We start from the raw sequence: 288,358 nt of genomic DNA on the forward strand, positions 1-288,358 counted from the left end.
TTCCAGGACTTTCAAGAGAGAAGATAGGTGATATCAATTCCATTTCAGGTTGCTGAAGGGAGGAAAAGACTCTGGGAAGAAGCTGACAGGAGAGGAGCTGAGTCTTCATTATATATCCTTATTCTCAGCTTCCTACACTAGAGACTTCAGGGATTTCCCTTTTGGGTGAGATCTGGCACTTTATTGGTTGAGCTGAGTTGTTTCACTTCCAATGTTAGAGATCCTTCACTCTGTATTTATGCTTACATGTATATTTTCTTAGGTTTCTGTTTTGTTATTCACTTGGCTAAGTGGGTTTCTTTCCTATTTGCTATGTGTGTTCATTGTAGAATTGGTGTTTAGTGGGAAGGAGGTCATTCCTTGGATATAGAGCTTGGAGTTCCTCCCTTGTTAAGAAATAGTAATTAGGAATTTAGTTAACCTGAAAACTACATCCCTAGTCTAATAACATTCAAAGGAGCAGATAGATAATAAACCCTTTGCAACATGTTCTCTACATGTATGCTTAACTGTGTATGGGAGACTGTGCCCTAGATTTTTGGGGGGAGTTGGGGTGGGGAATGCTTTATACTTACTATTATTAGTAAGTATCCTTTTCTGAAAGCTAAATGAAGTTGTATTTTCAATTAACAACGGGGAACATACCTGTAGGGACTCATGGAGTACTAGAAACTTCAGTTCCTTTGGAATTATGCCTGGATTCCTGAGAAGAGCCATACTTAGTCACGCTCTTAGGACCTGGCCCACTAATATAAGAGGGAGTTGAAATAGCCCAGACTGGGTGCTACATTAATGCAGATGTTGAAAGCACAACTTGACTTTACAATGCTTTAAAGAATTTGAAAAGTGAAACAGCAGTTCTCTCAGAGGACAACAGAAAACATTTTTATTAGTTACATAAAGTCAATTTAAAAATGAACATATTTTGCTTCCACTTGTGAAGCATATTGTGGTGGGGTGTGAGAATATGAGGATTTTAGCAGGTATCTTGAGGGAAATCTATTCCAAAAACCACTGCCCTGTTAGGATCATCAGCCTATTAAGGAGACATTCATTCAGAGCCATTTTCTCTCAGAATGTGAGCAGACACTCTATGGTGTTTTAGCCTAGTCTCCTACTTCTCCATAAATTCCTAAAAAACTAACCTAAATGAATCAACAAACCAAAATAATAATTTGGGAGCAACCATTGTTTGTAATGCAGTTACATTAAAATCAATTCTTTAAAATACTGGGTAAAGAATAGAATGGATAGCAATTGTAGCATAAATAGTAATGAAAAATACCATTCAATACTTGCCACTTGGAAAATTCAGTCTTAATAACATTTAGTTCTGAAATTTTGATAGTGAAGTCGAAGTAATTGACACAAAATACATTGTTAAACTGCTTAATAATTGTAGAAAAATAGAGGCTGTTTGTTAGGGACATTCTAGTACAAAGTTTCTGTGAAGCTTCCCCTTTTAAAGCTTAGAAAGCTCATGTTACAAAAAAACCAAAAACCAAAACAAACCCAAAGAAATAAACCACAAACCCAAAAGATTTGGTCAACTTTCTCTCTCATACTACATTGATACTAAAGACATTGAGAAGGAGAGACATTAAGTTTTAAGTACCACAGTCACAAAAATAGAAGTTACACATGCACATGCCCTCATTGGCATAAAGTTTTTCTGTTTTTTTATTTGTGCTAAAGGGCATGTAAAAGTTCAGTAGGGCCCTGAGCTGCTCTTTCAACTCGGCCAACTAGGAAGGTATTTGAGAATTAAAAGTTAGAGTGGGGATGGACTTGATCACAGCTTCCTTTGCTTTGCTCTAAAACCCAAGGCTGATACAGAGATATTAAGCCTTATGGGCACAGTTGGTTATTTCCCTCACTTTGAGGCACTCCGTTTATAAGGCTACCACTGATACAAGGTTATCATTCTCCACCCTGAAATTGGTGATGATGGTTTTCTCTCAGAGAAGCAAACTGCTTTAGCACATGAAATATTGAATTTTCTCTTCCTGGAGAACAGCTTTACATTTACAGTGTGACGTATGAAGAGAAGTACTCAATAGATATTCAGTGCATTGGCATTCCCAGCAAAGCAGAAGAGCCAACAGCCAACAGCTTTGTTTCACTAAAGTAAAGGGCAAGAAAAAAGTTATCTTGGAGCAGACCCATCAGAGTATGTGAAGACAGATCCCAGACTGCCTCCAGAATTGTCATTGACTTTGGGGGGACCACACCCTGCTTCTCCGTAAAAGTCTTTTAGAATAGACAAAACCTCCACTCCCACCCCAGTACAGCAAAGGAATGTGCTTCTCCGACTGGGAGGGGAGAGGAAACAGAAACAGTTTTGATCTCTTTTGACCTAGATGATGCAAAATCTCAAACAGCACAGCTGTTAAAGCTGAAAATAAACACATCCACTGAATAAATAAATATGATGGGCCACTGTGTTTGGGGACAGATAGTTTATAGATGTGAAATTAATGTGAAAGATCTGTCACAGTGCAAAATTTCCACCTGCCCACTAAGTTTCTCCTGAGGTGTTTTTTTTTTTTCTTTTTGTGTGTGTCTGTATTTATCACTTTATAATTCAAATATTCTGTACAAAAAATACTTGTAAAAAAAAGTGAATCCTCCTTTTTCAGACTAGGCAGATAAGATATATACATGCAATTTTAAAAATTAAGGCTGCAGTTCTTTTGTTTTGTTTTGATTATGGGTGACTTCAGGGTCAGGTTTATAACCTTTTACCCTACTGCAGAAATAGTTTCTCAAAGTTGATGCAGATTAATAATCTAGCACTTGGGTAATGAATCTTTCAGGGGAAAAAAGTCTAGTTGCAAGTCCTTTGTGACTGTCATATTCCTTTATGTTAGTTCTGTGTGAATAGTGATAAAAACACATCTGGAAGTCGAGGAAGGAGTGGGTTGGTGAGGTAAGGAAAAAGAGATTTTTTTTTTAGCATTCCAAAATCAATAAAATGTCTAATGATCTTAATAAATGTCATTCATTGAATCCTTTCATGAAATCCTACAACTTTAGGTCTAACATGCCCATAGCTAGTATATCAATTTCCAAGTTTTCCAAAGGTTATGATGGAACCACTTGGACACAAAAAGTTTTGAATTTCCCCCCCCAAACTATTATACTTTAAAAGAAAAGGCTGATGTGAAGATGTATTAATGGTTATGTGGGAGATAATCTTATTCCCTAGATGCTACCACAGACCAGGTTGATAGATGAGGACTATCTTAGAATGATAGCCTTGTCCTAATAAAAAAAGATTAATTTAGTAAATATGTCACAAGAAATCTGTAAATTTGTGGTGGTTTCTTAACTTCCCAATCCCAGCTCCCCCCAGACCTATGGCTTTTTAGAAAAAATCACTAAAGGAACGTTGAGGTGACCTAAATAGCTGCCAGTGTGATACACTGAAGAGAGGGCCATGCACCAAAGGGCCAGATAATAAAAGGGGATTGAAACAATTTGAGAAATGCAAATGTTAGAACAGAAATGCCTACTATACAATGTTTGGTAGATTTTTTTTTTCAGAAAGTTACTTCTAAAGTTAGGTGTCTAAATCTACATAAGTTGCACAACTATGTACATTATTTAGAAGGTCTTTACTACAGTATCTGTGTACATGCTGGGTTTTATTACTAAATGTGAAGAGAAAAAAATGACATAAGGCATATGTACAGTGTCTTGTTAAACTGTAGGTCTTTTAACATAACTGCTTTAGAAAGGTGATGCCCACTTCTGGCAAGCACATCACCCTATCTGTGAAATTTGCTGGAATATATACAATTTAGAGCTATTCTCTACTTACTATAGGAATGGTTAGGCACCAGAGATGGCTTTTCATGTTCCAGGTATTAAATATGACTCTCTTTTTTTAAGCAACCTGGTATCACAGATCTCATGCACATCTCCAGCTAAAATCTACAAGAGTTTGAAAGTATGACAGTCTGAGAGGAGACCACTAACAGAGGCCACAGCCACTAGGTCTTTGACGGCTTTGTGAAGCTCTGTATTTGAGAATGGGCAGGCGGATATTTCACACCTTGAAGATTTCCTTTTTTTTTTTTTTAAAAAAAAAAACAAACAACACATTAAAATGAGGGAAAAAGAAAGAAATAAACAAATGTTGTATGAGGACAAGGGGATGCTCCACCCAAGATTTTAAACTTTGGATTCATTCTCTAGTTTTGTCACATCACCATTCCTCTCTGTTTGGTCTTCATGGTTTTTTTCCTCTTCAGTTTCCAGTTCAGCATGATGGTTGAGTTTGCTGGACACAGACCAACTCAGAGGCAGTTCAGCCCTGTTGGACAATTCTGCCAGCTCTTTGGCACTAAGAGACGGTGTGCTGGTCTCATATGTCTCATGGAAGCTGTTGTAATCTACTTCATAGAAACCATCCTCTAGTGTCAGAACAGGAGTAAAACGATAACCCCACAGGATCTCACTGGTCACATAAGAACTCCGGGCTTGGCATGTCATTCCTGTAAAGAGAAGAAAGGAAACTTTAATGCTTGTGCATAAAGGCTTTAAAGGAGAAAGTGAATTTTGGTCAATGAAATTCTGGATGGTTCTTTTTTTTTCAAGTAAGAAAGAAACTTCAGAATAAGAGAAGTCCTAAAAATTTTGGGAAACTATAGTGCTAGCCAAATGGAATATTTCTATTTTTCTGGGAAGATTACATTGTTCATGCTTCCTCTAAAGAGTGAACTTTATGATATTTTCCAGAAAAGTATATGAGAGAAGCAATTTCAAGAATGTGTGTGAAAAGAAGGAAAGTCCTTGTAAATGTTTAACCAGGGAAATGTATACTATAATAATTAGGATAAAAACAAGCTGATGCTCTGTGTTTCTTATAAGAGAGAGAAGTTTTCTATTTCATGTTTGTTCATTGTTGTGTATAGTGTACATATGTTATCAGCAATGCCTCTATTCTGTATCTGGTTTTCTGGAAAGACTTTCTTTTCTTGTGGTTTGATCTACAAAAGGAAAAAGGGTGGTGGATTCAGAGTTTTTCAGCCAAAAGTTTCTCAATGTTCATCTTCTCTTGGAAATATAATTGTGACCAGTTTAGAATGCAGAGATAAAAGATAGATAAAAGTTAAGGAAAGGCAAGTGCTTACATTCCCCCACCAGTGGGGATTTATGTCAATAGAAAACTATGGCACTGAGACAATCTAGTGATTCAGGAATAATCTTTCAAATGTAGATTTCCAAACTGGGAAGGAAATGAATTTTGACTGTTTTTATATGCTAAAATATCCTAGTGAGAATTTTTAAGGTGCATCTCTCTGGTATTGTTAAAAAGTAGAGATTTTATGGAATTTATATACAACACACCTAGACTTCCCTCTTTTACTCTTCCCTGGAGAGTTAGGAATGTTTATTGCTTTATTGTGTCTTGGGAAGGGAGTGATTTACAATTTTGAGTCTTTTTTTGAACCACCTCTCACACAGAAATTTAATACCCTATACCAGATCTAGATTACAACCAGAGATTTGGAGAGTTCTACTGCTCACAGATATTGCAAAATTTATAACTCACCATGGGTAAAAACTTAAAGTGTTCTTTGGGAAAAGGTCAAAAGACTTTGGGAAGTCTCATTATCTGTGAGAAGGTCTGTGCAAACTTGTCAGCCTTTCTGAAATTTTGGTCTTAGATAGGTCATAAAGCCTTATTAATTCTGTGAGAGAACAAACTTCAAGAATGTGTGTGGAAAGAAGAAAAGTCCTTGTGAATGTTTAAGCAGGGAAATGTATATTATAATAATTGGGATAAAATAAATAAATATATAAACATTAGGGGACAGCTAGGTAGCACAGTGGATAAAGCACTGGCCCTGGATTCTGGAGGACCTGAGTTCAAATTTGGCCTCAGACACTTGACACTAGCTGCGTGACCCTGGGCAAATTACTTAACCCTCATTGTTCCACAAAAACAGACAAATAAATAAGTAATAATTAGGAAATTGGCTTTCTAATTTTTAAAAGATTCAGCTATGTTTTATACTTGCTCCATCTGCTAGTTATAAAATATTGAAAAACAGGGCAAAATAATGAAATAGTAGGTGGTTACCTTCAGACCAGTAGGAAGATGATGAAGCTTTTTGAATTTCTGAGAGATGTTGATATTATATGCAAAGGATTTCATTCTCAGACCTAGACTCTCTACTTCAAAACATTGAGAAGAGAAGTAGCCCTGAAATCTGCTGAAAAAAGGAACTCAGGAGAGACCACACTGTGCCCAAAATCCAGGATGAAGGATGGGAGATCTCTGGACTTGGCTAATGGAACCATTTAGAGTCCTAAATAAATGCATTCTCCAGAGTCTATTTCTGTAATAGCAGCTTTTGTAATTAGCTTTGTAGTTTGGTTTTTAGAATTTGTTTAGAAGGTTGCATCCAGCAATTAACTCATTAAATATTATTTTGAAGTAAATCACTGGATTCCTAAGGATGGCTGCCCATTACAACAATGCAGAGGTGAGATGTATTAGGCCAAAGACTGGACTGTATATATTACCTGGGTTTAAGCAGGCCCTGTGATCCAGAAAGAAGTTTAAGGGGGATGTCCTTGGGTTGTGGAGCAAATAGCCTCATACACGATATACTTACAGGATACTGCTGATCAATATTCCCTATCATGTAGGTAACTGTAAGAGGAGAATTTCTTTGTTTTTTATGTAATAGAAAACTAATGGTCTTTTCTCAGTCCTCATTCTCCTCAACTTCTGTGTAGCCTTTGACATTGTACATCTCCCTCTTCTCCTTGATATTTTCTTCTCTGTAGGTTTTTTGAACACCATTCCTTCTTGGTTTTCTTCCTTCCTATTGAATTACTCTTTTTTAGTTTTCTTTTCCGAATCCACATTCTGGTCACTGCATGGGTATGCTACAAAATGTCAGAAGAGGAACACTACCAACTGGGGTAATTAGAAAAGACGCCTTGAGAAAGTGACACTTGAATTGAACCTAGGAGTTCCAAATGGTGATTCATGACATGGAATATAGCTTATTCAAAGACACAGAAGTCAGAGATGAAATATCTTTTAAGGGGAACAACTGGAATGTGTGTACTGTTGGGAAAGGGATAGAGAATGTATAATCATCCCAGCTGGAACTCTATTGTGAAGGACTTTAAATACCTGAGGATTTTTATTTTATTCTGTCAGCAATAGAGAACTAGAGCTACTAAAGCTTTTTGAATAAAGTTGTACTTTTTTTTTTTTTTTTTGGTGAGGCAATGGTGGTTAAATGACTTTCCCAGGGTCACACAGCTAGTATGTCAAGGGTCTGAGGCCGCATTTGAACTCAGGTCCTTCTGAATTCACGGCCGGTGCTCTATCTACTGTGCCGCCTAGCTGCCCCAAAGTTGTACTTTAAGCATATTAATTTGATGACTATGTGGAAGATGGATCAGACAGTGGAGACATAAATGACAGAGAAACCAATTAGGAGAGGCTTTTTCAATAGTCTGAGAGAGAGGTATTGATTCTTTGAGTTAAAGTGGCTATGGAATGGATGGAGAGAGGATGGATACAGGAAGTGTGGAAACTTAAAAACGAATTTGACTTGAGGACAGAAATGAGAAGGAAAAGCTGGAGGGGGGTGAGGTGATTTCTAGGTTTCAAATTTCTGTGATTGGATGAATGGAGATGCTCTCAATAGAAAGAGGGAAGCTTGGAAGAATTTAGAGAGAAACAGAAGTTCAGTTCATGATGAGTTTAGAATGCCTGTAGAATACCCACAGGGAGATGTCTAGCAAGCAGTTGGATGTGTGAGTCTGATGCCCAGGGAATATATGAGTTTTTTGTATATATTTAGGATGATGATTGGGAACCAATGAAATCAGTTTGAAAGAGAAAAAGCGAGGACATAGGACAGCTGGGGATATACCCATGTGTAAGGGAAAGAACACGGATGATCCTTCAAGCATGACTGAGAAAGATCAATCATATGGATAGGAATACAACTCAAACAAAAAACCCAGGACAGAGTGGTCAACAATGTTAAATGTTGAAATATTGAAAAGAATAGGACTAAGAAAAGGCCACTGGAATTGATCGTCATTGGTAACCTTTGGACAGTAGTTTCAGGAAAGTGATCTGGATGGAAAACAAATTGCAAAAGCCCAAGAATAAATGGGTAGGAGGTGATGAAGTGGCAGCCGTGCTTGTCAACAGCTTTTTCTAGGAGTCTGTGAAAAGGATAAAAGTAATAAAGCAATAGCTTGAGGGGATGATAAGGTTTTTAAAGATGGGAGAGATCTGTTTATCCTTCTAGGCATCAGGAAAGAAGCCAGTGAATAGAGGTTGAAAATTAGCGAGAGAGATGTGATTAAAGAAGCAAATTCCTAGCAAAAATGAGAACATTAGATTAAAGTCACAAGTAGAGCAGTTGGTGTTGGCAGAGAGGGATCATTTCATCTTCTGAGACTGGAAAAGAGGATAATAGAATGGGGGATGATGTTGAGGTGATTTTATTTATTATATAACATTACTTCTGTTGGTTTACTGTTTTCCCTCTCTATCCAGGGCTAAGGTAATAGTTATTTAGATTTCTGATAGCTCTCCTTCCCTTTAAAGGACCTCCTACCCAATCCCCCAGGAACGATCAGTGAAATAGGATATTGTGTTCAGAGAGGAAATTAAAATACAGGGAAAGATGCCAGAGAGTTGTTCTGCATAGTCTATCTGTATAAGATTGCTGTGATCTGATATTCCTTTAAGACTAGACTCGTCTCTCTGAGAAAAGAACTTTTGGAGCTTGGGTTTAGGGAAAAACTATTATAGGAGATAATTCTGTACTTATGAAGTTGATTTTTTAAAACCCAAGTATAATACTTTATATTTATGCCTATTATAATTTATATTCACAAATTTAGCTCAATGTTCTAAACCATTAAGATATTTTTCAGTCTGATTCTGTCATCCAGCAGGTTAACTATCATTTCCATTGATTTGCATGTCATTTATGACTTTCTTCAGGTCAATAATGAAAATAATAAATAGCAGAGGTCCAACCACAAATCACTCCTTTAAGACTTCCAACTTAATACTATTAACAATATTAACACTATACCTCTAGTAACACTTTCCAACTTAACACTATTAATAATTACACTTTGGATTTAGCCTTTTCCAGTTTCAAATCCATCAAATTCTCTAGCCCCCACACCCTCCTCTTCTTTACAAAGAATGGCACAAGAGACTTTGTAAAATATTTTGTTAAATTGTAGGCAAAACACCATATTTCCCCAATTTACCAATCTAGTAAGAATGAAATGAAGTTAAACTGTTATCACTTGTTCTTGATGAAGCTATTCTGACTCTGTTATCACAGCTTCCTTTCCTTCCCACTAAAACTTTACTCTGACCCTCTTTTCCCCCTTTTCCTTCCCAATTCTCCCTTCTCCCTTTCCTTCTACCCCCTTCTTCCCTTTCTCTTATTATTAGTGATTTGGAGCATTCTTTCACGTGGTTGTGAATATTTGGCATTAATTTTGTGCCAAAGTTTTTTAGTTTCATGTAATCAGTATTATCTATTTTATCTTTTATAATCGCCTCTATCTCTTGTTCAGTTAAGAGTTAACCAAAGGACTGGAGAATGGTTATTAGTTATATATATGATATATAACGATATGTTTAATAATACACTAATTACATATAATGTTTATTAATTATATATATCTTATATGCTTAGCCCTTGTCAGGGAAAATTGATACAAAGATTTTTTCCCTCTCATTTGACTACTTTCCTTTTTATCCTCAGTGCATTAATTTTGTGCAAAAGCTTTTCATTTTCATGTAACCAAAAATTATTCATTTTATTTTTTGTAATTACCTCTATCTCTCATTTGGTTAAGAATACATCTCCTATCTATAACTATAAGAGGTATATGATTTGCTTCTCTTCTATTTTTTTTGAACAATATGCTCTTCAATGGTCATGTATCCATTTAGAATGTATTGATGTGAGATGTTGGTCTAAGCCTAATTTCTGCCAGACAGCTTTCCAAGTAGCAGTTAAAGGAAAAAAAATCAAATGGAGACTTTTTTTTCCTGGGTGATTTATGTTTTCCATTTTATCAGACATTGTCGTATTAAATTTCATTGTTTCTCTATTTTTTTAAACCAATACCAGATGATTTTGATGACCATTGCTTTATAATATACATTGAGGTCTGGAAGTGCTATTCTCCCTTTCTCCCTATTTCTTTTCATCATTTCCCTTAATATTCTAGATGGTTTTAAAAAATGAATTTTGTTATTATTTCATCAACTTCTAGAGATTATCCTCTTGGTAATTGATTGATATAGCATTAAAAGTGTAAATAAATTAACTTCGGTAGTATTGTCATTTTATCATATAGGTATGACCTAGCTATGAGCACTGACTATTCCTCTAGCTATTTAAGTTGTTCTTTATTCCTTTAAGGACCTTTATTTCTTCAAGGAGATTCATTTCCCGAATCGAATCTATACAAGTCTTTTGCGTGCTTTGGTACGTTGATCTTCGGCTATTTTCTGAATTTTGTAGTTACTTGGAATGAAATTTTCTTTCCTATTTTTGATTTTTGTCATTCTTATATACGCTGATGGTTTCGAGGGCTTATTTTGTAGTCTCTAACTTTCCTGAAACTATTAATTATTTCAATTAGTATCTTTGTTGATTCTCTAGGATTTTCTAAGTAAATCATTAACAAATAGGGTTAGTTTTTAATCTCTTTAACTCTATGCTTTTACATGTCTTTTTCTTATCTTGTTGCTGTTGTTCGCATTTTCAGAACTACAACAAATAATACTGGGGAGAATTAGCATCCTTTCTTCACTCTCATATTTATTGGAAAAGGTTTCACTGCACCATCCACATTGCATGTGATGCTTCCTTTTGGTTTTAGATAGATGCCATATATATATATATATATATATATATATATATATATATATATATATATATATATACACACACAGATACATATTCACACACATATACATATATGTATATTGTATAAATATATATATATATATATAGGAAAGGTCCTTCTAGATATGTATTTTATAGGACTTTTAGTATAAAAAACTTTTATTTTGTCAAAGGTTTTTTCTGTACCTATTTAAATGATAATTTAGTTTTGAATGTTTTGGTTTTTAATATGATTATATTGATTTCCACCCCCTCTAATGTTGAACCATCCTTGCATCATTTATATAAATCCCATTGGTCATAATGAGTAATTTCTTGGATAAATCTTTAGTCTGACAGGATTTTATTTAAACTTTTTGAGTCAATATTCGCAATGACATTGGCCTGTAGTTTTCCTTCTGTGTTTTATCTTTTATCTTTCCCTAGTTTAGGTAATATGAGTTTATTTTTCTTATAAAAAGATTCTGGTAGGTTGCTTTCTCAGTTTTTGTGAAACATGGGTATTAAATTTTTTTAAGAGTTTATATAATTCTGCTGTGAATCTATCATGATCAGGAGTGCCTCATCCTCCACCCCCCACCATCCCCTTTCAGTAGTTCCTTTACAGCTAGATCTATTGCCTTCTCTGAAATTAGATTATTTAAAATATCTATCTGACTTTCTGATAATTTAAATGTTTTATATTTTTAAAGGTATTCCTTTCTTTTGTAATCTTAATTTTTAAAATAAATTACTATGCATAATATATTTTGATTTTTCTTTTCATTTCTTCTGCTTTTGATATTTCACTTTACTCATACTCTTGCCTCTGATGGTAGTTTCCTTGGGGGTTGCATCTCAAAGGATCTCAGCATCCTGTCAAGCTCAGCAAATCACACTTGATCAGCCTAGATGGTGCAGAACTGGCCTCAGCTGGAAGCCAAGTGCTTTCCTTCATTCTTAGTGGAATGCTGCACAGTCCTCCCCCCCAAAACACACACCCACAGTGCCCTGTCCCAGTGTCTTGTCTTGCTCCCTCGGTTTCCCAGTTCTCTGGCCCAGCACTGGGAGTACAGAGAGTTAGTTACATGTTAGTGCTACAGGGCAGCTAGGTGGCACAGTGGATAAAGCACGGGCCATGGAGTCAGGAGAACCTGAGTTCAAATCCGGCCTCAGACACTTAACACTTACTAGCTGTGTGACCCTGGGCAAGTCACTTAACCCCAATTGCCTCACTAAAAAAACAAAAACAAAACATGTTAGTGCTACAGAGCTGATTTCTATAGTTTGGATCTCTGAGACTCTGGGAGGAAATGGGGTATGTGAGATTGGTCTTTATTTCAAGCCCATACAGGCGTCCTATTCCTTTCTCTTTGTTTCTCTATTTTCCTGCAGACATCTTTTGCAAGTCTCAAATCTTGCTTCTGTGAAGCTGTCTGTCTCAGCTCCAGCAAGTTTCTGCAGCCTAGCCCTAGACTGCTGCCTCAGTGCTGGTTGAGACTTGCGCAGCCTGGAGCTAGGATGCCCCCACCCAGCTCTGGAAAGGGGGAAATGGGGACCATGGTGTTGGGTCTGGTTTTGTTGCAAGCCTGTGTGTTGGATCCTTGTATTTTATTGCAAGCCTTTCTTTTGGGTTCTTGAGTTAGATCCTGTAGCTGCTTTCTAAGTAGTGCTGTGCGTGGTAGGGAAGGGAATGCTAAGTGAACTTAGGATAGACATTAGTTCACTTAGAAAACTGAATACCTTCTTTTGGATTCTGGGTGTTTTAGACTCTAATTTCTTAATCTGTAGGTTGCTGCCCCATATGGGGTTGTGAAACTGAATGTGGAGGTCATGAAAAATTTGGCAGTAAATGTTTCATTTGTTATCCCTATTATCTTTACCTATATACTCGGGGTTGCATAAAAATTTCTCTGGCAAGTCACAAGTGGAAAAAGTTAAGAAATCTAAGATGACAGTATAAGCAACTGGTTTAAATGGGCATTAACTGAATGTTGTACATATGGTGGCCCAAATCCACATTATTATCTAGCATCTGCAATGAATTGGGGAGTTAGGGATATATATATATATATATATATATATATATATATATATGTATATATATATATATATATATATATATATATATATATATATATATATATTTTGCGGGGCTATGGGGGTTAAGTGACTTGCCCAGGGTCACACAGCTAGTAAGTGTTAAGTGTCTGAAGCCGGATTTGAACTCAGATACTCCTGACTCCAGGGCCAGTGCTCTATCTATCTACTGCGCCACCTAGCTGTCCCCCGACCAATATATATATATATTTTTTTGTGGGGCAATAGGGGTTAAGTGACCTGCCCAGGGTCACACAGCTAGCAAGTGTCAAGTGTCTGAGGTTGGATTTTAACTCAGGTACTTCTGAATCCAGGGCCAGTGCTTTATCCACTGCACCACCTAGCTGCCCCCTCCCCCCAACCAATATATTTTTAATGGATATTCCATAAAAGCCAACATTATTCTAAATTTTCTGATTCATTCTATCATAATATTATTAGTTTTGTTAGTTATAGTGATGCTCTAAATGTGTTGGTTTTAAAATTGCCCAAGAACTCTATAGTCTCAAGTTAGCATGGACCTTGTGGAGATTCTAATCCTCTAAATTAGTGGTACTATATAACAGCATCAAAAGGAAGAGTTTGTAAGGAATAAGTAAGGATTATATTGCATATATAGTAATAACCTTAGGCATGCGGAATTGTAATGGTCTTTGAGAATAGTCTTTCATAATTCCTTAGCTACTGCTAAGAATAGGTGCATGTTCTGGAACCAGATCTAAATAAATTGTTCTGACAATGTTATCAATGCATGTAGGTCACGATTAACTTACCAAGAAGAAATGACAGTTCTGAAAAATAGTCATATTGAAGTAAGATCTTGAAAACAATTGTATTACACATGTTATTTGTATTAAAATTTCAATGTGGATTTCTCTTGTAGTCTCTCTTGCAGGCTACCAAATGGTTCATGGTAGAACCAGGAATAAAAGACAAGTTTCCTAACTTCCAGGTTAGTGTTTTTCTCATTATAACAGGTACCTCTGTGAGTTTGCTCAGGCACACCTAGATTTTTTTTTCTGCTTTAAGATCACCCCTTCCATAATTCTTTCCATAGTTATCCCAAATTTAGTCATTCTGTGACATTCTATTTTCATCTCCCTTTCAGACGAAATGATCTCAAAAGTTTCTTCTGGCACTAAAATCTGTGATGCTCTGGCTTTCAGAAACCTTTACCTCAACAACATAATGATATTAATATTGACATGGCAAAAAAAAAAATAAAATATGGACATGGTTACATGGGAAAGGGCATGCTAAATAAACTGTACTAAAAACTACATAAAAGAAATATTTATTATTTGTTTTGTTCAATTATACCTGACTCTTGATGACCCCATTTGGGGTTTCTTTGGCAAAGATACTGGAGTAATTTGCCATTTCCTTCTCTAGTTCATTTTACAGATGAGGAAACTGAGACAAACAGGATTAAATGACTTGCCCAAAGTCACACAACTAGCAAGTGTCTGAGGATGGATTTGAACACAGATTTTCCTTATTCTAGGTCTGGCATTCTATCTATTGCATCACCTAGCTGCCCCCTAAAAATAAATATTTATGAACACTTTTTTTTTGGCGAGGCAATTGGGGTTAAGTGACTTGCCCAGGGTCACACAGCTAGTAAGTGTTAAGTGTCTGAGGCTGGATTTGAACTCAGGTACTCCTGACTCCAGGGCCAGTGCTCTATCCACTGCGCCACCTCACTGCCCCATACCCCAAATATTTTGGAAGAGCAGATTTCATAGAGTCCAGGGGACAGGGAAAGCCATCTCAGGAGGGACAAAAGATGCTCAAGACTGAAATTCTGAAGATGCACAGGAAACAAGTTACATTGAGAAGGGAAAAGAGAATGTCCCAAGAGACCAACATGAAAGTAATGAGAACTCACCAACCAATATTTTAACAAGGAATTTATTGAAAATGGAAACAAGCACATCTAAGTGAGGATGAATATAAAAACATGGAATAACCCTGTTTTTTAAAAAAAAGCATCAAAAGTGCTAATGATCAGAATGACCTTTGGCTGGTAAGGGAAGCTAAGGACCACAAAAAGAGGAGTTCTCCCTCCCTCCTCCCGTATTGGGAGAAAAACAAGAATCAAAGAAGGGATAGAACTAGGGGTGGATAAGACAATGAAAAAAGATAAAGAGAAGGCAGTGCTGTCCAATTATTTTTTTCCTTCTATTTCTCTGAGTACTTACTTTAAAAAAAGAAATGGTATGTGCTCATCTTTTAAAAAGACTACATTTAAACAGATGGGAAAAATATTTATTGCTATTATTATCAGGGAAGTTATCCCTGAGTTGGCTGTCTGTGCACTCAAACCATCAATTTGTCAGAACTAAGATAAGAATTTGTAAGAAACATGATGAAAGAGAAATGAGAGATGATAAAGAATATGGTATACAATTAAGAAGATTTAACCCTGAGTTACTTAAGCTATTGAAAAATTTTAAAAATCAGAAGTGGACAATAGAAATGATATCAATGCTGATTATAACAGTTCTATACAGATGTCAAACCAATATAAGTTAATTGCTACAACAAAATGACTGGATGAACCCTCAAAGTGTCTTAGCACATTTAACTTACCAAATGGAGAAAGATAGCTGATAAAGAATAACATCATACTGGGGTGTAAACTTATCTACAAAATCTTATAAGAAGAATGACACTTTTGAACAGTATTATCCTATAAAGCAGGGAGAAAAAATAGATAGTAATACCAGTTTAAAGAAAATTTATCAAAATATACAACTAAGGAGGATCATTCCAAGGACATTCAAAGATAAAAATTAAAAAAAAACTGAAAAAAAGAAAAATGGAAAAAATTTGCAAAAAAATATTTCCATAAACTGTTTTTCCTCCCATGAAGGATAATGGATGCACCATACTTGGAATCTAACTTCACAATCACTGATGTGCTTATAGATAATGTAGGAATGGAATCAAGAACCAAAATGAAAAAAGCAGTCAAATTGGGTCAAATTTATCTAGAGTGCTGATCTGTGCCAGATACAAAACAAATGTGAAGGTACTGAGGGACTGATTCAAGGTAAAGAGAGGGAAATTACAAAGACTTGAGGAAAAATGAATTTTGTTAATATCTAAAAATGTTAGACCAAGAGAACATTAAAATCTACCAACCAGGGGCAGCTAGGTGGTGCAGTGGATAGAGCACCGGCCCTGGAGTCAGGAGGACCTGAGTTCAAATCCGGCCTCAGACACTTAACACTTACTAGCTGTGTGACCCTGGGCAAGTTGCTTAACCCCAATTGCCTCACTAAAAAAAAAAAATCTACCAACCTACAGACCTGTTCTCCCATCTATACAAAATCTTTTTGAGGATCATCTATACACAAAGGATTATATAAGAGAAAGATAAAATGGGCTGGGCATGTGGTGAGAGCAAGGGATTATATTGGTGGAAGGTTCCACTAGTACACTTGCAATTTCAGGAGAAAGAGAAGATAGCCTTCAACATGTTGGGTGGATTGAAACTTTGGCTCCCCTCTTCCCCTCTCTCCTTCCTCCTAGTGAATTTTCAGAAGAATATTGGTGGGTATTTCACAGGATGGGCAGGCAGTGTAATCAGCATTGTTGGAAGGAATTTGCAAATTGAGGTCATAGAACCATTTGATTATTTGAGTATTCTTTTGCTTAAGCAAATGAACTTTTTACTGGAAATGACAGGACAAAATTGACTAATGTAAATGAAGAGATGGAGAGTACCTAGTTATCCTTGATAAATTCAAGTCACTTGTCTCATATGTCCCATCCTTGAATTCTGAAAGATCTGACAGATTTGTTTGCTGAAACATTATCAGTGATATTTGAAACATTGTCAGAAATGTGAAAGGTCTCACAGTATTGAAGAAGGAAAAATGTCCCAATTTATTTTTATTAAAGGAAGAGAACATTCTGCAAACTATAATGTAGTAAACTAGATTTTGATTCCAGGGAAAATTTTAGAATAGGTCATTAAAGAAATGGTTAATGTACATCTAGACATGGAAGTGGCGATTACAAAGAGCAGTATTAATTCATCATAAAAGGTCATTTCAGACTAACTTTCTTTCCTTTTTTTTTTTAACAAAATTACTAAAGTGATAGAAGAGAAAGATACTATGGATATACTTTACTTAGATTTTAGTGAAGCTTTTGATAAAGTATTTCATATTATCCTTGTGGAGAAGATGGAAAGATGTAGGTTAGACAATAATTTAATTACATTCAGAATGAAATGGATGGCTGCATTTATGGAATTAGAGGCTCATGGATTATAAGGATTATAGATCCTGACAGTCTAAGGCAGTGGTGTTAAATTCAAATAGAAACAGGGTCACTAAACCATACATAAAGATCCCTGTTGGTAATATATTGACTTAGAAAATTACATATTAACATTATTTATGTTCTATTGGATTTTTATTTTGTTAAACATTTCCCAACTACATTTTAATCTGGTTGGGCTATACTTGGGAGTGTTGCCAGCTTTGGTCCTTGGACTGTGGGTTTGACACCCCTGATGCAGAGCATTGGGTGAATTTAATAAGATGGAATTAAATAGGGTTAATATAAAGACTTTCCCTTGGGTACACACAAAATCATCTTCTCAAGTACAAGCTAGAAGCTTGGTTAGAGAATAGTTTGTTTGGGTGGCATTAAGAGAGGCATAGATCCTGGAAATAAGGAGGTAGCATGAGAGTCTCACTGTTCTCTGTCCTGATTTAGCTGGAGTATGGTGTTCACTTATAAGTGACACAATTTAATATGCATATCAATAAGCACGAGAGCATGCAGAGGAGGGTAATCAGGATAGTGAAGGGCCTTGAGTCCATGACATATGAAGATTGGTTGAAGGAACTTGGCCCATGTTAGCCTAGAGAAGACTCAGTAGGACATGAAAGTTGTCTTCAAGTATTTGAAAAGGTATCCTGTGATGGAGGAGTGAGACTTGTTCTTTATGGATTGTGAATGCTGAATCAGGAGCAATGAGTGGAAATGGGACAGAGTATAATTTAGTTTTCATGTCAGGAAAATCTTCATAATAATCAGAGCTGTCTGAAAGTAAAAGAGACTTCCTGGAGAAGTGCTGGATTCCCTCCTTTTTTGGAAACCTTAAAGCAGAGACCAGACTACCATTTGTCAGGCAAGTGATAGTGGGGACTCTTTTCATTTAATGGTTTGGACTAGGTGGCCACTGAGGAGACCATAGGATCTTAGAGTTGGAGGAATTTTGCAATCTAATGCATTTTGTAATCTAGTGCAATACTCTGTAAACAACTCCAAATTTTGGTCATCCATACTCTACTTACACTGTTCCAGTAAGAAAACACACATTTCTTTGCAAGCAGCCTATTCCATTTTTCAAAGCAACTTCAAGTTTTGTGTATTCTTTCATTTATTGAATGGAAATGTGGTTCCTTATAGCTACTTTCCTTTGGTTATACTTCTTCCCTCTAGAGTAACATCGAATAAATATAATCTATCTTCTGTATGACAGGCCTTCAAATATTTTAAAACAATTATTATGCCCCCAGCCTTTGTAGCCTCTGGAGGCTAAATGTTACCCATTTCTTAAACAATTTATCATAAAACCTGACTCCTTTTCCTCTCTGGATCATACTTCAGATATACTATTCTACTATGAGAAACTCAGAGTATAATGGAACTACTATCTTTCTTGTTTTGGACATTATTCTCTGAAATTCATTAGTGGTAGATTCTTCTCTGTGCTTTGACAAATTTTTTGTTTTGATTTAGACACTAGGAAGAGGGTCTCTGTTGAGAAGTGTTTTCTTTATGCTCATTGTGGTTTGAGACCAACAGCAGGATGGCTAGATATAATATATTCACAAAATTTCAGAGTTGAGAGGAACCACAGATGCTATATAGAATAACCCACAAATGAAGAAGAATCCTCACTTTAAAATGCCCAAGTAGAATGACACATTCCAGTGCAACAAAAGCCTCAAACTTCCACAAGACAGTCCATTCCATTTTTGGAGAGCTATAATTGTCAATAAAAATAACTGACATTTATATAGCTCTAGTTGATGTATATATAATATCCTTTATATTACATATCCCATATATACACATCTATCTATCTATCTATCTATCTATCTATCTATCTATCTATCTATCTATCTATCTATCTATCTATCTACTCACAATATGCTTTAAATGTTCTCATCTGAACCTTGCAACAGCCCTGTGAGTTCTGCACTATAGTTATTATTATTCCATTTTATTGATAAGGGAACAGTCTCAGAGATGTTTCATGTTGTCTGTCTACTTATTGGAATTTCCCCCTCACATTAATGAAATCTGAAATGTCCAGTCATTGCTCCTAGCTCTGTTTTCAAGGGCCAAAGAGAGCATGTCAAATCTCTCTTCTACTTTACAGACCTTCAAAGACTTGTAAACAGCTACCATATCCCATCTAAATCTTATCTTTAGCAGGCTGTTCCAGATTGATCTTCATATGACATGAACTTGGGACATTTCACAATCCTGGTTGTCCTCTCGTGGATGCTCTCTACTTACCAATGCCCTTCCTAAAATGTGGTACTGAAAACTGAACACAGTGCCCCATCACCTTCCTAATACTGGATGTGATAGTATCCCATTAGCTTTTATTTATTTATTTTTATTTTGGTTAGGCAATTGGGGTTAAGTGACTTGCCCAGGACACACAGCCAGTAAGTGTTAAGTGTCTGAGGCCGGATTTGAACTCAGGTCTCCAGGCGCCACCTAGCTGCCCCCCATTAGCTTTTTGAAAATATGATTTTCATTTGGTGATCTCATCAGTTCCCATGGTTTCAATGATCACCTCCATGCAGATGACTCTCAGATCCTTAGATGTACTTGTCCAGCCCCACTCTCTCCCCTGACCTCGAGCTTCACATTTCCAACTGAATATGACACAACTCACACTGGATGTGTTGTAGACATCTTAAACCCAACATGTCCAAAACTGAACTCATCTTTCCACTTAAACTCTCTCCCCACTTTCTAACTTCCCTATTATGTTGAGGGCAACACCATTCTCCTCAGGCTCCTTAATGTCTTCATCCAATCCAGTCAGTTGTCAAGTCTTATAATCGCTACTATGGAAACATCCTTTGTTTACTCCTTCTCTATTGTAACCCTGCTACCACTTTGGAGCCATTGGCATCACCAAATGCCAACATCTGCAGATGTCTGATGTTTAGTCTCCTTATTTCAAGTCCTTCCCTCACCCTCCCCAATCCATCCTCTATGCAGATATCAAATTGAACTTCCTGATGTGCAAGTAGGGGTCCCCCTTCAATAAATTCCAGTGGATCCCTATTAATTCTAAGTTTAAATATAGCGTGTTCTCTATGGCTTTTATAATCTTTCAAAACCTGTCCCCTTCTTGCCTTTCTAGACTCTTTATACCTTACTCGCCATTACATGATCCAGTGACACTGGCCTCTTTGCTGTTCCTTGCACATGACATTTCATCTCCCAATTACAAGCATTTTCTTTTTTCTTTCTTTCTTTCTTTCTTTCTTTCTTTCTTTCTTTCTTTCTTTCTTTCTTTCTTTCTTTCTTTCTTTCTTTCTTTCTTTCTTTCTTTCTTTTTTTTTTTTGGTGAGGCAATTGGGGTTAAGTGACTTGCCCAGAGTCACACACTTAGTAAGTGTCAAGTGTCTGAGACTGGATTTGAACTCAGGTCCTCCTGAATCCAGGGCTGGTGCTTTATCCATTGTGCCACCTAGCTGCCCCGAGCATTTTCATTGGCTGTTCCTAATGCCTGGGAAGCTCTGCCTTTTCATCTTTGCCTCATACCTTCCCTGTTTTCTTTCAAGTTTCAGCTACAGTCCCACCTTCCACCAGAAATGTCTCATAGTCTTCCTTAATCTTAGTATCCTCCTTCCAAGACAACTCTCCATTTATCTTGTATATACCTTGTTTGTACATAGTTTTTTGTACGTTGTCTCTTCCTCCCATTAGACTTTGAGTTCCTTGAGAGAAAAAACTTTTTTTTTTTTTTGGCCTTTCTTTGTATTCCCAGTCCTTAACACAATTTCTGGTACATAGCAGGCACTTAACAAATGCTAGCTGAATGGTTATCATGTCATACCTTTGAGATTCTTTCAGGGCACAAACTACTGAAAACCTTTTCCAACCAACCTGTTTTCCCATGGGAAAAAAATAACTTCATTGGTATTGCCCCAGTCTCCCTTTTCAGCTTCTTTAGTTTAGTTTAGGGTTTTTTTTTTTTTTTGTGCTTGGCAATGAGGGTTAAGTGACTTTCCCAGGGTCACACAGCTAGTAAGTGTCAAGTGTCTGAGGCCAGATTTGAACTCAGGTCCTCCCGAATCCAGGACTAGTGCTTTATCCATTGAGCCATCTAGCTGCCCCCACCCCCTTTTCAGCTTCTTGCTTGAGACTTCTCCAAAGGACTCCTTCATCACGCCCCTTGAGGAAGGCTATCTCCACAATTTTTTCAGCTTCCTTTTGTGTTTTGTCTTCCCCCATTTGATTGTAAACTCCTTTAGGGTATTGATTGTCTTTCCTTTTTGCTACTTGTATCCCCAAATTTAAGCATAGTGCCTGGCACATACTAAGCATTTAATAAATTGTTATTAATTGATGCTTACTTACATCATGCTTTTAGGAAACCATCATATAAGAAATGCTCTTAATTTCAGATGATGGTCCTTAGAGTGTAAAATATATATATATATATATGTGTGTGTGTGTGTGTGTGTGTGTATATATATATATATATATATATATATGTGTGTGTGTGTGTGTGTGTGTGTGTATATATACATATATATATTTAAAATCTGGATTACAGAGAGCCCTTGTGATTAAAGCCTTTCTGGTTTGCTTTGAAATCTGTGAGAGACTCTATCAGATCAAGTAAATTGGTGGTGGGGCTTATCACTTCTGTGTAAATAACATGGAAATAAAGGCTTTTGTAAATTTTATCCTGAGACTAGAAAAACTTTGAGTCATTATCTTGCAGAGTTACTAAGATCTTCCTTCAAAAAATTCACAGCTTAAAGTGAGGAGAAGCTTATCTGTTATTTATATGATATATCGTGTGGCCACAGATTCTGTTTATTCTGAATTTGCATCTGTAATAGTATGTATTAATGTTACATCTTTGAGCTAACTTAGTTTTATCTAAATACCTTACTAACTCAAGCTAACAGTGTTTCTTTATTCTGAGTTCTGAGTGAATAATTATTAATAATAAATTTATGGGGAGCAGATAGGTGGTACAGTGGATAAAGCACCAGGCCTGGATTCGGGAGGATCTGAGTTCAAATCCGACCTCAGTCACTTGACAGTTACTACCTGTGTGACCCTGGGCAATTCACTTAACCCTCATTGCCCCACAAAAACAAACAAACAAACAAACCAAGAAATCCCCCCAAAACCAATAATAAATTTATGTGTAAGTCTTCAGCATGTGAATATTTTCTTAATTTCTTCTTAATTGTTTTTTTATGTCAGGATGTATTTAAAGTAGAAAAGTAAAGTAATGAGTGAATATTTTTGGAAAGACCTTGTATGTACTTAATAAGTACTGTTTATAAATTTTTAAAAAATAATTGTTATTTATTGTTAACTGCTATTGCAGCTTGAAAAACTGTAAGCAATGGAACTTGCTTATAAGAAAGAGTTTCATCTAAGATTATTTGCCTAATAGTATATATTAAAGTTACATCTTGACCCAATGTGGTCCCAACAAATTCCAGTCTTAAAGATTTATTTTTGCCTTAAGGGATATACAATACCTTAAGAAATGGATATCTGTTAGTTTGCAGGACTATAGCAATTGGCCAGCACTATCTGAGAAATTCAGAAATGTGATCATTTTCTTTATTTCTAATGGTTGATTTTTATATCAGGATGAGTTTAACTTTGAGGAAAAGAAAAAAAGAAAATGAGGGAAAGGATTTTGAGTTGTGAGATTAAAATTGGATATTAGATCATAAATCTCCCCTACTTAACCTTTCCCTTAATTTATCTCCCAGACTAGTAAATGGAAGAAGCTTCTGGTTTTCTAGATAGACCATTTATTGTATGGTAGTCACAAGGTGATGTTGATTAGAAGGATAGGAAAGTAGAAATACAATACAAATCGTCTTAAGTCTAGGCTTAGTCCCTGTGACATGTCCTATTTGTGTGTCTCTTCCATGGGGAGATCCTAGCTAGATTACTAGAAATTTTGTTAGCCACCTAAATCGAGGTGGGGAGGATGGGACAGTGTTCTTCACCTTCTCTGAGGAGGAGGGGAAGGCAAATGCCTGGACTAAGGATTAAGCCTAGACTTAAGACGATTTGTATTGCATTTCTACTTTCCTATCCTTCTAATCAACATCACCTGGTAACTACCATACAATAAAGGCTCTATCTAGAAAACCAGAAGCTTCTTTCATTTACTAGTCTGGGAGATAAATTAAGGGAAAGGTTAAGTAGGGGAGATTTATGATCTAATATCCAATTTTAATCTCACAGAGTAGATTTTTAAGGGCCTGGTAAATTTTTGCTATTGTAACATCATGAGAATCTGAATCTAGTCCTATACTATGATTAGTGAAAATTGCTATTTGAGGTAAAATCTCATGGGACTGTAATCTGATATTATTCTAAATTTTGATTTAAGATATGATTATCTGCAATGTCATGAGGCCAATAATCCAACATTCATAGGGGATACCCCAAAAGGGATCACAGGCTGGGAACTGCTACAGGTGGATATCTGTCTCTGGGAAATCTTGAGGGGATGACCTTGGTATGTTTGAAGTTAGGATCTTCCACTGAAGTTTTTGTTTGTTTGTTTTGTGGGGCAATGAGGGTTGTGACTTGCCCAGGGTCACACAGCTAGTAAGTGTTAAGTGTCTGAGGCCAGATTTGAACTCAGGTCCTCCTGAATCCAGGGCCAACGCTTTATCCACTGCGCCATCTAGCTGCCCCCGAAGTTAGGATCTTCTTGACTCAGTTTCCCCATGGTCCATCATGTACCTGGTCACCCCCTACCTTTATGAACAGGAATGTTTCCCATCTGGTTAATCCTGATCTTGACTGTGAATGAGGTAGAATTTTGCTATATGATTGACTTCCAAAAACTTAACTATGATTCTTGCCTGAAATAGAAACAGAACTAAGGAGGCTTTATCCTCCTATACCTATGTTGAGTCATTCTGTGCCCTGAGGCTTAGGCCTGGAGGACCAGTTTTGATTCAGTTATAACCACGTCCCTCTTTTTTCCTTTCATAGCAAATTTCTGTTATTAGGATAGGCATTCAGTGAAAGTTTGTCATTTATTCATTATTAGGTTAATAAAAATAACTACTTTAATATAATAAGCTACCAGTTGGAAAGATGCTACTGTTTTCAATCTGCATTTGTAGTCATTCTGTATCCTAACCAAGAACTGAATTAGTGCTTGAACTTGTCATATATATAAAATTAAGTCCCTAGAATCCTCCTTCTTTGAGAATAATTAGACAAAAATAAAGAAGCTTGTGAAACAAAGATGAATCTATTTGTAAGGTTAAAGTCAGAAGAAACCTGTTTTGTTTTAAGGAATAGAAATTCAGTGCAATCAGTTATTTTAGTGGAGAGTAACTTATGAGCTATCTTATATTACCTCAATGGGAAATTTAATTTTACTTAGGTTTGTTATTTAATCTGGGTTCAAAACCTGTGTGTATAGCATGTCCTGACATGCGTACAAACTACTTAAGAGTTGCCTTAAAAATATTCCCATGACTTAAAGGGCTTCTAGGAGCAGTAACATGTTTGTGTAATATCTATTCCGTTTAAACATGGTTAACAATTGAACATATTTTACTCTTTGTATACAATTTGGGATTCATTACTTAGTATATTTACAATCATATCCCCAGTTTTTTGTTGTTTATTACATTTGGAATTGAATAAGCATCTTTCAAGCAAGTTCATTTGTGTAACTATTGAGCCTAGAAATATAATCTACTTACAATGAGTGTAAGTAAGTATTCATGTATAGGATTAGATCCTCAAAGTATTTCTTCCTCCTAAGGGGGTATTCAGCAGGAGTAGAAAATTTTGAGAAAACAATAAGGTCAGATTACCTTGAACATGTTATGATAATAAGTTCTAAAAATTGGGTTCAGGCTTTTGCATACAAAATTGCATTGATAATTATAAAGAAGGAAGATATAAAGATGGAAAGTAGTATGTAATAACTGAAAAATTTATGAATTTTCAGGTGAACTATGGGTTATTTGATGTTCTTTGATGTTTACCTTGATGTTCTTCTTATAGTTATATTGTTAATAAACCCAGAATAATGAAATTTGAGTTATTTTTTAATCACATGACCTAGTTATTGGAAAAAAGATCTTGTTACTGACAGATTTCAGTAGAATTATCTAGGAATCTCTACAAGTGACCTTGAACCAGAGAAGAAAATCTACTGGAAGGAGACCACTTCAGAGTTGCCTTAGGAATGAGGTCTATTCCAGAATGTTCAGGGGAAGATATTTGCAGGGGCCAGACAACTACATGGGGCATCTGGGACTCAAGATGAAATGTGCTATTTGACTGAACATTGATCTTCATCCAGGGCCAGTACTCTATCCACTGCGCCACCTAGCTGCCCCTGTTATTTAGTATTAATGATCATTATTGTATTATTATTTTTTGTTGTTGTTGTTTGATGGTATTTCTGTTTATAGAGTTTTCTTGGTGACTTTGTTGGTATGTAAAGTTCCTCTTTAAAATTAGTACAAGGTCAGTGGATAAAGCACCGTCCCTGGATTCAGGAGTACCTGAGTTCAAATCTGGCCTCAGACACTTGACACTTACTAGCTGTGTGACCCTGGGCAAGTCACTTAACCACCATTGCCCCACAAAACAAACAAACAAAGAAAGAAACAAACAAAAAACCCAAAATAAAATTAGTACATGGTGAGCCCTCTCCTTGGGGGATACATGAGATTATGACTTTGTATATCTAAGTTAATTTGACTTTATGACATTGATGGAAACATGGGATTATGGTTTGTGATGCTTGTGGCTTCCCTAGACTTGTTTCTATTGTAAGTTTAGGTTCCCTAGCTTATAGCCACTAATGCTTACTCAAATTGATTTGGCATGAGCAACAAGGTTTAGGATAATGCAGTTGAGGATAAAGGAATGATATAAAACTGAATGTGGTGCTACACCATTTAGAGTTTGTTTTTCCCCATACAAATACACATATACATTGGAATAATGCTAAGCATAAAAAAATTGGGTTCTATTTTTTGTTTGTATCTGAGTTTCATATGTAACAATTGGAAACCTACAATTGTAAAATTTTTGGTTTAAAAGGTTTCTAATTTAATTAGATATATGTTTTTGAGTTAACTTTCATTATCTGACTGGTTATTGACAAAATTATTTAAAGATTAGTTTTGTAGGAGATTTTCAGCTGAGGAAGAGGATCTATGACTGCTCTGCCAATCACACCTGAGATCACAGCAGAATACAGAACTGCATCAAGATGATGTCCCAAGAATCATCTGTAGGAGATGAGACTTCCAGAGACTTAAATGGACGTTTCCCTTTTTGTTTCCCTTTTCCCTTTTGCATACACTATTTGGTGTTTTTTTTTTTAAGCAGGCATAGTGCAGTTTATTCATTGTTTATAAAAAAAAGCATCTTATGTGGTTGCCACAGCAACTGCCTGGGTCCTCTGGACAGACACCCAAGTGTGAGTCTTCACAAGATGGTTGGTGAATTTCTGATAGGGAGACTTAGTAAACACAGTCTCCTTCCATAGGTCTGGGGTCAAGTTGCTGTATGTTTTGGAGATGGCATCGAAGGTAGCTTTAGCAAAGTTGCCCAGAGTGGCAGTACAATCCCTTGCAGAAGTGTAGCAGTCATCAATTCCAGCTATCATCAGGAGCTTCTTAGGCACAGGAGCTGAGACAATGCCAGTACCTCGAGGGGCGGGGATCAGGCACACCAAAACAGATCCACGGTGCCTAGTGATCTTTCAGGGCACTGTGTGAAGCTTGCCAATCTTATTCCCCCAATAGCTACATCTCACAGGAACGATGGACAGCTTGGCCAGAATGAAAGCACCACGAATAGCTGAGGCTACTTCCTTGGAGTACTTGACACTCAAGCCAACATGGCCATTGTGGTCGCCAATGGCCACAAAAGCCTTGAACCTGGTACGTTGTCCAGCTCTAGTTTGTTTCTGAACAGGCATGATCTACAGAACCTCATCCTTCAATGGAGACCCCAGGAAGGAATCTATGATCTCAGATTCCTTAATAGGAAGGGAGAAAAAATAGATCTCTTCCAAAGACTTGATCTTCATGTCCTTGACTAGGTAGCCCAGCTTGGTGACAGGAACCCACTCCTTATCCTCGGCCTTTCCTCCTTGGGCCCTGCGGCCCCAACCTTGACCTCAGTCTCCACTGCCAAAGCCACTGTGGGAGCCCCCTTGGCCTCCGACTCTGGGGCCCTAGGGCCTCCAGCTCCTCCTGCAGCACCAGCGTCGTCTGCCATTTGGTGTTGTTAGAAGTAGAAGCATACGCTATTTGTTAAGAGCTACCTCCTAAAGGGGACTGCCCCCACTCATTTTTTTCCCCTTTTTTATACCTTTCACCTTGTTAACCATCATAAACCTCACAGTGAATTATCCTGTATAAGGTATTTATCATATTATTTATTGATTCATTAAGGAAACGGTAGTTTCTTAACAAATCAGATGGGTGAATGTGAGAAAATAACTATTAATAATGGATTTCTTGGGGGACCCTGAGATAAGTCCTTTCTCTTCTCACCCCCACCCCCACTCCAGAAAGTCCAGTTTTTCTTGAGAAACTATCGAACCTTATTTGGGACAAACCCAAGGGAATAAAAGAAATAGAGATAGACTCTTTTCTCTAGCTCAGTGAAGGACTGATGGAATCAAACCACACCTAGATAATGGACTTTCCTTTAAGCAACTTGAGTGAGGGTCTTCCCCCTGATGTCATCTGTAGAGTTCATTTTAATTTACACTATCCTAAAGTCATGCCAACCAATGGAATTAAACGATGCTAACCAATTAGCTTTGATCATTGTAGAATGACCTGCCTCTATCAAAAGAGGATAAAACCCTTGGCCATGCCAGGAACACTCTCTTGGGTCCTGCTTAGGTCTGTCTCTCAGAGACAGCATGGGTCTGCTGGGGCTTTTCTTTTGCTCCTATTAACTGCCATGCTGAAGCTCTCTCCCTGCTTTTTCTACCATGTGGTCAATCCTTTACTGGTGTATTTATGTATGTATGTATACATATACCTTTACTGGTGTATATATATATGTATGTTGATATATTGATAATATATTATGTACACACACACACACACACACACACACACACACACACACATGCTTACTGCCAAAATTGGTGCAATAGCAATTAATTCAATAAAACACAGTTTACCATTATTTCAAAAAAAACACAGCACACAGTAAAACATATATATACATCTATATGCATATATGTGAATATGTGTGTATTTACCCATATACATAAACACATAGATGGAATTATTGAAAGTTATATTGAGTGACTCATTGTTCCCAGTCTTGCTTATAAATCAGTGTTGTGGGAGGCTCTGGTGAGGGAGACTCTGTAGCTTTTGTATTTTCTGCTATCACATAGGGAATCAGCCCCTGCCTGTTATATTTACAGGTAATTGGGGAGGAGCTGAGATGCAATGGCCCATCCTCTTTTTCTGATATGGACCTATTCAAATTCTCTTGATCTCATTATCAAAGTTATCAATAAGAGCTGCCTCCATCTTCAATTTCTTGCTGTTCTCTAGTCATTGACCTGTCAACATGTTGCTACCTTGATATATTTTAATAAACTATTTTAATTATCTTTTTTCTTGAGTTTTGCCTCATCAATAAGGTGAAACCCCAAACAAAGAAATTTCCTTTTTAACAATACTTTCAAATAGATTGCAAATGTACTGAAGTTAATAATTTTTAGAATAGTAGTTTTTGCCTTTGGCATGGTTAGATGATGCCAAAAGCCCATCTTCAATGTTTATGATTCCATGGTACTGGATATTTTGAATTATGCATTATCTATGATAGTTTCTTTCTTTTCTTGTAAAGGTATGTTGCATTTCAGAAATGTGATGTTCTAGATATACAGAATCAGATATGCATTCTCAGGACAAATGTGTTAATTGTTTTTTCTTGACTATACATGTTGGTTTCAAGTACAGCTTCTACACATGGTAGGGGAATGGGAGAGGTGAGTTAGTGAATAGAGCATAGATAAAACGTCAAGGCAGAAGGGGATACAAATAAAACAATTTTGTTACTATTTTGTTAAACTTAGTGTGTATATTTCTTTAAAAAACAATATTAACAGAAGGTCAATTCTTTGTATAATCATCATTATTTTTTGTATCTTGGAATGTTTGTTGATGATAAAGTTTCAATAAAAATATTAAAAATGGTATACTGACTTTCTTAAAACAACAACAATGACAAACTCAAACACTATGAAGGTGTATTGGAGCATAAAAAATTTTTATGACAAAAGAGAGGTCATTAAAAATTTTTTTTTTTTTTGTGGGGCAATGGGTTTTAAGTAACTTGCCCAGGGTCACACAGCTAGTAAGTATCAAATGTCTGATGTCAGATTTGAACTCAGGTCCTCCTGAATCCAGGGCTGTTGCTTTATCCACTGTGCCATCTACCTGCCTCCATGACAAAATAGATGTGCTGGTAAATGAAGGATTGGCTCTGAGAAGGAGGTGGGGGGGTTACAAAGGACACGCTTTTATGTTTAATCTGCATTATTAACATTTCCCCCAACATTAAGCCCAAACAATCAACAAAACAATAAATCAAGCTCTGATATGTAGTATATGCTGATTTCTGAGGTAAAAATGCTCACAATAAAAATGACTCCCTGGCTTCTGCACAATATTGAAAAACACACTATTGAAAAAATATTGAAAAAAGATATTGTTGGGGAAAGGATTCTGGGAAGATGGCAGAATAGGTCAGAAAACTTTAGCAGAATTTCTTCCATAAAAAAGGCAGAATATTGCCTCAGAGTGAACATAGAGAATCAGAAATAAACAAAAGTTGAGATAACACAGTTGTCCTCCTAAGACAACTTGACATGACCCCAGGAAAGACTCAACCTCTGGGGGCAGAGGTTCAGCCTGAGTGAAGTACAAACACCTCTAGGCCAACTCTGCAGAATCAACAAACAACAAACCCCAGGAGCAGCTGGGTTGGGAGGTAGCCTCAGCCTCAGTCTCAAATTTAGGAACTTTCACCTCAGGGACAGTGTGGGGATTAGATGGCTGAGTAGGATAAGACTGAAGAACCTTCTACTGTTGAGAAACTCCAAGGACAGCTGTACTGACCAGATGCATCCTGGACTGTGGCTGCAGGGAGGAGGAGCTAGCACATGCTGGGTGAGTGCAGTTACAGAAGGGTGGGGACCCTGCTGCTGGTGGGCACTTTCAGGAGAGCATAGTCCCTGGCTTCAATTGTAGGGCAGAGAGGACAGCTATAGTTTGTAGCCACCTGAAGTACAGTAGGGAGCAATACCATTTGTAGGACAGTGTGGCTGAAGGCCCTAGTCATGGCTTAGGAAAGGAGAGGAAAGCCCAAAGTTGGGCCCTAGACCAGACCTCAGAAAATAATAACAAGAAGGACCTGAGGCTTGGGGCATCATTCTCCAAACATCAGGACTAGAACTTGATTATGCAAATAGCTGCTAAAAATAAAATAAAATAAAAATAAAAATAAAAATGAGTAATCAAAGGAGAAAGAACCCAACCATAGGTAACTATTACAGGAATAGAGAAACTCTGGGTTCATATTCAGAGGAAGATTGAGAAAAAAATTAGAAAAAAAAGTAAAAGCTATAAAGCACCTGCCCTGGATTCAGGAGGACCTACCTGAGTTCAAATCCGCCCTCAGGCAACTGACACTTACTAACTGTGTGATCCTGAGCAAGGCACTTAACTCTCATCATTGCTTGGCAAAAAAAAAAAAAAAAAAAGAAAAGAAAAGAAAAAAGAAAAAAGAAAAAAAAAAGAAAAGAAATCCAAGAAAATTATGAAAAAAAGCCAACCAACTGGAAGTAGAGAATTAAAAATTTAAGGAAGAAAACGACTCCTTGGAAACTAGAATTGAGCAAGGGGAAGCAAACGATGTTATGACACCAAGAAATAATAAAACAAAATCAAAAGAATGAAAAAATAGAAGAGAATGTGAAACATCTCATCAGAAAGACAACTGATCTGGAGAACAGATTGAGGAAAGACAATATAAAAATGGTCACTATAAAAAAGGGTCTTGATGGACTATTACGGGAAATAAAAAGGCAAAAAATCAATAGGAAAAAAAATCCACCAATCAACACCTGAAAGAGATCTCAGGAGGAAAACTTAAAGGAATATCATAGTCAAGTTTCAAAGCTCTTAGGTTAAGGAAAAAATATTGCAAGCAACAAGAAAAAAATATTGTGGAGCTACAATAAGTATTACATATGACTTAGCAGCCATTACATTGAAGGACCCTTGGAATACTATATTTCATAGAATAAAAGAGTTGGGGTTTTGACAAACTAACTTGCCCAGAAAAGTTAAGTATAATCCTGAATTTAAAAATGGATATTTAATGAACTGAAAGATTTTCACATATTTGTGACAAAAATAGCAGAACTTAAGGGAAAATTTGACATATAAGATCCAAGAGAAATACAAGGGACTCAATAAAGTCAATTTTTTTTTACTTCTTATATGTGAAAATGTTATCAATACTCTTATTATGGTCATCATTATTTGGATAGTTTGAAAGAAAGGCTTGGCTTAAGTGGTGTATAATGGAATGATTCTAAAAAAACAAAACTGTAGGGAGGGATAAAAAAGGAGTAATTATTTCTTACAAGTGAGGCATGAAAGGAAGAACTGATACAGAAGAAGCAAGTAGGGGTCAGTGGGTAATGCTAGAACCTTACTCTCATTGGAAACGGGTTAAAGAGGGAAAAACACACACAAATATATATATGGGTATAAAATTTTTCTAAATTTAGAAAGAAAGAAGAAGGCAAGGACATAGAGTGGAGGCAAAGCATAAGGGAGGGACTCTTAATGGGTTAAGTAGGTTAAGGAATAGGAGGGCAAGATAGTGGGTAGTGGGTAGTGGGTAGAAGTAAATTACAGGAGTGAGGAGAGATAAGACAAATAGGGTGAGGATAGTGAGGGAAAATAGGAAGGAGGTATAAAAATAGTGTGTTTAATCTGAGAAATTATAACTGGATTTCTAATCTGTAACTTTGTCTTCCCCACTAAGTCAATCTCTGTAAAATTTTAGCTAGCTAGATGGCTAGCTGTCTGTGGGGCTATAGGCTATTAGCTGCTTAAGCCAGTCTGTAAGGGCCTTTTAAAAAATCCCCCAACTGCTTCTCCCAGACTGATTAGAAAATGCCTCTTTTCAATTAAAGCAAACAGGGTTTATTGAGGTGAATAAACTTAGAGATAAGGACAAAGGAAAGCAAAATACGACCTGTGAACTTGACCCCAATGGACTCTTTACTTTCTCTCTTGTCTCTGCCCCTCTTGCTCTCTGCTTGCTCTGTAGCTGCCACCTGTGTGCTCTTGTCTCCTTCTTACCATCAGCTGCCCCTTCACTGACAGCTGCCCTTCTTCACTACCTCCTCCATGTCTCCTTTCTAAGTCTTCTCTGTAGCTCCTTCTTCATTCCTCCTACCAATCCCCTCTCTCCTTCAGTTGCCCCTCTTTCTCCATAGTGTCCCCCCCCAGTGTCTCTACCCCCCCAGGCTATAAAACACTTATCTCCCCTGAAACTTGGGATGAGCTGTGCCCATGCACACCAAGCTAATTCACTGGCATCCCTAGGCAGTGCCTAAGGCTGGCTTGGGGCATGAAGCTTCCATGCAGAGAGTGCCCAAAGTCGGGGGCTAGGCCAAGAAACCCAGGGCTACTGTGTGGGGCATGTCGGGACTCCAAGGCAGGTTTCAGGGAGAGCAGTCATGCTCGGGGAGAGGTTTTACATTTAAGGCACTGAAGCTAATTTTAGCCTTTTACAGAGGCAAGTACACAACAAATAATTATAGCTTAGAATGTGAATGAGATGAATTTATCCATAAAACAGAAATGGGTAGCAGGTTAAAAATCTGACTTCAACAATATGTTGCTTTCAGGAAACATAATTAAAAGGAGAGATACATACATAGAAAAAATAAAGGGTTGCAGTAGAATCTATTATGTAAAAAAAGCAAGGGTAGTAATCATGATCTCAGACAAAGTTAAAGCTAAAATAGATGTAATTAAAAGAGAAAAATAGGGAAACTATGTTATGTGTCACCAATATTATTCAATATTATTTTAGACCACTTTAAAATAACTAGACAATATAAAATACCTGAGAGTATATTTGCCAAAACAAACACAAGTGCTACATGAACATAAACATTAAACTTTTTTTATAGAAATAAATTCAGATTTAAATAATTGAAGTAATATTTATTGTTCATGAGTAGGTGAAGCCAATATGACAAAAAATAATTTTTACCTTTCTTATTTAGTCAATGTCATCCCAATTAAATTACTATTTTTTTTTACTGAGGTAGAAAAAAATAATAACAAAGGTAATTTGGAAGAATAAAAGGTCAGGAATTTTAAAGAAATTGGAGAAAAAAAGACGTAAAGGAAGCAGATTCAGCATTATCAGACTTTATATTATAAGATGAGAGCATTGTTGAAGTATAAAATGGATAATTTCAATTATTTTAAATTAAAAATTTCTTGTGTAAATGCAGCCAATGTAGCAAGAATAGAAGGAATACAGAAATTGTGGGAAAAAACTTTCATAGACAATCTCTTAGAAAGAATGTGATTGGGGCAGCTAGGTGGTGCAGTGGATAGAGCACTGGCCCTGGAGTCAGGAGTACCTGAGTTCAAATCCGGCCTCAGACCTTAACACTCACTAACTGTGTAACCCTGGGCAAGTCACTTAACCCAATTGCCTCACTTAAAAAAAAAAAAAAGAAAAAAGAAAGGATGTGATTGTGTTGGAATACTGCTATGGTGTAGGAAATGATGAACTGGTTGGTTTAGAAAAAACATGAAAAGTCTTGGTTCTATGAAGGAAGATGCTATCTACTTCTAGAGATGACAAGTGGAAATATATGTAGTTTTGTCTTACATATATGTGTATGAGTATATATGTGTATGTGTATGTGTGTATGGTTGTAGATATCTATGTCTATGTATATATATCCACATTTAATTATAGCCTTCTTTAGGGTGGGGTAGGGAGAGGGAAAGAGAAAAAAATAAAGTAAAAAGTGCACAGCAGAGAACAAAAGAAAACCTAGAAGGAAGCAAAGAAAAGCTGGATAGCTTTGAAAACAATGTGTAGTATTTATTATATTAGTTTTCTTGAAATGGAAATTTATTGTTTTATATTGAATCCTCTCTTGTTTTTGCTGTGTACATGGAAATGTTCTTTTTTTTGTTTCTTTTCTCATTTTGTATTGAAAGTTTAAAATGAATTTAAAAAAGATCCTATTGGCAGTTTGGGTTGAAAAAAGACTATGGTAATATAATTGACCTTTGCATTGCCTTACTTCCTAAAGGTTAACAGAGTAGGACTGTCCCTTTCTTCTAGACATTCTTTTCAGACTGTATTTAGCCCTTCAAAGAATTTGTTTTCCCATCGAAACTTCACTTGATGTTTACTTCAATCTGATTTAACTATTGCTCTAGAATGGTGATGCCAAACTCAAATGTAGAAATGTAGGGAGCCCCAAACCATTCGTAAGGAAACCTACAGGCAGTATATTGGCTTAGTTTTAAAAAGTAATATTATTTATAATTTAGTGTATTTTTATTTATTTTTAAAAATATTTACCAATTAATTTTAATCTGGTTTGGGCCTCAGGAATGTTGGCCACAGTGTTTAACAATTCTCTAGATGGCTGAGTTTGGATGATGTAGCCATCTGTGGTGCTTCTAAAACTCAGGACATTAGTAGTTTAGTTGTATTACTCTTTATTGTTCTTTGACATCTATCATGCTTGTATATATATATATTTTTTAAGTTTTTTTTTTTGGCAGGCAATGGGGGTTAAGTGACTTGCCCAGGGTCACACAGCTAGTAAGTGTTAAGTGTCTGAGGCTGGCTTTGAACTCCGGTCCTCCTGAATCCAGGGCCAGTGCTCTATCCACTGTGCCACCTAGTTGCCCCTAGAGAATCTTTTATAGAGGAGTTAGGACTTTAACTGGGCAACAAAGGAAAAGTAGAAAATAGATAGAAATAGAGGAATGAAGGTGGTGGAGTAAAGGGGTGGAATTCCATGACAGACTGATACATCATTGAAGAGACTTGAGGATTATTTGCAACTCATGTCTTGGGCCAAAATACAATAAGGTAGAATTTTGTTTTTAATTTGATTTTTTTTCAAATAGCAATCACTAACTTTCTTTCCTTTTCACCCTAACCCCCCCACATAGAAAAAAAATTCTTCTAACAACCATGCATAATCAAGCAAAACAAATGTCCATATCCAAAAATGTATGTTTCATTTTGTACATGAAGTCCATCACCTCTTCCAGGAAGTGGATAGCATTCAGAATTACTGGTCCTTTGGGATCATGGTAGGTCATTTCATTGTTCAGAATTCTCAAATCTTCAAAAGTTATTTGACTTTAAAATGTTTTTTTTTTTATAGTTTAGGTTGTCTTCTTGGTTCTATTCACTTCATTCTGATGGAATTTCTATAGGTATTCCCAAGTTTCTCTGACTCCTTTCTCTCTCCACTTTCATCATTTCTTTTTTTTTTCTTTTTTCTTTCTTTAATTTTTTCACTTTCATCATTTCTTTCTTTCTTTCTTTCTTTTTTATTTTTGCGGGGCAATTGGGGTTAAGTGACTTGCCCAGGGTCACACAGCTAGCAAGTGTTAAGTGTCTGAGGCCGGATTTGAACCCACGTCCTCCTGATTCCAGGGACAGTGCTTTATCCACTGTGTCACCTAGCTGCTCCCCACTTTCATCATTTCTTATGACATAAAAGTATTCTATTAGATTCATATACCATAATTTGTGTAACCACTCCCTAATTTGTGGACATTCCCCTAGTTTCTGGTTCTTTGCTAGTATGAAAAGAGCTACTATAAGTATTTTTGTATATATACAAAAATGACTAAACAACAAAAATTATTACTGATTTAGAAAAATTTTTTTTCAAATAGTCGTTGATTATTTGGGATTTCTTTCCTGTAGGATTACCTGAGCCAGGTAGAAATGACAAGTTTTTAAAAGTTAAAGACAGTTACTTGAGTGTGATTTATTTAGTAGAAGTGCAAAGGTAAATTAACCAAACAAAGGTCCTAGCTTTTAAGGAGTTTATGATCTAGATTTTGAGGTTGTAGTGATATGTTTGTTTATTTTGGTGCAGACCTGTGATTTCTCTGGTGTAGAGAACTCCCTGTACCAATGCAGATCATCAACTGTCATAAAACTCATATTCTGTTGCCTTGGGATATGGAGAAATTAATTTGGGATTACAAAACTAGTATGTGTCAGGTACTGTCAATCTTTTCTATCTATTACATTATGGTTCCCTCTCAATTTAGCAATGTGCTTTCTTTTTTCATATAAATATTTTATTATTTTCCGGTTACATTTAGAGATAGTTTTCAACATTTTTTTTTTGTTTGTTTTGTTTTTTTGCAGGCAATGGGGGTTAAGTGACTTGCCCAGGGTCACACAGCTAGTAAGTGTCAAGTGTCTGAGGCCAGATTTGAACTCAGGTACTCCTGAATCCAGGGCTGGTGCTTGAACCACTGCACCATCTAGCTGCCCCATAACATTTGTTTTTATAAAATTTCTAGTTTCAAATTTTTCTCCTTCCCTCCATTCTCTCCCCCCTCCCCAAAACAGCAAGTAATCTGATAAAGGTTATATATGTACAATCACATTAAACATATTTCTGCATTAGTTATGTTATGAGAGAAGAATCAGCCAAAAAAGGAAAAACCTCAAAAAAGAAAAACAACAACAACAACAAAACAATAGAAATAGTATGGTTCGATCTGCATCTAGATTCCACAGTTCTTTTTTCCCCCTGGATTTGGAGAGCATTTTCCATCATGAGTCCTTTGGAACTATCTTGGACCATTGTATTGCTGAGAAGAATCAAGTCTATCACAGTTGATCAACATATGATGTTGTTGATACTGTGTACAATGTTCTCTTGGTTCTGCTCATATCACTCATCATCAGTTCATGCAATCCTTCCAGGTTTCTCTGAAATCTGCCTGCTTATCATTTCTTACAGCACAATAGTATTCCATTACATTCATATACCACAACTTGTTCAACCATTCCCCAATTGATGGGCAACCCCTCAATTTCCAATTTCTTGCCACCACAAAAACAACAGCTATAAATATTTTTGTACATGTGTGTCCTCTTCCCTTTTTTATGATTTCTTTGGAAAAAAGACCTAATAGTGATTACCAATGTGCTTTCTATCTCAATTTTGGGGAACAATTTGTTTATTATTGGCAATTTGTTGTTCAGTCATGTCCAACTTTTCATGACCCCATTTGAGTTTTTTTTGGCAAAGATAATAGAGTGATTTGCCTTTTCTTTCTCCAGCTCATTTTACAGATGAGGAAATTGAGGCAAACGAGGTTAAGTGACCTGCCCAGGGTCACACAGCTATTAAGTGTCTGAGGTCAGATTTGAATTCAGGACTTCAGGCCAGACATTCTGTCTACTGTCCTACTAAGATGTTCTTTAAAAGTTGTTGGGGGCAGCTAGGTGGCGCAGTGGATAAAGCACCGGCCCTGAATTCAGGAGTACCTGAGTTCAAATCTGGCCTCAGACACTTGACACTTACTAGCTGTGTGACCCTGGGCAAGTCACTTAATCTCCATTGCCCCGAAAAAAAAACCCACCCCCCCAAAAAAAACCCCACAAAACCAAAACCCAAAAAACAAAACAAAACAAAAGTTGTTGAAAGTTTAATAGATTTCTGGAAATCCAGCAGCCCCAAGAAACTTTTCTTTGGTAATTCCTTTATAGTTAGTTAATTTTATTTCCCTTTCTGATATTAGATTATGTAAGATCTCTATCTGATCTTCTATTAGCTTAGATATTTTAAAAGATAATCTTCCCTTTCTTTTGTTCTTTGTTTTTTAGCCATATGACTGTACAGAGTAGGCTCATAATTATATTTATTTATTCTTTTTTGTTGTGTTTTCACTTCCTCTTTTTTAACCAGGTTGGCTAAAGCTTTATCAGTTTTGTTAGTTTTCAAAGACTTTTTGTTAGTCTTTCTAAAGTTTTTAATTTTATATTTTAAAGTTTTATATTTATCTGTTTCATCTCAAATTTTAACTACCTTCTCATTTGTGTTTATTTGTTGGTTTTCCAATTTAAAAAAATTTATATTCAGTTCATTATTTTATTTTTCTTTTTCTGTTTTGTCAATGTATGACTTTAGGACTTGAGAACTGCTTTTAACTGCATTCCAGAAATTTTATGTTGTTTTGTCATTAGCATTGTTTTAACATAATAATTGCTTGTATTATTTGTTCTTTGCCATAATTTTTATCTGGTATTTCATTATTAGGTATCCATCTGAGTCTATTTGTTTGAGCTCCCTGAAACAGTTGTCATTTTTATTATATTGTGATTCATAAAGCATGTGTTTACTATTTATACCTTTTTACATCTATTTGCAATATTTGCAATTATATTTACTTGCAGTTTACATTTATTTGCAAATTGACCTAGAGTAAAGTCAATTTTTTTTGTTAAAGTTCTATGTGGTGCTGAGAATTACATGCATTCTTTAGTATCTTGTTTAGAAGGTTGTCATATAATTTCTCCAGCAATTTTTTTCATTTAATATCTCTTTTGTTTATCTTTCTCCTATATTTGTCCAAATCAGAGAAAGAGAAACAGAGAGAGAGTGTGAGAGAGGGAGAGAAAGTCCTTTACTTTTGTTGTGCTTTTATGTATATCTTATTGTAATCCAATTTTTTTCCTTTATAAATTTAGATGCTAAAGTATTTGGAGCATACAAGTTTAATATGTATATAGGTTTTCAGTCTACAATTTCTTTCAGCATAATGTTATTTCCTTGGTTTTCTCTACATTTTGAATTTTTGATTTTGTTTGTCTAACAGCATTACTGAAACTCTTGCTTTTTTGGATTTCCTTGATGCATAGTAAATTTTGTTCCTGACTCTCATTTTTATTCTGTGTATATCTTTGCCTTTTAGTTTTTGTTTCTTGTAAGCAACTGATTGTGGGGTTTTGTTTTCTTAAGCAATTCTTCATTTTCATTTTATTGGATTATTTAATCTATTCACATTTAAAGTTGTCTCTAGTATTGCTTTTTTCTTTCAATTTTTTTTTGTTTCTCTTCATCTTTTAACATAGTATTTTTTCTCTACAATTATTTTTTTCTTACTCTACCTTAATGCAACCCTATTAGTACAGGATCACTTCCCTTCACCTTCAACCCTTACCTCTCTTGTTTGTTATCTCTTTCCTTAGTTTTTGAGTTTTGCTTAACTTTTTCTTTTTAAATTTTACTTTATTAGCTGATTCTTCCTCTCTTTTCCCCTTCTTTTTTTTCTCCCCATTAAGTGATTAAAATTCTTTTTCTCTCTTTCCCTTCTTTTATTCATTTTCAAAAAAGTTTCTGGACTCTTCCCATAAAGGATTAATTGACCTTGTTCTCTTTTTAAATTCTCTTAATTTGCTGTTTAGCCTAAACTTTTAAATTTTTAAATGGTTTTTATGCTTATTTAATCTTTTTGTGTTCATCATTGGTTTTAAGGTGCCAATTTTAAATTTCCTCTTCTAACCAATTTCTATGTTCTTGCTTTGTAGATGTGCCCTGCTTTTAAAAGTCTCAATTCTTAAAGTTGATGGTGAGGACAGATGTATCGTCCCATAATAGAATTTTTCCCATGTTTCTCATCCAATTCAGGGGATAGTCTGTGCTTTCAATGATCATTTCCTTTTCTATTTGCTATGGACTCTTCTTTTTGAATTTATATGCTTCTGTCCTCTTGCCAACAGGGGCTGTGATTTCCATTCTCTTGAGACAAGATGCTTACCATGGAGGCACAGTACTATCTACAGGAAGAAGTGGTTTTTCTGAAAACCAAATCCCTCTAGATTATAACCATTGTAATCTCCCTATCTCCCCTTAAAGAATATAATTCTCCTCCAATAGGAATGCTCCTTAATTTAACTCCACCACTGAATTGAGATTGCTCTCTCTTTCTTCCCCATTCCAAACTCTCTATTACTTCACCTGAGAGACTACAGGAGCTATATTTCCTTAATTACTTACTGTTGAGTTGTTTTCCCCTTATCTTTTACTTCCTATCTTCCCCATATGCACCCTCCTATTCTGTAGGAAGTACACTAATTCCCTTGTAAGAGGGAATTGTAAGGTTTTCTCCCTGGTGTGTTTATCAGGCTTGTTCCTCCACTCTTACTTTTGTTTCTTTAAGTCCTACTTTTTATCTGGAAGTTCTGGAACTTTTCTAAAGAAATCTCTTAATGGTCCTTTTGTTGTTATTATTTTTAATCTCAAGGATCTCTTTCTCTTTTTATTTATTTTTCTCTTACTAGTTCTAGAGATGGAGTAATTCATTGCATTATTTGTGCTTTCCTTGGTAGTTGTATATTTCTGCTATTCAAGTGCTTTCAAGTCAAACACCCTGCTCATATCTTTTCTTGTTAAGAATGCTTCAAATGCATTTCATTGAATGTCCATCTTTTTCATTGATGGTTAAGCAGAAGTTTGCAAGATATGTCATTTTGTGTTGTATCTTAAGCTCTTTTGCTTTTGGTAAGGTATTTTTCAATTCCCTCTCATTTCTTAATTTATTTTAATTGTAGAGGGAGATCTGTGAATTATTTCAATTTGTATTTCATTTTCTACAGGCAGAAGTTCTGTATAATTTTCTTCTATTGTTTCTTGCATTGCCATGTTCAGGTTTTTAGACTTTCCATGTTCCTATGATGAAGTTCTATGCTTCTTAAGTTCTTTCCATGGGGCAGCTAGGTGGCGCAGTGGATAGAGCACTGGCCCTGGAGTCAGGAGTACCTGAGTTCAAATCCAGCCTCAGACACTTAACACTTACTAGCTGTGTCACCCTGGGCAAGTCACTTAACCCCAATTGCCTCACCAAAAAAAAAAGTTCTTTCCATGTATCCTTTCTTCAAAATTAATATATATATGTGTATATATATAATGCATATAGATACCCTGCTTGTACACAGACTGTGTGTTCTTTTAATATTACTGCTTTTTTTATTATCTTCTTCCAGTTTATTCTTTACTTCAGTATATTTGTCTTTAGTTGATAGCTTTTCCACAACACAGTTACCTAAACTTTGACATCAGTTTGGACTTAAATAAAAAACTAGGAAGCCACACACAGACTTTCTGTGAAAACTAAGAATTGGAAGCAAAGTAGGTGCCTATAAATTGGGGCATAGATAGCTAAACAAATTGTGGTACATGAACATAATAAAATATTACCATGCTTTTAGAAATAATGTACGTGATGAATACAGAGATACATGATAAAATCTATGTGAACTGATCCAGAGTAAAGTAAGTAGAGTGAAGAAAACAATACTCACAGTAACTATAACAGAAAAGAAAAAATGGAAAGTAAATGGAAAAAAGAGCACATTTAAAAATTTTTTTGAATCAAAAATAAATGTAACAAAATTAGAAAGATCAAGTGGGATTCAAATGAAAACATATGAGAAGATACTTCCAACCTATCCCTTTGGGGGTCTTACATATTGCACAATTTTAGGGCTCTTTCACTGTATTGATCAATTTGTGCTGACATTTTTTATTCTACAAAAAATATTGTTTGTCATATGGGTTGGTTCTCTGGTAGGAGTACAGGAAAAGACACATGTGATACCATGGTAGTAAGACAGAGAAAGCTTTCTTAGAGTCACTGTCAGAATTAAATGACTGACATACTTTACTTCTGAATACTAAGGTTGTCTCTCAGTAAAGGAGCAATATTTCTCTGATTTTAAAAGAGTTTTTTTTAGTGAGGCAGTGGGGGTTAAGTGATTTGCCCAGAGTCACACAGCTAGTGTTAAGTGTCTGAGGCCGGATTTGAACTCAGGTACCCCTGACTCCAGGGCCGGTGCTCTATTAACTGCACCACCTAGCTGCCCCCTTTGAAAGAGTTTTTAATAAAAATTCATATTCAGTGATACTCCTCTCTATTCTTCTTTGAACTTATTCTTTCTATTTTAACTGAATGGGAGTAAGAATGGGGATAGTTAGTTGCCTTTATGGATTGTTCTCAATCCATACAGATACTTTGGTAAGAAAATGGCCATGGATATTTTGAAAGGTTTGTTTATTACTATTGAAAGGAAGAACTTACTAACCTGTAAGGCTATGTATTTTTCTCTTATAACATGAGCAAGTCAGTCTCAGAAACTGGTCACTCATATATAAAACAAGGTCTCACATTTTCCTTTGTCAGAAATAGCAAGATGTGGTCCTTTTCACAATGACAGTTTATGGGGCAATCAACTGGGAATCCAGCACACAGAATTTGTAGTGAAGAACCATGGACTTCTTCCTTTAAAGCCCTGGGTCCCCACCAAAGATAATGATAAAAAAGCCCTCTATTTGGTGCATTTTGAATGTATCCGAACATGGACTCTACATGCATTTCTGAAGCACTGATTTCTCCCAAGCCCCTAATAAGCTCAGCAAGAACACGTATTTCTGTTTCTATTTAATTAAGTTTGGATTTTTGCCTGCCAGTTCTGTTTTATTTGGTGCTGATTGACTTCTGAAGATGAATATTTTTTTCTTTCTTTTTGAGGAGAAAAGGAATGGAAGGCCTATGACACCTTTGGTGAGATAACTATGAGAAACTTCCACTTTGGTAAATTCTCTCCTTCCTCCACCCTGATATGAAGTGGTGTTGCATTTATTAAGTTCACTTAAATGGGTGAAGGAAAGCCTAACACTGCAATTGAAAGATGAAATGGAGAAATTGCAAATTTAGGCTTTTTAAAGGCAGTATCCCAATCAATGTGCAGAACTTTCTTTCCAACCCTCAAAACCCTTCTAAAAGTGAGCTATGATTTCCATCTGCTTTGACAAAGCCAAAGGGGAAAAATGATCCAGAGTTTAAGGCAATTTAAATTTTTTTTAAAAGCCTGAAAATTCTAACTAGACACGAAGGAAAAAAAAATACCTTCCAGGGTCAGATTGGATTGCATGAGAAAAGGCAGTGTCTCAAAAATCTGGCACAAATCCCAGAAAAATATGCTTTTCTATGTAAACATGACTGCCACCAGAAGTAGACATACATTTATCTCTGCCAGCAGGACTGAGAAAAATGTCTATCCTTCAGATAGCTAACATGGTGCAGTGGATAGAGAGCTAACTCTGGAGTCAGGAAGACCTTAGTTCAAATTTGTTCTCAGACACTTATTAGCTGTGTGACCCTGGGCAAGTTACTTAGCCTTTGTTTGCTTCAGTTTCCTCAACTGTAAAATAGAGATAATAACAGCACTTGTCATGAGAATCAAATAAGATAATATTTATAAAGTATCTGGCATAGTTCCTGACACATAGTAGGTACTATATAAATGTTTATTCCCTTCCCCTCTCCCTCGACTGTGTCTGAAAACTGGCTACATACTGATCAACCAGTTATTGTTGACATATTCCTTTGCTTGTCACAGACATGTGGGGTGAGAGGGAGTGGGACACCTCTTTTTCTGAAAGAATCACACTTGTTTATTCTTTTCCTCCCAACTTGGAAAATCCCTAATTTTTTATCTAATTAGAAATCAGACCACACAGTGTTGTATTGTTTCCTTTTAATTACTTTGCCTTATTTGATTAATAGTTTGTTTTTTTTTTTAGTGAGGCAATAGGGGTTAAGTGACTTGCCCAAGGTCACACAACTAGTAAGTGTTAAGTGTCTGTGATTAATAGTTTTTAATGTATAAAAGCCTATCTCCCCCTATATTCTAGGTCCAGGCCTAAGCTGAGGAAGGAGTCTGGTCCTGACTTGTTGGACAATTACCATGCATTGCTTAATAAATTGATATGCTAAGAAGATCAAACCTTTTTGTTTCCTTAGTCATTTCATTTTTCACCTGCTACAGTTTTATGACCTGAAAGATGCTGAAATAGCTACAGCCAGTTTTGAAGAATTCTTTATTTGCCTTGTAAACTGAATTTCATAATGATCTTACTATAAATTGTTAGATTAGAAATTAAGAATATGAATGTTTGTAGTCAGTCCTAGAGTAGTACTCTGGTAAAGAAACCTTAGAAAAGGACCCTTTTAATTTATCTCTTACTGATTACTCTCTAAATGAAAGATCATTTTCTTATGCTATAGTTTATATGTTCTTTTTTTAAAGGTTAATTATGCATCTTGTCAGAGAGAAAGAGAGAGGTACATGTTGAGAAAAGAGAGAGAGGTGTATGCTCTTCTTTGAATTAACATTTTTCTAATGTTGTCAAAACATGTTTCCTGTTTAGAAAAATTGTACTTTGTTTAAAGATGTATTTGTAAGAATGCAAATTACATATGTGATTTAGCAAACAAATTCAAGGTACAGTATGATTATGCATTTCCAATAGAGAAACTTGAATGAATTGAAGGCGTAATAAGAAGGGCCTTTCATAAGCTTTGGGAGATAACATTGAGCATTGAAACTTTAGTTTATATTAACTCTCTTTGTGGTGGCAAAGAACTGGAAATTTCAGGGATACCCATCTAGTGGAAAATGGCTGAACAAATTGTGGTCTATGATTGCAATGGAATACTACAGTGCTATAAGAAACAATGAGCTCCATGATCTTAGAAAAACATGGCGGGGCAGCTAGGTGGCGCAGTGGATAGAGCACCGACCCAGGAGTCAGGAGTACCTGAGTTCAAATTCGGCCTCAGACACTTAACACTTACTAGCTGTGTGACCCTGGGCAAGTCACTTAACCTCAATTGCCTCATTTAAAAAAAAAAAGAAAAAAAAAGAAAGAAGAAAAACATGGAAAAACTTACACAAAATAATGAACAAAATGAACAGAACCAAGAGAACACTGTCATATAGTAACAGAAATATTGTTTTAAGAATGACTAATTCACAGCCATTGTCTCTGATAAAAGCCTCATATCTGAAATACATATATATGTATATATATGTGTATACACACACACACATATATATATATATATATATAGAGAGAGAGAGAGAGAACTGAATCAAATATATAATAATGTAAATCATTCCCCAATTATTAAATAGTCAAAGGATATGAACAGGCAGTTTTCAAATGAAGAAATTAAAGCTACTCATAGCCATATGAAAAAAATGTTCTCAATCACTACTGATTAGAGAAATGCAAATTAAAACTACTCTGAGGTACCACCTCACACCTATCCAATTGGCTAATATGACAAAAAAGGAAAATGATAAATGCTGGAGGAGATGTGGGAAAGTTAGAAGACAAATGCACGTTGTGATCCAACCATTCTGGAGAGCAATTTGGAACTATGCCCCAAAGGCCATAAAACTGTGCATACCCTTTGACCCAGCAATACGACTACTAGGTCTATATCCCAAAAAGATCCTAAAAAGGGAAAAGGACCCACATGTACAAAAATTTATAGTTGCTTTTTTTGTGGTGGCAAAGAATTGAAAATTGAGGGGATGCCCATCAACTGGGGAATGGCTAAATAAATTGTGGTATATGAATGTAATGGAATATTATTGTGCTGTAAGAAATGATAAGTAGGCAGATTTCGGAAAAACCCGGAAAGACTTACATGAATTGATGCTGAGTAAAATAAGCAGAACCAAGAGAACATTGTACAAAATATCAACAATATTGCGCAATGATCAACTGTGACAGACTTGGTTCTTCTCAGCAATATAATGATCCAAGACAATGCCAAAAGACTCATGAAGGAAAATGCTCTCCACTTACAGGAAAAAAAGAATTACAGAGTCTGAATGCAGATTGAAGAATATTATTTTTACTTTTGTTGTTGTTTCTTCTTTCTCATGTTTTTTTTCCCCTTTGTTCTGGCTCTTTTAAACATGACTAATCTCGAAATATGTTTAACATGATTGTAATGTATAACCTATATCAGATTACTGGCTGGCTTTAGGAGGGAGGTGAGAAGAGAAGGTAGGAGAAAAGTTTGGAACTCAAAATCTTACAAAAGTGAATGTTGAAAATTATCTTTACATATAATTTTTTAAAAAAGGTCTGATAAAATTAAAAAAAAGAATGACTCAGCAAATAAGTTATTTTGACTATTATAAATATACACATTAACTATAAATGACATATGAAGAAAGATGCTATCTGTATCCAGAGAAAGAACTGATAAATAGAGGAATCTATTGGATAATTTTACACACACACACACACACACACACACACACACACACACACACACACCCATGTGTGTCTAATGATGGCCATCTCTATGGTGGGGGGAGGGAAGAAAAAAAATTTACATGACAACTTTGTTTTCTACTTAAAAGGAATTGCAAGTTGTACATAGTAGCTTTGCAGTTTCATATGCAATCATCTTTGTCATTATACTATTATGGAAATGATTGTCTTATTCCACAAATTAAAATAAAATAAATTAAAAAAGAAAATTTAGTTTCCTCAAATAATATATACATAGGGTGTCCTGTAATTCGAGACATCAATTGAATAAATACTTAATTTAGCTATGAGGGAAACAAATAAGTTTTTATGAATTTTGCCCTGAGAAATATAGACTATGGCAATTAGAAAAAAGGTTTCAGATTATATGCATGTAAATATATGTATATATATATATATACATACACATACATATATAATAAAATACTACATAGCTCTTGCAAATTTATTTATTTAAATATAAGCTTATCTGAACAATTTCCCCCTATGTATGGAAGTCATAATATCTGAATCACCACAATGTAGGGACTATTTATTGTTCAAAACTTGTCTTTAAAATAATGTTATTGGCAAGGACTGTGAATATTTTGAGTAGAATTAAATTGTGAAAAGGTTGCTTATATATTATGTGGTCAGGAGGGGACAACTCTGATCAATTGATTTTTCCTCAGTCCAGCAAATGAAATTATAGAGGAAACAAATAACAGAGGCAACATGTTTGGTATTAATAAATAAATAAAAAATAAAGCATAAAGTATACTTAATAAAGTATACAAATATACTTTATAATAAATTAAGTATAAAGTACATAAAATATAAAGTATAAAGTATTATATATGTGTATATATGTGTATACACACACACTTAAATAAAGTATAAAGAAAGGTGTGTCAGAAGGTTTCCATTAGAATTGATGGAATTAAAGGGTATTTAGCCATTGGATGGCAAAGTATAAGCCAGAACCCTAGGAGACTTTTTATTATTATTTATTTATTTATTTATTTTTGCGGGGCAATGGGGGTTAAGTGACTTGCCCAGGGTCACACAGCTAGTAAGTGTCAAGTGTCTGAGGCCGGATTTGAACTCAGGTACTCCTGAATCCAGGGCCGGTGCTTTATCCACTGCGTGACCTAGCTGCCCCCCCCCCCAGGAGACTTTTAAAAATTTAGACATTAGCTAGGTGGCATAGTGGATAAAGCACTGGCCCTGGATTCAGGAGGACCTCAGACACTTGACACTAACTAGCTAAGTGATCCTGGGCATGTCACTTAACCCTCATTGTCCCGCAAAAAATAAATTAATTTTTAAAAAATTAGACATTATCCTAAGTAGTCTGATGAGGCAGGAAATAGCTCTGAGGAACCTCTAGTTATGGAAGAATAACTTCCAGAAGGAATTGTTTCTTCCCTCACCAGAGGAAACAGAAGAAATTTCTCTCTCTTTCCTTCTACTAGACACAACATTTTCCAGAGGAACTATTCTTCTAGTGAGAGACTGGAAACACCCAGTAGCAGGCCAATTCTGTCAAGGCATGATATCAAAGAGGGGCTTTGTGAGTATAGAAAAGAGACATCCCTGGTCACTGGGAGTTGGGATTCAGAGAAGAACAGACTCAGGGAGCCCTGTTGAGTAATGTGAGCAGTAGAGACACTGAGGGGTAGAGGGAAGACATGTGGGTTATGGGGACAGCAGACAACAGATATAATTCTTTAATAGCAGAGGTCAGAGTTGACTAATAATAGCTAGAAGGCCATTTAGGTGGTGGAAGATCTTATAGGAGACCTTATGAGTATTATAGCCAAAGACCTTCACCAAGGGGTGAAGTATGGTAGGAGCAATATTCTAACCTCTCCAGTTTCTTTCTTTCTTTTTTGGTGGGCAATGAGGGTTAAGTGACTTGCCCAGGATCACACAGCTAGTGCCAAGTGTCTGAGGTCAGATTTGAACTCAGGTCCTCCTGACTCCAGGGCTGGTGCTCTATACACTGCACCACCTAGCTGCCCCCAACTCCAGTTTTTTTTCTTAAAGGGTATTGAGACATTCCTCAAGATTTGGTTGGCTCATTCCTTAATTGATAAATGGTCAAAGGATATGAACAGGTAGTTTTCTAAGGAAGAAATCAGAGCTATCAATAGTTATGTGAACAAAATATCCAAATCATTAATAATTAGAGAAATACAAATTATAATAACTCTGAGGCATCACCACTCCAACCCTGTATCAATGAAATCACAAGTCCAGTCTTCATCCTTATCCTAGTAACTAAACTTCTATGCTTGCCTTTGTACTCTTCTGAACTTCCTTCTGTTTGTTTTTGTGAATAAACAAGTGCAAAAAAATTTGTTAAACACTTACTGAGAACAAAGCACTCTCAAGGCATTCACATTCTAATAAGAAGAAAGGAAAGAAACATTTGTTAAGCTCCTATGTGCTATGTACTAAGCTAAGATGACAGAAGAGGAAAATGACAAATGCTGGAGGGGATGTCAGAAAATAGGGACACTAATGTATTGTTGGTGGAGCTGTGAACTAATCTAACCATTCTGGAAAACAATTTGGAACTATGCTTAAAGAATTATACATACTATAAATATATATATATATATATATATATATATATACACACACACACACAGATACTTCTGAAGCTGATTTTTGGAACTATATTCCTATTAAATTTTATCTTAATAGATTTGACCTAATATTCTTGTCAATTTCTTTTTTGGATCCTTACTTTACCATTTAATTTATTAATTATACCTACTACCTTTGTATAATTTGCAAATTTGAAAACAATTCCATCTATATCTTTCTCCAAGTCACTAATAAAGATGTTAAATAGTATAGTAACAATACTAGAGCACTCCACTAGAGATCTCATTCTAAGTTAACATTTAGCCATTTTTTTTTTGTTTGGCTAAAATGACCAAATTCAGCTACTGGAGCTGCTATCCAACCCATATTTCTTCTCTTCCCATCTTGTCAATAGGAATAGCAAGGAACACTTTTTTGTTTCTTTGTTTTCATAGGATATTTAGTTCCAAATTTTTCTCCCACCCTCCCTTCCCTCCCTCCTCCCCAAGACAGAAAGCAATCTGATATAGTTTATATATGTACAATCACATTAAACATATTTCTGCATTAGTCATATTGTGAAAAAAGAATCAGAGCACAAGGGAAAAACTTCAAAAAAGAAGGGGAAAAATGGCCCAATAGTAGAAACTGTATGATTCAATCCACATTCATAATCCACGGTTCTTTTTTCTGGATGTTGAGAACATTTTCTATCATGAGTTCTTTGAAATTGTTTTGGCTCGTTGCACTGCTGAGAAGAGTCAAGTCTATCACCATTGTTTATCACACAATGTTGCTGTTACTGTGTACAATATTCTCCTGGTTTTGCTCCTTTCAGTCAGCATCAGTTCATGTAAGTCCATTGTTTCTTATAGCACAATAGTATTCCATTACATTCATATACCACAACTTATTTAGCCATTCCTCAATTGAAGGGCATTCCCTCAATTTCCAGATCTTAGCCACCACAAAGAGAGCTGCTATAAATATTTTTGTACATGTGGGTTCTTTTCCCTCCTCCATGATCTCTTTGGGATACAGATCTAGCAGTGGTACCACTGGGTCAAAGGGTATGAACATTCCCATAGCCCTTTGGGCATAGTAAGGAAGACTTTTTTCATGATAATAAACATTTTAAAGTTTTGAGTTCCAAATTCTATCCTTTCTTCCCTCTATCCCTTCCCTCCCTTCTTCCTGCGACAGTAAGCAATCAGATACAGGTTATACATGTGCAATTATGTAAAAATGACCATATTAGTCATTTTTATAAGAAAATTTGAATAAAAGAAAAAATGAAAGAAATAAAGTGAAAAATAGTATGCTTTTGTCTGTGTTCAATCAATATCAGTTCTCTCTTTGGAAGTGGATAGTATGCTTCATCATTAGTCCTTGGAGATTGTCTTAAATCACTGTATTGCTGAGAGTAGTTAAGTCATTCACAGTTCTTCAAACAATATTGCTGTCACTGTGCACAATGTTCTCCCAGTTCTGCTAACTTCACCATACATCAGTTCACATAAGTCTTTCTAGGCCTTTCTGAAATCATCCTACTTGTCATTTCTTATAGCACAAAAATATTTCATCACAATCATATACCACAGCTTGTTCAGTAATTCTTCAATTGATGGACATTCCTTTGATTTCCAATTCTTAGCTACTACAAAAAGAACTTTTAAAAGTATTTTCTTGAATAAAGTAATCAAAATCAGAATTGAGCATCTTGGCCATCTCTCCTTAATTTGTTACCATTGCGACAACTTTTGTATGCAATAGTTCTATCCTTTCTATGGTACTCCTTTTTTCCCTAGTAGTTAAAGAAATAGTGTTCCTTTAGAGTATCCTTGTTTTTCTTATTGGTAGCCCAAGTGATTTTTGAGCTTTAACTTATACAACACTATTCTAATAGGATAAGGCCTTTTAAAAATATTTATTTTTAACATTCTCTTTAAAAAATTTTTGAGTTTCAAATTCTCTACCTACCCACTGAGGAGGAATGCAATATAATATTAATTATATATATGGAATAATGTAAAATTTATTTCCATATGAGCCATGTTGCAAAAAAAAAAAGAAAACAGTGAAAAAATTATACTTCAATTCAGTCCATCAGTTCTCTCTCTGGAGATGGATAGCATTTTTAATCAAAATCTTTCAGAATTGTTTTAAATTATTGTATTGATCAGAGTAGCTAAGCCTTTGACAGTTGATCATTGTTACAATATTGTTATTACTGTGCACAATTTTCTCCTGGTTCTGTTCAATTCACATTTTTTTTTTTTTGCAGGGCAATGGAGGTTAAGTGATTTGCCCAGGGTCACACAGCTAGTAAGTGTCAAGTGTCTGAGGCCAGATTTGAACTCAGGTCCTCCTGAATCCAGGGCTTGTGCTTTATCTACTGCACCACCTAGCTGCCCCTACTGTCCCACCTAGCTGCCCCTATTCAATTCACTTTGCATCAATTTCATATGTCTTTCCAGTTTGTTCTGAAATCCTCTCTCCCCTCCACTCCTATCCATGACAATTCTTATAGCACAACAGTATTACTTTGCAATCATATACCACAATGTGTTCAGCCATTCCTTAATTGCTTGACATGACCTCAATTTCCAATTCTTTGTCACCATAAAAGGGGTTGCTATAAATATTTTTATACATATTGGTCCTTTTCTTTTGGGATACAGATCTAGCAGTAGTTTTGCTAGGTCAAAGGGTATATACACAGACTTAAAGCTCTTTGGACATAGTTTCATATTGCCCTTCAGGATAGTTGGATCAGTTTTAACTTCAACAGTGCTTCAGTGTCCCTATTTTTCCACATCCCCTCCAGCATTTGTCATTTTCCTTTTCGGTCATGTTAGACAATTTAAAAGGTGTGAGGTGTTATCTCAGAGTTGTTTTAATTTGGTTGTTTTTTGTTTTGTTTTGTTTTTGTGAGGCAATTGGGGTTAAGTGACTTGCCCAGGGTCACACAGCTGCCGCCTAGCTGCCCCAGAGTTGTTTTAATTTGAATTAATCTAATCAAAAATGATTTAGAGCATTTTCATATGACAATAGATAGCTTTAATTTCTTCTAAAAATTGTGTGCTTATATCCCTTGATCATTTATCACCTAGGGAGTGGTGCATTTTTTTTTATAAATTTGCCTCAGTTCTTTATATATTTCAGAAACTAGGCCTTTATAAGAGAAATACTATAAAGATTTTCCCCAATTCTTTGCTTTCCTTTTACTTTTGGCTGCATTCAGCCAAAAGTAAATTCATTTGTCTGTGTAAAACTTTTAAAATTTCATGTAATCAAAATCACCCATTATACTTCCCATAATCTCTCTATCTCTTATTTGGTCATAAACTCTTCTATGACAGGTAAAATGGACAGATATGACAGGTAAGATTTTCTTTGTTCTCATTTGTTAATGATATTACCCTTTATGTCTAAATCATATATCCATTTTGACCTTCTCTTGGTATATAAAGTGAGATGTTCATCTATGTGAAGTTTCTGCTAAATTGTTTTCTTGCTTTCCCAGCAATTTTTTTTCAAATAGTGAGTTCTTGCCCCTAAAACTTGGATCTTTGGATTATCAAATTCTAGATTACCATGATCATTTACCACATATTGTGTATCTAATCCTTTCCATTAATCCTCCATTCTATTTCTTAGTCAGGGTGAGATTGTTTTGATGATTACCACTTTATAATACCGTTTGAAATCTGGTACAGCTAGACTCCCTTTCTTCACGTTTTTTCATTGATTCCTTTGATGTTCCTGAACTTTTGTTCTTCCAGATGAATTTTATTATTTTTTCTAGCTCTATAAAATAATTCTTTGGTAGTTTGATTGGTATGGCAATGAATAAGTAAGTTAAGTTAGGTGGAATTGCCATTTTTCTTATATTGGCTCAGCTTACCCATGAGCAAATAATATTTATCCAGTTGTTTTGATCTATATTTCCATAAACATGTTTTGTAATTATATTAATATAATTCCTGGGTTTGTCTTGGCCAGTAGAATCTCAAGTATTCCATATTGTCTTCAGTTATTTTATTTTTTAAACAATATTTTATTTACCCCCAATTACATGTAAATTTTTTTTAACATTTGCTTTTTTAAAGTTTTGAGTTCCAAATTCTATCCCTTCCTCTATTCCTTTCCTCACATCCCTGGGACAGTAAACAATCTGATATTGGTTACACATGTGCAATCATGTAAAATGTACTTCCATATTGTGGAGGAAAACTCAAACCAAAAAAAGAGAAAGAAAGGAAGAAAGCAATCAAGCTAGCAAGAGAAAAATAGTATGCTTTGGTCTATATTCAGACACCAACAATTCTTTCTCTGGAGGAAGAATTTTTCATCATGAATCCTTTGGGATTGTCTTGGATCATTGTATTGCTGAAAATAGCTAAGTCATTCACAGTTGTTCATTGTATAATATTGCTGTTACTATGTACGATATTCTGCTTTTGTTCACTTCACTCTGCAATTATTTTAAGCAGAATTTCTCTTTCTATCCCTTTCTGCTGGACTTTGTTGGTATTATATAGAAATGCTGATGGTTTATGTGGGTTTATTTTATATCCTGCACTTTGCTAAAGTTGTTAATTTTAAAAACTAGTTTTTTTAGTTGATTCTTTAGGGTTCTTTAAGTATATCGTAAAATCTTTGAAAGGTGATAGTTTTGTTTCCTCATTGCCTACTCCTATTTTTTCATTTTCTTGTTTTACTGTTATAGCTTGCATTTCTGGTGCAATATTGAATAATAGTGGTGCTACTGCACATCCTTGATTCACCCCTGATCTTATCAGGAAGGCTTCCAGTTTATCCCCATTGCAAATAATGCTGGTTCCTTGTTTTAGATAGATATTACTTATTATTTTAAGAACAATTATTTATTCTTATGCTTTCCTGTATGTGTGTGTTTTAATATGAATAACTGTTGCTATGTCAAAAGCTTTTCCTGAATCTAATGAGACAATAATGTTTTTTTGTTATTTTTGTTATTCGTATAGTTAATTATGCTTATAGTTTTCTTAATATTGAACAAGCCCTGCATTCCTGGTATAAATTCCACTTAGTCATAAGTGTATGATCTCTGTGATATATTGCTGTAAACTCCCTGTCTTTTATTAAACTTTTTTTTGCATTGATATTCATTAGGGAAATTGGCCTATAGTTGTTTTTTTCTCCCTGGTTTAGGGATCAAAATCACATTTCTATCAGAGAAGGAATTTGGTAGGATTCCTCTACCTATTTTTTTCCTTTCATAATTTAAAAAAAAATTCTGAACTTAAGAAATAAAACAAGCATTTCCATAACAAAGTGGAATAGAAAAAGAGGATTCCATCTACAACTGCAGATCTATTGTGTACAACTTTCTATTCCTCTTAAATATGTGGGCATGAATAGATATATGAATATATGTATATATACATATGTACACACAATTTTTTTTTCTGGATGCAAATACAACCTTCCTAGGACCTTTGTGGTTAATTTGGGTATTTATAATAGTTGGAATGACTTGGTCACTCAAAGTCGTTCTTAAAATAATATTGTTGTTACTGTATACAACATTCTCTTTGTTCTGTTGATTTTGCTCCTTATTATTTTATGCAAGTTTTTCCATGTTTTTCTAAAATTATTGAGATCATCATTTCTTATAGAAGAGTAATATTCTGTGACAAACATATATCATAATTTGTTTAGCTTATTCCCTATTCTGATTTCTTCTGTTAATTGTTTTCTTTTATTGCTATTGTTAGGATTTCAAATAAGCATTTAGAGATATTAAATGTCCCCTAAGAACAGCTTTGACTGCATCATGTAAGTTTTGGTATATTGTCTCATTGTTGTCATTCTCTGTGATGAAGTTATTGATTGTTTCTATAATTTGTTGTTTGACCCACACATTCTTTAGGATGGGATTATTTAGTTTCCAATTAATTTTCAGTTTATCTTTCCATGGCTCTTTATTACATGTAATCTTTATTGCATCATGATTTGAAAAGGATGCATTCACTATTTTTACCATTCTACATCTGACTGTGAGGTTTTTGTGCTCTGATACATGGTCAATTTTTGTCTTTGTGCCAGGTATTGCTGAGAAAAAGCTATATTCCTTACTATACCCATTCAATTTTCTCCAGAGGTCTATCATATCTAACTTTACTAAAATTCAATTCATCTCTAAATTATTTTTTATTTTTTTTGTGGTTAGATTTATCTAGTTCTGAGAAGAGGAAGTTAAGATCCCCCACTAGTATAGTTTTGATGACTATTTCCTTTTGTAACTCATTTAACTTCTCGTCTAAGAATTTTGATGCTATACCACTTTGTGCATATATGTTTAGTATTTATATTACTTCATTGTCTATGGTAACTTTTAGGAAGATGTGGTTTCCTTTCTTATCTCTTTTAATTAGATCTATTTTTGCTTTTGCTTTGTCTGAGATAAGGATTTATACCCCTGATTTTTTTACTTCAGCTGAAGCATAATATGTTCTGCTCCGACCTTTTACCTTTATTCTGTGTGTAACTCTCTTCTTCAAATGTGTTTAATCCACTCTGCTATTCACCTCCATTTTATGGAAGAATTTTTCCTATTCACATTCACATTCCTATTCACATTCACAGTTATGATTACTAACTGTGTATCTCCCGCCATCCTATTTATTGCTAGAATTTCTAATACAACATAGAATAATACTGGTGACAGTGGGCATCCTTGTTTCACACCTGATTTCCTGGGAAGGCTTCTAGCTTATCCTCATGACAAATAATACTTGTTGATGGTTTTAGGTAAATGCTTATTATCAATTTAAGGAAAAATCCATTGGCAATTACACTTTCAAGGGTTTTTTTTTTTTTTTTTTTGGTGAGGCAATTGGGCTTAAGTGACTTGCCCAGGGTCACACAGCTAATAAGTGTGTAAATTAAGATTTAGGAGGTTGGAGAGGGAGAGGAAAAGGGCAATATGTACCATGTACTATGGAATCTAAAATTTTAAAAGAAAACTTAAATTATATATGAAAAGTACCTAAACTTGGGCAGCTAGGTGGCGCAGTAGATAGAGTACCAGCCCTGGATTCAGGAGGACCTGAGTTCAAATCCGGTTTAGGTATCAGTAGATGAAAAAAGATACTAATACTATAATGGTAAGGGAGCCTTAATCTTCCCCTTTCAGAACTAGATAAATCTAACCAAAAAAAAATAATATATATATATATATATACACACACACACACATATACATACATACATCTCTCTCTCTCTCATCTATCTATCTATCTATAGATATAGTTTACTCTTTAACCCAGATCTGATCAGAGTAAAGTTTCAACACTACCAGCCCTCTACTCCCCACTGCTTCCTCTATATTATTTCTTCTGTTTATGCCTCATTTGTATGAGATAATTGTTCCTTTTTACCGTTTCCTACCCAATTTTGTTTCTTTTGGGATCACCCCATCATACTTAGGTCAGCCCCAACTTTTTTTTCAAACTACCCAAGGGATGATGACAGTCTTAAGAATACTGATATCATTTATAAATATAAGAAGTAAACACTTTGACCTTATTAATCCTTTGTAATTAGTCTTTAATGATTATCTTATGTTTCTCCTTGATCTTATATGTTGAATTTTCTATCAATTTCTGAACTTTTTGTGACAAATATCTGCAAGTCTTTAAATTTATTAAATGTCCATTTTTTCCCATTCAGGATATACTAAACTTTGTTAGGTATAGCTTCAGCTCTTTTGCTCTTTGAAATATGGTGTCCTAAGACTTATGGTCTTTTAGAATAGTGGCTACTAGGTCTTGTGTAATTCTGATTGTGGGTCTGAAGTACTTGATTTTTTTTTTCTTGCAATATTTTCTCCCTAACCTGGGAGCTTTGAAACTTGGCTATTCCCATAGATTTTTATCCTGGGATCTCTTTTAGGTTGTGATTGGTAGATTTTTTTCTATTTCTATTTTACCCTCTTGTTCTAGAAATTCAGGGCATATTTCCTCAATTATTTCTTGTAATATTGTATCAAAATTCTTTTTTTGATCATAACTTTCAGGTAGTCCAATAATTCTTGCATTGTTGCTTCTCTATGTGTTCTCTAGACCAGTTGTTTTTCTAATGAGATGTTTCATATTCTCTTCTATTTTTTCATTCTTTTGATTTTGTTTTAATATTTCTGGGTGTCATAACAATGTTTGCTTCCCCTTGCTCAATTCTAGTTTTCAAGGAGTTGTCGTCTTCCTTAAGTTTTTGATTCTCTATTTACAGTTGTTTGACTTTTTTTCCCTCATACTTTTCTTTTCTTAGATTATTCTTATTTTTTCCTCAAGCTCTTTTATTTGACTTTTAAAGTCCCTTTTAAGTTACTCCAAGAACTCTTTTTGGACTCATGACAATTTGATATTACTATTGGCGGGTAGGAGTGGAATTTTTTTCAGCTCCAGTATCTTCCTCTAAAAATGAAGCCCAATTTTTCTCTATCACCATAGTAGCTGTCTGTGGTTGGGTTCTTTCTCCTTTTCTTATTCATTTTTATTTTATTTTATTTTGTTTTTAATTTTTAGTTGCTTATTATCATAATCAGCTCTAGTCCCAGTGTGTGGGGAGTAGTAGCACAGGTCTCAGGTCCTTCTTACCCTTATTTTTTTGAATTTTATCTGGGGTACAACCTTGGTACTCATTTCCACCCCCAAGCCATAGCTAGGGCCTCCGGCCACTCTGTACTGGAAATATTCTTGCTTCCTGCACACCCTCCAGTGGCTGCAACCTTTAACTCACCTTTCTGGCCTGGAACTGAAACCAAGAACTCAGCTCTTCTTTAAGTGCCCCAAATCAGTGTCCCACTGCTACCCCACTCACTGTGCATGTTAGCTCCTTCTCAGCATCAACCACAGCCAAGACCACATCTAATCAGTACAGCTGGTCCTGGTATTCCTCAACAGCAGCAGGTCCTTCAATCTTCCCCTGCTCAGATCTCTGACCCCCACACTATCCGTGAGGTGAAAATTCCTGTGGCCAAGGCTGAGGCTGTATCCTAACCCAGATGCCACTAGACGTGTTGCTTGTTTTAGGGGAGATAGCCTGCAGGTGTTTGCATTACATTTGGGCCAAACCTCCATCCCTGTGATCTTTCCTGAGGTGTTCTCCAGCTGTCCAAGGAGGACCATTGCTTTATCTCGACTTTTATTTATTTTTGCTGTTCTGCATTCATCTTGAGGCGCTGTTATGTCTTATTTGTGGAAGGAATCCAGACAATGTGGAATCTTCTGATTAACTCTGCCATCTTCTTTACCTATTTTTTCAAGTAATTTATATAGTATTGGAATTCATTGTTCTTGAAATGTTTGGGAGAAACAACTTTTGAGTACATCTGTTCTGGAGACTTTTTCTTAGGCAGCTCATTCATGGTTTGTTCAATTTCTCTTTTTTTCTAAGACAGGGTTATTTTAAGTATTCTATTTCCTCTTCTGTTAATTTGGGCAACTTATATGTCTGTAAATATTCATCTATTTCACTTAGATGATCAGTTTACACATATGTAACCTATATCAAATTACCACCTTAAGGAGGGGGCTGAAAAAGAGGGAGAGAAAAAACTTAGAACTCAAAATTAGAAAAAAAAATGTCAAAAATTGTCTTTACTTGTAATTGGAAAAAAATACTATGAAAAAGACGATCAGTTTACTGGCATATAATTGGTCAAAATGCTTCCTAATAATTGTTTTGATTTCATCTTCATTGACTGTGCATTCACTTTTTTCATTTTTGATACTGATGATTTGGTTTTCTTCTTTAAAAAATCAACTAATGATTTAATCTATTTTATTGTTCTTTCATATATCTAGCTCCTAGTTTTATTTATTAGTTCATTTTTTTAAACTTTCAATTTTATTAATCTGTCCTTTGATTTTTCAGGATTTCTATTTTGGTTTTTAATTGAGGATTTTTTTTCATAAAATTATTTTATTATTTTCCAGTTACATGTGGAGATAGTTTGCAACATTTGTTTTTATAAGATTTCTAGTTTCAAATTTTTCTCCCTTCCTCCCCCTTCCCCAAGACAGCAAGCAATCTGATATAGGTTCTGATATACAATCACATTAAACATATTTCTGCATTAGTCATGCTGTGAAAGAAGAATCAGAGCAAAAGGGAAAAACCTCAAAAAAGGAAAACAAAACAAAAAAAATAGTATGCTTCAATCTGCATCTAGATTCTATAGTTCTTTTTTTTCCCCCTGGATTTGGAGAGCATTTCTGACCATGAGTCCTTTGGAACTATCTTGGACCATTGTATTGCTGAGAAGAGTCAAGTCTATCACAGTTGATCAACACACAATGTTGTTGATACTGTGTACAATGTTCTCCTGGTTCTGCTTCATCTCACTCAGCATCAGTTCATGTAAGTTCTTCCAGGTTTCTCTGAAATCTGCCTGCTTATTGTTTCTTATAGCACAATAGTATTCCATTATATTCATATATCACAACTTCAACAATTCCCAAATTGATGGGTATCCCCTCAATTTCTAATTCCTTGCCACCACAAAAAGAACAGCTATAAATATTTTTGTACATGTAGGTCCTTTTCCCTTTTTTATGATCTCTTTGGGAAAAAGACCTAATAGTGATATTGCTGGGTCAAAGGTTACACACAGCTTTATAAATGGGGATTTTAAATTTGTTCTTAGTTTTTAAAAATTTCACACCCAATTCATTGATCTGTTCTTTTTCTCTTTTTAAATTGATATAAGCATTTAAAGATATAAAATTTTCCAAAGTACTGGTTTGTTTCCATCTAACAAATTTGTAATGTTGTCTCATTGTCATTATCTTTAATAAAATTATTGATTGTTTCTATGATCTGTTCTTTGACCTACTCATTCTTTAAGATTAGATTACTTAGTTTTCAATTAATCTTTAATATCTACTTTGAGAGCTATTAATTCAATGTAATTTTATTTCATTATGGTTTAAAAAGGGTGCATTTAATATTTTTGATTTCCTGCATTTGTTTGTGAGATTTTTATGCCCTAATGAATGAATGGCCAATTTTTATGAAGGTGTCATGGATGGCTGAGAAAAAGGTATACTACTTTCTATTCCCATTTAAATTTTTCCAGAGGTCTATCATATCTAACTTTACTAAAATCCTGTTTGTCTCCTTAATTTCTTTCTATTTTTTTATGATTAGATTAATCTAGTTTGAGAGAGGAATGCTGATGCTTCCTACTAATATAGTTTTATTGTCTATATTCTCCTGTAACTCATCTAACATTTCAGTTAAGAATTTGAATGCTCTGTTATTTGATACATATGTATTTACTATTGAGATTACTTCATTGTTGATGGTACCTTTTAGCAAAATTTAGTTTCCCTGATTATGTCTTTTAATTAATTTTTTAAATGTTTTCTTTGTCTGAGACTATAATTACTACCTCTTGCCCTCCTCTTTTTTTTTACAAGAGCTGAACCATAAAAGATTTTGTGCCAGTCCCTAATTTTAACTGTCTCTTTCTGTTTCAAATGTTTCAAAAACTTGTGTCTGACTTTCTACATCTTCCAAAAATGGCTACAGCCTATCCAATTAAATACTTTCCATTATTCCTGATCACTACTCTTATTTCCAGTCAGACAGGGGTTTTCAACATTCCACTAATATATTACATTCATATTTTTCTTCATGCCTGAAGAAAGTCCTCCATTTGTTTATACAAATACTATTTATTCAAGTATTCTTTCAGGTTTACTGCTTTTTTAGTGTCTCATGATTTCTTTTCCTCTGAATTCTTTGGTCCTGTTGGTTTGTACATAACATTTTAGAACATAATTTTAAACTACCTTATGTTTTCAAAATTTCTCATCTTTGTTAGTGTAAGCAGGGGTTGCTACATTATGCTTTTTATTAGATAAGAAAGATTTAAAAAGTTATAGGAATCTAAAACTTTATAGTATTTTTAAAATTTCTAACATTTCTGTCCTCAGAAGTGTAATTATGAAATGTATGAACGGCTCATGATTATGCCACCAGTTAGAGAAATCATGCCCTAGGAACTATTACTGGAATTGTAGCCTTATAGTTGTCTTGTGCTCTCATGTGTCTAACAAAGAGACACAAGGAAATTCAAAGGACAGGATTAACCATAAATGCTTATGAGTAATAAGATTAGATTAGTCAGATGTGGTATTTAACAGAATTTAAAAAAAAACAGGATTAAAAAAGGATGCCAATAAACAAGTTATGGCATGTGAATATGGTGTAAGAAATGAAAGGAGAGGATTCTGGGAAAATGGTTGAAAAAGGCAGAAATTACCTTCCTCTCCTAAATTCTCCCATAAATAATTTAAAATAATACCTCAAAATGATAGCTTGGGAGGAGATTTGGAAAAACTTGACCTCCCAGGATGGTTGTTTGACCTAATTGAATTGCAGATACCTTTATGCAAATACACTGAATCCATAAACAACAAGGACTGGTGACAACTGGGTTGGGCAGCAGCCTCAGCTTCAGGAACTTTTACCCCATGGACAGCATGGGGGTCAAAAGGCTGATTAAGGGAAGATTTCAGGGTTCTCTACTAGCTAGGGCTGAATGTGGGGTAAAGGTGCATTGACCAAATGTAGTCCTGTGCTATGACTGTGGGAGAGAAGTGAACACAAGTTAGTGAGTTATTTTGTTTTGTTTTGTCAGTGAGTACTGTTGCAGAAGGGCAGCAGGAGCCTGCTTGCTGTGGGCAATCACAGGAAAATGGAGTCACTGGTTTTGGTTCCAAGACAGAGAAGTGAGCTGATTCTTGCAGCCATTGGAGGGTTCACAGAGAGAAAGAACATTTGAGGTGATAGAATTGCTGGGGGCCTTAGTAATGACTCAGGGATGAGGAGTAGTAGCTAAGATCAGGCCCTAGATAGAGCTCAGAAAACAATACCATGAACAACCTGAAGTTTTAGATGTTATCCCCCTTACTTCAGGTTTAGAGACTAACCCTAATATAAAGTTAACAGTCAAGAAATAAGCCACTAAAAAAAAGTAGGCAAAAGAGGAAGAACTTGACCATAGATAGCTATTATGGTGATAGAGGAGATAAGGATTTAAACTTAGAAGAAGATAGTGAAGTTAAAACAGCTATTCCTACTTCAAAGACAAAAGCAAAGTGTTGAGAAGACCAAAAAGAGTTCTTGGAAGAGCTTAAAAAGGACTTTAAAAATCAAATAAGAGAAGCTGAGGAAAAATTAAGGAAAAAATAAGAGTAATATAAGAATATAAAAAAGTGGGGCAGCTAGGTGGCACAGTGGATAAAGCACTGACCCTGGATTCAGGAGGACCTGAGTTCAAATCTGGCCTCAGACACTTGACACTTACTAGCTGTGTGACCCTGGGCAAGTCACTTAACCCCAATTGCCTCACCCCCCCAAAAAACCCAAAACAAAACAAAAAAAGAATATAAAAAAATTATGAAAATAAAGTTAAACAATTAGAAAAAAGAGATCCCCAAATTTAGGGAAGATAATAACTCCTTAAAAATTAGAATTGGGTAAGGGGAACCTAATGACTTTATAAGACACCAAGAAATAATAAAATAAAAATCAGAAGAATAAAAAAAAATAGAAGAGAATGTGAAACATCTCATTAGAAAAACAATTGACCTGGAGAACAGATTGAGAAGAGATAATATAATAATTGGATTGTTGTACTACCTGAAAGTTAAATTAAAAAAAAAAAACCACAACAACTCTAGATGCTATATTTCAAGAAATTATTAAGGAAAATTACCCTGAATCTTTAGAACTATAGAGTAAAATGAGAAATTGAAAAAAATCCACTGACTACCTGAAAGAGATCCCGAGATAAAAACTCATAGGAACATCATAGTTAAGTTTTAAAACTCTCAGGACAAGGAGAAAATACTACAAGCAACTAGAAAACAATGATTTAAATACTGTGTAGCTATAGTCAGGATAACAAAAGTTTTAGCAACTTCTACATTAAATGACCGAATGGCATGAAACATGATATTCTGAAGAGCAAAAGAGTTGGGTTTGTAAGCAAGAATAATTTACCCAGCAAATCTGAGTGTAATTTTTCATGAAAAAAAGAATATTTAATGAATTAAAGGACTTTCAGGTATTTGTGAAGAAAAGAAAAGAACTGAATGGAAAATTTGACCTTTTAGATTTAGGAAAAAAATAAGAAGATAAACATTGAAGACCAATTACAATGGATTTAATTAGGTCAAAATTTTTACTTTTTTTGGGAAAACTATTTGTAATTATAAGAGTATTATCATTACTTGAGTAGTTTGAAAGCACATACATATATAGAAAGCTTAGGGTTGAATTGAATTGAAAAGATGATTCTAAGAAACAATTGTTTAAGGAATGATAAAATGGAGCAATTCTTTCATACAATGAATGGAAGAACTGTTACAGTAGAGGCAGGAAGGGGTGGAGGGCTGATAGTGCTAGAATATTATTTTCATCAGAACTGGGTTAAAGAGGGAATAACATACATTTAGAAAGGCAAAAAAAGTCTTCTTAAATTACAAAGAAATAGAATGTGAAGGGATAAGATAAGGGAAGGACTCTTAAAAGGGTGGATAAATTAATGAATAGAAGGGTAGGGGGGAGAGAACAAAGAAGGGATTCTTAGAAAAGGTGAGGATTATGGATGGAGGCAGTAGTTAGAAGTAAATTAGACATTTGAGGAGAGATAGAATAAAAAGAGGGAGAGAAGGAAGAAGAGTGGGGAAAATAGGATGAAGGAAAATTCACAACTAGTAATTGTGACTTTGAATGTTAATGGAATGAATTCACCCATTAAACAGAAATGTATAGCAAAATGGATTAAAAATAGAACCAAACAATATGTTGTTTACAAGAAACACATTTTAAAATGAAAGATACAGGTAAAGTAAAAATAAAGTACTGGAGTAGGATTGGCTATGCTTCAGATGATGCAAAAAAAGCAGGAATAGCAATCATCATCTCAGACAAAGATAAAGCTAAAATACATTTAATTAAAAGAGATATGCAGGCAAACTACATAATGGCAAAAGGTACCATAGATAATGAAGTAATATCAATACTAAATCCATATGCTCTACATGCTATAGCATCCAAATTTTTAAAGGCAAAAGTAATTGAATTATAGGTGGAAATGGATAGGAAAACTATAACAGTGGGGAACTTCAACCTTCCCTTCTTAGAACTAGACAAATCTAACAAAAAAAAATAGGAAAGAGGTCAAGGAGATGAATAGAATTTTAGACAAACTAAGATATAATAGATGAAGAGAATTGAATGGAATTAGAAAGGAATATAACTCTTCCTCTGTGGTACATGGTACCTTTACAAAACCTGACCATATATTAGGCCATAAAACTAGTTAAATGGAGAAAATCAGAAATATTAAATGCATTCTTTTTATATCCTGATAAAAATGATAATTAATAATGGATCATGGAAACACAGATCAAAAATTAATTGGAAACTAAATAATTTAATTTTAATGAATGAGTGGGTTAAAGAACAAGTCATAGAAACAATGAATATTTTTATTAAAGAGGATGATAATAATGAGAGAACATATCAAAAGCTATGAGATGCCCCAAAAGCAATAGAGAGGAAAATTTATATTGCTAAATGCTTATGTCAATAAAATAGAAAAAGAACAGAGCACTGAATCGGGTATACAATTTAAAAACCAAGAAAACTAACAAATTAAAAATCTGTAGTTAAATACTAAGTTGAAAATCCTAAAAATTAGTGAGATTAATAAAATTTAATGTAAGAAAACCATTGAATTAATACAAAAAACTAGAAGTTGGTTTTATGAAAAAAACAATAGATAAACCATTGCTTAATATGTTTTTTTTGTTTTTTGTTTTTTTAGTGAGGCAATTGGGGTTAAGTGACTTGCCCAGGGTCACACAGCTTGTAAGTATTAAGTGTCTGAGGCCGGATTTGAACTCAGGTACGCCTGACTCCAGGGCTGGTGCTCTATCCACTGCGCCACCTAGCTGCCCCTGGTTAATATGATTAAAGAGGAAAAAAACAAATTACTAGCATCAAAAATGAAAAAAGTGACTATACCACTAATGAAGATGAAATCAAAGCAATTAGGAGGTATTTTGCCCAATCATATGCTGATAAATTTAACAGTTTAAGTGACATGGAAGAATACTTTCAAAAATATAAACTGCATAGATTAGCAGAAGATTATCTAAATAAATCTATTTTTGAAAAATAAATGAACAGCCATAATGAACTTCCTAAGAAAAAAAGCATCAGGACCAAATGGATTTACAAGTGAAATCTACCAAACATTTAAAGATCAACTAATTCCAATATTAAATAAATTATTTGGAATCACAGGCAAAGGAGCCTTACCAAACTTCTTTTACAAAACAGATACTTTGCTGATATGTAAACCAGGAAGAGCAAAAATTGAGAAAGAAAATTATAGGCCAACTTCAGTAATGAATGTGGATGAAGAAATCCTAAATAAAATACTAGCCAGGAAAATACAAAAAAATACAACAATATATCACAAAGATTATACATTGTCACCAACTAGGGATTTATGACAAGAAAGCAGGATGAACATAAGGAAAACTCTTAACATAATTGATTATATTAATAACAAAACAACAAAAAGACTATGATTATATCAATGCAGATGCAGAAAGTTTTTTTTTTCTTTTACAAAATACAACATTCATTCCTATTCAAAACATTTAAAAGCATAGGTATAATTGGGGTTTTCCTTAAAATGATAAGAAACATCTACCTAAAACCACCAAGCATTATTTCTAATGGGGATAAGTTAGAAGCCTTCCCAGTAAGTTAGGAGTGAAACAAGGATGCTCATTGTCACCAATATCATTCAGTATTGTATTAGAAATGGTAGCAAGCAATAATAAAAGAAAAAAGAAATTGAAGGAGTCAGAAAAGGCAATGAGATAATTAAACTATATCTTTTTGTAGATGATATGATATACTTGAAAAATACTAGACATCCAACTGAACAGTTAGTTGAAACAATAATTTTTTCCAAGTAGCAGGATATAAAATAAACCCATATAAACCATCAGCAAAACCCTGCAAGAAGAGATAATAAGAGATACCCCATTTAAAACAATTGTAGACAGTATAACACCTGGGAGTATACCTGCCAAGACAAACCCAGGAATTACATGAATATAATTATCAAACACTATACAAATAAAGCCAAATTTATATAATTGGAGAAATATTAAATGTCCATGTATGGGCAGAGCCAATTTAATAAAAATGACAATCCTACCTAATACTTGTTCAATGCCATCCTCATTAAATTCCCCCAAATTTATTTCAAGTTAGAAAAAAATAATAAAAATTAATTTGGAAGAACAAAAGGTCAAAAATATCAAAGGAACTAATGGAAAAAAAATAAAGGGAGGAAATTTAGCAGTTCCAGACATTAAATTATATTATAAGACAATAATTATCAAAACTATTTGGTACGGGCTAAGAAATAGAAAGGTGGGTCAGTGGAATAGAGTAGGCATACAACACATAGTAAGTAAATGATTATAGTAACCTTTTGTTTGACAAATATAAAGATTTAAGCTTTTGGGATTAGAACACACTATTTGGTAAAAAAAAAAAAAAAATTGTTGGGAAAACCAGAAAACAGTCCAGTGGAAGTTGGGTATAGTCCAATATCTTACACCATTTACCAAGATAAGGTAAAAATGGATGCATGACCTAGATATAAAGGGAGATATTTTAAGTAAATTAGAACATGGAACACATGTATTAGATTTATGGATAAGAGAAGAATTTATGAATAAATAAGAAATAGCATTGTGAGATGCAAAATGGATAATTTTGATTACATTAAATAAAAAAGTTTTTGTACAAATAAAATCAATGAAGCAAAGATTAGAAGGAAATCAGAAAATTGGGTAAAAATTTTTTGGCAGTTTCTCTGATTATATCTTATATTTCAAATATATAGAGCACTTTGTCATAAGGTGACTCTGGGGACAAATTTGGCCTTTTCTGCACATGTCTCTTTCTGATTCCCATGGCTAGTTTCAAAATATAATCATTTTTCATTAGAATTTCTATAGGTTGTCTTTTTCCTTTATTGTTATTTTGACCTGACCTGTTCTGGTCCATTATGGATGTTGATGACTATGGGTATGAGAACCTAACATAAGTTATCCATTAACTGGGATCTAACTCCCTTTTAGAGCTAATATCTGTACTAGAGCTTGGGTCTTATATTTTTCTATTAACCTTTTTTTTTTAAAAATTTTTTTTTTAGTGAGGCAATTGGGGTTAAGTGACTTGCCCAGGGTCACACAGCTAGTAAGTATTAAGTGTCTGAGGCCGGATTTGAACTCAGGTACTTCTGACTCCAGGGCCGGTACTCTATCCACTGCGCGACTTTGCTGCCCCACTATTAACCCTTTTTTGCCTCCCTTATCAAGCACAACCAGGAGAACAGTTTATATAAGAACAGCACTATAAAAATAAGCAACTTTAAAAGACTTTGGAAATCTGATCAACACAGCAACAAACCACAGTACCAGATGACTTGTTTTAAAACATTACCAACTTCCAGTTAGAGAGGCGAAGGACTCAGAGTGCAGATTGTGGTGTGTGTATACATACATACACACACATATAGATGTATGTGTATATATGCTTCATAATTTCTCTCCTTTCCTTCCTTTTTCCTCAAGAGATCCTTCAGGGGAAAACCCCACCCTTCAGTCCTAATTTCATATTATCTTCCATTCTTCTCATGTTGGGAAGAAATCCAACTAATTTCCAGAGTCTTTAGTTACTTAGTTGTTATTGTTCAGCTGTTTCAGTATTGCCTGACTCTTCCTGACTCCATTTGGAGTTTTCTTGGCAAAGACACTGGAGTGGTTTGCCATTTCCTTCTCCAACTCCTTTTTATAGATGAAGAAACTGAGGTAAAAGAGAGTTAGGTGACTTGTCCAGGATCACATGGCTAGTAAGTATCTGAGGCCAAATTTGCACTCACGTCTTCCAGACTCTAGGCGCAACACTTTATCTACCTAAGACATCCATTTGCAGTTATATTTGTATAACAATTATATTTGTATTATTCCCCCAACTAGATTTTAAATTCCTCAAGGGTAGGGAGTATAATTTGTTTCAGTGCCTAGTACTTAGCTGAGCACAGAGTAGCATTTAATAGATGGTTGCTTAATTGCTATAATTATTCCTGGCTTTGCATTGGCATAATTAACAGTCACAGGGTTAAATATGAGATTTATTTTTGTGACCTAAATGCAAGTTCACAAAATGAGCCAAATCAAGGTTCTTATTCTTGTAAACCCATGCAAATGAACTGAACTAGAACTAGAAAAAAATGAATTTGTTATAATGGCAAAAGTTAATTAGTTGTAAGCAGATAGAAGACACTTAACAGATTCTATGGTGATTGAAAAATTATTCTAGGAGAGTAAGTGGAAAATGAAAGAGAAATAAGGACAACATAGGCACTTGGTCAAAATTAAAAAAATACAGAATGGGATGATTAAATTATTGGTGCCTGGAGTTGAATGACTTAAAAATTTAACTGATATGATGGAAGTACTTCTTCAAAAGATCTCTGTATATATGCAAGTGTCTTTGTAAAGTTCACACTGTTTTGTAAATATTTAATAATGGCACCAAAATATCTTTAGTTCAGAACACCTGACAAGAGTTGTTCATTTGGCAAAAAGGTTAAAACATGCAGGCAGAAATTTGAAATTTTGATGGATTAAACTTCCCTTGAATGTAGTGCTATAACACTTTTTAAAAATAAAATTTTTATATATATTATTTATTCCATTAAATATTTCCCAATTACATGTAGAAATTTTGTTTACATTAAATTTTTTTGGCAGGGCAATGAGTATTAAGTGACTTGCCCAGGGTCACACAGCTACTAAGTGTCAAGTATCTAAGGTTGGATTTGAACTCAGGTCCTCCTGAATCCAGGGCCAGCACTTTATCTACTGTGCCGCCTAGCTGCCCCTCAAAATAAAGTTGTTGTTTTTTTCAAAATTGATGCAAAAACCTTTTTTTATCTGTGATCATCAAGATCTTTAATAATCATTCTGAAGTTCAATTACCAGAGGAAGAACTGATAGAAAGAGAAATAATGCTAATAATGTTAATTTTATTTTTTACTGCATAGAATAAGAATTTTTTAAAGCTGAGGTACTTTGTGCTCAGGGAAAAAACACAAAACAGAAGTAGGTAGGGCCCTGAGGTCCTGGCCTTATTTAGGCCTGGACTTCATTTGGGCAGGTGACAAAGTACTTGCCATATGTGAGCAGACACTATAACTGCAGGGTATTTTAAGGAAGGGGTAGGTGGGTGGCCTAGTGGATAGAGTGCTGGGCCTGGAGTCAGGCTGATTCATCTTCCTGAGTTCAAATCTGGCCTCAGACACTTAATAGCTGTGTTACCCTGGGTTTAACCCTGTTTGCCTCAGTGTCCTCATATGTAAAATTAGCTGGAGAAGGAAACAGCAAACCACTCCAGTATCTTTGCCAAGAAAATTCCAAATGTGGTCGTGAAGATTGGACATGACTGAAACAACTGAACAACAACTATGTCACTAAAGACAGTGGGAATTGGTTGTATTTCTTCCTGGATTGACATTTTCATGACAAATATCTGAACAATAGTAACAACTAACCTAAATATTTGGAATTTATCCTATAACAGTCGCATTAGGTACAGTCCCTATGTCCTATGTGGGAAACTCCTTGGAGGAAATGCCCTTTTAAAATTAATGAACAAGGGGCAGCTAGGTGGCACAGTGGATAAAGCAGCTGCCTTGGATTCAGGAGGACTTGATTTCAAATCCGGCCTCAGACACTTGACACTCACTTAACCCCAATTGCCTCACCGAAAAATCAAATCAAATCAAATCAATGAACAATAAGCACAAAAAACAAATTAATATTCCTAATGCACAAGACTGATCATGACACTCATGTTCAAGAAGCTCCAGTGCCTCACCATTCTCTCTAGGATGAAATACAAATGCCCCTGTTTGGCTTTAAATTTTCTTATATTAGGAACTTATCAAAAATTTCAATTTAGAAAGAACCAAAAAGAGGACTGTATGTAAAACCGTGAACTTCTGTTAGTACAACTTAAAAAAGTATATATTACATTTCATAAAATAATGTCACCTATGTCCCCTTCTGAACTTTCTTTTACTCTCAAATATATATATTTATATATGCATACATATACACATACATGTATATACATTATTTTAATGTTTCATTTATCTTTTTTCTTCATTATCACTATCACCATACACCAATTCTTTCTTAAACCCACCACACTCCAAAATAGAACTGTAATTAATTGTAACTGTTGTAACTAATAAATATAGTCAAACAAAACAAATCACTCCATCAGGCATATCTCTTAATGCATGTTTCATTTTGCATCTCTAATCCATCTCTTCTCATTAGATCCTGGGTGGTATATTGGACTTTCGGTCAGGAAGACCAGAGTTCAAATCCTGCCTAAGTCACTTCCTAGCTGTGTAAGTCTGAAAAAGTCATTTAACTTCCCTCAGCCTCCGTTTCCTCATCTGTAAAATGGGGATAATAATAGCATCTACCTCCCAGGTAGATGTTGTGAGAATAAAATGAGATAATATAAATTATAATATAATTATAAAGCACTTTGCAAACCTTAAAGTTCTATATAAATGCTAGCTATTATTATTATCATTGAGGTGTAAGAAGCAATCTTCTGAAGTCATGATTAGTTATTTCATTGATCAGAGTTCTATAGTCCTTCAAAGTTGTCATTGTTTAAACTATTTTCCTAGTTCTGCTCATTTCACTATGAATCAATTTATAAAGACTTTCCAATTTTTTCCAAATCTATCCCTTTCATTGGTGTAGTATCATTACCACTAATAATATTTTACATTTATATATATATATATATGTATACACATACACACACATATAAAATTTGTTCAGTCAACTTGATGACCCACTCAATTTGTTTCCAGGTCTTTACTAAAAGTGCTGATATATATATATATATATATATATATATATATATATATATATATATATATATATATATATATACACACACATATATATATAGATAGATAGATAGATAGATAGATATAGATATAGATATAGATATAGATAGATAATTTTTTTTTTTGCAGGGCAATTGGGGTTAAGTGACTTGCCCAGGGTCACACAGCTAGTAAGTGTTGTGTCTGAGGCTGGATTTGAACTTAGGTCCTCCTGAATCCAGGGCTAGTGCTCTATCCACTGCGCTACTTAGCTGCCCCTTTTTCTTTTCTTTTACGGGGCAATGGGGGTGAAGTGACTTGCCCAGAGTCACACAGTTAGTAAGTGTCAAGTGTCTGAGGCTGGATTTGAACTCAGGTTCTCCTGAATCCTGGGCCCATTCTTTATCCACTGCGCCACTTAGCTGCTGCTATATATATTTTTGTACATGTGGGTCCTTTCTGTCTGTCTTTGATATTTTAGGGATATATGCCTTGTAGAATTATTGTTGAGTCAAAGGATTTACACAGTTCAGTGACTTTGAGGGTATGGTTCCAAACTGTTTTCTAAAATGATTAGAATGAACAGTTTCACTAACTATATATCTATATCTATATCTATATCTATATCTATATCTATATCTATATCTATATCTATATCTGTATCTATATCTATACACACACACATATATATATATATATACACACACACAATAACAACGACAACTCTTCTAACAATTGTTCTTTTCTTCTTTTTTTTTTTTTGGTCATCTTTGCCAATTCAATGAATGTGAGGTGAAACCTAGAGTTGTTTTTAACTTACATATTTCTTATTAGTTATTTGGAGTTAAAAGAAATTTGGTTGTTGATAGCTTGCATTTCTTCTTTTGAAAACTTCCTATCTATATCCTTTGAATAATTATCTATTGAGGGAAATATCTTCCTGGTTGACTTTGGTAATAAAATTGAGAATGTCTGATCATTTAGTGGATTTATTTTACATTGGTACTATAGTACTTTATTGAAGTTACTAAATGTTGAGGTTAATTTTTAGTTGAATCTCTGATTCTCTAGGTAAATCACTATTTCTTCTACAAATAGGGATCACATTGCTCCATTTTTTTTTTTAATTTTGGGTGAGGCAATTGGGGTTAAGTGATTTGCCCAGGGTCACACAGCTATTAAGTGTCAAGTGTCTGAGGCCGGATTTGAACTCAGGTCCTCCTGACTCCAGGGCCAGTGCTCTATCCACTGCGCCACCTAGCTGGTCCACATTGCTCCATTTTTCACTACACATACTTTAATTTTGACAAACTTGTCTTATTGCCACATCTAGAATTTCTAGCACTGTATCAAATAATTACAGCAACAATGGAAATTTTACCTGAACTTACTGGAAAGGACTTTAGCATTTCTTTGGTTGAGATAAAGATTAGCACTTAATTTTAGATCTATACTGTGTATTATATTAGGGAGAGATTTGTTAAGAAAAGGTCTTTTTAGGCAGCTAGGTGGCACAGTGGATAGAGCACCGGCCCTGGAGTCAGGAGGACCTGAATTCAAATCTTGCCTCAGACACTTAACACTTACTAGCTGTGTGACTCTAGGCAAGTCACTTAACCCCAATTGCCTCACCAAAAAAAAGAAAAAAAGAAAAAAAAAAGAAAAGGTCTTTTTAGTCCGATGGCATTTGGTGTTTAAAAAATATAAGTGGGGGCAGCTAGGTGGTACAGTGGATAGAGCACTGGCCCTGGATTCAGGAGGACCTGAGTTCAAATCTGGCCTCAGACACTTAACAATTACTAGCTGTGTGACCCTAGGCAAGTCACTTAATCCCAATTGCCTCACAAAAAATACATATATATAAGTCGTCATTATATGTACAGTTAAACCATTTTTCTGCATCTATTAATATCATTTCATGACTTTTATTGTCTTTATTATTAATACTGTTTGTTGCTTATAGTTTTCTTAATGTTTAGCCAGCACCATATGCTTGGCATAAATCCAACCTGGCCAAATGTATAATTTTACAATTTTTTTATATCCTCTTTGCTAATATTTCCTACAATTTTTTCTATTGATATTCATTAGACATAAAGGCATATTTTCTTTCTCTGCTTTATCTCCTCCCAGGTTTAAGTATCAGGAATCATATTTTTCTCATGCAAGTTTGAAATAATGTTTCTTCTTTCCCAATTTTTTTGCAAACAATTTATACAATATTTTAAATGCACATTGTTAGATCTTGCTTTCTAATCAATTTTGGTATGCTCTTCTATTTTATGGGTGAGATCATTCCATTCATTTTTATGAATTCATTTTCAGTGTTGTTTTTGCCTTCACCACTTCCACTGTATTTTTTTTTTTACTCTAATCCATTCTCTTATAAAGAAAAAGGAGGTGGTGAAACAAATGAAATGGGCTTAAAACCAGTAATCCATAATTGGAATAGTCTGATCCTGCTCTGTCCTTTAAAATAATATTTTATTTTTTCTGATTATATGAAAAGACAAAATTTTTTTTTTTTGGGTGAGGCAGTTGGGGTTAAGTGACTTGCCCAGAGTCACACGGCTAGTAAGTGTTAAGTGTCTGAGGCCAGATTTGAACTCAGGTTCTCCTGAATCCAGGGCCAGTGCTCTATCCACTGTGCCACCTAGCTGCCCCTGAGAAGATAATTTTTAACATTCATTTTTACAAAATTTTGAGTTGCAATTTTTTTCTTCCTCATTTCCTGTCCTCCCCTCTTCCTAAAATGTTAAGAAATTTTATATAGGTTATATATGTGCAATCCTGTAAAACATATTTTCATTTTAGTTATATTATGAAAGAAGAAAGACCAAAAGGAAAAAAAATTCATGAGAAAAATAAAATGAAAATAGTATGCTTTAATATGTATTCAGAGTCTATGTGTTCTTTCTCTGGATGTGGATAGCATTTTGCATCATGAGTCCTTTGTAATTGTTTTGGATTGTTGAGAAGAGCTAAGTCATTCATAGTTAATCATTATACACTGTTACTCTCACTATATACAATGTTTTCCTGGTTCTGCTCATTTCACTTTGCATTGGGTCATATGAGTCTTTCCAAGTTTCTCTGAAATCTTCCTGCTTTTCATTTCTTATTGAACAATAGTATTCCATTACATTCATATATTACAGCTTGTTCAGCCATTCCTTCACTTATGGGCAATTCCTCAGTTTCTGATTCTTTACCACCACAAAAACAGTTGCTATAACAATTTTTTTCTTGGTGAGGCAATTGGGGTTAAGTGACTTCCCCAGGGTCACACAGCTAGTAAGTGTTAAGTGTCTGAGGCCAGATTTGAACTCAGGTACTCCTGACTCCAGGGCTGGTGCTCTATCCACTGCGCCACCTAGCTGCCCCATGCTATAACAATTTTTGTGCATGTAGGTGCTTTCCCCTTTTTAATGATCTCTTTGGGATACAGACCTAGAAGTGGTATTGCAGGATCAAAGGATATGTGCAGTTTGGTTTGCCCTTTGAGCATAGTTCCAAATTGCTCCCCAGAATGGCTGGATCAGTTCACAACTCCACCAACAATGCATTATTATCCCAGTTTTCCCACATCCTCTCCAACATTTATCATTTTCCTTTCCTGTCATAATAGCCAACCTGATAGGTGTGAAGTGGTATCTCAGAGTTATTTTAATTTGCATTTCTGCAATCAAAAGTGATTTAGAGCATTTCTTGACATGATTATAGATAGCTTTGATTCCTTCATCTGAAAACTGCTTGTTCATATCCTTTGACCATTTATCAATTGGGGAATGGCTTGTATTCTTATAAATTTGACTAAATTCTCTATATGTTTGAAAAATGAGGCTGTTATCAGAGATATTTACTATAAATATTGTTTCCTAGATTTCTTCTTTCCTTCTAATTTTGGTTGAATTGATTTTGTTTGTGCAAAACCTTTTTACTTTAACATAATCAAAATTATCTGTCTTATATTTTATAATGCTATCTCTTATTTGGTCATGAATTCTTCCCTTTTCCATAAATCCTGGGTTTGTTTTGGCAGGTAGACTCCCAGATATTTTATATTGTCTACAGTTATTTTAAATTGGAATTTCTTTTTCTATATCTTGCTGCTGAGCTTTGTTGGTAATATATAGAAATGCTGATGATTTCTGTGGGTGTATTTTAGATCCTGTGACTTTGTTAAAGTTGTTAATTATTTCAACTAGTTTTAAAGTTGATTCTCTAGGATTCTCTATGTAGATTCTTCTCCAGCCCTGTCCTATCATCTATAGAGTGATAACTTTGTTTCCTCATTGCCTATTCTAATTCCCTCAATTTCTCTTTCTTCTCATTGCTGTAGCTAACATTTCTACTACAGTATTAAATTATAGTAGTGATAATGGGCATCCTTGTTTCACCCCTGATCTTATTAGATAGGCTTCTAGCTTATCCCCATAACAGATAATGCTTGCTTAGGGTTTTAGATACATGTACCATATCATTTTAAGGAAAGCTCCCTTTATTCCTATGTTTTCTGGTGTTTTTTAAAATAGGAATGGATATTTTCTTTGTTAAAGGCTTTTTCTGCATCTATTTAGATAATCATATGATTTCTGTTGATTTTATAATTGATATGGTCAGTTAATCTGATAGTTTTTCTATATTGAACCTGCTCTTTATCCCTGGTACATATATCCCACCTGGTCATAGTGGTCATAGTTCTGTGTTGCTATACTCTTCTTGCTAATATTTTATTTAAAAATTTTGCCTCAATAGTCACTAGGGAAATTGATATATAGTTCTAATCATAATTGCATTGGGTTTTTCCCCATGAAAATATGATTTACTTTATGTAGTCAAAATTGTCCATTTTATCTTGTATGATCTTATCCATCCTTTGTTTAGTCACGCATTCTTCCCTTGTCAATAAATCTGAAAGGGAATTTCTTCCTTGCTCTCTAATTTGTTTATGATATCTTTGTCTAAGTCATGTATCTGATTTGAGCTTATTTTGGTATATGGTGTGAAGTCTAGTCTAAACCTAATGTCTGCCAGATGATTTCTAGCTTTCCCAACAATTACTGTTGAATAATAGATTCTCCCCTCCCTTGTTGGGATCCTTGATTTTTAACAATCATTAAGCTACTGTTTGTTCACCTCAATATACCTAATCTGTTCCATTGTCCCACCTCTCTATTTTTTAATCAGTGCCAAAAATGTTTTTAAAGTAATAAACATTTTTATTTATAGTTTTGAGTTCTTTTTTTAACCCTCCTTTCCTACCTTTCCTCCCTCCTCCCTGAGCTAGTAAGCAATTAGATATGGGTTATACATGTACGATTATGTAAAAAATTACCATATTAGTAATTTTGTACAAGAAAACTTGAATAAAAGAAAAAAAATTAAATGAAGTAAAAAATAGCATGCTTCAGCCTGTGTTCCATCAATATCAGCTCTTTCTTTGGAGTTGGGTAGTATGTTTCATCAGTAGTCCTTTGGGATTGTCTTGGATCATTGTATTGTTGAGAATAGATTAGTCATTCACAATGTCAAATATTTTTGATGATTATTACTACTTTAGAGTAGAATTTGTGAATCTCCTATACTTCACAATTCTTTTCATTATTTCCCTTAAGATTTTTGACTTTTTTATCCTTCAGATGAATTTCATTATTATTTCCCCTCCTCCCACCCCTACGGGTCTATAAAGTAATCCTTTGGCAATTTGATTGGTATGGCACTGAATAAGTAAATTGATTCAGGAGGCATTTTCATTGTTATTATATTGGCCTATCCTATTCATGATCACTTAACATTTCTCTTATTATTTAGATCAGTCTTTATTTGTGTAAAGGGTGTTTTACCTGTCTTCAAAAAGAAAGGAATGCTTTAAACCTTGTATATGATAAAAAAATTATTTTCTCTGTGGGTGCATAAACTACTAATTAGTTTTTATGTTTTACTATTTTGAAGATTTTTTTCTTTTTTCTTTTTTCAATCCACTAGAATTACATTTCCTAGACCTGTCATTTGCGTGATTCCTCTCCTGGTAGGTATATTCCCAAGTAGTTATATATTCTCATGCTATTTTAAGTGCAATTCTACTTTCTACATCTTCCTGCTGGGCTTTGCTGGTAATATATAGAATATATATATGTGTGTGTGTTGCTATTTATGTGGGTTTATTTTATATACTGTACTTTGTTAGATTTATTTTTGTTTTTTGTTTTTTTTTGCAGGGCAATTGGGGTTAAGTGACTTGCCCAGGGTCACACAGCTAGGAAGTGTTAAGTGTCTGAGGCCAGATTTGAACTCAGGTCCTCCTGAATCCAGGGCCAGTGCTTTATCCACTGCACCACCTAGCTACCCCTAGATGGATCTATCTATCTATCTATCTATCTATCTATCTATCTATCTATCTATCTATCTATCTATCTATCTATCATCTATCTATCTATCTATCATCTATCTATTTATTTATTTAGCAGGGCAATGAGGGTTAAGTGACTTTCCCAGGATCACACAGCTAGTAAGTGTCAAGTGTCTGAAGCCGGATTTGAACTCAGGTACTCCTGAATCCAGGGCCAGTGCTTTATCCACTGTGCCACCCAGCTGCCCCCTAGATTTATTTTTGAACTAATTTTTAGTTGACTTTCTAAGGTTCTCTAAATTAACTATCATAACTGCAAAAAGGATTAATTTTATTTTCCCTTTGCCTAGCCATATTCCTTTAATTTCAAAAATTTTATTATTGCAATAATTTCTGCTCCTTTGTTGAATAGTGGTGGTGACAATGAACATCTTTGCTTTACTTCAGATCTTATTGGAAAGAACTTTGCTTTGTTTTGTTTTTCTCATTCTTAATATTTTATTTTTTCCCAATTACATAAAAATTTTAACACTTTTTTTTAAAGCTTTGAGTTCCAAATTCTCCCTCTCCCTATCTCCCCTACCTTCTCATCAGAAGGCAAACACTTTGGTATAGATTATACATATGCAGTCATACAAAATATATTTCCCTATTAGTCACATTACAAAAGAAAACAGAGACCAACTCTGTCCCCCCATCCCCGCCACCCCCAAATCCAAAACAAAACTCCCAGAAAATTAAAGTTAAAAAAAGTCTGCTTCAATCTTCATTCAGACTCCATCAGTTCTTTCTCTGGAGGTGGATAGCATTTTTCATCATAAGTACTTCAGAATTGTCTTGCATCTTTGTATTGCTGAGAATAGGTGTCATTCACAGTTGATCATCATACAATATTGTTACTATGTACAGTGTTCTCATTCTTCTCACTTCACTTTGCATCAGTTCATATAAGTCTTATCAGGTGTTTAAAAAATCATACTGCTCATAATTTCTTATAGCACAATCATATTCTGTCACTATCATATACCACAACCTGTTTAGACATTCTCCAATTAATGGGCATCCCCATAATTTCAAATTCTTTGACACCACAAAAATATTTTTATATATATAGATCCTTTTCCTTTTTGTTTTTTATCTTTTTGCAATACAGACCTACTAGTGGTATTGCTGGATCAAAGGGCATGCACAGTTTTATAACTCTTTGGGCAGAGTTCCAAACCACTCTTTGGAATGGTTAGATCAGTTCACAACTCTACCCACCGTGCATTAGTGTCCTAGTTTTCCCACATCATCTCTATCCTATTAGCCAATCTGATAGGTGTGAGGTGATATCTCAGAGTTGTTTTAATTTGCATTTCTCTAATGAATAGTGATTTAGAGCATTTTTCCATATGACTATAGATAACTTTGATTTCTTCATTTGAAAACCACCTTTTCATATCCTTTGACCATTTGTAAATTGGGGAATGATCTATATTCTTACAAATTTAACTCAGTTCTCTATGTATTTGAAAAATGAGGCCTTTGTCAGAGAAAGTTGCTATAAAAATTCTTCTACATTTATGATTACTATGTATTTCCCTCCACTCTATTTCCCCCATTTATCCTTTTCTCTCTCCCTTCACCCTATCCTCAAAGTGTTTTGCTATTTGTCTACAACCTCCCCAGTCCCTTCTTTCTGCTCCTACCCTCTTCCTTTCCTTCTTCTAAGACAGATTTCTATACCCAACTCAGTGTGTATGTTATTCCATCTTAAAGCCAATTGTTCACCACCCTCCCACCCTTTCCCTCAACTGTAATAGCTCTTTGGTACCTCTTTTATGTGAGATAATTTATCCCATAATACTTCTCCCTTCCCTTCTCCCAGTGGATCTCTCTTTTTCACTTGTTAATTGGGACTAATAAACTGTTGGGGGAGTTATGAACTAATTTTACCATTCTGGAGACTAATTTGGAACTATGCCCAAAGGACTATAAAACTGTACATAACCTTTGACCTGGCAAAATCACTACTATGTCTGTGTCCCAAATAGAACAAAAAAAAGGGAAAACGACCTAGATGTATAAAAAATATTTATAGCAGTTCTTTTTTTTTTTGGGTGGCAAAATATTGGAAATTGAGGGAATGCCCTGACTGGCTGAAGAAGTTGTGGTATATGATTATGAGAGAATATTATTGTGCTATAAGAAATGATGAGCAGGATAATTTCAGAAAAACCTGAGAAGGCTTACATAAACTGATGCAAAGTGAAGTGAGCAGAATGAGAACATTGTACACAGTTATCAATATTTCATGATAGTCAAGTGTGAATGACAACATTCTCAATGATACAAAAATCGAAGACAGTTCTGAAGTACTTCTGATGAAAAATGTTATCTACCTTCAGAGAAAGAACTAATGGAGTTTGAATGAAGATTGAACCAAACATACATTTATTAAAATTTTTTTGCCTGTTTTCTTTTACAATATGACTAACCTATATTAAATTGCTTGTCTTCTCAATTGGGGGTGATGAAGGACAGAGAGAGAATTTGGAACTTAAAACAAAAAAAATGTTAAAATTGTTTTTACATGTAATTGAAAAATAAAATATCAAGAAAACAAAACCAAAAGAAATATAATCAATAAAAAAAAGAGATCCAGAAGAAAAAAATTAGGAATTATTGGACTATTTGGAATCCATGTACCTACCAAAAGGGAAAAAAGACCCTGGACATTATCTTTCCATAAATCATGAAAAAAACCAACACTCAACAACACAGACCCAAACAGCAAAGTAAAAATCAGAAGAATGAATGGGTCACCTCCTGAAATCACAAAATGAGAAATCCTGGGAGCATTACAGCCAAAATCCAGGGATTGCTATCAAAGAGGAATTCTGCAAGCAGTTAAAAATAGTCCAAGTACTAAAGAGATACAGTCAATATTACAAAAGATTTAGTAATTACCCTTTTAGAGAGGAGAAATATTGGAATATATTATTCCAAAAGACAAAAGATACAGACTTACAACCATGAATTATTATTCCCACCACAACTGAGTATAATCTTAGAGAGGAACTATTAGATCTTTTAAAAAGTTTTTATCGATGTCTTTTTTTTAAACCATCATTTCCCCTAGTATCTCTCCCCTTCTCCTTCTAGAGAGACATACTATATCAAAAATAATATTTTAAAATGAGATAAAAATGTATATATTCAAGACATTGAAACAGTCTGATAATAAATACCATACTTATGGATCTTCTACCTCTTCAAATAAGTAGGGAAGATGGTATCTGCTCATAGCTCTTGAAGTCAGGCTTGTTTTTTTGTAATTGTGCATTACTTTTGATTTTTTTGGTGATTGTTCTTTTCATTTACAATGTTATTGCCATTGTTTTATGTTGTTTCCTTGGTCTTATTTAATTCAATATGCATCAGTTTGTGTAGAAGATTCTTTTTTTCTTTATTCATCATATTTGTAATTTCACAGAACAGTAATGTTCCACAAATATTCTATTGGAGAATGTTTAAGTGTTCCTGAATTGATGAGCATCTATTCCTCTCCCCCACTTCTTTACTATTATAAAAAGTACTGTTATAATATTTTAGTGTACATGGAATTCCTTGGGGGCAGAGCATAGTACTGGAATATGTATCAAAGAATGTGGTCATTTTAGCCACTTTGTTTGCATTAATTCAAAATGCTCTTCAAAATGATTGTATGGATCCACAGCTCCTCCAGCAATGCATTAGTGTTTCTGTCTTTCTACAACCCCTCCAACTTAGTCAAAATTCCCATGTTTTGTCATTTTGGACAATTTGTAGGATGTATAGATGTAAATAGTTTGCAATTCTTTTTAAGCTCTTTTAGGCACCAAATCTCTATAGAGAACTTACAGCACTAGGTCCAATCTCCCTTCATAGAATATCGCTCTTCAGTCATATGAGCATTCATCAATAGAAGGCCTTCCCATCACCAAGGCTATATTTCCCTCTCCTCCCTCCCCCTTTTTCAATCCTTCCTCTATCCTACTCACCTGCTCCATTGTAGCCTTTTCTCTTCCTGAGAGATCAGAGAGATCACTTTCTCCTAATTGCTAGCCCATGACTTCTCCCAGTTACATCACATACTCCCCTTAAACATCTCCTTTCTGTCCCCTTTTCTTTGCAACCTTCCATTTTATAATTGTCTCACAAAAAGCTGATTCACCTGTTGGCAGGTTGTCCCAAGATACTGAGCATAATAATGCTTCAGAACTTTCTCTCCACTATTACCTCCACCTGACATCTTAATTAATCTCTATCCCCTTGTGTACATTTAGAAAGAAGTCTCTTACTAGTCTCTCTGGTGTCACAATGCTGTTATTCATAGCTATTCTGTTCATTCATCATTCCTGCATTTCTGTTGTATGGCGTGTTCAAGAAACAAATAATCTTAAAATTTTTGTTTTCTTTAAAAAGATTTGAAATTATTTTTCTTGTTATTGAACGTCCATTTTCTTTCCATTTATTATTAAGCTCACATTTGCAGAATAGGGCATCCTGGGTTGCATCCTGAGTTCTGTTGCTCTTCTAAATCCATTCCCTCTAGCATTTTCTATGGGGGTGCAGAATAGTTTTATGTTATTTGAATTTTCTTTCCTTTGTATTTGAAGGACTTTATCCTGATTGCTACCTGAGCCTGTTGTTTCTGAGTTGAATTGTTACCGCCCCCCCCCCCAGGCACACACATTTATTTTATTTTTAATTTACTGAATAAAACAAGTGAATTTAACCACTACATATCTTAGAGTTTATAGACATCGTTTTTTTTTTTTTTTCCTAGAGATGATCTTTTAAGCAAAAAGATGATGTGGAATCAAACAAATTGCTGGAGAAGCTAGAGCTAAATGGCATCTTCTAAATGAAAGGGCAAAATGATATACATATTTCTTAGAACCTTGTATAACTTTTAAGAAATTGACCATGTTTAGGGGACAGAGATATTGTAAACAAATGGGAAAAAGGGCAGAATTAGTAAATACATTCTTTATAGACCATAATAGAATAAAAATAGTCATTGGCTCAGAGATCATAAATAAAAGACAGATTCAAATGGAGAATTAACAATGAAATCTCAAATAATAAGTGGGGCAAAGAACAAATCATAGAAACAATTCATAATTATGTAAAAGAAAATTATAATGATGAAACAATATACCAAAATTTCTGGGATGCAGCTAAAATTGTTTTGAGGGGGAAATCTTATCTTTACAAACATGAAATAACAAAATAGAAAAAGACAAAATTAATAAAATGCATATGCATTAAAAAATTTGAAAGCTAACAAATTGAATAGAAGCATAAAAAAGGAAATGTTGAAAGTTTAGAGGAGAAACAAATTATTTGGAAACAAAATAAAATATAAATGACAAAACTAAAAGCTGTTTTTTTGAAAAGACTAATACAACCTTTACCCAACTGATTAAAATGGGGAGGGTAAAAAAAGTCAATAAAATAACAAATCAACAAAGCAAAATCATAACAAAATCAGAAGAAATAAAAAGAATAATCTGAATATATCATGCATAATATGTGTTATATTCAATATAATGTACATTAAGGAGAGTTATATGTGTGAAAACACAAAAGAAATGAGGAATACCTTCAAAAATATAAAAATGCTTAAACTATTAGAAGACTAGATAAAGATCTTAAATAAAAGTAATAGAAAAGGAAATTAACTGTTAAGTAGTTACCCAAGGAAGTTCTTGAACTTCCTGGTCTTGATGAATTCACAGGGGAATTTTATCAAATTTTTAAAGAATTATTAATACTGATACTTCATAAATCATTTTTAAAAATTGAGAAAGCACTCCACCAAAGTCCTTTTATGAGTCAAATATAAATCTCATATCTAAACCAAGGAAGGACAAAACACAAAAGGAAAACTATAGATCAATATTGACTCAACATTTTAAAATGGAATACTGTTAGACTACAATGATTTAAGTAGGATGCAAGGGGATTGATTTAAGAGATACAAGGATAGTTCAACAATAGGAAAACAATCAGCATAGTTAATCATATTAAAAACCAAAATATCTCAAACCACATGATTGTCTCATTAGATGCATAAAAACCTTTGGCAAAGTATAATACTAATTTGTGTTAAAAATCCCTAAAAATATAGGCATGAAAGAATATTTTTAATGTCAAAAGAAGTATGTAAAAGCAAAAGGAAGCATCACTTATAAGGGGGATATATTAGACCCTTTCCCAATATGTAAGGAGTAGAAACAAGGATGCCCACTTTCCTCAGTATAATTTGATGTAGTTTTAGAAATGCTATAGCAACATCAATAAGAAGAGAGAAAGAAATTAAAGGTATAAAGTAGATAAAAAGGAAAGAAAAGATTGCATAGGTGGAAAATTCTAGGTAGTTAAATAAGAGAGTCAAAAGCTTCAACTAAGTTGCAAGCTACAAAATAAATCCTCAAAAATCAACTGCATTTCTATACAATAATAACAAAATCCAAGAAGCAAAAATAGAAAGGGAATTTTCATTCCAAACAACTACAACATGCATAAAATATCTTGATGATCTCCAAGGTTTCTTGCAGCTCTAAATCTGTGATGCTATGATCCTATTATTTTGCAAATGAATAAAATAATTAAGGTTATGTGAGCATCCCATTCATTGGCTATTGAAGAAGCTAGTGGTCAAGCCAGTAGACCCCATTATTCTTTCCATACCAATTTTTATTGATTCACAAACATTTTAGAAGTATTCATTCATTCTGATCCATTTCTGTGGTTGGCACACAAACCCACCAATTACCAGAATTATTAATCTTATATTGGTTAATTCTATTTCTGTCCCATAATAAGATTAATAATTCCCATTGACGTTTTGGCTTCCCAGTTGCTAATTTGTGGTTTTTATGGGATCTAGAAATGAATGCCACAAGTGATATGCATTCTTCACCTTCTCTAAATGCATCCATGTAAATGGGCAAAGGTGAAGGAAGATAGAATGAGTTTGAGGAACTGTTTGAACCATGGGTGGTTTTCTAGTGGTATAGTGCTTAACAGCACTTCTGAATGCTTCATGAAACAAATGAGGGCCAAGTAAAAAAATGCCACCTTTTCTTTGATGACATATCTGTTTTTCTAGCTAAAATCTTTGATATAAGCTGTATAGAAAACTGCTTAATATATAGGAGTACTCTGAATAGTATAGCCCCAAGGAACGGCAATTTCTGATAATATTGTTGTGATAATATAACAAAATAGCCCATTCTCACTGGATGTTATCTGAGCTCAGTCTGTTTTGCTTAAGATAGTTTTTCACTTAGTATATACAAAAGCAGTTAATGACAATGGGGAATTGCCAATAAAGACATTTAAAGCCATTGCCAGGGGAAGCTATGTGGTGTAGTGGATAGAGCAACCAGCCCAGGAGTTAGGAAGGCCTGAGTTAAAATCCAGTCTCAGACACTTACTAGCTATATGACCTTGGGCAAGTCACTTAGTTCTGATTGTTTAAAAAAAAAGCCATTGCCACCTGTGAATTTTGAGTAACTACCTTTTCTCTAAAACTGAATGAGCCCAAGCTTTCCACATCTAGTAATTCACACAAAAGGTTTGAGAATATGGTTGAGATTGGGAAAAGAAGGGAAGGGAAGGAAATAGGCATTTATATAGCATCTACCATGTAAAAGGAACTGTGCTAAGCACTTTATAAATATTATTTCATTTGATCATATTTGATCATCAAATATTTTATTCTATGCCTCACAGAAGAATATGTTGAAATGTTGATATCTTTGGAATGTCTCACCTCTAAAAATGTTAGCCCTGGTGTCATTAGAAAGACATATTTCACCCTAGGAGAAATTCCCATTTAGAAAGGATATGGTTATTACATATCCACTTAATTATCTATATTGGGCTCTACTCATGTAATTAGTTATTTCAGACCAGTATCAGTAACTGGGAGGGATATGTGTGTGTGCATGGAGCAGAAGTTTGTAGTACTCAGAAATGACTTAAAAACTGAAAGTGGTAGCAAGATTTGCTATCCTTTTCTATCCTACTTCTAAGATGGAGAGTTTTTAAATCTCTTATGTCTAAAGGACCGATTCAAATATACGAGTATCACAATCTTAAATTGATAAATGTTTGAAGGCTATAAACTGACAGTATTCAGAAGAAGAAATCCAATCTATAAATAGCCATATGAAAAATGCTCCAAATCTCTAATAATTAGAATTTCAAACAATTTTCAGATTCCCCTCTCAGACTGATCAGATTGGCAGAGATCACAAAAAAATCACACTTGTTAGGGAGACTGACTGGGGGAGAATTCTGAATTGGTCTAATCATTCTGAAAAGAAATTTGGAACTATACTCCCAAAGTTACTAAACCATGTGAGATCAAAGAGAGGTAAAGTACCCACATGTACAAGAGTGTTTAGAGAAGCTTTTTGTTAAAAGAAAGAGGTAAAAACTAAGGATATGCTCTTCAGTTATGGAATGATTGAACCAAATTGTGGTATATGAATATATAGAAATTGCACTAAAAAAGAAGTTTATAAAGTCAGAGAAAAAAAGAAGAGACATGGTCAGAAAAATCTGGGTAGACTTGGATGAGCTAATCTAGAGTAAAGTAAATAGAACAGGTTATATAATAATAATAAAAAAATCATTGTAAAGAAAAATAACTTTGAAAGACTTAAGAACTTTAATCAATAGAGTAAATAACCACAATTCCAGAGGACATTAATCATAAAACATGCTATTTTATTTTTGATAAAGAAATATTTAATATGTAGAATAAGATACATTTTTGGAAAGGACCCATTTGGAAATTCATTTATTTATTTTTTACAATGGGGGAGGGAGTTAAAGAGGGAAAATATTTGAGAAAAAAGTTAAATTTTTTTTTTTGTGGGACAATGGGGTTAAGTGACTTGCCCAGGGTCACACAGCTAGTAAGTGTCAAGTGTCTGAGGCCGGATTTGAAGTCAGGTACTCCTGAATCCAGGACTGGAGCTTTATCCACTGCGCCACCTAGCTGCCCCAAGTTAAATTTTTTAAAAGGCTGTGTTCAATGTAATGACTAAACACAATAACAGAGAACTGATAAATGAAGCATGTGATGTGCCTCCTGACAGAGATGATGGAATAAAGGTTAAGGTGAGACACAAATTTTCAGACATAGCCAACATAGGAATTTATTTTTCTTTGTTATGTTTGTTTTTGTTATTTTTCCCCCTTGGGGTAAGAGAGGTTGGGAAAGAGAAGGAGAGCAGCCCTAAGGGTGACAAAAATATGAAAATAAAAAGAAAGGAAGGTCTTTGGAGCAATTTTAAAAATACATAGAAGAGAACTGAAGGACACACAAGGATAGTTTTGAAAGTTACATATTAAATTTTTTATATACTTAAAAGGAAAAAGAAGCTATACTTAGTAAAGATTTTTGTGTATGGGAATACTCATTTACTTTAAGTCCAGAATTTTAAAAAATAAAAAGGAGAATTTATTTTAAGTGTCTAAAACATAAAACATATTTTATGTGATGAGTTTCTCTGTAGAAATCTAAACTTTAGTTATTGCCACTAGGGGGAACCAAAGTCACTGTACACCCTCACTTCCTCTCATTTTCTAAACCCTCTATAATCTAGCTTCTGATCTTATTATACAATTGAAACCATTTTCTCCAAAACTACCAACAATCTCTTAATTGCTCGTTTATTATTGGCCTTTTCTTAATGCTTATCTTTCTTGACCTCACTATAGCATTTGATGTTGTTAATCACCCTCCTGGATAGTTTTTCCTCTTTCTAGTTTTTCATGACACTAATTTCTCCTAGTTTTCCTATTTCCTGATTTTCTTTAAAATTCAACTCAAATCTCTTTCTTTAGGAGGTCTTTCTGGATGTCTGCTCCCTCCTCCACACATCCCATTACTGTCTTCGGAGATAGGAACTCATTGGAAATAACTCCAATTTACAATATATATGTCTTGCATGTATAGAGTTATTTGCATGTTTTCTCCCCATTAGAATATAAACTCCTTGAGAAAAGAGATTGTTTTTGCCTTTCTTTATATCCGCAGCACTTAGCAATCTCCAGGCTTAGCTTAGACTGGGAAATACTTAATAAATGATGATAATGGTGAACTATGAACTTCATCTTACATGCTTCCTTAATAGCATATAGAGTTTGGGGTAGTAAAATTATATTGATTGAAGTTAGGACTCCATTAAAATTTTTCACTATCCAGCTCTAGTAGGTCTGAACAAACATGAAACTTTTGAGCCTAGGCTTTTGAGCTTAGCCTAGCTAAGCTTGGAGTGGCTCATCATCTGAGGTTAGGCCCTTGAGCAATTACTTTTTTCAGCTCAAGCAGTTAATGAAACCATCTGTTTAGGTTATTAGGCACATTTAGGTAATTATCTGTTTTGGAGAATGGAAGATCTTTGCTTAGGGAACCATGATTACTTAAAGAAGAAATTATTGTACCCTTTCTAATTTTGATTCAATGTAGACAAAGAGAGTTCTTAGGAAAAGTCCTTACAAAAAAACAGACCCAAGGAAGCAAGACACAGTTAATTTCCAGGTGATTTATAAATTAGTTAATTTATAATTATTTCATAATTCTCTATGGCCACTCTTTCAAATAAATTATGTTTAATGGCACAGTATCTGTTTATTTTCTGGAAATGAGATCCATTTTAAACCACTGGTAAGTATATAAATTAGCTGTAGAAACTAACTGTTATTAGAAATATTTCTTTGGGGGCAGCTAGGTGACACAGTGGATAAAGCACCAGCCATGGATTCAGGAGGACCTGAGTTAAAATCCGGCCTTACGCCCTTGACACTTACTAGTTGTGTTACCTTGGGCAAGTCACTTAACCCTCATTGCCCCACCAAAAAAAAAAAAAAAAAAGAAAAAAGAAAAAAAGAGAAATATTTCTTCAATTATAGATTGTTAGAGAAAGAAGAGACATAACCCCCTCATTTTGCAGATGAGGAAACTAAAGAAGTGAAGTGTCTTAGAGAAGATAACCTAGTGTCCTTTCCACCATACCATGTCCTACCATTGTTTATTTTTCTAAGAACCATCCCATTACCAATTACCATTATCTATTGTATTTCTATGAAATATTAGATCATGGTATGTGATCTTGCTTGTTGGTCTCAACTTGAAATTTTCTTATTCCAGACTGTATGTAAAATTCTTACAATTGAGTGCTCCCTCTGCCTTTTTTCTCCTTGGAAAATCACTTAATTTCATTCAGTCATTCATTCAGCAAAAACGTAAGCACCCACCTCATGCAAAATTTCTCTTGTCCAGTGCCTGTTCATTCTTCAAAGCCTAGATCAAATATCACCTTCATCCTGTTCCCCCTATATTGGGAGTGCTTAACCTGGGGTTCATGAAATGGAGTCCATGAATTGATTTCAGAGGGTCCATAGATTCAGAGGGGGAAAATGACATCTTTATTTCAATATAATATTTCCTTTATAATACTATGTATTTTATTTTATGCATTTTAAAAAACAGTATTCTGGGAAGAATTCTATAGGAGCAGTCCATGATACAGAAAAGGTTAAGGACTCCTAACTTACATGGAAGTGATTTTCCTGTCTTGTGAGTTTGTATAACACCTTGTACGTCTCTTCAATATTTTTCCTGATATTATAACTATTTGTATAAATTATTAGGTAGATATGTAGTCAGGAAGATATGAGTTCAAATATGACTTCAGATACTTCGTGACTGTGTGATTCTGAGCAAGTAAGTTAACATTGGGCTGCCTCAGTTTCCTCCTCTATAAAATGGGGATAATAATATTACCTACCTCCTCAGGTTGTTAGGACAAAATTAGTTAATATTTATAAAGTACTAGACTATAAACTACATGTGGTTAGTGCCTCTGAGTTATATTTCTTTGTATGTGTTCAAATGTGCCTAGCACTATGTTGTACACTTAGTATTTCCTTAGAAGATTCACTAAACTGAATTGTAAAGAGGATGCTGTGAAATCAGTCATTTCTCTGAAGGGTTTTCTTTCTGTTTGTTTTGTTTTGTTTTGTTTTCAGGGTAATGAGGGTTAAATGACTTGTCCAGAGTCAAGTGTCTGAGACCAGATTTGAACTCAGGTCCTCCTGAATCCAGGGCCGGTGCTTTATCCACTGCGCCACCTAGCTGCCTCAGGGTTTTCTTTCTGAAGGGATTTCTAGCTTGGGTCAAGAGAGATAGACTAGTTGACTTCTTAAGATTTTTTGAGGTCCAGTAATTGGGCTAAAAGTCCAACATTGTAATTTATACCTATTGCACAATTCTTGATTATTTAAAGACCATTTAATTTTTCATTTTATCTCATTACATTGATGAAACTTTCATTTTATTAGTGGGGGCATGCTCCATTTCCAATGCAGGTCATGATACCTTTTGTTTTATTATTATGTGTGATTTTCTTTCATATTGTCCCATAAGTATTGTAGCTTTTTGTGCTGCCTTTGTTGATTGAAATCTAATAAGGACTTATGTTGAGGGCAGCTAGATGGTGCAGTTCAAGACAAGTAGGAAATGGCAAACCACTCCAGTATCATTGTGAAGAAACACCCCCTCCCCCAAAGCACCTCAATATGAACATAACAATAACTACAGCAATAACAATAAGGATTATATTTACATGTTACTTTAAGATTTACAAACTCTTTTCTCACAAACATCCTCTATAAAATTGTTGTGCAATGAAAAGAGAATTAAACTTGAATTCATAGAACCCGAGTTCAGTGCCCAGTATGCTACTTATTACCTGTGTGACCTTGGATAATCTTTTGGCCTAAGTTTCCTCAAGTGAAAAATAATGGCATTGAACTCCAAAACGTCTCAAGTCTAAGGAATATAGATCTATTACCTAATATTCTTCAGTTCCATGCAACAACCAGTGACTTGATGTCTTCTTGTCCCAAGATAGTCCAATGTTATATCCAAACTTTTCTAGTGACAAGTTGAACCATGGACATTATTTTTGTATAATGCATGTTAACTCTGAAAACTTACAACCAATAAAGGAGACGGTTTTTAAAAGTTAAAGCTGATGTTCAGAACAGGAAAGAATAATTAAGAAATTAAAAAATAATGAATTCTGTTTACACTTCTGCAAGAGAGGATGCCCCAGAGAAACTAAAGCAAAATGAGGTTACAACAGAGAGATATAGAAATATAAAAGATAAAGCCTTCTGATGAAAAAATAGATCTTCTGACATCCTCAAAAAAGGTTGAAAGGTTTTAATGCATATGAAGAGGCCAGCTAGACAATAAAATTGCCTTCAGGGCATAGCTATATTCATACCATTGTCTCTAGTCATTTACCTAGATATTTCCAAAAGGGCAAGGTGCAATGGCTTACTGTGAATTAGCAGAGAAGAACTGTTCAGTAGGGAAGGCAAAACTTTTTTCTATCTCCTGCCTGGAGGTGAAAAATAACCTCAAAATTGAGGTTACCAGGGAGTCAAATGTAGGATAGGTCCTAAATTAAGGTTACCCAGAGTCTTTGCTCTAGATAAAAGAGAGCAAGTACTCCAGCTAAAAAGAACACGCTAATACTGAAAATCTGCCCAGTCTAGCTTGGCTACAGCTGACCAGCAGCAGAGCAGCCTATCTGGCTCCAAGCAGAACCACTGTCTACAGACAGTGTGGTCTATTCAGCCAAGACCACCAGCAGAAGGATCTGGTAGAGAGCCAGCACAGGAACCTGCTCCATCCATCCAAGCACTGGATTGCACCATCCTTTAGGGGCACTCCACCCTAGTCTAGCCGAGTCACTTCTTCTATGAAGATTCTGTGCCCTGAGAAGAGCCCAGCAGAGTACAGTGTAATTGAAGGGAAAGGAATGGTAATGAAAACCTTTGAGAAGGAAAGGAAGTTAAGGCCCTGAAATTCCAGACTTTTGAGATGCCTTGGCCACATATGTTACATGTATGCCTCACTAACATTATACATGAAATTCATGATATTTCTTTTTTTTATAATAAACCTTTTTATTTATAGTTTTGGGTTCCAATTTCCCCCCCTCTTTCTCTCCCTCCCTTCCTCCCTCCCTGAGGAAGCACACAATCAGATAAAATTCATGATATTTCTTAACCCCTTCCCTCACAATAGGTATAATTGTAGGAGAGTGCACCTCTAATGTTGGGGGAAATAGTTTGGAATTACTGTACTGTTCTTTCTATTTCATTTGAGTAAACACCTTTGCTAAAGAACTGGATTTATCTGCTAATCGTTAAAAGGAAGCATTCCTATGAAGTCTGTGGAAGAAATGAATAAAACCTATATGTTGTTAGTTTGCATTTTTTGGGGGGGACATCTCCCCTGGGGGATAAAAGTAACCTTAGAAGTCAAAGAAATAGAGCTTTGTATAAATAGAGACATACCCTCTGTTTGTACTTTATTCTATCTTGAAGGAGGTTTCCACTGTCTTAGAGACCTCCAGCCTCACCAGCATATTCTGATAGGATTAACTACATACAGTGAAAACATCCCCACTTGGACAAACATGGAAACTTTTGAGGACCCCAAGTTTAAGACATTGTGTCCAAAATTACCTGACATTCCTGTCTTTATTATTCAACCTCCTAAGTAAGGAAAGGGGTGTTGAGAAGCCTTACCTGATAGACTCCTTTTGCCTCCAGTAATTTTATTTTAAGATTATGTAAAATCTTTTATGTGAGTGTATCTTCTTGGCTCTTGTTATCCACTTGGCAACTGTCAATCAGTTTATCCTAATGAAACCTTTTTCTTCTAGCTTTGCCTCTTGATTTCTTGACCTCCAGGGGGACTGAGGTGGGAGGATTTACTCTCTGAGAGGATTTTAAGACATGTAGGTTGAGAAATTCCCTAACATGGCACATGAGCTACTTTTAGGAAGAGAGCCACCAGCATGCTTAACCCCTAGTACCATGCAAGGAGAAAGTGGCAGCCTCTGGGGACCTAATCTGCCAATGCTAGCGTGAGTTGGTCAATTGAGCCCCAAAGGAGACATTAAATTCCTTTTGTGAAGGATAGTCATGTTGGTTCAGTAAAGATTGTATGCCTTTATCATGGGTGCCAATATGGATAAATATTGACTGCACCTTTTGGAAAGCACAAGATGTATAGAATTCATAATTACATAATTCAAATACACCTTTGCTTATTCCTTTACTTGTAGCTTTAATGAAAACTTTCTTAAAACAGGTAAGTAATATCAATAGAAGTATAAACAGGGTTCAAGACTGAACTCTATTAGAGAGTATGTTATAAGTAGACTTGATAGTTTAAAAATTCAAATACATTTTTGCTTACTTATGTACTTATAGCTTTAATAAAAGATTACTTGAAATAGATGATATCAATAGAAATATAGATAGTATTATCATCATTTGATTTTATAATTTTTCTTTCTTGATGAGGACATTAGCTGATGTTCAATTTCATATATACATTGCTATTCAATTATGTTTCTTGAGAGTTCAGTAGGTGGGTTTGGGAGGGAGACAGTAGGCTAGAGTTATTCTGCTATTCTTTTTGAGTAGATTGAGACAGTATATGGTATACCAAAGGGATTGCAAGCATCTTTCAAAGAAAAATTAAGATTGAATTTGGCAAAGCAATTTATCTGGCTTCCTTTAAAAGGTTTAACTTCTTCCTAGGTTAATAATAAATGAACCAGAAACAGTTTCTAGAAAATATCGGAATGAAAGTAGAATTTGTAGATTTTTCCAAAATGACAGAACCACTTTTTCTAAGAGAAGATGAAATAATTTCAACTTTAAAACACATTAATATTATTTCTTTTAAAGCAATGTTTGCTTTTGTACTCTGGTAGGTAGGCTTTAGGTCTTAAGATTGCTTCTTTAAGAAAAGTAATATAAAGATGAAAAAAAAATTAATTAGTGTTAGAGTTCAGGTTTCAATGCCTAGTTTGCACTTAAATCATGAGTTTTCTTAAGAACTAATCATGTCTGAGGGGCAGCTAAGTGGCACAGTGGATAGAGCACCGGCCCTGGAGTCAGGAGTACCTGAGTTCAAATCCGGCCTCAGACACTTAACATTTACTAGCTGTGTGACCCTGGGCAAGTCACTTAACCCCAATTGCCTCACTAAAACAAACAAACAAACAAACAAACAAACAAACAAACAAAAAAAAACCTAATCATGTTTGCCCATCTTAAAGAATGAACACAGATACCACAAAAGCCCAATAATGTAAAGAACCTTCTTACCTGTTGCCTCCACCATTCCTTCTAGGATCACAACAATTTCTAGTTCCTCTTTGGGCAGCTGGGCTTTGGAGATCTCCCAAAAAGGACTCTGTTGATTAATTTCATGGCTAATGATCAACGGTGACACGAGAAACAGACGATCATCCCCTGTGTAATACCCTACATTGATATCTGTCTGGTTCAGTGGTATGAACTCTCCTTCTGTGGTCTGTTTAGATTTGATCAACTTGGCTCTAATTGAGGCCTCAACGATGTGGGAATTCCTAAGGTCCCCCACCCGGAACATCAGGCATAGCTTCCCATCCCGCATGGAGATTACTGCATGGGTAGAAAATACCAGGGTCTCTGCCCTCTTCTTAGGCTGCGATATTTTTACAAACATGCAGCCTACCATGAATGCATTGACTATAGAGCCCAACACAGACTGGACTAAAAGGAGGATAATTCCTTCAGGACACTTGTCTGTGATGACTCGGTAGCCATAACCAATGGTGGTTTCTGTCTCTATTGAGAATAAAAAAGCTGAGACAAACCCATTGAGGTTAGTGACACATGGAGTCCATGTGGGGTCCTCTATATGGTCCATATCTCCTCGGATATAAGCTATAAGCCACCAGATCATGCCGAAGAAGAGCCATGTCACTGTGTAAACCATAACAAAGATCAACAGGTTGAACCTCCATTTCAGATCAACTAAGGTTGTGAAGATATCAGTCAGGTAACGGTAGGTCTCCCTCACATTGCCGTGGTGAACATTGCACTTTCCATCTTTCCTCACGTACCTCTGGATTTTTCTTTTAGCTCGGTCTCTGCTGATGTGTTTTGGTAGATCATCTCTGGCTTGCTTGGGTAATTTTGGTTGGTGAATGGTTACTGGGCTTTCTACATCCTGATCCATTGAGTCCCCCTCCAGGACATTAGCTGGGATTTGGAGAGAAGAAAAGAAAAACTGCTGGTTGGCTGTTTTTGGATAGTGAATAAATTTTGCAGTGACCTCAAATACTATTTATGTAGTTTCTAATGTAGTATAATCCTTAGATTAAGTTTACCCCAGGGATTTGGATGTTTTAGGGTTAGGGTTAAATTTTAGTTTTCTTCTTAAAGTTTTTCCCCAGGGTTAGTGAAGGAAGATATAGTTGGGTTCCCCTTTGAATAGACCCTTGGTAGCATGGAACTAGGGGATGCTTTTAATGATGATAGGAATGACTAAAAAGCACACCATTTAGTTCTGTGACATTTGACATAAATCTGCAAGGGATCTGAGTGATAAATTGTTTGGGTCACCCTCTGCCAACTTGACTTTTCCTTATTGTAAACTGGAAAAAAAATAAGGCTAGGCATTGAAAAATCTTATTCTGATCAGATGAACTTTTGGTTTTGCTGGGCAGCGTTAAGTGATGGCTTTGGCCTACCTCTTCCTAAAGGAGTTTCTTCTTTATGTCCTGTCCTTCTTACTCTTCTGTTACCTTGAAAGATTTCTAAATGCAGTCCATCAGAAAAATTGCCAAAAAGCTACAGCCAAAAAGTGTAGTAGGCTGGGAAGGTAAGTGAAGTTTCATACTTGAAGCAATTGTTCCAGTAAGCAGGACTAACTCCCACTTGAGGCTTTCAGTGGGAGATGAGGTTAAAAAGATTGCTAAGGGGCAGCTAGGTGGTGCAGTGAATAGAGCACTGGCCCTGGATTCAGGAGGACCTGAGTTCAAATCTGACCTCTGACACTGAAAAATTACTAGCTGTGTGACCCTAGGCAAGTCACTTAACCCCAATTGTCTCACACACGCACACACAAAAAAAGACTGCTAAAACATCTTAGCAGACTAAGGAGAATTGCATATTAATTACTAAGGAGTTTGGAGAGTAATCATATTAAGGTTGAAATGGAGAACTCTGGGAATTTAGATTAATTTCAGGAACTCACCTCTTGAAATATTTCAGTGAGTTTTGGGTATAAGAATTAAATTCTGTAAAAGTTTTAGGGTAAGTAGCACTTAGATCACCCACCCCACCCCTTTCCAAAGATTGATAGAGCTATTGTTTTAGTGTAATGAAGGAAGGCAGCTAGTTTGAAAGTAATCCCAGAGTGAAGAAAAAAAAATATAGGTATGTGGTTTATATTTTATAACTGTCTCTTGTTAATTCTTCCTTGACTATGAAAAGAAAAAGATCATTTAAATTACAGACACTCTAACCCCAACTCAGAGATCCCTATGACCATCCCAGTTCAGAGACTCTCCCCCTCTGACCCTGTTAACCCCTTTCATCTCAGATCAGGTCTCCAAATAAAGGTTTTGAACAACAAAAAAGTGCTGGAAAATGCAGGGAAACTCGAGTTTCATTCTGGTCTCAGAAAATTTATTAGCTGTATGATCTTAAGCAAGTAATCTTATCTCTGTTTGCCTTAGTTTCCTGATCTATAACAAGAAAAATAATAATGAGTACCAAAGTTGTTGTGAGAAGCAAAATGATATAATGACTGTGAAGTACTTAGGACAGTGACTGGCATATGGTAAGCACTATTTAAATGGTGATTAGTGTTATTATTATTTCTTTAATTGAATGTAATTGTATACTGGGTTTTAGATTTGATTAGTATAAGATACCAAAGGTAACAAGATTAATGATTTCTATGTAGGATAATTTGGAAATGCATTCTGCTGAATTGATGTCATCTGACCTCTTCTTCATATCCCATATCTTCATCCTGAAGCCTCACTGCAACCATGTAATTCACACATTGGAAGTACTCTTCCCCTCTTCAGCCTCTCCTTTTGATTAAATGGCTCCTCCCAGAACCTGCATTTAAGGAGGGCATCCAGGCCAGCCATGTCCATGAATGGGACTCCAGGCTGCACTGAAGACTTCCTCTATCAGGCTTCCTTCTTTCAGCTTTCTTCTATGTGTTTTCTTCCACCATTAGAATGTAAGCTTCTTGAAGGCAGGGACTGTTTTTCTTTCTATTTGTATTTGCATTCCCAGTGCTTAGCACTGTGCCTGGTACATTGTAATACTTAAGAAATTTTTGTTGACTGTTTCTGGCACCATATCTAGATATGGCTCTGAATGTCAACTCCTGGAACCAGTAATTGGGCTCCCTGAAGAGAAATAAAAGATAATGGAAGGGATTTACTTATTAATTGAACCCAGCTAGCATTTCTTACTCTGGGAGTTCATATTTACTTGTGTATCCATTACTTATGTTTACCAGGGACCTGAATTTGTATGTCTGAATAGGAATAAAGTAGAGGGGAACACTGTTAAATGATAAGCTCCATGAGAACAAGGACCACATCTCCTTATTACTTTGTCTTTCTACTTTACTTCTCTGAATACCATGGTTGTGCAATAAATACCATTTGCTTGGAAAATTAATTAGTGAATTAAGACAACAAGAAAAGGACAATTGGCAATTAAAATCCAGATCTATCACTGTAAGATTCTGGCAATATTTCATACTTTAAAGATAACTTCAATACTTGATCTATGACAATACTGATGTTTGCATGTCATCAAAATAAACTTAGCATAATCTCCCCATACTTTTGTAGACTATCTTTATATAATAAAAAATAGGATTATCATCTGGTGGTCAAAGTTTTGTTTACAATATCATAAATTCAGAAATGGAGGGGAGCTTAGAAGTCATCTATCTCAATGCCATTCATTTTACACTTGAGAAACCTAAGGTTCAGAGAGATTAAATGATTTGAACAAGACCACATTGATGGTAAATGACACAGCCAAGATCACACTCAGTTTTTTTTAGTACAAACCCAGCATTTTCTTGCCACATCAACCTTTCGATAGACCTCTCTGATGTTAGGATGATTCTTGGATCATAGACATGCATTGAGACACCTGTGTTCAAGGTCTTTCTAGATTGTAGAACCTGTCAGACTTCACACTAAACTGGGATAGCCTTTGATAACTCAGGGTCATCTCTATGTCCCAATGAGATACTGGAGTAGCATTTGTGAAATCTATAAAAATACAGTACCTGCTCCCGAAATGGCTTTTCTTTTATTTTGGCTCAGCATCTATCTATAGGATACCAGAGAGCTTTCCTAAAGCAAGAAAGTTTGTTAGGAAGGTTAATGAATGGCAAAAATGCTATTGGGTATAAGGTAGAGGAAGTCCCTGGTAGGGACAAGTATTGAGAGAAATTATGGCAAACATGGGTACAACTCAGCTGATAACTGGGCAAGGGATAGTGAAGAATTTTAAGTCTGAAATCATTTAGTGTCATAGAATGTTAGAGCTGGAAGGGATCTAGGAGATTATCTAGTCTACTCCCCCATTTTACAGGTGGAGAAATGGAGTCCCAGAGAGGTGAAATGATTTGACAGTTTCACATAACTAGTATCAGAGGTAAGACTTGATCTCAGGTCTTCTGACTCTAAATCTACTGTTTTTTCCTCTACACCAGGTGAATCCTTTGATTTGTTTTCAAGTGCTACAGGAAGAAGTACAAAAGGATTTTTAAAAGGTATTATAAGGCGGTAATTATCAAAAACTCTCTGGTACTGGCTAAGAAAGAGAAAGGTAGATCAATGGAATAGAGTAGCCATGCAATTTATAGCATTTATAGAAAATAAACATAAAAACATGTATTTTATAAGTATAAACACAAGATTTTGGGATAAGAATTCATTATTTGGTAAAAAATTGTTGGGAAAACTGGAAATGAGCATGACAGAAACTGGGCATAGAGCAATATCTTATACCATTTACCAAGATAAGGTCAAAAGGATACATGACCTAGATATAAAAAGAGATGTTAAAAGAAAATTAGAACATGCAACATATTACTTATCAGACTTATGAAGAGTTGAACAATTTATAAATAAATAAGAGAAAGTGAAGTTAGGTGTGAAATGGATAATTTCAATTACATTAAATTAAAAAGGCTTCATACAAATAAAATAAATGTAGCTAAGATCAGAATAAAAGCAGAAACTTGGGGGAATTTTATAGACAACTTATCAAATAAAGGTCTCATATAAAAAATATTTATACATTTGTCAAATACATAAGAACATGAGTTGTTTCCCAATTGATAAATGGTCAAAGGCAATTTTCTGATAAAGGAATCAAAACAAATTATAGTCATATAACAATGCTCTAAATCGTTACTGATTAGAAAAATCCAAATTAAAACAGCTTTGAGATATCATTTTATACCTACTAGATTAGCTAAAACGATTGAAGGGGAAGGTGACAAATGTTGGAGGAGATGTGGAAAAATTGGAGCATTAATTCATTGTTGGTGGAATTGTGAACTGATCCAACCATTTTGGACAACAATCTGGAATTATGCACAAAGGGTTATTAAACGACCTATACCTTTTCACTCAGCAGTATACTACTACTAGGTCTATTTCCAAAGATTTTTAGGGAAAAAGGAAAAGAAACTATATGTTGTAAAATGTTTATAGCATCTCTTTTTGTAATGGCAAATTATCTTTCTTAAAATTCTAGATGTAAAGGTTAGAACAGTGACTTGAATTGGAATTTAGGGGAATTCAGAACAAATTGAATAGCTAGATCCAAAGTGTAGTTATTAACAACTGGATTTTTCTTTGTCAGATCAGAATTCATATAATTTCCCATAATGGTGGGTAAATCCCATGGCTCTGTTTTGGTCCTAGTTATTTTCTATATATACTAATTCTCATTTGGACACCTCATCAACTTATATGGGTTCAATGATTATCTCTATGCAAATGATGCTCAGAACTAGTCCCTAGTCTTTCTCCTGAGCTCTAGTTATTATTTTATCGATTTCCTTCTGTACACTTCAAAATGGAGGACATAGGCATTGCAAATTCAACATGTCCAAAACAAAAACTCATTATCTTTTCCACTAAACCTACCTATCTTCTAAACTTCCCCATTTCTATCAAGGACACTACTTCCCTCAGTGTCATTTTAAACTCTTCACTCTTCCTCACACCACACATCCAATCATTTGTCAGATCTTATTTTTTCTACATTCACAAAAACATTTCTTAAACCATCCTCTTCTCTCTACTCACATAGCCATCATCCTAGTTTATGTCCTCATCACCTTTCATGGACACTATTGCATTAGCCTCTTAATTGTTTTCCTTGTGAAATCCACCAAGATATCTAAAGTACTTGTCTAACCATGCCACTCCTCTACTCAAGAAATACTATCTCTAGGATCAAATACAACTTCTCTTTTTGGCCTTTAAAGCCCTTTACAACCTGGCTCCAACTTATCTTTCCAGACATTTCTGGTTCTTTACATGCTCTATAATTCAGCCAAATTGGTCTTCATACTGTTATTCACACACAAGACCCTATCTCCTGTCTCCTTTTGCATTGGAAATATGATTATATCCCATTCTTAGAATGCATTCCATCTTCATTTTTGGCTTTTAGAATCTGTTTCCTTTAAAACTCAGTTCAAGTGCCACTTTTCATATGAAGCCTTTGCTGGTACCCCTAGCAGCTACTGCCTTCCTATATATACCCAATTATCTTGTGTCAGTTTTCTATACAGTGTGACGGAAAGGTTCATTTCAAGCAAGTGAGACCTGAATTTAAGTTCTGATTCTGACATGGTTGTATGACCCTGGGTAAGTAACAACGTTTCAGTAACTCAAGTAACTACTTCTCTTAGAGGTAGCTCTCTAAGAATATGTTTCAAAAGCAGGTTCCAACATGCATTGCTAATAGTTTTTTCCTCTTTTTAAATAAAAAAACACCACTCCCTTTATAAATATAATTTATTTATATATTATTTGCATATATTTATATTTTATTTATATTATATATTTTTGTAGATATTTTACTTATCTATTATTTTCACTTCCAAATAAATTTCTTCATATTTATAATTTTTATTATGTAGCAATATTGCATAGTAATTTTATTGTATAGTAATTATATTCATGTATCATGATTAGATTAGCAATTCTCCATTTGACCGGCATCTACTTTGTTTTCAGTTTTTTGCTACCACAAAAAGTGCTGCTATGAATATTCTGGTATATAAGGAACCTTACTTTTTGTCTTTGACTTCTTTGTTGCACACGAAACATTTAAGATCATTTTAAAGCATTATTATAAATTATCTTTTGGAATTATTAGACCAATTCATAATATCAACAATGTATTAATGTGTCTGTCTTTCTACAGTCCTTTCAACTGTAACAATTGGAATGACACCACCTGCTGGAGACTTACTGTAGAAAAGCTCAGCCATGAGAAGGCCTCTGAGGGCAAACTGCTGCGGTCAAGGTCCTTAGTGATGTTTGCTCACGGATACTGTCTATCAAGGCTACCAGCCAATCAACTTGAGGAGCCTCCCATTTCTGGGAGAAGGACGTGAAGTAGGAAGCGGACACTGGTGGAGGGGTTCTGTCTCTTTTTGGTTCCTGACTTCGCCATAGTGGGTCAGATGATAGGGTCTCTTAGAAATAGTTAGATTTTTACCTTTCTCTCTGATCCTAATGCTCTTTAATAAATACTTAAATATTTAAATACTCTTGCTAAAGCTTATAATTTATTGGTGACCACTCATTAGATTTTAGATAGTATAGCTAGAATTTTAGCCCCTTACACAACATTGACTACTTTCATCTTTTGTCATCTTTGCCAATTTACTGGGTGTGACATGAAACCTCAGAGTTATTTTGATGAGCATTTCTCTTGTTATTGGTGATTTGAAGTTATCTTTCACATGGTTATTAATAGTTTACAATTATTCTTTTTGGAACTGTTTCTCACCACTTATCCTTAGATCCTTTTCAGAGATATTAATGCCAATATTATTTCCCAAACAAAATACTAGTTTTGTTTGTGATAAATTATAAATTTAATATAAATAAAATTACCTTATCTTTTGCGATTGTCTCAGTCACTTGCTTGGTAGAGTTCTCCCCTTAACCCTATTTGTAAAGGGTACCTTGATAATATTTTCTTTTAATTTGTTAAAATGTGTCCTTGAATATTCAGATTATTTATCCAATTTGTGTTTACCATGTTATATAAGATGCTGGCATAAACCAACATTCTGCAAATTGCTTTCCAGTTTAATTAGCCAGTTCTTTCTAGCAGTTCTTCCTCAAGTAATTAATGTACTTATGTTTACTAATACTGAATTATTTTGTTTTTTTATTCTTTCTTATTTAGCCTATTCCACTAATCTGATTTTTATTTGTTAAATAGTACCAAATCACTTTTAGGACTATAGCTTTATAATTTGGTGGCAGCAAGTGCCATTCTCCCTACATTCTTATTTTTTTTTCATTATTTATGTTGGGACTCTAGGCCTTTTTTTCCCCTCCAAATATTTTGTTATTATTTTATCTAGGTCTATAAAGTATGCCCTTGCTAGTTAGTGTAGCTTGTTGTTGAGTCATTTAGGTTGTGCCTGACTCTTTGTGCCTGTATTTAAGGTTTTCTTGGCAAAGATATTAGAGTTGTCTGTCATTTTCTTCTCCAGCTCATTTTACAGATGAGAAAACTGAAGCAAGTGAAGTAACTTGCCAAGGGTCACACAGCTAGTAAATATCTGAGGCCAGATTTAAACTCAGGAAGATGTGTCCTCCTGACTCCAGGCCCAGCACTTTATCCATTGGGCCACCTAGCTATTTTAGTTGGCATAGCACTAATCTGTAAATTAATTTTAGTTTAATATTTTTATCAATGGCTTGGATAAAGGAATATATGGAATAATCATTCAATTTTCAGATGCCTCAAAGCTAACTGATTGGTTTGACACTAAGCATTCAAAACAAAGTATATCTATAGGCTAGAATGTGGAACAGAGTCTAATAAGATGAAAATTAATATATACTGGGGCAACTAGGTGGTACAGTGGATAGAGCATTGGCCCTGAAGTCAGGAGGACCTGAGTTCAAATCCAGCCTCAGACACTTAACACTTACTAGCTGTGTGACCCTAGGCAAGTCACTTAACCTCAATTGCCTCACCAAAAAAAAAAATTTAATAGATACAAATGTAAAATCTTATGCTTATAGAAAAAAAATAAGCTTAACCAAACAAGATGGAGGAGCTGTGGCTAGAAAACAGTTTGTATAATGCAAGCTCAATTTGAATCAAGAATGTGATATGGCAGCCAGAAAAAAATAAAACAAAACAAAACAAAACACTTAGGTTCCTTTTAGAGAGTCATGAAGTCAGGAGGAATTAAGATGGTAGAGTATATATAGGTCAGCTCTTCTATCACACCTCCTCCACAGAGATCTAGAAAATGTACCAGATTGAATCCTGATAGAAAAATCCAAGAACGAGTTATAAGTGAGTAATCTTTCCAGGCCAGGTTGGAATTGAGAGACACAGAGATCTGTAGGTACTAGGGACAGAATCTGGCCAATAGTAAACTGCCTAGATTATTTCAGTGCCCGAGATCTGAAAGAAGACTGAGGCTGTGCACCATGGCAAGAAGTACCAGAGTAGAAAGAGGTCTTGGGAGTCCCTAAACGAGTGCAGGGTATGGGAACAGGTGCCATCTGAGAGCTCTGTTGCTCACTATCCAGTTCTGTGTCACAGACCCAGGGCAAAACCAAGAGGAAACTTTTGCCTAGGGTGGTGATAAGCAGTCGGGCCCTAGCTGTGTAATGAGCAAGTGACAGGTTCAGAAGCAAACAGTAGCTATGAGGCTATTTTGTATTTAATGATAGGATTATATGTTGTTTCCCTTGGTAGATATCAGGAACTGTTTTCAATTTTGTCTTTGTACCCCTGCTTTTTTGATTGATTGGTTGATTGACCTCACTAAGATAGGAAGACCTCACACCTGGTCTTCCTTGAACTAAAATGTCCTAAGACTGAATGGGTCTTACTTTCCTTATCTGTAAAATGAGGGAATTTAACTAAAAGCCTTCCAAGGTCCTCCTCATCTCTAAATCTATGATATTATGAGTCTATGATTTTAGAATAAAGCTTTAATAGATGATACCAACACTATGGAAATCCTTTGGTTATACTTCTGATTACAGATTTTCTACAAGTAAGGTGGAGGTAGTGATATCAATCAATGTTGAAGTCTCATTACATTTGCTATCTTGAATTTTGAATATAAACTGATTTTTTTGTGTGTTAAAAATCTATTTTTAAGAAATTTTTTTTGGGGGAAGCTAGGTGGCACAGTGGATAAAGCACAGGCACTGGATTCAGGAGGACCTGAGTTCAAATCTGGCCTCAGACACTTGACACTTACTAGCTGTGTGACCTTGGGCAAGTCACTTAACCCTCCTTGCTCCACCAAAAAAAAAAAAGAAAGAAAGAAAGAAAAAAGAAAAATTTCAACACATGAGATATTTAGTTCTTATTAAATATGATTTTTAGGGAGTTTAACATATAAAAATGGACTAAAATGTCTTGATACACATTACATGCGTAGCAAATATGGTTATTTCCAAGGGGATCATATCTCATATATTAATTCAGGTGCAAAGTGGTTTCATTTCGACCTTTACAATATTTTGTTTCTGCCCTCTTCCCATCACTCACCTTGATTTAAGCCCTTAACACTTCTGGACTATTGCAGTAGCCTCTTAATATATATTCCTATCTCAAGTCTTTTCCTTCTTCAATTGCCGCCAAATCTACCACCAAAATGATTTTCCATTAGCAAAGTTCTGGCCACGTTTCTCCCCATGTCAACAAAATACAAGAACTCTAATATAAGGTATTGTTTGGCATTTGAAGTCTTTCACAACCCGGTGTCAACTGATATTTTCGACTTTGTTATACATTATTCCAGCATTCTGTCGAATGGCCTTCCAGTAAGCTTTCTATTGGATTGAAGGATGAGAAAGGAGGGAGGGAATGAGGGAGGGAGGAAGGCAGAATTAAGGCAGCAGTAGTCAGGAGCAGAGTGACAGCAATGGTAGTTATGGTGTCATGATTTCCCATATACAAGGAGAAGGAGGGAGAGAAAGGGAGTGATGATGAGAAATATATAGCTACTGTAATATATAGCCTTTCTGGTAAAACCTCTGATCACATGGAAATGCCTGTGTGAAAAGTGGCTCAACTGTTCTCTTTCTGAGAAATGTAAGGAAGTTCCAGAAAAGATTCTCTAACCTCTATCTTCCTCCCCACTTGTTTTTTCCCCAGACTTTTTATATGCTTTGTTTCTCTGTATTTACTTAAATTATGCCTTATTTTCATTTTGGATTTTCCCTTTCACAGAAAGATTTATGAATAATCATGAATGTTATATGCTTTATCTTGGTAGAATAGCAAAGAGGTTAAGGGTAGATTCAATGGCAAATTGAAATATGTACATAATTTAAGATAGATCAGAGATTTTAGTCTCTGGACAACTGTTAGGGAATCATCTTCAGGGGACATAAGCTATTATAATTTTATAGATAAATACTATTAATAATCTGTCCTTTAAAAAAAGGTGGCTAGGTGTTATAATGGATAGAACAATGGGCTTGGAATCATGAAGGCTCATCTTTATGAGTTAAAATCTGACCTTACACACTTACTAGGTGTGACCTTAGGCAAGTCAACCTTGTTTACCTCAGTTTCCTCATCTGTAAAATGAAACTGAGAAGGAAATGGCAAACCACTCAAGTATCTTTTCCAAGAAAATCCTAAAAAGGGTCATGAAGAATTGGACATAACTGAACAATAACCTTCTGTATCCTCTCTAAGTTAACAAAAGAAAGGATACATTCACATACAGTGAGCCTGAACTGTGTTATTGGTCAGTGTGGGTAGCAGAGGTTGAACTCTCTCTATTGACTTTCATTTGTTTAGGTCAATCAATCAATCAATTACTATTATTAAGACCCCACTATTTGGTCCAGACTTGTGATTTATTTGCGTAGGGAATTAGAATGAGGAAGGGAACTTTGAACTAATGCATATCTTCAAATATTTTGCAGTTTGCAGTCTTAGAAAGTTGCTTGGGGCACTGAGAGTTTAAGTGCTTTGTCCAGAATCACAAAGCCAGCACTGTTCCAGAGGCAGGACTTAAATTCAAATCTTTCTGGTTCCAAGGCCAATTCTTTTTCTAAAAGACAGACCTCTCAAGTCTTGGCTCTTAAGAAACTTGCATTCCATTAAAAGAGGTTATATCATACCAACTGATCTAGATATGATAACTAGCAATAATCCCAATTATTTTTTGCCACATTTTTTTTTTGCAAAAGGAGGTTATGTGTAGGCAAATAAAGGAAACATGGAATATGAGACAAGAAAAATGAAATTGAAAATCATAGCCATTAATGTGAAAGGGATAAATTAATCCATAAAAAAAAGAAGAATGGAAGAATAGAATCCCAAAATACGTTATTAAGAAAAAACACATTTGAAACATAAAAAATCACCCAGAGTTAAACTGAGGGACTACAGTAGAATCTGTTATATAAAAAAAACAACACACCCAACCTGAGGTGAAATTATGATTTCAGTCAAGATGATAGTAACATTAGACATGACTTAAAGACATAAGCAGGGAAACTGAATAATGCTTAAAGACACTATAGATAATGAAATAGTATCCACATGTGACACAGTGGATAGAGCACTGGCCCTGAAGTTGGGAAGACCTGAGTTCAAATCTCACCTTAGACATTTATTAGTTGTGTGACCCAGGACAAGTCACTTAACCCCAATTGCCACTGGACCCAGTTGGCTCTGGAGGAGAGAGTAAGGTTGGTGACCTTGCATAGCCCTCCCTCACTTTAATTCAATTCACTGCAATTCATGACATCACCCTGATGTCATGGTTCTCTTTGAGAATGAAGGGCAAACAACAATACTAGATAAAGGTACCACATTTTATAGCATCTAAATGACTAAAAGAAAAGCCAAGTTGAATTGCAGAGAAAAATAGCAAAATGATAATGGCTAGGAACTTATATAGTCTTCTTTTAGACTTAAATAAATCTATCCAAAATAGAAAGGATTTAAATGTTTGAATAGAATTTTAGAAAAGTTAGATGCAATAGATATCTGGAAAGTATTAAAAAGGAATTGAATTTCTAAGTGGTTAAAATTGATAATGTATTAGGAAATGAAAAATTCATAAATAAATGCAGAAAAACAAGTTATTAAGCAAATCATTTAAAGACCACAACACGATAAACCCCTTCTCCCAACAAATGTTAAATGAAAAAAGTTCATATTTAAATTTAGATTAAATAATATAATCCTAAAGTACATAAAATCAAAGAAAAGTATATTAAACAATTTTATAAAATAAAATAATAATGAGACAATACACTAAAACTTTTGGGATGCAGTCAAAGAAGTTAATTCAAGAAAACATCTATCTCAAAATATCAATTCCTCAAAGGAGAGAAGCAAAAGATCAATGAACTGAGGATACAACTAAAAAAAAAAACCCAACAACCTAGAAAAACAACAAGCACAAAGAAGCACAAAAATATAAAATTTGAAAATAAAAGGAGATAAAAGAAATGGAAACAAATCCTAAAATATTGAATTAGTAAATAAAACTAAGAATTGAAGACTAACAAAATAGACAAATAGCTAATTTGATAAAAGAGATATCTAATTTGATTTAAAAAAGGAGAGAAAGCCCAAATCACCAATATAAAAACGTAAAAGGAAAAATTCACAACAAAGAGAATAAAGGAAAATATTTTTAATACTGATTATGCCTAATTATGTGCCAATGCAATTTATAACTTAAAAGAAATAGATGCATACTTACAAAAATAGAAAATACCCAGAATAAAAGAATAAAAATGGAGAAATTAAAAATTCAATCTCAGAACAAGAAATTGAGCAAGACTTAAGTAAGAAAACACAATTAAAAAAAAAGTCATTCTCATGGAGTTCACAGTCAGAAGAAAAATTGCAAAAACTATGTATAAACAAGACATATTTTACGAACATATACACAATATATACATATCAATAAAATGAAGCTAATCTTAGAAGACACTGGCATTAAGGGAGATTGGTAAAACTTTTCAAAGTTTATTTTCTTTATAATGCTATTGTGTGTGGGGCAGCTAGGTGGCACAGTGGATAAAGCACCAGCCCTGGATTCAGGAGGACCCGAGTTCAAATCCGGCTTCAGACACTTGACACACTTACTAGCTGTGTGACCCTGGGCAAGTCACTTAACCCTCATTCCCCTGCAACCCCCACCCCCAAACCAAAAACCAAAAACCAAAATAATGCTTTTGTGTGAATGTTTCATTTGCATTGCTCATTTCACTCTGCATCAATTTTTATAAGGCTCTGAAATCCCATTTGTCATTCCTTAAAGCACAATAATATTCTATTAAATTCACATTTCATTAGTCATCAACAAGCATTTATTAAGCATATATTATGCGCCAAGCACTGTACTAAGTTTTGGAGATACAAAAAAACCAAAACCCCTTCATCAAGGAGTTCACAGTCTAATGGTAGAAATAACCCCCCAAAAGATATAAGCTATATACAGGAAAAATTGGAGACAATCTCAGAGAGAACACACTTACATTAGGGGGGACCAGTTAAGGTTTCTTGCAGAAGATGGGACTTTCATTTAGACTTGAAGGAAACCAATAAAGCCAGGAGGCAGCAGTGATGAAGTAAGGCATTTTAGGCATGGAGGAGAGTCAGTGAAAATGCATGTAGTTGGGAGATGAAGTGTCATATACAAGGAACAGAAAGGAGTATAAATGTGCTTTGGTCATAGAGTTCATGGAAGGGAGTAATGTGTAAGTAGTCTAGAAAGTTAAGAAGGGGCCAGGTTAATGAAGTGCTGACAAATTCCTAACATGACATAAATATGGTCCATGGGCCAAAAGAAATTCAAGGAAACTATAGACCGATATATCTAATGCAATTATCTAATAAAATGTTAGCAGACTATAGCAACACAGTCAAAAGATTATAATAGGAATGCTGGTATGGGGCAAAATGAGGAAAACTATAAATTATCTTAAAAATGCAATTATATCAATACTGAAAAAAACTTTAGTTGGAATCCAACATTGATTTATGGTAAGATATTTTAAAAAATAGGAAGAAGGTAAATTGAGATTCGGTACAATGTGAATAATAAAAATAGAGTTGATGTGAAGCTCAAAGGTGATAACATGTATATATGCCTTGCAAATCTTAAAGCACTATAAATCTATATCTATGTGCTACTATTATTGTTGTCATATTTTTATATACTTGTCCTCAGAATTATAAATAATATCTTTTAAAACTCAAGGACTAGAGGGGCAGCTAGGTGGCAAAGTGTATAGAGCACTGGCCCTGGAGTCAGGAGGACCTGAATTCAAATCAAGCCTCAGACACTTAACATTTACTAGTTGTGTGACCCTGGGCAAATGACTTAACCCCAATTGCCCCACAAAACAAACAAACAAACAAAACTCAAGGACTAGCATTAGTTGAATGATGAAACACTTGAGATGCCATCTGTATCCAGAGAAAGAACTTATAGAAGTATGTACAGAATGATTTTATACAAACACACACACACACACACACACACATTTGTGTCTAATGATAGCCATCTCTAGGGCAGGGTGGAGAGGGAAGAAAAAAAGGAAAAAAGAAATCTACATAATACCTTTATTATATATTTTAAAGTAATAGCAAGTTGTACATAATAGATGAGTTTTATATGCAATCATCTTTTTAAAAAATTCTACTATGTTATGGAAATGGTTGTTTTATTTCATAAATTAAAAACAACATAATAAAATAAAGAATATATTTATGATAAGATATTAGTTAAATAAAATTATTTTTGTTGTTAAAAAAGAAACACTTGAGGCATTTCCCTTTTAATAAGGAATAAAGCAAGAATATAATTGTCACTATGGTTACTTAATATAGTTTGAAAAATGATAAGTATAGAAATAAGATAAGAAAATGAAATTCAGGAAATATGCATAGGCAAAGAGAAAACAAAATTAGTGCTACTTTTTTTTTTTTGGTGGGGCAATGAGGGTTAAGTGACTTGCCCAGGGTCACACAGCTAGTAAGTGTCAAGTGTCTGAGGTTGGATTTGAACTCAGATCTTCCTGACTCCAGGGCCAGTGCTCTATCCACTGTGCCACCTAGCTGTCCCAGTACTACTTTCAATGACAGTTTTCTAGAGGATCCTAGAAATTCATCAAAATAATTAAATAATAAAATGAGTGAAGTAGTAGGCTATAAAACAAATTTACAAATCTCTATCTCTCTGTATTTGGATATCTATATCTATATTTCCTTTCTATATATTACTGGAAAAAATAACCTAACAGAAAAAGATAGAAAAAGGAATCTCATTCAAAATGTATGGAGTATTTGGGAATTTTCCTGCCATGATGTGTATGTATATATATTTAGTGAGGCAATTGGGGTTAAGTGACTTGCCCAGGGTCACACGGCTAGTAAGTGTTAAGTGTCTGAGGCTGGATTTGAATTCAGGTCCTCCTGAATCCAGGGCCGGTGCTCTATCCACTGTGCCACCTAGCTGCCCCCTGCCATGATATATTAATAGGAGAAAATATAACTCTAAAATACTCACAAGCAAAGCATCAAAGAAAAACAGCACAGTCCATGGTCAATTAAAACTCCTTGAAGAGAAAAAAGTAAATGTTTTCCTTTTAAAGAGTTTTAAGAGTATTATACATGAAATGAAAGCTCTAAAGGAAAGAAGTGGAAAAGGAATGAGAGTTCTGGAGGTAAGACTTGAAAGGAGAATTAATGACTTAGTACTAGAAGTGCCAAATCTTACTCATGCAACACACTTCCTGAAGATTAGAATAGAGCAAACAAATTAACCACTCCAGAGACAATAAGAAATAATAAAATAAAGGTTAAAGACTGAAAAAATAAAATGTAAGGTTTGTTGATCTTTAATAGTTTCAGTTGTATCTGACTCTTTGTGACCTTCCTCCCCTCCCCTTTTAGGGTTTTCTTGGCATGGTACTCTATCCACTGCACCACCTAGATGTCTTAAATGTAAGGTATTTCATATAATAAAGAGGTCAAGCAGAAATATTTTAAGAATCATCAGATTACCTAAACCTATGACAAAAAACAGTACTTGCACATCATATTTCAAGAAACCATGAATGAAAATTGCCTATATTTGTTATAATGAGAGTGCAAAGTGATAGCAAAATGAAAACTTCCAAGCACATCATGTCAGATTCAGAGCTTCCAGGTCAAAGAGAAAAAGTAATTTATATAGCTAGAAAGGAAGAGTTCAAGTACTGAGAAGCCACATTTTGTTGTTCCAATACCACACAATATTTGGTAGCTTACACTTTAAAAGTCAAGAGAATCTGGAATATAATATTCCAAAAGGCTTACAACAATAAATTGCTTATAAAAATTGAGCATAAAACTTCAGGAAGAAAATAGATTTTTAATGAAAAAGAGAACTAATAATAATAAGAGAAGACTGATAATATAATGGAAGGTAGGTACAGGGAATGGTGGATGATGCAGTCTCTCACGTAGAAGAGACTAAGGAACCCTGCTTCCAGAAAAGCAATTATGATGTGCATTGGAAGTTCCCTACTCCCTAATTTGAAGCATATTCACAGGCTTTATAATTGATTCTGCTCTGCTAACTGTGTAATATGGAGACAAACTGTTGATAGGTTGTGTAACCAGAACTTGGGCACAATCCAAAGACACTAGTCTGCTAGGGTCAGTCTTTTGTTTCTGGATCTTCCCAGATTGGCTGGTAGTGAACTAAACCCTTGCCTTTAGAACTTCATCTCTCCGTCAGAGCCAGGAAATAAAGCTGGGGTGTATGACTTATTTCTGTCTCAGTTATGTCTATTCTTTCTTTCTATTAGATGAAGGAGATTGGACCTGGCTACAACCTTTGAAAGTCAGAAAAGTAAGCCATGAGGAAAATAGGGAGTGGAATAAATGCCAGCATTTGCTAGAAGCCAGATGATGACGAGTGAATCCTAAGTGATCTGCTTGGTCCAATAGTAGCACAGATGTGAACTCATTCATCCATTAGCTATGGTTCTTTTAGAAGTAAATTTCCTGGGGAGAATGCTACAGAGAAACTCTGCTAAGTTTGAACCCATTCTCTGTAGGGACCAAGATGGTAAAGGGGAGGAGGATGCCCCTAGGTGCTAGGGAAAAGGTACTTCTGTCGTTAGTAAATATCTCTTTTTGATGTTAATATCCTCATTTGATATTAATCTGAACTGCTCAAAGAATTGTAGAACACATGTGAAAACACACATTTGTGTAGAAAGACATTCAGCTAAACAGGGAAATAGGAGGGAACAAGGAAGGGAGAAATTAGAGGAGAGGTGAGTTAAGGGGAGAATTAGTCCTAGTCCTCTAACCTCAGAGGGTAAATTGTGAGGTAGAGTTCAAGTGGAAAGAAAGGACAGTAACTTATTAGGGGCTGAGAGAAGAGGATCAGGAGAATGGAAGCAAAAAGCATCAAGTATTGAGCATACTCCTTACTTACCACCCTCTGCCTTGTAGAAAGGAAGTAAGAAACAAAAGTATAAGAGAATGGTTTGGAGGAAATAGACAATTAATGATCATAACTAGGAATGTGAATGGGATAAGCTCACTCGTTAAAAGACAAAAGGACAGGGGCAGCTAGGTGCGCAGTGGATAGAGCACCGCCATGGAGTCAGGAGTACCTGAGTTCAAATCCGGCCTCAGACACTTAACATTTACTAGCTGTGTGACCCTGGGTAAGTCACTTAACCCCATTTGCCTCACTAAAAAAAAACAAAAAAAGACAAAAAGATAGAAGAATAGATTAGAAACAATTCAGTAGTTTGTTGTTTAAAAGCAATCCACATGAAATAAAGATTAATATAGTTAAAATAAGTTGTGGCAAAATTCAGTATACTTCAACTGAATTTAAAAAAGTAAGTAATCATGATCTCAGAAAAGGCAAAAGCAAAAATCACCTAGATCAAAAGAGATAAACTGGAAAAACTACATCATGCTAAAATAAAATAATTCATTTATTATAAATGTATCAATATAATTAACTTCAATACTTAATATATTCACTGAATGATAATCTAAATATTTAATATACAATGTCAATGACTACAGGGAAAATTAGTAAAAGCAAACTAGTGAGGTACCTCAATGTATTTCTTTCAGACCTATATATTTTTAACAAACAAGCAAGCAAACAAAACCTAAGAAAGAGGTTAAGGATCTAAACGGAAATTTTAGAAAAGTTAGTTATGATTAATCTCTGGTGATTACAGAATTGGAATGGAAAAGAGTAGACAGCTGTCACAGATATGAAACTTCTAGAAAAACTAGGGCATAAAAACATAATAAACAAATGTAGAAAAGTGGAAATATCAGTATTATCATTTAATGACTACAATGCAGTAAAATTATATTCACTGAAGGATTGTTGAAGAAAGGATTAAAAGTTAATTGGAGGGGGCAGTGAGGTGGTGCAGTGGATAGAGAACCGGCCCTGGATTCAGGAGGACCTGAGTTCAAATCCGGCCTCAGACATTTGCACTTACTAGCTGTGTGACCGTGGGCAAGTCACTTAACCCCAATTGCCTCACCAAAAAAAAAAAAGTTAATTGGAAGGGGCAGCTAGGTGGCACAGTGGATAAAGCACTGGCCTTGGATTCAGGAGGACCTGAGTTCAAATTCAGCCTCTGACACTTGACACTTACTAGCTGTGTCACTTAACTAGCAAGTCACTTAACCCTCATTGTCCCCAAAACAAAACGAAACAAAACAAAAAGTTAATTGGAGGTTAAAAAAACATTGAGTTTGGAATTAAGCTAAAATTTGGCCCAAGAAGAAATCGTTGAAAAATAATTTATAAGAGATGACAATAATGAGATAATGTCCCCAAACTCTTAGGATTCAGCAAAAGCAATCCTTGTTTATACCTCTAAACAATTTTATCAACAAAAGAGAAAGAATAAATCAATGAACTGGGTATGTAAATTTAAAAGCCAAGAAAATGAATCTATTAAAAAACAAATTAAGTACCAAGAGAGAAATTCTAAAAATCAAAGAAAATTAACAAAATTGAAAGCAAAAATTGAGATGATTTTTGTAGCTGTTCTTTTAAAAGCAACAATAAAATAGACAAACCATTAGATAATTTGATTTAAAAATGAAAGAAGAAAAACAAATTGCTAGTATCAAAAATAAAAAGAATTCACCACAAATTAGGAAGAAATAAAGGAAATAATTTAAAACTATTTTAACCAAGTATAAAGTATTTAAATGAGAGGGATTAATTTTTACAAAAATAGAATGTTATATCATATGCTCAACTAAAAAAGAACAGAAGATTTAAATAACATGTTCAGAAAAAGAGACTGAACAAGCCACAGATGAACTTTCAAAGGAAAAAAAATACAATTTCAAAGAATAATTCATTACAATAGAACATAAACTATTTGCAAAAAGATGGGAGAGCTCCTACTAAATTGTTTCTATAATGTAAATATGATTTTTATACTTAAACTGAAAAGAGTCAAATCAGAGGAAAGAAACAACAGACCAATATTACTAATGAAGTTTGAAGTAAATTTTTAAAAAATAAAGCATTAGAATAATGACTACAACAATATGTTAAGAAAATACCTTATTTTAAAAATGATACCTTATTACCAAGTTGGATTTATATCTGTAACACAGAAGTGGTTCTTAATGTGAAAAAATATAAATACAGATATAAATAAACAAATAGCTATATTAATAACAATAACAAAAATCACATCATATCAATAAATACAGAAAAAGCTTTTGGAAAATGTGATATATATATTACTATTAAAAACACTAAAATATAAGAATAATGGGGATTTTCCTTCATATGATAAGTAGTATATACTAACAGATACAGAATTATATGTAATGGGGATGGGCTAGAGATCTTTCCAATAAAATCAGGGGTAAATCAAGACCATCCATTATTACCATTACTATTTGATATAGTACTAGAAATGTGATTGCAACAAGACAAGAATGATAAATCGAGAGATTTAATACAACAAAACTAAAAACAAAATAATCACTTTTTAGTTTACATAGACAATTCTAAATTGTCAACTAAATTCATTTTTAATATTAGTATCTTTAGCAAAATTGCAGAATATAAAATAAATACACACAAATCATTAGTCTTTCTATATATTAATACCAATACCCAGTAGGAAGAGATAAGAAAAATTCCATTTAAAAATAGTTAAACAATGTAATGAGGTAGCTAGGTGGCTCAGTGGATAGAGTATTGGGTCTTGAGTCAGAAAGATATGAGTTCAAATTTGTCCTCAGACACTTACTAGCTGTGTGACGCTGGGGGAAGTCATTTAGCCTCTTTTTCCTTTAATCCACTGGAGAAGGAAATGGTAAACCACTCCAGTATCTTTGCCAAGAAAACTCCATGGATAGTATGGTCCATGGGATCATGAAGAATTGGACATGGCTAAATGACTGAACAAGAACAACAACAACAAAATGTTTAAAAAACCTCAAAACAAAAACACTTGGGAGTCAACCTACCAAGACTCAATTCAATCACATAAGTCATATCTATTACCACAAACCACTCTGTGGATTAGAGAACTAAATCACTGGAGAAGTATTAATTGCTCATGGTTTAAGACAGTGTAATAAAAATGACAATACTACTTAAATTAATTTATATATTCAGTGCTAAATTGAGTGAATAGAGTATAGCCTGTAGTGAGAGAGAACTGAATTCAAATCCAGCCTGAGACATAGTAGGTGCTATGTAAATGTTTATTCCCCTTTACCCCTTCCCTTCTCAAACTGCTGAAGTATTACTTTATAAAACTAGAAGAAATAATAGCAAAATATTAAGAAAAAAAATTTTTTTAATTAGGAAGGAGGTGGGGATTAGTAGTTCCATATATGGAACTATACTATCTTTATAGTATTTTCTAGTATAGTAACCATCAAATTGATTTGTTATTGGTTAAAAGATAGTGGGGTCCATCAGTAGAAGATATTAGGTTTACAGTATACAGGATCAAATTAACATGACTTAGACCCAGCTACTGGGATAAGACCTCACTATTTTTTTTTTTTTTGTGAGGCAATTGGGGTTAAGCAACTTGCCCAGGGTCACACAGCTAGTAAGTGTTAAGTGCCTGAGGTCGGATTTGAACTCAGATACTCCTGACTCCAGGGCCAGTGCTCTAGCCACTGCGCCATCTAGCTGCCCCCAAGGCCTCACTATTTGACCAAAATTCCCACGAAAACTGAAAAGCTATCTGGCAGAAATTAGATTCAGACCAATAATAACTGACTTCAATATACCAAGAATTGTTCCAGTAGTTACATGACTTCGATATAAAAGGTTATCTCATAAAGAAATTAGAGGAATGAGGGAGAATTATCTTTTGTATCTATGGATAGGAGAAGAGCTTGTGAACAAATACATTTTTTACAGAGGAAAAATGGACAGTTTTGATTACATAAAATTAAAAAGATTTTGCACAAATCGGTGATGCTTAAGTCAGAAGGGAAATGTTTAACTAGAAAAATTCTTGGCAGGAAATTTCTCTGATAAAGATGTCATATCTCACCAAGCACATAGACATATATATATATATATATATATATATATATATATACTATATATACACATTATACATAATATGTATCTTATATATAATGTCTTCCTTTGAGAACTGCCTATTTGACTACTCATTTGACTACTTTTGTTCTTATAAATTTGAATTAGTTCCACATGTAAACATATATATTTATGTATGAACACATTTATATATATATGTATGCACACATGTTTAAAAACTCCTCACTCTTCTTCACCCCCTACATATCCAATTAATTGTCAAATCTCATCACTTTTACTTCCACTCTGATATGGACCCTTCTCACTACTCAGTCACTGCTTAATTCAGGACATTTATCACCTATAGTGTCAAAATATCTCCCTAAATAGTCCCCTTGTCTCAAGTCTTCTCTCCAGTCCATCTTCTACACAACTGTTAAGGTAATTTTTCTAAACTGTTATCTTATGTCACTCTCCAATTCACTAAATTCCAATGGACTACTGGAGAGCTAGTCCCCTGAGAAAGGAAATGAACAGCCTCTGTTGGTAGGCCAAAGAAAATTACAGAACAACTGTAGACACTGTGATGAATAACCACTACCTCCTGTGATTGGAGGAGACCTTCAGAAAGCTGCAAACAACAGTGATAGGGAGCAGCTATATGGGAACAGACTAGTATTGTCTGCTGATAATACTGGAAGCAAAAGTTGCTGAAAATAACAATATTTTATAGATAGATTTTTGGGGGGTGGGGCAATGAGGGTTAAGTGACTTGCCCAGGGTCACACAGCTAGTAAGTGTCAAGTGTCTGAGGCCGAATTTGAACTTAGGTCCTCCTGAATCCAGGGCTGGTGCTTTATCCACTGTGCCACCTAGCTGCCCCCTGTAGATAGATATTGTAACAATGGAGGAAACCACAAATATGGAGAAGACTTCTATAGGAATAGCTTCTGAGATGCTAATAATTGCTAGAATTTATAATAGCTAATGTTGACAATTGCTATTATTCATATAGTGGTGTAAGTTTTGCAACATCCTTTACATATGTTAATTCATTTGATTCTAAAAACAATCTTGTGAAGTAGGTGCTATTATTATCCGCATTTTATAGATTAGGAAACTGAAGCACAGAAAGATTAAATGACTTGCCAAAAGTCACACAGCTAGCCAGTAAGTGTCTAAGGCAGGATTTCAACTCAGGTCTCCCTGACTCCAAGTTTTGCATTCTATCCATTGCATGATTTATCTACTCTACTTAGAGTAAGGTTATGAATGGGGCCATCAGGTCTCTGGTAAAATAAATGCTTAATGGTGGATTTTTTTTCTATGGGCTTTGAGAAAGTCCTATCTGTTTCATAAAACTGTTCATAACTGAGCCTTGTGAGCTTGTGTAATTTTTTGAAGAATTGGGTGATATATCCTGGGGGTGAGGATATCACATACTGAAGTTCCCAAATCATCTATGTGGGGACAATGAGTTAGAGAAGTGAGAACTCTCAAAAAGGATCACTCTTATTCTCTTCAAATTACCTTATATTTACTTATCTGCATACATATTCTATCTCTACCAATAGAATAAAAGTTCCCTGAAGGAAGACTGCGTCTTACTCCTCTTTTTATTAAATAGTGAGCACTTGTTGAATTAAATTGACTATCTCTTCAGCCCTGGTGTCTCTTCTCTGCTCTGGTCTCACATCTTCAGCTTCTTGTTAGACATTTCTACTCAGATGTTCTATTGGCACCTCAAATTCAATATCTCTGACACTACTTTAATTATCTTCCTGCTCAACCTGCCCTTTTCCCCTAACTTTCCTATTTGAATGAATGCCAAGCCCTGGAGATTAAACAATAGAAATTGAGGTGATATCTATCTGCTCTCAAGGAGTTAACATTCTATTAGAGGGAGATAACAAAGAAAGCACAGTGGCTGGGGAAATGAGTTTTCATCTGGCAAGACAGAGGAATGGTGAAAAGTTCTTCAGAAGTTTCTGATTATTTCTAAACTGGTATGTAAGGTCATTCACAACAAGGTTCCAACCTACTCTTATAGCCTTATTTCATATTACTCCATTTTGCATGTATTATGGTCCAGCCAAACTTTAATACTACCATTTCCCAAACTTGTGTGATGTCTCTGTGCACTCTCACAAGTTATCCTTCAATTCCTAGACTGTGCTTTTGCCTCATAGTCTTATTTTGGATTTCTTATCTTATTTCAAAGATGAGAAAAGGTTCCACTTTCTCCATGTTTTCCTTGATTCCCCAAGCTGTTATTGGTCTCTCCTTTGATACTATTAAATCTTTTATTATAACTGTCTATGCATATGCCTTATCTATGATCCTCACCCCTCAGTAGAATGTTGATCCTTAAGGACAAGGACTATTTGGGCTTATTGACTTGAGAGTAAAAAAATTGTCAGTAGACTTACATACTTTTAATATAGGACAAAAGGCTCCATAACAATTGGGGATCTTCTTTTAGCATCCACTGTCTTTTAGCACAGTTTCTTAAGCTAATTTAAAAAATTTAATTTTTATCATTTAAAAATTATCAATAATTTATTTTGCAAATTCTTCTCCCCCAAATAAATAAAAAAGAAAAAGAAAACAAAAGAAAAAGAAAGCCCTGATAATAATAGAGAAAATTCCTGCATTCGTCATGTCTCATTCCACATACATAAGAGATAAAGAAGAATCACATTGGGAGATGGAATGTCATATGCAAAAAAACAGCAAGTAGGTGTCTCTGGTTAGATCATAGAGTATGCTGAGTTTCCACTGTAAGAATGGAAAGGTAAGAAGGGAACAACTTCTGAATAGTTTCAAATGATAAAGACATTTATATTTGATTCTGGAAGCAATAGGGAGTCCCTGGAGCTAAGTAGAAAGAGGATGTGACACATTTTTGGAATGCTTTGGTAGATGAGAGGAGGATAGCTTGTGATAGATACTAGAGGTAGGAGACCAACTAAAAAGCTATTTCAACAGCCAGTATGAGAGGGGAAGAGTGCCTAAACTCAGATGGTGCGTATGTGAGTGGAAATAAAGAAATTTATATGAAAGCTTTTGTGAAATTAGAAACATGATTTAGTAACAGATGGCAGAGGTGCTATGAGTAACAGGGAAGAGGATGGATGACACCAAGATTACTTCTGAGTTAATGGGAGGATGGACAATAGTAGGAAAGTTAAGAAAAGAGGAAAGTTTAGAGGAAAGCTAATATGCCATTTTAGACATGTTGAGTTTATTTCTATGGGACATCCAGTCAGCCAGCCAGCCAGTCAATCGACATCTAGTTGAAAATTCCAACAGGCAGTTGGTAGTGAGGGACTAGAGCTCAGGAGAGACACTAAGGCTAGATTTTCGGGTTTGGGAATCATTTTCATTGAGATGATAAATGAACCCATGGGAGCTGATGAGATTCCCAAGCAAGATGGTATGAAGGGAAAAGAGATGAGGCCCCAGGACAGAGTCTTAGAAGACATCCATCCACAGTTAGTGGATGCAACCTGGATCCATAAAAAGAGACTGAGAGAAGAGTCAGATTGGTAAGATCTGGAGGAAAGAGCTGTGTCATAAAATCAGAGAGGAGAAAGTATTCAAAGAGAGAAGATGTTCAACAATGTCAGATGCTGCAGAGGGGCAAATAAGGATTTTATATTTGATCTTGGAAGTAATAGGGAGCCACTTGAGTTAACTGGAGTTAGTGATCTTTAATTAAAAAAAGACCATTAAGTTTGGTATTTAAGAGATCATTGGTAAATTCAGAGATAGAGGGAAGTTTCAGTTGAATGAGTTTGACAGAAAGAAAGAAGGAAAAGAAGAGAATGAGAAGGGAGGAAGCAGAGGCCCCAGTGTAGATGGCTTTCTTAAGGACTGTGGAAGTGATTGGTCTCAAGGCAGCAAAATGGTTTAAACAAATTTTTTAAAACATTTTAATATAAAGTTTTGAGTTTTAAATTCTATCCCTTCCTCCCTAACTCCCTCCCCCTTCCTGGAGATGATAAGCAATCAGATATAGGTTATACATACAGTAAAATATTCTGTATCTTAAGGTAGGGTGAACTTTGAAAAGTTCTCCTGAAAAAAAATCATTTCAGCAATTCTAGAATACTTTATTACCAAATTTTAAAGGACCAGTAAATCTGAGATAATTGATTTTGGTTGCTGGATGATGAAACAGGTCAAGGATGTAAATGAAACAGGTAATCTCTTCCTAAGAAGACATAATTTTTCCCCCAGAAGATTGGTGATTATTGCAGTGTACCTTCATTGTCTGCTGCCCAAATGACCTTTCTTCAGGCCAGGCTAGCAACATCTAATAAGACATTGAATGACAGCTAATCCTAATAAATGTAAGTTACCTTTAGCATTTAATATTTGACCTGAGTTTCATCCTCCAAACCTTTATAACATTCATGTATAAATCAATACAAATTCACATCATTAATTTGATTAAGCTGTTGCAAATAAAAGTAGAAGACCTCTTCATCTGGAACTATTTAAAAACATGCAACACATTACTTTGCTTACTGTTGCCTTTTTATTTTTCTAACTTTGGTAGCTTTTATTTACTATCTGTAATTATTCCTCTGCTTCGATTGGCATCAGCATATTATGTGGAGACTTGCAGAATTCAGATCAAAGACAATTTATTTTTTACTTCTATTTATATTCCTTCTCCCTACTAGGAAAGAATATTGAGTAAAATTCCAGTTGGATTTATCCATCTCTGGGATAGATGAGAAAGATAGGTTACGAACAGAACCCAGAGAATTTAGATTTAAGTCATGACTGCCACTTAACTACCCATGTGATCCCAGATCAGTCAATTAGACTTTCTAGGTGTCAGTTTCTTCATTTGTAAAATGAGGGGTTTAGATGACCTTCTGAGAGGTCTTTAGCTCTAGTCAGTCACCTGCATCCCAAAGGGAAAGAATTTCCTCAATAACCCACTTTTTAGAGAAGAAGAAAAAAGGGATGCCAAAAAAATTGCTTTGTACTCTGGACCTTGCCAACCCTCCATGATACTTCTGTGAGTTACTTGGACAGTGTGTAGGTCTGATATGAATGTGAATGATGAATTCAGCAGATCCATGGACTATATTTGCTTCCTGAGGAGAGTCTAATGGGCTATTTCAGTGTTTTATGTTTTTTCATTTATGTATAGCTTCTGGTGAGTCATTTGTATCATACATTTTCTGTAGTAAAACACATTTTTAGTAAATATGCCAAGAATTACACAAGATATACCAAACCTCCAAGAGATTTTCTTGAAAAGTCCAGGTAGGGTCACAATGAGCAAGGATAACAATAATACTGACATTTTTTTATGATAAAGTCCTCTGAGTTCAGAGTCTTTGGGAAGGAGGGTGTCAGACATTGATTACATCTAAATTTTGTATTTCCCTAGTTCTTAGCACAGTACCCTGAACAAGTAAGCACTTAATAAATTTTTGCTGACTTGAACTGAACTTAATTGCCGTTAAGGAACTCCAGTCCCATAGATGAAACATAATGTAGGTGTGTATACAATTAAGTATGAAAAAGTGATATATTTGTGTTTTGTGTGTCTGTGTGTATCATCAGTGCTATAGGAGTTCAGAGAAGGAGGAGACTTGAAGTTGGAAAAATTGAGGTAGTCTTCATGGATGATGAGGACTTTAAGCTATAAATGAAGGATAGGTAAGATAACAACATAGTTTCTTTCTGGGATTTCTGCAAATGAAAGCATGTTAGACAAGTGTTTGTAGGATGGCTGGAGCTGTTTGTCCATCTTGTGGCGCTATCTGTACTGGAAGGATTTATATGTGTTACATGTATTACTGCTTGTCCTGAAATGATCTATGTTGGTAAATGTAAGGTGACTAGCCACATTTTTATGAGACCTTATGTGGAAACCAACAGGGGGCTCATGTGGAGGTTGTTTATTCCAGGATATAAAAGAGAGGACACCATTTTGGCTGATGGGTCATTCCAGAGTACAGGCTCTTACCTGTCTTTACTCCACTCAAGATGTAATTGGTCAATAACCTGGGAGCATTTTTGAGCCCTTGGAGATTGACTGAACCAGAAAAGAGTATGTGCATTATGTGACAATCTCTGTGACCTGCAACTGAGCTTCCCTACATTCTGCTTGAATACCAATTAATAAATGCGTTTGTATTGGGCAATATACTACAGAGACCTTGCTCCTCAGTCAAGGTGAATCTAGAGCCCTGCAGAAACAAACAAAACAAATTTTGAAACTGTAACTGTGCTGTGCCTTTTCTCCCTTCTATTTATAGATAGCTACATGATTGTGACCTTTTAAAAATAAATTTAAATGAACAGTAAAGTGGATGGTATTTTGGGGTTTGGATAACAATTGTGATTTTGGATGTTCTCTTGCATCCTTAAAACAAGATCTTTGCAGGAATCTGTCCATGTTTCTTTATGAGTGCCATATATTTCTACTGTTCTGTTTATACAAGAAAGAATCTGTCACAAGTTTAAAAATAAAAAGAAATGAGAAAAAGAATAGTAAATGGAGTCCAAGAACATAGCTTGGTGACAGGTCCTAGAGAACTATGAAGACACTTAAAACTTTTAATATAATAAATGACTGTTAATTTATTCATTCATTCAAAGCTGCCTCTCAGAAAAGACTCCTGGTTTCATCTTCATAGACTCATGGAATTGTAGAGTTGGAAGAGAATTTAGAGGTCATCTGGTACAAAGCCCTCTCCAAAGCATAAATTCAACTTATAATATTCCTGGCATGCATCCATTCAGCCTCAAGTTGAATGATGAAAAATTCTCTACCAGCCTCATGATCCCAAGCCATCCCATTTCATTTTTGGTTAGCTTTAATTGCTAAGAAGTTTTGCTTTACATATATCTGAGATCTGCTTCCCTGTAACTTCTATCCTTTGGTCCTAATTTAGCCCTCTGGGTCCAAGCAGAAAAAAACAAAACTGAGCTCTCTTCTACATATGATCTTTCAAATATTTGAAGTTTATTATCATATCCTTTATGCCTTTACCTTACTCTGACTCCCCAGTTTCTTCAATTGATCTTCAATTGTCATCATCTTTATATAGTATTCCTCATCATCCTGATGACCATCTTCTAGGAATACTCCAGATTGTTCATTTTAGAATGTGCCTAGAACTGGATACTACTCTAGGGCAGAGATGATCACTTTTCTGGTAGAAACTAGGGTAATGGAAGGGAATAAGCAGTTATTAAGTACTTACTACATGCCTGGCATTGTGGTAAGCGCTTTATAAATATTCTTATTTCATCTTCATAATGACGCTCTAAGGGAAGTGCTAGTATTATTGTCATTTTACAATTGAAGAAACTGAGGCAGATAGAAATTAAGTGCCTATGGTCACATAGTGTCTGAAGGCAGACTTGAACTCAGGTCTTACCAACTCTGGGCCCAGAGCTCCATCTACTATGCTACTTAGGTATCTACACTTTGATTAATATAGCCCAAGGCCGCATTAACTTTTTTTTTTAAACTAAGCCATCACCTCATTGACGTATATTACTTAGGTATCTCCTCATTTCTTACCTGAGTGTACCATTTTGGGAATACTATGACTGATTTCTTCATCTTGTCCCAAGAAGCTCATTGCTGTGACAAACTCACCATCCTATAAGATCTCATCAGCCTTGGTACTCCACCTCACCACTACCCTTTGCCTCTTTGATTAGAGCGTGGGACCATGAACTCCAAATCTCTATTTAAAGAGATGGCTCAGCTCAGACATCTCTTCATTTCCTACCTGACTGTACTCCTTTGGGACTTCTCTGACTTTTTCACCTTACTTCCATGTTGGATACCTTTTCCTTTTGGGTTTTGTCTTCCCTCATTAGATTGTAAGCTCCTTGAGGTCAGGGTCTATCTTTTTTTTTTCTTCTATTTTTGTTATCCACAGTGCTTAGCATGTAATAAGTACTTAAGAAATGTTTTCTGACTTTCAACAATTGTAGGGATATTAGGATTCTATATTTTAAAATGTTATCAAAATGGTTGTTATCAATTTACATTTGACCCAGATAGAGTAGGCCTTATGGAGAAGGGTTGGTCTCCATTTGTCATATTTTCTCCAAATTGTATCTCATGTCCTAGATATAGCTGAGTCCTTGGAATTGTTCCCAGCTGTCTTTCTACAGTTCAGAACAGAACATAGAACTCTACGTGGAAAAAGAAGTCTTTTTTTTTAAAGCCATCTTTTGACAGTACTTTATCACGTAAATAAGTTTGGAACCTAGAAACCTGTCAGGTGTAGGACACAGTAGAAAATTAGAAGTTAGTCCAATTTACTGGGCTCCCTGAATTTGTCAGGTAAGACAGAAATTGAGGAGATTGAATTTTCAACTGTTTGTAGAAAGTAAAATACAGACATCAGTACTGTTGTGCTATTGATGACAATTTTTAATCCTAACTAGGATATTAAGGCATAGTTAGAACAACAGCTTTGGTGAGTCTAAAAGAAATTTAGATATGGACTTTCATAGCACTGCTTGCAATAAAGGGATGGAATTGTGTTATTAGGAAACTGTTGTTTGCTGGGTAATGAGAAAAAAAAAAACTTTGCAGGGCTTTTTTCATCTTTGCAATTTGCTACTACAAAATGACAGCAATAGCTTTGGTGAGAAATCCAGTGTGGGAGAAATGAAACAAATATGGGGTCACTAGTAGAGTGCCGTGCACAGAACAAGCTCTTAGAAAATATTTTTTGAAATGAATTGAAGTCTATTTCTTTAAATACAATAGCAGCAGCATGGGTCTTCTCAATCTCCCACCTAGGCTTGCCTTTCTTCTATTTTTGTTACGCTTTCATGCTCAGACTGCTGCTGATGGTGTCTCCCATGGAGAGGAAGTTTGGGAATAGACTTCTGGGAGAGTCATGTAATAGAAGTGTCTTGGAGAGATGTTGCAGCATTTGTAAACATTTTGTAACTGGTTCCTGATTGCTAACCACATGATGGATAGCATAGTCTTAAATTGGCTCCATTTGAAGAAATAAAACTGACAGTGCCTTAAAAAAAAGGCCTTAGCTTCTCTCTCTCTCTCTCTCTCTCTCTCTCTCTCTCTCTCTCTCTCTCTCTCTCTCTCTCTCTCTCTCTCTTTCTCTCTCTCTCCTTCCCTCTCTTTCTTAATTCTCCCTCTTGGCTTGATTCATTTGCTGTTGTCATATGCTTACAATACTCTAAGCCTCACTAAGGTTGACATGTGACCCAAGAGGTCAGGAAACTAAATAACTGGGCATTCCAACATCCCAGTGTTTGTGATTTGAAATCAGCTTGGCATTGTCCTGAGGAGCAAATAATGACTTCTTTTTGAGTAATCTTCTGTACGCAGACTACCTGAGCTGTGATAAGTACTTATGAACTCGGTGGGATCAATGCTGCATAGATTTGAAAGTGAGCTAAGTTTGAGCACGTGTATCCTGAAGAGGGACATGGGATAGAGGAGAATGTATTCCTGAGGTACTAGGGGTAGATATTTGTATTTTTATTCTTATTATATATTTGTAATAAATCCCTTTGTGAAATCTAATTGAGGGTAAATGGTTAAATGGAACTAGGGTACTAGTCACCGTCATCTAACAGTGTGTGTGACAACAGCTGGTTCATGAACAGATGTTATTAGAGAAAAGATGCTTGGCCCCTCAGGTACCCTAGAATCCTGAGAAACAGATGTAGTGGACCTTGCTCTGGGAAAATGAGGTCAGAATAGAATATACACCCCCCCCAATAAAACAAAACAAAAAAGGGGCAGCTAGATGGTACAGTGGATAAAGCACCAGCCCTGGATTCAGGAGGACCTGAGTTCAAATCCAGTCTCAGACACTTGACACTTACTAGCTGTGTGGCCCTGGGCAAGTCACTTAACCCCAATTGCCTCACCAAAAACAAAAAAACCAAAACATAATAGAATATACATGCTATATCTATATATACATGCACATCTTGTGGAAAATCTATTTTTTCTTTTGAGTCTTTCTTTGCAGTTTTTAGAATTATTTATTCTTTTTCTTTTTCTAGATTTGTAATAATTTCTGACTCTTTTCTTTGGTTTTCTAATCTCTCTAATTCTCTGAATTAGTGCTTTGTTCCAGGGCTAGGCCTGTCCCCTGCTGTGTTAGGGGAGTCTCCAGCCCTGCTTGGTTTTACTTTCTTTAGTTCCCTGGGTTTCTGTGCTGACCTCTACTTCCCTGGATCAAGCTCCTCTGAGGACCAGTGTTGGATCTTCTGGAACTACACTGGGATCTCAGACCAGATTGTTAGGGATCTCAGAGTTCCTTGTCTCTAGGATGTACTAATATGAGACATTGGTCACTATCTGCTATAGCCCCTGTAGCTCACATGGTGTTCAAAGTCTCCATCCTGGCACTTTCTGACTCTATTAGAACTCTTTCAGACATAGAGCCCGCCATACATATCCCTGGACATCTGTCATTATGTTGTGCGGTGCTCTCTATTGGCACTGACTTTTCTTGGAGGATATTGAGGGGAAGGAAGACTTTCCTATTGTTCTTGGGCTTCTGGATGACCTTTTATACAGTTCAAAGATATAAGAAGTCACTTACTGTAGTTTCTCTTGGTGTTTATTATTATTTGGTCTGGTGTGAACTTTTGCTGAAGGGAACAGGCAGTCTGTTTCCTTTTCAGTAAGCCATTCTAATGGAATTTCTTTTTGGATCTCAATGAACATGTCTTTAAAATTTAGTAGCTATGTAAGAAGGTGCATTGAGGGGGGCAGCTAGGTGGCGCAGTGGATAGAGCACTGGCCCTGGAGTCAGGAGTACCTGAGTTCAAATCCGGCCTCAGACACTTAACACTTACTAGCTGTGTGACCCTGGGCAAGTCACTTAACCCCAATTGCCTCACTAAAAAAAAAAAAAAGGTACATTGATATTTAATATTGGTACTCTTTCATTATCAATTACACCTTTAAATGAGATAGACATGTAACCTTGTTCATGTAGTGTTCTGCCCACTGCCCCTGCTGTGCCCTCTCATTTATTTGGATTATTATTATTTCCCTCTTTGGTTCAGGGTGATGATGGTGATGGTGATGATGATTGTAAAGCATGAGTGGTAATGCAGTTATTTTGTCTTTCTCCCTCTAACTGAGAGTTGGCTTCCGATGCTCATCATTTTCCTATATTTGGGAATCGGGGAGAATATGCACTTACCAGGGATAAGAAACCATGTGAGAGTGGGGTGGGAGTGTGGTCAGGCACATAAGTCTGAGTTCCCTTTTTTTCTTGAGAGAGATTTCCTTTTTCTTGGGCATGTGGGAGGCATTATGGTCGGTGGGAGCCTTATCTCTTCAACACGAGGGCTATGACAGCCATATTTAGCTTTAATATCTCCCTCTCCCATCCAGTCATGATATGGTCAGGTCATTCAGAAACCAAAACACAGTAACAAACAAACAAGAACAACAACAAACGCAGGAACTGATGCTAACTGACCCTGAGTTCATTCATCACCCCTCCCTCACCTCCTATCTTAGGTGGTGAGGCCACACTGGCAGACCTAAGGACATGACAGACTTATATCAGAACCCATTCCTGCCCCTTGTTCTGCCCTCCCTCTTTCCAGTGCCACAGAGACCTTAGAGCCAGGCCGTCGAAGTTTTCTTTTTTTTTCTTTTTAATTTTTAATTTGTGTGTGTGTGTGTGTGTGAAGCAATTGGGGTTAAGTGACTTGCCTAAAGTCACACAGCTGGTAAGTGTCAAGTGTCTGAGGCTGGATTTGAACTCAGGTCCTCCTGACTCCAGGGCCAGTGCTCTATCCACTGCACCACCTAGCTGCCCCCTTAGAAGTTTTCTCAAGTAGTGACAGCCAGCAAGGCCATAGCACTCTCACAGTAAAAGTTGGCCTGGATGCTGCAACCTGGAAGCACCAGCACTGCAAAGCTCTGAACAATTGATGTGAGGAAAAGCAGGCTCTTGAAATGATGGCACCAGGAAAGTAGGTTCTGAACTGCCCATGAGAACAGAGAACAAAGGAACAAAGAGAGGTCACTAGTAGAGGAAATGGTGTATGTGGGGAGCTGTTTAGCACTCCACTAAGCCTTAGGGAAAGAGCACAGAATCCACCTAGGCCAGTTCTGGCCATCCAAAAATCAGCTGGGGCAGAGACCTAGGTTGGTAAACCATGAATTTCCCAGTGTGGGAGAAGGCTGAGACTCTTTGAGATGCGGCCTGCAAGGAAATCACAATCACAGGAGCGTCAGGAAGTGAATTATAAGGAAAATAAGGGGAGGAAGAAAGTCTGAAAATACCAAAGATTTCAGGAAGATGAAATCTCAAAAACTCTGAACAGAGACATATAAATCAACAGAAAAATCAGTAAAAATAAAGAAATGTGGTTTCTAGACCTAGAAGTTCAGGAATAAATAAATAAATATTGCAAAATAAAGGGACTATGATCTAACATTTGATGAGACAGAGAACCCTGTGGATTTGAAGAGAACATGGAACCACAATACACTGTTTCTGAGTGGTTTAAAAGAGAAATGAGTATTGTGAGGGGGAGATTTTATGACTTGCACAACAAAAATCATGTGCAGAATAGAAAAAACCTGGAATCTGCAATGACAAACATCACCAGAAAAACGAAAGAGAATAATAGATTTGGAATCCAAATCGACAGAAGTGAAACAAATATAGAAGAAGAGAAGCAAAACACAAGAACATTAAATGAAAATATGTTCACTATGCAAACAAAACATATTGATCTCAAAGACAGGTTGTGTAGAGACAACCTAAGGATCATAGGTCTCCCAGAAGAACATGAAAATCAGGCAAAAAGCCAGTAGAGTACCTAAGGAGTATGGGAAAGGAAGAAATGGGGATAGAGAGAAGTGAATGATGTGCCAGAGTCAAATCAGAGGTTAGAAATGAGGGGAAGGTGATCTCTGTGGTCTAAGAAAGAGAAGAACCTGCAGGGAAATGGGTAAGGAAAAGGGGGGAAAGATTGAAAAAGGAGAGAAAGGAAGGAGGCCTAACTTTGGAGGTGGAAGGGGTTTCTACTGATGATTGCTCTAATGAGTGAAGGGAGATGAAGGCCTTACACTTGGATGAGGCCTGGGGGATTTGGTGCTTGAAAAATCTTGTCCTGGGGTGGAGGGAAGTTGGAATCCTCATGGGAAACTGGCAATTATTAAAAATAAAAGTGCATGCATGCATGTGCATGAGTGCGTGTGCGTGTGCGTGTGCATGTGCGTGTGTGTGTGTGTGTGTGTGTGTGTGTGTGCATGTGTGTGTGTGTGTGTGTGCGCGCGAGTGATGGGTATCCTACCATGGGGTGTTGTCCTCTCTAACACCAGCACTGAGGCACAATGGAAAAGGGGAATCCATGGAGGTAAGCCCTACAAGGCAGAGGCAGAAAACACCTAGAGGGCAGAACTTAAAATGGATATCTTAGAAGTTTTCATTGTATAAAGACTACAGAGAAAAGAGAGATTGTAGGGATTATGAATCAGAGAATACAGGGGTCTAGAGTAAACAGATCTCTTATTGAAAGAAAATCTTTTTGGAAAGGGGCCAAAAAAGAAATTTAAAAACATGAATACAACATGGTGGAAAGAAGGAGATGAAGGAGAAACCTACTAGACTAACTGAGAGGAGGAAGGAGGGGAAAGAAATATATAATAAGATAAAAGTAGAAGAAATGAACTTTTCCTCAAAGGGGAAAAGAATAAACAAATGAGAAGAAGGGATAAGAAGTGAGGGGAAGAGAGACAGTGGGAACAGGGACACCTTAAAAAGTATTATAACTGAAGGAACATAATATTGTGTTTACAGCAGATGTCAGAAAAATAATAATTTGAAAAAAAACCACCCTTAATTTTAGAGACAGGTGGAGGAAAATATAAACCTAACTCTTATAACTTTAAATATGAATGGAGTAAACAATTCAATAAAATGAAGAAGAGTGACAGATTGGAGAAGAAAACAAAACCCTACAATCTGTTGCTTAAAAGAAATATATTTAAAAAACAAAGACATACACAAACTAAAACTGAAAGAATAGAAGAAAATTTACTATGCATCAAGTGAATCCAAAAAAACCCCAAGAGTCATCATCATACTAACAGACAAAGCAAAAATATACATTCAAAAAATAAGAAAGGATAAACAAGGAAACTCTATTATGATGAAGGGAAGCACAGACAACAAACCAATATCACTAATGAACTTATACACTCCAAATGCCTTAGTATCCACATTCCCAAGGGAAACATCATCTGACCTTCATGAATACATAGACAGTAAACAACAATGACAGAAGACTTCAATTTTCCTCTATCAGTTTTTGATAATTTTAAAAGAAAGATAAGGAAAAGGGAAAATATGTAACTGAACAAATTCCTGGAGAAATTAGAGTTCAAAGATATATGATATCTTTTAAATGGGATAGCAAAATTATATATATATATATATATATATTTTTTTTTTCTCTGCACCATTTGGAACTTTTACAAAAACTGACCATGTACCAGGGCACAGAGATGTTGCAAACATATGTAAAAAAGCAGAAACCATGCTTTACAGACCATAATGCATTAAGAGTAAAAATTAGTTCAGGAATCACAAACAAAGATAGAGATGCAAGTGGAGACTTAACATTGAAATCATAACCAATAAAAGTGGTTCAAAGATCAAATAATAAACATAATTAATAACTATGTAAAAGAAAATGATGATGGCAAAACAACATACCATAATTTTTGGGACCCAGCTAAAGCAGAACTCAGGGGAAAATCAAATCCTTATAATCATATATTAACAACAACAACAAAAAACACAACAGAAAATTAATGAACTAAATATACATTTTTGCAAATTAGAAAATAAACTAAAAACCTAAAATGAGCACAAAAGAAGAGATGTTAAAAATTAGAGGAAAAATAGACAAATTGGAAGCAAAAAATACCTCATGGAAATGATAGAGAATTAAAATCTGGTTGATAAATGCTTAACTAATCTGATTAAAAAGAAGATAATAGAAAACCAAATTAATAAAATAGCAAATGAGCAAGGTAAAATCAGAGCAAAACAAGAAGAAATAAAAAGAATAATCACAATATGTTGTGCACAATTATATGCAAACAAAACTGAAATACAAAAGAAGTGGAGGAATAATTTAAAAAATATAAAATATGCAAACTATGAGAAGATCAGGTAGAGATCTTAAATAAGTTAATGCCATAAAAATAACTATTGAAGAAAAAAGCTCCTGCACCTCATGGATTCACAGGAGAATTCTATCAAACTGTTCAAGAATAATTAGGACTCATACTTCACAAATTATTCTCAAAAATTGAGAAAAATTACATCCTACCAGAACCCTTTTATAAGACACATATAGTCCTAATACCCACATCTTGGACAGATAAAACATATGAACATTGACTCGAAAATTTTCAGCCTAATAGTATCAAACAGACTGCAGTAATTTATCCAAGAAATCATTTATTATGATCAAGTGGGATTTATATCAGGGATGCATCAACATTAAGTAAACAATCAATATAATTAATCATATTAAAACCCAACTATTCCAAACTACATGATCATCTCAGTTGAGGCAGAAAAAACTTTTGACAGCAGCTAGGTAGCATAGTAGATAAAGCACTAGCCCTAGATTCAGGAGGACCTGAGTTCAAATCTGGCCTCAAACACTTGAGACTTACTAGCTGTGTGACTCTGGGCAAGTTACTTAACCCTCATTGCCCCGCAAAACAAACAAACAAACAAAAATCCCAAAACACTTTTGACAGAGTACAACACTCTTTTCTGCTAAAACCATAAAAAGTATAGGCATAGAGACAACTTTTCTTAATATCAAAAAAGCATCTATTTAAAATCCCATTCCAAATAACTATGAAATGCATAAAATATCTAAAGATCAACTTCCCAAGGCACACAAAAGACTTGTATAGTTTCAATTACAAAATGCTCCTTAAAGAAACAAAGAACAGGTTAAACACAATCAAGGGCCTGGATTAAATTTTAGGACTGAGGAGTCTAAGTGTACAGAAAACTAGGAGACTTTGTTTAGTCTTAACCTAGGGAATAACTCAAGTGAGACTAGTTGCCCCGATCTGCAAAATAGTTGTCCCCTCATACTAATTAATAACCAAAGAGTTCTGGCAAGTACCACAATAGGATAAAATTGGGCTAGTCATTCAGAAGATCTTTTTCTTTCTTTCTTTCTCCTTTTCTTTCCCTTCCTGTATCTCTCCTCTCAATGCTCTCATGCCTATTAGAGATAAGGATAGGCAGTAAAGTTGGAAAAACTGGGTCTTCTACTTCAGAAGTTCTCCTATATACACAATGTTGTATTTACCTTGTAGATTTTGAAAGGTAACACCCAGCCGAGCCATAAAGAGTGCTGCAAAAAATCACAGAAAGGGAGCTTAGAAGGGCAAGGAAGATGAATGAAACTTCATACCTAAAATAGTTCTCCCAGTTTTTCTGTAATTATTTCAATTCTGATGCAAAACTCTCCTTTCCAATAAGCAGGAACTTACTTCCACTCTGCTTTTGATCAGACTTTCAGTGGGAGATAATGTTTTAGAAAAGGCAGAAAAAATATTGCAAGATACTATCTCTGTCTTCTCAACCCTGACCAGGTTGAGATTGCAGAGATAAAAATAAATAAGAAAAGGAAAAAAAACACCTCTTTTTTGGTTTGTATAATTTTTTTGGCATTATAAACTAATTAGCGACCAAATTTTTTACTGAAATGTAATATCTTTTTTTTTTTTTTTGGTGAGGCAATTGGGGTTGAGTGACTTGCCCAGGGTCACACAGCTAGTAAGTGTTGAGTGTTTGAGGCCAGATTTGAACACAGGTCCTCCTGAATCCAGGGCCAGTGCTCTATCCTCTGCACCAACTAGCTGCCCCGTGAAATGTAATATCTTTATTTTAAATTTCTAAATTATGGTTTTAATGTTTTTGTAAATGCTGAAATATCTTAATGAGTTGGGGTTTTTGAAGGTTTGCTGCTCTTTCAGAATAAGATTATATGCAAACACAATTTAAGACCTTTTTTCTTTAGCACTCCAGGAGGGTGATAGGTTAATTTTGTTAGTAATAGGAGGATGATTTACCTTACTACTCCATTTTCCTCTGTCAATAATTCAACAGGAATTAATTGTTTAGGCAAATTAGAAGCAAAGTCACCTAAAAAATAGAAATAAATTATGCAACTTGAATTGTGAAAGTTTTGCAATTAATTAGTACCATATAAGAAAATCTGTGTAGAAGAGATTCAATGGAGTGTTAGATTGAGATATGACTGTAACTGAATGGATGGACTGAAATTTGTAGAGCATTAATTAAAATCCATGTTCAGGGGCCAGGGAGAAAAGCAAGGAAGACAAGGTTTAGGCAAGTAGAGATAACAAAAACAAAAACAAAAAAGAATGGGTGGAAAGTTTGGAGTCCATTTGCATTGACTGTGAATGTTGGGTAAGGGTTTGGAGATAAGGAAAGAGAAGTTTGAGGAGGCTTTTGATCTCATTGAGATGAAAAGGATATGAAAAACTTTCTATGCCTGTAAATTTGTGGACACCAGTTGGAGAAATCTTGTTGGCAGTTTGAGATAAACAGTATTCTATCAAGTTACAACATTTACCAAATGGAAACTATACAAATAAATTCATAGCATGGAATTATTTGAGAATGGCATACTAAAATTCTGTCTTTGAATAACCATTAGAAGGGTATGTTATGATGTTATGAGTCTTACAGGCTCCAAAAGAGCTGAGAATGTGAGACTGCCACAATAAATCTTTGGAACTGAGCTAACTGAAAGCAGTGGTCTCTATAATTCGAAGTGCTGGAAACTAAAGGCCTTTGGGGAAATTAATATTTGAATGATTCCATTTGTGATTGTAAATTCAGATTTGATTTGGTTAAATCTATTCTAAAACTAAATTAAAATGTGGTCTCCTATTAGGATAATTGTGATATTTTACCCTCTATAGATAGAACAGAGCTTAATATAATATGTACTTGATATTTGGTATTAAGGCAATATTCTTAGAAACTGCATGAATAAAAATTGAAAATGTAATTGTTTCAAAATTATTCTATACTGGGTTTTGAATGTGATTAACATAGAATGCCAAATTGGTAGATGAAGTGAATTTTGTGTGTAAGATAGTTCATAAATGCATTCCTTCGAATAGATGTTATTTGGCTGCCAATAAGTTTTGTTTTATACTTTAAAATCCATAATATTGTTTATTTTTAGGCTTCTGATTTTTTTATTGTGATACTTGATAAATCATTGTATAGGAAATGCTTTTAATTTGAAAAATGATACTCAGAGGGTGGTAAAAATTGTATCTTTAGAAAATTAACTTCTCTTTTAATCTGGATGCTGTTAGATTTGGAGTTGAGCCGTCAAATAATGTCATAATAGTTTAAAAAACTGTCAAGTATTTAACTGGATATATTTTGCTTTTAGAATGGATAATAATAACAATAATAACTCACTCTTTGGGAAAAGTACCATAGACTTTGTAAATTGTCCTTATCTGCAGAGCTTGTTGTGACTTTTTATTTGGACAGGGTCACAAAAATCTTATCAACTCCATAAAAGAAGTTGGTAAAAGGATGTTCTGAAGTTCTAAAATAATGAATTGCTTTCCTGAGAAATAAGATCACTTCCACCATCACAAACATTCAAAGTCAATGTGGGGGTCTTACAAGTTTCTTAACTGATATATTGACCATATTTTGTCTTAGAGCCAGGGAATCTGTTGATTTCACAGATGGTATTGACACCATGTATAGGTAATGGAACTGAATGGCCTGCAGCTATCTTTCACCTTATTGTAGATAACTGCAGCTACAGGAGGGTAAGCTGGATTTAGTTAGGCAAGTGAGTTCATATAGGTTGTCAGGGCCATCGAATTCACCAAAGCCTGAGAAAAGGAGCATCCAGATTTGACTGATTCTTGTGTGGTAGCTAGCAGGCTTGCTATCTGGACAAGCCTTTGAGATAAAAGTAACTTTAATGTAACTTTGTGGTTAATAGGAGAGCTTTGTAGTTTCTTAACAGTCTTGTGATCTTCCACAATTTCCCATGATTCCAAAAACTTTCTTCTAAACTCAAAATTAACCCTTCCTTAGATTTTGGGTCTGGCTCAAAAATGGTTAGGAAAGGGCAGGAAGCTGGACTCAAGAGGGGTCAAGCGACCACTAGGACCTGGTCATAGTGACTGGGTAATAAGAGAGATAGCCTAGGCTCCTAGTGGTGAGCTTCTTAGCTTTTGCTGCTCTCAGCTACCTTATCTCCCTTCCCTGTACCTGCTTATTAGCAGATGCTAATCCTTTGGCTCCCTGCTCTGGGTTGAGATTCCTGGACTTTCTTGAGGATTACTTCCACATTTTCTGTGATAGAAAGCTGATTTAAGGGTCAAAGTAGCCTTGCAGACAATGAGGGAGGATAAAATCATGTAGACTTGTTTTGTGCCCACTGCTACTGCTATTGGCAGAGGGAAAGGTGGGGAAATGAAAGGATTTGTGTTTTGTTTTTGTTTTTGTTTTTTACCTAAAGTGACTTTGGGGACTTGGTTACTCACCCAAAGCAAGCTTTGCTACATCATTTGATGCCTTAACAATTACACTTTTGCTTAAATTGCATGCCTGAACTGGGCAGGAACTGAACAACTGTGATGACCCCTGCGTGTCATAGTCTAGACTTTAGAAGCCTCTAACAATGCCACAGAGAATCACAACTACACTTCCCACTTTTACTTTTCACCTCTATTGTTATCACTGCTCCTCACATTGAGACTCTAACTCTCATCTGTCACTTCACTACCATCTCTGACCATGTAGTGTACTGTAGGCTGTGTGCGTGCATGTGTGTTGCGTTCTTTATGTGTGGAGGAATGCTAGAACTTGTAAAATTGTCAAACTTTTGTTAAATTGTTAAATTTTCAATGTGACCATTTACACCTCAGAAAGCCACAAACCAGAACTTGATTGTTTTGTTAATTGTATAGATTCAATATTAATATTTGATGTCAATTTCTCAAGAAAATGTTAATAGTGAAGATTAAACTTAAAAAGTTAAACATTTTCTGGCATAACCCTCCTCAGGGATACGTGGTTGAAAGGCATCTCATATTTCTCCTGGATCTATTCATCCAGAGTGGCTCAATAAATCACACATGGAATTCCATATTGAAGATAGCAGAGTTCTCTAAGTAAGAGCATCACAGAGTTTACGGACATTTGGATAGGGAGAGGAGTAGTCGCATATTTTCTTGGCTACACCTAGGGGAAGTGGGCTAAAACAGTTATTTCAGAGTGAATTCACGAGTTCTTATGTATGTGGCTCCTTGCAAAGGTGGGCACAGGGATTTTGCACCAGTTGAAGGCTTCCCTGAAAGAGATCTGACAGGTCAGATGGCTTAGTATAATGTCATAGGGACATAAGGCTGATTGTAATGATCTCAGTAGTCTTTCCACCATGGGAGAGTCCTTGGGATAGCTCAGATCTCCTGAATCATCCTACTCAAATAAGACCAGTAGTAAGGGTTGAAAGCTCGTTTGCCACCAGCAGGGAGTTTGGATATCAATTAGCCCCGTGTTCCTCAGGAGTCCCTTTTTCTTCCCATTATTGAAAATTATGCTGATTTAGTAATCCATTGTTCCTATCCCTACTTGTCAATCAGTGGGGGAGGTGTCATCCAGTCTGCAGCTTTGTATTTGTATTATGTATATTTATCACGTACCAAGTCTCCCTCTATCCGTTTGTACCTTTTAAACATCACCTAGCCCTCATATACAGGCAATTCGGGAGGTACTGAGATGCAATGGCTCATCGCCTTTTGCTGACCTGGACCTATCAGAAATGTCTTTATTTCATTGCCTAAGTAATTAATAAAAGCTGGTTCCATCCTGAATCCCTTGCTCATTTCCAGTGATCTGCCTATCAAATCATTGCTAACTTGATATTCTTTTAATAAACTCCTTTTAATTCTCTTTATCCTAAGTTTTACCTCAATAATCAGGGCAAAATCCCAAACAAAGATTTTTCTTTTTAATATAACTGCCTCTTTTCTCTCTCTCCCCACCTCCCCACTTCACTCTCCAGCAAGAATCAACATCACTTATCAGATCTGGGCTTCTCATTTCCTTCCCCCAATGCCCAACAAAACCCACCAGACTTTACTGGTTTGGGGGGCCCAATTCCATCTGGAGCCCCAGAAGATCTGACTTGTTTCTATCCTTCCTGACTGCCTTCCTTTATCTTAATAAAGTTTCCATGCTGTACTGTATTGTGTGTGCATTGTTTCCTTGTACTGAGGTACCTTGAGCTTTACTAAACCTGAATGAAGACACTACTATATTAACACTGACAATTTTTATATTAAATAATTACTTTGTTTCTGGGCCAACCACTGAGGATTTTGCCTCAGGATAGGTTCTATCTCAAACAATCAAATTCACTGGTCATTCCTAGGTCTCCAAAGCTTTTTTTTTTTTTTAACCTCTCTCTATTTTTAAAGCTAGAGCCAAACAAACATCATAAATGAACCATTTTAGCTTTTGTTTTGCTCTTATTTCCAGTCTGATAAAAGCTAGACACCAACTTTATAGTTTGGAGTCACTTCTAAATCTGCCTTTCTTCTTGGTTTTTCTCTCCCTTTACTATCACCCCCACTTCCAATGGCCTGCTTAAGTTTTCCAAGATCATTTGCTCTAAATATTTTTAAATTAAATGGTGATTTGTTTAAATGGAAACAAAAAATCCCTTGTCTATAGGCAATATCAGCAAAGGAGGGGAAAAATCACCATTGAAACAAACCACTTACTCCATCAGGTTTCTTTGGTATCTAATACATAATCTGTAAGGAGGAGACAAATGAGAAAATGTTTAATGTGATATTTTGGAATGTAATATTCCTTCCTTGAGACTTTTAATTTAATTAAACTTTAAAATTAAGAAGGAACCTTGCATTTTCATCTCATGTAAGTTTACTTTCAATTTCAACCCTTCCTTCAGAAGGAACTTTTGACATCTTATCTCCATAATAATATAGTTTTTTCTACATTAATATACAATGCAGGATTGATTTAAGTTTATAAGCTGTCCATAAAGATGACTTCTATCCTCTCTCATCCCAGATAACCATTAGATCTCTGATTTTGCTGTTATATTTCTCTTTTATTTTTATGTCATATTGACCTTTTCATGATTGGTGGCAATTTGAACGGAATTCCTCACAATAAATACTCTCTTCCACATGCTTCCTTTTATTCTTAAATCTGCCAGCATCTGAATACTGTTCCTTACAGGGGGTGGGAAACAGTGTATTGAAATAGTTAATCCTGTTTTTAGAGAGAGCTAACAGTTAAGATTTTCAGTTTATTTTAGATAATTAGGAATCCTAATAGCTGAAATGAAGCAGACATGATAAACTAAAATTAATTTATAAAAATTCAAGTTCTTAAGATATTTTCCCTCAATATTTACCTTAAAATGTTTAATCAAAGAATCTATTTTAACATTTTGCTGAATTATTTTTTATTCACACTAAATCAATGATTTATATTCGTTCAAAGTACTTTGTAATTGTTATTTGTGTATTTTGTTTTGGTTTGCTGTAAAAGAATAAAAAATATTTCAAGTGTTGCCTTGATCTGTATCAATATCTGTATGTGAAAATATCTAAGTCCTTTTTGGCAAACAATTACTTAGAAGACCCAAATTTTGTCCAACTGCATTCACTGGAAGGTTCTGGAATTTTCAATCAGAAATGAATCATTGGAGGAGCAAACTCCTTTGTAAGGTGTAAAGGACCTTTGTCTTGCTCTTTGAGCTTCTTCTTGAATTTCCGTAGCAGTATCATTGCATTACTTTTTTATCCAAAAACAACAAAAAACAGAACAAGAGATTTGGCACTGCTTTTTATCCTGGATGAATTAGCGCTTATTATTCTAAAGATTTGCTTCTAAATACTTATAAAAAATTGGGATGGGTGAATTCATAAATGGAATTCTACTCCACTAATCTTAAAGGAAACTTAATTTTTTACAGAAAGAAACAATTCTTTTCTCTCCCCAATAGCATACTGTGTGAAATCTCTGTGCTTATACTTTTAAAGTACTATAGCCCCAAACATGGAGAGGTAGGTGGTATAGTGGAGAGTAAGACCTGAGCTCAAATTCAGGCCCAGACACTTACTAGCTGTGTGACTCTGGGCAAGTCTCTTAACTCTGTTTGCCTCAGTTTTCTCCTCTGTAAAAAGGTGCTGGAGGAGGAAATAGCAAACCACTCTAGTATCTTTGTCAAGAAAATTCCAAATGGGGTCACAAAGAGTCGGAAATAACTGAAAACAACTAAACAACAACAATGATGCCAATACTATAAAATTATTCATCTGCTCCATGGATATTATACTTAGGAATGAAATTTATAATTATACTCTTTCTATTAAAGTTCAAGCCTTAGGTGTGCCATTATTTGAAAGAACAAGAAAAGACAAGTAAGCTTCAAATTTAGTACAGGTAAAGTATTGCTCCCTAAACCTTTATGGTTTAAGTAGGCTGAATATAAAGTATGATATGAAATAATATTCTGCAACTCAAAAGGGACAGGGATGAGAAATTAAAGAGATGAAGCATGTAAGGATAATGGACTTATAATTGGGGGCAGCTACATGGTACAGTTGATAGAATGCTAGATCTGGAGTCAGGAAGATCTGAGTTCAAATCTGTCCTCAGACACTTACTAATTATGTGACCCTGGGCAAGTCACTTAATGTTTATATGTCTCACTTTCTCATCTGGAAAATGAGGATAAACTGGAGAAGGAAATGGCAAATTGCTCTAGTACCTTTGCCAAGAAAACACCATGGACAAAGTCCTTTGGATCACATGGAATTGGACATGACTGTATGACTGAACAATGATTCTTATAAGCACCATTTTGAACATATCAATCTTTGAATTTCTAAGCCACTGCTAACCTTAATATAATGATATTTAGAGCATTTAGAATGTCATTCTTAACAATCTTGAATTTGGAAAGTAGATTTTTTTTTAAAAGATGATGGAATTCTTCAGCTGTTCATTCATATGAGGCATACCACTACTTTTGTCCATATGCTGCCACGGTAGGAAGTCAATGTCTTAACATTATTTCCTCATCTAGGATGTTAATATATTCAAGGATTTTCAATCTGTATCAAGTCCTTGAACTTTCCAGAGTCCTGTCAAATAGCCTTTCTGAAAACAAGTATGAGAGCTAAGGAGTGCTTTTGATCCTATGGGAACAGTACCTGCTGCCACACCTAGTATGCATGACATTAGAAAAAGGAACAGCAGGGTAACCAGGCAAAACAAGATGTGAAGGGGATGGGGCCTACATGGAATGAGCAAATGGGTAACAGATTATTTTCTAAAAATATACCAAAGAGCTCCAGCCATTCTTGCTGGGAATATTAAATGAGGCAGACAGAACCTAAAGAGAATGAAAAGTTAATTCCTTAGATAAAATGTTTTTATCCATTCTTTTCTAAGAAAAGGGCTTTTTGCTCTTAAATGTTTTTGGATCCTCCTGCTCCTCCCTTCTCTCTTCTGACTTTTTTGTATTCTATAGAATTCTGATTTTTTTTTTAAATCTGCATTTTATATTTAAACCTCTTATTATTCGTTCACTTATATTTCGGGTAAAATATTAGACTTGTTATTGCCTATCCACATGTTTCGCACTTTTAATTTATCTTTACTTATTTCAGAGGTTGGCAATCATCGTTCCTCTTGTCACTAAGCAAACAGGACATATCTCAGATCCCTTAGGGCACTTTCACCAAATTAACATTTTCCCCTTTCAGTCTTTAGCTTTTTGGGGGGACAGACCAAGAAATTTATGAGGCATATAACAGTCTATCCTACAACCTGACCTAGGTGCAGTGCCAATCACTTTATATTCCATTAGGTATATCCTCTCACTTCCCACCACTGTCCTCTTTGGGGTGAGCAGAAAACAATGTTTGATAAATGGTGTGAAGAGTGGGAAAGAGAGATAAGAATGGCAATTGGTGGGAGGGAAAGGATTGTGAAATAAAGTGGCAGGCTGTGGGAGGGAGGAGTAATATATTGGATCCAGGTGGCAGGTGGTGGGAGGGAGGATGGAGGATAGTGAAACTGGGTGGCAATTTGTGGGAGGTGGGTAAGGAGAACAGAGGAAGTGTGAGTAAAGAGTTTAAAAATGTATTTGTTTATTTTTTACTTATGTTGGAGCAATGCAAAATGGTAATGGGGAGAGAGACGGAGAGAGAATGAGGGAGGGAGGGAGAGAGAGGGAGAAGGGAAGGAGGGAGGGAAGGGGAGAGGGAGGGAGGGAGAGAGAGAGAGAGAGAGAGAGAGAGAGAGAGAGAGAGAGAGAGAGAGAGAGAGAGAGAGAGAGAGAGAGAGAGAGAGGGAGAGATTCAAAATTAAACTCATTATCTTTCCAAGTCTTTCCTATTATTTTGGAGAATACCACCATCCTCCCAGTTACCCCGGCTCACAACCTAGCAGTCCTCTTTAACTATTAACTCTCTGTCTCCTTCCTCCATATCTAATCTCTTGCAAAGTTCTTTGGATTCTACCTTCACATTTTTTTCCATATATGCCCCTTTCTGTCCTCTGACACTGCCACCACCCTGGTGCAGGATTTCATCCCCTCATGCATAGACTATTACAATAGTGTGGTTGGTCTCTCTGCCTAGGGTCTCTCTTCATACCAGCTCATCCTCCACTCAGCTGTTTAAATTGAATTTCTTAAAATGCACATCTGTCCATGGTGTGTACATACCATGGGCACACACATATGTGTTTGTGTATATGTATATATGTGTAGACACACACACACACACACACACACATATATATATATATATAAACACTTCATTAAATTGAACAAATCATTTTGTTTCTCAGTGCTTCTGTTGCCTATGATGTAAAATAAAGAATAATCCTCTGAAGGCAGTCATCTTTTGAGAGTCTTTTGAGTTCATCATTTCACACCTGGTTGCTTCCCCAGACTTCATCATCTCCAGAAACTCATCAATCAGCAAGATGAAATCAACAGACCTCCTCAGCATAGAGTCCCTCCCTTCCATTGGTTGAAGAGAGTAGAGGGTGGACACTGGAGAATTCCTTTCAAATCCTCCACCATTTAGAGAGGGTACCCAAGGAATTCTCACTTTTTCCCACTCAGCTTCAACTTTCCTCGATTTCACCATTTCCAGAAGCTCATCATTCTGCAAGCTGAAATTAATTCTGAAATTATCATTTCCACAGATCATTTCCCACTCCACTTGCAGGACTTCATCATGCTCCAAATCACAGCCTCTCCCTGAATACCCCACCTTTAATTAACTTCTTTTTATGTATTGTTATCCCCAATTAGATTGTTAGCTCCTTGAAGGCAAGGATTGTCTAACCCCTTTCTTTGTATCCTCAGCATTTGGCACATAGTAGGCATTTAATACATATTTATTCATTATTACTTAATAATGCCAAATTTCAGGATCCCAAAGGATTCATTCATTTTTAATAAACCATTAGGTTATTTAGTACCTATATTACTTTTTAGGCACTGGGGAAAATATAATAAGATAAGGTCCTGGGGAATTTCTCTCCCTGCTCCTCCAAAGTCTTTACACACTCTGCCACTGCCTTTCTACCTTGGTTGTCTTTATTCAAGGCCTGAAAGAATGATGTATAAAAACTTTAAGAGACTTAATTTCTGAGTAATTATCATTTTATTAATTATGGATAGTGAGTAATTAATAAAATGATGGTCATTTGGCTTTCTCTCATAAATCAAAGACCTCCTCATGGAACCCACTCAATGCTTACATACTCTTGGAAGAATGGGTGTTCCTGAGGGTAGAAATCAATTCTCATTGGTTAACAAGTAATGAATAAATGAATATTATAGTGAGAGGTGGGCTTATTCTAATGAGGTTCTGGAGGATATAACTCTGATCACTCAGTCTTAAACAAAGATTTTCATCTGTACCAGACTATCCCTGTTCAGGGCAATGTAGACATAAGGGGGAATCCACTTTCATTCAGACCTGTCTGACTAAAACACAATAGGCCAGAATTCAACACTTTGCCTGGACTAGAATTTCTTTCCCTTTTGATCAGATCTAAGTTTTCTCAGCTGGGTGCATCTTGCCCAATATTTTAACTTATCATGAGTCCTGCCCTTCAAAGGTAGATGGATAACTCACAGGGGCTGATTTCTGAATGAGAAAATAGGAAGGGGAAAATCCTTAGTTCTAATTCAATAATTGGTTATCAATATGATACAAATTATAATTTATCTCAAAGAGAAGTCCTTTATCTGTTAGAACTCCAATGGAAATATGAGCAACAATTGTGGAGAATGACTATTTAATGCCACTATTGATGTAGAAGGAGGAGGAAGGAGCCCTGATTCCACTGTTGACCCATGGCAGGATGTATTTCTTAAGGCTCAAATACAGCAACCTTTACTTAGTGACCACTACATTGAAGAATGTCAACACTTCTTTGGTGTACTCCTTCCTTTAGAAGGATGTAGAAGTATTCTCTGAGTACTTTAGGGAGCTAGAGGAAGAAAGCATCTGGGACAATTGTGTCATTGTGTATGAGCTGCTGAATGAACTCGTGGTTTTTTACTTCCCTCAGTTCATAGACAACAAAACCCTTTAAAAGTCACCTCCTCCCTGTCCTGGTCCTCAGAGGGTATCAAATACAAGAATTAGGTTTGCATTGATGTGATTGATTGTATCAATATACAGGTCAATGCCAATGGACTGTGCTGCATCATTAAACTAAAGATCTATCTGTCTGTTATAGAACTGAGGCCAAACCTTAAGAATAGCTTATTATGTGTTCTGGTTGATGGGCTAAAACAAGGACAAGTCTGTTGAATCAGAAGATACTAAGTTTCACCAGTGTGTCTGGCTCTTAATTTGACAATGGCCAAACCACCTCCTTCATTCGGTATAATAATTAAGCTCATTTCCTCTCCGCTTAATACCCTAGGTGAAGCTGCTAATGTGAATTTAGTCTGTCATTGAGAAATTCTCACAGCTTCAAGTGGAAATCATGGTCAAGGATAAGGGCTAGTTTAAGAAGCAGTCTGTGGCCAACAGAGCAGTGATTGAAATCCCCGTACCCAGCTAAGCAGTTTCCTCCCAATTAAAAATCAGCATGGGGAGTGCCAAGTACTTGTCTGAGAAAAATGTAGTCATCTAGAATATCAAGTCCCTTCTTGGGAGAAAAGAGAAATTCCTCAAATTGTTCCTGCTTCATTCAACAAGTATTTATTAATCTCTAACTATGTTTATATCATGGGTCTATGTATTATTATATGTTAAAGTATAGTATATGTTATATGTTATAGTATAGTATTTATCCTAAATATGAATCAGTAGTGTGAGCTGGCAGTCAAAAAATCAATTGTGATCAAGAGCTTCTAGGAATGAGGTGATGTTTCCTTTGTATTTGGCCGTCATCACACCACATCAAAACTATTATTTTTCAGTTCTGGACACCTCTGTTTAAGGCTCAGGGGAAATATCTAATAGGGCTCTTTAAATATCAGGACTGTCACATGGAAGTGAGATTAAACTTGTTCTCTTAGGCTATAGAAAGTAGAAACAGAAGAAATGAGAAGATAGAAAGAGGGAAATTTAGGCTTGATATAAGATTTAAAAAACCCCAACCTCCTAGAGTTATCCAAAAAGAACTACCCCAAAGTGAAGTGGATTAATAAATGTGGTGAAGTTTCCCAGTTAGGAGGTCTTCCAGCAGAGATCACATGGCCATTTGTGGGTTTTATGACAGTAGCGACAGTGGGAACAGTGGGGATTTCTTGTTGGTGCTGGCTAAACTAAATGGCTGGTGAACTCTTTTTCAACTCTAAAATACTATGATTGTGTGACTCTATTAAGCATCTACTATATACAAGACACTGACTAGGCATTGAATATATTGAAACAAAAATGAAATGCTCTTTTTTGCTGGGCAATGGGGGTTAAATGACTTGCCCAGGGTCACACAGCTAGTAAGTGTCAAGTGTCTGAGGCTGGATTTGAACTCAGGTATTCCTGAATCCAGGGCTGGTGCTTTATCCATTGTGCCACTTAGCTTCCCCCTGAAATGCTCTTTGACCTCAAAACCCTATATTCATCTAGAGGAAAACAATACATAAAAATGTAGCAGGGATTGAAAGTGCCAAAGGAGAGTTCATATGAACATGCTTCGAAGGGGGAAGATAGTGGGTTTATAATAGCTGGGGGAGTAAGAAAAGGTTACATTAAGAGATAACACCTTAACTGGAGCATGAAGGAAGATAACCTGAAAGGTTGTACTGGGGAGGGAGTGCTTTATAGGCATGATGAATAGCCTATATGAATTCTTGGAAGCAAGAGAAAACATGGCTGTGCAAAAGAAAGAAGTTCAACATGGCTGGAATGTAGACTGTACAAAAAGTAGTATAAAATAATTGTGGAAAGATAAGTTGGAGCTAGATGGTGGAGATCCTAAAATGATGAAGAAATTGAATTTTATCCTAGAGGTAATAGGGAGCCACTAAAGCTCTGAAACCAGGGAATGACATGGTCAAACTTGTGATTTTGGAAGATTATTTTGGAAATAATGTGAGTGGTACTGCTTCTTGGATTGCTATGCCAAAGAATTCAGGACCAAATGACTGGCCTACTGGTAATGAACTTATGCATGCAAGGATGGTCTTTGAGAAAGAAGTTTATTTTTAGGACTATACTCAAAATCTTTCTAGCAATGTAGAACCTGTCAGAGCTTCTCCTCTACTGGCATAGCTTTTAAAAAATGCAGGTTCACCTCCATGTGACAATCAAGCACCAGAGCAGGAGGAAGCTATGGAGTATTGGAGTAGCAGCATGAATTATGTATCAGAGAGGGGACAAACAAGGTAGGAAAACCATTTAGGAGGCAATTATAATAATCTAGGTGAGAGGTGATGAGACGATTTGAACATTTATTGAATATGACATAATGGAGGGGGTTGAGTAGAGAAAAGAAAAAAATGACTCAGCAGTTAGAAATCTGCATCATTTGGAGAGTGATGGTACCCTCAATGAAAGGAGGGAATTTGGGAAGTTATATATATATTTATGGTTGAAGCATGAGGACTTAAGTTTTAGTAATGTTGTGTTTGATGTATTGATGAGACAAATGGATAGACATTTCTAGTAGGCAAGTGGACTATCGTATAATATAATAATGGACTATAATAAATGGGAGAAATTAGGGTGATATATAGACTTGGGAGTCATATAAATAAAGAAAATAACTAAATCAATGAGGGCATGACACTATAGGAGAGAATATTGAATAGAGGATGGAAAATAATCAGGACAGAGCTTTGAGGAACATTCCTCTAGTGGAAGGAAGAATAATAATGACCAGGAAAGGAAACTGGGAACGAGATGTTAGATACTCAGGAGGAAAACCAATAGAAGATGATGGAATGAAAACTCAGGGAGGATTACTCAGTAGAACAGTTCTTGGGACATAATAAGTGCTTCATAAAAGCTTTTTCATTCATTCAAAGGAAAACATGCTTCTTACAATATTATATTATCTTAATTTTTATTATTTAAAAATATTTAGATCAATGAATCATTTGGTGCCAGATATGCATCAAAACCATTTTTTGGTCACAATGTTATCCAATTATCCCAGTAATTTTTGTAACTGGTCAATTCCTGAGAATGAGTTCAAATTTAATGAGGTTGTTACAAATCATTCTCTCCACCAAGTTTACTTCCAAATGTGGTATAGCCACTGGATGACTTGCTGTCATGCTGAAGAACATAGTTACCTGGTTGATTTACTGAACAAACATCCACGTGAATCTCCTAAATATTCTCCTAAGACTGAGCACTCATTGTCCATTCCTTCATTACATTCATTAAACAGTCTATTTCTGACTTCTGGTGCCAAGATGGTGGAGTAAGGTAGCAACCCTCTGGAGTTCTCCCAAATTTCCCCTCCAAAACCAATATAAAACTGCCTCTGAATTGTTTCAGAAACAGGGAAGCAGCCTACCAGCCAAGCAGGAAAGGTCTGTTTTACCTGAGTGGAAGGGAAATAAGGTCCAGGAGCAGCAGCAGCAACAGCTGCTACAGCTTCTGTGCTCGCAGCAGGGGGTCTGGATCAGGGCTCTGAGCCTGGGGCAAATCACCAGCAAGGCTCTGCCTTCCTTCAAACCAGCAGCTCTCTAGGCAAGTGAGTAGTCTGGGCAACATAGTTAAGATCCTTACCAGGCACCCCACAGCTAGCACAGACCACCAGGGAGGCTTTGACCTTATTGTTTACAAGTAGTGAAGCCCCACCCAAGACTGGTTAACAGTAAATGCCTGCCCCTGACACCTCCCAGCAGAGAGACTCTTTCTGGGGCAAACCAACATCATGGGGCTCCAATCCTCAGCAGATTCCCCTTCCAGGGCCTGTTAGCAGAGGAACTCAGTTACCATAGCAACCCAGCAGCAGGACCCCTACATTTGGGCAGATTGGAAACAAAATTACTCCTCCAGGACTTGCTAACAGAGAGGCCCTGCTAAAAGAGCAACCCAGCATCAGGGGACCACTCCTGGGGCAGACCAGCAGTGAGATCACTCCTACAGTGACAGCCACCAGAAAGACTTTGTTAACTTTTGCAATCCTGTACCAGGACAGCATCCCTGGAGAAGGCCAGCCCATACTCAGGGAAGGCCAAAAGGGAAGGCCAATATCAAGCAGAAGGGAAGCTTAGTCTATAGAGAAAGCAAGCAGCTAAGCCCCGAAGCCCAGTGAAAGCCACCATTAAGACCCAGTCTCAGCACAAAAACTTGGGACAGTGTAGGAATAGAGCTCAACTCTCTCAAAAAACATCAAGGTGTGGGGCAGCTAGGTGGCGCAGTGGATAGAGCACTGGCCCTGGATTCAGGAGGACCTGAGTTCAAATCCGGCCTCAGACACTTAACACTTACTAGCTGTGTGACTCTGGGCAAGTCACTTAACCCCAATTGCCTCACACACACACACACACACACACACAATTAAAAAAAACCATCAAGGTACAAAAATCAGCACAAAAAAGAAAACTTGAGTACTGACAGTTACTATGGTGATAGGGAAAATCAAGGCATAAACATAGAGGAGGACAATAGTAACAAAATGGCTACAGGAGAAGCTTCAAAGAAAAAATGTAAATTGGTTTCAGGCCCAAAAAGGACTGAAAGAGCTTAGGAAGGACTTAAAAAAGCAAATTAGAGAAGTAGAAAAATTGGGGAAAGAAATAAAGGTAATTCAAGAGAACCATGAAAAAGAAATACAAAAATTTACTAAGGAAAATAACTCCCTAAAAACAGATTTAGCCAAATGGAAAAGGAAATTCAAAAGGTCACTGAAGAAAATAGTTATTTAAAAATTAGAATTGAACAAATAGAAACTAACGACTATATGAGACATCAAGCTACAATAAAACAAAATAAAAAAGTAAAAAAAATAGAAGAAAATGTGAAATTTTTCACTGGAAAAACAACTGACCTAGAAAATAGATCCAGGAGAGATAATATAAGAATTATTGGACTGGACTACCTGAAATCCATGACCAAAAATAAAGCCTGGACAATATCTTTCAAGAAATTATTGAAGAAAACTGCCCTGATATAATAGAACCAGAGGTCAAAATAGAATTTGAAAGAATCCATCTATTACTGCCTGAAAGAGATCCCCAAATTAAAACTCCTTAGAACATCATAGCCAAATTTTAAAGCTCACAGATCAAGGAAAAAGTATTGCAAGTAGCCAAAAAGAAACAATTTAAATACCACATAGCAATAGTCAGAATTACACAGGATTTGGCAGCTTCCACATTAAAGAATCACAGGGCTTGGAATAATATACTGGAAGGCAAAGGAGTTAGGTTTGCAACCAAGAGTCACCTACCCAGCAAAACTGAATATATTCTTTCAGGGGAAAAAATGGATATTTAATGAAATAGAGGACTTTTAAGCATTTCTGATTAAAAGGCTAGAGTTGAATAAAAAATTTGACCTCCACATACAAGGCTCAATAGAAATGTAAAAAGGTAAAAAAGAAACAAAAAAGAAAAGCCATAAGAAATTCAGTAAGGTTAAACTGTTTATATTTCTATATGATAAGATAGTATTTGTAAGTCTTAACAACTTTATTATAAGAACAATTATTAGAGCAATTATGAGTATATGTAGAGAGAGAATGTGGTCATAAGGTAATGTTGAAGGGATGATAATATTTGTAAGTCTTAACAACTTTATTATAAGAATAGCTAGGAGTATATGTAGTCAGTGTGGTTATAAGGTGACATTGATGGAATGACGCCCCAGAAAACAAAATAAAGGGGTAAAAAGAAATTGCATAGAAGAAGAAGGACGGGAGAAATTGAATGGGGTTAATTGTCCCCCTACACACATACACACAATGGGGCATGAAAGAACTATCATAATGGAGGGGAAGTTGGGGGGACGTGCAAAGATTAAACCTTATTCTTATCAAAGTTAGCTCAAAGAGGAAAAAACAAACACACTCAGTTGGATATAGAAATCTATCTAACCCTATAAGGAAGTTTAAAAAGGGATGGTGATAATAGAAAAGGGGGGGGGGGAGGAACTGATACAAGGGAGGGGATATTGGGGGAGGCAGTGATTATAAATAAAACACAAGAGAAGGGAAAGGGGGGCATAAGGGGGGAGAATAAACAGGTGAAAAATAGCATGGAGAGAAATAGTCATCATAACTGTAAATGTGAATGGGATGAACTCACCCATTAAACAGAAGCAGATAGTAGAATGGATTAAAAACAAAAATCCTACAATATGTTGCTTACAAGAAACACATTTAAAACAGAGAGATACACCACAGGGTACATGTAAGGGGCTGGAAGAGAATCTATTATGCTTCAGCTGAAGCAAAGAAAGCAGAGGTAGCAATCATGATTTCAGACAAAGCCAAAGCAAAAATAGATCTAGTTAAAAGAGATAAAGAAGGAAACTATGTCTTGCTGAAAGGTACCATAGACAATGAAGTCATATCAGTACTTAACATTTATGCACCAAATGGTATAGCATCTAAATTTTTGAAAGAGAAGTTGAATGAGTTACAGGAGAAAATAGATAATAAAACTATCCTAGTCAGAGACTTTAACCTTTGAACTTGATAAATCTAACCAAAAAAAAAATAAACAAGAAAGAAGTTAAGGAAATGAATAAAATTCTTGGAAAGTTAGATATAATAGATTTCTGGAGAAAATTGAATGGGAATAGAAAGGAATATACTTTCTTCTGATCAGTAGATGGGATCTACATGAAAATTGACCATGTATTAGAGCATAAAAATCTTATGACCAGAGGCAGAAAAGAAGATATAGTAAACCTCTTCAGATCATAATGCAATAAAAATGATATTCAATAATTGACAATTGGAAGAGAGATTAAAAATCAATTGGAAATTAAATAATCTGATCCTAAAAACAAGTGGGTCAAAGAACAAATTACAGAAACAATTGAGAATTTTATTTTTAAAAATGACAATGATGAGACAACATATAAAAATGTATGGGATGCATTCAAAATGGTATTTAGGGGAAAATTTATATCCCTAACTGCTTACATCAATAAAATAGAGAAAAAGCAGATCAATGAATTGGGCATGCAACTAAAAAAACTAGAAAATGAGCAAATTAAAAATTCCCAAATAAACACCTAATTGGAAATCTTGAAAATCAAAGGAGAGGTTAAAAAAATTGAAAGTAAGAAAACTATTGAATTAATATATCAAACTAGAAGCTGGTTTTATAAAAAATAGATAAATTGTTGGTTAATTTGATCAAAAAAAGGAAAGAAGAAAACAAAATCACCAGTATCAAAAATGAAAGGCGTGAACTCACCACCAATTAAGAGGAAATTAAGAAAATTATTAGGAACTATTTTGCCCAATTACATGCCAATGAATTTGACACTCGAAATGAATCAATATCTACAAAATATAAATTACACATATTAACAGAAGAAATAAAATATTTAAATAATCCAATTTTAAAAAAAGAAATTGAATGAACCATCAATGAATTTCCTAAGAAAAAAAATCCCCAATAACAGAGGGATTCACAAGTGAATTCTACCAAACATTTAAAGAACATTTAACCCCAATACTATGTAAATTATTTGAAAAAATAAGTGGAGTCCTACCAAATTCCTTTTATGAGACAAATGTGGTGCTGATACCCAAACCAGGAAGAGCCAAAACAGAGAAAGAAAATTATAGACTAATCTCGCTAATAACATTGATGCAAAAATTTTAATATCCTAGTAAAAAGATTACAGCAATACCAGCAATTCAGGGCTGGCTCAATATTAGGAAAACTATCAGCACAATTGACCATATCAGTTACAAAACCAACAGAAATCATATGATTATCTCAATAGATGCAGAAAAGACCTTTGACAAAATACAACATCCATTCCTATTAAAAACACTAGAGAGTATAGGAGTAAAAGGAACTTACCTTAAAATGATAAGTATTATTTATCTAAAACTATCAGCAAGCATTATCTGTAATAGGGATAATCTAGAAGCCTTCCCAATACAATCAGGGGTGAAGCAAGAATGCCTATTATTACCTCTATTATTTAATATTGTACTAGAAATGTTAGCTGTAACAATAAGAGAAGAAAAAGAAATTAAAGGAATTAGAAAAGGTAATGAGGAAACAAAACTATCACTCTGAAGATGATATGATGTTATACTTAGAAAATCCTAGAGAATCAACTAAAAAGCTCCTTGAAATTATTAACAATGTTAACAAAGTTACAGGATACAAAATAAACCCACATAAATTATCAGCATTTCTATATATTACCAACAAAGTCCAGCAACAATAGATAGAAAGAGAAATTCCATTTAAAATAACTGTGGCCAATATAAAATACTTGGGATTCTATCTGTCAAGAAAAACACAGGAATTATATGACCAGAACTACAAAACACTTTTCACACAAATAAATTCAGATCTAAACAATTGGAAGAATCTTAATAGTTCATGGGTAGGCTACACCAATATAATAAAAATGACAGTTCTACCTAAGTTAGTTAATTTATTTAATGCTATACCAATCAAACTATCAAAATATTTTATAGATCTAGAAAAGATAATAACAAAATTCATCTGGAAAACAAAAGTTCAAGGATAACATGGGAATCAATGAAAAAAATACAAAAGAAGGTAGTCTAGCAGTACCAGATCTCAAACTGTATTATAAAGCGGTAACCTGGTACTGCCTAAGAAATAGAGATGTGGATAAGTGGAACAGAATAGGTACAAAATACTCTATAGTAAATGACTATAGTAATCTGGTATATGATAAATCCAAAGATCCAAGCTTTTGGGACAAAAAAACTCATTATTTGATAAAAACTGCTGGGAAAACTAGAAAACAGTATGGCAGAAACTTGGTATAGACCAACATCTCACACTGTATACTAAAATAAGGTCAAAATTGGTACATGATTTACACATAAGGGATGATACCATAAGCAAATTAAGAGAGTATGGAATTGTTTATCTGTCAGATTTATGGGCAGAAGAAGAATTTAGGAACAAAGAAGACATAGAGAGTAAAATGAAATGTAAAATAGATCATTTTAATTATATAAAATTAAGAAGTTTTTTGCACAAACAAAACTAATGTAAGCAAGATTACAAGGGAAGCAGAAAATTGGGAAAGAATTTTTGAAACAAATATCTCTGATAAAGACCTCATTTCTCAGTTATGTAGAGAACTGAGTCAAATTTATAAAAAAATATGTTATTCCCCAACTGATAAATGGTTAAAGGATATGAATAGGCTGTTGTCAGACAAAGAAATCAAAACTATCTATAGTTATATGAAAAAATGCTCTAGATTACTATTGATCAGAGAAATACAAATTAAAACAACTCTGAGGTTTCACCTCACACCTATCAGAGTGGCAAATGTAAGAAAAAAAGAAAATTTTAGATGTTGAAAAACTGGGTTGCTAATCCACTGTTGGTTGAGTTGTCAATAGGATCCATCCATTCCAGAGCTCAATTTGGAACTATGCCCAAAGGGCTATAGAACTGTGCATACCCTTTAATCCAGCAATACCACTACTAGGTTTATATCCCAAAGACATCCCCCCAAAGAGAAAAATACCTATTTATACAGTTCTTTTTGTGGTGGCTAAGAATTGGAAACCAAAGGAATGCCCATCAATTGGGGAATGGCTAAACAAGCTGTGGTATATGATGGTGATGGAATATTATTGTGCTATAAGAAATGACAAGCAGGATGACTTCAGAAAGGCCTGGAAAGACTTGTATGAACTGAGGTATGGTAAAGTGAGCACAACCAAGAGAACATTGTGTACAGAGACAGCGATATTGTTTGATAAAGAACTGTGAATGACTTAACTATTCCCAACCATACGATGATCCAAGACAATCCAAAAGGACTATTGATGAAACATACTATCCACCTCCAAAGGAAGAACTGATACTGATGGAACACAGAATTAAACATGCTATTTTTCACTTTCTTAAATTTTTTCTTTTATTCAAGTTTTCTTATACAAAATGACTATTATGGTATTGCTTTACATAATTGCACATATATAACTTATATCTGATTGCTTACTGCCTCAGGAAGGGGGCAGGGGAGGAAGGGAAGGAGGGAAAATATTGGTCTCCAAAAGTATAAATAAAATATTTATTTATTAAAAAAACTTAAAAAACAATCTATTTCTGCCCTCATTTCAAATTCTTAAGTTTTAGTATTAGGATCATAGATTTAGTACCAGAATGGATCTTAAAGGTCATCTAGCCCGGTCTCATCATTTTACAGATGGGCAACCTAGATCTCATAAAGATAAATGACTTGTCCAATGTGATACTTTTAGTTACTGGGAGAAATAGGATTCAAACCCAGGTCTGCTGGTTCCAAACCCAGTCTTCTTTTTCTTGTACCACATGTGTCTTATGGTTGTTGTTGTTCTTTGTTCTCAGAGGACTATGACAGATGTCATCACTTGCAATGAATTGATTTTCAATGAGGAAGGGCTATGCAAAGTTACCAGTCTCACTTTCTTCTATGGCGCTATCTGGGTCCAGTGGCAAGATATATTATCAGGATGACTGGAGATGGCCTTGGATGTTTAAGTCAACTGGGGTTAAGTGACTTGCTCTGGGTAAAACAGCTAGTTAGTGTCTGAGGTGAGATTTGAACTCAGGTTCTCCCAACTTCAGGGCCAGTGCTCTATCGACTGCTCCACTTAGCTGCCCCACACGTGTCATATACTAGTTTATTGTATGCACTGGGTCTAGTATTGTATTATCTAGATATTTTAATATTTTTTCTATTTTATCCCATACTACACAATTTTGCTAATTCCTGCTTGATAAAATAATTTAAGATCTGACAGTATAAATCTCCATTTCTTTTTCATAATTTCCTTCTGTTTTTGAATAGTAGTTTTGCATTTAGCATTTTGTTATTATTTTATTTATTCTGTGAAAAATTTCATTGATATTTTAATTTATATTTCATCAAAAAGGAAAGAGTACAGCTTTAAGTCTATAATCTTATTGTTTATGGATTAATTTAGACAATTTTCTTTCTATCAATGTCTCCATCTTTTTGCTTGTGTATTTGATAAATTTTATGGGTTTATCTTATTTCCTGTTATTCTACAAAGACTTCTATCTCAGTTAATTATTTGTTGACTTTCTTAGAGCCAAATGTAGCCTGTGCCTCAAAGCTCATTTGCCAAGGACTCTCCTTACTGTTGAAGAAAGATTATTCAGTGCTTCATCCCTGCATGAGGGACAAAATTGGCTATAACTTGGGAGTGAAGAAAGATCATGATCTTTTAGCAGGAAAGCTTTGAGAGAGAAGACATGCTTCCAGACTTTCCTTGGGTCCCAGAAGGCAGAGAGAGTCTGGGAAGAACAGAATGTGTAAAAGAGCTGGTGTCTTCATCATTTCCCTTTGGGGAATTTCCCCTTGGGTGAGATATGAGACTTTCTCATTTAAGCTGAGAATACTTGCTCACTCATTCTGTGAGTTCTCATACATAAACTTTCTCTGATTTCTGTTTGCTATCTCTTCGGATAAATAGATTCATTTGCTGTGTGTTCATTGTAGAAATGGCATTTTGTGGGAAGGGAGTTAAGCCTTGGATATATAGCTTGGGGCATGCCTTCCCAGCTTGAACTAAAATTATTTCCCACAAACTAATTATACTTAAGGGGGTGGATATATATAAAATTTTATCCTGGAACTCTTTCCCTGAAAAGAGTAAAGTGGGGCCCCTGGTCCCAACTTCATACTCTCCTCCTGACAAAAATAAAATTCTCCCTTAGAGAAGGATGGGTGGGTGAAGAAGACCCTAGAAATAATTATTAATGCCTCTACCACATATAGGTACATCCATATGGACACACAAACCTACCTGGGAAAAACACAAAACAACACATCCTTTACATCTAAATAAAATGTGCCTTACCTATAACTCCCTTACTCCTCTCCCAGCTTTGATTCTGACCTTTTGGCCTCATCTACCAATATTCCAGAAGTCTTCTCAAATCAGAAGGTCCCTCTGCCCCTGCGGCCCCCTTCCAAACTGTGAGTTCCACTCAGAGCCTCCATTTTGAAGGAATGAATGCTCATGCAGGCTATGCTTACTCCTTTATTCTCCCAACTCTACCATGTCTTTGCACAGGTGCATCTCTTCCCTCAAATACCTTCCCCTTTTCGGTTCCCTTTTATATGTTGTTCTCCATTACAATGAAAGCTCCTTGAAGGGGGTAACTTTTTGCTTATGCTTCTAATGCTGTTTTTTTTTGGTTTTGTTTTGTTTTTTTTTGGTGAGGCAATTGGGGTTAAGTGACTTGCCTAGGGTCACACAGCTAGTAAGTAGTAAGTTTCTGAGGCCGGATTTGAATTCAGGTACTCCTGAATCCAGGGCCAGTGCTCTATCCACTGCGCCATCTAGCTGCCCCTTGCTTATGCTTCCACACAGTGTTTCGCATTAGTAAGTGCTTAATAAATATTTGTTGACTTAACTTTGACACTACTTGTGTGCCCTCAATGAATCCCTTAATCTCTTTGGGTCAGAGTTTCCTCATCTAAGATAAGAGTTCTAAATCCATAATCCTGAGATCATATTGTGTCATCTGCAATTAGGAATATTTTAACTCTTTTGTAGGTAGTGTTTATTCTTATTCTTTGATTTTACTTACCTGTAGAATGAGGGGATTGGACTAGGTCACCTCTAAGGATCCTTCTAATGTAAAATGAATAGAACCCATCTTATTCTTTTTGTACGTGTGAGTGTTCCACAAGTGGTTTGTGTGCTATGAATAAACCCCATTTGAGAAGTTTCCACTCTCCAACCATTCCTTTTTACTCCCAAGCATATTATTGTTCCTTACTCTGCTGGAACTTTGCGTCTGACTTTCAGTTATTCACATGGCTGAAGTGCTTGTACAGAGATGATGAAGAGTCACCTAATTGGCTACTGAGCCAGAGGAGCTGATGACTCCATGGATATACAAAAGGGATCAACATAGCAGGTCAGTTCAAGATTTTCTGTGTCCCTCTTGTAGACCAAACATTACCCAAATGCCCAAACAAGTTCGAAACTCTCCACTAGATTTTCTTTCATATAAAGGGGAATAAAATTAGAGTAAGGAAAGGACAGTGAGCAAGAGAGAGGAGAACAGTTTGTTTGAATAGAAACAAGTCAGCGCTTATGCTTTGCTGTTGTTCAGTCCTTTCTGCCTCTTTGTGACCCCTTTTGGGGTTTTCTTGGCAAAGATAATAGAGAGGTTTTCTATTTCCTTCTCCAGCTCATTTGATGGATGAGGAAACTGAGGCAAATAGGATTAAGTGGCTTACCCAGAGTCACATGGTTAATAAATATCTGAAGCTGGATTTGACCTAAAATAGGAGTCTTCCTGATTCCAAGCCTGGCACTTTATCCACTGTATTCTTAGCTGCCTTAGAATCTCTGCTACTAATTGAAAAACCTAAAAAACCTTCTACTGTTTTTAACTCGCTTCCCTTTAGGGGAAAGAGGGAGAGGAGGGAGGGAAGGAGAAAGAGATAGAGAAAGAGAAAAAGAAAGAGAGAGAGAGAGAGAGATCCAGAAAAAATGGTATGAAAGGCACAATTAGATTGTTTAATCCTGGCAAGGAGAGAGGTTACCTTTGCCTCTGAGACTTGAGCAAAGGAAAAAAGAATGGAGTAATATATAGGCATGTGAAGTTCTATCATGTGTACTAGGAACAATGCTGGATGGCCTCAACTTTTTCAGTAAATCAGGAGGCAAGGTTATCTGCTGAGAAAGAGAGAGCTAGTGGTAGCTTTTGGAGATAGATGAGCAAGTAGAGACAGCACAGTCCTAGATGAAGTGATCGACAGCTAATTAGGGAAGAGTAAAAGGACTGGCTTGTAGCTTGAAGGCTGCATGAGATTACATTATTTACCTTACCATAATTTAAAGGGAATTACTAAAGGACAGACATAAGCTAGTCAAGAGATATGTGGTAATAAGATTATTGAGACTGAAGAGAGAAGCAAGTCATTCTAAGACATTCAGGCCTAGGATTGACAGAACCAGTTTTGTTGTCATTGTAAATATGTCCCTTCACCTTTCATAGCAAATTCCTCTGACTAAACAGGGGAAGTATATATGCTTTATATGATGTACTTATCCTCAGGGATCCTTGAGTTCATAATAATAAGGATGCAGTGGTTGAAAACTTTTACTGATATTGTTAATGCTGTGAATTTGTAGGTGCTTATATGTTATTTTTGGGATCCCACTATTCATCTCAGACAATTGAAACCTCCCAAAGCCCTTTGTTCAGGCTAGTGTTTGTGATATTTTATCTGAGGGGATGTAGAAGTAGTAGATGATAATGAACTATGCAGTGATAATGAAGAAGGTAGTGATGAGGCAAATAAATAGGCTAATGTGGGTCTGTGAGGAACAGCAAATAGTCCAGTGTGACTGGATCCCAGTGCATGGCAGAGAGTAAAGTATAAGAAAAATGGAGAGGAACCAGGATGTGAAGAGATTTTAATGTTTTAATAGCTGTCTATGAATTCTCAGGATAGATTGAGACCAATTTCACAGATTAGGTGCTTTCAGCTGCAGCATTCCTGAGGTTTGAAACCTTCCTACCATCTGATGATCCTTCAGATGCAGGGAACTGACCATCCTTGTCCAAGTGACAAGTGTTTCTCTTATCTTGGACAAAAGAAGTGACTGAAGAGGAAGAAGAAGACCAGTTTCCTAGTAGTAAAAAGAATTCACTTCACAAAACTTCATAATTAGAATCAGTATGAAATACATACTTTTGCAAAAGCACAAGGCCATCTATGAAAAAAATTGTTTTGTAATGTAAAAAAGAAACAGCAGACATTTTCCCACTGTGATCTTTAGACTTCTCCCACTTACCAGCCCTCTCTCACTTATTAAAAACAAACAAATAAAACTATAGAAGTGTGTAGCTATGTCATGTCAAATGGGAGCAGTACTCAGAGTCATCTAACTCTCCTTGTTTAACAAGGAGTATTTGAGTCTTCTCCCTGCTAAAGATGATAAGCTTCTTCAACTAGTATTCATATGACAAGGGCTTAAGGTCCTTCACTATTCTGAGTGTACTCCTCTGGACACTTTCCACTTTATCCTTTTAGAACTACAACCTATCATCCTCAATCTGTAACATAGTCCTCCACATGAAGTCTAATTTGGACAAACTACAACGGAATGATCACCTCTCTATTTCCAGTTTTTGTTCTTCAGTCATGTCCGACTCTTTGTGACCCTATTTGGGGTTTTCTTGGCACAGATACTTGAGAGGTTGGCTATTTCCTTCTCTTGCTCCCCCTCCCTCTTTTTAAATACCATGTTGACATTGACACATTAAATAGATGGAGAACTGAGGAAAACAGGGTTGTGACTCGCCCAAGGTCATACACTTAGTAAGTGTCTGAGGACAGATTTGAATTCAGGAAGATCAGTCTTCCTGACTTCAGGCCCAGCACACTATCCACTGTCCAACTTAGCTGCTCCTAGATGACATTAGCCTTTTTGGCTCTCACATCATACTGCTGACATATTGAACTCATTCCACTAAAATCCCCTAGATATTTTTTCAAAGCAATTGCTGTCTAACCATGCCTCCCCATCTTATACTTGTTACATTGAGGTTTTTCTAACCCAGTATAAGACTTTACAGGGCATCTAGATGGTGCAGGGTCTGAAGTCAGGAAGACCTGAATTAAAATCTAGCTTCAGACACTTCCTAGCTATATAACCTTGGGCAAATCACTTAACCATGTTTGCCTGTTTCTCATATGTAAAAAGTGAGCTGGAGAAGGAAATGGCAAACCACTCCAGTATCTTTGTTAAGAAAACCCCAAATAGGGCCACAAAGAGTTGGAAGTGATTGAAAAAGAACTCAATGAACAAAATAAGACTTTGCAAATAATACTAGTGAATTTCATTTTCTTACATTAAGTCCAGCACTTTACTCTGATCAAAATCTATTTGGATCTTGACCTGACCATATACTGTGTTATTGATCCTTCTTAGCCTTGTATCATCTGCAAATTTAATGAATCATCTATCCCTTTATCTAACTATTGATAAAAATGTTGAATAGCACAGAACCAAGCATAAACCTCTTAGATTCTTCACTGGAGACCTCTACCATGTTGACATTGACACATTAAGAATTATTCTTTGACTCTGTCCAACTATTGTGTCCAAGCTTCCATGTATTATTATCCATGTATTAATCATCTAATCTATATCTCTCCATCTTCTCCAGAAGAATAGTGTGAGGTGCTTTATCAAATGTTTTGTTAAAATGTAGGCAAACTGTATCTACAGTATTTCCCTCATCTATTAATTTCATAAGATAAGACTGTTCAAAAAAGGAAATGAGGTTAGTCTGACATGAACTGTTCTTGATGAAGTGATGCTGGGGTGTTTAAATAACTGTTTCCTTTTTAAAATGTTCACCAACCATCTCTTTAATGATTAAATTTTATCCCCCAGGAACTTAAATCAAGCTCACTGGTTTATAATTTGCAGACTCTTTTCTTTTCCCTTTTGGAAAATTCAGAGAACATTTTCCCTTCTGCCATCTTGTGGCACATCTTCCATCATCTATGCTCTTTCAAATATCACCAGAGAGTAAATGAACAGTGGTGACTAATTTTGCTGCAGGAAGAAACATAGTTTTAGTAAGTTGGGGAGCAGTAGAATAAGATAAAAAATGTTTAGAATGTGGGTAGAATCAAAGTACATTTTAAAGATCAATTCAGAAAGACATTTTATGGGCCGAATGATATCTGAGTGTTTTTGTAAGGTTGTCCTGTACTACTATTGCAGGTGAAATACATGCACAGAAAAGTAGGGATAATTTTTCTAAAAAGATATATGACAATATAAAATAAGAACCACAGAACTGTGTACAACCTTTGATCAGTGATTTCACAGTTAAGATTATACATTGACAACATTATGGAATGGGGGAAGGGGCAGATGTCTATACAAAAATATTCACTGCAGTGTAATTTGTAACAGCAAAAAAACAACCGAAACCCCCAAAACAAAACAAAACAGGAAAAAGAAAAAAAAACCCGTTAAATTGGCAAATGGTTGACCATATTGTGATAGACAGATGTAACAGAATAGTATTATACTCTAAGAAAGGACATATATAAAGATTATAAATAGATATGGGAGGATTTCTAGGAAGTGATTTAGAGTAAAAAAAAGATTCAAGATAATTATAATCCATGAATACAAACTGGAATTTGAGTTGGGAAGACTTTATATCAAGTCTTCCCTCTGACACTGTATTACCATAGGCAAACTACTTAACTTCTCTGTGCCTCAGTTTCCTCATCAGTAAAGATGGAATAATAATAATAATTGCAGTACCTACCTCAAAGAATTGCTGTGAGGACCAAATGAAATAATATATGTAAAGCACTTTACAAATATTAAAGTATGACATAATATCAATTACTACTACTACTATTAAAACAACTGCTACTACAACTTTTACATTTGTGAAATCCAGAAAAATACAGGGAAGAAAAAGAATTTAGATGAGCTGAGGAAACAAACAGGATTTTTTCATCATTACATTATGAAAATTAATATGCTCATTAAAATTGACTATACATAATATAATTTATGCTTTCATGTACCACCATGTTTATTTTAATTATTATATTTGTTTATTAAAATACCTATTTCTGTTGATAGTTACTATGTTTAGAATAAAATTTTTATAATGCTGGAAAAAAAAACATTCACAAAGAACAGTGTCCATTTTCAAAGCAGTTAAAAAAATTTTTTTTTACTATCCCTTTTGTGCACTGTGAAGTTTCAACAGTGGGAATTTCAATTTTTCATATGCAGTATCATTTATCTCTTCTCCCTTCCCCAAATGTATCTTACATTTAAAAACAAAATATGAGCTTAGAGATCTATTAAAACTCCTAAATATCTGTGTGTCTTGTAAGTTGGTTGTACATCAGGGACATCATTTTTATGGTTGTTTTTTTGAAACATTTGAACCATCATTTATGAACAAATATATTTCCCCTTTTGCCTCACTTTAGGTACCTCTATAGATTTTAAGTAAATATATAATTACAGAAAGCCCAGATTTCCTTGCTGCTTGTAGAACTTCAGCTGACTCCAAGAAAGAATTTTGCATTAAAGGAACTCAGTAGTCTGCTTTTGAGTGCAATGATTTAAATCAAGTACAACTCATGTTATTTTTCCAAAGATTTACTGAGTCATTCTTTCATTATAGGATTATGGCCTACATAAAACCAAGTTAGAATAACTTGGTTAATATGATACAAAATATAATAGATTTCCTTTTCTCATTAATTACCAGTGTATTATCTAATGGGGTTGGAGGAGGTGGAAGAATTAGAAACTCATGTTAAAAGGAATGATAGATTTGGAAACATTTTGTGTTTTCTTTATGGCTTTAAGGTTAAATAAATGTCAAAGGTACTCACTCATGGACTCTGTCAACTTGGCCATTGTCACCATTTCTTTTTTGTGATTCACCTGAGAATAGAAGGAAAATGTACACACTTATGAAACATATCTTCAATGTGAATTAATGCCATTTGAAGTATTTTGATTTAAATTATTTCTTCCTTTTATTTCTAGGTCACAATTTAATCTCCAATTACCAAGTACTTGAAAAATCAATTTAGAATGATAAGGAGGAACCCTATGTCATATCTGTACTGATTTAAAACAGATCTATGATTTAAAATTTTTTTTCATTTTTTTAAAATTTATGGAATAAAGCATGCATTTCCATAACATAGTATAATAAGAGATGATTGCACATGAAACTGCAAATCTATTATGTATGATTTTTTTTCTTTTAAATGTTATTCCTTTTAAATGTATAATAAAATTATCATGTAAATATTTTTCCTTCCCCCCACCCTAGAGATGGCTTCCATTAGACACAAACATACACAGACACATACATATGCATAACCATTCTATACATACTTCTATTTATTTATTTAATTTAATTTAATTTTTAAAATTTTTGTGGACCAATGAGGGTTAAGTGACTTGCCCAAGGTCACAGAGCTGGTAAGTGTCAAGTGCCTGAGGCTGGATTTGAACTCAGGTCCTCCTGAATCCAAGGCCAGTGCTTTATCCACTGCACCACCTAGCTGTCCCCTAAATACTTCTATTTATCAGTTTTTTCTTTGTATGCAGATAGTCTTTCTACATAATGTTCTTTGTAGTTAATTTGGAGTACTCGTTGATAGTGGGAATCTGTACTTTATTATATTGACTAAAATACAAATAATATCTCAATATACACACACATACACAAATACATGTTGTATATGGACATATATAGCTTTATAAATGTATATAAATATGTATGTGTGTATACATATATATGTGTATGTATATATGTATACATATAGTCAATAAGAATTATTAAATGCCTACTTGGTACCAGGAATTTTATGGGGATACAAATATGAAAAAGTAAAGATAATCCTTACCCTCAAGGAGCTTATAATCTAATAGGAGGAGACAAAACACAAAAAGATGAAAAAAGTGCAGAGGTGGGAAAGGCAAGAATACCTGACAAATGGACATGATGGAGAAGTCAGTCAGAGAAATCCCAAAGTAGTAAAAGCCAGGTGAGAAATAAGGAAATGTTTGAGCTAAGCTCTTATGTGTGTGTGTGTGTGTGTGTGTGTCTGTCTGTCTGTCTGTCTGTCTGTCTGTCTGTTTATAGTAAAGTATTTGTGTGGGGCAGCTAGGTGGCGCAGTAGATGGAGCACCAGCCTTGGATTCAGGAGGACCTGAGTTCAAATCCGGCCTCAGACACGTAACACTTACTAGCTGTATGACCCTGGGCAAGTCACTTGACCCCAATTGCCTCACTAAAAAAAAAAAAACAAAAAACCAAAAAACTATAGTAAAGAATTTGTGTGAATAGAATATGATAGAATAACTTATCATATGTGGAATATCTATTCCCAATCTTGTACTATACTGTTTTCTAGTAGAACTTTTTGAATACATTAAAACAAACGTTACTTGGTTTTTCTTTTTTCTCCTATTTTTGTTTTCCTTTCTATTTACTTGATGTTTTCTTAAGGGCACCACATTTGTTGTGATTATATTTTTTCTCATTTAGAGTTATATACATTTTGTTACAATTAAAATGATAGGTTGTAACTTAATGAGTTTGAGAATTACCATATCACATTTTGGATTTGTCCTACTAAGATACCATTTAGAGAAGATGTTGAAAATGTTAATTGTCTCTGCTGTTGAAGGTGCATGCCTGTCTATATTTCTCTGGATTTCTAAAAGCATTCAGGCACTCTTTGAACATTTAAACCAATCAGTTTAACACTGAAGGCTGCACATTTTTTTGGGCTATTTTTGTCTTCTCAGTGGAGTTGTATATATGCCTTTATGTTCTAAACTCCTCACAACTATGAATAACCCATACATAACATGGCAACTGCCTTTATAATAACAAGAAACTCAGTGCATTGCAAGGTATTATGCATCCATCTTCTTCCCTTCACTCTCAGAAGTACCACTCTAGTTCAGATCCTCTTATTTAGACTTCTATAAGAAACAGCTAGATTCCCAGCTTTCAGTCTGTCTCTAATCCATCTTCCACACAATTGCCAAAATAATCTTTCTAAACACAAGTATGACCATGTCATTCTTTTGATCAAGTGCATTCAGTTTCTCCCAATTTGCCTCAAGCATAAAATCCAAAGTGCTTGGTCTGCCATTTAGAACCTTTCAAAATATATCTAGAACCTCCAAAAATTATCATTTTCCTTTTCTGTCACATTAGGCAATATGAGGTGTGAGGTGGATCCTCACAGTTCTCATTTGCATTTTTCTAATCAATGGTGATTTAGAGTATTTTTTAAAATTTAACTATAGATAGCTTTGATTTCTTCATCTGAAAACTGCCTGTTCATATCCTTTGACCATTTATTAATCAGGAAATTATGCATATTCTTATAAATTTGGCAGTGTTCTCTCTATATATGAGATAAGAGACCTTTATCTGAGAAACTGTCTATAAAATCCCTCCCCCCATTTTCTGTTTTCCTTCTAATCTTGGTTACATTTGTTTTATTTATACAAAACCTTTTAAATTTAATGTGATCAAAATTATCTATTTTATATCTTACAATGTACTCTCTTTTTCTTGTTTATTTCCAAGTTCTACTATCCATAAGTCTGATAGGTAATATGTTCCATGTTCTTCTAATTTACATATATACCTCCCTTTATATCATCATGTATCCATTTTGACTTTATCCTGGTAAATGGTGGAAAATATTGGTCTATATCCTATTTTTGCCAGTTTCCAATTTTCACAACTTTTTAAAAACAAATAGTGAATTCTTATCTCACAAGCTTAAGTCTTTACATTTGTAAGACACAAGGTTACTATAATCTTTTATTACTGTCTATTTTATGTCTACTTGTTTACACTGATCTACCTTCTATATTTTAATCAGTACCATAGAGTTTTGATAATTACTACCTTATAATGTCATTTAAGATCTGATATGGCTAAACCTCCTCCCTTTACAATTTTTCATTAATTGCTTTGGTATTTTTGACTTTTTGTTCTCACAAATGAATTTTGTTATTATTTTTCTAGCTAAATAAAATAATTTTTGGCAATTTAATTAGGATGGTATTGAATAAATATTAGTTTAGGTAGTAAAATATATAGATTTGTTTTGGGTTTTGGGGCGGGGCAATGAGGATTAAGTGACTTGCCCAGGGTCACACAGTTAGTAAGTGTCAAGTGTCTGAGGCCAAATTTGAACTCAGGTCCTCCTGAATCCAAGGCTGGTGCTTTGTCTACTGCACCACCTAGCTGCCCCCAATATGTAGATATTTTAAATGGGGTATCTCTTACTATCTCTTCTTGCAGGGTTTTGTTGGTGATATATATATACACACATAAATGCTAATGATTTACGTGGGTTTTTTTATGTCTTGATGTTTTGTTTGATATTTTGTTAAAGTTATGAATTGTTTGAACTAATTTTTGAGTTGCATATCTAGGATTGTCCAAGTACATAATCATATTATCTGCAAAAGAGATAGCTTTATTACTTTATTGCCCATTATGATTAATTTATTTTCCTTCTCATTGCTATTGCCAGCATTTCTAATACAGTATTGGTGATAATGGACAATTTTGTTTCACTCCTGATCTTATTGGGAAAGCTTCTAGCTTGTCCCCATTACAAATAGTGCTTGATAATGATTTTAGGTAGATGCTTCTTACAATTTTAAAGAAAAATCTGTTTACACCTATGGTTTCAAGTGTTTTTAATAGGAATGAATGCTTTATTTTGTCAAAAGTTTTTCTAGGGGGCAGCTAGATGGTGCAGTGGTAAAGCACTGGCCTTGGATTCGGGAGTACCTGAGTTCAAATCCACCCTCAGCCACTTGACACTAGCTGTGTGACCCTGGGCAAGTCACTTAACCCCTATTGCCTGAAAAAAAAAGTTTTTCTGCTGCAACTGATATAATCATGTGATTTTTGTTGCTTTTTTATTTATACAAACACTTATGTTAATAGTTTCCCTTATATTGAACCAGTCTTTCACTTCTGGTATATAATATATACTCTTTATAAGATATTGTTGTAGTCTCCTAGCTAGTATTTTATTTAAGATTTTTGCATCCATACTCATTAGTGAAATTGGTCTATGCTTTTCTTTCTCCATTTTTACTCTTCATGATTTACTTATCAGTACAATGTTTTATAAATGGAGTTTGGTAGGACTCCTTCCTTGTCTATTATTTCAGATAATTTGCCTAATATTGGAATTAGTTGGTTTTTAAATGTCTGTTAGAATTAACTTTTAAATCTATCTGATCCTAATGCTTTTTCCTTAGGAAGCTGATTTATGGCATCTTCAACTTATTTTTCTAAAGTAGGTGTTTTAGAGAGTCTATTTTCTCTTATGTTAGTCTAGGAGTTTTTATTTTTGCAAGTGTTCTTCCATTTCATAAAATTGTTAAATTTATTGGCATATAATTGGGAAAAATAACTCCTAACAATTATTTGATTTCATCTTTATTAGTGGTATAGTTGCCTTTTTCAATTTTATACTAGTGGCTTCATTTTTTTCACTTTTTGTTTTTTGTTTGTTTTGTTTTGGTTTTTTTTGGCAGGGCAATGGGGGTTAAGTGACTTGCTCAGGGTGACACAGCTAGTTAAGTGTCAAGTGTGTGAGGGTGGATTTGAACTTATGTACTCATGAATCCAGGGCTGGTGCTTTATCCACTGTGCCACCTAGCTGCCTCCATTTTTTTCACTTTTTGAAAAATCATATTAATCAATGGTTCATCTATTTTATTGGCTTTTTCATAAAATCAACTCTTAGTTGTATTTATTAATTCAAAGGTTTTCTAAAAATCAAATTATTAATCTAACCTTTAATTTTTAAAAAATTAAAAAAAAATTTATTTTTTTTTAAAGTGAGGCAATTGGGGTTAAGTGACTTGCCCAGGGTCACACAGCTAGTAAGTGTTAAGTGTCTGAGGTCGAATTTGAACTCAGATACTCCTGACTCCAGGGCCAGTGCTCTATCCACTGTACCACCCAGCTGCCCCTAACCTTTGATTTTTAATTTTCAATTTGGTATTTAGTTAGGGATTTTTAATTTGTTCTATTCCTAGTTTTAAAAATCCAATTTATTGGTCTGCTCTTTCTCTGTTTTGTTGATGTAAGCATTTCAAGATGCACATTTTCATTTCATAACTGCTTTTCCTGAATCCCATATTATCCCATATTATAATTCCTTTAATACAATTATTTATTGTTTCTATGACTTATTCTTTAACCCACTCATTCATTAAGATTAGTTTAGAGGGAGCATTCTGGGAAGTAGTTCAGAAATTTATAGACTCTCCAAATTTCCTCCACAAACAGATAGAATATTGCCACAAATGGAATATGTAAAAACAAAAATAAATGGGTAAGGCAGTTGAGTAATCAAAGGAAAAAGAACCTAGCATACATACCTACCATTGTGTAAAGAAGGATATTGGTTCATTGTCAAAGGAAGAAAATGAGGTTAAAAAAAGCCACTCCTATGCTAAAGAGTAAGATGTAATGGTCACAAGCCCAAAAAGGATTCTTGGAAGAACTTTCTTTCTTCCTTTATTTATTTATTTTTTTGGGGTGAGGCAATTGGGGTTAAGTGACTTGCCTAGGGTCACACAGCTGGTAGGTGTAAAGTGTCTGAGGCTGGATCTGATCTCAGGTCCTCCTGAATCCAGGACCAGTGCTCTATCCACTGCGCCACCTAGCTGCCCCTCTTGGAAGAACTTAAAAAGGAATTTAAAAAGTCAAATAAGAGAGAATGAGGAAGAAATAGGAAAAATAATTAAAGAAATACAAGAAAATTATGAAAAGAAAGTTAATCAATTGGAGAAAGAGATCTAAAATCTTGGTTTTTTTTTTTTTGTGGGGCAATGAGGGTTAAGTGACTTGCCCAGGGTCACACAGCTAGTAAGTGTCAAGTGTCTGAGGCCAAATTTGAACTCGGGTCCTCCTGAATCTAGGGCCGATGCTTTATCCACTGTGCCACCTAGCTGCCCGCGATCTAAAATCTTAAGGAAGAAAATAACCCCTTGAAGACTAGTATTGGGCAAGAGGAATCAAATAACTATATGAAACCAAGAAATAATAAAACTAGAAAAAAATAGAAGAGAGTCTGAAACATCTCATTACAAAAAACAATTATTCTGGATAACAGATCAAGCAGAGACAATATAAGAATTGTTGGACTACCTGAAGGCTATGATCAGAAAAAGAACCTTGATACAACATTACAATAAAGTGTTAAGGAAAATTGCCTTGAAGTTGAAGAACAAGAGAAAAGCAGAAATAGAAAAAGAAGAAAAAAAACTACCATTAACTACCTAAAAGAGTCCTTAGGAAGAAAACTCATAGAAAAAAAAGAAAACACATAGGAATATCATAGCCAAGTTTCAAAACTTTCAGGTTAAGGAGAAAATATTGCAAAGAAAAAAAAATTAAATATTGTGGTGATACAATCAGGATTTCACAAGACCTAACAGCTTCTACAGAAAAAGACTGTAGGTCATGGAACATTATATTTCAAAGAGCAAAAGAGCTGGGATTGTGGCCAAGAATGACTTACCCAGCAGTTGTTTGACAAACTGAAAGACTTTCAGGTATTTGTGAGAAAAAGACCAGAACTCAATGGAAATGTTGACATAAAAGACCCAGAAGAACTATAAGGAAAACACTAAAGACTGATTCTGAAAGACTCATTAAACTCAATTGGTTTACTTTTTATGTGTGAAAATGTTATCAGTATTCTTAAAACTTTAATCATTGCTAGGGTAGTTTGAAGGAAAAGTTGGGGTTGAATTATCTATGATTGGGTGATTCTTAAAAAATTGAGTGGGAAAAGGTAAAAAGGATCAATTATCTTGTAAAAATGGGGTATGAAAGTAAGAACTGATACAGAGGAAGCAGGTGGGAGTGGAGGGCTGGTAATGTTGGAACCTTACTCTCATGGGATCTAGCTTGAAGAGGAAACAACATTTTATATATATATATATATATATATATATATATATATATATATCTGGAGGGGTGTAGACATGTTCTGGACCTGTAGAGAGGTGAGAGAACTGGGGGACATGGTGGAATTGGTACTTTTAGCAAGATGTGCAGATTAATATTTAGGAGGGTGGGGAAAGAGGAAAAGGGAGGGAATTTTAGAGTGGTCAGTAGAAAAAGAAATGGCAGAGTAAAGGGAGAACATAAGGTAACAGGGATAGGGTAATAGTGAGTAAAAAGAAGATGGAAGGAAATTCACAAATAGTAATTATAACTTTAAATGTGAATGAGATGAACTCACCCATAAAATGGAAAGAGCATAATGGATTATAAAACAGAATCTAACAATATGTTGTTTACAAGAAAGACATTTAAAAATGAGAGATACACAGAGCTAAAATGGAGGGAGGGAGTAGAATTTATTATGCTTCAGCTGATGCAAAAAAGATGGCTAGCAATTATGAATCTCAGGCAAAATTATGGCTACATCTGATTTAGTTAAAAGACAAACAGGGTAACTACATTTTGATAAAAGGTACCATAAACAATGAAACAATATCAATACTGAAGCAATATGCACCAAAATACAGCACCAAACTTTTAAAAGTAAAATTTAATGAATTACAGGTGGAGATAGACAGTAGTATGATAGTAGTGGGGGACTTTAATCTTCCCCTCTCAGGACTATATAAATCTAACCAAAAAATAAATTAGAGAGAGGTCAAAGAAGTGAATAGAATTTTAGATAAGCTAGATATGATAGATATCTGGAGACAATTGACTGAAAATAGAAAGGAATGCATCTTTTTCTCATTGGTTTATGGTGCCTTTACAAAGATTGACCGTATATTAGGACATAAACATTTTCTAGTTAAGAGTAGACATATTAAAAGCATCCTTTTCAGATTACAATGAAATAAAATTTTATTTAATATGGTACTACAGAAACAGAAATTAAAACCTATTGGAGATTAAACAACCTAATCTTAAAGAATGAGTAGGTTAAAGGACAAATCACAGAAACAATCAATAATTTCACGAAAGAGAATGACAATAATGACACAAAATACCAAAACCTATGGGATATAGAAAAAGCAGTGATTGAAAGAAAATTTATATCTCTAAATGCTTACATCAATAAAATAGAGCAGACTAATGAATTGAGTATGCAATTAAAAAAACTAGAAAAAGAATAAACTAAAAATCTCCAATTAAATACTAAACTGGAAATCCTAAAAATTAAAGGTGAGATTAATAAAATTGAGTGTAAAACCCATTGAATTAATGAATAAAACTAGGAACTGGCATTATGAAAAAACAAAATAGATAAAACATTTGGTAAATTTGTTTAAAAAGGAGAGAAGGACAGTTAGGTGATGCAGTGGATAAAGCTCCGGCCCTGGATTCAGGAGGACCTGAGTTCAAATTCATCCTCAGACACTTGAAACTTACTAGCTGTGTGACCCTGGGCAAGTCACTTAACCCTCATTGCCCCACAAAGAGAGAGAGAGAGAGAGAGAGAGAGAGAGAGAGAGAGAGAGAGAGAGAGAGAGAGAAGAAAACGAAATAATTAGTATAAATAATGAAAAGGATGCTATACTACTAATTCAGGTGAAATGAAAGCAATTACAAGGAGTTATTTTGCCCAATCATATAACAATAGATTTAACAATTTAAGTGAAACAGAAGAATACTTACAAAAAATATGAATTGTCTAGAAAAGGAAATTGACTATCTAAATAGACCTATTTCAGAAAAGGAAATTGAACACTCTATAAATTAGCTTCCTAAGAAAAAACAGCAGGACCAGATAGATGTATATATTAATTCTATTAAATATTTAAAGATCAACAACTATTTCCAATATTATTTGGAATACTAGGCAAAGAAGGAATACTACTAGACTCCTTTTATGAAACATCTATGATACTGATGCCTAAACCACGAAGAGTAAAAACAGAAAAAGATAATTACAGTATAAGTTCATTATTGAATATGCAGGCAGAAATACTAAATAAAATACTAGCTAAAAGATTACAACAACAAATTACAATGATTACACATTATGAAAAACAGGATTCACACCATGAATTCAAGAATGTTTTAACATAAGGAAAACTATTACATAATTGAGTATATCAATATAAAAGTAAAAAATCATATGATCATATCAATAAGTGCAGAAAAAGCCTTTGATAAAGTACAACACTCATTTCTTTAAAAACACTTGAAAGTATTCCATTGTATTCATATACCACAACTTGTCCAGCCATTCTCCAATTGATGGGCACCTCCTCAACTTCCAATTCCTTGCCACCACATAAAGAGCAGCTATAAATATTTTTGTACATGTGGGTCCCTTTCCCCTTTCCATGATTTCTTTGGGCAAAAGACCCAAAAGTGGTATTGCTGAGTCAAAGGGTATGTACAGCTTTATCACCCTTTGGGCATAATTCCAAATTGTTCTCTAGAATGGTTGGATCAGTTCACAGCTCCACCAACAATGCATTAGTGTTCCAATTTTTCCACAGCTTTAAAAAACACCCTTTTATCTAAAACATTAGCAAGCATTATTTGCAATGGGACTAAGTTAGAAGCCTTCTCAGTAAGATCAGGTGTGAAAAAAGATGCCTATTGTCACCAATATTATTAATATTGCATTTGAAATCATAGCAATAGAAATGAGAAGAAAAAGAGAAGGAATCAGAATAGGGTTTGCTGATGATATGATATATATTTGGAAAATCCCAAATACTCAAATAAAAATTAGTTAAAACAATAATTTTAGCAAGATATCAGGAAATGAAGTAAATCATCAGCATTTCTATATATCACAAACAAAACTTTGCAAGAAGAGATAGTAAGAGATACCTCAATTAAAATCACTCCTGATCACATAAAATATCTGGGAGTACACCCACCAACCCCACCTGGAAAGCATATAAATAAAATTTAAAAAAACTATACAAATAAAATCAGGTTTAAATAATTGGAGAAATATTCATTATTCATGGATAGGAAGGGTCAACATAATAAAAATGACATTTTAAACTAAACTTATTTATATATTCAATGCCATCCCAATTAAATTACCAAAATCTATTTTTACTGAATTAGAAAAAAATAACCACAAAATTCATTTGGATAAACAAAAAGTCAAGATTATCAAAGGAACTATTGAAAAAACATAAAGGAAGGAAGTTTAGCAGTATCAGATCTTATACTTTATTATAAGGCAGTATCAAAAATATATGGTACTGGCTAAGAAATAGAAAGGTAGATCAATGGAACAGAGTAGACATGCAATTTCTAGCAGCAAATAAATATAGTAACCTTATATTTGACAAGTGTAAAGACATAAGATTTTGGCACAAGGATTCATTATTTAATAAAAATTGTTGGGAAAAATGGAAAGCAGATAGCAGGAACTGGGCATAGACTAGGATCTTACATCATTTACCAAGATAAGGTCAAAATTTATGCATGATCTTGATATAAATAGAGGTATTACAAGAAAATTTGAAGAACATGTAACATATTACTTATCAGACTTAGGGATAGGTTAACAACTTATGAATAATCAAGAAATAGAGCAGAGTGAGATGTAAAAAACAATAATTTCACTTACATTAAATTAAAAAGTTTTTTTTTTAACAAATAAAGTAAATGTAGCCAAGACCAGAAGGAAAGCAGAAAATTGGGGGGAAATTTTATAGACAATTTCTCAAAGATCTCATATCTCAAATATTTAAAGAACTTTGTCAAATTTATAAGAACATGTCATTCCCAATTGATAAATGCTCAAAGGATAGGAACAGGGTTAATTGACTTGCCCAGGGTCACACAGCTAGTAAGTGCCAAGTGCCTGAGGTCAGATTTGAACTCAGGTCCTCCTGAATCCAGGGCTGGTACTCTAACCATTGTGCCACCTAGCTACCCTGGCAGTTTTCTGATAAAGAAATTTTAAAAAAATTGTAGTCATACAAAATGCTCTAAATAATAATAATAATAATTATTATTATTATTATTATTATTATTACTTGGTGAGGCAATTGGGGTTAAGTGACACCTAGTAAGTGTTAAGTGTCTGAGTCAGATTTGAACTCAGGTCCTCCTGACTCCAGGACTGGTGCTCTATCCACTGCACCACCTAAATCATTATTGTTAAGAGACATGTGAATTAAAACAACCTTGAAATATTTTACACCTATTAGATTTGGAAAATGATTGAAGGGGAAAGTGACAAATGTAGGAAGGTATGTGGAAAAATGGAACACTTAATTCATTGTTGATGGAATTGTGAACTGATCCTTTTGGAGAGCAATCTGGAATTATGCTGAAAATGTGATTAAACTGGCTATACCTTTTGACCCAGCAGTACCTCTACTAGGTCTATTTCCAAACATGATTAGGGAAAAAGTAAAACAGCATATATGCTCTAAAATATTTATAGCAGCTCTCTTTGTGGTAACAAACTATTGGCAACTGTGGGGATGCCCTTCAACTGGGGAATGGCTGAACAAGTTGTGGTATATGATCATGATGGAAAACTACTGCACTGTATTTAGAAAAACATGCATAGACTTGATGCAATAATGAACAAAATGAATGGCACTAAGAGAACGCTATTTACAGTAATAGAAATATTGTTTTAAAGAACAACTTTGAGAGACTAAGTCATTTTGACTATTATAAATATTCAAATTAACTACAAAGGACATATGAAGGAAAATATCTGCATCCAGAGAAAGAACTGAAATAGAAGTATGTATAGAATGATTTCACGCATGTGTGCGCATGCACGCACGCACGCACACACACACACACACACACACACAGATATTTGTATCTAATGGTCGCCATCTCTGGGGATGATAAGGAAGAAATAAAAAGGGGAAAAAAAGAAACTTACATGATAACTTTATTATATATTTATAATAAATATTATAAATTATTATAATAATTTACAATAAATAAATAAGTAAATATCATGTACTTTTGACCCAGCAATACCTCTACTAGGTCTATTTCCAAATATGATTAGGGAAAAAAGTAAAATAACATATACATTCTAAAATATTTACAGCATAAATGTACATAATAGATTTGCAGTTTCATGTACAATCATCCTTTTTTATTATGCTATGCTATGGAAATGCTTGTTTTATTCATAAATTAAAAATAAAATAAATTAATTAGAAAGATTAGGTTAGTATCCAATTAATTTTTAATCTGTATTTCCATGGTCCCTTATTAAATAAAATTTTTATTGTGTTATGATCTTAAAGGGATGCTTTAAATATTTCTGCTTTTCTGCATTTAGCTACAAAGTTTTATGGCCTAATATATAGGTTAACTTTTGCAAATATACCATGTACCACTGAGAAAAAGCTATAGTCATTTCTATTCCCACTTAATTCTCTTCAGAAATCTATCATAACGAGACCAAGATTTATTCATCTCTTTGGCTTCTTATTTATTTTTTGGTTAGAATTATTTATTTCTGAGAGTGGAAGGTGGAAGTCTCCCACTATTAAACTTGTTTATTTGTACCTATTATTTCATTTGGCTTTTCCTTTAAAAATCTGGTTCCTATAACATTTGGTTCATCTAGGTTTAGCATTTATATTACTTCATTATCTATGATACCTCTTATTATAAAGTAACTTCCCTGTTTAACTCTTTTAATTAAATCTTTTTTAGTTTTAACTTTTTCTGAGATTGTGATTGCTACCCTTGCTTTTTATTTGCATCAGCTGAAGCATAATAAATTCTACTCCAGCCTTTTATTTTTACACTATGGGTATTTCTCATTTTTTAAAATGTGTATTTCCCTCCATCCTATTTTTCCTCACTTATTCTTCTCCCCTCTTTTTACTTTATTTCTCTTCAGACGTCTAATTTACTTTTGATTATTGCCTCCCGAATCCTCACCCTTTCTAAGAATCTCTCCCTTTTCCTTTCCTCTTGCTGTTCTATTCTTTAATCTATCCACATTTCTAAGAGTCCCTCCCTTATCCTCTCCCCTTACCCTCCTATTTCTTGATCTGCACACCTTTCTAATAGTTCCACTCTTTTCTTATCCCCTTGCCCTCTTAATTGTTAAATCTGCATGCCCTTCTTAGAGTCCCTCCCTTAGCCTATTCTCTAGGCCTCCTATTTCTCTGTAAGTTTAGAAGACATATCCTTCTACATGCATATGTTATTCTTTAACCCAGTACTGATTAGAATAATCACTACCAGAAGTCTATCCACTCCTACCCTCCACTGTAACACTTCTTCCATTCATGCCTTGTTTGTATGACATAATCACCTCTCCCTATCCACTTTTATTTTATTTATTTTTATTTTGTAGTGAGGCAATTGGGGTTAAATGACTTGCCCAGGGTCACACAGCTAGTAAGTGTTAAGTGTCTGAGGCCGGATTTGAACTCAGGTACTCCTGACTCCAGGACTGGTGCTCTATCCACTGTGCCACCTAGCTGTCCATCCACTTTTATTTTAAATATCATTCCATCATGCTCAACTAAACCTTTCATCTTTACCTTCTTACAGTTTTCCTGATTCTTGTTTGTCAAAAGTTCCATTCAGTTCTGTTTAAATACCTGAAAGTTCTTTAATCCATTAAATATCAACCCTTAAATAAAAAAAAAATAAAAAATCAACCCTTTCCCCCTCACAGAATTACAATTTAGGTTGTTTTGGTTCCAAACCTAATTTTTTAGTTCCTTAGCTCTTTGGAATATCATGTTCCATACCCTTCAATCTTTTAATGTAGAAGTTGCTAACTCTTGTGTTATCCTGATTGGAATTCCATTGTACTTAAATTGTTTCTTTCTATTTGTTTGCATTTTCTCCTTCATGTGTGAGCTTCAATACTTAACTATAATATTCCTGTGAGTTTTCATCTTGGGATTTCTTTCAGGTGGTGATTGATGGATTTCTTTTTCACTTTCAATTTCTTCAGGGTAATTTTCCTTAATAATTTCTTGAAGTATAGTGTCTAGATTCTTTTTGATCATAACTTTCAGTTAGCCCAATAATTCTTACTTTGTGTCTCCTCCTTCCATTTTCCAGTTCAGTTGTTTCTCTAACAAGATGTTCATGTTCTCTTCTATTTTTTCATTCTTTTGATTTTGTTTTATTATTTCTTGATGTCTTATGAGTTCACTAACTTCTCCTTGCTGAATTCTAATTGTTAAGGAGTTATTTCTTTCCATAAGTTTTTGGATCTCTTTTCTTAATTGGTTGACTTTCTTTTCCTAATTATATTGATGTTTTTGCATTACTCTTGTTTTTTTTCCTAATTTTCCCAAACCTCTCTAATTTGATTTTTAATGTCTTTTTAAAGCTTTTACAAGATCTCAATCTCTCTCTCTCTCTCTCTCTCTCTCTCTCTCTCTCTCTCTCTCTCTCTCTCTCTCCCCCAGGCAATGAGGGTTAAGTGACTTACCCAGGGTCACACAGATAGTAAGTGTCAAGTTTTTGAGGTCAGATTTGAACTCAGGTCCTCCTGAATCCAGGGCCAGTAGTGCTTTATCCACTGTGCCACCTAGCTGCCCCTCCAAGAACTTTTTTTGACCTATTACCATTTAAAATTTTTCTTTGAAGCAGGAGTTGCTGTTTTGATTTCACTGTATTCTTCTGAGTTTGAACCCAGATCTTTTCTATCATCATGGTAGGTAAAAGAGAATTTACTTCAAGCATACAGAAATAAACCATTCAAATATCATGGATCCAGAGTAAGGATCACAAGATTTAGTAGCTACCACATTAAAAGAGTGGAGGAATGTGATACTCTCTTAAGCAAAAAAACCCAAACAAACTAGGATTATAGCCAAGAATAAACTACCCAGTTAAACTTAGTATAATTATTCAAGGAAAAAATGGATATTGAATGAAACAGAAGACTTCCAAGCATTCCTGATTAAAAGATCTGAGTTGAATAGAAAATTTGACTTTTAAATACAAGACTCAAGAGGATAAAAAGGTGAACATGAAAGAAAAATCATAATGGGGTCAATAAGGTAAAAACTGTTAACAGTTCTATATGAAAACCCGATAGTTGTCCTTTGTTCTCAGAGGATCAAAATGGCATCACTATGTTGGGGTCTACTACAGGTCAGGCACAAATAGTCCAAATAATCATTTGTGCATCTTATATTTCTTTTGAGCTATTGCAATTCTGCTTTGTTCATACAGCACCATACCTTCTTTGAATATGGGCAGACCATGTGGGGCCAATGTCTCCCACATCTGATAATCAATCCCAAAGTTCTTTAGAGAGACCTTGAGAGTGCCCTTGTGTCACTTCTCCTGACCTTTGTGTGAGTTCTCCACAAAATAGTCTTGCCTTATGTGAGTTCTCTGTAAAAGTTTTTTAGGAAAGTACACATTTGGCATCTGAACCATGTGCCAACCCATTGGAGTTGTACTCTCTGCAGTAGTGTTTGAATGCTTAGCAGTTCAGCTTGAGAAAGGACCTCAGTTTCTGGGACCTTATCTTGCCAGGTGATTTTCATAATCTTCCTAAGGCTATTCAAATGGAAGCAGTTCATTTTTTTTTGACATGGCACTGGCAGACTTTCAAGGTTTCACAGGCACACAATAATGAAGTCAGCACAACATCTCAATAGACCTTCAGTTTGGTAGGCAGTCTAATACCTCTTTTCTCTTACTTTCCTTTGGAAACTCCAAAACATTGAGCTAGCTCTGGCAATGCATGCATCAACCTCATTATCTATGTTTATATCCCTGGAAATTTTACTGCTAAGGGAAATTAACTTATCCATAGCATTCAAAATTTGCTCTAACTGATGGTTCCATGTATGGATGGTGTGATGCTGGCTGATGGAGACCTTCTGTTTTCTTGGTGTTAGTTGTTAGACCAAAATTAGTACAAGTGGCAGAGAATCAATCCATACTTTGTTGCAGTTCAGCCTCAGAGACAGTATTGAGTGCACAATCACACACCAACTCTCCCTCCACTTTAATCTTGGCTTGTAGCCTTTTCAAGTTAAATAATTTAGTGCAGTAGCTGACAATACTGTCTTCATTCTCATTGAAGGTGTATAATAGCATCACCAAAAATGTCTTGCTAAAAAGCATGAAAACAAACATAAATCCCTGTTTCACTCCATTGGTGACTGGGAAAGAATGGAGAGCATTGTCCATTATCCAGAATTTGTGCAAGCATACGATCATGAAACTGACACACAACATCGATGAACTTCTCAGGGAAACCAAATTTTGCCATAATTTTCCACAAGTCTACAGGATTGACAGTAGCAATGGTTTGGGTCCCCTTGAAGATTGTTGTATACAAACCTCTGTTCTGCTCCTGGCATTTCTCCTGGAGTTATTAGGCAACCAACACCATATCAAACATTCCTCCACCCTTTCTGAAGCCACAATGGTGCAAGTAGATGGCCATATTCCAGGTGGAGGAACAGTCTATTAAGGAGGACTCTTGTCAAGATTCTTGCCAGCAATGACTGAGAGACCTCACTGTGATTGTCACAAGACAACCTATTTCCTTTTACTTTATAGAGATGGATAGTGGAGGCATTCTTGAACACCTGGGGGATAACCTTCTCTTGCCATATGACCTGGAAAATTTCTGCCAGTTTTTGTATGTGCAGTGCACCCCCTGTCTTGTAAATCTCAGCTGGAATAGAATCAGGTACTTTGCCACATGAGTGGATCCTAATGGCATTGAAAAACTCTTTCAGTTGGAAGTTCAGAGACAGGATTTGACTTCAACCTGAGGTATATAGTCAACGGCTTCAGCATTGATTGATGACAGTCTGTTGAGAACACTATGAAAGTGTTCAACCCATTTCTCCAGGATTATGTCTATCACTAATCACTCTGGCTCCATCAGCACTGAGTTGAAATGCATTATAGGTCTTTGACCCATAAATAGACTTCAGGACATCATAAAAGTGCTTTGGATTGTTACTATAAGTATAAAACTGAATTTCATCTGCCTTCTTACTGAGCCAATAATCCTGAATTTCTCTAAGTTTTGTTGGCACTTTACTTTTGCTGGAGTTAAACTCTAAAGATAGATGAACTATTCTTCTGGTAAACTGTGGATTTCACATTTTTATTTAGCAGCTTCTGAATTTTCTCCTCAATTTCATCAAACCAATATTGATATTTGTGAATGCTCTGGCCCCATTGAGTGAATACAGTGCTGTGCACCAAATCTCTGAAAGCTGCCCACTTCTTTTCTTCTCCACTGTTGCCAGCTGCCTGTTGGCTCAGTTTTCCCTCCAAATGAGCAATAAACTATTTGTGCTCAGAGGAACAACTCTAATCTTTTGACATTAAGTCTTCTGGTAGTCATCTTCTCTTGGGGCCACTGCTTTTGTTGAATCCGAATGTTTAGCTTGGGGAGGATAAGTCTATGATAAGTTCAGCACTCTGCAGCACACATCACCTTTATCACTGTCACATCCTTTCTGTCTCTTCTCCTTACAATGACACACTCTATTAAATGTCAATGTTTGCTGCAAGGGTGCATCCATGAAGTTTCATTGCACTCGGGTAAGTGGAAGACAGTGTTGGTGATGGGAGGTAATGAGCCGCATGAGTCTTCAGTAGTAAGTGACCATTGCTGTTGCTGTTTTTGACTCTATTCCTCACAAGGACTCCGTGCCACATCTGATAGTCTGTGCCTCCTCTGGTGTTAAAATCATCCAAAATTATAAGCTTATCTTTCTTCATCACATTGATGATGAGGGGCTTCTGGTCTTTATAAAATTTTTCTTTGACTTTATCAGGGTTCATCATGGTGGGAGCATACATGCTGATGATGGTGTCTTTCCTGCAAGTTCAATTACATTGTCAAGAGCCTGTCATTTATTCCTTTACAGAGACATACAACTTGTTGACTGGATTCACTATGATTATGAAACCTATGCTAGCTTCATGGCATGCCCCATTATTATGGCCACTCCAGAAAAATGTACATTCAGCTCCAACTTCAGTAAGCTAGTTTTCATTTGCCAGCCTCGTATCGCTTAAGGCTGCTATTTGGCTGTGACACATATTGAATTCTCTTGCAAACAAGGCCTGTTCATCTTTCAGGTGTACTGGATTTCTCATTGCCCATAAGTGTATGCACATTCCATATATTTATTGATGGTGAATAGAAAAATCTTTCCAAAAATTTTTATACTTTTTTTGTGTTTTGATCTCAGGGTGGGATCCCTACCTGCTGTAGTAGGCAGGTCAGGGTTGGGTGAAATAGAAAAATGTTAGGGCACCTTATCTAGCCTCTTTATCATGCCAGGAGGTGAGCAGTGTGGTCTTTAACAGGGGCTTCTCAGACACACAGGGGGCTGCTGAATCACCCTGCTGCTTTAGTCCACTGAGAAGATGACCCTATAGCCTGGGCCATCTGTTTGCAAGGTTGCGACTACAGCTCCCAATGTGTCTGCACCTTCTGCTTCATCATTTGCCTGTCATCACAGGACTTTGAGATAGATAAAAAGGGAAAAATTAGTGATGTCTTTTGACTCATACATAAATTGGATTTAAGTGAGGCACAGTTGCATGAAGTCATTGGCTTTATTCTCTCTTCCAGAGTCATCAAAGTCCAGTGGCAAGACAAAAGTCAAGATGACTGGCAATGGATTGGAATGTAGTGGATGATCTTGGCATCTTCAATGTCTAACCAAGCTCTAAGTGCCACACAGCACCTAATTCAGCTGCCTTCATGGTCATTGGAACAAATTGTTCTCATATACCCATTCCACCAGGGGAAGTCTTCACATGCTTGGGGTAGACCCCCTCCTTACTCACTATCTTACTTACACTATCTCACTTACTTACTTACACCTAATTACTCAAATCTATAAGTGATGATATGACACAGCTTAGCTTTTTTAAAAGTTAGGTAAAATAAAAATCTGAATCAAAAGGAACAGATAAATTATAAATGAGCCTACGCACTTGGCTACTTTGACTAATAGGAAAAGGGAGAAGTGAAGTGAAAGGAAGTGAAAAGGCCTCACAATATTTGTCTTGATCTCCTAGTGGGCTCTTCCTACCTCAGGGCTAAAGATCCCTGGCTCTGTTCCTCTCAATAGTACCCAGTCACAACACAGTATCAGTCTTAACTCTCTGACAGATTCTCATAGCTTATCTTTCATTAGATGATCATGTCCTGAAGGCACCTTTACATTTGCAGTGGATTCTTCTTCCATTACATTAGTCTCCCTCACTTTTCTTCCTCATCTCTCAAATACAGGGTAAGGTGAAAAACAAGTGGTCTGGGTCACCCAACCAGCAGATCAGTTTTGTTCCTTAAGCCTTTCTGTCGCTAGTGGGCATGACCAGAGGCAAGTTTTAACTATCAGAATTTCATAGAGAAGTTGAACCAATTAATGATAGTGAATGAAGCAACTGAAAGGACAGAAACCTTACATCCACTTTGTATCTGCTGCCCCTGTCTTGTTTCAACTCCACAGAACAAGGTGTCCCTCTTAGGATAAGTTCGTTACCATTGCTGCTAATTCAAGCTCTGATTGATATCACCTCCTACAGCCTCTTCTCTCTGATAGAGGGGCCTAGTGTGAAGTACCAAACTCCTCCCAATACCTTCCTTTATAGAGGGCAGAAACTATACTCTTAGCTCGTTCTATTTTGTATCTGCTGCTCTGCCTGGTTTCAACTCCATGGAGCAAGATGTTTCCTCCTCTCTCCCACCAAACTCTGACCACTTCTTCCTTCTTTTGTGTTATTTTTCCCCTTGATATTGTAAGCTCTTTGAGAACAGGAACTGTATTTCTTTTTATTAATTGTATCCCCATGGACAAGCATGGTGCCTGGCATACAGGAAGCATTTAATGTTAATTGGATTGGATTAGAATCCACTTCCTACAATACAAAATTGATTTTGTTAAGCAGAGACACACGGTTGGCAAGGAAAAGACTAATTGAAAGTACAAATTTATTTGTAAAACATTGTAGAATGATAGAAGAGTATCAATAGTATTGCCTCAAAAATAAGCTGAAATCATTTGAGCAGGAAAAAAAATTTTAGTGAGGTTAGTAAAGTTCAAATAAACCGGATTGTCCTGAGAGTATTTGTAAATAAAACTGAAAGAAGAGGAAGAAATTAATGTAAAATAAGATGAATTTCAATTTCTGTGGCAATCTACTCTTTCACCTACAATAATGAAATAGCATTTGTATTCTTCCATCTTAGCACTGATTTGATATGTTTGGAAAGGCAGTGCCAATTTAGAAGATGAAGTTGGGAAGGGTATTCAATTGACTAAATACATACAGAAGAAATTCATGTTGGGGTTGACATAATTTTAAACACACTCCATCATCAATTTTCAAGGTATCTCAAAGAGGTAAAAATATAGTATGGATTGGAAAAGATTTCAGATTTTTAAGCATTTTTAAAAATAAAATAGCACAGTAGTAGTACCATTAAAAAAAATGATGGAGTTGAACTAGATGTACTCTAAGGTTACTTCCTGATCTATATCTATGAACCTGGGGCCCATGATAAGAAAGTACAATCTTATTTGAAGCAGGAGAGAACATTAACTAGGAAGATCAGGAAAGGCTTTCTGTAGGGGTTAGCACCTAAGTTGAACCTTGAAAATGCTTAGGATTCTAAGAGAGGAAATGAGAAGAGACTACTGTGGTAAAAAACATATGAAAGTTTTTTAACAGTCAGTTAGGATAACTGAAAGACGCCAGTTTTTTTAAGGACTACCCTTTCGGGGAGGAGACCAATGGCATGAGCTACGCATGCCAGTGTGCCTACTGCACATGTCAGACTGCCTGCTATGCACTTGACTTCCGGGGTGCGAGCTGAAAAGGCAAGGAGAGAATGGAAGTGGGGCTTTTTCCTGCTCTGCTGGTCTCCTGACTGCGCTGCACAGACGGTCTCTCTCTCTCCAAAGGTGGCCTTCGGTTTTGGTGAGTTTTTATAAGGAATATAGACTAAGCTTAGACTACTTTCCTATCCTTCTAGTCAACATCACCTTGTGACTACCATAACAATACAAGGTCTATCAAGAAAACCAAAAGCTTTTTCCATTTATTAGTCTGGGAGATAAATTAAGGGAAAGGTTAAGTAGGGGAGATTTATGATTTAATACCCAATTTTAAATCTCACACTACCTTCCATTGTTTGGGGGACGACTTGTTCAAAGACAGAGGTAAAATATTGAATGCTGAGTCTGATCCAATTCTAAATTGAGGGAAGAACAAGTAGGTGACCTTGCCTGGAATGTTAGCTGTATGAAGAGAAAAAGGTGAGATAACTCTGGAAAGGTAACCTGGACCCAGATTGTGAAGGACTTTAAATGTCAAACTGTGAAGCTTATGTTTCTCCTAAAGTCAATAGAGAGGCACTAAAGAATTTTCCCTATTTTTTTAAAGGTAGAATTATACTAATGCAATATCAAGACAAACATCTTTTATTTGGTGAATTAGTAAAATTTTGTGGACCAATACATATTTTTTTAAAAAGAAATAAAATAATGGCCATGAGAGAAATAAACAGGTCTTTATGTGTCATATGGCAACCTGGCCTGCTCTATTGATCAGAATTCAAGACCAGAATTGTCCTTCCCAGGACTCTGGCAATCATATGCTATAGATTGAGGGGGCATGGAAAAATGGCTACTTTTAAAAATATCTTTCCTTTTATCCTGAAATTCCATTATTAAAGATAGTGTTCTTTGGGTCTTGAAGTTCATTAAGTCTTAAATTACTTGACTATGCCTTTAAACCCAAATCACTCTTCCTCTCACTGATTGCCCAATAATAGGTCCCTGTCCAAACCTCACTTATTGCTTGGGTTTTGATGGCTCAGAGTAAGTATAAATAGAAATTGTTTCTGTTATGGCCAGAAATTCTGGGAGTCTTCCCTTCCCAGATTGATTCTTTTGGGACATCAAACTAGGCCATCTTTTGCCTTAATTCTTTTTTTTTTTAATAAAGTATTTTATTTTTTTCCTGTTACATGTAAAGATAGTTCTCAACTTTTGTTTATACAAGCTTTCCAATTTCAGACTTTTCTCCCTCCCTCCCCTCCTTCCCCCCTCCCCTAGAGAGCAGGTAATCTGATATAGGTTATATATATATACAAATAATAACATTAAACATATTTCTGTATTAGTCATGTTATAAGAGAAAAATCAGAGCAATGACGAAAAACCTCAAAATGGAAAAACAATAGCACCAAAAACAAAAGAAATAATATGGCTCATTCAGCATCTATACTCCACAGTTCTTTTTTTTCCCTGGATTTGGAGATCCTCTTCTATCATGAGTTCCCTGGAACTCTTCTGTACCATTGCATTGATGAGAAGAATATAGTCTATCACAGTAGATCAACACACAATGTTGATGATACTGTGTACAATGTTCTTCTGGTTCTGCTCATCTCACTCATCATCAGCCCACGCAAGACCTTCCAGGTTTCTCAGAACTCCTCCTGCTCATCGTTTCTTACAGCACAATAGTATTCCATTACATTCATATACCACAAATTGTCCAGCCATTTCCTAGTTGATGGGCATCCCCTCAACTTCCAATTCCTTGCCACCACATAAAGAGCAGCTATAAATATTTTTGTACATGTGGGTCCCTCTCCCCTTTCTATGATCTCTTTGGGAAAAAGACCCAAAAGTGGTATTGCTGGGTCAAAGGGTATGCACAGCTTTATAGCCCTTTGGGCATAATTCCGAATTGTTCTCCAGAATGGCTGGATCAGTTCACAGCTCCACCAACAATGCATTAGTGTTTCAATTTTTCCACAGCTTCTCCAACATTTATTATTTTCCTTTTTTGTAGTTTTAGCCAATCTGATAAGTGTCAGGTGGTACCTCAGAGTTGTTTTAATTTGCATCTCTCTAATCATTAGAGATTTAGAGCATTTTTTCATATGGGAATAGATAGCTTTGGTTTCTTCATCAGAAAACTGCCTGTTCATATCCTTTGACCATTTCTCAATTGGGGAATGACCTGGATTCTTATAAATTTGATTTAGTTCCCTATATATTTTAGAAATGAGGCCTTTATCAGAAGTACTGGCCATAAAAATTATTTCCCAGCTTTCTGTCTCCCTTCTAATTTTGGATGCATTGCTTCTGTTTGTACAAAAATTTTTTAATTTAATGTAATCAAAACCATCCATTTTGCATTTTATAATATTCTCTATCTCTTGTTTGGTCATAAACTGTTTTCATTTCCAAAGATCTGAAATGTAGACTATTCCTTTCTCTCCTAATTTACCTATGGTATCACCTCATATCTAAATCATGTATCCATTTTGACCTTATTTTAGTATAAGGTGTAAGATGTTGGTCTATGCCTACTTTCTGCCATACTATCTTCCAGTTTTCCCAGCAGTTTTTGTCAAATACTGAGTTCCTATCCCAGAAGCTGGAGTCTTTGGGTTTATCAAACACTATATTACTATTGTCATTTACTACTGCATTTCCTGTGTCTAGCCTATTCCATTGATCCTCCACTCTATTTCTTAGCCAGTATCAGATAGTTTTGATGACTGCCACTTTATAGTAAAGCTCCAGGTTTGGTAGCGCTAACCCACCTTCCTGTGAATTTTTTTTCATTATTTCCCTGGATATTCTTGATTTTTTGTTTTTCCAGATGAATTTTGTTATTATTTTTTCTAGCTCTATAAAATAATTTTAGGTAGTCTGATTGGTATGGCACTGAATAAGTAAATTAATTTAGGTAGTATTGTCATTTTTACTATATTAGCTCTGCCTATCCATGAGCAATTGATATCTTTCCAATCATTTAGATCTGATTTGATTTGTGTGAAGAGTGTTTGGTAGTTGTGTTCATAGAGTTCCTGGGTTTGTCTTGTTTTGCCTTAATTCTTATCTAGCCTTTAATCATTAAATGAGTGTTGCCTCAGACAAACTGAGACCTGGGAAAGACCTTAGCTTAAAAAGGCCAGAGTCTCCCATTGCATCTTGGGCCATCACCAGTTGTCCCAACCCTATGTCTTGCCACTAAACTCAGATGACTCTGGAGGAGTGAAGCTAGTGACTTTGCACAGCCCTGCTTCATTTAAATACAATTCACTTACAAGTTAAGACATCACTCTCCTGATGTAATTGGTTCTCTTTGGGAAGGAAGAACGAACAACAGGATTTCTATGATAAAATGCAAATGTCCTTGGTATGAGTAGTACCTTAAATTGTATGAGGCAGTATTCTGGGCTGGCCCTGACTCAGGCCAGTCTCCTGGTAGTTTATGTTCAATAATTGAATGGTATGAAATGTTCATAAGTCATTAAGTTAAGAAAAGGATATCTATTTAACCATAGCAAAAGAAGAATATTAAGAAAGGATTTATACTGAGGACATCCAAGTTGATTTAATTGAATGAAGCTCCTTGGTCTCTAAGTAGCTCGCTGTGACAACTAGTGAAGCATCAGACCCTGTGCAGAGTTCCTGTGGTTGCTTTGTATTCAATGAGCCTGGAAATGATATGAATAGCCAGAGCTTTTAATATCTTAAACAAACCTTGAAAATGCTTTCAATACCTTTTAAGGAAAAGTTAGCCTCAGTTGCATGGGGCCCAGTGTTTAGGATACTGGTCCCACCACAGGTGCCATTCAGAACTTGCCTATTTCTGTCAAGGGCACAACCATCCTTCTAGTCACCAAGTTTTGAAGCCTTGGAGTCATCTTCAATGTCTAACTCTCACCCCACATATTCAATCAGTTGGTGTCTTGTCAATTCCACCTCATATTCTTCCCCTTCTCTTACTTGTACAGGCATTACCCTGGTTCAGCATAAATCAAATCTTACCTGGACTCCTATTTGCTTTGTGCTTCTAAACCTTTTCATCCCTTCTCAAACTTCTCGTGGCTCCCTGCCCCCTTTCTCTGTCAACTGAGAACCTTGCTTCATATTTTATAGAAAAAAATTAAGGCTATTTGCTGTGAATTTGTACTTTCCCCCTCTTTCTTCATCTTCTATCACTCAGGTACCTTCTGCCACTATCTCCTCCTTTACCTTTGTCTCACATGATGAAATGGCCTTATTCTTTACTAAAGCTAACCCCTCCACTTGTTCAAGAAATTCCCCCCTCTCCAACAGATTGCCCCTTCTGTTATCACTACTCTTTCACTTATTTTCTCTTTTCTTGAGTACTGGCTCATTTCCCACTCCCTACAAACATGCCCATATCTCTCCTATCCTGAAAAGAACCTTTACTTGACTGATTGTTCCAACTCTGCTATCACCCTGTATCTCTTCTCCCCTGTGTTGCTAAACTTCTAGAAAAGGCTGTCCACAATAAGTATCTCTACTTTCTCTCACTCTCTTCATAGTTCCTGTAACGATTGGAATAACGCCACCTGCTGGATACTTACTGTAGAGGAGTTCTGCCCATGAAGGGAAGGTCTTTGAGGGCAAGACCAGGAGTCAGGAAGTGACGCGGGCTAGTGGGAGGAGGAAGGAAGAGACTGGCGCTCAGTCTCGCTCTCTTTCCTGAGGACGCTGGCGGAGAAGGGAGCTAAAAATGTGCTCTCCCTTTAATAGATAGAAATCTAGGCCTTTCTCTCTCTCTTTACCAAATTCTTGTTTTCCTTAATAAATGCTTAAAAGCCTAACTCTTGCTAAAGCTTATAATTTATTGGCGACCACTCATTAGATATTTTAGACAGTTTAGCTAGAATTTTAGCCCTTAACAGATGGCTGACCACGAAGAGGAAAGCTAACCCTCAGTCTTCTGATCTGCTGGTTGGGTAAGAAATTTCCCCTCCCTCTCCCTTTAACTGCTAAGTACTGGCGCACTGGCTGTGTTTTCCTTTAAATTTTTTCGAATGGACCTTTTAAACTCCCTAATTACCCTATTTTTGATTTTAGTCTGTTTAACCAGACAAATGGGGGATAAGATCATGTTAATGCTTTGTTTTTGTGGATTTTCTATTTTTCTTTTTATTTTTGTTAAAAGAGCCAGCAACTTACTCACACAAGGAAATATCACTCCCTCTCCCAACCATGCTTTTTCAGAGAAACCTGAAGAGATTCCTGCAGCTTTTCCCAATTCTAACACTAATTGTTGCTCTAATTTTGCATGCCTGGAGGCAATGACCCACCCTCTAGAAGTTTTTAATCCCCTAGCACCTGGAGGCAAAGTGGGGGAAGAGGAATCCAGGCCTGAGTTCAAAATCAAGCCTGATTCAAATTGCCCTGGTCCCTCCCCTCCTCTCCAGACCCCACCCTCTACTCCCCCCATGGCCAAGCCCATTGCTTCCCCTGCCCGGGAAGTCCAAAGATCTAATGCACATGCTCAACTTTCTCTAACTACATTTGCAGCTTCAGGCTCAGCCCTTCCCCAGCCTGGCTGTGCTTCTGAGACAACCTTAGAAAACCCTTTAAATTCCAGATATGCTCGTTTTGTTCATAATTTTGCTAACCTGCTTTTGTCTTTAATTAGTAATCTTATAAAGCATTTGTATGGTGAAAAGACTGACAGACAATATAGAGGGGTTAAAGAAGAAAAACTTAAGCCGAATAAGAATGACAATCATCAACATAGTTCAAGACTCCGCTTCTTTTGCCATGGAAGGGTATATATTTTACAGAAATGTAGAAGTAAGCAGCAAGGTATTGATATGAGTATTGGGGATTTTAGATATCGGAATCAAAAGTGTTCTGAATTCACTCAGAGTAATAGTATCAGTTCAGAGGTTACATAGGATTTCTATGCTATTATATATACATTTTGAAATTAATGGTATGGGTTTATTTTCATAGAGATTTTCATGCTTTTGAGATTGTGACTTATACTTAGTTTCTAAAACAAGGAGAATATTTGTAAAGCTTTTTATAGTCATATGATCAAGTTTATATTTTATAATACTCTTATTAATATTAAGTTCATATTCATTTAGATTTCCCTAGTTTGAATTTCATTGTCTTTTATTGTTCCGTGTGTATTTTTTTCTATTTATTCATCTCTCTAATTTTGAAACATTGCAAGATGGTTTTGATTTCATAATACAATGTTAATTCTAGGAGTATTGTGCTCCCATATTCTGAGTTGTTTGTTTTTGTTATTTTTTCTCAACTGATTATTTGATCAAACTCTTTAAAGCATTTCCCTAGCAAATTGGTTGCCATGGCAAGTGTAAATTGATTCTAGAAGTATTATTTTTGATAAGCATATTCCCAAAAAAAAAAAAAAAGAGGGGAACATTTGTAAAAGTTTTCTTTTTTCAAAAAAAAAAGTTCTTTGAGATTCTGTTGTGCTTTAACTTGTATTTAAGTATGTTCTGATTTTTCACAAAAGTAATTGTATACTAAGTAAAAAAAAAAGGGGTATTATTTGAAATTGTTGCATAATTATATATTGTGTTCTGAGTCAAGATGTATTCACATTTTTTGCAATCATTTATTATCCTCAATTTTTAAATCCATATGAGACTTGGATTATGGGAACTTATCATTTAAGACATTAATTGCCTTTATTCTGAGTTATCAGATGCCAGTTGGCCAAGATGCCATCCAATCACAAGAGGAATACATGCAAGAGCAGACACTGAACTGTCACATGAGGGGAGACATGCATGAAGTCAAGGTATGGCTGAGGGAATGGCTTTTGACAAATGTTGAGGTTGGATTCTCTTGGTTTAATATTTTATTCTCTTTTTCCCCACAATATTGTACAGATGGCTGGAAGTATTCATCCCACCCATCTCACTTCTACACCTGGCTTCTATGCTCCCTCCTATATGCCTGATGCCATGGACATCTCAATCCCATGCATCTGATTAAGTCTGACTCAGTTTCTTCCAATATGTTCGGTGGCATGGACATATATTCCATCCACCTATTTTAAGCCTGGCATACTGTATGGGCAGTACATATTGCTCAAGTGTGGGAATGCTCATATCCCATCATTTCTCTGTTCTTTTATGGTAACCCCCATAATTATCTCAGGTGTCATGATAAATACAGTGTTGAATTTGGCCTTGACACCTGTTACCAATTATATTAGATTTTTTAATTTCTCATAATGGCATGAGGATAATTAGGCAGATGATGCAAAAAGTGATGAAACAAAGATAAAAATTATTTTTAAAAATTAATATCGCAGCAATTGTCTTCTCAATTACCCTCCATAAGGGGGGACTATAGTAAGATTATAATTTTAAAGAATGTTTCAATTTTGTTTTATTATATGTTTCATGTGTAACAACTAAGATTCTGTATTCCCTTAGACATGTTTTTGAGAACTTTCATTGTTTGATTTGATTATTGACAAAGCTATTTTAAAGTTGTGTTAAGCTCAATTTTGTAGGAAGTTTTCCTGGCTGATTACCAGCATCCACACATCAACCCCTGAAAAGACTTCCATTCTACGACTACACCTAGAGGACATCTGAGAAAAGACTTTCAGAGACTTTAAATGAACAGTTTTGATTTGTTCTTTTTGTTGGTTTTTTTTCTCTTTCTGTTATAATATACACCATCTGTAACATGTATTCTCTGCAGAGGCCCTCCCTTTGCAAGACTAATGTCAAAGCGTCGGTTCATGAGGACAAAAAAAATCGCCCCTCTGGACAAAACTTTCCTCTCTTCCTTTTCTATATTGTTGTTCACATATTATTAGTTAGCAATAGTTATCATATTGTTTTTACTGTTCCGTCAAGGAAACATTTTGTTTCTTGAGGAACAACAGGGGGGACTGTAACGATTGGAATAACGCCACCTGCTGGATACTTACTGTAGAGGAGTTCTGCCCATGAAGGGAAGGTCTTTGAGGGCAAGACCAGGAGTCAGGAAGTGACGCGGGCTAGTGGGAGGAGGAAGGAAGAGACTGGCGCTCAGTCTCGCTCTCTTTCCTGAGGACGCTGGCGGAGAAGGGAGCTAAAAATGTGCTCTCCCTTTAATAGATAGAAATCTAGGCCTTTCTCTCTCTCTTTACCAAATTCTTGTTTTCCTTAATAAATGCTTAAAAGCCTAACTCTTGCTAAAGCTTATAATTTATTGGCGACCACTCATTAGATATTTTAGACAGTTTAGCTAGAATTTTAGCCCTTAACAGTTCCTTATAATTCAGCTTCTGACCTTATCCTTCACCTAAACTGTTCATTCCAAAGTTACTACTGATCTCTTAAGCCAATATAGTTGGGTGGTGACTAAGTTTGCTCTTTTTGTGATTAACTTGGACCCTGACATCCCTGCTATCTCTTGCTGTTTCCATCAAATTTTGTGACCTGACCCAAAAGGACTCTCAAAATAAGATCTCTGCATCTTAAGGCATGAACTGCCCAACCTAATTAGGATTTTGTCTCCATTAGGTCAAACATGTATGAAAATTGGAAAATATATAGATTTTACAAGTATCCAAATGTCCAGAATTGTATAAGCAAAACCTCAATGAGGATTGAATGTTATAATCATACACATAACGTTACAGAACAATTTCCAGGAGAATCATATAAATTCAAAGTAATATTTTAAATATTTGGCCAAATGGGTCAGTGTTGAGAATGTGGCTGGTTATTTTAAGAATGGTGTGCTGCATCCTAACTCTAGGTTTCACAACTTGATCTATAAATAGACATCACATTTATTCTAAAATCTGTTCATTAAGATTTAGTTTTCTAAAGAAATGATGCCATCAAAATTTCTCTTTATCCACAGGCTCATTTATGTAATCTTGCTCACCAATAACTGGATCTTTATGACTGTGGGAATGCTATATTGCATATGAAAATTTTGATTATAATCCATTCACTTGGAAAAAAAGGAGGCAACTAAACATTGCATAATTGAGAATATAAGTGCATTATTGTACCAGAGTCATACAGATTTGGGGCAATATTAAAGCAAATAGTTCTGGATGTAGACTCAGGAAGATAGGTTAAAAAATGTTTCTGACACCAGTTATGTGACAGTAGGCAAAGTGACTTAATCTTAGAGCCATAGTCTCTTCATCTATTAAATGGAAATCATAATATATGTAGTATATAACTCACAAGATTGCTATTACATTAGATAGCATATGTAAAAAGCCTTGCAAATGTTAAAGAACTACATGTAAATTATTATTGTACTATGTGACAATCCAGATCAAATGAATTTCATTGTATCTATTTCAACAACTTATATAAACAAAGCTATTTAGCCCTATTTAGATATTTTAGTATTCATAAAAAATTAGGTAAGTGAATCAATGATAAGACTGTATCTGTAATAGTGCAAATATTTAGTCACCTCTATTCATTTTCACAGAGTTTCAAGTCATCAATCAGTCAATGATTCAAAAACACAGGCAAACTAGTTAGTATTGGATAGACAGAAATCAGATGAGTTAGCATTTGGAGAAATAAGAATCTCTTTTCTAAAAATTGCTTTCACATTTCTGGTCCAAAAGAAATAATAGGATCATATAATCTAGGGTTGGAAGAGACTTCATAAGTCATCTATTCCAACCTCTTAATTTTATTTTTTTCAAATACATTATTTATCCATTTTTAAACATTAAAAAACTTGAGTTCTGAATTCTCTTCCTCCCTCCCATTCCCTCTATCACCTATTGTGAAGGCAAGAAATATGTTATCAATTTTATAACCACACAAAACATATTTCCATGTTAGGCATATTGGAAAAAACCCCAAGAAAAATAAAATTTAAAAATTATGCTTCATTCTGTATTCAGAATCCCATCAGTTCTTTCTCTAGAGGTGCACAACATTTTTCATAATAACTCCATCAGAATTATCTTGGATCACTGTATTTATCAGAATAGCTAAGTCATGCACATAAGATCACTGTACCATATTATTGTTGTTACTAATTGTAATGTTCTGATTCTACTCATTTCATTTTGTATTCATTCCTAAAAGTCATTTCTTATAGCACAACAGTAATGTATCACAATCATATATGAAAACTTGTTCAATCATTCCCTAACTGATGGGCATTCCCTCAATTTCCAATTCTTTGCCACCACAAAAAGGGCTGGTAGAAATATTTTCTATAAATAAGTTCTTTTCCTTTTCCTTTGATATCTTTGGGATACAGATCTATTAGTGGTATTGCTCAGTCAAAGAGTATGCACAGTTTTTTTAGCACTTTGAGCATGGTTCCAAATTACTTTCCAGAATGGATGAATCAGTTTAGTGTCCCTATTTTCCTTCATCTCCTCCAACATTTGTCATTTTCCTTTTGTCATATTATCCTGATAGGTGTGAGCTGGTACCTCTGTGGTTTTTTAAATTGAATTTTTCTAATCAAGTGATTTAGAGACTTTTTTCACGATAATAGATAGCTTTGATTACTTCTGGCAAAAAAACCCAAAACCTTCTGAAAACTGCCTGTTTGTATCCTTTGACAATTTATCAATTGAGAATAACTTGTATTCTTTAAAAAATATTATATATATAATTACATTAAAAACAATTAGTATTTTTTTTAATTTTGAGTTCCAAATTCTTTCTGTTTATCAGTTTAGTTTATTACTTCATTATCAATCATACTTTTTGATATAAAGTAGTTTTCCTGAATATTTCTTTTAATTAAATCTGTTGTAGGTTTAACCTTGTCTGAGATCATGATTGCTACACCTGATTTTTATTTTTACATCAACTCAAGAATAAAAATTCTACTCCATCCCTTTCTTTTTTACTCTATGTATATCTCTCATTTTAAAATGTATAAACAATATATTGTCAGATTCTGATTTTTGAATCCATTTTGCTGTTTCCATATTATGGGTGAGTTATACCATTCACACTAAAAGTTATAATTATTAGTTGTATATTTCCCTCCATCCTATTTTTTCTGTTTATCTCCTCTCACTTTTTTTTTTTAACCCTATCTCTCTTAGAAGTCTAATTTCTGACCACTGGATCCTTAATCCTTACACCCTTCTGAGTCCCTCCCTTATTCTATCCCTTGCCCTCCAATTTCTTAATCTGCATACTTTTCTAAGAGTACCTTATCCTATCCCCTTGCCCTCTGTAAGTTAAGAATATTTTTATACCTAACTAGATGTATATATTATTCACTCAGTTACTGGTTATAAGTCACTCAGGAGCTGCGGCTCCCTTATCGGACTGCACAGCCACACCGTGGCCTGTGGCTCTTCAAGGTGCTGATCCATGGTCATCCACGACTGGTGGGGGCCTACTACTACCCACACTCCTCCCAATGCTCACCTCTACTGTAACAGTTCTTCCATTCATGCCTCTTTTGTATGAAGTAATTTCCTCCATTTCACTTCTCCATACCCAATTTTATTTTTTAGGATCATACCATCATGATCAATTAAACCCTAAGACTTCCATCTATGAACTACCTTAGTAATGAAAACATTCTTAAGAGGGAAAATATCATTTTCCCATATAAGAAGTGAACAGTTTAACCTTATTAAATTCCTTATGATTAGTCTTTCATGTTTACTTATCTTTCTCTTGGTTCCTGTATTTGTAATTAAAATTTTCTGTTAAGTTCTGGTCTGGTTTAAATTCTTTCTTCCTAGTGTCTTATAATATTTTCTCCTTGACCTGGGAGCTTTGAAACTTAGTTATAATGTTCATGTGAGTTTTCATTTTGGGTTATCTTTCAGGTTTTAATCAGTAGATTAAAAATATTTTAGCCTCCAACCTAGAACTTCAGCACAATTTTCCTTAAATATTTCTTGAAGTAATAGTGTCTATACTCTTTTTTGATCATGACTTTCATGTAGTCCAACAATTCTTATATTATCTCTCCTTGATCTGTTTTACAGGTTAGTTGTTTTTCTAATTAGATATTTCATGGTCTCTTCTATTTTTTATAGTTTTTTATTTTGTTTTATTATTTTTGTGATGTCTCATGAAATCGTTAGTTTCCCCTTGCCCAATCCTATTTTTTTAAGGAATTATCTTCTTGCATAAGTTTTTGTATCTTTTTCTAATTGGTTGGGGTTTTTTTTTCATAATTTTCTTGGATTATTCTTATTTTTTCCTAAATTTCCCCAACCTTTCTTATTTGATTTTAAAGTCATTTTCAAGCTCTTTGAAGAACTCTTTTTGAACTTGTGACCATTTTATATTTTTCTTTGAAGCTTTACAAGTAGCAGTTTTAAATTAATTGTTTTCTGAGTTTGAACCTTGATCTTTTCTATCACTACTGTGTCTGCAGTCAGATTCTTTTGCTGCTGTTAACTGAATTTTTAAAAACAGTCCATTTCTTGGCTGTTTATTTTATGTTAGGGTCAGGCTCTGCTTTCAGGGTGTGAGGGATAATTTATCAGGTTTCTAGTTTTTCATGCTATTTTTTTTCTGAGGTCTATCTAGAAGACTTTGACTTTTTGGTTCTTCCAATGTTCTATGATCCAAGGCCAGTTGTGGTCACTGCTCCTCTGGCTTAATCCTTGACCTGTGAGTGGGCTCAGATACTTCTCTTCACCTCTGAGCCATAACCAAATCCAATACCTGCAGTCTTTCTAGCTGCCACAAGCATCAGGTCACCACTCTGACATGGAACCAAAACCAGGGACTCTGCTGTCTTATAAGTGATCACATGATACCATAGGTAAATTAGGAGAAGGAATAGTCTACCTTTCAGATCTGTGGAAAGGAGAACAGTTTATGACCAAACAAGAGATAGAGAATATTATGAAATGCAAAATGGATGATTTTGATTACATTAAATTAAAAAGGTTTTGTACAAACAGAAGCAATGCACCCCAAATTAGAAGGGATGCAGAAAGCGGGGAAACAATTTTTATGGCCAGTACTTCTGATAAAGGCCTCCTTTCTAAAATATATAGGGAACTAAATCAAATTTGTAAGAATCCAAGTCATTCCCCAATTGAGAAATGGTCAAAGGATATGAACAGGCAGTTTTCTGATGAAGAAATTAAAGCTATATTTTTCCATATGAAAAATTGCTCTAAATCACTATTGATTAGAGAGATGCAAATTAAAACAACTATGAGGTACCACCTGACACCTATCAGATTGGCTAATATGACAAAAAAAGGAAAATAATAAATACTGGAGAAGCTGTGGAAAAATTGGAACACTAATGCATTGTTGGTGGAGCTGTGAACTGATCCAACCATTCTGGAGAGCAGTTTGGAAAGCTGTGCATACCCTTTGACCCAGCAATACCACTTTTGGGTCTTTTTCCCAAAGAGATCATAAAAAAGGGAAAAGGACCAACATGTACAAAAATATTTATAGCTGCTCTTTATGTGGTGGCAAGGAGTTGGAAATTGAGGGGTTGCCCATCAATTGGGGAATGGCTGAACAAGTTGTGGTATATGAATGTAATGGAATTCTATTGTGCTGTAAGAAATGATGAGCAGGAGGAGTTCAGAGAAACTTGGAAGGACTTGCATGAACTGATGATGAGTGAGATGAGCAGAACCAGAAGAACATTATAAACAGTATTATCAACATTATGTGTTTATCAACTGTGATAGATTAGATTCTTCTCAGCAATACAATGGTACAAGAAAGTCCCAAAGGACTCATGATGGAAAAAGCTCTCCAAATCCAGAAAAGAAAAAAAAAAGAACTGTGGAATATGGATGCTGATTGAACCATAGTATTCATTTGTTTTTGGTGCTGGTTTTTTTTTTTTGAGGTTTTTCTTTTTTGCTCTGATTCTTCTCTTATAACATGACTAATGCAGAAAAAAAGTGACCACAACCATGAGGGTTCTGCCTTTCTCCTACCACATTCAGCTCTCACTGGCTGTGCTCACTCCTTTTGCCCACAGCTACACTCTGGGACAGCATCTGGTCAATGCATCTGGATCCTATATCCAGTGTCAGTGAAGGGTCCCCCCAACCTTACTCTGATCAGCCTCTAGATCCTCATACCATTAATAGGGTGAAAGTTCCCAAAGCTTCAAGTACTACAGACCTACAGAGATTTCCTTCCCACCCCTCCTACCTGGAGCTTGCCAGAACATTACCCTGGTTGGTCATATCTTTCCTAACATCCTTTTAAGTTATCTTAACTGGAATGACTGTTTTATCTGACTTTTCATTATTTCTGATGCTCTAAAAACACTTTAAAATGTTATTTTTAGTTGGTTGTGGGGGGAATTTGGGAGAGCCAGGTAATTTCCTGTCTTATTCCACCATCTTCCCACAATTCCTTCCTGGGAATTTTTTTCTTAGAGAACTAAGTTATGGCTTGTTAAATTTTTTTCTAAGATGGGGTTATTTAAGCATTCTACTTCCTCTTTTATTAATCTAGGTAATCTATATTTTTAAGTATTCATCCATTTCACTTAGATTGTTAGATTTCTTGGCATATAATTGGGCAAAATAGCTCCTAATAATTGTTGTAGTTTAATCTTCAAGGATGGTGCATTCACCTTTTTCATTTTGGATACCAGTAATTTTGCTTTCTTCTTTTAAAATTTTTAACACTAAATTAATGAATGGTTTATCTCTTTTATTATTTTTTCATGAAATCAATTCCTAGTTTTATTTATTAAGTTAGTGGTTTTCTTACTTTCAATTTTATTAATATCACCTTTGATTTTCATGATTTCCAATTTGGTGTTAACTGGGGATTTTAAATTTATTCTTTTTTCTAGGTTTTTTTTAGTTACATGTCCAATTCATTGATCTCTTTTTACTCTGTTATAGTGATATAAGTTTTTAGAGATATAAACTTTCCCTTAAGTACTGTTTCCATACATTTTAGTATGTTGTCATATTATTGTCATTCTCTTTAATGAAATTACTGATTACTTCTATGATTTGTTCTTTGATCCACTCATTTTTAGTTTACAATTTATTTTTAATCTGTTTCCACAACCTTTTATTCAATGTAATTTTATTGCATTATAATTGGAAATCATGTATTTAATATTTCTACTTTTATACATTGGGTTGTGAGGTTTTTATACCCTAATACATGGTTACTTTTTGTGAAAGTGCTATGTACACTGAGAAAAAGGTATCACCCTTTCTATTCCCATTTGATTTTTTTCAGAGATCTATCACATATGACTTTTTAAAAGTTCCATTTATCTTAACTTTTTCTTATTTATTTTATAGTTAGATTTATCTTGTTGTTAGAGGGGAATTTTGAGGTCCCCCATAAGTATAACTCTACTGTCTATTTTTTCCTTTAACTCTTTTAATTTTTTTGAAAAAGAATTTGAATGCTATGCCATGTGGTGCATGTATATTTAGTATTGATATTACTTCATTGCCTACGGTACCTTTTAGGAAAATGTAGTTTCTCTGCTTCTTTCTTTTTTTGTAAATAGTCTTATTTTTTCCAATTACATGTAAACATAGTTTTTAACATTCTTTTTTTAAATAAGATTTTGAGTTCCAATTTTTTTTCTCCCTCTCTTCTATCCTACCTCCTCAAGACAACAAGCAATCTGATCAATAGGTTATACATGTGTAATCATGTAAATGTATTTCCACATTAGTTATGTTGTGGAAGAAGAAACAGAACAAAAGAGAAAAGTCACAGAAAACAAAAAAAAAGGGAAAAGAGTTTGCTTCAATCTGCATTCAGACTCCATAGTTTTTTCTCTGGATGTGGATAGCATTTTCTGTCATGAGTCTTTTGGAATTGTCTTGAATCATTGTATTGCTGAGAAGAGCTAAGTTAACCATAGTTGTCCTTATCTCTTTGAATTAGGCTTTTTTTTACTTTTACTTTGTCTGAGATCATGATTGCTATGTGTGCTTTTTTCCCCCTACCTGGATGAAGCATAATAGATTCTGCTCCAGTCCCTTATTTTCTTAGTCTCTGTGTGTCTCTCTGTTTCAAGTGTTTTTTGTAAAAAACATGCTTTTGGATTCTGCTTTCTAATCCATTTTGCTATCTCTTCCACTTTATGGGTGAGTTTGTCCCATTCACATCCACATCCACAAACCAACCCCTTCCTATAAAAACAAACAAACAACTGAGGCCCAAGATGATAAATTGATTTGTCCAATGGTCAACTTGCTAACAATTATCAGAAACTGGATTTGAAATGAGCTCTTTTTGTTCTAAAGTCAATACTCTTTCCCCTATACCATTTAGTTTTCAGAGCTAATGTTCCAAGATAGTACAGAGATTATGTATATCATAACACTTTTCATGGGTTCAAACCTTTGTAGGAGTAATTTTTATTATTTCATGCAAAGATATTTATTTTTTAATATTTTAAAATTTAGTTTCTACTGAAATAAAATAATTTTCTTTTTCTTTTTCCCAAACTTATTTATTATTATTATTACTACTACTACTACAACACACACTCAACAACAACAACAACAACAACATTTATTGGTTTTTTGACTTATCTACCTAGGACTGGACACTATATAATTCTTAATTCAATCTAAGATGGCATTAAAATTGTGGCCAACTGTATTACAGTCGGTGTCTTTCTTTACCTGTTAAATGAAATGATATGCAGTTCTGTGCAGCTGTGGATTTAGAATACTATATCTGATGCTCTGTCAAAAACTTAGTTAAAATTGACTATATACACCATTCCAGAGATCAACCAATTTAGAAGGTATAAGAAGAGAGACTGGACTTGACATTTCACTGATTTCTTGTACATTTTGATATTTTTTTAAATTTTAAAATTAATTAATTTATTTTTTGTTGAGGCAATTGGGGTTAAGTGACTTGCCCAGGGTCACACAGCTAGTAAGTGTCAAGTGTCTGAGGCCGCATTTGAACTCAGGTCCTCCTGAATCCAAGGCCAGTGCTCTATCCACTGTGCCACCTAGCTGCCCCTTGATATTGTTAATTAAGCATCACTTTTCTCTCTTTCAAAATACTAAGTAAACCAAAAGCTGCATAAAGTGGATTTGTTCTTTTGTTTACAACGATCAATCTAGCATTTGCTCTCCACTCCATTTACCTATACTTTGACTTGCATGTCCCTTAAATAACTAAACTAATCCTATGCTTTCCATTAGTCACTAGAAATGCCTGAATTTGTATAAACTTGTATAAACTTTAACAACCTGTTTTCCTAAGCAATAAGTTATTTAATGGTACTTTTTTTCAAAGCTAGCAATCATAACAAAAGACTTGGGCATGCTTTTAAAGTTACTGCTTTAAACTGGACTTGATGCTTCCTATATTTCATATGCATAATAATTTGAAAAACAATCATAACATTAACAGTTGAAAAACAGGGCCACAAAAATCTAAATCAAAATTGTTTACATGGAGATAATACACACCAATTAAAGGCTCTTCAATAAGTGAACACTCTTAAGAAGTTTTACAGTTTCCTTGGTATTTCTAAGCAGTCATGGAACTTTTATGTATGAGAATAACTTTCTAAGCAATGCTGTACAAAACACAGTTAAAATCTAAACTATGCCTCCTAACACTTGAATGTTCCTCTGGAGGTGTTTTTCTTGGAAATGAGCTTCTACCTATCTGCACTACATTTCCTTAATTTCTTTCAATCACATGGGAAATAGGAAAGGAGGAAGGAGAAAGAGTAATATCCAGATAAAATATGAATGTTGTTAACAATTCAAGGAGCTACTATCAACTATCCCTTTACCCTTCCAATTCTCAGAGCATTGAAGATTAAGGACCTTTATCAGATTCTTGTGGTTGGCAGCTTGAGGTTATCATTGACTATTCCCTCATTAATACACTTTTTCCTTCTAGGTATTGGCATCTTTATGGTTGATTTAGCATTTTTTTCAGGATCAATCAGCACATATACCATTTTCCTTCTCTACCCTGTCACAGAGCCCCAAACATGACTATTATCTGTCCACTGCTGACCCGGGTGCTGCAACAGTACCCTTCTGCCATCTGTATGAAAACAGTTAAAAAGAGAAACTAGAGACCATAAAATGAACTGATGATTTATACAAGCTTGTGGGACTTGGTTTAAACACCCCAACTCTCGGGTCAGGCTTCTGATCTTCATGTTTTCCCCCGGGGACAAACTATTTATTTAATTATTTGATATCACATTGTTCTCGATTTTTAACTACTCTGATGCATAGCTGGGTAAGAAAGTAATCATTTGCAAGCTCTTTGGCTACTATGATAATCAGATTCCCTCATTGCATACAGGCATTGACATTTTTTTTTTCCTTTTCGTAGAGTGATCAGAAAAGACTTCAAGAACCAGATCTACTCTTCTACTTAGCTTGTTGACATCAGAGAAACTGCCTGTGCTCTAGCCATGGTGCTGAAACAAGAAACACTGTCCCCTAAAAAACATCAAAGCTCACAGGCAATGTTTAAAGCCCTGCAGGGGCCAGCCAAACTCGGAGCTTCACCTCTTGTATTTTTGTTAAGTGTCAGTGAGACATGGAGAGAAGAGGACTTTGCATGCCTTTATTTATTTATTTGCCAAATGCTAGGAAAGTTTTGTTCTGTATTTCCCATGTAATTGGAGCTATTTCCCCAATCTCTTCCCCACCTCCTCCCCCACCAGTCGTCATGGTGATACAGAGCTCAAGACAAAATGGGCAAAGCTTAGTTAACACAGCCCTGAGAACACTGAGTCTTGCCTTTCTAAATAGCTCATTTGCTCCCTACTGAGCAGCAATCTTCCACTTCCTTTTCAGTCAGAAAAAGAAAAATAGAAATGGAAATGGTCTATATATTTACATGATGTTTTATTACATCATATAATATCATGCTTTCTGGGAATCTATCCTACTTTTATGAATAGCAATAGTCAGTCTACTAAAGTAACAGAAATCTCCCTCCACGACAATAGAAATGGTTTGGATTATTTAAAAATGTTGCATTTATGACCAGTTCCTTTCCCTAACATTTTCATTTCTAGTACAGTGAAGATATCTTCCCCATGAATTTGAACTCCAGACAGCTTTGTACTGACAGTCTTCCATGGATTTTTAAGTGGCCCTTTTTAATCCTGCTGGTATGAAATTATTAAATTGTGTAATTTTAGTAAAGGGTGATTCCAAGAGGACGCTTAGCATCTGCAAGGAGACAGAAACTGTTCACTTCCTCATCCTCCCCCCCCTCTCCCCCCCCCCCCCCCCCCCCCCCCCCCCCCCCGCAAGAAATGGCACAAACAGCTAATTTTATCTGAAGGATTTTTTAGATACATGGTTGATTTGTCTGGCTTTCAGGGAAATGCTAGTTGTTGTTGTTTTTTTTTTAATCTTTAACAATTAGCAATAGCATGCTACATATTGTCTTTACTGCATGATACCAGTTAATGATTCTCTCTCTCTCTCTCTCTCTCTCTCTCTCTCTCTCTCTCTCTCTCTCTCTCTCTCTCTCTCTCTCTCTCTCACACACACACACACACACACACACACACACACACACACACACACACACACACTTCTTCCTCCACCTCCTTCTGAGGAAGAATAGGCAGGATTTTAAAGTCACTTTTCTGGTTACGAAATAAAAAACACAACATGCAGTCCCTGAATTTAGTCCTTGTACTCAGCCTTTTCCAAACCATATCGAAATATCTTTAAAATCATTTTACCAGATTTCTTTGAATTCATCACATACAGCCCCTTTCTCTGACCTCCCTCTCTTGTGGAGTTTTCAGTTGCTTACAAAAACCGCAGGAAACAGATTTCCCTCATGTTATATAACTGGCTTCCCCCTTGCCTTTATGTTTCGGTCACCATATTTCTCACCAGAGAAGAAAATGCATACAGTGGCATAGCCCAGAGAATGGTAGCTACCGAACTGAATGTCTTGTACAGATTTGCACAAGCTTGTTATCTTTGAACAACTACCTATTTTGGCTTACCTATTGTGGAAAGACAGGATTCATTCAATCATGTTCTTCCTTGTTAGTAGAGAATAGCATTAATGGTTGATGATTATTCACGAAAGGATAGCTTGCAAAAAAAAAAGGGGGAAAAAAGAATCAGATGGCAAATTTTTACATCATCCCTCAGAGGTTGGCAGAAGGCTCTCTCCTCTTCGCTGTTCACCCAGCTCAGACTCCAGGTTTCCGTTTCCCTCTGATCCTCCCCCAACCCTCCGTTCTCCTCCCTCCGCACCCTCCCCCCCACCCCGCTTCCACCTCATCTCTCCCAACCTTTGCAGCCAGGTGCTGCCGTTTTCAAATCAATCCACTTTGCTAAGGGCAGAGTAAAACGCTAATAGGAGAGTGGATTGGGGCTGCAGAGCTGAAGGAACGGTGTAGAGGCGTATGTTTGGGGTAAGGTGAGGTCACGAAAGGGTGTGTGTGGGGGGAGTATACAGAAGTGTAATCTAAATCTCAGGCACACAAAAAAGTGATAGTAATACTCAGGGGGATGTTATAAAATCCGCAAATTCAGTGAATACTACTCAGTATCAGTGAGGTAGTTCAGTGGTATCTCGAATTATTACTTTAATACTGCCCCAGCGATAAAACTTGTCACAGCGCCACGTGCCGGGGAAAAGTTGGTACAACAATAGACATTCAGGGAGGAGGGAAAAGGTGAAGATTGTCACCCATTTCACTACCCAACCTTTCCCAGAGCACTCCCCCCACTCCCTTTTGAAGCCATTTAAAAAAAAAACTTTGGTGTTTCTATACCACCCCACCTTCCTCCTTACAAAAGGTTGATTAGCTATATCAGAAAAAACCTTCTTTATTCCAGTTACAGAATGAATTCATTAGGGAAAATTGTCTGGAGAGAGGGAGAGGAGGAAGTCCTCAGGGACTGCTTTTTTTTTTTTTTGTATGTATGTTCTAAGCACTATAACTTTAATAAAATCTCCAGGGAAATGAATTGGAAGTGGAGGAAAAGTCTTAACAGTGGAAGAACTCAAGCAAGTTCAGTCTCAACTTGAATGAGTGGAGACATCACATTTTCATTCCCTGCAAGGGTGGTGCTAGCTAGTGAGTAGCAAGTGAGTAGCTACCTTTCTATAATCGTAACCAAGACATTTTATAAATCTCTTCCTAGTCATGTGAACTTTTTTGTTCTGCATAGGAGTGGGGTGGGGAATGTATAAAGTATACGAATGTTGTTTCTTTCTACCAATCCATCATGTGGCTTCAAAACGATATTCTTTATTAAAGAGTAAAACTTTAGAATTCATTGCACTGTTCGGACCTCCTTCCTCCCCAGGTTTTGGACTGAAAAGTTGGACTGATAGGAGAGATAAATTCATGATCCTTGGAATCAGTAACTTGCCCTTTTCTATCCTTAGGCTTCATGTGATCTTTTGTTACCTTCCTCATCCTTGGATTGAGGTTAAGTCATAATGAATGTCATAATGAATGAATGATCACAGTTAATATTTATTTCTTGATTTTCAATAACTGACAAAAGTATTGCCAACAACTGATACAATATTAAATTCAATTTCTGTCCTTTACAGTATCCTACCTCTTAGAAACACTAAGTTAGAAGTGTGTATGGGTGGAGACTGGGACAGAGGAATTGAGATATTTTATTTGCCAAAGATTAGTTTAGTCTTGACATTTGTATACTAATGATAGAACTTTTCATTCACCCTTAAGTACTATAGCCACTCATTATAATGGATCCTTGAAAATTCACTTATCTTTATAGGGAAACCCCAGAGAGTCAACTAAAAAGTAATCAAAACAATTAACAACCTTGGTAAAGTTGAACAATATAAAATAAATCCACAGAAGTCATCAGCATTTTTATATGTTACCAAGAGAACCCAGCAGGAAGATTTAGAAAAAAGAATTTCCATTTAAAATAATTATAGACAGTATAAAATACATGGGAGTCTACCTGTAAAGAGGGACTATATGAACATAATTACAAAATACTCTTCATACAAATAAAGACAGATCTAAACAATTGGAGAAATATTAATTGTTCATGGGTAGGCAGAACCAGTACAATAAAAAATGCAAATACAACCTAAATTAACTTACCTATTCAGCACCATACCAAAGAATTAATTTGTAGAGCTATGAAAGTCAAGAATATCAAGTGAATCAATGAAAAAAAGTGAAGCGGGTGTAGCAGTACCATATGTCAAACTATATTGCAATGCTATAATCATTGAGTAGTTGATCAGTGGAAGAGGTTAGTTACATAATATACAGAAACAATCAATAAGCACATTAATCTAGTGTTTGATAAAATAAAAAATCCCAGCAATTGGGACAAGAACTCACTATTTAGCAAAAATTGCTGGGAAAACTGGAAAGTGGTTTGACAGAAACAAGGTATAGACTAACATCTCAAACTGTATTCTAAGATAAAGCTCAAAATGGATAATGATTTAGACATAAAAGGGTTACATCATAAGGAAATTAGTGGAACATGGGAGAAATTACCCATCAATCTATGGATAGGGGAAGAATTTATGGCCAAATAAGAAAGAGGTTCATTTGAGGTCAGATGGATATTTTTGATTACATAAAATTAAAGTTTTTATACAAACGAATGAAGCCAAAATTAGAAAAGCTGGAAATTAGGAAAAAAAATTACATTGAGTTTCTATAATTGTGTGATTTAAATTCTAAATGTGGGTTCTAATCTATCCCCCCAGTTTTTGGGGGAAACTGACTAAAATCACTGATAAATGAGTTTAGGTTTTTTAAGGGTTTATTGAAAGATAGTAAAAGAAAGAGAAAGATTGAGAACAGATTTCCTATAACCTGGCAATCCTAACCTTTCTAAAGCTCCCACTTCTGAAATCCTCTGCCACCACGCTGATCTCTTGCACCAAAAGAGAGAGAACTCTTTCTTCAGAGTCCACTTCCTCCTTCATCTTCCCCTCCCAGAAATGGGAGGTTCTTCAAGCTAATTGGCTAGCGTAATTCAAATTCATTGGTTCACTGGACCCGAAGGTGGTCTTGATGTAAAGTTCAATGTTTTTTAGCTTCTGAGAACAATACCTTCTTAAGTATCCTTAAGTACCAGCCAGATGTGCTTACAATCTAGTAAGCCAGTCAGCAATCAGTCGCTCTTCCCCAATTCAATCAGTTTGGATCAATCTCAAGGTGGGCCTCTGAGTATGTGCTAAATCTCATCTATCACATTCCATTATCTTGACACATAATAAAGGTTTCATTTGTCAAATATTTGCTGATCTTTTTTTTTTTTTGGTGGGGCATTGAAGGTTAAGTGACTTGCCCAGGGTCACACAGCTAGTAAGTGTCAAGTGTCTGAGGCTGTATTTGAACCCAGGTCCTCCTAAATCCAGGGCTGGTGCTTGATCCACTGTGCCACCTAGCTGCCCCCTATCAAATCTAAAGGAAACTGAACCAAATTTATAAGAATAAGCTCAATTACTCATAAGGGTCAATGAATATAAAAAGAAAATTTTCAGAGGAAGAAATCAAAGCTATCAATAGTCATATAAAATGCTCTAAAACACTAATAATCAGAGATATTAAAATTAAAAGAACTCTGAGGTTGCACCACAAACCCATCAGACTGGCTAAGAAAAGGAAAATTATACATGTTAGAGGAGATGTGACAAAGTAGGAATGCTAATATACTGTTGGTGGAGCTATGAACTAATTCAGCCATTTTGGAGAATGATTTGGAACTATGTCCAAAGGACTCCACAACTGCATATAAAACTGCACCCATTGACTCAGCAAAACCATCACTAGGTCTTTACTCCAAGGAGATCACAGAAAAATAATAAAAGATTCAAAAATATTTGTAGCTGTTCTTTTTGTTCTAAAAAGGTGGAAATTGAGGGAATGTCCATCAGTTGTAGAATGATTGAACAAGTTATAGCATATGAATGTAATGGAATACTATTTTGTCATAAGAAATGATGAAAGGGATAATTTCAGAAAAGCTTCCTTCCTTTCCTTCCCTTTTCAATCTTTCCCCACTCCTCACCACCCATTCCCAAATAGACTCTTAATTTTCTGAGATCACAGAGGTCACTCCCCTTCATTTCTAGCTTCTCCTCTGTGGTTTCCTTGGGGCTGGATCTCCACTTCTTCCTAATTCTAATTTTTAAATACTTATTTTCTTCAGTGGATTTTTTGTATCACTCTTTCCAGTTGGCCTATTCTGCTTTTCAAAGAGTTGTTTTCTTCAGTGCATTTTTGTACTTCCCTTTCCATTTCACCTATTCTGCTTTTAAGGAATTGTTTTCCTCAGTGAATTTTTGTGTCTCTTTTACCATTATGCCGATTATATTTTTAAAGGTTATTTTCTTTAAGTTTTTTTGCCTCTTTTACCAAGCTGTTAATTCTCTTTTTATAATTTTCTTGCATCACTCTCCTTTCTTTTCCTATTTTTACCACTACCATTTTTAATTCTTTAAAAAAAAAAAAACTTTTCCAAGAATTCTTATTGAGCTCATTTCCAATCAGCATTTTTACTTTGTGGCTTTGCTTGTAGCTGTTTTTTTCTTCTGAGTTTATGTCTTTGTCTTCCCAGCTATGGTAATAGCTTTTTACGGTCAAGTTTTTTTATTGTTTGCTCATTTTTCCAGTCTACTTTTAAACTTTGAACTTTATGTTAAAGTTGGGATCTGCTTGGACTGTGGAGGCACTATTCTGAGCTTTAGACTTTTTCATGCTATTGTTTTCAGAGCTAGTTCTGCAGGTCTACAAGTTTTTTTTGTGCTTCCAAGGTACCGCCATCCAGGGAGTGCTGTGGTTACTGCATTCCTGGTCTATGCTCTGGTCTTTATCCAGGATGAGTTTCCTTAGGACTTCACAAAATCATTCTTTGAACTCATCATGGTTTGCCATTGTGGAAGCAAACACACTGATGGTGGCATGGCCAGCTCCCTGCAAGTGATGGTCACATTGTATTGAGCCTGTTGTTCACTCCTTTTGGGAGGTATACAAGCTTGCTCAGTAGATTAGATATGATTCAGTCCACTCCAGAAAAAAATGTGTATTTAGCTGGCCTTCATTTGGCAGCCTTGTTTCAGTCAGGGCTTCTATTTGCATTTGTTTCCTATTTGGTTCTATTACAACGAGGACTGTTTGTCTTTCAAGTCTATTGGATTTATGTTGTCCATGAGCATGTGCACATTCCAGGTACCAATGGTGAGTGGAATGATATTCACAAACATTTTTGTATATGTTTTTTAGTTTTGACCACAAGGTGGGATGCCCCACCTGTTGTGGTAAACAGGACATGGTTTGATGAAACAGATAATTTTTAGGGTACCTTTTCTAGCCCTTCCTCATGCCAGGAGGTGAGCAGGGCAGTCCTTTAAAAAAAGCTGTTCAGCAATTCCATGATCCAAGACAATCACAAAGGACTAATGATGAAGTATTCTATCCACCTCCAAAGAAAGAATTGATATTGATTGAACACAGACCGAAGCATGCTATTTTTCACTTTCTTTCATTTTCTCTTTTATTCAAGTTTTCTTGTACAAAATGACTAATACAGCAATAGTTTACATAATTGCACATGTATAACCTGTATATGATTGCTTATAGCCTCAGGGAAGGGGGTGGAAAGGGAGGGAAGGTGGGACAAAATGTGAAACTCAACATTTTAAATAAAAGAGTACTTACTGAGAAAAAACAAAAATAAAAAAGCTGTTCAGGGGAGGTGAAGCTAAGATGGCAGGGTAAAGTCAGGGATGCTTCTGAGTTCTCCCCCAAAGCCCTCCAAACACCTTTAAATAATGCTCTAGAATGAATTCTAGAGTGGCAGGACCCACAAAAGGGCAGAGTGAAACAATTTTCCAGATCAAAACACCCCAGAAGATCAATAGGAAAGGTCTGTTGTACCAGTGAGAGTGGAGTGCAATATAGGGCAGGTTATGTCAGTGCAGCCTAGACCTCAGCAAATCAGAAGCAGGACTTGGAAGCAACCAAATCCCTGGTGGCAGTGTCAATTTCTAGACCTCTCACCCTATGGATGGTAAGGGGGTCAGACAACTGATCAGAAGAAGATTACAGGTGTCCCTTTGCTGCCATGGGGACAGGACTCTGTTACATTGCCCATATTTAGATTTGGTGGCAGTCCCAGAGCACGAAAGAGCACTAGCACACCAGAATTTGTGGCCACAGGGTAGTGGGAACCCTAGTGACAGTTCTAGAATGGAAAAGGGTGCTTGTGGTCACTCACAGACCAGTGCAAAGTATAGGAGAGTATTAAGTACACCTCTCCCTAGGTCATACCACTTTGGAAGAACTGAAAACTTACACATACCCAGAATTACCTCTGAGAACAGCTGCACAAAAAACCTGAAGCTTGGGAAGGTGCCCCCTCCACTCCAGAAGCAGAGCCCCACTTTAACATAGTGTTAAAAGACAAGAAACGGGCTGTTATATGAGCAAACAACAGGGGGAAAATCCTGACTATAAAAAGTTACTATGGTGACAAGTGTGGTAAAATAATGGAATTTGGTAGATGCCCAGGGGTCAGACTTGATTGACTTAATAGTTTTTGAATTGGGTATGAATGAGTAACTACTAAGTACCCACTTAAGGTGATTAGATCTTGAGCCACACCTGGCCCGCCCTGTCAGACCTTAGTCTAAATTTAGCCAACCCTGAGGAATGTCCTCAGAGGTTGTGGACTATGTCATCAACAGAGAACCAGTCTTAGCCACAACTACTTTAAGGACCTCCCCTCTGGGGGAGGAAGAAAAGATAGAAAGGAGGACCCCAAGAGGAAGTAAGATAGACTCTCACACTTTCTCTCTCTCTCTCTCTCTCTGGCTCCGGAGCTGACTCCCATAGAAACTACGGACCCCTGGTGGTGAGTTAAATCCAGCCCTTTGAATTAGCTGAGCTGGAAGCGAGTTTGGAGATTGTATAGGTTTTTGTTAGAGCCAGGGAGATTATTCATTTTCCTCTTTCCCTATTCCCTTGTCTTTGACTATTAATTTCACTTTTGCTGGGTATCTTATTCCCATTAATAAAACCTGATTCGTTTGTGGAAAAGAGGCTGTTAAGCTCCTTTCTTATTGGCCTGGGAGAAATAACTAACAAGGCAGTTCGGAGGGGAAGAAGTTTTGGACCTAGAGGTCCCTCATTATTTTCTGAATCCCAATATTATGGCGAGCCACCGAATTAACTCTCCACATATTAAATTTGGCCCCTACACAAGGAAGATCAAAATACACACTCAGAAGACAACAAAGTCAAAACTCCTACATCCAAAACCTCAAAGAAAAATATGAATTGACCCCAGGCCATGGAAGAAATCAAAAAGGATTTTAAAAACCAAGTAAGAAAGGTAGAGGAAAAATTAGGAAGAGGAATGAGAGTGATCCAAGAAAATAATGAAAAAAGAGTCAACAACTTAGTAAAGGAGGCACAAAAAATATTGAAGAAAACAACATCTGAAAAAACAGAATAGGCCAAGTAGTAAAAGAGGCACAAATGAAGGCACAATGAAGAGATTTCCTTGAAAAGCAGAATTGGTCAAATGGAAAAGGAGCTACAAAAGCTCATTGAAGAAAATAATTCTTTTTTTTTTCTTTCAACAAACATTTATTTTTTATTTTCCATTTACATGTAAGGGTAGTTTTCAACATTCATTTTCATAATATTTAGAGTTCTAAATTTTTCTCTCTCCCTCCCTTTCCTCCCCCCTCCACAAGATTGCAATCAGGTTATATATGTACAATCCACAAGTGTTCTTTTTATCAGTTCTTTCTATAGGGGTGCATAGTAAGCTTCCTCATTAGTTCTTTGGAATTGTCTTGGATCATTGCACTGCTGAGAGTAGTTAAGTCATTCACAATTACTCATTGAACAATACTGCTGTCACTATGCACAATGTCCTCTCAGCTCTGATCACTTCACTATACATTGATGTTCATTAGTCTTTCAAGGTTTTTCAGGGATCATCCTGTTTGTCATTTCCTGTAGCACAAGTCCATTCCACTACAATCATATAACACAGCTTTTCCCATCATTCCTCAATTGATGCACATTCCCTTGATTCTCAATTCTTAGCCTCCACCAAGAGTTGCTATAAATATTTTTGGTACAATTTTCCCCCTTTTCTCTTTTTCATGATTACTATTGTTAACTGTTTCCCTTCCATCCTATTCCCTTCCCCATGATATTTATTCTATTATCCATCTTCTTTCATCCTATCCCTCTTCAAAAGGGATTTGCTTCTGTCTGTCCCCTCCCCAATATGCCTTTCCTTCTTTAGCCCCTCTCTCTTTATCCCTTTCCCCTCCTATTTTCCTGCAGGGTTATAGAGATTACTCCGCCCAATTGAGTGCGTACATTATTCCCTCCTTGAGCCAATTCTAATGAGATTGAGGTCTTTGAGCCAATTTTGATGTTAGGCTCATTTACTGGAAGAAAATAATTCTTTAAAATTATATTAAGTGGGGGCAGCTAGGTGATGCAGTGGATAGAGCACCAGCCCTGGAGTCAGGAGTACCTGAGTTCAAATCCAGCCTCAGACACTTAACACTTACTAGCTGTGAGACCCTGGGAAAGTCACTTAACCCCAATTGCCTCACTAAAAAAAAAAACCTCACTAAAAACCTGACTGCTTCTAAAAATTATATTAAGTGGAAGCTAATGACTTTGAGACATCAAATAACAATAAAAAATCAAAAGAATGAAAGAAATAGAAGAAAATAAAAAATATTTCATTTCAAAAACAACTGACCTAGAAAATAGATGCAGGAGAGATAATTTAAGAATTCTTGAAACACCTGAAAGCCATGATCAAAAAAAGCACAGACATAATTTTTCAAGAAGTTATCAAGGAAAACTGCCCTGACATTTTAGAACCAGAGGGTAAAATAGAAATTGAAAAAAAAAGATAACACACCAATCACCTCCTGAAAGAGATCTCGAAATGAAAGATTCCAGAGCCCCCTGGTCAAGGAAAAAATATTACAAGCAGACAAAAAGAAATTACTCAAATGTGGAAATATTCATAATAGCACAAGATTTAACAGTTTTTACATTAAATGGTCAAAGGGCTTGGAATATGATGTTCTGGAGGGCAAAAGAGCAAGGACTGCAATCAAGATTGACCTATCCAGTGAAACTTCAGGGGGAAAATGGATATTCACTGAAATAGATGATTTTCAAATTTTCCTGATGAAAAGACAAAACCTGAATAGAAAATTTGACTTTCAAATACAAGACTCAAAAGAAGGATAAAAGGGTAAACAGAAAAGAGAAATCATAAGGGATTCAAGAAAGTTAAACCGTTTATATTTATACATGGGAAAATGATACTTGTAACTACTAAAAACTTTCTCTTTATTAGAGGAGTAAAAAGGAGTATACTTAGACAGAGAACATGGGTGGGAGTTGAATATGATGGGATGATTATCTAAAAAATAAAATTAAGGGGTGAAAAAGAAGAATGCATTGGGAGAAGGAGAGAGAAAGAAGTAGAATGAGGTAAATTATCTGACATAAAAGAAGAGTGAAAGAGCTTTTATAGTTGAGGAAAAGATGGGGAATTTGGGGGGTGGGGCAGCAAGTAAACCTAACTCTCACTGGAATTGGCTCAAAGAGTAACTAACACATATACTCAGTTGGGTGTAGAAATCTATCTTACCATACAGGAAAGTAAGAGGGGAAGAGGATAAGGGGGAGGGGGCTGATAGAAGGGAGGGCAGATTGGGGGAGATAAAAATCAGAAACAAAACACTTTTTTGCTGGGCAATGACGGTAAAGTGATTTGCCCAGGGTCACACAGCTAGTGTCAAGTGTCTGAGGCTGGATTAGAACTCAGGTCCTCTTGAATCTAGGGCCAGTGCTTTATCCACTGCACCACCTAGCTGGCCAGAAAAACACTTTTGAGAATGAGCTAGGTGAAAGGAAAGAGAGAGGATAAACAGAGGGAAAATAAGATGGTGGGAAATACATAGTAATCATTTCTGTGAAAAAAAATTTACAGCAAGTCTCTCTGACAATGCCATCATTTCTCAAATATATAGAAAGCTGAGTCAAATTTATAGAAATGAGTCATTCCTCAATTGATAAATGGCCAAAGGATATGAACATAGTCATCAAAGTAATGAAAGCTATCTATAGTCATATGAAGATGCTCTAAATTACTATAGATTAAAATGAACATTAAAGCTTCTGAACTACCACTACATAACTATCTGATTGACTAATATGACAGAAAAGGAAAATTATAAATGTTGGAGGGGATATGAGAAAACTGGGACACTAAGGCACTGTTAGTGAAGTTGTATACTGATTCAACCATTTTGCAGAGCAGTTTGGAACTATGCTGAAAGAGCTATAAAACCATGCCTACCATTTTACCCAGAAATACCATTATTAGGTCTATATCCCTTAGATAGAAAACAAAAATTCTGTACAAAAATATTTACAGCAGCTCTTTGCTTGTCTTCTTAATGGGAGGAGGAGGGGAAACAAGGAAGGAGAGAGAGAATTTGGAACTCAAAATTTGAAAAAAAAAAAGTTAAAATTGTTTTTAAGGGGCAGCTAGGTGGCGCAGTGGATAGAGCACCGGCCCTGGAGTCAGGAGGACCTGAGTTCAAATCCGGCCTCAGATACTTAACGCTTACTAGCTGTGTGACCCTGGGCAAGTCACTTAACCCCAATTGCCTCACTAAAAAAAAAATTGTTTTTACATGCAATGGTGGTGGTGGTGGTGGTAGGTGAATAAAATAAATAAATAAAGCTGTTCAGACACTTAGAGAGCTGATGAATCCCACTGCTGCTTCAGTCCAGTGAGAAGATAATCCCATAGCCTGGGCTGCCTGTGTGCAAGGTAGTGACTATATTTCCCAATGAGTCTATACCTGTTGTTTTGTCACTTGCCCATTGCCACAGGACTTCAAGGTAGGTAAAATGGTAAAATAATATGATAATGTAGTTAAATAGTAAAACAAGGGGCAGCTAGATGGCACAGTGGATAGAGCACCGGCCCTGGAGTCAGGAGTACCTGAGTTCAAATCTGGCCTCAGACACTTAACACTTACTAGCTGTGTGACCCTGGGCAAGTCACTTAACCCCAATTGCCTCACTAAAAAAAAAAAAAATAGTAAAACAAAATAGTAAAATAATGAATGATGGATGATATCTTCACTTGTGCGTGAATTGGATTTAAGTTAGGCAGAGTTGCACATAATTATCAGCCTCACTCTTTCTTCCAGAGTCATTGAAGTCTAGTGGCAACACAAAAGTCAAGGCAACTGATGATGGCCCAGTATACGGTGGATGACCTTGGCATCTTCAATGTCTGACCAAACTGAAAGTGCTTCATAGTGCCTGCTTCTGCTGCTTTCATCTGCCCAATCCACTGGGGAAGTCTTCACATGCTTGGGATAGACATCCCCCTAATTCCCTGATGGGTTTGAGGACCACTGGCTACCCTTAGCCTGGTTTATCCCATTTGCCTAGACAGTTTTACTGGGCTGTGGCTGCTACACATGCTACTTCTTGAAACCACAGGTTCTCACTTGTTGGGTGATAGGTGACAAAAGTAGATGAATAGACCTTAAAAAGCCTCACCAAGCTCTCATTTTAGAATTATTAACCCTCCCTGAACATCCCATATATCCCTAATGTGTGTGTATATGTATGAGTGTGTGTGTGTGTGTATTTGTCTCACAGACAAGTGACCAGGGAAGGAATGAGGGGTTGGATTACAAACTCAACCCTTGGACTCAGAGCAGATCACAGAAATATTATACTGATTCTAGACAAATTGTGGACTGAGCCTCCAGGCTGAACAGTCTTTGAGCTAACATTCTGGGGCTAGAGCTAGCAACTGTCTACTGGAACTCAGCATGAGCAAAGTCAGTTGTGTTGCTTAGAACTAAACCAGGTTCTGGAATCCAGGCAAGCAATGATAAGACCACTTTAGACCCATTGATAGTTTTTATCTCTCTAATTTTCCCTGTGATCTTTGAAGACTATATCACTTGATACTTGGAGAACATAATGGCAGGATCCAAGATAAAAGACAGGATGTCATAGGACTATCTTACAGTCCCTGAAGAAGTGGCAGTGTCTCCATAAATGCACAGAACCTGACTCTAATAAAAATCTTAATTTAGGAAGTAAACAAAAAACAAAAAAACACTTCCATCATAAAGAGCTATTACGGTGTTAGGGATAGATGCCCAAGACACAAACTCAGGAAAGGAGAATAATATCAATCAAAGTAAGAAAAAAACAAAAACCAAAAATAAACAGTTTGAAAACAGTCAACTTGAATTTTTACAAGAAATAAAGCAAGAATTAAAAAAAGAATCAAAATTGTATCATATGAAATAAGAGCACTAGAAGAAAAAACATTAAAAAAGAAATGAGAACTTTGGAAGAGAGATGTGGAATGAGAATAATTTAGCTCAATCAGTTCAAAAAGTAAGAGACCCCTTAAAAATTAGAAGGCACCATGGACCAAATAGAAGTGTATGACTCTACAAGACATTAAAAGAAAAATCGAAAGATGGAAAAATAGAAGTAAAGATTTGGTATTTATTATTTTAAAAACTGATTAGAAAACAGATCAAAGAGAGATGATTAGAAAATCTTTGGAGTGCTTGTGTAACGATTGGAATAACGCCACCTGCTGGATACTTACTGTAGAGGAGTTCTGCCCATGAAGCGAAGGTCTTTGAGGGCAAGACCAGGCATCAGGAAGTGACGCGGACGAGTGGGAGGAGGAAGGAAGAGACTGGCGCTCGGTCTCACTCTTTTTTTTCCTGAGGACTCTGGCGGAGAAGGGAGCTAGAAATGCGCTCTCCCTTTAATAGATAGGAATCTAGACCTTTCTCTCTCTCTTTACCAAATTCTTATTCTCCTTAATAAATGCTTAAAAGTCTAACTCTTGCTAAAGCTTATAATTTATTGGCGACCACTCATTAAATATTTTAGACAGACTAGCTAGAATTTTAGCCCTTAACAGATGGCTGACCACGAAGAGGAAAGCTAACCCTCAGTCTTCTTCTGATCTGCTGGTTGGGTAAGAAATTTCCCCTCCCTCTCCCTTTAACTGCTAAGTACTGGTGTACTGGCTGTGTTTTTCCTTTGAATTTTTTCGAATGGACCTTTTAAACTCCCTAATTATCCTATTTTTGATTTTGGTCTGTTTAACCAGACAAATGGGAGATAAGATCATGTTAATGCTTTGTTTTTGTGGATTTTCTATTTTTCTTTTTATTTTTGTTAAAAGAGCCAGCAACTTACTCACACAAGGAAATATCTCTCCCTCTCCCAACCATGCTTTTTCAGAGAAACCTGAAGAGATTCCCGCAGCTTTTCCCAGTTCTAACACTAATTGTTGCTCTAATTTTGCATGCCTGGAGGCAATGACCCACCCTCTAGAAGCTTTTAATCCCCTAGCACCTGGAGGCAAAGTGGGGGAAGAGGAATCCAGGCCTGAGTTCAAAATCAAGTCTGATTCAAATTGCTCTGGTCCCTCCCCTCCTCTCCAGACCCCACCCTCTACTCCTCCTATGGCCAAGCCCATTGCTTCCCCTGCCTGGGAAGTCCAGAGATCTGATGCGCATGCTCAACTTTTTCTACCTGCATTTGCAGCTTCAGGCTCAGCCCTTCCCCGGCCTGGCTGTGCTTTTGAGACAATCTTAGAAAACTCTTTAAATTCCAGATATGCTTGTTTTGTTCATAATTTTGCTAACCTGCTTTTGTCTTTAATTAGTAATCTTATAAAGCATTTGTATGGTGAAAAGACTGACAGACAATATAAAGGGGTTAAAGAAGAAAAACTTAAGCTGAATAAGAATGACAACCATCAACATAGTTCAAGACTCTGCTTCTTTTGCCATGGAAGGGTATATATTTTAGAGAAATGTAGAAGTAAGCAGCAAGGTATTGATATGAGTGTTGGGGATTTTAGATATCGGAATCAAAAGTGTTCTGAATTCACTCAGAGTATTAATGTCAGTTCAGAGGTTACATAGGATTTCTATGCTATTATATATACATTTTGAAATTAATGGTATGGGTTTATTTTCATAGAGATTTTCATGCTTTTGAGATTGTGTCTTATACTTAGTTTTTAAAACAAGGAGAATATTTGTAAAAGCTTTTTATAGTCATGTGATCAAGTTTATATTTTATAGTACTCTTATTAATATTAAATTCATTTTCATTTAGATTTCCCTAGTTTGAATTTCATTGTCTTTTATTATTCCACGTGTATTTTCTTCTATTCATTCATCTATCTAATTTTGAAACATGGTTTTGATTTCATAATACAATGTTAATTCTAGGAGTATTGTGCTCCCATATTCTGAGTTGTTTGTTTTTGTTATTTTTTTTTCCTCAACTGATTATTTGATCAAACTCTTTAAAGCATTTCCCTGGCAAATTGGTTGCCATGGCAAGTGTAAATTGATTCTAGAAGTATTATTTTTGATAAGCATATTCCCAAAAAAAAAAAAAAGAGGGGAACATTTGTAAAAGTTTTCTTTTTTAAAAAAAAAAAAGTTTTCTTTGAGATTCTGTTGTGCTTTAACTTATATTTAAATATGTTCAGATTTTTCACAAAAGTAATTGTATACTAAGTAAAAAAAGGTATTATTTGAAATTGTTGCATAATTATATATTATATTCTGAGTCAAGATGTATTCACATTTTTTGCAATCATTTATTATCCTCAATTTTAAATCCATATGAGACTTGGATTATGGGAACTTATCATTTAAGACATTAATTGCCTTTATTCTGAGTTATCAGATGCCAGTTGGCCAAGATGCCATCCAATCACAAGAGGAATACATGCAAGAGCAGACACTGAACTGTCACATGAGGGGAGACATGCATGAAGTCAAGGTATGGCCGAGGGAACGGCTTTTGACAAATGTTGAGGTTGGATTCTCTTGGTTTAATATTTTATTCTCTTTTTCCCCACAATATTGTACAGATGGCTGGAAGTATTCATCCCACCCATCTCACTTCTACACCTGGCTTCTATGCTCCCTCCTATATGCCTGATGCCATGGACATCTCAATCCCATGCATCTGATTAAGTCTGACTCAGTTTCTTCCAATATGTTCGGTGGCATGGACATATATTCCATCCACCTATTTTAAGCCTGGCATACTGTATGGGCAGTACATATTGCTCAAGTGTGGGAATGCTCATATCCCATCATTTCTCTGTTCTTTTATGGTAACCCCCATAATTATCTCAGGTGTCATGATAAATACAGTGTTGAATTTGGCCTTGACACCTGTTACCAATTATATTAGATTTTTTAATTTCTCATAATGGCATGAGGATAATTAGGCAGATGATGCAAAAAGTGATGAAACAAAGATAAAAAATTATTTTTAATAATTAATATCGCAGCAATTGTCTTCTCAATTACCCTCCATAAAGGGGGGGACTATAGTAATATTATAATTTTAAAGAATGTTTTAATTTTTGTTTTATTATATGTTTCATGTGTAACAACTAAGATTCTGAATTCCCTTAGACATGTTTTTGAGAACTTTCATTGTTTGATTTGATTATTGACAAAGCTATTTTAAAGTTGTGTTAAGCTCAATTTTGCAGGAAATTTTCCTGGCTGATTACCAGCATCCACACATCAACCCCTGAAAAGACTTCCATTCCACGACTACACCTAGAGGACATCTGAGAAAAGACTTTCAGAGACTTTAAATGAACAGTTTTGATTTGTTCTTTTTGTTGGTTTTTTTTCTCTTTCTGTTATAATATACACCATCTGTAACATGTATTCTCTGCAGAGGCCCTCCCTTTGCAAGACTAATGTCAAAGCGTCGGTTCATGAGGACAAAAAAAATCGCCCCTCTGAACAAAACTTTCCTCTCTTCCTTTTCTATATTGTTGTTCAGCAATAGTTATCATATTGTTTTTACTGTTCCGTCAAGGAAACATTTTGTTTCTTGAGGAACAACAGGGGGGACTGTAACGATTGGAATAACGCCACCTGCTGGATACTTACTGTAGAGGAGTTCTGCCCATGAAGCGAAGGTCTTTGAGGGCAAGACCAGGCATCAGGAAGTGACGCGGACGAGTGGGAGGAGGAAGGAAGAGACTGGCGCTCGGTCTCACTCTTTTTTTTCCTGAGGACTCTGGCGGAGAAGGGAGCTAGAAATGCGCTCTCCCTTTAATAGATAGGAATCTAGACCTTTCTCTCTCTCTTTACCAAATTCTTATTCTCCTTAATAAATGCTTAAAAGTCTAACTCTTGCTAAAGCTTATAATTTATTGGCGACCACTCATTAAATATTTTAGACAGACTAGCTAGAATTTTAGCCCTTAACACTTGAAAGCCATGATCAAAAAAAGAGGCTGGATATCATATTTCAAGAAATCATTAAAGGGAATTGCCTGTAAATTTTAAAATGATAGTGCAAAATGAAAACAGAAGGAATCCATTGATTTTCCCCAAAACACAATCATTTATTAATGTAAATTCTATAATATAAATTCTAATTGAACTCAGATTAATACATGTACAAATTATCTTCATGAACAAAAATACTCTATAAATTATTCCCCACATTTTAACCTTCTATGGTAGTTGCATTTAAAAAACCATTGTGGAGAATAACAGCAAGTTTCATGGTGCATAGGTGAGATCCCCTTTTTCATTTAATTTATTTTTAATTTTGTAAAAGCATTTTATTATTTTCTAGTTACATATAAGGATGATTTTCAACATTTGTTTTCACAGGATTTTAAGTTCCAAATTTTTTTCTCCCACCCTCCCTTCCCTCCCTCCTCCCCAAGAAGGAAAGCAGTCTGACATAGGTTGTATGTGTACAATAACATTAAACATATGTCTACATTGGTCATCTTGTGAAAGAAGAATCAGAGCACGAGGGAAAAACCTCAAAAAAGAAGGAAAAAAACCCAGTCCAAAAGTAGAAACAGTATGATTCAATCTGCATTCATAATCCACTGTTCTTTTTTCTGGATGTGGAGAACATTTTCTATCATGAGTTCTTTGAAATTGTTTTGGATCATTGCACTGCTGAGAAGAGCCAAGTCTATTACCATTGTTCATCACACAATGTTGCTGTTACTGTGTACAATGTTCTCTTGGTTCTGTTCCTTTGTCAGCATCAGTCCATGTAAGTCCTTCCATGTTTCTCTGAACTCCTCCTGCTCATCGTTTCTTACAACACAGTAGTATTCCATTACATTCATATACCACAACTTGTTTAGCCATTCCCCTATTGATGGGCATTCCCTCAATTTCCAACTCTTTGCCACCACAAAGGGAGCTGCTATAAATATTTTTGTACATGTAGGTCCTTTCCCCTTTCCTATGGTCTCTTTGGGATAGAGACCTAGCAGTGGTACCAGTGGGCCAAAGGGTATGAACAGTCCCATAGCCCTTTGGGCATAGTTCTAAATTGCTCTCAGAATGGTTGGATCAGTTCACGGCTCCACCAACAATGCATTAGTGTTCCAATTTTTCCACAGCTTCTCCAACATTTATTATTCTCCTTTTTTGTCATATTAGCCAATCTGATAGGTATGAGTTGGTATCTCAGAGTTGTTTTAATTTGCATTTCTCTGATCAATAGTGATTTAGAGCATTTTTCCATATGGCAAAAGACAGCTTTGACTTCTTCATCAGAAAACTACCTGTTCATACCCTTTGACCATTTATCAATTGGGGAATGACTTGGATTCTTATAAATTTGATTTAGTTCCTGATATATTTTAGAAATGAGGCCTTTATCAGAAATGCTGGCTATAAAAATTGTTTCCCAGCTTTCTGCCTCCCTTCTAATTTTGGCTGCATTGCTTCTGTTTGTACAAAACCTTTTTAATTTAATGTAGTCTAAGTCTTCCATCTTGCACTTCATATTCTCTGTCTCTTGTTTGAACATAAACTGTTTTCCTCTCCATAGATCTGAGAGCTAGACTATTCCTTTCCTTCCTAATTTACCTATGGTATCACCTTTTACGTCTAAATCATGTACCCATTTTGACTTTATTTTAGTATAAGGTGTAAGATGTTGGTCTATACCTAGTTTCTGCCATACTATCTTCCAGTTTTCCCAGCAGTTTTTGTCAAATACTGAATTCCTATCCCAGAAGTGGGAGTCTTTGGGTTTATCAAATAGTAGATTACTATAGTCATTTACTACTGTGTCTCCTGTGCCTAACCTATTCCATTGATCCACCACTCTATTTCTTAGCCAGTACAAAATAGTTTTGATGACTGCCTTTTTTATAGTATAGCTTCAAATTTGGTACAGCTAGTCTACCTTCCTGTGCATTTTTTCCCCATTAATTCCCTTGATATTCTTGACTTTTCGTTTTCCCAGATGAATTTTGTTATTATTTTTTATAACTCTATAAAATAATTTTAGGTAGTCTGATAGGTATGGCACTGAATAAGTAAATTAATTTAGGTAGAATTGTCATTTAAATTATATTAGCTCGGCCTATCCATGAGCAATTGCTATTTTTCCAATTACATAGATCTGATTTGACTTGTGTGAAAAGTGTTTTGTAACTGTGTTCATAGAGTTCTTGGGTCTGTCTTGGCAGGTAGACTCCCAAGTATTTCATATTGTCTACCATTGCTTTAAATTGAATTTCTCTTTCTATCTCTTGCCGTTGAGTTCTGTTGGTCATGTATAGAAATGCTGATGATTTATGTGGGTTTATTTTATATCCTGCAACTTTGCTAAAGTTGTTAATTGTTTCAAGCATTTTTTTGGTTGATTTTTTAGGATTTTCTAAGTATATCATCATATCATCTGCAAAGAGAGAAAGTTTTGTTTCCTCCTTGCCTATCCTAATTCCTTTAATTCCTTTTTCTTCTCTTATTGTTATAGCTAACATTTCTAGTACAATATTAAATAATAGAGGTGATAATGGACATCCCTATTTCACCCCTGATCTTATTGGGAAGGCCTCTAACTTATCTCCATTACATGTCATGTTTGCTGATGGTTTTAGGTAGATACTGCTTATGATTTTAAGGAAAGCTCCACCTATTCCTATGCTCTCTAGTGTTTTTAACAGGAATGAGTGTTGTATTTTGTCAAAAGCTTTCTCTTCATCTATTGAGATAATCATATGATTTTGCTTGGTTTTATTATTGATGTGGTTGATTATATCAATAGTTTTTCTAATGTTGAACCAGCCTTGCATTCCTGGTATAAATCCCACCTGGTCACAGTGTATTATCCTGGTGATCACTTGCTGTAATCTCCTTGCTAATATTTTATTTAAGATTTTTGTATCAAAATTCATTAGGGAAATTGGTCTGTAATTTTCTTTCTCTGTTTTGGTTCTGCCTGGTTTTGGTACCAACACCATATTAGTGTCACAAAAGGAGTTTGGTTGAACTCCTTGTTCACCTATTTTTCCAAATAGTTTGTATAGTATTGGAATTATTTGTTCTTTAAATGTTTTGTAGAATTCACTTGTAAACCCATCTGGTCCTGGAGACTTTTTCATAGGGAGTTCATTAATGACTTGTTCAATTTCTTATTCTGAAATGGGCCTATTTAAGGATTTTATTTCCTCTTCAGTTAATCTGGGCAATTTGTATTTTTGTAAATATTCATCCATTTCATTTTGTGGTAAAAAAATATGAAAGTTTTTTAACAGTCGGTTAGGATAACTGAAAGACGCCAGTTTTTCTTTAAGGACCACCCTTTTGGGGAGGAGACCAACGACATGAGCTACGCATGCCAGTGCGCCTGCTGCGCATGTCAGACTGCCTGCTATGCACTAGACTTCCGGGGTGCGAGCTGAAAAGGCAAGGAGAGAATGGAAGTGGGGCTTTTTTCTGCTCCGCTGGTCTCCTGGCTGCGCTGCACAGACAGACTCGGACTGGAGTTTGACTCGGCCCAGCTCTCGGTTAACAGCACGCGCTTGACTCGGTCTCTCTCCCCAAAAGTGGCCTTCGGTTTTGGTGAGTTTTATACAGAATATAGACTAAGCCTAGACTTAAGACGATTTGTATTATATTTTGACTTTCCTATCCTTCTAATCAACATCACCTTGTGACTACCATACAATAAAGGCTCTATCTAGAAAACCAGAAGCTTCTTCCATTTACTAGTCTGGGAGATAAATTAAGGGAAAGGTTAAGTAGGGGAGATTCATGATCCAATATCCAATTTTAATCTCGCAATTTAGATTGTCAAATTTATTGGCATACAGCTGGGCAAAATAGTTCCTAATTATTGCTTTAATTTCCACTTCAATGGTGGTGAAATCACCACTTTTATTTTTGATACTGGTAATTTGGTTTTCTTCTTTCTTGTTTTTAGTCAAACTAATGAAAGGTTTATCTATTTTATTGTTTTTTTTTCATAAAACCAGCTCTTAGTTTTATTGATTAATTCTATAGTTTTCTTGCTTTCAATTGTATTAATTTCTCCTTTTATTTTCAGGATTTCTAATTTAGTATTTAGTTGGGGATGATTAATTTGTTCCATTTCTAGCTTTTTTAGTTGCATGCCCAATTCATTGATCTCTTCTTTCTCTTTTTTATAAATGTAAGCATTTAGAGATATAAAATTTCCCCTAAGCACTGCTTTGGCTGCATCTCATAGGTTTTAGTATGTTGTCTCTTATTGTCATCCTCTTTGATGAAATTATTGTTTCTATGATTTGTTGTTTGACCCACTCATTCTTTATGATAAAATTGTTTAGTTTCCAATTAATTTTCAGTCTATCTTTCCATGGCTCTTTATTATATGTAATTTTTATTGTATCATGATCTGAAAAGGATGTATTTACTATTTCTGACTTTCTATATTTGACTATGAGGGTTTTGTGCCCTAATACATGGTCAATTTTTGAGTATGTGCCATGTACCGATGAAAAAGGTATATTCCTTTCTATCCCCATTCAGTTTTCCCCAGATATCTATCATATCTAACATTTCTAATATTCTATTCACCTCTTTAATTTTTTTCTTATTTATTTTGTGGTTAGATTTATCTAATTCTGAGAGGGGAAAGTTCAGATCCCCAACTAGTATAGTTTTGCTGTATATTTCCTCTTGTAACTCATTTAGCTTCTCCCCTAAGAATTTGGATCCTATACCACTTGGTGTATGTATGTTTAGTATTGATATTACTTCATTATCTATCATGCCTTTTAGCAAGATGTTGTTTCCTTCCTTATCTTTTAAAATTAGATCTATTTTTGCTTTTGCTTTGTCTGAGATAAGAATTGCTACCCCTGCTTTTTTGATGTCAGCTGAAGCATAATGTATTTTGCTCCAACCTTTTACCTTTACTGTGTGTATCTCTCTTCTTCAAATGTGTTTCTTGTAAACAACATATTGTAGGATTCTGATTTTTAATCCACTCTGCTATTTGCTTCTGTTTTATGGGAGAGTTCATCCCATTCACATTCACAGTTAAGATTATTAACTGTTTATTTCCCTCCATCCTCTTTTCCCCTTTGTTTGTACTCTTTTTTCCCTTCTTTCACCCTATTCCTCTTGACCAGTGTTTTGCTTTACACCACTGCCTCCCTCAATCTGCCCTCCTTTTTATTAGTTGCTCTTCTTTTTCTTGCCCTTTACTCCCCCACACACTTCTGCCCTCTCTTCTATCAATACCATCCTTTTCCCCTTCCCCTTCTGTTTCCTTAAAAAGTAAGCTAAGTTCCTTTATACAAATAGGAGTGTATTTTATTCCCTCCCTGAACCAAATCTGATGAGATTAAGGTTGAAACAATGCTCACCCCTCCCTTCTTTCCCTGTATTGTAATGGGTTCTTTTTGTGCATATTCATATGATGTAATTAACCCCATTCCACCTCCCCCTTCCTCTCCTCCCCCTAGTCTTCTTTTATTCTGTCCCTTAAGTTTCTTTATATCATCATATCAAAGTCAGTTTAATAAGAATACCTTAACAGAGACAGATCCCAAGAGTTAGAAGTATTATTCTCCCTCATAGGGATGCAAGCAGTTTAAAATCATTGAACAACTTTCCCTCCTCCCACTTGTTTACCTCTTTATATTTCTCTTGAGTCTTGTATTTGGAGATTAAAATTTCTGTTCAGTACTGGTCTTTTTCTCAGGAAGCCTTGGAAGTCCCCTATTTCATTGTATGTCCATCTTTTCCTCTGAAAGAGAATGATCAGTTTTGCTGGGTAGTTGATTATGGGTTGTAATCTAAGCTCCTTTGCCTTCTGGAATATCATATTCCAAGCCTTGTGATCCTTTAATGTTGAAGCTGACAGGTCCTGTGCAATGCTGACTGTTGCTCCATGATATTTAAATGGTTTCTTTCTGACTGCTTGGAGTATTTTCTCCTTCACCTGAAAATTCTGGAGTTTGGATACAATATTTCTTGAAGTATTCCTCCTCTTGGGGGTGTCTTTCAGGAGGTGATTGGTGGATTCTTTCAATGATGATTTTATTCTCTGATACTACAATTTCAGGGCAGTTCTCCTTGATAATTTTCATGGAATATGGTGTCAAAAACTTGTTTCTTGATCATGACTTTCAGGTAGTCCAATAATTCTCAGATTATCTCTCCTGGATCTATTTTCCAGTTTAGTTGTTTTTCCATTGAGGTATTTCATATTTTCTTCTATTTTTTCAATCTTTTGATTCTGCTCAACAGATTCTTGGTGTCTCATGGAGTTATTAGCTTCCATCTGCCCAATTTAAATTGTTTTGTTTTGTTTTGGTTTTTTGCAGGGCAATGAGGGTTAAGTGACTTGCCCAGGTCACACAGCTAGTGTCAAGTGTCTGAAGCCAGATTTTAACTCAGGTTGTCCTGAATCCAGGGCTGGTGCTTTATCCACTGCACCACCTAGCTCCGCCCCCCCTCATGCCCCCACAATTTTAATTTTTAAGGCATTATTTTCCTCAGTAAGCTTTTGTACCTTGAGTGGTGTAAGGGGCTAAAATTCCAGCTATACTATCTAAAATTTAATGAGTAGTCACCAATGAATTATGTTTTAGAAAGAGTATTTAAGTGTTTAAGTATTTATTAAAGAGCATTAGGATCAGAGAGAAAGGTAAAAATCTAACTATTTGTGAGAGACTCCATCATCTGACCCACCATGGTAAGGTCAGCAACCAAAAGAGACAGAACCCCTCCACCAGTGTCCACTTCCTACTTTGTGTCCTCCTCCCAGATATTGGAGGCTCCTCAAGTTGATTGGCTGGTAGCCTTGCTAGACAGTACCGAGCAAACGTCACTTCCTGATGCCAAGGACCTTGACCACATGGTTTGCCCTCAGGGGCCTTCTCCTCATGGCAGAGCTTTTCTATAGTAAGTCTCCAGCAGGTGGCATCATTAGAGTGGGATATGGTAGACTTGAGTCAGTTCAGACTCTGAGGCTGCAGTCTGGAAAGTCCCTAGCCCCCAGTCCCTGTTATTGTTAAGACCATTCTGTCTATATTCCATCCTGTTGCTAAAACATACCTCTTTCCCTGCCCTGTTCTGTGGCCAAGCAGGAGAGCTGTCTCCTGTTAGGGCAAACCCACCCTGATACTATCTCTCCCTTCTTGAATTCCTAAGCCCTAGCTCCTGGTACTAGCTCCAGGTACCATCTCTCCCTTTTTCCCCCTTGTCCCCTCCTCACACAGGTGGAGTGGTTTTGCCCTTTCCCCTTCCCCTTCCCCTTCCCTCTAGTTCTTGAACCCAGCTGAGCATGCCAACCTACCATGATCATGAGCTGAACACCCATGCTGGGTGAGACAGAATTGGATGTTAGACTGTGAGCTCAGCCTGTGCATGAGGGGACTGCCCCCTCAAACTTCCATAAAAACCCAACTCATGAGCTCATCAGCACACTCCTCATCTCTTGCATGGGGTTGCCCATTCTCATGAGAATGAAATAAACCTGTTTCTGCTTGACTTGGTGGTCTCCTCAAATTATTTGGTTAAACTGAGGCAATTGTCCCATACACACTTCTTTTTCCATTTGGCCAATTTTTTCTCTCAGTTGGTAATTTTTTTTTCTCATTTGGCCCATTGTATTTTTTAAGGAATTGTTTTCCTCAGTCAATTTTTGTGCTTCTTTTTGCAGTGTAACTCTCATTTCTCTCATTTCTTTTTCAATTTTTCTTCTACTTCTCTCATTTTGTTTTTAAAAGACTTTCTGAGAACTTCAAAGAAGGCTTTTTTTCTTGAGACAAGATTATCTTCCCACTTGAGTCTTCACTTGTAGGCATTTTGACAAACTCATCTGAGTTTGAGTTTTGGTCTTCTCTTTCACCATAGAAGCTGTTAATGGTAAGGGTCCTTTTTTGTTTCTTGCTCATGTTGTAGCCTATTTTTAAACTTATGAAATTGTAGTCTGCTCTTGGAGCACAGGGTTCACTGTTACAAGCTTCTTATTGTTCTCAGCTGCAGCACTCTCAGCTGTCCCTCTCTCAGCTGCCAAACTCTCAGCTGTGTTGAGTTGCAGCAATGTCAAGCTGCCCACTGAGCTGACCTGTGCAGAGCCAAGCTGCCCATTGAGCTGAGCTATGCTGAGCCGAGCCACCAGCTGAGTGGAGTAGTGCTGAGCTGCCCTCCCCCCTCACCCAGGTGAGACAGACCTTTCCTGAAGTCTTCTAAATTATCTCAAATAGGAGGATTGTGTCTCTCCTTTTGTAGGTTCTGTATTTCCAGAATCTTTTTAGAGGCTTGATTTAATGTTTTTGAGGGAAATACAGGAAAGCTTAGGCAACTTCCTAGTTTCTCTCCGCCATCTTGGCTCTGCTCCCAGAACTCATCCATTTAATTTTAAAAAATTATTATTTATTTATTTGTAACACTCTTAAAAATTCTTTTGACTTCCAAATTCTCTCCCTCCCTACTATCACTCCCTACCCTCTGAGAAGGCAAGCAGTATGATATCAATCATACATATAAAATCATACAAAACATTTCCATAGTAACCATATCTCAAAAAAACAAAGTGAGAAAATTATGCTTCAATTTTCACTCAGAGTTCATAAGTTCTCTCTCTGGAGGTAGATAGCATTTTTTCATCATGAGTTCTTTGGAATTGTCTTGGATCTTTGTATTGATCAGAGCAGTTAAGTATTTCACAGTTCACCATCATTAAAATATTGTTCTTACAGTGTACCATGGTCTGTTTCTGCTTACTTCTTGTAATCTACTGATTATTTTTTGAAAGAAACCCCCAAATAAAAAGTACTAGGAATTTCCAAAAATCTAGCCAAAATATAAAATGGCAAATAGAAAATGCCATTTTAGCAATGAGAAAGTAAGTTCAAGTACCAAGTATGCAATCATAAGATTTAGCAGATACCACTCTAAAGCAGCAGTGAGCATAAAATACAATATTTCAAGACAATAGTTACAGGCAGCCAAGAATTAATTATCCAGAAAAACTGATTATAATTGTACTAGGTGGGGAAATGGATCTTTAATGAAACAGAGAACTTTCAAGATTTCCCAATGTAAAGACCAAAACTGAGTGGAAACTTTGAAATACAAATATGAGAGTTAAGATAAAGACAAAAAGGCAAATACAAGTGAGTAATCAAAAGGGACTATATAAGGATGAGAGTTTAAATTTGAATAGGAAAATAATATATTTCCAACTCTGAACCTTAATGCCATGAGGGAATTCAATAAGTCAAAGTGCCTAGGCAGAGTTTTGTTGTATTTTTATTATCTTAAAAGCAGAAAGTAAAGTAAAAGGGACAAACTATGGAAGAAAAGAGGAGGAAGGGTGGGCAAATGCATTTTCTCACATAAATCACATTGTTTGTATACAAACAATGATGTGGTAGGGAGAGTGGGAGTAATTGGAACTTCACTTTGATCTGAACTGGTTAAAGGAGAGCTGGAAACACACAAGTAAAGAGTTTTGTATAAAAAGACATTTGGCTTGATAGGGAAATATAGAGGGGGAAATAAGGATGGTAGATTAACGGAGGGATTAGTCAAAAGTAAAACTAACTCCAAACATTAAGAATTGTTTAAGAGGAAGGAAAGAGAGTAAGGAAGAAAGAAAATACAAGAAAGAAAGAAAGAGAATGAAAGAAGAAAAGAATCTATGATTGGGTCAGGGACAGGGGAAGAGAACAGGTGCAATGGTGCAGAAGCAGATGCCATCAAGAAAAGGACAAGCTAAGCACACTTTTCTCACTATCTTCTTTTTCTTTTAAATGGGGAATGGGGGGGGGCAGCTAGGTGGCACAGTGGATAGAACACTGGCCCTGGATTCAGGAGGACCTGAGTTCAAATTCAGCCTCAGATACTTGACACTTACTAGCTGTGTGACCCTGGGCAAGTCACTTAATCCTCATTGCCCTGCAAAAATAAGGGAACAGGGATCAATGAATAAAACTATAAAAGAAATTAAAGGAAGTAAATATACAAGGATAACTGCAAATGGGATGAAATTATCAGCAAAATGGAAGAAGATATTAGATTGGAATAGGGAGTAGAATCCATCAACGTATTCTTTACAAAAACTATTTTGCTGGATCAAAATCTGTTATGTTTCAGGTAACTCAAAGAAGCAGCATTGGCAATAGTGATCACAAACAAGGAAATGCCCTAAATAGACTTGATTAAAAGATAAACAGGGAAATCACATGTTGCTAAAAAGTGCCACTGACAATGAATTAATGTCAATACTTGACACATACAAACCAAATGGCATAGCATCTAAATATTTAAAACAAAATCTAAACCAGTGATAACAAGAAATAAAAAATATAACTATGGTAGCTGGGGACCTTGAGCTATTCCTTTCAAAGCTAAATAAATCTAACAAAAAGAAATAAAAAAGAAATAAGCAACTTAAATAGCCTTTTAGAAAAGTTAAATATGATAGATCTATGGAGATTATTGTATGGGAATAATACAGCTATGCATGACCCTTTTACCCATAAATTTTAAAATGATAGTACAAAAGGAAAACAGAATCAATTTATCCCCCCTCCCCAAATTGGTTAATATAAATTCCAATTGAATTCAAGTGAATGCATATACAAATTATCTCTATGGAAAAAATACTATAAACTTACATGGTGGTTGCATTAAAACAAAAGGTATGGAGAATAATAGCAAATTCTATTGAGCATAGGTGGAATCCCCTTTTCCATTTAATTTTTAAAAATTTACTATTTTTTTATTTGTAACACTTAAAAATTCTTTTGAGTTCCAAATTCTCTCCCTCCCTACTACCACTCCCTACCCACTGAGAAGGCAAACAATATGACATTAATTACACATATAAAATCATGTGAAACATTTAACCATATCTCAAAAAAGTAAGAAAAATAAAGTGAGAAAATTATGCCATGTGTTATAGCATAAACCTTCATCAACATATTGAGAAAAGAAGAAATTCTAAACATTCTTTACTAACCAAGTGCAATAAAAAACATTCAATAAAGAACTCTAAAAGAAAACATTTAAAATCAATTGTAGACTAAATAACTTAATCCATAAAAAATTCATGGGTCAAAGAACAAATTATAGAAACAATATATAATTTCATTAAAGAATGATAACAAACAACATATTGAAAATTTTAGAATGCAGTCAAAATAGTCCTTAGGGGAAATCGTATGTCTCTAAAACTTTCATCAACAAAGATAAACAAATGGAGGAAAATGTAAGTTTTATGTGAATGGATTAAACAATGCAATAAAAGGAATGTAGTATGTATATTAGATAGAAACAAAATTTACTATGTATGATATTGATAAAAAAAATCAGCAATTGTAATCATGTTATCAGACAAAACAAAAATAAAAATTCACAATAGCAATAGAAATGTCAGGGAAACATTTTTTTCATGATTAAAGAGACCATGGAAGATAAAACTAAAATCAATACTAAATATATGCTCCAAATGTTATAGTATCTAAATTGATAAAAGGAAGAAAAGGAATTGCAAAAAGGATAGTCAGTATATCTATTTTTATTGTATATGAACACTGTGTGGATTATAGTGTCTGTGTTGTATATAGACACAATAAAATTAGGAGACTTTAATGTTTATAGAATCATTAAGAGTCATTGAATTGGAATTTATAAGGACCTCAGCAGTCCAACCCATACCCCAAGGAATCCTTACTATAACATAACTGAAAATACAGTATCTGCTTGAAAACCTCCAAGTAAGGGGAACATACCACTTTTAGGGGCAGCCCATCCTAGTTTTGGGGAGCTCAAATCTTGAGGAATTTTTCCCTGACATTAAGCCTAAATGTAACTTTACAACTAAGCCTCTTTGCAACTTCCACCCACTACTCCTGGTTCTTCCCACTAGAGCCAAAAAGAATAAATTTAATACCACTTCTACATAAGAGTCATACAAATACTTGAAGACAGCTCTCATGTTCTCCCTGAGTCCTCTCCTCCCCAACACCAACTGGTAGCTTTACAAAAATAAGCATATTTTAGGGCATAGAAAAATTAGGAATAAATGTAAAAAAATCTACTGGTATATATCAGGTATCAAACTTTCAGTAAAATTGACATTAGATATTCATGATGTTTGGAGATGGTTAGTTATAAGAATGAACCCCAAAATCTGAACTAATTTTGCAAAGAAATGTATTTGGTCATTTGGTAAAGGAGAGAACTGGAAGAAGGGGTGACTCCCTTTTCAAATCTTTGAGATTACATTATAGAGAATTCAGAAAAGGACATAAGGATGCTTGCTTGATTGTTACCACCTAGGCAGTAGGTAGTTTGAAGAAAAGTGCAGTATGTATACCAGGAGATGTATATCAGCAGGTTAGTCAGTCTAATTTGGGGAACCCAAATGTGTTCTGAGTGGACACAAAACAAGCACAAGATGGGATGTAAACATTCTTTACATTCATCCAGCTTCCCTGGATCATCTCTGATAATTTCTAGCCTTATAAAGCTAGGTCCAAACATGTACATAAAGTAAATAATTGATAAATTATTAGGAAAGAAATAATTTTTTCCACAAGACCAATAAGAACCTGTGTAAATTTTATCTGGTCCTATGGGGATCCTACAGAACCTAATTCCTAATATTTTAGAAAAAGACTAAAGCATATAGATACCAAAGCAGTTGAAATTTTTTAGTAAAATAGTGATATTTTACAAAAAATGCATTTAAAATTACTTTTGAATTTGTTAGTTTGGTGAACAGAGAACTTTAGAATCAAGTAAATTTCTAATTATTAATTCATGGAGAAGGCAAAAACAAATGAAAACCCCCAAAGTCTCATAAAGTTAAAAATGGAAATGATAGGTTTTCTTCTTTTTTCTATTCCTCCATAGAACCTAGCACAGTTGCTGTACACATTTGTTGAATGGTCTGTAGTTCTGGAGTAATAGAATATATCTTTTGATTGTTTAATGTGATGAAAGCTTATTCATCTAAAGTCTCAAAAAGCATTTATGACTACTATCTGCTAGATAATATGCTAAGGACTTGGGGTAAAAATACAAGGAAAAAGGAAAATAGTCCTTTCCCTTATGAAAGTTACACAGTAATATGGGAAGATAATACATAAAAAGGAGATGAAAAGTATTAGTTTGTGCTGGTGAAATCCATAGAATGAAGAATGGCTAGTTTGAGTCATTCCTCAAAATCGAGGTTGTAGGTAGAACTCATCACAGAGAGAAATGATCTGAAGGGAATACTGATTAGATTGAATGAAGTTCATTACTACAGTTATATAAACATATTTAAATAATGAAATGCTCAATGAAAGGAGAGAACCGTTAAAAAACACTCTTCAAGTTGCCTTTTTTTTGTAGCAGTCCCTGAAAAAGAACTATTTACTGTAAAAATTTGGAGAGGTATGACAATAAATTGTCATAAGGAAAATAGATTTGCCTTATTTGGCTTTACCTCAAAGGTCAGAACTGGGATGAATGGGAGAAGTTTCAGGGTTGCAGATTGCTTTCATAGTATAAGGGGGAAAAGCATTCATAGCTGCCTAAAATTGGAATCAGCTTCCTTCTTACCTGTTACTGAGCACTTTATGCACTAAAGTATAGGATGGATAGCCACTTGTTGAGAATGTTATAATAGGATTAACACTTTTTATGCTTCTCCAAGGTCTTGTATTTGAAAGTCAAATCTTCTATTCAGTTCAGGTCTTTTTATCACAAATGCCTGAAAGTCCTCTTTTTCATTGAAGTCCCTTTTTCCCCCCTGAAAGATTATACGCAATTTTCTGGGTACATGATTCTTGGCTGTAGTCCCAGTTTCCTTTGCCCTCTGGAATATCATATTCCATGTCCTCCAGTCTTTTAATGTAGATGCTGATAGGTCTTGTTTTAGCCTTACTGTAGCTCCACAGTATTTGAATTACTTTTTTCTAGCTGCTTGCAATATTTTCTCCTTGACCTGGGATCTCTGGAATTTGGCTATAGTATTCCTGGAGGTTTTCCTTTTGGGGTCTCTTTCAGGAGGTGATTGGTGAATTCTTTCAATTTCTATTTTACCTTCTGCTTATAGAATACCAGGGCAATTTTCCCTGATAATTTCTTGGATGATGTCTAGGCTCTTTTTTTGATCATGGCTTTTAGGTAGTCCCATGATTTTCAAATTATCTCTCCTGGATCTATTTTCCAGGTCAGCTGTTTTTCCAAGGAGATATTTCATATCTCCCTCTATTTTTTTATTCAATTTTTTTTTCAGGGCAATGAGGGTTAAGTGACTTGCCCACGGTCACACAGTGAGTGTCAAGTGTCTGAGGTCAGATTTGAACTCAGGTCCTCCTGAATCCAAGACCGGTGCTTTATCCACTGTGCCACCTAGCTGCCCTTTTTATTCAATTTGATATGCTTTGCTGTGTCTTGGTTTCTCATAAAGTCACTAGCTTACATTTGTTCAATCCTAATTCTTAGGCAATTATTTTCTTCAGAGAGCTTTTGTATCTCATTTTCCATTTGGCTTTTCAAGCTGTTGATTTTTTTCTTATGACTCTCCTGCATTGCTCTCATTTCTCTTTCCATTCTTTCCTCCATCTCTCTAAATCTTCCTTCTATCTCTCCTACTTTCTATTCAAAGTTCCTCTTGAATGCTTCCATGGCCTGAGATCAATTCATATTTTTCTTGGAAACTTTGGATGTTGGAGCTTAGACTGTTATTATCTTCTTCTGAGGATGTATTCTGGTCTACCCCAAAGAAGCTGTCTATTGTTTGCTGTCTTTTTTGCCTACTCATCTCAGTCTGGAAGCAGATGTCTGATTGAAATCTGATTCTCCAAGGTCAGAAGCTTGGTATGCCTGTGTCCCTTCCCCACTTGGCCACCACCACTCGATTCAGCCTACTAGTTCAGAACCAGGGTGCTTCACCCCAACTCCAGCAGAGACTGCAGTCACTTCACCCTGGCCAACTGCCAAATCCCCTCACCAGTCTGTGAGCCAAGCCTCAGAAGAAGTCACTGGTGCTGAAGACTCTGAGGCACTGGAAGCATTGTCTGTTCCTGGCTAGGTCCGGACCACACTCTGAGCTCCTCTTTCAGCTCGATCAGCAGGTGATTCCAATTGCTGCCTTTGGATGGAAAATAGTCACACTCTGTTCTTATGTGTGTTAGGCTGATCTGGTTTTTTGTTTGTTTTTTATGGCATTATTTGGGAGTGAGTGGATGGGTTTATCTGGAGCTTGCAGGAGTCACAACCTCTCCTCTGCCATCTTGGCTCCCCATTCCTCATTCTTGTCACATGACCAGTACATTTTCTTTTTCTATCATATGTTTCTTTGATGATATCTTTTAGTTCTATTATTATTCCAGATTGCTCATTGGTTTTATGTTGTAGCCTGCTCACACCCATCAGACATCTCTCCACTTATATTATTTTTAATTTTTTGGAATCAGTGCTAGAGAGAAAGGGAAATGCAAATGATAACAAGATGAATAAATAAATGAATGGAAAAAGCACTTAGTAAGTGCTTACTAAAGACAATGGGCTAGATTCTGGGGATGCAAATAGAAAAGTAAAATACACCCCATGCCATACTCTCTAGGTGCTAATATTCTAATAGGAGAAGACAACACATACAGCAAATTTCAGCTACAAGTTACTTGGAAAAGTTACATGGTCCTTAAGGATCATCTTACACTAATACTGTTATTTTGTATACAGTACATTTCTCTCTGCTTCAGTTCATGTGGGTCTTTCCAGGTTTTTCTGATAGCAGCCTGTTCATCATAATTTTTATATAGTACCTTGAACTTGACAGAATTTTCTTCACAATAGCCCAGCAGAGTAGGTACCATACGTTTTGACATTGTAGTCAATCATCATAACTATTTCCCTCCATCCCATTCCCTTTTAATAGCAGATATAATTCTTTAATATAATTTGAGTCTGATCAAATTATATCAGTTTCTGATGCTGAACCACTTGACAGTGCCAAATTCTTTGATTATAAGAATTTTCTTTTCAATAGCTGTGGCTACACCAGGAGTGGCAGTTGCCTTAACTTATCTCCATACAATTTCCATCCCAGGATGATGACTGCAAGGGCTGAAGAAGAACTAGTGTTCCAGTGGGTGCTGCCATTCCCAGGACTCTTGATAATTAATATAAACTTTGCATACCCTGTAGCTAAATATCTCTGCCTAATATTTGCCAATGTCATTACCATTTTGGGGGCATTTAGACAGCTTATATTTAATTTCTTCCTTTAAAATTAAAATTAATGTTGTTCATGAATCTTACATTGCTCTTTACATAAGTAACTTACTTATTATTTCTTTATGGGGAGAGTGGATTGTTTCATGGACACTTTCCAGGCTGCCTATAATAACAGATATTCTAGAATCAGTCAGGGTCTTTTTCTTTTAGCAAGTTAGCAAGCTAGTCACAGTTCTTATTAAGTGGAAATGATAATCATTATTTTCCTTATTAGTAATAAGTTGAAAATTTTCAGAGGTTTGGTAAAAAAATGCGAGTGAGTCACATGTTATTATATAAATACTTGTGCTAAAATTTTATCAAGAGCTCTTTGTGAGGCATGAGGCAGAGAGAAATCCTTAGGGGATATCAGAAATAGAAGTCATTGAACTCAGCTTTCCCCAGGCTATTCAAGTTTTCGATGGGAACTTCCTAGACTTAAGAAGGTTTTTTTGAACTTTGGACAAAGAATAATCCATAGTAATCCTCCAGGAGAGTCCAACAAAGTCCAAACTCTCCTGATGTTGTTTCAGACTCAAGTGAGGAACTAGAGACAATTTATTCTTATTTGCTCTGGGAACATATCAAACTCTTTGAGGACCTGCTTTTACTACTATGGCTAGAATAAATTTATGGTAATGGAGAAGATATATGATAACCCCAGGCACCATAATAAGTAAAAAGTTCAAAGAATGCTACATGGCCTTTCTCTTTTAAAAAAATCCAATACTGCATGTATTTCCTTAGAGATAAAAAAAAATGGATTATATGAACACTTCAGACTATCCTAAAATAAATTGGGTTATATTAGTCATACGATAAATTCTATATGGTCACATTCTATAGAGATTGACTTACTGAGATGAAAACCATGGGACAAGTATTTCCATGTATATTTATTTTCCCAAAGGACCCATTCATGTATAAGGAAATAATATAGTGGAAAGAGTAGGGTACTTTGAGTTCTCTTAGAGACTAGTACTCTAAATTTTGGAGGCAGCTAGGTTGCTCAGTAGACAGAGTGCTGGGCCTACAATCAGGAAGACCTGAATTCAAATCCAACCTCAGATACTTACTAACTGTATGACCCTGGCAAGGCACTTAATCTCTGTCTTAATACTTAATAATTCCTTCTTAAGTAGAAGGAAATAGCATGTCACTCCAGTGGCTTTGCCAAGAAAACCCAATGGAGAGTATTGGATCACAAAGAGTCTGACATGACTGAATAACAACAATAACAACTCTAAATTCCATTGGGTTTGAGTCCCAGCTTTAAAACTTACTGTTTAGCCCATGTATTGGGAAATGGATGAACCAGTTTTAGTATATGATTGTAATGGAATACTGCTATGTCATAAGAAACAATGAGCAGTATGATTTAAAAAAAAACAAAAAACAAGCGAACTGATGTGAAGTGAAGTGAGTAGAACCAGGAGAAAATTGTACACAGTAACAGCAATATAGTATGTTGACCAACTGTGAATGACTTAGCTATAATCAGCAATTCAGTGATCCAAGACAGTTCTGAAGGACTTAAGATGAAAAACACTATCCACCTCCAGAGAAATATCTGACACTATCTTAATGCAGATTGAAGCATACTTTTATCTTTTTCAAATTTTTCTTGGTTTTGAGGGGGTTTGGCACCTTTGGTTTCTTTTACAATATGGCTAATATGAAAATATATTGCATGAATGCAAATGTATAGCTTAAATCAAAATTTTAGCCTTCTCAGGGATAGAAGGAGAGAATTTGGAACTCAAAATTTTACAAAACAAACTTAAAAATTATTTTTACATGTAATTGGAAAAAATAAAAGACATGATGAAAAATGCTATCCACCCCTAGAGAAAGAAGTTATGGAGTCTGAATGCATACTATTTTTCACTTTCTATATTTTTTCATGTTTTTTTCTTCTTTTGGTTCTGTGTCTTCTTTTACAATGTGACTAATGTGGTAATATGTTTTGCATGATTGAACACGAATAACAAATTGCTTACTGTTTCAGGAAGGTTGGAGTTAAGGGAGGGAGAAAATGAATTTAGAACTCAAAATTTAAAAAAATGAATGTTAAAATTATTTTTACTTGTAACCAAGGAAAAAAATAAAATATTTAAAAAACACTTCTAGCTTTGGACAACTCATTTAAACTTTCCTTCTTTTTGTCAAAATGATAGACCTTAGAAAAATAGATTATATGTAATATAGAAGACCCTGGGCTTTAGAATTTACTGTAACTTGCTGATCTTCATGAGTTTGACTATTATTATTATTATTAATAATAATAATAATCTCAAATTTCACTGAAATGACTTTCCAATCAGCAGGGATACATCTTTTGATAAGTTAACTCTGTATCATTTGCAAGAGAAAAATCAATCAATTAATACACAGGTATTTTTTAACATGTCTACTTGGTGCCAGGCATAGGGCTAAGCACTGGGGATACAAAGGCAAAAATGACAGTGCTTGCCTTCAAGGTACTTACAATTTAGCTTGGAGAGACAACAAGTATTTATATAGGTATATAAAATACAAAATGATAGTTGGAAGAGTAGGCAGTAGCATGAAAGGAAGAGCAGGGAGAATAAAGAAAGACTTGGTATAAAATGTATTTAGCCTTGAAGGAAAGTAGGAATTCCCAGAGGCAGAGGTGAGGAAGGAATTAATAAAAGCATAGAGGACAGCCAGTGCAACAGTGGGAGATATAATATGGTGTGTTAAGAACAGTAGGGGGGCAGCTAGGTGGTGCAGTGGATAAAACAATAGCCTTGGATTCAGGAGGACCTGAGTTCAAATTTGGCCTCAGACACTTGACACTATCTGTGTGATTCTGGACAAATCACTTAGCCCTCATTGTCCCCCCCCCCCCCTCGCCAAAGAATTATTGTAAGGAAATCTCTCTTTAAAGTACTATATGAATGTAGTTTACTATAAAAAATGGTGAGCAGGATGGTATCAGAGAAACCTGGAAAGACCTACATTAGTTAATGCAGAATGAAATGTACTGTATACAAAATAACAGCAATAATGTAAGATGATATGCTGTGAATGACTTAATTATTTTCAGCAATCCAATGATCCAAGACAACTCTGAAGGACTTATGAAAAATGCACTCCATCTACAGAGAAAGAATTGATGGTATCTGAATACAGAGTAAGTGTAATTTTTTTCTTAGTTCCTTTAGCTGAAGTTTTTTTTGTCTATTTTCTTTCACAACCTGGCTAATGTGGAAATATTTTGGATGACTACTCATATAACTTTTTTGAATTGCTTGAGTTATTGGGGTGGGGTGGGGAAGGGAGAAGAAGAGAATATGAACATGAAGTTTTTTTAAAAATTGATGTCAAAATTTGTTTTTACATGTAATTTGGGAAAATAAAAATTCTAGAGGGCAGCTAGGTGTCACAATGGATCAAGTACTGGCCCTGGATTCAGGAGGTCCTGAATTCAAATCCAGGCTCAAACACTTGACACTTACTAGCTGCGCGACCATGGGCAAGTCATTTAACCCTCATTGCCCCACCCCCCAAAAAATGTTTGACTGAACCAAGCCAAATGTGTAAAAAGGTTAGAAATATAGATTATGGTGAAGGGATTTAAAATACTTAGCAAAAGAATTTATATTTTATCCTTGAAGTAGTAGGGAGTCACTGGAATTAACCAAGTAGGAAAGTGATATTGCCAGATCTGCACTTGAGGAAAATCATTTTGGAAATTGTACAGAGGATGGATTGAAGTAGATGAGACTTGAGGGAGGTTTTAGGGAGGAAAATAATTATTTCTTGTTTTGGATATATAAAGTTTGAGATGTCAATGGAAATTCTAAATTTTAAATACCCAAGAGGCAATTGATAATAAGGGACTAGAACTTAAGAGAAATACTTAGTTCGAATAAATAGATCTGGGTATCATCAGCACAGAGATGAAAACTAGACTCATGTAAGCTGATGAAGTTATCAAGTAAGAAAGTATAGATAATAAAAATGGGATATAAGATAGAATCATGGAATACATCCACATAATCATTGATGATAACCCAGCTATGGAAATTAAGAAGGAATAATTAAGAGGAGAAGAGAAGCATTATTGAGAAAAATTATTATTTTACTAAGATAGTAACAATCAATTATTAAACTAGGATCCAGGATTTTCTTCTTTATTTCCTCATTTAAGGTCCAGACCCTCTAAAAAGTCAATGTCTGAAGGACCTGACTGATAAGATTATCCTAGTCCTAAAGGTACATATTCTTCAATCTTGGGCAGGACCCCACACAACTAGGAGACCTCATTAAATGTAATATCCAGTCTAGGCAAGTTCTTGCCCCAAGGCAAAGAGCTCTGTCCTTGTACCCCTCTGTTAAACTTTAGGGTAACCCAGCTCACAAAGGGGAAAACCAACCAGAGTGGTCTGGGAGGAGATGGATTCCCATGTCCAGATTGCTGGAGGTGGCTAAGTCTCATGATCAAGCCACATTCTCAGTAGGAGGAACTGAAGACTTCCAGCCCACCTCCTCATTAAATGTCCACCAGTCAGGGTTGATTTTCACTTGTCAAGGGCATTTACTTTCAAAAAATATTTAAGGCTTTCAGGATTTCTATGTATTTGTCTTTGATTACTGAGAGAAACCACTGACCATCAATTTATTGATTACCAGCTAGCTCAAGTAATAGATGAATTATTAATTACCCAGAAACTCTGTCTCTTAGGCTTTTCATTCACAACATTATGAAGACCCAGAGATAAGAGAGTATTCAGGAAGATGCAGTTGTCAACAGTGTCACATGCAAAACAGAGGTAAAAAAGGATGAACATTGATATAATAACCCTTATATATAGTAATTGAGTTCATTGCTGACTTTGGAAAAAGTAGTTTCAGTTTAACAATGAAGGCAGAAGCCAGAAATTCCCATGTTCAAAAATATACCAAGCTATTGAAACATACAGGCCATGGGCCCTTGGGGGGGGGGGTAAAGAGTAGTTCTAACTTAAAAAAATCAATTTCATTTTATTTTGATTTTCAAATGTTTTACCTCTCATTTCCTCTTCCTTCACCTATTGAAAAAGCAAGAAAAGCAAAGCCCATTACAAATATGTGTAGTCAAGCAAACAAATTCCTGTATTAGCCAATCTTAAATTTTTTAAAAAAGTGCATCAATTTGAATTCTGAGTTCATCACCTCTTTTTCTGGAAGTCGGTAGCATGTTTCATCATGAGTTCTCTGGATTGGTAGGTGATTGTTGGGTTCATAAGAATTAGTAAGTCTTTCAAAGTTCTTTGTCTTTATTATGTTATTATATTATTCTCCTGGTTTTGCTCCCTTTATTTTGAATTAGTTCATACAAGTCTTCTTAGGTTTCTCTGAAGCCATTCTTTTTATAATTTCTGATAGCACAACACTATTATATCACATTCATATATACTATAAATTGTTCAACCATTTTCCAATTGATAAGAACCCCCTCAAGTTTTCAATTCTTAACCATCATAAAAAAGGATAAAAATAAAATATTTTTTCTACATATAGGTCCTTTTTGTCTTTCTTTGATCGCTTTGAGATATAGAACTAGTAGTAATATTGAAAAGTCAAAAGGTATGCACAACTTAATAGTTGTGGGGACATAGTTTCAAATTGCTTTCCAGAATGGCTGGACCAATTCGCAGCTCCAAAAACAGTGCATTAATGTACTTGTTTTCACACAACCCCTTCAACATTTGCTATTTTCTATAGTGTGAAGTGGTTCTTCAGAGTTATTTTCATTTGCATCTCTCAAATTCTTAGTGATTTAGAGCATTTTTTTTCACATAGCTATAGAGGCTTTCTTTCTTTGAAAACTATCTATTTATATTCTTTGACCACATACCAATTGGGGAATGGCTTGTATTCTTATAGATATGAAAGTCTCATATCTTAGAAATTAGACCTTTATCAGACAAATTTCTTGTAATGATTTTCCTCAATTTCCTGTTTCTCTTCTAATTTTTACTATATTTTTTGGGGGTGAAAACCTTAATTTTATATAAGCAAAATTGTCCATTTTATCTCTTGTGAAACTCTTAATCTCTTCTTTGGAAATGACATCATCTTTTATCCACAGATCTGAGAAGTTATTCCATGCTCCTCTAATTTGTTTATGATGTCACTCTTTATATATAAATCATTTATCCATTTGGAAATTGTCTTGGCATATCGTGTAAGATGTTTGCCTAGAACTCATTTTTGCCAGACTGCTTTACAATGTTCCTTATAGTTTTGGTCAACTGGTTAGTTCTTGTCTCAAAAGCAGGGATCTTTTGGTTTATAAAACACTAGTCTCCTGCTTTTATTTGTTTCTTCTGGTACACCTAATTTGTTCCATTGATTAGCTTCTGTATTTCTTACCCAGTACCAAATTATATTGATGATTTCTACTTTGTAGTTTAGTTTGCAATCTGTTACTCATAGGCAATCTTCCTTTTAACTTTTTTCCCATTAATTCTTTATATTTTTAACTTTTTATTTCTCCAGATAAATTTTTTTTCTAGCTCTACAAAGTAATCTTTTGGTAGTTTGACTGGCATGACACTAAATAAGTAATTTAGGTAGTATTATAATTTTTTGTCAATTTAGATTCTTTATATATGTGGAAAGAGCATTTTGTAATTGTGTTCATAAGGTTCCTCTATGTGTTTTGGTGTAGATTTCCAAGAATTTTATATCTATATTTATTTTAGATAGAATTTTTCTTTCTATCTCTTCCTGGTGGATTTTCTTAGTAATATACAGAAACATGATCATTTATGTGGGTTTCTTTATGCCCTGCAACTTTCCTGAAGTTGTTAATTTTTTCAATTAGTTTTTTAGTTTTAGTTTTCGTTTAAATAAAATATCCTATCATCTGCAAAAGTCAAAATGTTGTTTCTTCTTCGCCTATACTTATTTCTTCAATTTCTTTTTTCTTGTCTCCTCACCATAACTAGCATTTCTAGCACTCTATTTAATAGAAATAGTGTAATGGACAACTTTACTTTGCCTCTGATCTTGTTGGAAATGCCTGTAGTTTATCTTAATTTCAGATAATATTGGCTCTTGGTTTCAAATAGATATTCTTTATCATTTTAAGGAATGCTCCATTTATTCATATGCTTTGTAGTGTTGTGGTGTTTTTTTTTTAAACAGGAATGGGTGTTGTATTTTACCAAAAGCTTTTTCTGCATTTATTGATAGGTTCTTTTTTGGCTATTAATATGATCAATTATGTTTTCAAGTTTAATACTGTGCCAGCCCTACAATCCTAGCCATAGTGTATTTTTGTGTGTGAAATGTTGCTGTTGCTTCCTTGCTAATATTTTTATTTAAAATTTTGTATCAATATTTAATAGTGATGTTTATGATTTTCTTTCTCTGTTTTGAATCTCCCTGGTTTAGATATCAAAACCATATTTTTGTGATAGAAGGAATTTGGTAGGACTCCTTCTTTTCTCAGTTTTTCAAGTAGTTTATATAGTATTGGAATGAATTGTTCTTTAAATATTTGGTAGAATTTGCTTGTAAATCCATTTGATACTGGAATTTTCCCCTTTGGGAGTCCATTTATAACTTTTTAAATTACTTTCCCAAGATAATGTTATTTTTACTGCTCTATATCCTGCTTGGTTAATCTAGGAAATTTATATTTTTGTGAATATGCATTTCATTTTGATTGTCAATGTTTTCTGGTATATAGTTCAGTAAAGTATCTACTAATAACTTTAAATTTCTCCTTCATTGATTTTGAATTCACCTTTTTCATTTTGCTTCTATTTATTTGATTTTTCCTTTCTTTTTAAAATTGTTCAATGGCTTATCTATTTTTCAAAAAAACTTAAATTTTACCTATTAATTCAATTTTTAATTTCAACTTTGTTAGTTTCCACTTTTATTTTCAGGATTTTTATTTTGGTGTTTAATATGGACCTTTTAATTTGTTGTCTTTTAGGAGGTTTTTTTTTCATACTTAATTCATCTGCTCTTAATCTCTTTTTATTCATAAGCATTGAGAGATATAAAAATCCCCCCTCCCATTACTGCTTTGGTTGCATCTCAATTTTGTTATATTGTTTCACTGTTTTCATTATCTATAATTATTGATTATTTCTGACTTATTCTTTGATTCACCCATTCTTTTTGTTTGTTTTTGTTTTTCTGTGGGGCATTGAGGGTTAAGTGACTTGCCCATGGTCACACAGCTAGTAAGTGTCAAGTGTCTGAGGTCGGATTTGAACTCAGGTCCTCTTGACTCCAGGGCCAGTGCTCCAATTCACTGCGCCACCTAGCTGCCCCTGATCCACCCATTCTTTAGAAGTAAGTTATTTAGTTTCCAATTAATTTTTGGTCTTTGTTCCAAAAAGCCTTTATTGAATATAATTTTTATTGCATAATGATCAATAAAATATTTATTTAACATTTTTGCATTTGCTTGGAAAGTTTTTATGCCCTAATACTCGGTCAATTTTTGTTATGGTGCCATGCACAATTGAGAAATAGCTATAATCTTTTCTATTCCCATTCAGTATTCTACAGAGGCCTATCTCTATCTTATTTAACTTTTAAAATATCCTATTTAGGTTCTTCTTTTTTTATTATTTATAGGTCTGAAAGGCAGTAAGTTTATTTCCTACATAATATCAACCAGACCTTTTCCAGAACTGGTCTCTAACCTATGTATGGCCAGAGCTGCACAAAATAGTAAGAGACAGGTGCCAGGAATTAGAAAGTTTATTTTCTAAATGAGGAAAAAGGCTTGCAAGCAAGGTGGAGCTATAGACACATGTGCCAGAGTCCCACCCCTAGTGGGGAGATCTCAATTCTTATACTAGCGATTGCTCAGTGAATTATAGCCCTACCAATGAGGAAGCAGCAAGCATGTGACAAGATTGATTATTGTATGACTTACCCCAGGGGGTAAGATCATTCAGAGGATGACTGCAAAGGATTGTTGTCCTGCTCAGGGTGCAGCTTGCTTACTGGGCCTTAGCTCTGAAAACAGGGAATTTAAATTTTACTTTGTCAACAATTATACTTCCACTATTTCCCTTTTTGTCTCATTTAACTTTTCATTTAAGAATTTAGATGTTGTATCATTTGGTGCAATAAATAAATATTTATTAAGCACCTACTATGTGCCAGTTACTGTGCTAAGCACTGGGGATACACAAAGGGGAAAAAGGAAGTCCCTGCCCTCAAAATGTTTACAATCTAATGAGGGAGACAGCATTCAAAGAAGTATATACAAACCCAGTTATATACAGGCTGAAAAGAAATAATTAAAAGAGTGAAAGCACTGGAATTAAAGGGGTTAGGGAAGGCTTTAAATAGAAGGTGGTATTTTAGTTGGGACTTAAAGGCAGCCAGGGAGGTCAGTAGTCTGGACAGAGGACGGAGACCATTCCAGATGGCGGGGACAGCAAGGAAAAATGCCCAGGGCCAAGAGATGAAATTTCTTGTTTGTGGAACAGCCTGGAGGCTAGCGTCACTGGACTGAAGAGGAGTAAGGTATAAGAAGATTGGAATGGTTGGAATTGCTCCTAGACAATTGGAAGTTTATAGAGTGGGGAGGGATGACGTGATCAGAGCTGTGTTTTAGGAAAATCACTTTAGTGGTTGAATGGAGGATGGATTGGACTGGCAAGAGACTTGAAGCAGGCTGTTGTAATAATAAAGATGTGAGGTGATGAGGGCCTGCACCAGAGTGGTGGCAGTATCAGAAGAGAGAAGGGAGCATAATAAAGAGATGTTGCAAAGGTGAAATCATCAGAGTAACAGAACCACAGTCTCCACTTTGGTGTGCAATCCCTACCCAGATTACTCCTCTGCAAGCTTTATGATTGAACTAGAAGTGGAAACCAAGACTTTATTCTGCCCCTGAAGTTAAGCCACACTGCTGTTTCTTTTTCTTTTTCTTTTTTTTTTTTAAGTGAGGCAATTGGGGTTAAGTGACTTGCCCAGGGTCACACAGCTAGTGTTAAGTGTCTGAGGCCGGATTTGAACTCAGGTACTCCTGACTCCAGGGCCGGTGCTCTACCCACTGCGCCACCTAGCCACCCCCCACACTGCTGTTTCTTAATTCACTCCTCTCTTGTTACAAACCTAGGGCTTGGGACAGCTCCCTTTCCTAGAATACTACTCCTAGGTGCAAGTACTCTGCTTAGTACAGCCTGGATCTGTGACCTGGAACTGAGTAATGGGTGACAAAAAAGCCAGAGACACTTGATTCCTTCATAGTGCCTTATATGGGTCTGGAATCTCCTCTTACCCTGGTGTATGGCTGCTTCTTGGTTATTGGAGTGCTTCAAGTCATGGCTATTCCCCCAGTCAGACTATCTGTGTTGTCTATGTTGATGTGGGACAGAATGCTTCCTGATGCTTCCTGTGTTGATCTGGGATAGAAAATTATCTCACTGTGACTTTCTTGACTTTCACCATAAGGATTTTATTGGGTTCATTTTCTAGACTTGTTTGGAGGAGTTTTGTGTGGAGTCAGCTTGATGTACTGGTTCCTTCTGCTCCTCCATGATAAGCTCACGTCCCATACCATATTATCAATACAATGTGGCCCACAAATATAACAGAAGCTCTGCATGATTGTCATTTGTCTATTAACAGCTTTAGACCAGCTTTTCCCAATTGATTTAACACTTTAATCATTCTTTTCTTATGTTCCTCTAGTGTCTTTCCAATTATAATAATGTCATGAAGGTACACCAACATTTTTTTAGGTAGTTCATTCCCCCATCTTTGATTTTTCCATCAGGCATTGGAAAATTACAAATTACCTTGATATGTCTTGGGCCATAAGTTCAAACTAGCAAAAATCTAGCCAAACAGAAGAAAGTGGTTCTTTTCTTGACTTCCTCAGACTTAGGAATCTGGTAGTAATCCTCTACATAAGCTCAAGACTGTGGATTGCTATTTTAGTTCTTTTGCCCAAAGTCTAGTAGTCAACATAGATATATATGTAACTTTCTATTTTTCTTAGGAATGGGTGATACATGAGGACTGATGGCTTCTATGATGATGTCATTAACCAGCATTCCTTTGAGATTGTTTCTGTGTATTACATTAGAGATAAAGGAATCTTCTGATATCTTCCACCGAATTATTGGGAATCAGGAAGCTGGTTGTTGGCTCCTCCAGCATACCCCATATTCCACTCATGCAATGAGAACATACTTTTGCTGAATTTCTGCCTCATCCTATCCTTCCATTCTAAGGAGTTCTCAAAGTAGAATAGCTCAGGATCTTTTCCAGAGTTTGAAATTAGTGCTCTTGTGATGTTTACTAGCACTTATTTCACTATCCTCTTGCTAAGTCTTTGCTCAGTCTACATAGTGTGATGTTTAAAATCTAAATGTGTGGTCGCCTTAAATTAGAAGCTTTAGCACCAGTCTTTGGGCATTAATCATTTATTAAAGCATACAGATATTTATGTGGAGTTCAGAAAGTTAAGAAAAGGCCTATCTAGCCTAGAGTTCCAGCCTGGTTGGGTTCTTTCTCAAGTCCTCCACCACGAGCCTGCTTCAATCATGAAATCTCTTCAAACTGAGTGTAGAAGCTTTTTATAGGTCCAGAGCAGAGGCGGTCCTTACCCACTGCTTCAAGATGATTGGTAGGCATCATCCAAATCCATTGGTTTACTGGACTTGAAGGTGGTCTCAAGTTGAGTTTGCTTCTGAGAATAATACCTTCTTAAGGGCCAGCCAGGTGTGCTTACTATCTAGTTAACTTGAAGTAGGCTAGTCAGCAGTCAATCATGCTCACTTAATTCAATTAGTTTAGATTAATCTCCAATAGAGATTAAAAAAGCATAGGTATTGAGTCCTAGTTTATTACTTGCAGTATCTGACTAGAATTTTGAAAAGGCCGAAATTAGTTCTAGTCATGGCTAATACTCTAGTCAGTGATAGAAAGTCAAGACATACCAGAATCACAGTGTCTACTTTTCTATTAACACCAACAACTTCCAGGATCATCTTGAAGTATTCCAGGTTTGGATGGTCTCTATCATTCCACCCACCAAGCCCAAGTCCCATCTTGAATTTTAAATATATTTGTTCTCAAATGTCTTTCATAAAACAGTGAAAATGATCATACCTTAAAATTCACTTTTGAGGACAGCTATGATGCCCATGTTCTCAATCTTTATCATCTTCACCTTTGAGTTCAGGCAGAATAGATCCATAAAGAACTAATGATAAGGGCAATATGATTGTCCTTGGTGACTTCCTTCTCTGACTGAACATGGTTTCTTTTTCTTTTCTTTTTAAAATTTATGGAATAAAACAAGCATTTTAATAACCTTGTACAATAAAAAGATGATTATAAATGAAACTGCAAATTTACAATGCACAACATGCTATCCTTTCATATATACAACAAAATTAGTATGTAAATTTCTTTTTTTTCTTCCATTATGCCAGCCCTGGAGGTGTCTACCATTAGACACAAATAGGTGTATATATGTAAAATTATTCTATATATACTTTTTTTTTTTGCAGGGCAATGGGGGTTAAGTGATTTGCCAAGGGTCACACAGCCAGTAAGTGTCAAGTGTCTGAGGCCGGATTTGAACTCAGGTACTCCTGAATCCAGGGCCAGTGCTTTATCCACTGCACCACCTAGCTGTCCCCCTATATATACTTTTTTTTTTATCAGTTCTTTCTCTGGATGCAGATAGTGCCTTTCTTCATATGTCCTTTATAGCTAATTTGGGTATTTATAATATTCAAAATAATTTATTTGCTCAATTATTGTTTCACACAATTCTTTGCTCAATTGTTTTAAAAAACCTAGTTTCTTTAAGAAACATTATTTCAATTATTTCTTTAAGAAACTTTAAGAAACCAGGGTAAGCTGGAAAATAAGATAACATCTTTCATATGATCAACACTATATTTCTTGCTCTAATAAATTCAAGATATGCATAGATCTCAGATCCACAGTTATAGGAGATGGTGAGTCATTTACTCTGGTGATTTAACTAATAGAGGTGCTCTTGTATCAGGCCTTCATGCCCTTCATCCCTTTGATCCTCTAACTCTCCAAAAAGAATAGTGTAATTTAGTGTCTCTTTTCTCATCTGATTATCTTTGGTCCTATGACTGAACTGCTGACCCAGTTTTCTGCTTTTGCTTCTCAAGAAGGGCACTGGCTACCAGGAGCCACCCCCTTTTAATCCCAAGGTACTACTCAGAAGTAACTCTCACTGCAGGTAACAATGAAGTGGTCCTGTATCTATCTCTGCATACTTGGTGCAGGCCAAATAAAAGTACTTTTTCACATTCCACTTCACCCCTCTGCCACATTTTCTGCAGATGTTTGTCTCCTCATTCAAAGTCAATAGGTTTTACTTCTTCAGTATGATGGTAACAACACACTTAAAATATGCTTTTTGCAATATCTTTACTCCACAATACTGCCAGGTAACTCCAGGCTGACTGACCATAAAGGTCTGCACTAAGGTAGATGCTGTCCCTTTGAGATTCTGTCAATCATTACTTTTTCTTACTCAGTTGCATTCCACTGTTTTAATGTCTCTGAGGACTGGTTTAATCCAAGCTTCTCACTACTGTTCCCTTGGAGAACATGGCTCCTGTCCAGAGAAGATATTCATTAGGAGGTAAAGATTCAGCCCTATTTATAGGTGAAGTGCCCTTCTGAGACTTTTGTTATGGCTTTCAGTCTCTCTGCAGGAAGGCTTTCTTTTTTCAGTAGGATTCCTACCTTATAAAGTAACTCTTTCTCCTTGCAGACAAGTATAAACGTGCCATGCTTAGAAAAGGGGGCAAGAGTCAGGCCTGGGAATGGTGGGGACAGGAGAGAAGGTTGACAGTTATCCCACAATGGGCGGGGGGTGGGGGAGGAGGGATACTCATTTTAAGTTCAGATGGAGTTCAACACTTAGCATGGCATTTCTTTTTTGTTGTTGTTTGTTTAGAGTTTTAATTTTTCCTCAAATTACACGTAAAAACAATTTTAAGTGTTGATTTTAAAAATTTTGTGTTCCAAATTCTCTTCCTCCCTCCATCCGCACCCCCCTTAAGAACTCAAGCAATTCAATATAAGTTATACATGCTCAGTCATTCAAAACATTTCCACATTAGGTTGTGAAAGAAAACAGACCAAAAAACCTTAAGAAAAAGGAACTAAAAAAAATTCTGCTTCAATCTGTATTCAGACACCATCAGTTCTTTATATGGAAATGGATTGAATTTTTCTTAAGTTCTTCAGAGTTGTCTTGGATCCTTGTATTGCTGAAAATAGCTAAGTAATTCACATATGATCATCTTAAAATATTGCTGTTATTTTGTATACAGTATATTTCACTTTGTATCAGCTCATCTGAGTCTTTCCAGGTTTTTCTGATAGCATCCTGCTTATCACTTGTTATAGCACAATAGTGTTCCATCATAATCTCATCCCACAATTTGTTAAACCATTCCCAAATGGATGGGCATCTCCTCGATTTAGAATTCAACTTTTTGTTTTTTATCTCTTTTTGGATACTGTTCTAGTAGTGGTATTACTAGGTTTTATAGACCTTTGGCCATAGTTCCAAATTGCTCTACAGAATGTTTGAATCACTTTATAACTTCACCAAGAGTGCATTAATGTCTCATTTCCCCCATATACTCTACTACATTTGTCATTTTCCTCTGCTGTCCTATTATTCAATCCAATAGGTATGAGGTAGTACCCCAGAATTACTTCACCTTCATCTTTCCAATCGATAGTGAGTTAGAGCATTTTTTCCCCATATGATATATATATATATTATCAGTTGAAAACTTCATGTCTTTTGATCATCTATCAATTGGGGAATGGCTCTTATTTTAATAAATTTGACTCAATTCTCTTTGTGTTTGAGAAATGAGGCCCGTCAGACAAACTTGCTTCAATTTTTTTGACAATTACTATTGCTAACTCTATTTCTCTCCATCCTATTCCCTCCCCATGACATTTACTCTATTTTCTATCTTCTTTCACCCTGTCCTCCTCAGAAGTGTTTTGCTTCTGACTACCCTCTCCCCTAATCTGCCCTCTCTTCTCTTAACCCCCCCATCCCCTTCCTCTCCTACTTTCCTGCAGAGTAAGATAGATTACTTTACCCAATTGAATGTGTATGTCATTCTCTTTATGAGCCACCTCCCTCATCTTCCCCTCCACTGTATAAGCTTTTTCTTGTTTTGTTTATGTGAGCTACTTTTTTTAACTTTTAATTCTTTGTTAAAGTGGGGCTTTGCTTCTAGGGTGGAGGGTACACTGTCCCAAGCTTCAGGGTTTTTATGCATCTGTTTTCAGAGATACTTCTAGGGATATGTAAGTTTTTAGTTCTTCCAAAGTGGTGGGATCTAAGGAAAAGTGTGTTTACTACTCTACTGGCCTGTATTCTGGTCTGTGAGAGAACACATGTACTCTTTTTTGTCCTGGAACAGTGACAAGGGTCTCTGCTCCACTGTGGCCATAAACTCTGGTGTGCTAGTGCTCCTTCTCACACTGAGACTGCTACTCAGTACTGCAACCTGGATCTGAGCATGGGCAAAACAATAGAGTCCTGCCCCCAGTGCCAGCAAAGAGACCCTTGTGATCTCCTTTTGATCAGTTGTTTGACTACCTTACTGTGTGTGGACTGAGAGTTCCAGAAGCAGTGGCTGCCGCCACTGATTCAGTGGCTCCTAAGGCCTGCTCCTGATTTTCTAGAGCCTGGTCTGTGATGGTATCCCTGTGCTGAACTGCACTTCACTCTTCGTCTGGTGTGACAGACCTTTCCTGCTGACCTAAGTTGTTCTTGGATGGAAGATTATTTCACCTCATCCTTTTGTGGGTTCTGCTGCTCCAGGAACTGTTTTGTGGCATTACTTAAAGATGTTCAGAGGGGTTTGGGGGGACAGTTCAGGTGAGTCCTTTCCTTTTCTCCACCACATTAGCTCTACCTCCCATCCTTTGTTTTCAAAGAAGACCAATGACATCATGTAGTAATGACTTACATGGGAATTGAATTTAAGTGAGACTAGATTGCACAAAGGCTCACTCTTTTCCAGAGTCATCAGATTTCAATAGCAAGACAAAAGTCAAGATGACTGGTGACAGCCCAGACAGCAGTAGATGATCATGGCATCTTTGGTGTCTAACCAAGCTCTAATTGCTCTACAATGCCTATTTTATCCACTTTCATGTCCTTCAGAACAAATTGTTCTCATCTTCCCATTATGTTGATGGAAGTCCTCACATGCTTGGGTTAGACATACCCTTAACTGGCTGATGGACCTCTAGGGCCTGGCTGTTTGTCTGCTGTGCTGGGGGTTACCACAAGATTGCTGGGGTATGGTCTGTTGCCAGTTTTCTAAGTCACCATCTGTAATGGACTGTGCCTTCTCTTTTACCAAAGTGAGGCAGACTTTTCCTCCAGACTTTTTAAGTTGTCTTGGACTGGAAAATTATTTTACTCCATCTTTTTTCTTGGTTCTGCTGCTCCAGATTTCATTTTGAGGTGTTATTTTATAGAGTTTTTTGGAGGTGAATTTGGGAGAATTCAGATGAGTTCTTGTTTTATTCCACCATCTTGACTCTGTCTCAGGTAGGCTCTTATGAACTTAGATAAATAATGTAATCAATTTATTCATTTATTTATTCATCTACATATTTTTATTTATCTATCTATTCATTTGTTAAAGATGTCTCTCCTCTTTGTTTTTCCATTAACTAAGAACTTATCTATCTATCCATTTATCCATTCATTCATCTGTTTATTTATTTATCTATTCATCCATTTATTTATTTTTGTGGGGCAATGAGGGTTAAGTGACTTGTCCAGGGTCACACAGATAGGAAGTGTCAAGTGTCTGAGGTCAAATTTGAACTCAGTTCCTCCTGAATCTAGAACCAGTGCTTTATCCACTGCACTATCTAGCTGTCCTCGTGTCTCTATGACCTAGATACCCAATCTCTTGAGGGATTGCTTCCTAGAAAATCATGGATATGTTAACTACATTATTGGTTGAACAGTCCTGGCCAGGGTACATTACTTAGGAAGAGTAAAGAAGTCCTTTTTGTAACCAAAGTATCAGGAAAAATGTTAATATACTGAAAAATGTTGTATGGGATGGTCTAAGATAGACTTCTAAGAGAACGACAGAGTATAGATTAATTAATTAACTGAAGAATAGGAATAAAGCACTGAGTAAATAAGGTGCCTTTTAAGTGATAAGTAATAACTAATTTGCTGTCACATCTAAAAGAAAAGTTTATCTAAAATGAAATAAAACCCTTTCTCTAATTGTTGGCTAATATATGTAAGCAGACACTCTAACTCTTCCAGTTTCCTTTACTAAATTTCCAATAGATATCACCACCCTCCTCCAAAGAATACAAAACAATATGGTGACATATCTCCTTCTCTTTATATCATGAGGTAAAAAAATTCTCAAGTTTATTTCAAAGAAAGTGAATCTTGGAAAGATAAACTAACTTTCTTAGGGTAATAGAGTTGTTAGTACCTGAGGTATGAATGGGTTGAGACTAGTACATTGAAGAGATCATTGATGCACATCAGTGATGCACTTAAGTAATAAAAACATCATAATAATTTAAGTTATTATTATTTTCATTGAAGGAATAAATAACTCATATTTATTTAGCACTTCATACATTTTTAAAAACTTTCTTTTGGACTGGGTCTTCCAATCTTACTTAGGTTAGCAGGCTAGAAAGTCAGTGCTCAATTTTTTTGTTTTTTGGTGAGGCAATTGGGGTTAAGTGACTTGCCCAGGGTCACACAGCTAGTAAGTGTTAAGTGTCTGAGGCTGGATTTGAACTCAGGTCCTCCTGAATCCAGGGCCAGTGCTCTATCCACTGCACCACCTAGCTGCCCCTGTGCTCAATATTTTTAATCATGGGAGCTTTGACCACCTTTGTTTATGACTTCAATAAGTTTATTCTTCCTGCTCTTAGGGGCTTAATCTTCTAACACTGGCCTTAGTGTAGATATTCAATCAGTTTTAGTTCACTGCAACTCAATAAACTAAAAACACTAAAATGTGGATACCACATTCACCAATGCAGGTTGCAACTCATCTAGGCTGTGAAAGGTAATCTTTAAGATTTATTGTAGCCAAAAAGTTTGTATCCCTTTTAACCAACTTAGTGATGAACTTCTCTGAACTCAGCTATTCTGGTGTTTGGACCACAAATACATTCCATTACCAGGTCAATACTCAAGGACTTTCCTACTTACTAGAACCTATTAGAAATGAGATTCTTGTGGAGTAGCCTTCAAGGCCAAGGATCATCTTTATATACTGATGAGATATTGGGATATTCAGAGTATAATGGTACTCTTGTAAAATTCTGGTCAATGAACAAATGATTTAGTGATATATTTGATGAAGGCTGAAGGGGGTTGTTATGAAAAGAATTCAGGTGAGCTTGAACCTGAATTTGTATCATTTAACTATAGGAATACATAATGAAAAAATGTTCTGAGAGGAAAAATATACTTAGTAACTATTTGAAATATGAATACAGAAGAAAGGAAGCATTCCAAGACACTATCCTTCTGGTTTTCAAGCTGGTAATACCTCCCACAACCACACAGAAGAGTGGGTATCAGGGGAAAGAGCATGGATTTAGTTATTACTTTGTTTCTGACTTAATTCAGTTCAATTTAACAACCAGCTATGAAGCACCTAAAATATACCAAGTATCGTGCTGATTTCCCTAATAAAATCCATTTTATATACAAACTGGCATAAGCCTCTCTTTCTTTGGTATCTCAGTATTCTCTCAGAGAGAGAATGACACCCTGCAATTGGCATAATTAGGGCAGAACAGGTCTGCTGCCTTGCATTTGGCATAGTTGGCAGGATACCAGAGAATGGGGCTTGGGGAGTGAGGCTTCCACAGGGGGAATTCTGACCATCTTTATCCCTGAGGGTGAGGTGGCATGTTGGCCACCCACATCCAATTGTATGTTGAAGTGGCCTGAGCCACATGAGTATGGGGACACAATGTCTTGGGCCTTGATAGGTTTCCATGGGTAGAATAGGATCCGATATGATGCCAGCTGTTTGTGTTGTTTAGGCAAAGATGAGAGCTTTCAGAGCTGTCAAGAGAGACATTGAAATGGCAATTACCCTCTGTATATAGGATAAAGAACAGGTAGAATTTCTCTCCTTCTCCTTTCCCTCTCCCTCTCCCTCTCCATCTCCATCTACCTCTTTTCCTCCCTTTCTGACTACACACATCAGAACAGGACTGAGGCAGAAGTGGAAAAACTCAGTGAAGTAAAGATTGTTTGGGATACAATTGATAAAGGAAGTGTCAAATCAGAATAGGCAAGAAACAAGACAAGTATAAATTTAAAAGGGTAATACTTTCTTAGGCTATGTGTGTTTATATGTGTGTGTGTGTGTGTGTGTGTGTGTGTGTGTGACAGTATGGCCTAGAGACATCTAGTAAGGCAGTCAAGGAGAAGTAACTTTTGATACTGGGGCCACTGTTGGTCTGTTGGTGGTTTTCTGTGCCTATTTTTGTGTCTCTCAGAGTTTGTAGTTGTGTGCAGAGTTTAGAAGGAAAATGTTGCTGGTAAATTTATCAGTCTGTGTCTTGTTACCTAACGTGAACCTCTCTAGGTTTTCAGAAACTTTCTTCCTCTTCTTTTATATTCCTAAACTGCGGCCATGTTCTAGAGTATAGAAGAATATTTTTTAAAAGAGAGAGGGAATCTTTCCCCCTCAGACCTATATTGTGATTTGAATATATTTATAAATGTTAAAATAGATGCTAGCAATCATTTGGGCTGATGTTCTTTAGGATTTGTTTTAAGAGAATTAAGAGCATTTCCCACCCCATCCCCCCAGCCCCCAGAGTGACAGCTTCATTATTTTATAGCTAGAGATCTTCTCAGAAGTTATTTCACTGATTATAGAAAGATGGTTTTGAGGGCAGTGCTAGTGAAGTTTAAGAGAAAAAAATACACCCGGTACTTAGAAACTACTTGCCTATATTATTATTAACTGTTCTTGAAAATAGAAAAGGTTTGTGATTTGAGAAACACCCAAAAGGTAATTGAGTTTGATTGGAACATATAATTAGATATTTAGGGAATCTTACAAGCTAAATTTTAGCACTGATCAATTTTAAAATAGCTTTTTAAATTGGAGTGTGTCTTGAAATTGAAAATGTTGGCTGTAAATTATGTGAGACTCCTACCCATTCTGTAATAGATTATGTTCAATTTGAATTTTAAGAATTGTCTTGCTTCCTCTCTACAACAACAACAAAAAACTTATTTAAGAGAGCAGGAGTAATGTACCCCAAGCCCTCCTGAGAACTCCTAAATAGATGAGCTGCAACAGCTTGGGGAAAATCCTGCCAGTCAGGTCCATTACTGATTGATGAGACTCTATAAGAACTGGAAAAATTATGAGAAAAAAAGGGGGCAATTAGTAATTATTATGTACAAAGGCACAAAGAAAACGCTTTGTAGAATCCCTTTGTCTGCACACTGAAACCATCTGTTTGGGCAAGGTCATCAGCCCTGTGAAAAGAACTTGTTTTGGGTTATGTAGTTCCTAAACAAAGAAATTGGCTTACTGAGAATTTACAATTTTGTGTATAATATAGAAGTGATTTCTAATGATTAATCTTTACCCCGGAATGAATATAAACTCAAGAAGAGGAATAAAAGAAAAAACAAGTGAAGGATTTTAAGTGAAATCTCTTATGTATGTAGTATATCCTGGTAAACTTTTATTGCTTATTCCAACTCCATGAGAATAAAAATAATTGTATCTAGACCTAAGCTGTGATTAATGAAACTTACCACTTGAGGTAAAAGTTCTTGGGAATATAACTGATATTGTTTTGAGTTTTGAATTCAGGTATAGCTGTCTGATGTCAATAATCCACCACTGGAGATATATGCCACAAGCTACTCAGAGGGAACATGATCCTGAACTGTAACAGCTACAGGTCTCTATGTGGGAAAAAGCTGAGAGGACAACTTTGGCATAGCTAAAGATGGGATACTTTTGGCTCAGCTTCCCCATTGTGTTTCTTCCTTTTGAATAGGAATATTTCCCACCTGACTATTCCTGATTCTGGCTATGAGGTGGAACTCTTACTACATTATTGATTGTCAAGTTTGACTCTTACCTGAAGTCAAGCACCTAAGGATGCCTTATCCTGCTATATATGTGTAGGGTCATCCTACACCCTTAGGCTTAGGCATGAAGGATCAGTTCGATGCTGCTTCATGAATCTTCTTTTTCCTTTTGTGACAAAGTGGTCAGTAGATAACATAAGCACAATGCAATTATGTAAACTCTTACTTATCTCAATTTGAATGTGTAGTCATTCTATATCCCAAACAACTAAATAAATTAATACTTGGGCATGCCATCTGCCTGCTAATACTTATTTAGTCATATATAAGATTAAGTCCCTTAAATAGACCATTCATTCAGAATGCTGCAGGAAATAATTGGACAAAGGTAAACAATTCATGAAACAAAGATATTAATCTATTAAATTATGAGCTTAAAGTAAAAAATCTCTTCTTTATTTTAAGGAATAGAATTTCAGTACCATCAGTCATCTTAGCTGAGATGAATGTTTATCTAATATCTATTCCATTTGAATATGGTTAGCAACTCTTCATCTTCTCCTACAGATGACCTATTTGATATACATTTTTCTCTGTATATAATTGGTAATTAATTACTCGAGTGTGTTTAAATTGGTACCAGTTTAAACAGGTTCAAAAAGGCTAAAACCAGTTAGAACTGGTTCACATCAGCTCAAACCACTGACTCAACCCAGTCGGAACTGGCTCAGACCAGCTAGAACTGGTTCAGACCAGCTCTGAACTGGTTCTAACTAGTTTAAACTGTCTTAAATTTATTTTAACTGGTTTAAATTGGTCCAGTTTAAACTGGTCTGAGCCAGATCAAATGAACAAATATGTGTAAAGTGCTTTGTAAACCATAATGGTTCATTGTTGTGGTTCAAACATTTCAGTTGTGTCCAACTCTTCATACTCCCTATAGAAATATGAGTTAACATTGCTGTTATCAGTTCGGTATAAATTCTGATGTTCTTAGGCAAACAGTTCAAATCAATTAATAATCAGTTTAAAATGGTTAAAACAGGTTCCTCTTGTTCTTACATTAACTTGTCAGGGAAAATTTTGGCAAATTTTCACAATTGTGATAAAATTGTGACAAAAATTGACAAAAAGGGGAAATTGAGTAAATAAAATTATTCTGATCCTGTTTTGTAAATGAAACTATTCTGAATCACCCTCAGTATGTTGTAAAATCGCCCAACCCGTGTTTCTTTGTCTCTAAACTTAGTTCAGAAATTCAGGGGTCTGTACTAAGTTCAGATATTCAGTTCTTTCACTAATCACCAAATGCCATTGATTCTTTCTTCACCTCCCTAGCGGTGGGATGGAAAAAAATTGCAACTGTGATAATTTTCTTATTGGTCATGTTGTTTCCCTACTTTTATTTGTACTTCTGTTGTGCATTGTGCCTCCAATGTATTGGCAGCTTCCTCTGCTTCCTACATGTTAATGAAACTACTTGTGAACTGCTTAGGGAACTTTGTGGAAGATATTATCAGAAAGATTTTATGAGAAGGTCATGAGGAGTGGAGTGTATGGGGCTAGGCTAGAATGAGAATGTGACCTATGACTCCACAGAAAAATGAGAAGTACCTTGAGTAAATGTAAACAGCAAAAGAAGTTCTGATTATTCCATAGGAAAACTTACCCATGACCCGGGACCATCCCGGCACAATGCCTTATTTGTTCTGTTTCTATATAATACCTCACCTGGCTTGGTGTTGGTGCAGGGATCCATGATGTTACTTTGTTCTGCTGCCACCCACAACTGACCTCATGCCAGTGAACTCAATTAAATAGCCCAATTACCCTAATTAACCCTATCTATTAATAACCAAGCTGGTATGAGTCTCTATTTATTTGGTATCTCAGTATTCTCTTTGAGAGAAAATACCACCCTACAATTGGCATAATTAGGGCAGAACAGATCTGCCCCCTTACAATCTTGCCACAAGAAGATGTTGTTCAGTTGTTTCAGTTGTGTCTGACTCTTTGTGACTCCATTTGGAGACTTTTTGGCAAAGATACTGAAATGGTTTTCCATTTCCTTCTCCAATTCATTTTACAGATAAGGAAACTGAGCTAAACAGGGTTAAGAGACATATCCAGGGCCACACAGGAGTAAGAGGCTACAAATCTGAGGCCAGATTTGAAATTAAGTCATCCTGAGTCCAGGCCTAGTTCTCTATCCACTGTGCCACCTAGCTGCTCCACCTTTACAAGATATATGGGCCAAATAGTTGATTAACAGGCAAAATAGTGAGAACAGCACATTAAGTGGTATGGGTGAGGAAGCAGTAGTGAAGGGACATGGAAAGGAAAAAGAGAACACAGACTGAGGAAATGTTCCCATATTATCCAGTATCAGAGAAGGGCTCCTAAGAAAAAATGTTGACACAACTCAGTGAACAATTTAGTGAATGAATGAGGGGAATACATATTCACATTCTAGTAAACCAGTGAAGGAACTCTTTCTTCATCATTTAATTGCTGGGTTGGCTCCTATTTTGGCAGATGATTCTATTGTCACAGCTGGGTTAAAAATAATTGCTTGAACTTTTGTAAATGAGTCATGAAAGGAATTATAAATCAATCTGAGCCCTAGTCTAGTTGCAAATATGAGATTTAACTTTAGTACAAATACATAGATGAGGGAATGGTGTAGTAGAAAGAACATTAGAGATGGAATCAGGGGACCTTCACTTGAATCCTAGCTCTACTCTCTTCTAGTTATGAAATCTAGGTCACAAGTTACTTACCATTTCTATCTGTTTCTCCATTTGTAATATGAGGTTAAACTAGATGATCTCTAAAATTTCTTCTTATTCCAAACCTTTGATCTTCTTCTGAATGGTTTAATAAACATTTTTGAGTACAACTCAGGACAGACAAGTAGAACATCTATGAATATAACATGTTGAATTTACCTTGTGTTTGAAATGTAAAGTAAGCTACATGTAGCAGAGATTTGCAGTTTAATGTACCATCTTAATCTTGTGATGTTTAAAATTTAATGTAGGTCCTAACCTGCCCCCCCGCCCAGTTTTTTTTTGGGGGGAACTGGATAAAATTACTGATAAATTCAACAAGAGTTAAGGCTTTTAAATATTCATTAAAGTGTATTAGAAGTTAGTGAAGAGAGAGAATGGAAAACCCTAGCTTAGATCTATGTGGGAAAGCCAGAGAGAAACCTTATCTTTCCCTAGCAGCCCACGTGAAGTTCTGCCACCACACCAAAGTCCTGGACAAAAAGAGGATCTCTATTTTTCTCTGTCTCTGCAGCCAAGCCGAAGTCCAAATGAAAAGAGACCGATTCAGCAAGGCACCCTCACCTTCCTACTTCCTGTCTCCCTCCCTGAAAGGGGAGGTCCTTCAAGCTGATTGGTTGAGGTTGGTCTCCTGTTGATGTCATGGTCCACAGCCTCTGAGAACAACACCCCAGTCAGGGTCGGCCAGGCATGGTCTTGATTTTATCAATTTTAAGTAGGTTCTTAGTCAGTTTCTCAGTCTCACCCAGGTCCCCTGGGTGTCTGCCAAATCCCATTATTTTATCACAATCTTCTATTCTTCTAAGTATATGCCTATACCAATTGGAGTTTGTTAAGTTCAAAATTATTTTTTTCAAAAGTATACTAAGGCCTATTTTTCAAAAAGTACTTTGGCATTAATATTTTGTATGTATGAAGGTGTCTAAAATATTTAGGCATGTTAGGTAAGTCCTTTTCTATTGATTATATAAATCTATCAGTATTTTTGCTCTTCCACTAGTCTTTTTTGTTTTGTTTTGTTTTTGTTTTTTTTAGTGAGGCAATTGGGGTTAAGTGACTTGCCCAGGGTCACACAACTAGTAAGCATCAGGTGTCTGAGGCCAGATTTGAACTCGGGTCCTCCTGAATCCAGGGCCAGTACTTTATCCACTGTGCCACCTAGCCCTACCCCCCACCCCCACCAGTCTTTTAAAAAATTGCTTTGACTTTGTTTGCATCTATGGCTGGATCTGCTTTGCATTCACCAGATGACAGTTGGTGTGTACAAATCACCATGCCAAGTTTCATTCAGTCTTGTGCCCATCAATAAACAGATATCACTGCTGCTCACATGTCAATCTTTGTAAGTCATGGTGAAGGAAATCAAACTCTTGAATTTGAATTGGAATAAAACAAAAAGTTAATAAGACATAATAGTTTGTGAAAATGTATCCTTCCCCTATAAACACACATCCAAGTAGGATGTAATCTCCTGTAGGTAGGGAACTTTACGGTGTGGTAACAATGGTACTCAAGAACTGTGATTGCTACTACAAGTTCTAAGGGCGACCCTGTTGGTTGCTACTCCTACTCCCATAGGTTATAAACCCCTAAAAGTGTTTTCCCCCCATTAACTATAAGCAATTGGATTCAACGAGCTATTTTCAAAAGGTTTTATGTAAATACCTTGGTATAGAAAGAAGAGTTGGTACCAAAAATTTGCATTTGCAAAAACTAGGGTGTACCTTCCCACTGCTGTATTTATACACAGAAGCACACCTCTATATTTATATAGAGTCCATGGTGGGGAGACTGAGCACAGACTTAATATACAATTGTGCACTTGTGTAGGGACTACATGTGGAGAGACAACCTACAACTCTGGAATTGTAGGGTCTTGATGTCTTTTCTTTCTCTCAAGTCCTTACAAAACTCATTGAGGGGTTTGTTATCAGTGATGAGTGGGCCATTATATTGTTAGGCTATACTGGATTTCCACAGGGCATAGTATCACTGCTAGAAGGGTTAGTCTTCTACATTCCATGGGCCTTGATCTTCAGTTTGCTTCTATAATCTACATCAGACTTCCCTCAGAGTCAGGCTCAACTGAGATGTTACTATGCTCTTTAAGTGGGGGTGCCAAGTGATGTGTTCTAAAGGGTAAAGACCTATAGCCTAGGAGTTGTAGAAACCTCTCTAATTTTATTCCATTAGGGCCTCTTGTGAAGTTTATCACCCTTCCAGGAAGGAGATAGGAGAAGTATCCCTTTTTCAACAATTCCTCCTGGTTTATAGTTAGATTCCTTTAGTGATGGACTTCACCGTAACTTATGTCAATCATCCAGTACCCAAGTCTTTATCTCTATTGGCTAGGTCATAGCATGTTCCCAATAATCTGCGAAGGGTTCTGGGATTCAGGGTTCCTCAGTTTTTAAGCTTTAATGTTCAGTTCATCTATGCCAATGAGTGGTTGAACAAAAGGTACTGAGACAGTCTATATATAGGATAAAGTTCATTGACTCAGCTGGCTCCTTTTCTGGCATTTTCATATAAAAATTATTCCTCAATCTACTCAGTTCCCATGACCTGCATTTCATCTCAGGTACACACAGACAGTTACACACTTGATGTTGATATTACCCACAAGTATTCCATTTCCACATTGATAAAGCTCTGAAATTTCTTTATCTGATCATAACATTCTATTATTCTATCTTTCATTGTACCTTATGATCTTATTCTTTAATCCTATTTTTCATTCTCAATATAATCTCCAGTCACTCCACTATTCCTCTCTTATCTCAATGTCTTCATGAATCAATTCAACCTCACACCTGAATGCCTTGCCCCTTTGTCGTCATATCAATTATTCTTTACCAAGCCCCAACTTTAGATTACTCCCATTATTTGCCACTTTTTCTATTCACCTGCTGCTGATCACAAAGTCACATAATTATGATCACTAGTTCCACTACAAATTTATGTTATAGTGTGAGCCCTCAATGTCTCAAGGCAATTCTTTTATTTCTTCTTGTTATATTGGCTCTCTTTCTTGCCATAATGGCTATTCCAATGCTTCTCATTCCTTTTTAACTCTCCCCTAACTCTCCCTAAACTCTCAGCTGAGGATGCTGCTTTACTGAAAAAAAATAGAGGCCATTTGACAAGAGTTCCCTCTTTTTCCCTTCTCAACATCTCATATCACTTAGACTTTTTTTGGGGGGGGTGAGGCAATTGGGGTCAAGTGACTTGCCCAGGGTCACACAGCTAGTAAGTGTTAAGTGTCTGAGGCTGGATTTGAACTCAGGTCCTCCTGAATCCAGGGCCGGCACTCTATCCACTGTGCCACCTAGCTGCCCCCATCACTTAGACATTTTACCCCAGTAAATCAAGTGGACAAATCAACTCAACTTGAAACTTCAGCTTTGTGATTGGAATGTTGTAAACCCAGGGACTTCATTGGGAGGAAGGAAAATTGCCATCCCATAAAATTGAAAAAGAAGAGAAATTTAGACTGAATGATTAGATACACATTGCGGATGTACTGTAAAACCAAGAACTGAATTATACAGAAATTTCCTTCTTTTCTGCTCTTTTTACTTCCTTTCTATACAAAACAGAGTCTTTTTATTACTCATTGGTCGTTTCATCTTTCAGAGAACTACAATATACACCATAAATGTAAATAATCCTGCCAATTGTAGGTAAGACATATGGGCATAAGATTTAATATTGAAGATAGTTTAGAGATCATCTAGTCCAACCCATTAATTTTATAAATGCATTTACTCAGATGCAAAAAAGGAGCTCCTTTTATGTGTTTTTGTTGAGAGATGCTTCAGAAGGATATAGTCTATTCTAAATTAGCTGTGTCTTTGAAGTCATATTTTTTAATGACTCTGCAAATGCTAAATGCCATGATAAACCTAATTGCAGAAAGAATGAGCATAAATTATTATATATAGGAAAAATATAGCAATTAAAGGTGAAAAACTAAAGGTAATATTAATATATAGATAATGTTAATATATGAATTTATATTAGTGAAAAGATAAATATTCCTTTCCTCTACTTTTGGAATTTAAGTTGGTCTCACATCACAGCTTTTTCTGAAAGCAAGCAATTATTGTCTGAACATTTCTTGTATGTCTATTTTGCTGCTATTACTACTGTGGAAAAGTATAGAATTTTGTAATAAATTTATCATTTGATTCATATTTGGCTTAAAAATCTTAGCGGTGGCATTATTGTGAAATTGTAATAGTTCATGGCTTTTTATTTTCTTATTTTTAATTTTCTTATTAAGATAAAAGTTTCTGCCGGCTCTGGTACCTCCCTATATTGTGAAGGAATTTGCAGGCAATGACCATAGAAGACATACTATTGAATGTTTACCATACTGAATGGGTATCCAGATGGTATAGTGCGAAACTTCTTAAACTGTGGGTCATGACCCCATATGGGGTCATGTAACTGAAATTGGGGGTTGTGAAAAATTTGGCAACAGTAAAAAGTTATGTATGCCTATTTGATATACTTATATACCCAGGGTTGCATAAAAAGTTCTTGGGCAAAAAGGAGTCAAGAGTAGAAAAAGTTTAAGAATTCCTGATGTAGTGGATAGAGTGCTGGGCCTGAAGTCAAAAGGACTCATTTTCTTGAGTTCAAATCCAATCTCAGATACTTACTAGCTATATGACCCTGGGTAAATCACTTAACTGACACTTAAATGACAAACCACTCTAGTATCTTTGCCAAGAAAATCCCAGAAGAGGTCACCAAGAGTTGAACACAACTGAAATGACTGAACAATCAAATTGAAAAGGATTCAAGTATGGATTTGGTATTAGACTACATGCCTGTAGTTAGAGAATCAACCCAGCTAAGTTTGCAGATCCTCATTATCAGATTGACTACAGGGTGATGACTTTTCTTTTTAGCCTTAACTCTTTTTTTTTTTTGGCAGGGCAATGAGGGTTAAATGACTTGCCCAAGGTCACACAGCTAGTGTCAAATGTCTGAGGCTGGATTTGAACTCAGGTCCTCCTGAATCCAGGCCCAGTGCCTTATCCACTGCGCCACGTAGCTGCTCCTTAGCCATAACTCTTAAAGAAGGGAGGTGCGGTCTTCACTGGTGGACATTATAGATCCTTGAACTATTTTAACTATTCATGCATATGTATAAGTGAGAGTATTGCATTTACCTTCTAGTTCTTAGGTATAATCTGCACTGCTTCCTTCTTGAATTGCAGGCTTTATAATTTAAAAGTTACTGAGGGGGCAGCTAGGTAGTGCAGTGGATATAGCCCTAGCCCTGGATTCAGGAGGAGCTGAGTTCAAATCCAGTCTCAGAAACTTGACACTTACTAGCTGTGTGACCCTGGACAAGTCACTTAACCCTCATTGCCCTGCCGCCCCCCCCCCAATTAAAATGAGTAGATATTAGGGGCAGCTAGGTGGTGCAGTGGATAGAGCACTGGCCCTGGATTCAGGAGGACCTGAGTTCAAATCCAGCCTCAGACATTTAACACTTACTAGCTGTGTGACCCTGGGCAAGTCACTTAACCCCAATTGCCTCACCAAAAAAAAAAAAGTTACTGAGTTTCTTGCTTTTTTTTTTTTTGTGATAGCACAGTTTAGTAAAATTGAGTTACTGATTTTTTTTTCCTTTCCAAATAACAATCAACCAGTGTCATTGCTAATGACTGACCTTTAGATTTTTCACAGTCTGCAAAGGATGAAAACAACATATAATTTACAAAGTTCACATCTAATTCCTACTGTTAAACAACTGAATCTCTTGAAGTATATCCAGTATTCCTTACTGAAAATGGTTAAAAAGTAGCTAGGAAGAGGCTGTAAAAACAAAGTTAAGCATTAGCAAGGAAGTTTTCTCAAGTGTATTAATGCATGGTCAGAATTTTAGCAGTACTGTAATTCTACACCAGTCAGTTTTACTTTTAGAGGACCATTAAAAGCTGTTACCAGGATTTATTTGAGATATTGAGTAATCATTACATTATGAGGAAACCGGTCCCTCTTTCAAACCAATTCTAATTATTATAGAATATAGGTAAACTGCTGGAATACTAGATTCCATGATTTTAGTCCATTTCCTAACCAAACATTACGCTGTAGTTCACCTAGCTTGAATGAATTAATGTTTTTAGGATAAACAAAGTAAAATCAGTTTTTTTCTATGAGATAAATTTTTTAAAAATAAGATTATAACTGAAGGAATCAACTAGGCTATTGATAGAAACATTCAATTTTATGTTTATCATAGAAATTTCCAAAAACATTATCATTGTTCTTTAAATGAAAGAACAAATCATCCTTTATTAGAGGAATATGGAAAATTATATAATATTGGAAATTAAAAAGAGTCATACAGTCAGTGGAATGTGTTTTGCCAGAAAAACAAGTTTTTTAGTATGGTTTTTCTACAAGTCAAGGAGCACTGCATCATGGTGGGTCAGAGCCAAGTGTCTGATTTTTGCTTAGGTAAGACATGTTTTTCTAACGGAGAATGCTCAGGTTTGCAATTTCCTCAAATGTGATCTAGCAAGGTCACTTACCTCTGTCTTGATATATGTCTTTCTTCGGATCCTGAATTGATGACAAAAAAGCAAATAAAGAATAAAAAAGAATCAAATTCTTAATTGAAATATGTACTACTAGAGATCAAAACTACACATTGGATGAAACATAGCCACAATGATGAGGTTTCGTGCAAATTTAACGCTCATTTTGAATGGATTGGAAGTTTGAGGTAGTGGAGTAGGATTTTGTTTATTTTATTATTTTGAACTTAACAAACACTAAATAAAATGAGTACTTCGATATATTCAATAAGATAGAAAAAAGATGATCATATATAAAACTGTAAATATCTATTACATATGGTTTGCTTTTATTTTTAATTCTACAACACATTCAATAAGTAACTTTCAAAGCTGTCTTCTTTGTGATTTCTCCTGGCCTTCCTTTTCTTATTTCTTTGCATTTTATAAAAACACTTCAATGACCTTTTTTTGCTTTCTTTTCTTCTCTTCTCTTCTCTTCTCTTCTCTTCTCTTCTCTTCTCTTCTCTTCTCTTCTCTTCTCTTCTCTTCTCTTCTCTTCTCTTCTCTTCTCTTCTCTTCTCTTCTCTCCTCTCCTCTCCTCTCCTCTCCTCTCCTCTCCTCTCCTCTCCTCTCCTCTCCTCTCCTCTCCTCTCCTCTCCTCTCCTCTCCTCTCCTCTCCTCTCCTCTCCTCTCCTCTCCTCTCCTCTCCTCTCCTCTCCTCTCCTCTCCTCTCCTCTCCTCTCCTCTCCTCTCCTCTCCTCTCTTCTCCTCTTCTCTTCCTTTTCTTTTTTGGCAACTCTAACCCTAGCCCCTAGCTCTCTTCCTTGAACCAATTAGTCCATCTCCTCTCAAAAAAGAAGAAAAATAAAATATTTGTGGACTTAGAGTTCAGAATGAGACACATATTTTTGTGTAGAGCCACACAATTACTCAATCAATCAACATTTATTAAGCATCTATTATTTACCAGGCACTTTGCCAAGTGCTAGGGATATAAAAAGAGGCAAAAGAAAATCCTTTTTCCCAGGAAGCTTACAATCTAATGGCAGAGACAAATAGAAAATAAACTATATACAGGATAAATAAGAAATAAAAGAGTGAAAGAATTAGGATTAAGAAGGGTTAGGGAAGGCCTCTTATAGAAGGTGGGATTTTAGTTGGTACTTAAAGGAAGCCAAAGAAGCCAGTAGTTAGAGTGGAGAGGGAAGAATATTCCAGGCATTGGGGATAGCCCGAGAAAATACTTAGAGCCAAGAGATGGAGTATCTTGTTTGCTGAAGAGCCAAGAGGCATATGTCACTGGATTGAGTACATGTCAGGGAGTAAGGTGTAAGAATAATGGAAAGGTAGCAAAAGGCTAGGTTATGAAGGGCTTTGAATGAGAAACAGCATTTTGTATTTGTTCCTAAAGGCATTAGGAAGCCACTGGAGTTTTTTGAGTATAAAGGGTGGGGCAGAGTGCAACAGGATCAGACCTGTGTTTCAGAAAAATCACTTTGGTGGCTGAATGGTGAATAGATTGCAGTGGGGAGAGACTTGCAGCAGACAGACCCATCAGCCAGCTATTTATTGCTATAATTAAAGCATGAGGTGATGAGGGCCTGCATTAGAGTAGTAGCAGTGTCAGACAAGAGAAGAGGGCATAATCAAGAGATATTGAAATCAGAAGGTCTTGGCAACATCTTGGATATGGGGGTAGAGACAGGGAGGAGTACAGCCTGAGGGACTGTTGCCCTTGATAGTAATAAGGAAGATGGTAGGGAAGATTTTTAGAGAAAGAAAATAAATTCTGTTTTGGATATACTGATCTTCAGATGTCTTCTGGACATCCAGTTTGAGATGTCAGAAAAACAGTTGGAAATGAGAGATTAAAGGTCAGCAGACAGATTGGGTCAGAAAAGGTAGATTTGAGAATTTTGAGATAGTAACTAAAATCTATGAGAGCTGATGGGGTTACTAAATGAACTGGGAGCAGAAGAGAGGAGGGACAGAACCTTGAGGAACACCTATGCTTGCTTATAGGGTGTGATCTGAAGGAGGAGCCAGCAAAGGACAAAAGTTTTTTTGTTGTTGTTTTTTGCTTAACTATGTGGATTTGTTGCAAGAAATTTGTCTCTTTTTTTTGACTGCCCTCCCTCCCCCCATGGATGGAGAAGAGAAAACCAATTTCTATTAACTGTTTTTTTAAACAAGGAAATAAGATGTGAAATATTTTGTGCACTTTTAAAGTTCCTCTATTACTAGTTTTACTTAACTCTTTTATTTTGTTACAAGAGAGCTTAAAGCAGTAATAATCTGTAAATGTTTGTAATCTGAAAATGCAAATACACAAAACAAATTCCCACAATGGTCATGTCAGAAAGTATATCCTTTATTTATTTTGCAAGTTGATTCCATCCACTCTGTCAGGAAGGGAACAGCATGCTTTATCATAAGTCCTTTGGAACCACAGTTGACCATTCCATCAATCAAGTTTTCATTTACAGTGTTGCTGTTATTACAATAAAATCTCACCTCAGACACTTACTAGCTGTGTGACTCTGGGCGAGTCACTTAATCCCAATTGCTTTAAACATCTGGGGTCATCTCCAGTCATCCTGATATATATCTTGCCACTAGACTCAGATGACTCTGGAGGAGAGAGTGAGGTTGGTGACTTTACACAGCCCTGCCTCACTTAAATTCAATTCACTGCAAGCCATGACATCACCCTGATGCCACAGTCCTCTTCAAGAATGAAGGACAAACAACAACTCATAACCTTGAAGGAGTTTGGGGATATCTAGGCCCTCTGTCATTGGATCCAGCCCCCACTGATGATATTCCTCTAATTTTAGGGGTCCCTTGTACCCCAGTTCAATTTAGTCACTTAAGCATCAGATTAGTTTTTACAAATATTTAATTCCAAGGCAGAACAAGAACAAACATACTAACATCCCCCAATAGCTAGGAAGCTTAATCCTTCTTTACAATACCTTAATCTCCAAGGAGGGGAGGAGGATCAGGTTCACAGTTTATCTGGGTTCCTGTATAAACCTGGTCTCAAGTTTCAGGTCCGAAGCCCCTTTAGGCTCAAGACTCAGGTTCCCGGAGTTCTCAGAGCTTCCCTGCTGGGCTGTCTAAACGCATATCTGACCTGGAATACTGTCTCCAAGGTTGCTTGAGTCCAACTCCAGTTGTGATTCTGCTGCCTGTATGGTGAACTGAAAAGGACAAAAATCCCCAGACCATACTAAAACCTTATGTCCATTTATCTGGGACACAAGACCTAAAATGGTAAAGGAAGGGAATCAGTTTAGTACATAGTACCCATGCTGTGGTTGAACTTGACCTTCACCCTCTCTATATGTGGTGGGAAAGTCAAGACTGTCTCAGGCCAGTCATTTTAAAGACACACTTGTTCAAGCTATGGAGCCAATAGAAAGGTAACTACTACCCACATGGTAGGGGAATATAGAATGTCTTCTTCTATAATTAGGTCCCTTCATCTTAGTTGATCTGGGCACACAAAAAGCCTGACTCCATAAAGAAAAATGTCATAACAATAGAGTCATGCAAAACTGGAATGGCTTGCCATTAAAATTAGTGATTCTTCTTTCTTTTTTGCAAAATTTTTAACATTTTCATTTAAAGTTTTGAGTTCCAAATTCTACACCTCTTTCCCTGTTCTCCCTTCCCCCACTCTGAGATGATAAATTGAAATAGATTATATATGTGCAATTCTGCAAGAGATTTCCACAATAGTAGTTTTGTACAAGAATTAAATAAAAGAAGAAAGAAAGGAAGGAAGGAAGGAAGGAAGGAAGGAAGGAAGGAAGGAAGGAAGGAAGGAAGAAAAAAGAAAGAGAAAGAAAGAAAAATAACATGCTTCAGTCTGTATTCAGTCAAAATCAGGTTTTTCTTTGGAGGCAGATAGTATACTTCATCATTAATCCTTTGGGATTGTCTTGGATCATTGTATTGCTGAGAAGAGCTAAATTAGTCACAGTTCTTCATTGAACAATATTGTTCTTACTGTGTACAATGTTCTCTTGCTTCTGTTCACTTCGCTCTGCATGGGTTCATATAAGTCCAGGTTTTTCTTGCTTGTCATTTCTTATGGCATAATAATATTTCATACAACCTTATGCCACAGCTTGTTTAGCCATTCCCCAATTGATGGGCATCCCTTTGATTTCCAATTCTTAGTCACCACAAAAAGAGCTGCAATAAATACTTTTGTTCAAAGAGGTCCTTTTCCCTTTTTTTGTATATCTTTGGGATATAGACCTAGCAGAGGTATTGCTGGATCAAAGGATATGCACAGTTTTATAGCCTTTGGGCATAGTGGCTTCTCTTTCAATAAAGATTTTCAAACAAAGGTTGGATAAATATTTGTTAGATATGGTTAGAGATGATACTTGTTCAGGTGTGGATTGGACTAGATAATCAATGAGGTTCCTTCCAACTCTGAAATTCCACAAAATTCTGTAAAAATTCTGTGAAGCAATTCTCTTGAGGTAATAAATGAGTTTTTCTCCATTTGTGGATTAAATTGCTTATCTATGCAGTCAAATTTACTGGGAAATTGCTAAACTTTCCATTTTTTTCTGAGTTAGTAACTAAGAAAAAGGAGTTCTGCAGTTATTCTTTGTTGTTGGTGGTCAGTCTTTTCAGTCACAGCCATTTGGGTTTTGTTTTGTTTTTTTGGCGAAGATACTAAAGTAGTTTGCCATTGTCTTCTCCAGCTCATTTTGCAGATGAGAAAACTGAGGCAAATAGGGTTAAGAGATTTGTCCTGGGTCACACAGCTAGTATGTGTCTACAGAGAGATTTATCTTCCAATTTTTCAGAATTGTATTAGCAACTAGTGTAAATTAATTTCTTCTCATTTGAGAAAGTGACCAATGACTCTGGTCATATCCATCCACACCTTTTACCAGGAGATTGATGAAAACATTCTGCCTGCTATCTTTGGTGGTACACTTTCCAAATTTGATGGGAAAACAACAGCTAAACAGCTTTTTGGGCCTGGGGCTGTGGCTGAGAACCCTTTGGGGGGGGCAATGAGGCTTAAGTGACCTGCCCAGGGTCACACAGCTAGTAAGTGTCAAGTGTCTGAGGCCCAATTTGAACTCAGATCCTCCTTAATCCAGGGCTGGTACTTTATCCACTGCACCACCTAGTTGCCCCCTGAGAACACTACTTTTGAAGAAAGTCTATTTCCTACTTGCATGTCTAATGAAACAGATAAACACATTGGCTATCATGTACAGATATGACTTGAACCTTGATTTTCCTTACTACATCATAATTTTTTTTCTTTTTTTGCAGGGCAATGAGGGTTAAGTGACTCCCCTAGAGTTACACAGCTAATGCCAAGTGTTTGAGGCTTGATTTGAACTCAGGTCCTCCTGAATCCAGGGCTGGTGCTTTACCCACTATGCCACCTAGCTGCCCTCTACATCATAATTTTTTTTTAATTGCACAGAATAGAATGAAATGGAATAGAGGAACAATGCATGTTTATGTGATTCCCAAAGCAAATCTGAGATCTTTCCCTCTTAAACCTACATTAGTCTCACCTCTAATTCTCTTAGAATACTTCCTAAAATACTGTTGGTGATATATATATATAGTAGCATCCATAGCTCTCTAGATCAAATAAAGACTTGTGGCTCCATAAGTCAGTTTAATTTAATTTTTAAAAAATTATATATTTTTTCAAGCAGCAAAAATTTGCTTTCTCACTCCCCTCCCCCTACCTTGAGAGTAAGAAAACCCAACAAAACCTGTTACAAACATGTAGTCAGGCAAGCCACATTTTCACATTGACCCACATCCAAAAAAATTGTTTCATTCTGCATTATGTCTTTCACCTCTCTATCAGGAGGTAGGTAGGTATGTAGTATGATCCATCATTAGTTCTTTGGAAGTATTATGGTGACCAGAGTTCCTTATTCTATCAGTTTGTTCTTTCCCTTTGCAGTCATTATTTATTTACTTCACTCTCCATCAATTCATACATGCCTCCCTAGGATTTTTGGAAAACAACTCCCTCATTTTTCTTTTTTGGGCTTGGAGCAATGAGGGTTAAGTGACTTGCCCAGGGTCACACCGCTAGTACATGTCAAGTGTCTGAGGTCACATTTGAATTCAGGTCCTCCTGAATCCAGGGTTGGTGCTTTATCCACTGCGCCACCTAGCTGCCCCTCCATCATTTCTTATAGCACAATAGTATTCCAACATATTTATGTATCATAACTTGTTCAGCCGTTTACCAGTTTATGGTCACCACTCAGAACTCCATTCTTTGCCACCTCAAAAAGAGCTATAAATATTTTTGTACATTCTGAGAGTTTGTTTTGCTTAGGACCAATCACTCCCTTAATTTATTGTCTCTCTAATTTTCTTTCTCTCCCTTTCCCCTTTCCTAACTTTCTTATTGATTAGTTTTACATCCAACTATGTGTGAATTTGTGTGGGGGGTGGGTGGGAGGGTATTTTCCCTTTTGTCTTGTTTTATTCATATGACAGGGAGTTTCAAGTGTCATCTACTTCCCTGTATCTTCCTCCTTATTTGTAGAGACTTCTATTTCTGGGCTCCAATTATGTGAGATATGTGTTCAGACCCATGTGTCTGTTTTCCATCTGTTCAGGTTTAGGTACTACGTGTCTGTCCTTGATCCCTGCATGTTGCCTGTCCTCTCCTGTCTGTGTCTGTGTCCCCTACAGTTTCTTCCTCTCTGTTAAGCCAGACCCCCATGTGGCTAGGGCTTGCCTAATGAGTTCCTCCTCTTTCTGTCATTTCTCTCCCCACACGTCTTTGAACCGTATGCCAACCTCCTCCCTCCACAGGTCTGTTGTCCCATTCCTGCCTCTTAACCTCCCTCCCTTCAACAAATCTGTGGGCAAATTTGCATTACCAAATATCTTTATGTAGGGAACTGTGGAATGGACCACTTATGTAAAGCAAGAACCCTCTGGATTATATTCAGTGCTTTCCTTTTTTGGGGGCAGCTGCTAAATTTTTTATTATTCTTGTTATGGTACCTTGAATACCTTGGTATCCAAATTCCTTCTTTTTTGCTTTTTGTTGTATTTTACCTGGAAGCTTTGAATATTGCCTACAATATTCCTAGTAGTTCTCACTTTGGAGTTTCTTTCCCCAAGTAAAAGGTAGACTCTTTCTATTTTCAGTTTGCTCTCTGGTTTTAAGATTTCAGATTAGTTTTCATTTATAATTTCTTGAAATATAGTACGTAGACTTTTTTTTCTGATCGAGTTTTTAGATTGTCTCTCCTTGGCCTCTTTTCCAAGTCAATTGTTTTTGATATTATAATTTTGATATTATAATTCTGAGGTTTCCTTTTTTTATTTGTTTATTTTACTCTTCTGAGTTTCTTTAGGGATTTCTTGCTGTTGTCCTATTAAGTCATTATTTTATGTCTGGCTCATTCAAATTTTCATGGCATTCAATTCTCCGCCCCCCCCCCCAAGGCAATGAAGGTTAAATGACTTGCCCAAGGTCACACAGCTAGTAAGTGTCAAGTGTCTGAGGCCGGATTTGAACTCAGGGTCTCCTGAATCCAGGCATGGTGCTTTTCCCACTAAGTCACCTAGCTGTCCCTATGGCATTCAATTCTTGAATGAGGTTTTTCACTATTTTTCTAAGGTCTCAATTTTTCTTACCAATCTTTTCTCCCTAGCTTTTCAATTCTTTATCTCTTATTTCCTTTCTTCCAGATTCTCCTGCAGTTCCTGTGGCTAGGCCATTTTTTCTCTGATTCTTTATCTGTAATTATGTGGGGTAGCTTTACTCTTTGGGATTTATCCCTTATATCGCCATTTTACATTTGAGTGTCTATCAAATCAAAGTATTTCTTTAGAGTATTCATAGTTTTCCTTGATTTGCTCATGTTTAAGAGCCTGCATTTGGGTCAAACTCTACAACTGAATGATGTGGGCAGAGCTTGCCTAGTCTAGAGTATAGTGGACCAGACTAAATATCTCCTTCAAGGGATTTGAGAACTTTTCTGCTGCTAGGCTCTGGCTAGGGGCTTCCCCCTTCCCCACCTCTCTGTATCTGGGCTTAGGCTGTTGTTTACACACAGGATTCTGCCTGCAATACCCCAGGCTGCCCTCTGGGCTCTGATTTTGTTGGGCTAGACTGTCTCTGATTTAGGGATTTTTTTGCTAGACCCCCAACATCTAGAAATCACCTTCCCTTGCTCAGTTCCTATAGTCATGGACACTTGGGAAGGCTCTGGCTGGGCTGGGCTTGGACCCTGTCAGCTGCCATATTAAGGAAGGAAGTACTATACCCTCCCAGAAAGTTCTAGGAGCAGCTGATGCTCTCCATTCACTGTGTTTCACCCTCAACCTGCCTGACTTGTATATCCTAGGATCTCTGTAGGACTCTGTAGGGCCATCTGTCATGTTGGGTAGGAGAGCCTAGAGATGATTCTTTCTAGCTTTTACTAGGATGGGGCATCTCTAGGCTCCAGTGGAAGATTTGTGGGATATCTGGGATCCTTCAAGTCCTAGTATACCACCATCTTCCAACAATCCTCAACATTCAATGTTCAAAATCCACACCTGTTTTAGAAAGGCCTGAAACATTCCTATTTTAAGGCCATTAGGCCAGAATTTTTGCTCTCTACTCTGTAATCTTGCTCCAATATAAGGTAAGCAATTTGAGTTCAAACACTATTTTTACTTTTGACTTTGTGTCCTTAGCATGAGAATCCAGTCCCTAGGAACATACTAAGTGCTTACTAAGTACTTTTTGATTGCAATTTTGCTAAATTGAAACTTTTTTTGGGAGGGGGGGCGGTGCTGTCCTGTCATTTCATTGGTATAGGAAATTCTTTATATGGTAACTCCCTACATTAATGCAGATCAAAAGAAGGGGACTTTGAAGTCCTCTAATCCAACTCACCCATTTTGTAGAGAACACAAATGAAAAGTTAAGTGATTTTCCCAAGGTCACATGGATAAATGCCAGAGCTGGGATTTTTTTTTTTTCCAAAAAGGTGCTTCAATTCTAGGTTAAGAACACTTTCCACTACATCATAGTGCAAATTTGCAACTCATTTGATATGCTTAGTCTTAGAGAATCCCCTGGTTCATTGAAGGATTAAGTGATTTGCCCCTAGTCACAGAACCACTTTGTAACAGACTGAACTTGAGCCTGGGTTTTCAGGATTCTAAGGCCTAAACTCTGCTATGTTACTTCCCTTTAAATGACCTATAGACCATTAATCGTTATTTGTCAGTCGAGGTCTTTATTTCTTCAAAAATCATGTTAAATGCTTATGGCAAGGGCATTATGCTAGAAATGACACAGAAAGATAATGGACAATTTCAGCTATCTTCACAACAGTAATGAAAAGGTTTCTATAGGAAATTTCTGTTTGTTTTAACCACGAAAACTGGTTCAAACAATACACTTTTCTATACTATCTTGCCTAGTTTAAACTAGGTTTTGCCATTTAAAAAACTACAGTCTGCTTCTGAATGAACTACTCTGTTCAGTTCTGCTTTGCTATATGTGAACCCCATAAGAAGATTCCAGTTTCATTTGCATAGTTTATCATTTTACATTTGACAAAATTAAGACATCCCACTTAATTATCAAGCTTGATTCTTGGGCCATTTATTTTCAGTTTGGAAATTATATAAGGTCTGCTCTAATCACAGTATTATGCTCTTTTACTGGAATGTTTTAATCTCATCTTTGTGAAAGTCATTTGTACCAAAAGTAAACCTGAAATAAGGTTCCTGGTTGTGTTTCGCTAAGTGCTTTGTTGTTAAACTGGTTTTACAATCCACTAGATTCCAGAGAGGGAGGAGGAGGAAAGAGCACTAACTTGCCTATATGCATTTTGAATTGAGATCAGCTTGCAACTTTAATCAAATTGCATCTTGCTCTTTCTCTCCTGTCCTAATAAAAAGTAATTCTTTAACTGTGATAACCCTGGCCCCCACTGCTTGAAGGGCAACTATTTTGGGAGGTAACTGTTCTCTTGGCCATTTGTTTCAAAACCCACCAATCGTGTTCTCTTAATTTTAGGGAATCCCTGAACCCCAGTTCCATTTAGTCACTTATAAAAGATGAACTTTTACAAAGGAATATTTACTTCAAAGTTAGGGCAAGAACAAGCATACACACATCACTGTTCCGATAACCAGGGCTCATAACCCCCCACTGTACCTTGTTAATTCTGGGGAGGAGAGGTGGATTAAGCCCACATTTTAACTTAGTTCCTATATTGTGTGTAGTTCCACCAAGTCCCAAGTGTAAAAATCCTACTTAGGCTTGTGTCTCAGAGACCCTGGCTTTTTGGGGCTTCCCTGTTGGGACTGGCTAAAACATCTGGCCTGGAATCTGTACTCCAAGGACTCTATGACTTGAATATAGGTGTAGGAGGATTCTGCCACCTGTGCCTAGAACTGAAAAGACAAACAAAATACACCAAAACAAACCTCAAGCCTGTTTCTAAGGAACCTAGGGTCTGAGAAAGATAGTCCTTCCACCCATCAGTCAGTTCATTGTACCCATTCTATGGATGAATAAGACCTTCACCTCTGGACTTCATTGGAAGGAAAGTGTACTAGCCTTGCAGTTTTAAAAGATGCATTCTGTTCTGGTCCCTGGTAGAGGAATGTAGAATGTCTTCTCTTAGAAACTGGTCCCTCCATCTGAAATGATCTGGACATGTTCCAACGCCCTTTATACTTCGATAGAAGACTGAACAAAGAAAAGGACTTTGATCTTTACAGTTAAACTCTAAAAACGACAGGCTAATTAGGATGAGGCCAGATTTCTGGCATCTCACTGTAAAAAGAAGTCACTAACCAATTCATGTGCAAAACATTATGCCAATTGTTATCAGAACACCTTCTTTCTGTGTTTCCTTCATTTTATCTATCTAGAAATTTTATCTGATCTGGATCACTTCAGATTATTATTTTCTGATGAACTATTGATTCATGTCACTAGAAGCGACTTATTCTCCCATAGTCAGATCACCACAGTGATCATCCATTTCCCAGTCACTCCAACCTTTGAAATGACAAAAATAATTAGAGCAAAGGGTAAGATCTTCTAGGTAGAAAGCTGGGTCTGCAAAATCACTGGAAAATATTCCCAGTTTCTAGGGATTCTTTGATTGACTGCTTATGTTACATTAAAATATCATTTATGACTCTATGATGCCCTTATCCACCATTTTGTGAAGTTGTTTCATCTGCTTGTAAATTACCTGATTTGGGAGAATCACAAAATTACTGCCTCTCCCAATGGTCATCTGATTTAAGGAATGTTAGAAGACTACCCCTCTCCTTCTCACTTCAGTGTTACCTGATTCCCTCCACCAACAAGAAACAAGGTGGCTCAAACCCTACATTCTGGGGTTTTTTGTTTTTGTTTTTGTTTTTTTTAAACTCCTTAAACTGTATGCTAACTGTGTAGAAATCAATGTTCAACACCTTTGGTAGACCAAGAACCTTGGACACCATTTGTTTCTGCAACTGTGTGCATTCATAAATAAATTATTGTCTGGATGTAACAACTCACTGTCTTTATTCCAATATAACAATTAACATCTAGTCTCCATGCAATTTTCAGGAAATCAGTTCTTTGGAAACATTACCATTTCCTACAACATGTCAAGATTCACACTTCAATAGAAATTTGAAAAAAGAAATATTTTGGTTATAAAAACTTAGTTTATTAGCATAACTATAGTTATAGATTCTCTTCTGACCAGTAGGAACCAACCAGCACTGTGGCTATCAAAATTGATCTATTGAATGGTTAATAGTGACTGGTAAAGTTGGCCATGTTAGCAAATTAGGTAGAATATTGCCTTCTGGTGGATTGATTGTAGTGGTTGGATGACTTAAGTGATGTAGTAAGAGACACTGCTGCCATCATAGATAAGGATGCATTTTTTTTGTTTTGTTTGTTTTTTGTGGGGCAATAAGGGTTAAGGGACTTGACCAGGGTCACACAGCTAGTAAAGTGTCAAATGTCTGAGGTTGGATTTGAACTCAGGTCCTCCTAAATCAAGGGCCAGTGCTCTATCCACTGTGCCACCTAGCTTGCCCCTGATAAGGATGCATTTTATTAGATATTGTCTCCAAATGTGTGATAATGGAACAGAAACTCAAGAAGAAGAAGAAGTGAAAAGCACATTGGACTACAACTCAGAAGTTCTTCAGATTCCATCACTGGCTAGCTGTGCAACATTGGGTAAGTCATTTAAACTCTCTGTGCCATTGTCCTTTTGTATAAAATGAAAAACTTGAGTAAAGGGATCTCCAAGATCCCTTCCAGGAATATAAATCTAAATTCAGGTTATTGCATGAATCTCAGGTTCCCTTTCCTACAATATGATATTTAACATTCAAATTCATCATATACTTACTATGTATCATAAAGCAGCTAGTTGTTGTAATAGATAGAATGCTTGATGTGGAGCCATGAACACTTGAGTTCAAATTCATCCTCAGACATTTACTAGAATTATGACTCCAGGCAAGTCATATAACTTCTATCTGCCTCATCTGTAAAGCAGGGAGAATAATATCACCTACTTTCCAGTGTTGTTAAGATAAAATGAGGTATTTGTAAAGCTCTTTGCAAATTTTAAAGCACTGTATAAAATGTTGTTGTTGTTTTTGCTGTTATAACATTGATTGCCCTGGCCTGAAGGACAGGTTTATTACATTATACCCCTCCCCGAGGGTTCTTTGGTTCCCTTAAGTGGGTTTTTAGGTGTTTAAGTTTTCTGCCAATGGCTCTAGTTCTCATTTAACCACTAACTGTCATATTAGCTTTTACAAAGGAATATTTCATTCCAAGGTATACAAACACATTTCACAACACATGGTTGCATAAATAATATAGGAACTGAGCCAAGCCATGAAGCTAGTTTTCTTTCCCTTCCCAGATAATAAGGTGGTATAAGTGTAGGGAAGGGATCCCACATGTAGGGAAAGAAATCTGTGTGTTAAGGGGCCTGTCGCTGTGTGAATTAAAGGGAGGAAAAATAGAAATCCTTAGCCTCTTCTCCCCAGAACTCCCCTTCTTTAAAGAGACTTTCATATCTTCCAGGAAGGGAAGCAGGAGCCTGGGGCTGGAGGTCATCACTCAGCTCTCCTCAGAAAGAGGCTTACCAGGTTAGAATTATATTTATCTTCTCCCTTAAATATTATTAATCTCAGGGATATAATCATGTTCTACCTAACTTGTGATCACTTAGTTGTTTTTATATCCCAAGGCTTATATCCAAGCTTTATATCCAAGGCTTGACTTTTCCTACCAAATACCAATTCCATAATTAATACATACAAATAGCAAATGCCAAAGAAACCCATTTATCCAAATTGGTACTAAAACAGAAATCAGAGAAGGTATTAGGTTAGATAGTTAAGATAAATTGAGAGACAACAATCTGAACATGACCAATTTATTAGGCTATGAATAACCAGCAAATTGGATCAATGGCATCTCTCAATGACCAAAGACCATGAGGTAGGGATTACTACTTTTCATATAATTTTGAGAAATGCAGGAGAACAAAGAACAAAGTGGGGTGAGTAGGGAAAGCAATGCAATTGGTTACAGGGCTGGCAGTATCACCATTGGGTACATCAGGAAGAGTGAGCTATATCCATGTGGGGTTACCATAGAGGAATACTTGACTTATTTGTGGGACCTGTCTACATATAGCAGACATTGTTAGTGGAGCTAAGTTATCAGGCTCTAAAGAAAGTAAGCTCTCTTTAATGATACAAAGACAGTTCAGGGACAGTTCATCTCTTAGAGCTAGCTTCAGGATTTTAAGATAACACCAAATGTCCTGGTATTTCCCCAGAAGTTGAAAGTATGGTATGTAACAGTTTTTCTCATTAATTATAACTTTAAACTAACTCAAAAGGAAAGCTAAATTCCTGAGCTCAATTCAAGCACATAGAAATGTAGCATTGGGCAGATGCAAACTCAGTTGTAAAAATCAATACAGTATAAAATCAATTACATTGTAGAATCAACACTGTAGAAATCCATACAATAGAAAGTAGGGGTAATATTAATTTTTATCTTTTCAATTATATACATAGGAGAATATATACCAGACAATATAGAGTGAAGGAGCTCTCTTATTGGGAATAAGATAACTCAGATAAAGAGAGAGAGAGAGAGAGAGAGAGAGAGAGAGAGAGCGAGAGATCGAGATCTTACTCAAGGGAAAACTCCATAAAGACTAGTAAAGCAAGCTAAAGGTATGGACAAAGACAATGAAGGCTGCCCACTCTTTTCATGTTTTTCCCAGAGACTTTTAGCAACCTGCAATGGAGTTGACCTCTTCCATCTTCTCCTTTGAAGATGAAAGCCATAAGTGACTCACCACTTGAAGAATGCTGAAGAAGACTTGAAATTTGAAGAGTCCCAAAGGAGACTCTCAAAGGCTGGAGCTCTCCTGTTCTTTCACTAATTCTCTTCTGCTCTTCATGTAGGGTGAGGCATTCACCTCCATCAACAAGGAAAGAGTCCTATGTCGATGGGCTTTAGGATAGGGCTTACATAGAAGATTAGGTCCATGGTTTATCTCAGTTTCTATATAGCATAGTCTGAGTTTCAAGTCCAGAGATACCTTGATTATGAGTCCCAGTTATCTAAGGATTTTCCTGTTGGAAAGCTGCAACATCTTGCCTGGAATCCTGATACCAAAGTCATGTGGTTCAAACTCCTTATCCAGTGGAGATTACTTCCCGGGCTTAAAACAGAGAAGGACAAATGAAACACAACTGAAACAGAAACACCCCATGTCACATGGCCTAAAAGGAGAGAAGAAAGGAAGGTATTTCCTTTTCTGAGCTAAGTTCCTGGTACCGACATTGTAGGTCTTCTGTGTCATCTTTACTCTCTGAATGCATCAGGGAAAAGAGCAAACAGTAAAGAGGTCAAGATTGTCCCCATATGACAGTTTTAAAGGACATCAATCTACACAGTCAATCAAATGAAGCTTACTCTCACCCATATAGTTAGAACTCAGAATGTCTTCTTCTAGAATCAGGGTGCCTTCATGTTAAGTGAACTGGGAATGCACAAAGCAAGCTCCCATTTCTCCTCCTTGTCCTCACCCTTATCCTCATCCTCATCCTTGTCCTCCTCCTCCTCCTCCTTCTTCCATGAAACCTAAATTTGCCTCTTCATACCTTGCCCTCATTTCTCCTAGTTCTTCCCATCTAGATATAGCAGATCAAAGCTAATATAAACTTTTCAAAGGTTTTGAAGACAGTCATCTCTTCTCCCAGAAAAACTCCCATTTCCTTCAACTGATTCTCATTTGGGTGTGATCTTGCAGCCTTTTCCTATATGCTCTCCAGTTTATCAATGTCCTTCCTAAAATACAGTGCTAAGAAATTAATATAATGACCCAGATATTTTTGGATCAGGAAAGGAAATATTGGAGTCATCATTAATCTAGTCTTCAAAACTCTCTAGCTACTTAATACATCCCACAGTTGTATTATCTTTTAAAACTATCACATCAAAGCTAAGTATGGGTTTCCAGACCATGAAAGTTGTCAGATCCTTTTTTAAAAAATATAAGTATTTTATTATTTTCCAGTTACATGTAGAGATAGTTTTCAACATTTGTTTATATAAGATTTTCAATTTCAAATTTTTCTCCCTCCCTCCCCCCGCCCAGACGGCAGATAATCTGATATAGGAGATATATATATATAACATTAAACATATTTCTGCATTAGTCATGTTATAAGAGAAGAATCAGAGCAAAAAGGAAAACCCTCAAAAAAGAGAAACAACAGCACCAAAAACAAAAGAAATAGTATGGTTCAATCAGCATCCATATTCCACAGTTCTTTTTTTTTTTTCTGGATTTGGAGAGTCTTTTCCATCAGGAGTCCTTTGGAACTTTCTTGTACCATTGTACTGGTGAGAAGAATCTAGTCTATCACAGTTGATCAACACATAATGTTGATGATACTGTGTATAAAGTTCTTCTGGTTCTGCTCATCTCACTCAGTCAGATCCTTTTTAGAAAAATTGCTGTTCCCCCATTTTGTATTTGCAAATACCTCCTGCATTTTGTATTCTGAAGAGTTAAACTTGAGAGTAAAACTTCATTTGTTCCTATTAAATTTCATTGTCTTTGATTAAACTTGGTAACAAATTTGATCATCTTATCATCTATAATTTTTATATGTCATTGATAAAAATGTTAAATAGCATAGCTACAAATGCAGATTAAACCATTAATGGCTACTCTTGGGTCTGACTACACAACCTGTTTAAATTCATCTAATGGTATCTTTTCCCCCTTACCCAAAGAGCATGATTAACTTTATCAGATGCTTTAGTAAAAGTAGAGTTGCCTTTATCTATTAGCCTTATAACTTTGTTTATAAAGGAATAGCCCATTCTTGGGTCACCATTTCTTTAATAATACACTGGAGAATATTTTCATGAATCAAACTCAAGACCACAGTTTTGCAGAATCTCATCTCATCTCATCTCATCTCATCTCATCTCATCTCATCTCATCTCATCTCATCTATCTCATCTCATCTCATCTCATCTCATCTCATCTCATCTCTTCTCTTCTCTTCTCTTCTCTTCTCTTCTCTTCTCTTCTCTTCTCTTCTCTCTCTCTCTCTCTCTCTCTCTCTCTCACACACACACACACACACACACACACACACACACATACACACACACATGTCCTTTCCCTTTTTAAATCAGGACACTTATTAAGTCCTGCATCATTTCTCTCACAATAATTCAGCAATCATAATTGCCAAGTCCTTTTTTTAAATTATAAAAGTATTTAATTTACAGTTACATGTAGACAAAGTTTTCAACATTTGTTTTTATAAGATTGCTAGTTTCAAATTTTTCTCTCTTCTTCCCCTCCCACACCCCCTCCCCAAGACAGCAAGTAATCTGATATAGGTTATATATGTAAAATCAAATGAAACATATTTTTGCATTCATCTTGCTGTGAAAGAAGATTCACAGCAAAAAGAAAAAACCTCAAAAAAGAAAAACAACAGCACCAAAAACAAAGGAAATAGTATGGTTCAATATGTATCCGTATTCCACAGTTCTTTTTTTTCCTGGATTTGGAGAGCATTTTCCATCATGAGTCCTTTGGAACTATCTTGGACCATTATATTGCTGAGAAGAACAAAGTCTATCACAGTTGATCAACACATAATATTGATGATACTGTGTACAATGTTCTCCTGGTTCTGCTCATCTCACTCATTATCAGTTCATGCAAATCCTTCCAGGTTTCTCTGAAATCCACCTGCTCATCATTTCTTACAGAACAATAGAATTTCATTACATTCATATACCACACCTTATTCAGCCATTCCTCAATTGATGGGCAACCCCTCAATTTCCAATTCCTCACCACCACAAAAAGAATAGTTATAAATTTTTTTTTACATGTGGATCCTTTTCCCTTTTTTATGATCTCTTTGGGAAAAACACCTAATAGTGGTATTTCTGGGTCAAAGGGTATACACAGCTTTATAGCCCTTTGGGCATAATTCTAAATTGCTCTCCAGAATGGTTGGATCACTTCACAGTTCCACCAAGAATGCATTAGTGTTCCAATTTTTCCACAGCTTCTACAACATTTATTATTTTCATTTTTTTCATATTAGCCAATCTGATAGGTATTAGGTGGTACCTCAGAGTTGTTTTAATTTGCATTTCTATAATCAATAGTGATTTAGAGCATTTTTTCATATGGCAATAGAGAGCTTTGATTTCTTCTTCAGAAAACTGCCTGTTCATATCCTTTGACCATTTCTCAATTGGGGAATGGCCAAGTCCTTTTAATACCCAGACTTGAATTTATCAAGGGCTAGGTAATCTCTTATCTTCCTACTTATCCTGCAAACCAAACTCCCTAGTAGTCATATTTGCTCTGTCTTCCAGTACAAATATCCATCTTTTTTTTGGAGAGAAAATAGAAGGAAAATAAGAAGTGAGTGTCCCTTCCCTGCTTTCTGTCATTGATTATCATCCCCCACAGATCTAAATTAATAATGCTAAGAAAACTGGGAACACACCTCATTAAATCCCTTCATTTTTCAGTTGAGAAAACTGAATTCCAGAGAACTGAAATGACTTTCAAGATCACATAACTAGTTAATGTGTTAGTGGAGACCAAATAGGACAGAACTGAGACTAGAAGCTTCTTTCTAAGACACATTCTCACATGCTTTTATTCTTCTTGTCTTTTGCTTGAATTATTTTTTCACCTTGAGAAATTTTGTCATTTAAAGGACCTTTTTAATCAATCAACAATTATTTTTTAAGTTCAGATTTAGTGGCAAATATTTATTAGGTGTCTACTGTGTACAAGGTATTATTCTAGGAACTAGGAACACAAATATTACTCATAGCTACTATTAAAACCCTGAATTTAGAGAGACAGGGTTTAATCTTGGTGATGTTAAGGGCTAAAATATCTAATGAGTGGTCGCCAATAAATTATAAGCTTCAGCAAGAGTTAGGCTTTTAAGCATTTATTAAGGAGAATAAGAATTTGGTAAAGAGAGAAGGAAATGCCTAGATTCCTATCTATTAAAGGGAGAGCACATTTCTAGCTCCGCTCTCCACCAGAGTCCCCAGGAAAAGAGCGAGACAGAGCGCCAGTCTCTTCCTTCCTCCTCCCACTAGCCCGCGTCACTTCCTGATGCCAAAGAAAAGACTCCTGGTCTTGCCCTCAAAGACCTTCCCTTCATGGGCGGAACTCTTCTACAGTAAGTCTCCAGCAGGTGGCATCATTCCAATCGTTACAGTGACTTTCACTAATCAGATTCTTTGGCTTCTGCCCTCCCCCAGTATTTCCTCTGGGAACAGCAAAACTGGGTTCTTGTCTAGGTCTTAACAACAAAGGGAAAGAGGTCCTCAGCTTCCTGCAAATACTGAAGCTAAAACTGGATTAAAAATAGGATAGGCTTTATTTAAATTGACAAAGCACAAAGGAGTCATATCCTTGTCCATAAATAGTGTAGATAATCTTACCTCCCTCTCTAATAAGGATCTATACATTTCTCCCAATCATGTTACTACCCCAGTTTTGTCAGCAAGGAGACAAAGCTCAAGGTTGATAGAGAGTTAAGCAACCCATCCCACCAATGAGCACTTCATGCATGCAAACACCAGTGTACAAAAAGTTATGTACAGGATAAATAGGAAGTAACCCACAGAGGGAAGGATCTAGAATAGAGAAATTCAAAAGGATTCCTGTATAAAACAGGATTTCATCTGGGACTTGAATGAAGACAGGAAAACCAAGACTTGAGAGGAGGAAGAGCATTACAGGTATGGAGGAGAGCCAGAGAAAATGCCTCGAGCTGAGATGGAGTTTCTTCATTGAGGAACCACAGGGAGGCCAATGTCACTGAATTGAAGTGTGTGTGTGTGTGTGTGTGTGTGTGTGTGTATGTGTTTGTAAAACAGTTTAGTTATGAAGGACTTTAATGCTTTATATCAAAATATTTTACATTATAGGATTTTATATGTGATCTTGGAGGTAACAGGGAGCCCATTAGTGTTTATTGACTGTGTCAGTGTATGTGTGTGTATATGGGAGTAATACTGTCAGGCTTGCACTTTAGGAAAACACTTTTAGCAGCTGGAGTGAGGAGAGACTATTGGAATCGTCCAGACTTAAAGAGATAATAAAGACATAAAGGCCTATACCAGGATAGTGGAATTATCAGAGGAGAGAAGGGGGTGTATTCAAGAAATGTTGAGAGTAATTATTGGACCTCAGGTCCCTCCTATCCTCCTCTGATACACATACCTTTCCCACCAAAAAAAAACATTTAGGGTTCCTAGAGAGTTGAGTGACCCACAACCTATGGTGAGCCCTGCCATTTCTTAGAATCATTGGAAACAAATTTAGCACTACTAGAGATTCCCACAATCTTCTTCACTGGAAGGTCTCATCTCCTTTGAGACCAACATACTCTATATTACTGAGAGTATAAATAAAAAACAACATCCAGGTTTGCTACTTATTCCACATCATGACTTTTCCTGGATATTCCTCAACCCCTGGCTCCAGTTTGATCTAGGGATCTCCTCAACAGCATCCAGAAATGTTTAGTTAATCCTTCTAGGAACTCAAATATTAGGCTCCCATGTAGATTCTCCTTTCTATTTCTGTTTCTAGTCCTTGTTCTTTCTCTCTCTCCAACCTTGCAGCCACAACACAGCCTTGACATTATCACAAAGGTGATAAATTCACTGATACTAGAACTCATCATTTATAAACTTTTTTCATCAGTTAATTTCAACTTGATGTTAATGGCCAGGGAAAATAATACCCAGGGAAAGATAAGGTCTTATTTTTTCAAAGAGAAATCCTTGCCAATTTCACAGCTCTTAGGGAAACACTAGAGTATGGGTTCTTGATGGTTCGGCAATCTGGTGAAATCTCCGGAGCTCTAAAAATTGTTTCCTAATGAATTCCTAGAGAATCCTAGAGAATCAACTAAAAATGACATGAAACAATGAACAACTTTAGAAAGTAGCAGGATATAAAATAAATCCACATAAATCATCAGCGTTTCTATACATGACCAACAAAGTCCAGCAGCAAGAGATAGAAAGAGAAATTCCATTTAAAGTAATGGTAAACAATATAAAATACTTGGGAGTCTACTTGCCAAGACTAATCCAGGAACCTTATGAACACAATTACAAAACACTTTTCATACAAACCAAATCAGATCTAAATGGAAAATTATTAATTGCTCATGCATAGGCTGAGCTAATATAATAAAAATGACAATTCTACCTAAATTAATTTACTTATTCAGTGCCATACTAATCAGACTACCTAAAATTATTTTATAGAGCTAGAAAAAATAATAACAAAATTCAGCTGGAAAAACAAAAGGCCAAGAATATCCAGGGAAGTAATGAAAAAAATGCAGAGAAAGGTGGGCTAGCTGTACCAAATCTGAAGCTCTACTATAAAGCAGCAATCATCAAAACTATTTGGTACTGGCTGAGAAATAGAATGGAGGATCAATGGAATAAGTTAGGCACAGGAGACACAGTAGTAAATTACTTTAGTAATCTACTGTTTGATAAAACCAAAGACTCCAGTTTCTTGGATAGGAACTCAGTATTTGACAAAAGCTGCTGGGAAAATTGGAAGATAGTATGGCAGAAACTAGGCATAGACCAACATCTTACACCTTATACTAAAATAAGGTCAAAACGGGTACATGATTTAGACATAAAAGGTGATATCATAGGTAAATTAGGAGAGGAAGGAATAGTTTACCTCTCAGATATTTGGAAAGGAGAACAGTTTATGACCAAACAAGAGATAGAGAATATTATAAAATGCTAAATGGATGACTTTGATTACATTACATTAAAAGGTTTTTGTACAAACAGAAGTAATGCAGCCAAAATTAGAAGGGAGGCAGAAAGCTGGGAAACAATTTTTATAGCCAGTACTTCTGATAAAGGCCTCATTTATAAAATATATTGGGAACTAAATCAAATTTATAAGAATCCAAGTCATTCCCCAATTGAGAAATGGTCAAAGGATATGAACAGGCAGTTTTCTGATGAAGAAACCAAAGCTATCTATTCCCATATGAAAAAATGCTCTAAATCTCTAATGATTAGAGAGATGCAAATTAAAACAACTCTGAGGTACCACCTGACACCTATCAGATTGGCTAAAATGACTTGTATTCTTATATATTTTATTTATCTCTATATATATTTTAGAAATGAGGCCTTTATCAGAAACACTGGTTGTAAAAATTG

General features: G+C 35.7%; 1 protein-coding gene and 1 pseudogene across 4 annotated transcripts; one reads left to right on the forward strand and one right to left on the reverse strand.

The window, feature by feature from the left end:
* Nucleotides 1-869: 869 nt before the first annotated feature.
* KCNJ6 (potassium inwardly rectifying channel subfamily J member 6) lies at nt 870-203,845 on the reverse strand. Of its 4 annotated transcripts, XM_043995909.1 has the most exons (7): nt 203,718-203,845; nt 203,424-203,514; nt 162,545-162,596; nt 133,493-133,565; nt 132,727-132,771; nt 93,840-94,760; nt 870-4,499 (listed from the first exon to the last, which is right to left on the reverse strand). In XM_043995909.1, exons 5-7 carry the CDS (start codon nt 132,761-132,763, stop codon nt 4,177-4,179), a joined length of 1,281 nt encoding a protein of 426 aa, XP_043851844.1. In that variant the 5' UTR covers nt 132,764-132,771; nt 133,493-133,565; nt 162,545-162,596; nt 203,424-203,514; nt 203,718-203,845; the 3' UTR covers nt 870-4,176. The 4 variants fall into 4 exon arrangements, with proteins under 4 accessions (XP_043851844.1, XP_043851846.1, XP_043851845.1 ...); XM_043995911.1 differs by lacking the exons at nt 132,727-132,771; nt 133,493-133,565; XM_043995910.1 differs by lacking the exons at nt 132,727-132,771; nt 133,493-133,565; nt 203,718-203,845 and having other exon boundaries at nt 203,424-203,639.
* On the forward strand, nt 143,273-144,725 carry LOC122746054 (annotated as a pseudogene).
* Nucleotides 203,846-288,358: the final 84,513 nt, after the last annotated feature.

The sequence above is a fragment of the Dromiciops gliroides genome, chromosome 3 (assembly GCF_019393635.1).
Source record: "Dromiciops gliroides isolate mDroGli1 chromosome 3, mDroGli1.pri, whole genome shotgun sequence".
NCBI lineage: Eukaryota > Metazoa > Chordata > Mammalia > Microbiotheria > Microbiotheriidae > Dromiciops > Dromiciops gliroides.

Bases quoted from the DNA above. Each gene is read 5' to 3' on its own strand.
- KCNJ6 (XM_043995909.1), bottom strand. From the start codon at position 132,763: ATGGCTCGGCTGGGTGTTACCTTTCAAAATCTACAAG. The intron at 94,761-132,726 runs GTAAATACAACA...TCCAAATCCCAG, and splicing joins TACCTTTCAAAATCTACAAG to CTAATGTCCTGGAGGGGGAC. The intron at 4,500-93,839 runs GTAAGAAGGTTC...TTCTCTTTACAG, and splicing joins AGGAATGGTGGAGGCAACAG to GAATGACATGCCAAGCCCGG.